Here is a 259,720-nt window from a genome sequence, read left to right as displayed (position 1 = left end):
CCAATCTGGATTCCTGCTGCCAGTTTCAGATATTTGGGGCTAAAGTCTACAAGGCTTACAAGCTAAGTTTGTTTAACTATTTCCACACTGAATATTATCTCAATTAACATACTTGTTATGGGTGCAGTACAACGCTAAGCCAGCTTCCTGAGCAGTAAGTCTCACTGCACGTTTTATCATGGGAAGTATGGGAATATGCCACAACCCATGTACACATTTCATCCTTTCAATATATGTTTACATCATAAGTAACTCTACCGTCAATGCACCGCTTTTTATTAACTATTTGTAACTTGGACACGCCCCTAAAAGCATATTCATTCTATTCTAATTGTGTCATTATCAAATATAAAATGGAATGGCAGCTGTTCTTAACTCCAGAGTTTCACATCTGCATTATACACAGGCGTTACAAGTCAAGCTGTGCTTTCAGCAGCATTACTATGCAATTACAATGATATTTTGATGAAAAGTAAACCAGACATGATGACTGCCTAACTTGTTCTACTGACCTAAAAGCATGATTGCGTGCCTGGAAAATCAGGTATGACCACTGACTTCTAGTTTTATTGTCTTGACTATTGACAGAGAACCAGCAGCTGCAAAACACAAGCTAATAAATTGCTGCACTTCGTTTTGATTGAGCCCTGAGCCGTTATTTGGATAGAGATACTGAGTAAAACACAGAAGCCTCTGCTACTCCTATCAAATGAAGCTTGCTCTCTAACCTACTGGTTTCAACACTTGAAGACAGGTGAACTGAAGACAGGTGCTAGCTGTAAAATCTGACTGGAGCCAGACGCCCAGAGCAGCTCTGACACCAGTTTAGGCGATCATCACTCACTCGGCCAAAGAAAGCGATGGCTCAAGCTGGACCAAGGTGTAGATAGTCTAAGTGATCACAAACAGAATTCATCATGTTTGTGCCAATACCACCATCACTGCAGAAAGGCTGCTTCTGTGAAGCAAAGTTTCAGCTGTAATTGAGATAGTGATGGTTTTATTAAAACATGATGCATGTGTGTCATTGGGAAATGACTATAGTTGATGTGAAGGATCGCCTAACCTTAATCATTAACCTTAACCATACAAGGCCAATGCCTAGCCTTAACCATACAAGGCCAATGCCTAACCTTAACCATTAAACTTAACCATACAAGGTTAATGCCTAACCATACAAGCCCAATGCCTAACCTTAACCATACAAGGTTAATGCCTAGCGATACAAGGTTAATGCCTAACCTTAACCATACAAGGCCAATGCCTAACCTTAACCATACAAGGCCAATGCCTAACCTTAACCATACAAGGCCAATGCCTAACCTTAACCATACAAGGCCAATGCCTAACCTTAACCATTAAACTTAACCATACAAGGTTAATGCCTAACCATACAAGCCCAATGCCTAACCTTAACCATACAAGGTTAATGCCTAGCGATACAAGGTTAATGCCTAACCTTAACCATACAAGCCCAATGCCTAACCTTAACCATACAAGGTTAATGCCTAGCGATACAAGGTTAATGCCTAACCTTAACCATACAAGGTCAATGCCTAACCTTAACCATACAAGGCCAATGCCTAACCTTAACCATACAAGGCCAATGCCTAACCTTAACCATACAAGGCCAATGCCTAACCTTAACCATACAAGGCCAATGCCTAACCTTAACCATTAAACTTAACCATACAAGGCCAATGCGTAACCTTAACTATCTTGCAAGAGTTTTGCAACTTGTGCGTTACCTTCTAGACACAACCCTGACCTTTCCATATCCAACAAGTTTACTTTACTTTAGCATATTATGCATTAGTCCATCACTTCACTCCGATTACATCCTGGTAAATCCTAGTGTGTCATCTGAATTCTCCATAAATGTCCATAAGTCCTTATGATAGAGTGGTTTAGGATGCATAATATATGGCCCCAACTTTCCCAGGCCAATCATACCGCAAACCTCTGTCACATGTCATCAGCCCCTATCGTGTTTGCTGGCTCACCACTGTTAAACAGGTAGAAGTACTGTGAAGCAAAATCGTTAAAAAGTTAAAGTAAAAGTAGTGCTGCGAGTAGGGATGGGTATCGTTTTTTTTTTTTTTCGATACCGGTGCTAAAACGATACTTTTAAAACGATACCGGTGCCTAAACGGTGCCTGAACCAAATTTTTTCTTTTTCTTCAAATTGAACAATATATTAAGTGTTTAATTAAAGTACCGTATACTATAAATATAAATAAATACAAAAACACTTGGCTTCAAATTACAGCTTCAAACTTTTTAACTTCAAACTATGAACAATATATTAACTGTTAACAGCAGTTTACAGTATACTTAAATAAATATAAATAAATACAAAACACACACACACACACTCTGTACACACATTACAGCTTCAAACTTCAGCAATTCTTTTGCAGAAATATGAGCATATTTGCCTTCTCTGGCAAAATACGACACATCTCCTGACTTATTTTATTTTATCATATTGGCACCGATTTTCGGTACCCAACCCTAGCTGCGAGCCAGCAAACTTTTTCCAACAGATGTTTTAAACCAGAGGAATTAGTTTGAACCATTCATTGCAAGCTAATCTAGTTGTATCATAGCTAACGTTATTGTCAAAATGTTACCTTCCATATCCAACAGTAACTTGGGGAGAGTATCTATTACATAACTGACAAATGATGCACTTAAAGTTCTACTCCTGTAACAATCAGAACGCTAACACTTTGAAAATGGGACTGAAAGTTGAGTAATTGGTTTGAGCACAGGAAGCAGAGAAGTTTGAGAGGGTCTGAATAAAAGTGGAAGCATGTTAAGTCACAATTGCTTCCTGAATGAGTCGAAACAACAACGACTGTGCCAAAGTTAACAGGCACTGTTGAGGCTCCACTATGGTGGACAGCAGAGAGGCTGAATGAGAAAGTGAGTGTGGGAGGAAAACATGGCTGTGCTTTAAAGTGTCTGCTACTTCTACTAACTGTTACTGCAAAGACCCCAACAGCATTAGATTTCAAATAGAACGTATAGGCTACATACATATGGACCAATCAATAAAGCTTCAACTGCTACAATATATTAATAAAAGACATACGGTATCATTTCCTACAAATGACCTACAGAACTCTGCGTGGTTGTTTTTCTGGCTCTCTGCTCTCTGTTTTATGTCTCTGCATTAAACAATAATCAAATATTAAATTAAATACAAATGAAATTAAAATGAATCAACGTGCCTCTAGACAGGGTCAGTGTAAAGGCAACCGCAAATAGCAGAATCTGCTCCAAAACACAGGATAACATCAGGAATAGGAATATGAGCCAGAGAGCAGGAGCTAATACCCTTTTTCCAACTGAATCAGCATGTATGTGCGCTTTAGAAAACCGGCTAAATGTAGGCGATAGATTCCTTTCTTATTGGAGAATGCCGAAGCCGGTGCCGTAGCCTCAGTTTTATTTCCCTGCTGTGTCACATTCAATGTGCACTGGAAGCAGGATTACTTATTCAGTCTCTCTGTCAAACTCTCAAGCCAGAGTTGGTGATTGTTAGAACAAGTTTGAATGAAGTGTGTTTTTAATGATCAGCGAGGTAAAATTACTGTTGTCTGAATGGAGTCTGGTGGCTTTGAGGAAATAAAATGTATTAATTGTCCAAATCCCAGATGATTGTATTTATTGTATATACACTTCAACACACCTCTCACAGCATCGCAGCAGATGGAATGTTTCCATCAGCGCTGTCTGGAGCTGGAGGCGATAAATAGCTGTGACTACAGAGTGCTGATTGTAATCCTTCACAATAAAGACAAAGCCTCATGTTAGCTCTGTTTTTGTCCAGTGAGTGAAGCAGCTGCCTCCTACAGAGGAAAGCCTGACTGGTTTGACTCCAATAGTACAGGAACAGGGACCAAACGGTGGAGGCAGCAGACTGAAGTGAAGCTACCGACCTCCGTCTGCATCTACAGCGCTCAATGCTGCACATGAGCTTTTACTGGAGCAACCCAATGACCTGCACCAGGACCTCAGTAGTACAGCTTCTCAGCATAAGGTCACCTGTGGCGCACTGCCACACCACCGCACACAGTCATATAGAATGAAGACTCCACTAGAACTACGCTCTTATTGGTTGTATCTTTATTATGGTGTTGTATTTAATAAATTATGTAATTTATAATTTAAATATATATCAATAATATATTTTATAAAAGTTGATTTGCAGAAAAGCTGATAAGAATCAGTTCTCCCATCTAGTGTGCACCAGGCCATTAGTGAAAATGTCTCTTCCTCTCCTTTTTGTTAGAATATCCTGCTCATGGAGTAGCTGCATCCTCTGTCTGCTTCCATATCTTCATTAAGTCTTACTGTGTTCTCCTGGGACCATGCTGAATGACTTCAGCTGTTAAACTGGGAACAGACAGAATTCTGCTTTGTCAAACCAATCCCTTCTAGTTTTAGAGGATTATTCTAGTATATTACATTATACAATGTGTTGGTTATTATTTACATAATTTCCTATTAGTTATGATACCATTGCTCCACTCAAAGCTCTTTATCACTCCATGTCATCATTCACCCATTCATACACTGATGACAGCTACCATGCAAGGTGCAACCTGCCCATCAGGACTAACTAACCTTTATACACCGGTTAAATGTCTTGCTCAAGGACACATCGACATGGAGTTGTGGAGCAGGGGATCGAATCGGCGATCCACTGATTGAAGGACGACCCTGCTCTACCACTGAGCCACAGTATGTCCTGACACCTGATGTCAATGTGAAGACCTTGGGCTCCGAGAAATGGACGATCAAGAAAGCAATCAGCCCAATAAAAGACTGTGAAAACTAAATTGGCTGCAGGCATCGTTATCATTGCTGATACACATCTGTCTATAATATCTATACTGAAATTCAAGTATATTGAAACATTTCAAACGATACCCAGCCCTGTTCATTACGAGGTTCTCATGAATATAATAACATGTAGGAAAGCTGGCAGCTGCTGCTGGCCGACACGGTGTGCCTTATAAACCCTTTGTTGGGATTGAATGACGGCCCTTCTGTGAGCTCTCCTTTATTCAAACCAGCAGTGAAGCTGCTGATATCCATTAGAGTGGACAAAGAGACACAGACAGGCCCGCTGTTTAACACACTTACAAATCAGCTGCAGAGAAGTTAGAGGAAGGGAAAAGTGTGTGTGTTACACCCAACACTACCAATACACTTAAACAAAGCAGCCTCCGGTGTGCACTTCCTGTTTGCTCCATGGAAGTCATTATAGCAGCTCCTCACATAACACAAGTAGACCCAAGTCTCTTATCTGAGAGACACACAGCCAGTGTCTCCTGTATGGAAAAGGAAAACGTGGGCTACATAGAGCCACACAGCGGATGAATTCAATTGTGGTGAGAAGGGGGACCAGAGTCCCTTTCAGTCCGACATGGTCACAAGGACCCTTGATCCAGAGCCAGTGGAGGCAAACAAACAAAGCCCTCTGATGAGGACACTAAGCTACAGTTAATGCAACAAAGTTCATGACTTTAAGACCGGTAAAATACCGTCAAAAAGATAGGTTCCTTAATCCATTGATCAATCAGAACATGGTTGAAACATTTCCAGTTTTCCAGAGGCCACTGTGACAAATGACTTGTTTAGTCCAACCAGCAGTCCAACACCCAAAGATAGTCTACAATGATATAAAGCAGAGGAAAGCTAAAGGAAAGGAATCCTCACTTTCATTTTCATGAATCAACTTATCATTTCAGCACTTCTCTTTATGATTTATTAACTAGTTTTCTGTGCACATTAGATGACAATATATGATAACAGTTTAAATAAAATAGCTGTAGCAACAACCCAGGTTGCAGCAACCTCCAGTTCTGCCGGATGAAGCCAATGTGGAAGTGTTTTAACGCTGCATTCTCTCTAGTGACCACCAGGGGGCGACTCCTCTGGTTGTATAGAAGTCTATGAGAAAATGACTCTACTTCTCTCTTGATTTATTACCTCAGTAAACATTGTAAACATGAGTTTATTGTCTCAATCTCTAGTTTCAAGTCTTCTTCAATACAGCATGATGTTCATTTAGTAAATTATGGTCCATTTAGAGTCAAACAGACCATAAAGCAGGGTGTGCTTTAGGGCGGGGCTACTGTCTTTGAGAGATCGCCGTCACTACCAGCACCATATATGGTCACTTTCGTTCACTGGTTGCAGAAAGCCAAGATGGCCACGGCCGTGATCCAAGATGGCGACGGCCAAATCACCGAACTTGAGGCTTCCAAACAGCAGTCCACAAACCAATGGGTGACGTCACCATGACTACATCCATTTTTCATGTACAGTCTATGCTTACAGAGGATGACCATCTCATACTGATTTACTATTTTTTGCATTTTATTCACTCATTATTTCCAATCGCTTACACTTGAAAATAATAATTAGGCTGATCTGATTCATTTATTTCATGACATAGACTAGTCCCAAACAGTTTGGGCTGATATAAAACAGTAGAGCCATTTACAATCATGAAATGCTGATTTTTATATATTTGGTAAGCACTGTCAATATTAACACCTGCATTGATGTGGTAAATCAAAGTATAGTCACAGCTTTTAGTTTACAGCCTAAAAAACATGTTTCAGTGTGCAGTTACCCTTTAATAAAGAGCTACCGGCTTTACAGGAACACCTTCATTTCATTGTCAGGTGATGTGGAGGTTCCCTTTTACACTGTGATCTGTAGCTCGAATGACGGACAGGGATCACCCCATTCACTAATTCATCTCTTTTTTTCTCATGAATTATAAAAAAAATCATTGCTGCTGAACCCCAATAACACGATTACTAACCTACACTTTTGCCGACTGAAAAACCTAGACTGAACGTTTCTTACCTAAAGGTAATAATCAAAGTCAGAGTAGAGTTTGCTAGGATTATTAGCTGCCACTGACCATCAGTTTACTGCACCATATATATTAGCCCCTTTACCAGTAATATTAAGTGGAGTCTTTAACCCGGCTAGTCACCCCCACTGTGAGCTACTGTAACAACAGTCAAACATGTCATGTCACGTATGGTCCACTTTAGCTCAACAGTGCAGCATTGTGTTTGAAGAGACAACGCTAGTAAAATAAAAAAGTACTGTTAGCCAGTATTAAATGGGGTTGTGGGCTCCTATTCATTGCTTTCATCCTTTATTCATATTTATTATCAACCTTTGCAGGCAAAACAAGCTAGCGAGCAAGTCAACTTTAGCAACTGAACCAAACATGCTAACTAATTTAACATTGTTCAAGTCGTTTAAAACAAGTTGGGAAGAAAGCAGCGTTATGTAATGTCATCCAACCTGCATGTGCTCCCATGTGACGTAACATGGAAGTGTGTTCACAGAGTGTCCACTACATAACTGAGAGTAGGCTGGTCCACCAGCTGCTGTTTTTAATGGAGCTCTGACAGAGAGCCTGGTAGTTCATTCTCAGCTAAAGGGTTATATCACAAGACTTTCCATGTGTTTTCATTAACAACTGGTCAAATGTTTTACAGGACAGGTGGGAACCCTGTGCTGAAATGAGCTTCAAAATTTGACTCTTGAAACCAATAAAAAAAAAAAAAAAGGCATTGCTAATGTTAGCAGGGAAACCTGGACTCTCACACATCACTCACACTTCAAATTTTGAAGACGCTTAGATATGTCTGAGAAACAGCATACAATTACTGTAAGAAGAAGTACATACAGTACAAATACAGAATCAGAACACAAACACCCCTGAGAATCTGGGATATCACAGTGCTCTACTTTCTGCCTGTTGAGAAGCATTTCTGACACAGGGCAAAGGAAAAATGAACATATTATTAAATGTTTGGAGGAGTTGAGGCTCTGTTGAAAGACGTTTTGTTTCATTATTGTTTCTGTTGTGGTTAGACAGCCACAGTCAGCTCAGACATCAACATGAGAAGCCAATCAATTTGTCTATACCTTAAAATCCAGCTAAAAATCACATCTAGTCATCTTTTTGGTAAAACTGATCTCGGTTTGATTGACAGCAGCTGGCAGGCTGCCAGAGTGCCGGTGTTCCACCGAAGGGAACGAGAGGCCAAGTAAAGAAACTTGCTGTCGTGTTCATATCAAAGGCAGGCAGCGTGTTGATGGTAGTGGTACTGAGGAGTTCTAGCCTGCAAACTGATATTAGCAAGCTACAGTGCAGGACAAGACTTGTGTTCATGTGTGTAAGTCAGTGAGATAAGAGGGAGACTTCAGCAGGAAGGATAATGTGCTAGTTGTTCGGAGTCTGTGTCTCTTGTGTAGTGTAGCAGCAGCCGTCTGGTTCAGTGTGACCGTCTGCTCTGCCTGTGACACAACACTGATTTGATTGGCTGTATCAAAATAAGGTCTCCATCTACGTACAGGTGGAGCTAACGGTATTCCATCAAGATTTGGCAAAACTAGTGCAATCATGAAACCAAAATCTATATAGGACAACACAGGACACGTAATGTACAGAGAATATGTGTACGCTGTAGCAAATGCAATCGTATTTCAGATGGACTTCCAAGGGTAAAATGTTATACTTGAAAATAAATAATTCAAGAAATTACAGTAATGTCACAAAATACATCATGTCAGCGAGAAAAGCACAATTTTAACAACTGCTTTTATAAAGCCAAGGCAGGAGTGGAAAGTCAGACGACCAGGGTATTCTTTCAGAATACAAGGCACAACTAGTTAGCAGGACACCTTGACTTTACCGTCATCCTCCCACATCGTGATCAGACACCGAGATATGACGTCTTACAAACAGCTCGTCAATAAGCCAGAGGCCAAACACTGCTTCCCTGAGAATCAGGCACATTGCTGTGTTTCTGCTGCAGCTAATCAGCCTGTGGAAAAAAGTTTCTGAAACTAGACACTTGAAAAACTGGGAGAAAACATTGAAAGATTTTAGATTGTAAGACATCGAAATAGAGCACCACTCATGCCAAAGAGAGAGCAGCAGAGGCCTTTATCTGTTGGAACATAGAAAGTGGACGAGCTGCTTACATGTCTGGCCTCCCTGCGCAGCCCCTCGGTGTTCCTCAGCCAGCGGCGGCTCAGCTCGCTCAGCTCCAGGATGGGCTGCACCTTCAGCCTCACCGTGTCTCCTGACTGACGGATCATCTCCACGATCTCGTCACGGCTCTTGTTCTCCACATTCCGCCCGTTAATCTCCACCAGCCTGTCGCCCGGCACCAGCCCCAGCGCCAGGTCCTTGGTGCCGGCACCGGGCTCGGCAAAGTGGACCACCCGCCTGTACACTCCTCCATCAGGACTGCGGTCCAGCATAGTGGTGCGACGCAAAGAGAATCCAAAGTCCCCGGTGTTGCGGCGTTGGAGCTCCAGCTCGCGTATTTCTGGGGCACTCGGTGCGACAACAGCCGGTAGCTGCAGTTGTGCGGGGAAGGTCTTGTCTACCACTTCAGGGATGCAGACTTTTTTGGTGGCTGGTGCTACTTCAGGCTGCTTCAGGCTGTGCTTGCGGAGCATGCTGAAGACTTTGCTCTCCACTTGCGGGGACGGGGCAGCAGAGTTCTGACCTGAAGGAGTGGAGCCCTCTGATGGGCTCTCCTCTTTACTCCTCTGGGAAAAGGAGAAGCGTTTCATCATTTGACCCACCTGGGAGGAGTTCGTCTTGGCAACTGAACCAAATTGAGCCACGCGATCACGTACTGAGCTGCGATGTCCATCCTGTCCTCCTCCACCCTCACCCTTCAGGTCATCGGTGGAGCTGGCAGCACTAAGCTGGTCATCCAGAACCATGCTGCTTCGGTTGCTCAAGCCGTCCGATTCAATATCAGTGAGGGTGAGCTCGTTGCTGCTGGCCACTTTGATGGGAATGGGGTTGGAGATCTCCAGTTTATTCTTGGACTCACGCTTGGCCTCCCTCTTCAGGTTGAAGAAGCCACGGCGCATGCTCATCTCTTCCAGGCTGCGCAGCTCCGCTGGAGACATCCTCTCCTTTTTATCTTTCTTCTCCTTCCTACTCCCATCCCTCTCCTTATCCTTTTTCATCAGGTTAAACATGGTGACCAACGCTGAGTTTCTGTCCACCACGGCTCTATATTCCCTTCAGACGGAGGTCCAGTTCACAGGAGCTTTTGTTGTGACCACCAGGGACGAATCCCCTGGGGAAAGAGACAGGGAGGGCACAGTGTGTCAAACTTCAAAATACTAAAAGTGAAGTGGAAGAGAATGTCTGATTCTCATGTGAAGCTGGACACAGCTGACAAATATAATTATACACCTTCATATTATTGATTTTACACATTTTTAGATTGTTAACAATGCTAAAATACTGAATATACACTCAGCTGAAAAGGATTTTTTTTCTCTTGACTAACGATATCTTAAGTAATTATATATATATATATATATATATATATATATATATATATATATATATATATATATATATATATATATATATCTCATCGACACTAAATTTATCAACAATAATTTTGATAATTAGTCAATTGTTAATTGTCATTTATCAAGCTAGGGATGTACAAAATGGATACATTCTAAATCATTTTACAACTAATTGAAATCAACATGTGTTATAATCATGAGAACTGGTTTATGGATAAGATTATTTTTGATTAATCTAGTGAGCTAAAGATCTCGCAGATAGACGCATTTCTTAAAATGTATGCAAAAAAGCTCAAATACTACCATAAGAACTTCTGCTCATTGGTTTGCAACACTGTCAGCAATGGTCTAATATACTCAGACATCAAAGAATAACGAGCATCAAATAAACATCATATTCTCTAACAGTAGACAAGTTTATATTGTCACATAGTATGAATCGTTATATAACCCAACCCTATATGAAGCAACAAAAAAATAAATCTTTCTATTACAGCATCTCAAAAGAGAGGATTTACACAGGTTTTCTTCTTTTTGAAATAATTCTAAACAATATCTTTGGATTTTGGATGTTGTTTCAGTCAAAACAAACAATGTAAAGGACATCTATGGGCTCTTTCTTCCCTTTTTATATTCAAATATACAACTCATAACCAGTGACATCGGTGAAGTGCCTGTGCGGAGCCCAAATATTGAAACCCACGAAGCCACAGCCTGTTCACTTTGCTGCGGTCTGGTAAGAGATACACAAGTACCAGCTGCTGTACCAGCAGACCTCAGAGCAGCTTCTTTCCTCCACCCGCCACCATAAACATACTTTGGTTTGTTTTACTTTATAAAGGGACTACAACTGCATTTCGTTGTGCAACCCTGTGTTGTACAATGACAATAAATCAACCTTGAACCTTAATCAGAAATTAAACTAGTTGCAATTACATATCATTGTAGCAGTGGTATAGCACTGTATTGCCCAGATGTAATTTAAATAGTTAAAATGGGCAATAACTTCATATTACATATCCTACTTCACACTAGCATTTGGCTTTTGTATATTTTGTACAGAACTGTCCATGTGTGTAGATGGCCCAGTAACAGATAGACCTCCATCACTGAAGACCTCCAGCATCATGACAGAGGTCCATTGGAGGAGCTTGGTTGGACCAAAACACATTCCTGGCCTCATCTTTAACCAGGTCTCTCCTAACCCTCCAAACTTAGGAACTCTTCCTGCCACAAACTGCCACAAGCAGACAGCCTGGTTCTCATTAGCTGCTGAGTGACACACAGAGACTCTTCTGGATCCCAAACAAACAGCCGCCTCCTACTGTAATTATGACACAGGCTATTGGGCATGGCTCTCTATTAGTAGGGCCACTCTGTACTCCCAGCTAGAAGGGGTCACAGTTGAAATTTAGCACTGCAAACTCAACACAGAGATCATAACGTACTAAAAGCACAGTGCTCTGGTAGATGAACGATACGACTCAGTGCTTCAAAATAAAGAACATGGTGGTGCCCAGCGGGTTATCAACTAACCAATCTGCCAGAACACCAAAAGGTTTCCTTAAAGCTCTTTTTGAGTGCCTCTCTGGTCGTGATGGCAGGGCCACCGTGAATGGACAGCTCTGGTATGAACATTAGCGTCACGTTCTGTCTATAATAACGACATCAGAAAAGCTAAGGGTCTCCACAGTGCCTCCTGTTTTAAGCTCTCTTCTCTTTATCTACTTGACCGCTGAGGTTCAAACGATGCTAACAGCTGGCTCACACACTAACGAACAAAGAGCAACATCCACTAGCCCCACTCCGTATTCAATGTGAAGTAAGGGGACAAAAAGCATGACAGCGCTAAAATAGGTGTAGCTTTTCGGCTACATTAGCTAGCTGAGCTACCGTTTCGTTTGTGGAGGTAACGTTACCTAATTACACATATTTGCGTTTTTATTCCACTTCAAACTAAAAAAGCTCCAAAAACACAATCCAATAGTAATACATTAAGTTGTTGTTGAACTTTCCAGTGAGCCGTCTTGTTAGCTAAATAGCCTAACTGGCTCCAGCCACAGCCTTAACGTAAACGTTAGTTCTTTGCCCTCATTTTTGGTCCTGGAACAACACATTGGGATCCTGTGACAATTCTCCAGTCAGCCCGACTGGCCGCCTGAATCAACACTGGTGTCTTCAAACAAAAAGCGTCCCCTCACTTGAATCACAGATGTTTATTTCCAGAAGAAATACTCACTGTTCTCCAGTACAGCAAATTCTGGGTGCAGCTCGGCTGGAACAGAAGGGACAGAAGCCGCAGACTGGCTTTTAGCTAACGTTATCATAGCTGGCTGCTCCCAGTGCTGCTCTGAAGGTTCAGTACAACAGCTAAAGGTGGTCAACCAGCTACCCCTGCTGGACAAGCATTGTAGCTGCAGCCTGACTGAAGCGCCAGCATGCATCTGTTTAGGTAAAGTTGGAAAGATATTCAAAGATTCAGACTTCCCGGTTCAATACATCGTTAGAGAAACGTTGGTAAAATACAAACGATACCTCTCTGTGACCGTAGTGAGGTAGACAACAAGCTACAACCTTAATTTAATCAAAACGGGCCGTCCTCCGAGCTACGAGCTGGACGAAGAGCATTGGTGCGGCAGGCTGTGAGACGAGTGCGCAGGGACCGTCTACAAAGTGCAATGCGGAAAATACATACAACTATATTCAATAGCTTCACTGTCATGCAATGTAATGTAACCAAAATCAATTCAAACATCTATAGGCTGCGATTGGTTGTACTACAACTCCAATTTTAGAAAGAAATGCTTTTTATTAATTATGGTGAATTTGTATTGGAAAATATTTTCAATAACTTTCCTCTTATAGTGTAGTGTGACCAAAATCACTTCATACATCAATGAGCTTCTCATTGTTGTACTACAACTGTTATTTTGATTAATTATAGTGAATTTTTATTTTACTGGCCGACTATACCTCATGAATTTGGAGAGACAGCGAGATCCTCCTTGTGTCACTGGCACCTCAGTGACTAGTCTGTGGCAGACGTCAGTCAGGTGTCAGGACTGTGGCACCTCAGTGACTAGTCACTGGCACTTCAGCGGCAAGGCGGCAATCAGGCGTCAGTCAGGTGCCACAACAGTGGCAAGCGAGCGGCACTATTTCGGCACCCGTCAAGAAGCTGCCGAGCTGAGCGGGCGTCCCTCTGACTACTGTCGGCACTCCTCTGACTAGTGGTGGCACTCCCCTGACTAGGTTTCCTGTGAGAAGCCCCCTCCGTTTATCCGGCAGGGCAACGAGTTCTCGTTCCAGCTCGTCACATACTGACACTTTGTCAGACCCTCAGTGTCACTGTCCAACGCACTGGGTAGCCCAGCGCAGTCCCAAAATCTAGGGTTGGAGTTCCTCCCCTTCCACTGGAGCACCGTGGGACCTTATTTCGGAATATATATATATATATATATATATATATATATATATAGTGCTGGGCAACGATTAAAATATTTAATCGCGATTAATCGCATGGATTTTTTGTTATGGCAAAGTTCAATAATTAATTCAAAAGTAGTGTATTGCGCACTTTTATTTTAAAAGTACTGCTATATGAACAAAAGTGCAATAACATTTGGTTCACGAGATGCAGGTAGCATGTTTTATACTTAATGTGAATATAATTCATACTTTGTTGGCATCTTATTCTGAAAACCGGATGTTCGTCTGAATAAACCGGATGTTGTGTCACGTTAATGTTTCCGCTAACTTTCAAAGTTCTTCGCTCGCTCCCGATCTGTGGCGTTTAAATGCGTTTACCGTGAATGTCAGCATATAGGTGCACTAACATGTCAGTGTCTGCTGAGTTGACCACGGAGATCTGAGTGTCTGCTGACTTTACCGCAGCGATGTCCAGTAGTCTCCAGGGAGAGCAACAGCTGGTGCAGCTTCTCTCTTTATTTCTGCTCCCCCCCCTCGACCAGAAGCGGAAGTTGCCTTTTCTCTACGGCAACCCTGAAGGGACACCATATCTCCAATACAAAACGATAAACATGAGACAGTCTGTTACAATAATAACTAGAAAATTCCTAAAGAAATTTTGACAGTGTGGCTTCTACTGCCCGAAGAAATCGCAATATATACACACGCCAATGTTACCGGTAGTGTCATTCAGGTTCAATTGAGATAGCGCTACTCTCTTTTCTACATTTTAGATTCATACTCTTGGATTGAATCTTGTATTTGTGGGGCTTTTATTTTGAAAGGGTGGGACTGGTGGGTGAGAGAGGGGGAGAGGAGACAGAATCATAATGTAGTGCAGTTCGACACACAGTGCAGTTCGGCACACACACACACACACACACACACACACACACACACACACACACACACGCACAACATATAGCAAAGTCATTGGGCCAAGCATTGAACACACACACCCACACCCATAAACAGATGGCAGAACGATAAACCATGAACTATCTGTGAATTACTGTATTAGTTCGTCTTTTGGTGATGCCTGCGCTTAACTACATATACACATACAGTTCTTCTTTTGATGTTTCATGCGTTTTAGCCACCGTTTTGCATATAACTTTTTTTATTCTTGATATTTTACCACTTATTGCTTAGGGATAGGGCTCATACCTCATAAAGGTAGCAGTCAAATAACCTTGCCAAAGAGTACATATATTTGAAAGTTTACTCTGTTATATAAATCCATGCTTGGCAACAAACCTGTATAATTGTTTTTTACTGTGATATCATGTTTCCATTGTCTTGTACAGTGAGTAGATGTGCCATACGTCCTTTGTAACAGTGTGGGGGGGGGGGGGGGGGTCACTAAAGTCAGAATAGACGGAAGGGGGTCAGATAAGGTCCTGACCAGAGCAATAGCCTGTCCGGGCGGAGTTCAGTGCTCCGAGCTGTCTCACAAGACAGACAGGAGAGGGCTGGACTTCCTCTGCCTCTTGCTCAACTGATGATAAATACCTTCGATTTTAGAAGATCGGGGCAGAAGAAGGGGGAGCGGCAGGTCGTAACCTGTGTTAAATTTAAAATTAATTTAACCAATCTCCGGAATTTTTGGCAATACACTTTGCTCACTGGTTTAGGTTTTATTCTTTTTCTGGTGTTGCAAACTTGTTGTCGATAGACCACTTTTTCTCTGAATTGGAATCCAAATAAATATACTTTGAATTTAATTAAATAAACAAGTGAAAACGTAACTATTTGCTACATTTTTCCATCCCGGACGGGACATCGAAACCAAGAGAGAGGGGTCTCCTCTAGGGGGAGATCGTTCAGCCCCTGCAGCACGCTCACACCATCTCACACACACACACACACACACACACACACACACACACACACACGCATTCTTAAAGTAGGAGAGACCTGGGGACACCTCACTCCGAGCACTATACTAAACTAAAACGTATAGGCAGTGGAGGGAAAATTTAATTAAAATCAAGAGGAAAAAAATTAAGATCCATGTTTTGCGGTCAAGAAAATGAAAACGAATGACCAACTGATCGTGTTGTTGTTCGTCATATGTTACTGTTTGGTATAATTGACCCGTACAGGTTTCTCTCTTTAAAACTCTTTAGAACGTGCGGGAGCACCACACGTGACACAATGTATAAATACTCTGTTACAAGTAAAAGTCATGCATTCAAAAAAGTAGTCCTTATAGCATCAAAATATAGATAATTTACTTAAAGAACCAAACGTAGTAGCTATTCATTGTGTTGAATGTCCCATTTCATTATAATGTATTTTATAATACTGGATTATCATAACTGATGGGTTTATGTGTAATTGTCACTAATGTTGCAGCTGGTAAAGGCAAAACTAATTTTAACAAATGTATATGCTGTGATTTAGCATGATCTATATTAATACATCATATTTTATAAAAGTATTTTTATTTTTTTTTTTTACAATCTGAAGCTGCAAAGTAACTAAAGCTGTCAAATAAATAAAGTTGTGTAAAAAATATGTACTTCTGAATTGTAGTGGAATAGAAATATACAGAAGCACAAGATGGATGTACGGTGCATGGATATGGATATACTCAAGTAAAAGTACCTCAAAAGTACAGTAGGCCTACTTGAGTAAATGTACTCATTCCACCACTAAATGCCACTTACTGATTCCATCCATCACAGCACAATAGAACATTTTCTGAGGTCTCAATAACGGCATACCCATCATCACACTCATCTCTGCCCATCTTTTGAAATATGAATGAATTTGGAAACAATGTGAAACTTAAGTTATTAATGAAAGTATAAAATGTTTTACCGTCAAATAATTATCTTTAATTATTTCTACCTCAGCAATGTCCCATCTTATGTGAAGGAAACATAACAACCATGTCCCACTATGATCGCTACATGACATTGATGTTCATATATTACATGATTATATTTAAGAATGCATCTACCTCTGAATAAATAAACTAATAAGTGTATAAGTAAGTCTATCCTTCAGAAAACAAGTGTGTCTTAAGACGACACATATTATATTTCCAGGCTGTAGTTTGGTTCACCTCATGTTTTTACTGGGAGATATTACTTTACATTTTGGCGTGAAAACCATGTAAACATGACTCAATAGAGGAGAGAGATTTCATCACACATGACCTCAAATCAACTTCCTTTATCACATATTCACCATCTGTTGCCTTCTCACTGCTGCTGTGAACGCCGCAGGTAAAAATAGCCTCTGTTGATCATCTGCACACTCTAGTTCCACATTCATCTACTGTCAGGTTCAATGTGTTTGCATGCAACCCTTACATGGGACCTGACAGAAAATGCACTTTTCCAGAAGACTCTACACTTCCAAACACATCATAGCAGTACACACTCTAAATGTCACACAGCAGGGGCGGATCCAGACGTTGTGAACATTCGGGGCTCAGCCCAAACCTGGTGGGGGGCCGGTCATTTTTTTGTGACCTATTTATGGCAGCTTTGTGCACGCAAGCAAATTGAGATAATAGAACAACTAAAATCTATACATCTTTCGGTAAAAACATGATAGTTGCCAAGGAAACAATCATCCTGTAGAGTCTACAAGCTATATTGTATCTTCTTGTTCTCAAACTGTATTCATCATTCTCAAGTCAAAAATTGTCTTATGTTACTATTTTTTAAATTCCATGACATACTTAAAACCTCTTGCACACGACGCCCCCAAATTTGGGGGCTCTCGGGCTCAGAACCCCTGAAAATCATGTACGGAAAATAGCCTTATTCTTCGGTAATATTGTGGATTGGTCCAGTTTTTTTTCCGGATGAAACAGCAACGTATGGGCAACACTATCATATAAATCACTTCTTACACACTCCAAACACAACTATAGCCTACTAATATAAGCATCTAGAAAACGTGGCATAAAAGCATGAAATCCTGGCCAGAAATCGCAGTTATGAGTACTGCAAATCAATGTTTGCACCCTGATGCTAGCGGCTACCTAGCTTTGCAATGCATTTAATAGCATTAGCACACGTGGCCGAAGACGTAAATAACTTCGGTTTTCCGCTCCGTGGGAGCACTGGACAGCTGTGAGTGGTCAAACGTACCTTCGTACTGCCCTCCGCCGAAAAAAATCGTAGGTATGTGGCCAAGTTTTATGAAAAATGAGGACAATAACGTCGCAGATTATCCGTTTCAAAGCTGGAGTCATTGTTGCCAACTGCATCCTGTTTACTTCCGAGCTGTTTCCAGAATAAGAGCGGTCAATCCAGCTTGGGCGAGTGCTCAGACTTCCTGCTAGCGGAAATTTACGCCCGGGGACACGCGGCACTTCTTGCAACTTTACTGGTTGAAACTTCTGTCAATCAACACCAAATTCGACACCCGCCTTCCTGAGACTCTGACGCGTCGAAGGAGGGCTTATTTACTGAAATCGACCGAGGATAGGCTGAGATACAGCCCCATACACACACATGAACTGAGAAAATCCTATAGATGACAGCCAAAAACAGGCTCTGATGATGTTAGGAATCTCAAAATGATTCCTAACATCTGTATTTGGATGTATTGAATAATATGAGTGATAAAAAAGTGAAATATATAGTTATATAGTATATAAAAGTACAATGTAAGAGCTGCAACAGCTGGTTCGAAAATGATGACCTCGCTTGACCGCTCTCTACTAAAGCCTCTTATTCTTCACTTTATCCCACTTTAACCTTTATTCAGCAACTGCTGATCGGTTGTGCTATGATTTGGGAGAGTTTTTAGGGAGATATCTGCATTATTTCAACAACCTTTTATCAATAAAAGTGCTTTTTTTTCAGGCGAACCTGATTATTTTCAATTTGAGCTGTGTAATGTCTTCATTACTATATTAACCAGCAACATATACACAATATTACCCATCTGATCAATCTCACAAGTTTTGTGATCTGATTATATCAACAAAAATTATTAAAATAGACCTTGTAGTTACAGAACTATGGTCACTTTAGTAGGGCTATGCCATTTTCGAGCAGAGGCCTACAAATAGGGTCCGAGCTTAAGAGGTTTTAATTAGGCTAGGAATTAAGCATTAATGATCTGGAACCTATTTTTGTTACACAGTTGGAGAACAATTCTTGCAGATTATCTAACATTATACACAGGGACTGGTTTTGCTTGATCTTTAATAAGATTTTACTAACAGAATAATGATTCTCCTGCTGGAGTAATAATTTACCCAGGATGTCACGATCAGGCTTTGCCTTCTGTGTTCTGTGTGTGTCTTTCTGTATCCTCACTCTACCTGTCAGCCACTCCCTCAGCACCAGTCTAACTCCCTTCACCTGCCCCTGATCACTAATCAAGCACTCCCTCATCAGCACAACTCGCCTCACCTGTTCTAGCCACTATTTAAACCTCTGCCTCTCAGTCACTCACTGCCAGATCATTGTGTACTGGCCCGTTTTGCTCGTCCTGTTCCCGGTTTCCCCGTCTGCTTGCCTTGTCTCGTTCCTGCTGGACTTTCCCCCTCGTCTCTTGTCTTGTGCTTGGACTCCCTGTTGTGTTATGGTAATGATTCCTATTTGTGTTTAATAAACACCTGCTTCAAGCTACTCTGCCTGGTCTGCGTTTGAGTTCTCTACCACACCCCGTGACACAGGATGCCTCTGCAAAAAGTAGCACATGAAACGTCGGGTTGCCGACTCGCTTTGAGATAAACTGCCGGGAATAGAGATCCTGCTGCATGTGTCCAGGGGTGCAGGTGTTGGTGCGTCTCTGACTCCCACAGCAGGGCAGAGAGTCTTTCAGGCTCCTCTAGCATGCAGTATAACTATTACATGCTAACTGTCCATGTGTCATGAAATCAAGATTTAGAATGATGTATTTTAAATATACACACTAATGTGACTTCTTTGGCTCAGGATGCGTTGGGTGTGTGTGTTGGGCCTCTTGTTGGTCCTGCTGCATCTCTCTACCTCCCTGCTGCTGGGAGCCTTCAACATCCAGACATTTGGAGACAAGAAATCCAAAGACGTGACTCTCATGAAGATCATCAGCACGGTCTGAAAATGTTTTTTTGCTTTTTTGCATCCAATATTCCTTTTTTCTAAGACTGTATCTCATCGATATAAAGAGGATATATTTTGAACAGCGCTGAGTAACGTTAAAATACCACAAGGTTTACTCGACATCTGGCCTCCCTTCAATTGCAATAAGTTGGTAGCACATTAGAAGTATGAGCATGTCGTTGGATTTAGTTACAATACTGTATTGTTCAGAGGCTTTTGGAGATTAAAGGGGCACTCCAGCTATTCTTTTTCAAATCCATAAAGTTGGGGGACTCACAAGAGGTAGATTAAAAGATAATAATAAATGAAAAAAAATGGATCCTACATTTCCCATAATGTAGTCATTTACTGACTTTGGTCTTTGTTAGTATTTGATAACAAAGATTAAATAAAATAAACAAGTTATATGGGGGCAAGTGATTAAAAAACAAAACATTAATGTTGAACCCTGCCATGACCAGTGAAGCTTTTAAGTGAGGAATTAGTGAAGTACCCCTTTATTACCTAGAACAATAACCATCACAGATTATTTAATTTGACTGGAAAAGGAGATGTTATGTTTGTTCACCTCTTTTAGTTCTGTTTCTCTTTGTTTCAGGAGAACTCTACTTGAATGGAATGAAACTAAACAGACCACTAATATAATAAGATGGCACTGCAGCAAGAACTCTAATCAGATATGTGTTGTTTTCCGTTTCTCAGATTGTCTGTCGCTATGACATCATTCTGATCCAGGAGGTCAGAGACCCGGATCTGGAAGTGACCAAAAGACTCATGACGGCCGTCAGCAAGTTAGACTAACCACACACCTTATATAGTGCTTATATTGCTACACACAGAATATAGTGACCTTCTGTAGAAGTTAAGTTGGACGGCTCATGAACTCACATTATGATTTGAGACAAACTAAATGATGCTCTACATCTGTGTGTCTGTGTGTGTTTTCGCAGACAGTGTCTGCTCTCGTACGACTGCATCTACAGCGAGCCTCTGGGTGCTAGTTCACACAAGGAGAGATATCTCTTCCTCTACAGGTAAACAGAGAGAGGCAAAAACAACCGATCTTCTGTTGGAATCCTCCGTTGAGACCCCGCATCAGTGACCAGAAAACAAACAATTTCTCTTTTAAAGTTATACTTCCGATCTGCACAGTGTCTTTGTCCTTATTGTCAGCGATTAGTGCCAGAAAACTACTTATGTAAAAGTAGCCAACATTACAATTCAAATACTCAACTACAAGCATTCAACATCATAAGTATTATCAGAAAAACATAAAGTATCACAAGTATAACTACATAATGCAGCAGACTGGGCCCTGTCAGAGTAATAGATTACAATGCTAGATTATTATTGTTAGCTGGTCTTGGTGGAGCCAATTTGAACTAATTGATATACTGTTGGACAGTTTAATCTGTACCAATGCGTCATGTTATAATGTATGTTACATGTTTTGTATGTGAAAGCACAGTCTGAAAGGTAACCTTAAGTAAAGTAACTGAAGTAAACCGTCATTGTAAATATTTGCCTCTGAGATGTAGTGGGGCGGACGTATTTAGTAACAGGAAATGGAAACACTCAAGTACAAGTAACTCAAAATTGTACATGTGTTTAGCGTCCAAAACTTGCAGCAGAATGTAAACCTTAAGTTGACACGTGTTTCTGGTCCTATGCACATAGCTCACACACTGCTCGTAGGTGAAAGAAAAAAAGGTTTCATTGATCCAATTTCCCTCGTACAAGTTGGTGAAACAACTTCCTTTCTTCCTAAAAGTATCGCTGTTTATCTCGACACACTCAAAGAGTCCACAGATTAATCCACAGATTGTTCCACAACATAATCCACATAACACGGTTACTCCCCACCACTGGTTGTTATGAAAGATGGTTCAGTACAGATATTAGCAGATCAGAGTTTAAGGTAAATATGGGTGATCATGTGTCACATGCTGTGCTAGAAAACTCTACACTTTTGACAGCTTTTCGTGCCATCGAATGCAATTTCTCAACAAAGGCACTTAAAGGGCCAGTGTGCAGGATTTAGGAGCATCTAGTGGTGAGGTTGCAGATTCAAACCAACTCTACGCCTCTTCGCTCATCCCTCCTTTTACAAGGATGTCGGAAAACTACAGGTGCCTTCAGGTAACACAAAAAGCCAGCGTTTGGTTTGTCCATTCTGGGCTACTGTAGAAACACGGAGGACTCCGTGAAGAAGACACACTCTCTATGTAGCTATGAAAGACTCATTCTAAGCAAACAAAAACTCAACGATTCGTAGTTTCAGGTGATGAAAACATGCAACAAACATCACTCTGCCAATAGATCCCCCAAAATCCTACACACTGTTCCTTTTTGAATGCAAATTGTTTGCAGATGTGTTGTGAAAAATGTAAATGCATTTGAAATTGCCATATTATATGGAGTGTCATATAAAAAAACAGGATAGCCTATACAGCATACTATCTACTATATAAATAGCCCACTTTAAAAACACCAAACACATCATGAAATCTAATTTCTGCAAAGAATACTGCTGAATACAGAGTACGTTTTGGTCCAGCTGTATTTAGTAATACAGTCTTCCTTTGGTAATTATACGTAAATTTGTTCGGCAAAAACAGCAAACATGACACATCTGCACATTACATTCAGCCATTCACACATTCAGGACCGGTCAAGCTGCTCCCGAGTGGTCACAGGACCGATAAACGACGATGATAAACTTCTGAAAATGCTCCAGCAATGCTGTGAATAGCTGACTACAAGAAAGAGTTGATGAGCTTTAACTGCTTTTTGAAGACTACTTCAAAAGCAATGTGTTTACAGGAAGTGAGAGATGTGGTTAAGTACTATCTTTCCTCTGCAGGGTGGGGATAGTGTCCGTGGTTGACTCCTACACCTACAACGACCCTTCCGGTTTCTACAGTCGCTTCAGCCGGCCACCCTTCATCGCTGAGTTCTCCTCCACACAAACCGGTAGGCTCTGAAAGAGTGCGGCAAAGAACAGAGGCACAAAGGCATCGCCCACTGTGGGCTGTTCAAATGCACCCAGGGTTACTTTCATTAGTTATGGTTCATGAAGGTACAGCAAGGCTAGGCACTCGGTGGAGACGGGCCTGTGGCAATAACTGACTGTTCACTAAAGCCCTCCCCCGAAAAGCAACTGTCCAATCACCGCTTAGCAACCGTAACTGGGCACAGTAGGTCTGTGAAGCTTTGGCTAACTAGCATACTAAATATTTCACAAAATATGGTTTGATGGTAAATTGTAACGGATTGATGTTACTTTAAATGAAGTATTTAGAAATTTGGATAGAAAACATTTATGTCACTGAATCACTGGTGTCTATCAAGGTTCAAGGTTAAGTTATTGTCATTGTCCAACACAGGGTTAGCAACAGAATGCAGTTGTTCCTTTCTGCTACATGAGTGAAACAAACAAACGACTTATTATGGTGAGTGTTCCACGAGCTTGCTGGTTGAACAGTGAAGGTGAGCTGCTGCAGGGAGCTGTACTCAACCATCTTAGCACAATTGACACAAATGAACATGTGACACCGACTGCAGATGCGTTTTTCAACTGAGTGCATCATTATATTAGTTTCCCCTCTCTCCTCTAGCACCTTCTCTTTTTAAGCATCTCCATATACATGCCCAGCGACTTCTGAATGGAGTCTTTGGTGATGAAGTTGACAAAGTGATTGATCTCTGTTGGACGTCAGCTTGTCGATGGTTGGCTTCCTCATCATGGACTTGGTGATCGCTCTGGCGTGGTCTGTGAAGTGCACAGATGAACAATTGTTCTCCAACTGTCTTCATCATTTTTAAACACAACACATGGTGAGGAGGATTTATTTTCACTCCTGGCACCTAAAAAATGGCACAATGATCATATGTTACTATTTTGAAGTTACATGCATACATACATAAGTGGGGTGAAATTTAGCGTAAAAAGCATTATTCAGTGTGGCTTTGTGGCACAAGGCAGTAAAACTACCTGTGCCAAAGCACACTGTATATTATCCATCGGGCTTAATAATAACTAGAAAATTCCGAAAGAAATTTTGACAGTGTGGCTTCTACTGCCCGAAGAAATCGCAATATATACACACGCCAATGTTACCGGTAGTGTCATTCAGGTTCAATTGAGATAGCGCTACTCTCTTTTCTGCATTTTAGATTCATACTCTTGGATTGAATCTTGTATTTGTGGGGCTTTTATTTTGAAAGGGTGGGACTGGGTGGGTGAGAGAGGGGGAGAGGAGACAGAATCATAATGTTTGACACTAAAATGAGAGGCTTCATCACAAGCATTCCAGTTAGAATTCATTCTGTGGGGCTTTTAATTTGAAATGGGGTGAGGGGGGGGGGGTGAGAGGGGAAAAGTCCTCTAAAAATATCTAAGACCTGAATGACTGTATGATAGAGAGAGACACAGAGAGGGAGAGAGAGAGACAGACAGAAAGATAGACAGAGAGGAGAGAGAGACAGAGTGAGTGAGTGAGACAGGCAGACAGACAGTTAGATGGACTGAGTGGGTGAGTGAGACAGGCAGACAGGAGTCCTCTAAAAGTCTCCAAGACCTGAATGACTGTATGAGAGAGAGACACACAGAGAGAGAGAGAGACAGACAGAGAGATAGAGGGAGAGGAGTGTGTGTGCGTGTGAGTCTCAGTGCCTCTGTGTGTTTATCAACATCACTAATGAGCTCATATAAACACCTGTGTGCTTGGGTGCATGTTGGTGATTGGAGCACCTGTGTGTTAGAGGCTAATTAAGAGAGATTAGAGTGAACAGTGATTTTCAACAAAACTACCTGTCAAACATATGCCCTTCATACCAAAACCATGAGACGAATCAATAAAATATAGATACCGTCAGAGAGATAAGACTCTGGCAAACGCGGAGATGTGTTTGTTATGTTTGTGGTCTTAAAAATGTGAGCTCGAGCGCAATATGCAAAACTGGTACCGTCTGCTTTCTTTTTAGAAATGAGTGGTCAGATTTAACATGGAGTCTAATGGAGCAGTTGGTTGGAGTTGATGTCGCTCTGTGGCTCTTTGAGCCAAATGTGTAAGTCCGTTGGATTCCACAGACATCTGTGTGCGACAGCACAACATTTCCAAGCTTTTTGGCCAAAATGGTGTATAAAGAGTAAACATTGTGGGAGCTGGAGCAATTTGTTTGGAAAAATCACAGAAGATTTTCAAGCTCCGCTTCACTCTGACAGTTATGCTCTCACTCTAGCTCTTAACGAGCCGTGCAATACACACCCATTATAAAATCTGAAACAGACCCAAAATTTTCCTGAAACTTAATCTGTGACTTCATGAAAACTGTGCTAGCTATCAAAATGTCCCTTTGGCTCAATAAAGTGCAGCGTTTTGTCTACGTTTTAAACTTTGAATCATGTTTCTACGTTAATGTACAGCTAGTCAATATGGGCCCAAAGTTAAGTGTTTTTTTTGCTCTCTTCACGCCGGAACCCCATTCAAGTGAATGGGGACATTTTGCTCAGTTTTTGGGGATTTTCGGGAATTTTCGGGAAAACCGCTTGGCGAATCTCTCCGAAAAATAGATAGCACACTATTCCCGATCAGGCTGCACGTTTTGATGTATCTTTCACGCCGCTGTTGGCAACGCTGTGTGAGGAGAAGTTGTTTTCTTGTGTGCACAAGATCATTCATGTAGGAACACGTTGTTTATCTTGGGCGCACAAGTTATTGTTGTGTGTGCACAAGATCATTATCTGGTGGCAGTGGCGGGCCGTGCATTTTATACCTGGGCCTTCACTGCTGTCCTGCAGCTGAAATACCACCTTATAACCACATGATGGCGCCACATCTATTCATTTTTAAGGCTGTAACTATGTAGATCTTCGTATTAAACCGTTCGGTACGAGTCGTTTGAGTAATGCTAGAGCATTTAGAAAATGCAAAAGCCTAAATTCAGGAAAATATAATGTTCTCAGCTGGTCTGGCTGTGGGATCCACTGTCATTCCTTAATGACAAGCCACAACCCAAAGAGATTATCATAGGATTTTACTTTCACAACTTGAACGTTGAACGTACTGCTCTGCAATGTCTTTCCTCGTCATGGTGTGTGGTACATCTCACTCAATCAGAATGCCCATATTTGATTGGCTGAGCTGCATCACGTGATGTGATTCACCACCCACAGCCTCTGCTGTTAAGTTTCGTTTCACGATAGTCACGTGCTCGCCCACTGACCAATCACAGCACACTCTGCACCTCGCGGCAGAGCTACACATGGACACTGAGCGGCATGTAATGCTGAAGTCATTATAGGCCGGCTAGCAGGTGCTGGCACGTCAAAGAATACTACGCCCAACATGTCAAACTAAAGATCTGATTGGTTGAACACTATGATAATCAACAATATCGTCCCCATTCACTTAAACTGCACATGGATTCACTTGTGAGTCTGCAGGCCTCTGGCCTCTCTTCTTACCTAGAGACACAGAGGTGAAATCTGATTGGATAAAAGCTCTACTTAAAACAAGCTGCACTGGAAGCAGAGCAACTGAGGAAGACAGTAGCTGTGCAATGAGAAAAAAAATATTTTTATAAATTATAATACATGTAGTGTATTTAAGAAAAATTATAAAATTATAAAATAGCTATAACTTTGTGATTCTGTTTAGGCCAGCAGAGAAGGCCTTGCAGGCCCTGACGGCCCACCACTGTCTGGTGGCCACCAGTTATTGTGGGAATAGGACAAGTTCATTATTATGCGTGCTCAAGATAATTATAAAATGACTGCTATAAATGGCTCGACACAGCTCCACTGCTGCTGAGGAAGGTTCATAAGTGAGGGAAAAGCAGCCATGAATTCTCTAAATGCTCAGGAAAGGTGCTTCGATGCTTCCTTTCCTTAGCTCCTTTAGCATAGGATAAAGTGATGCAACATTCTGCCGTCCACGAAAACAAAACGATACGTCTATCTTGCAAAAATGTAACAAATATTTTCATACAGTTATACACAAATGGGAATCATGTGAATAAATACGAATAGACAGTGACAACCATTTTGTTTCATTGTTTTGTATTTATTTACTCAGAACATGGAACAAATAAGTAAAAAAAAAAAAAGAATAACCCTTGAAAAGAACAGTAAATATAGTAAACTGTCAATCAACCAGTTCTCTATAAACAACATGAATTATTAACATGAATAAATATTGCACGTCTGAAAATGAGTAGGGAGAAATACACATATACCTCTTCTCCATAACTCAAACAATTAACTCAATATTGATCAGATAAACCTTGGTGACTGGTGGCCTAGTTACCTTTTTTGAATTAATTTAATACTTTCCTAAATCCTTACGAATTCTGCTTCATGTAGCTCGTTGTCCTCGTGACGTTGTACACGGGGCAATAGCTACCAACAGATACAGCACCTTGATCCTGAGCTGGGGGAGGGGTGTTTATTCTGTTCTCAGAGTGAAAGTCGTATACATCCTTTAGTTGTGTCGTGGTGTTTTGCCCTGTTAAAGAGCGTTAGTTGTGGGTTATTAATTGTTGTGTTATAACCATGATTAGGGGTCCCTCTCAATACAGTTAAGACAACTAGCTCCGACTGTAGCGCTCATATAGGCGAACAATATATTTAGCTGCCTGTTGAAGAGTTACAGCAGTTGTTCCGGCTATGCACCGGTATGACGGTGTGAAAAATTCATATCATACGGGAAATTAAAACCGGCATACGTTACACCCATTGCTAATATCATTTTTATTATTACTCACATTACTATTTCTATTACTGATACCATTAACGCACATTACTGACTTTGCTTCTTCACCGGAGTCTTTGTGCTTTCTCGCCTCGCAGGTTTTGTGTTCTGTCATATGCATTGAATGTGTTGTAACTCTGTTAAGTTGTTCATTCTGTACACGTGACACCTATCACACTTCTGTCCATCCTGATAGAGGATCCTCCTCTGTTGCTCTCATTAAGGTTTCTTCCTCTTTTCTCCCCGTAAAAGGGTTTTTTGGGGGAGTTTTTCCTGTTCCGATGTGAGGGTGCTGAGGGTGTCACATGTAGATTGTAAAGCCTGCAAAAATAAATTGATTTGAAAAAAATATATTGAATCCCCTGAATTTTACTGGAGCTATATTTTTCCAATATGAAGCCTATCCTTTCAGACTTCTCAAAGTCTCCCAGATTGGTTGGCACAAAATTTTGGATACAGTCGTGGTTCTCAGATGTTGTACCCCAATGACTTTGGTGACCCCCTGACTTCCCCTCTAGCACTTTACATCCAGCATTTGTGGCTTGGAGCAACATAGCATTTGGTACACACATTTTATGTTGAATTGTAATTACTTTGTGATCCCTTAACCTTTCCTCTTGTGCCATCATCAGGTCAAAACTTAAATTGGTCCAATGCTTTGGTTTATGAAAAAATACCTGCAAAACTAAAGACATTCCCATAACCCTTTAGTTCCACTGAGCAAACGTTAGCATGCTACCATAACCACAGTAAACTAGCCATGCTGTGCCTCAGAGTCTTGTTTATACATAACCGTAAACTGTCCCAACAGCCTCCAATAGAGTTAATAGATGATCTGACAAAACAAGATTACATTGCACACATTCTCACAGGCTGTGGTCAATTTGCAGACCACAGATCAAAAAAATAAATGAAAATATATTCATTTCTAGTGTAGTTATAGTGCATCATGAGGGATTTATAGATTGATTAACATGTTATCTACACTAGTGGAATTGTTCATTTTCTTCCCTTTTATCTTATCAAGTTCAGTCAGACCAGAATTAATCACACCATAACACATGTTGTCACACTATACTTTAATTCCAATGTTTAAAAAACATGAATGATTACACTATCAAGAGGCAATGTTATTTCCATCACTATTCCTTTTTTAGAGACTGAAAAAGCTGCTGAAAGCTGCTGACTAATCCACCGTTGTACATGTTCCTGTTGTCAGCTGCATCAAGTGTGCGTTGTCAGTTTTGCTGCGGCTATTTTTATTTCTCAACTTGCCTTGTCTCCATCACCTCAGAGACTATCTGCCTACATTACACAGAATGCATATGGACAAACCCCAGACTACCGAATTCAACCACAATGAGCTTCATTTTTTTAACTCAACCTGATAATTGTTGGTGAATTTCCCCTTTAATGTTTCAGGAGTATAGCATATAATAATATAGAAATTAGAATGACTATTTGAAGTATGGATAAACAGGAGAAAAATATATGGTATACAGAATTAGCATGGATTCATTAATAAATGCAATGTTTTTTGTCAGGGAAAGCATGTTGTGTATAAGATTATCAAGACCAGCCACAGGTCCTGGATGTCTACACCATCACAGAGGTCAGGCTGATGTCTCCTTCGATATCCAGGGTGCTGATGTGTTGGAGGGGAGTGAAACGATGCACATAGTTGTGCGCCTGCATCCCATTGGCCACAATCCTGAAGGAGTGCTTCTCACAACAGATAGTCAGCTGGAAGAAAACAAGGGCATTTTGCGATCACATACTTTGAAGAGCCTCTCTGAAAACACTAAAGTAACAAACTTGCCACAGTGTCTTTTTATACTACCACTACTGTAGAAGTCACCAAGGTCCCACACATAGTGTCTGTTAGACATGTCTGGCTCAAGTCTGGGAGGAAGTGGACCACAAAAGAAAGTGGTCTATCCTTCTGAAACTTGGAGTATTGATAGGCAGGACTATAAATGATGTAGTCTTCTTGCAAGATGGTAGAATTAGGAAAATCTGTTCCATAATGCAGTCAGGTGAACAAAGAAAGATCTGTCCTGTAAACACATGAAGGCCTTTACATAGTGTGAATGATTCCCACGTCAATATATTCTTTTGAACTGTTGTTTTTGTCGTCAGTACTTCCACAGAAGCAACATCTTTTTCAGAACAACTTTAATTTAGCTTCAACTTTAGCACCGCAAATAACGGCATCAACTTGTGCTTTATCTGTTTAGTCACAACGATTATTCCTTATTCCATGCTCTTATGTATGCATTTGTCTAAAATACCGCAGGTACTTATTGTCACTGTTATTATTTTAACATTGTGAGCATTACTATCTTATTATTATTCATGTGACAATGTTACTGTTATATTGTGTTTGGGGTTATATTGTATATGTTGTTGTTAGAGGTTTGATGAATATTATTGCAGTTGTTTAGATGATGATTAGAAATAGCTGATCAAGTTGCAAAGACCCGGTTCACAGTACGATTACTGGTCTACATAGTGTACTATACATTCATGAGACAACAGGGAGAGGACACCACAATCTCTTTGACCCTTTTCTTTGACTGGGATCACCTGTCTGCTCTGAGCTTGAGAGAAATAACAATGATTAAAACATTATGTTACAGACATGCTTACAGACAAATTCAAATTTCTTCATTGTGCTTTTGTGAAATAGCCCCCAGATCCACTCCTACCATCCTTACCCTTCACAATAAAAACCCTAGACATATAACATGTGCATGTCCCCTGTGTGACAACCTTATGCCGAAGGCCTGAAGCTTCCTTATTCCAGTTGCACCTGAGAGTCGGAGACTTGTTCTGAATCCACTTCAAAAGACATTTTTGGCAATGTTTTTTTAAAGTCTTGAGTAGGAACTGTTGTATAAATCAATCAAATGATGCCTGTACTGTATGCTCTGACCAGCCCAAACTCACATGTCACTATCTAGGATTCCCTCTTTTTGTGCATCACAATGACATTCATCCAGAGGAACTAATGACAGTAAGGTCAGATTTCTAAATGAACATAGTCAGATATCCTACTTGTGCTCAGAATTGTGAACTCTGAAAATGATTTCCTATACTTAATGGTGGAGTCCATCAAAGTGAAGGAAAGCTCTGTATCCCTGCACAATGACCTTTTGGGAGCTAGTTTAACTATCCACTTAGTTCAAGTAACGGAGATGCAATGATGTTTACAAACTGCTCTCGGAATCCACTGTACTGGATGCGTGTTCTACCACCTGGTCAGTGTGTGCAATCAGTGAAGTATTTGCAGTGGTACCGTGAAAGGCTTTCCCCGGTGGAAGGGCATCACTCCGCCACGCTCCTCGGCGCCCCACTGCTCCCCCTGTTTGGTGTTTCGAACCACAGTGTTCTCGTTGAAACGTGGATTGTAATGCAGAGCGGTGCCAGAGCGATGGCTCAGATTCACAGTGAATCTGAGAGGAAACAGGAAAGAGTGAGTAATACATGACACTGGGCCTCCTGCATGAATGCTTTCTTAGTCTTAGTATGGTCTAGACACAGATGTAGAGTCTAGGCACAGATGTAGAGTCTAGACACAGATGTAGAGTCTAGGCACAGATGTAGAGTCTAGGCACAGACATAGAGTCTAGGCACAGATGTAGAGTCTAGGCACAGATGTAGAGTCTAGGCACAGATGTAGAGTCTAGGTAGAGTCTAGGCACAGATGTAGAGTCTCGGCTAAATCTAGGCACAGACGTATGGTCTAGGCACGGATGTAGAGTCTAGGCACAGATGTAGGGTCTAGACACAGATATAGAGTCTAGGAACAGACGTAGGGTCTAGACACAGATATAGAGTCTAGGTACAGTCTAGGCACAGATGTAGAGTCTATGCACAGATGTAGAGTCTTGGTTAAATCTAGGCACAGTATGGTCTAGGCACGGATGGTGAGTTAAGGTGCAGATGCAAGGTCTAGGCACAGATGTAGAGTCTTGGCACAAATTCAGAATCTTTAGCCAGCAACTGGGTTTGACTTTATTCTTCTTTTTCTTGACCACTCGTTCGTACTCAGTCATAAGGTGTAGTGTGATGTTGTTTCAATTGTACAATGTTTTTTTTCAAAGTGAAATCTAGTAACCATGAATAAGGGAGTCAGACCTTGTGGCATTGGGGAGAACATTCCCCTGGATGGTGATGGTCCTGCCAGGTTTAAGTCCACCACTGATGGGGCTCCTATATGGAACAGCCTGTATAAAGACGGAATGGGAAAATTAATTATACAAATATCGATTATTGTTTTACACTAGTTAAATTAATGAAGAGTATAGTAAAATTATAAATCAAAGATGATACAACTGCAGCAGATTTGAACAGGGTGCTGCCAGGAAGCACCACGCTTCAAAGTTTAAATCTGTAGAGAGCAGTGCAGCAGCAGTTGCTTTCGTTATCCACGATCTGTTACAGAACAGGAAGTGTTATGCCCAATGTAGTTTCCTGTTTCTCAGTTTGTTTCAATCATCAACTATTGACACAGATGTGCTTGTCTTCATGGGCCCTTGATCCTTCTCTGTTTCTTCTAGCTTACCTGTTGTGGTCGATACTCACCCCAACCTATGGTATTTCTGAAAATCATGTTCACCTCAAACCATTGTCTAATGCTTCTGAGTTTGCTTCTGCATGAATGCAACCTGGAGTGAACCACAATCTGCTAACTCCCTCTCCAGAATGTGATAATATACTGTATAATATAAGTTTATTCTTGAATGAACTCGCTGCCTAGTTTGTTGTAAGGCGTCCTTCTTATGAGGGGGGGGGTGTTAAACTACCAATACGCTGCTGGTCGAACAGTCAAATAGCTTCAGAAAGTTCCTCTCCTCACACCTTTCCAATGTTGGATTGGGGGGACTGTCTGACAATTATTGCAACTTTCTGAAACCGGCATTCCCAGATTTACACCCACTTCACACTATGCTTGGTCTGCTGTGTGGAGATGAGACAGGAGGTGCCAGGGTTTAAATCTCTATAGCTCTCTTTTGTATTCTATTTCTGTCACTTTTCATGTAAACTACTGAGTGCAACGCTACGAATGCCTTCAGGAGAGACTGAAGACCGCCTGAATGTGTGCTGTTATCCCCATATTTAAGCATAATTACGTCTCCCCCCCTCTCTATGGCGGCCGATTTAGAATTAAGTGGAACATATGTTTGTTTTTCGAGCAATTTGTGCAAACTGACCCTTTAACTTAACCAGTGAAGTTCGTGCTGCCCCAGAGCAGCTCTGTAAAATCCCTGTAGAACTGTAACTCCACTCTGCCTGATACTCACAGGCATTGCAGGAGGAAATCCAGGCTGCGAGGGGAATCCAGGCTGGGACGGGTATCCAGGCTGGGACGGGTATCCAGGCTGGGACGGGTATCCAGGCTGGGATGGGAATCCAGGCTGGGACGGGAATCCAGGGTGTGAGGGGAATCCATGCTGCGGTGGAACCGCCGGAAAAGAAGGGAAGGCAGCATTGGTGGGAAAGGCAACGTGTGAAGCAAACGCAGGCTGAGTGGGAAATGCCGGCTGTCCAGGAAACTTAACACAGAAGGAAAACACTTGAATCATCCTTCTATGAATCATGTATTAGGTTTGGTATTTTTTGCAACTAGAGCATTTACATAAAGTACATGAAAACACAATGAATGCCATACTTATTTCCGGTAGCATCCTCACCATAGAGTTCTGGAAGGCAATGGAGGAAATTTCGACTTTCCCAGCTACTGCGATGGTGTCCACCTGGTGAAATGGGATACGGTGTCTGTACTCCATGAAGTGGCAGCCATTGATGTTCAGCTGGAGAAAAAATATGTAATTTAATTTGTGAAAATGTAAATAATATCTTTCTTTTAAAAACCTAACAACTGTGTTTTAACTGTGTTAAAATCTATTTTTGTACTCCATCAATCTACCATCTTCTGACTTCCTCCCCACTTTCCTAATCAGAATCAAAATCAGAACCGTTTATTGCCATGGTATGTTGAACATGCAAGGAATTTGGCGTGACGGGAGGTGCAAACATTTAACAATCAGTGCAAGTAGAAACACATTAGAATTTACAGAGAGATATAAAATAAAGTGAGATATAAAATAAATTAAATATAAAATAAAGATGAAATATTAAATAAAGTGAAATCCAAAATAAAGTGCACAAACGAACAGATAACAGGACTATAAACAATGAACAGATAACAGGACTATAAACAATGAACAGATAACAGGACTATAAACAATGAACAGATGACAGGACTATAAACAATGAACAGATAACAGGACTATAAACAATGAACAGATGACAGGACTATAAACAATGAACAGATAACAGGACTATAAACAATGAACAGATGACAGGACTATAAACAATGAACAGATGACAGGACTATAAACAATGAACAGATAACAGGACTATAAACAATGAACAGATGACAGGACTATAAACAATGAACAGATGACAGGACTATAAACAAGTGAGATGTAAGTGTAGTGTGAAAGTGTTGAGTGTAATAGAAGAGATGCAGGGGAGTGACCGGTGGGAATTTGTCCTGGGGATGACAGAGTCAGCGGGGTTCCCGGGCTCTGTTAATGAGCCCGACTGCGGATGGAAAGAAACTGTTTTTGTGGCGTGAGGTCTTGGTCCTGATGGACCTCAGCCTCCTGCCAGATGGGAGGGGCAATCCCAAATAACCACTCCAATTCTCTGATTGGCCAAAATCATGGCTCATTGTAAAACTCTCAGGTTGAGCGAGAGTGCAGGCAAACTTGAGCGAGGTCAAACTTACGAGGTGACTGTGTTTTAATTATTCTTTGCATGATAAGCTCTGTACAAACTATAATTTGTGTTCTTCAAAATGACTTGTTTTGCAATCACCAAAGAGACATAGGATTTGTAAATGTTGTGAAAGAGGATCTGCCTGGATTAAACTTCTAGAATTATGTACCAAACGAAGTAGCTCATTTTCAGATAGTCAGACCTGGTAGGAATCACGGGAGACAGTGATGCTGAGGCTGAAGGTAGAGCCAGCAGGAAACGGTGAGTTAAGCTTCCTCTCTTCACTGCCCCAGCTGTCATTCTGTGAGGTGTTGATGACCACATAACCAGGGTGGCTGTCATACCGGGGGTTAATGTGGAGCGCAATGTCCGCATTGGTCCTGGAACCACACTGTAGATTCACATGGAACCTGGAGAAAAATCAAAGTCATCATTTAATGGTCTTCAACAAACTGCCATTTCTTATATTTTTATAATTGTGTATAAATATGGCTTTCATTTTGTTTTTTTACGTTGCAAGCTGCCCAAATAATAAACAATCTAAATGTACCCTGTGGAGGTTTTGACCACTAATGGCACTATGGAGTGTGTGTTAATGTGTTAAAGAGTAGATCCCATGGTCTACATAATGAAAGCACACGTACAGTATGTGCAAAAAATATGTGCAACTGAGCAAACACCATGAGCTGATGAAGACCATGTGAAACATTCAAAAGCTCCAGAACACGCGAGTTAATGAGTTTAGGTTGTCTTGTCAACAGCTTTTCTAATGTTCCACTTGTTTATTATGCCTCAAAGATGCACACTCTGTGTTTCAGTAGAAACACTGAATGTTGACATGGTTCAACAGGGAACCTTTACCATGTCTTAACATACATCCGTCATAAAATCACAAGAAAATAAAACAAATACCAAAGGCAAAACAATAAACAAAAAAAGCCTCAATTGAGGCAAGGCACAGATGAATGGAATTCATTCAGCATAATGTGTCCTAATGACAAATACACATCTAAAACTAAGATAGAATGAAATGCAGTTACTATCAATATAAGCACTTTTATAAAATGTTAACAGCAGAGAGATCCAGGGATGAAAAGAGCAGTCTGACCTATCGGCTCCAGGCAGGACTCGTCCACTGATGCTGATGGACGTCCCCTCCTGCAGACCCCCATGGATCGATCCAGTGAAGGGGATTCTCTACAAGGACAGGACTAAACAGGTCAACAGCTGCGTCTCACTCTAACTGCTAGTATACTTCTTATTGCTGGTAGAAACACCCTTAAGGCGCATTTGTGACTTGTGATATTGGGCTATATAAATTAAATTGACTATTGGAGAAACTAAATCCAGCTTGTGTGTTTTAGTCCATCACTGTACTTTAAATGGTAGATTGGGTTGCTTCTTACTGTAGCTGAGCCTAAATTCAATGACCTATGTTCTTGTTTAGGAGCACATGTACAAACACAGACTTTCATTTAAAACTAGAGGTGCTCTATCTCCACCAGGAGTGTCTGCGACGACCACGGATGTAATGTTTGACTGAATGAATACTCACATTTGTCTAACCCTCTGTCTGGACTGCATGTGTATCAGCTGTGTTTTTCATTCACACTTCTCTCACATTAGATCCGTTTCATTCTGCAGATGTCTGCACCGCCTCAGCTCCGTCTCACGGCCATTACCTAAAGCCTGTATTTAGGCTGCCATTCTATTTTTTCCGACAATAGTTGAAAGTTCCCCAAAGTGACTTAACATTTTGCACATCTGTGCATTTTGTTTTATTATTATGTGTTTTGATCGCCTTTATACTTTATACAGGATTTCTTGAATCTTTATTAGTTTAATGATTCTCCTGTTTGTCTCTTTGGGCTCCTGTGTCAATTCATTTTGCCAAAGTTAAGGCGGTAATGCGATATGTGTTTTTATTTGCACTTCCCAGATTAGTTTGTTTCCCCAGTTTTTTTTATGGGGATCCAATTCACAATAGATCTGTAGGCTACATTGTGAGAAGATGGAATTTGTGCGTCAATGAATGCTCCTGACCATTTTTACTGCCATTTCTGCATCACCTTACATTATCCTGTATCTGTAAACCAGACATTTACAAGAGATGAACGTTTGATAAATCACAACTTCGTGTATTGAAAATATATACACACGTTAAATACTCTAAAATGAGAGCGAATAAATGCTTTAAAGCATTTCAAGTTCATATGCTTTTCATTTCCTCATTTCCTCTCATCAGTGAGACAAACTATTTTTGTTTTATGTATCGATGTAAGTTCCTGATAAATAAATAATGATGTTCATTGAATGATTGATAACGTGCGGGTTTATTCATGTATAACACTTTGCGATCGTGTGTCTAATAAACACACTGCTGGCTGCTCCAGTAGGTGTACAGTAGGTCTCGGGACCAATAAAGTGTGATCTTCATTTGGTGTTTGATCATACAGAGCACGTTCTGCCACTCTCACACACTGAAGCCATAATGGTGAATTGTGTCCGCTATGGTGAGGGAATAAAATACATCAAATACAAACAGTTCGTGACCACTATTTTATGCAATCATTCTAGTGCTGCGTGTAACTTTAAAATGCAAGTTTTCTCTTCATATTCTGTTGCAAACTTTAAAAACTTTCTCCGGTTTGAGTTAACACCCGATGGTCGGATGGCAAGGAGCAAGGCCTCACCTAATTTGAGCGTCTAGCTTCTGTCTGATTTCACGTGAACGCAACAGGAAGCTGAGCATGTTTCCTTCTCTGAGAACACGGAGCTAAAGGTCCGTTACAGCTGAATGCAGACAGAGGAAGCAGCGCTCCGTCACGCTTTATGTACTCCAACACTACAAACACTGCTCGCGAACTCGCATTATGGAAATATGACCAATACAATGTTGTAAACGAGTACAGACGCAATATGAAGTTGAATTCGTTTAATTCTGTATATATTATGAATTATGTATAGAATGTAAGAACCGATGTTGATGATGCGCAGGCTCCAGCAGGTCTTTCTAGCCCTGCGTTGAACTGCCGATCGGTAGACCGCTACCATGACGGATCTGAGGTACGAGCAGGACCAGCCTTCACTCATCATCACAGCGTTTCTCAGAAAAATAAAGTGTGAATCACTTACTGGGTTATAAAAAGGTGTCTGCTGATTAAAAGCCATTGTCCGAAATAGAGTTGCGCAGGTTTGCTGAGCTGCAGGGAGCGTGCTGCGAAATCTGACGCAAAATGGGAGATTTTTACAACTTGTGCCTTAGGTTTCGATTCTCTACAGTGGGCGTTGTTTAAACGGCCCTCTAATCACCAGCCTACAGAGCAGAGGAAGGACAGAAAGCATATGAGTGAGTGATTGCACAGAAACAGCTGTTCTAGCCATGAGTGTGTCTCTGTATTCTTCTTCTATATATCCAAACATTAGCTGATCCTCAGTCAGCAAACAATTGTTTTATTTTGGGAAAAGATCACTCTCAGTTTTTCCATATGCTGCTTCTTGTTTAACTCAAACAGCTGCCAGTCCCAGCAGTCCACAGCTGAATCCCTCCCAGATGCATTTCAATCTTTGAAAGGACCATGCTAATATTTTTGCATGCCTTGTATATCTTGTATGTCCCGTAGTGCTTAATCACAAACTTCAGTGGTGGAAGAAGCTGTGAGAGCCTTTGCTGAAGTGTAAGTAGCCTATTCATTTTATTTAGAGGTAGGTGGAAGTCATAATGCTATATTTGTGTCTTTCCATAACTACTGCTTTTCCTTACATTGTATCGGTTTACTTAAACTAAGGACTTTTTTCCCCACCTGGATGTCATCAGAAGATGATCAGAAGGCTGATCAACCCTTTTCCTTTTTAACAAAGACATGCAAGTTACTCACTAAAAGAAGCAACCAGAGGGGGGACACCAAGCCGAGGTACGAGGGCTGCACATTTGCACCTAACGCTTGTCCTGTGTACCTCTAATGCTCTGAGCATTAAAAGAGTGACAATACTGGAAGAGACTGTTGTCTTCTACTCGTTGTCAGAGTGGGATTACAAAATTGCCACGACAGAAGCCCTCCTACCTCCTGTCAAGAAAAGAGTTTGATTTGTGTGTGAAGAACCCACAGTGCATGTATGTGATGTTTGAAGCTGTTATACACTCACACTGACTACACTGTAGGCGAGATATTGACCTGAAGTCTAAAGTCAGTTTGTACAACGTTTCCTGGCCAGGAAACCACAGCATGGGAGAAACAGGAAGTGAAGAGAATGTGAGAGATGATCTACTTTAGTATGGACTTTGGTTACAACCAAAGTGACGTCTATTGTTTCCTGTTAACTCTGTCGTGAATTTAATAAAAGGGCTCAAGTATTCAAAACTTTTGGATGATAAGAGTAACAGTTACAACTTTAAAGGAAGTAATTAGAAAGGAAAAACAACAAAATGCATAAATAAAAAAGACAAATAAATAAAGTAGCTGTATTTAACATTCTGAACATTAATATCTCATCATTTAGAGGAGTAATGTCTACCTGAGCAGAGACTGAAGTCTCTCTCTCTCTGTGTGTCGTTATCAGAGCAGACATGTGTATTTCAATTTAAAATGCAGTACTTTAACTTGCAAAAGAGCAATTTTGACACCATAACATAGCTTGACATGTGGTTAGTGATCAAGAAAATCCCTCCTCAGTCCCCAAACAAAACGCAGGTAAAGGTTTTATTAGAGAAGTCTATGAATGACTAGTCACATGCCTCACAGGAGCGATTTAGCTGGGTTACCTTGAGGTCACAGATAACGGCAACATGACTGCAGATATGTCGTGGATGGTGTGTTGTACATTCACCAGTAAAAGAGAAGGGTTTGAAGTTTGTAAGACCTTCTTATCTATAGCAGTTAAGTGTCCTAACAAAGGAGAAAAGAGACTGCGTGTTGGTCCAGTCCTCCTGTTCAGCTCCATAACAGTGTCCTTGCTGAATCCGTATCTTGAGAGAAAATTAGCAGCAGCATTACAAAACTCAACTGATTGAGTCTGTCCCTAAACTTTCTATGAAGAACTTCATCATTCGGCTCAATCCATCTCTAAAAGACAGCCATTTTACAAGTTGAACCTCCTCAAGTGCAAGTTCAAAGTTAATACAGGATCACAGTTTAAAGGTGCAAGATCCGAGACTGGGAGCATTTTGATTGCCTCTCAACGGTTCTCAACATGTTGACGGTGAGCCGGCTGCTTACTAACGGTGCTAATAGTGCTAACAGTGCAACTACGACGGAAGTGAAGACAGAGCTAACCGTGTTAACACAAGGGTCGGCGCTACGCTTCCACAACAACGCCATCATCAGCTAACCAGGGGGCACACTCACATGCACACTCATATGCACTAACGGGCACTAAAAGGCACTATGTGAAGAAAGAGGAGAGAAGTTCTGATAACACACGGAGGGACATCAGTAGACATTACTACCCTTTGCATAGATTATAAGTGTTGATATATTGTCAGAATATTAAATACAGCCAATATAAAATGGATTTTAAAGTTTTGGTGCAACAGAATTAAATAATCTATGTTTAGAGTAACAACTAAACTGATGCTTTTATTTTCCATTTTGGTGTAAAATGTACTGAATGTAATTTGTGTCTTTGTCTTGTCTCAGTCACCATCTCATGTAGACTTGGTCTTTTTTTGGACTAGATCTGACCTTGGTACAAGTGTTCTTTACTACCTGCTTGTATAAGTATGTTGTATATTATAACAGCGTATCAACATGGACTGCACATTTAGGTTGTATCATCATGCCATTGATTCTGTAAGAAAACAAGCACACAGACTCACTGGAGATCAGCTTTAATATCTTCAATTGTTCAGACCAGAGGCACACAAAGTATCAACACAGCCTGTACAAAAATACTCAAATTAGACCTCAACCGTAAAAAAAAACAAAAAAGCACAACCACAGTTTACACATTTATCTATACATCAATGGGACTAAAGTACCAATTCAAATGATCTAAACTTAAAAACCCTTGTGCAAACACTGTATATTAAATACAACCCCCAGCACTCTATATACATAAGATCATGTTCATGATCATGCTGGTGAAGCCCAACACATTCACAGAGCGTACATTGTACTCCTGCCCGAGGAAAACCACACACACACACACACACAAGGTTCACAAACATGATGCGGTGTTGGATTGTACAAAGGAAAGACACATACTTGTTGCAATATGAGTTTCGTTATATTATTTCTAGTATTATCCTCGCGTTATTGTTATCCAAAGTGAAACTGAACAAATAGCTCTCATGAAATCTCAGTGTGGCAGTTATCTCTCATCGGTTTGCTATTTGATCCATTAATGATGTTTACCTCACTTGCTCTTACCAAATGCACAAAACGTCCACATTCAACGTATCTGTGGTTTGCAGACGATGTGACAATGTTTCCCTGGGGACTGGGCTGAACCTACAGTCCTTTAGGTCCAGCTCATCATAACTGTCTGCATCTAAAGGGCTGCTTCATGCAAAGGAAATGCAGATATTGGTTTTTACTGGTCCAGGTTTAGAGTCCTCAGTCTCAGAGATTTACCAGATACCATGGATGTAACTGGCCAATTCTTTTGTGATCCTCACAACATTGAACACTACAGTGTACAAACCAAGTCGAAACCATGCTGGAAGCTCTGTGAGGCTGTACCGAGTGGTGCTTTTACTAAATGCTAATGTTACGATGCTACATGCTCACACCGCGCTATTGTTTAGCCAGTATGTTGCATATTCTCCATCTTAGTTTAGTGTGTTAGCATGCTAACATTTGCTGATGGGAACATCATTGGTTTTGCAGGTATTTGGTCATAAAGCAAAGTACTGGAAAAAATGGCTTTTGACTCGATGAAAAGTCAAACAATCATCAAAGTTATACAATTCATCATCTGTGAGCCATAAATGATATCGTTGTTGCCGAGATATTTCAGTATGGATCACAGTGGACTGAACGACCACATAACACTGCCATTCCTGGGGCGTGTTGTGTTTAGTGTGGCTACAAATTTAACAGCAATTTGAATTTATAGCAAAGGTATCGTGGTCACTCTGTATCATCCACAGACTTCCAAATCAACAGTTTTCATAGGAACTAGTTCCCATAAAAGCTGAAACCAGCAGATTTCCTGCACCGAGGATGAATCAGTGTCCACTCACATGCAGATAGATATATAGATTGTCATTTATGGAAAGCAGTTAGAACGTAGGAGAAACAGTTTGCACACATACAAAAAGCTTGAAATGTAAAAACAGAGTAGAGACAAAGACAAAAGATATGTTGTTTCAATAGCAGCTAATGTGATTTTCATATCATGAAAAGTGTCATTAGAGTTCGTAGAAAGAGAACAGAGAAGTAGCCTACGGATGTCTCACCTCTATTCCTCTGTCACATGACCCCTTGCTTGTCTTAGCACTTAACAGGATCCTACATCCTCTCAGTTGACCTGACACACCCGTCACAGTCCACAAGCTCTGCATACAGAACTTGTGTTACTGAGAATTCATCAGATGTGACTCTGTATTCAGAATCAAGAACACAAAATCAATAAAGATACAGATCACAAGTCTCCATAATCCTAAATCCAATGGAAACGTCTGTTTGAATTTTTGTGGAGGGAACCAGTACGATGCTAACTTCCTGTTGGCTACAAAAGTAGGTCATCCCCGCGGCGCTCTATATCTGGGACAACAAAAGTAGCTATTGTGACAGGCCTAAACATCAGGTGAAATGGGAAGGATATGTCGCCCTAGATAAGAGCTCTGAAAAATCCTCTTTGAAATTGAAATGATGTTTAATTTCAAAGAAGATATTTAGTTGATATTGTCAATATTTCCTCAAGCCAATATTAAGTTTCAGTTTTATGAGGCACCTTGGCCTCTCAGCTGCTGTATTTGTACATGTATGGACAGTGTGCATGCAGACGCTGATGGCAGAGATCTCTCAGGCAGTGATGACGACGATGATGATCCCACAGCCTTTACCAGGAGAAGAACGGAGTGAGGAGACAGAAATAGGGAGTGGTGGAAAACAAGTGAGAACATAAAGAGACAGGGAATCAGAGGCACGGACAGAGGGGACAATGTGGGATGGAAGGGAGACCGTGGAGATCAGACAACAGGAACAGGCAGAGGTGGATCAGGGGATCAGTCAGCACCCGGAGGAGAGGAAATCACAGAGACAGGAGAAAGGAGAGGTGAAGAGACGAAATACTGCTGACTGTGACAAACATTATTAAGTGTCTGGAAAACAAGATGAAGGAAGCATAAAGGAGCAACAACTCCATCCATAGGCACAGCTAAATGTTGTCGAGTCTTACTAGAACTTTCCTCAAAATACAACAGAGCAGTCACGTTAGAAAAGGTCGTTTATATTAGTTGATACTCAGCAGGACAGCTTCAAAATGTTCACATTTCTTTACAAAATCTTATTTACAACATTTTCCATTTGATTGATGGTGTATTGCATCTCATTTCTGCTTACATGACATTAAAATGATGATGATGACGACTAAATTAAATGGTGAATGCTGGTGTAAATGATGTTGTCGGCTGGTCCACCCTGGATCATGCCTTCTCTTTCTATGGTACCTACTCAGTTGTCTTCCAGAAGTGTCCGGGGTGAGACAGCCTGCGGTTGAGTTTAGGCAGCCTCTCCAGCATGCCTGCCAGCGGAGTGAAGGTGGGCCTGTTATCGGCTTCAGAGGACCAGCAGGCGGACAGGATCTCCTGTTGAGATGGAAGGAGGATTGCTGTTGTTTTCATTTCACTAAAAGGGTTCCTGTCTAATGTGGTATCATTGTTTTATTAAGCAGACATTAATGCTAACAGACAAGTGTGTCTGCCTCTCACACTCCTGCTGGTCCCATCTCAGCTCCACACAGACCGCTTCCCTCTGATCAAATTAGGATTGTCCTTCTACGTTCTATGACAGACTCACCGTCACCTCCTTGCCCAGGTTGGCTTCTGCCAGCACCTTCTTAATGCCCACATTGCTGCCCACTAGCCAGATTTTAGTCTCCGCAGGCAGGTTGGTCATTGGCCAGTCTCCGACCTGCAGCTCATACCAGATTGTGCTAAAAAAGGACACATCGGAAAAATATGATCAGGAAAAACCTGGTGACAGTGAAACCACCTAGCAAGTATGCCACAGTCTGGTGTATGAAGAAAATGTTGGAACTTGTAAGGTAACACAAAAAGAAGTTTGAGGGATTCAAAGATCAACAGACTAACTGAGGAAATGACTGAGCACCAAAGAATATGTAAGTGCAGCAAAAGATACTCTCTTTGTTAATGAAAAACATTAGTTTAAATGTCAAATTAACTTTAGAATATAGCATACAATTAGTGCTGCTGATAAACCTGAGGAGGCTGTTTAATTCGAATCAATCAATCAATACCCAAATGCATAAACGTCAGCAGCTTTGGAGAAAGGCAGCTGGTCCTCATCCACCTCTGGACTCATTTTTCGAACAATCTCTGGAGCCAGGTAGTCGATCCAGCCCCGAGGTATCCGCAACATGTTCTTCCTTCTAAACACACACACACACACACACACACACACACACACACACACACACACACACACACACACACACACACACACACACACACACACACACACACACACACACACACACACACACACACACACACACACACACACACACACACACACACACACACACACACACACACACACACACACACACACACGAATGAAGACAGTAACCTTGGCTTACCAGAGGAGGTACAGATCATTTAGATAGATAGACTTCACTCCTACCTGCCTTCCTGTACCACTCCAGCCATCCCAAACAGGCCAAAGTCTGTGATGACCACCTTGTTTGTGTCATAGAACACGTTGTTAGACTTCAGATCCTTGTGAATGATGCTTTTGGCATGCAGATAACCCATTCCCTGTATAAGAGTGGAAGATGAGTGAATTCAAACTATTCATCTCTAACTTTCTTCTTCTAACATTGGTCTTCATTTTCACATGTTCTCTCAGATTCACAGTCTGACCAGTGATACTAATAAGTAATAATTAATACATATATATTTAAGTAATTAAGCATTATTTTCTCATCTGTGTTAACTTGGAGCTTCCAGAGCATGGGAGAATGCAAACATTACATTTTCAGTGTAATCTGATTACTTTTGAAAGGGTTGGATCCTTTTACAAGCCACTGTATATCATATGATTGAATTGGATTATCAGAAATGATCATATATTGGTATTGAAATGATTGAGTTCAGCTTTTTTTACTCATTCAATCTCACACGGATCACGGGTTGCTTACCTTTACAATGTCCTGTGCAATCTGTCTGATTTTATTGATGTCGAGCATGTGACCTCTTTCTCTTACAACAGAGTACAAAGTCACACCTTTACAGAAACTGCAGAGAAAACACATGCCACATTGGAACTAAAACCAAATTCAACATCAACAAATATACACAGCAAAACCACATATCACATGTAAAAGTATCACCATACCGGTAGTTTATATACTGCAAGTGTGCTGGAAAAGAGGGAAGAAGAGCAGAACTGAGACCTGACGAGTCATGCAGCTGTACCTGGTGATGATGGCGAGGTGTGGCGGGGCCAAGCAGGCGCCCATGAACAGAATAACGTTCTCGTGCCTGGTCTGCCTGTAGTTCATCACCTCCTTCTTGAAGAGCTTCAGGTGGTCCTGGTTGTTGCCGTCAATCTCCAGTAGGCGAATGGCCACCTCACCGTGCCAGCGGCCCTTATGCACCTTCCCCCAGCGCCCCTGGACCGTCACAGAATCCATTGTGTCAGATGATGCTATTGTATGTTGTATTCTAAGATTGAGTACATGTCTGTCTTCACCTTGCCAATCAGCTCTCCCAGCTGCAGCTGCTCATATGGGATGTCCCACTCCTGCAGGTAGACGCTTGTCTGGCTGGCCTTACGGCGCATGGGGCCCCTCCAGCGTCCGACGGCCCCCCGACGGCGTATGGAAGCAGGCAGGTCCTCCAGCCCGTCCTCATCACACGCGTCAGTGGAAAGGCTCTGTTCTCTGGTGCACTGCTCAGCTGCCTCCTCATCCTCTGCTGGGTAGTCCTCCTCCTGAAACACATGAACTAGAGAAGTGAACATGGAACAGGATACTGAGTCAACTACCAGAATTCTTTGGTGTTATTGTTCATTTACTACATTTTTAAATACATTTTAGTAGAATACAATATTCAACTATGTTTTTTAATGTATAAACTAAGAATGGTGTTTTTGTTATCTAAGAATGAACGTTTATATCTCCATAGGGAGCAGGTCCTCTTCACAGAGGCTGTTGCCCCTCAGGTGCTGTTATTATGGTAAGGAGGGCCATGTTAGTACATGTTAGAGCATGTGAACGTGCCCCACTAGCTCACGGCCGCCGCTCTGCTCTGCTCTCATACGGTGACACTTCCTTTGGTAACCAAAAAGACGAACTGAAACGACTGCCAGGACTCACCCCTCCTTGCTCCGCTGTCATTAGCTGTGTTTCAGTGAGGGCCAGCTGGGACACTCTGAGAGAAGAACCACAAGAATTAGCAACCGACTACATCCTTGGTAGGGATGTTAAGCTCTGTACATACGAGCCTACAGAGTTTTTTATTGAAATCTTAATGTGATATGGATATACAGACTCATTTTAGTTTTTTAACATCAACAAGAAGCACAACAATTGAAGGATTGTGAAGGATTCTTCACATTTGAGACTGAGATACTGAGTAGGACATTTCAGTGTACAAATAAACTGCTCCGTGCTCTCTGTGGGGCACGACTGGAGGCATTGTCTCTGAATGAACTTATTTATCCTAAACATATCTGTGCTGACATCTCTTGTTACTGATCAGCCGACGTATATGAAATGTGATTAGCTAATATTAGCCAATATGGAACCTATGTTGCTTTCCCTTACCCAGACTCATTGTTGCTGCCACAATGTTGAACAGCAGCACATGTGGAAGCAGGAACATCTGTTGGAAAAGACAACTTCAGAATACTGCACTGTGCACAGTATAAATACATGTTACTTTATGAATTCAGAACAGACGATGTTATCAGTTATCAGAAGTTTTAACCACTTACAACAATGTGCAACACTTTTGTCACGCCTTTTTGTGTATCTGTGTCTGCTCGGCCTCTTCTGTTGATGTGTGGACTTTTTACTCCGTCATCTACCGTTTTATTTTTGTTTTGTTGTGTGTCAAGTTGAGCACTCGATGTTTGACTTTGCAGCCTTCTTGGCCAGATCACAAAGAGATTTTATCTCAATGGATTCTATTGGATTCGGCAGAGTGATTAAGTCTTAATCCTTTGCATTGGTGGCTCAGTGTGTACGGGGCCAACACTCTCCATTGAAGCCATGTCCACATTACGCCGTTTCCATTTGGAAACGCATATGTTTTGCTACGTTTACACTGAGCGTCCACACTACGCCTTGTACTAATGATAAGTGATCCACCACATGGATATCAATGAGACTGAGTATCATAAATATCTTTTTAACACCCAAACTGTGCTAACTTTACATTACATTACAGTCATTTAGTAAAGGGACTTAAAATTCAGATTCTATCACATACATTGTAGGCACAGCTACGGGAGCAATTTTGGGGTTAAGTGTCTTGCTCAAGGACATGCGACTAGTGGAGCCGGAACCGGAACCGGGGATCGAACCGCCGATCCTTTGATTGAAGGACGACCCTGCTCTCCACTTAGCCACAGACTTTACCTTTAGCCATTGTGTAACTTTACACGCTGGCGTGTGTGTGAGAGATTCTAGGGACAGGGGGCTGACCTGGGAAGTGGAAGCGGCTGTCCCTGGAGCCCTGCGGCGACGGGTTGGTCGGGGGTGTGGCGCTGACACTCATTGGGTTATTCTGCTGGAAATGTGCAGGGGACGAAGGTGTGGAGGAGGTGGATGATGACGGGTTACTGCTGGAGTCCAGCTGGTTCAAACTGGGGGGAGGCTCCTGGAAAACACACACACACACACACACACACACACACACACTAGTAAGGAGCCTCCAACATGTACACTATATTTCTAATCTTACCTACACATTTACCTCTGGGATAAAGTCAGCAACAGCAGTTCAGAACAGAATACCAAGCATATTGTAATAAAAGAGAAACCTGTACTTACCCTTTTGGTTATTGCTTTTGGTAAAGTGCCAAATTGCAGTGGGATCTCTGCTGTGTGATCAATCCGATTATTGATATCTGATGGCACTGATTCTGCCCTCCGCATCCTTGGCACTACAAACACATTCAAGCATTAGCTCATTTTACATCACAATATATAATAAAAGATTAGTTCACACATTTTCAACAAAACAGTAGTAACTTTTCACCACCTGTAATCATTCATCCAGTTCATACTGGCTTTTATAAGATCCCCTCCTAATGTGCTTTTGTGCAATAATACATCCCAAAGTGTACAGGAAACTAATGTGAGGTTTCAGCAGTCTGACAAAAACAACATTTCCTTTTTGTTACTTTCTCACCACAGCAGCTCAGCACAGAATCACTGTCTGCTCATACTACTTCATACTACCCCCTTAACACAGAGGATTCCAGTCATCAGTCCAGAAGCATTTTGTGGGTCCAATCGGTGCACTTTGTGTTTGAGTTGAATCATTGTACACAGAGCAACACAGAATAAACGCATGGCAGACTCTACAACTCCTGCAGTAACTACGTCTACTACAAAACCCTCTGTGATGGAAACAGAGAGCAGCGAGACCTAATGCACCTTTAAAGAGTCCTTGGATCCTCGTCGACATGCAGCAGCATGACACAGCCTGACAACAAGCATGAACCACAAACACACCCCAAGACTTGGACAAAACTGTGAACCTTTGCTCTAAGAAGGATCCAGAAGTAACTCATGTTGTTATGATCTTGGTCTACTTGTCAGTTAGCAATAACATGGTGCATGACAGGCAACAGTTAAACAGAACCAGCTCATTGGTGGAGCTCAGATCCATGCTCTGTAGCCACTCACTGCTTGGGGCAAAGAGGCACGCTCTGTCTTTCAGGTTGGTAAAGAAAGATCAGGGCGTCCTGGTGTTTAAGATGCAGACTATGAAGTTACTAGTTCCAGTCCAGCAGGCACCTTTGTTACATGTTATTCCTCATGTCTCCTCTCATTTCATCACAGCTCTGTACTGTCCCCTGTGTAATCAGGTCAGAATAGAATAAATCATTAAAAAACATCTACTGTATTGAATGATATAAGTACATTACAACTGAATAGATATAAAAAGATAAAGCAATAAAGGACACTGTTAACTGGTGCTAAAGCTGCATCAAGTCTTAGCTCTACACTCCTCAAACTGATAGAAGCATTGCTATGCGGACGACTGCATCAATGCAGTGAAAGAACATAATCAGAGTTTGGTTTCAGTTTAGCTCAGTGGGAGTCTGCACTGCGTTTTGCCCTCTCTCGAGCTGTGCAAACACACACACACACATGCTTGGTGTCAGTCGCTGCAGCCCCAATGTGTAATTCAATTGTGGAGGATGCGCAGCTACAACGTAGTCAGGGCCACACTTCTGTATGCTCCATAAATGTGACCTCACCTCTTAAAAACGGTTTTCTATACACACACACACACAGTTTGTGTGTGTGTGTGTATAGAAAAATGAGGATGTGATATATTGAGATGCATCGTGAGTCATTGTGCTTACAAAGGTGAATTGCAATGGAATGGAATGGTGAGACCAGTGAAGATTCACACCTCTTCAAACTCAATATGATCAGAAACGTAAAAAGCAATGACAACTAGGTTTATTGAACTTTCCCCAGATTCTGAAACCAAACCCAACTACCTTGCCATGTGTAACGCTGTGATGTTTGTTACCGACTTGACTTTTGAACCGCGTTTGCAGATGACTATGGCTGGGAGATCCTGTAGAACGTGTTACATGTTGGAGATATTTTCACTCAAATGCAGTTGAAATAAAGGTAATAACGGGAAAAGTACAACCTTTACCAACATGTTGACCAGATGTCTTTTCACTGCAAATCACCTGAAGCACACTTAATGTTCTGAGCCGCTGTCAGCATGATGTCATTTTTTATTGGAAACATTCAAATTTCTCTATCACTCCTATTGAGATGTACCCAGACATTTGTGCTTTCCCTCAGTGGAAACGTTCACTTCAGCTGGACTCTGGACTGCCACCGCACGCACGCTCACGCACGCACGCACGCACACACACACACACACACGCACGCACGCACGCACACACACACACACACACGCACACACACACACACACACACACACACACACACACACACACACACACACACACACACGGTCTGTAGACACAGCTGACTTCCTTAATGCACTTGTCCTGAGATGTTATGAGCTGACATACCCCTGCAGTAAATCACCAGAGCATGAGCAACAATCGTAAGGTATTTACCCGGCAATTCAATTTAAAAAAAGGTAAAGTGTAAAAAAAGTGCTTACATGTGAGAAATGATATCCGACATGAGGGAGCATCTTTGGTACATTTGTTGTGGCACTTTAACCTGTGAACAGATAGATAAAACAGATGATAACCGTAACAGGTGGTAGTATAATCAAACAGAGCAGGAAGGTTATATTTACACTCTCTTACTTGCAGTGTTTGCACTTGACACCAAACATCATGCTCCTGCGACACACTTGGCACGTCTGGGAGAGCCAGGACTTGGTTGAAAACCTACAAAAGGAAGAAAAAACATTTCTTTATCACAATGACGTTCAGATGAATTCACCGAATGCCAGTCAGCCCCTACATTCAGTGACTGTAGTATTGAATGCAGGGTTATCTGGTTCGGGACTGGAGACTCCACATTAACAACAGAAAGCAACAGGAAGTTAGCCCCACAGGTGCTAAAGGAATGTTTTGGATCCAGTGTTGTTGGAGCTTGACCCATATTAAGCACTGAAAGGCCTTTAAAATGATCTGACTCTTATTGCTCCTTCAACTTCATGGTGCAATACTAAAACTAAAGTTATACTTCACAATATATCGCCACAGCAACGCATGTACTGTACATGACTTTATAATGGCAGAGGTGTTCATTTACATTTTACATTCTCTGTGACGAAGGGTTGCAGTGGACATGGCTTTGTTAGATGTGTGTTAATAAAAAGTTCAGAATTCTTTCCTTTATAAAGCCCCTTAATGTTGTTTTCACTATCAACACTGTCGTCTGCAACTACAAAAGCACACATAATAATAATTCGTCATAATTCTTGTCTTCGCTTGGTGTCAGTCGCTGCAGCCCCAATGTGTAGTTACATTTTGGAGGATGTGCAGCTACAACGTAGTCAGGGCCACACTCCTGTATGCGTAGGCTCCATCGATGTGACCTCATCTCTTAAGAACGGTTGCAAAATTCTGGGAATATTCAAGGCGGAAACTTTCCATGGGAAGTTACAGGAAATATTATGACTAAAATGTAAATAATGGGGTAACTTGTCATATGCAGATAGAAACAAACATTTAGCGTTATAAGCAAATGATCTGCACATGTGATGGAAGATTGGGGCGGTTTGGGGCGACCGTGGCTCACTGGGTTAAGAGGGTTGTCTGGGAACCGGAAAGTCAACGGTTTGATCCTCAACTGGGACGTGTCACGTGTCGAAGTGTACCTGAGCAATACACTGAACCCCAGGCTCCCCGGGCGCCTGTCATTGGCAGCCCACTGCTCCCTATATACAGGGATGGGACAAATTTCCCCCTTAAAGGGATCAATATAGTATAATAAATTAAGATAGTAGGTAATGATTCAATAAAATGGGCAGACTTTCAACCCAAACATCCCATAAAAGCTCAATTAGCTTTTTAAGCTAAACCCCAAATAAGTTTGCGATTAAAAATAGGAATGCAACGATCTGACTTTTATAGCCGCAATGTGGAGGTGTGTAGAGTTGACAGTAACTGACCTGTGTGTTACAGCCAGGCCAATGTCTCTCCTCATTGTCTGAGGGGAACTCCTGTGCATGGTCACATCTGTGAAGAACATTACAGCGATGTATGTCAAAAACACAAAAAGGATAGGATAGGATAGGATAGGAAAACTAAACAGAATCACAGAATCGTAGAAGGACAAGGGAGCAGGACTCTAGGCTAGTATCTGTGATGAGGACTCACTGTCCAGCAGGGTGGGGGTGGCAGGCATCATGTAGGGGGCTGAGGCTGGGACGGGGCCGGGCGTTCGGGCAGACAGTAGGGGTGAGTGCAGCGCTGAGTCCTCAGGACTGTTACCACAGCCGTTGATCTGAAGAGCACCCAGCGCTTTGTTCTTCTTACCAGCTCTGCAAAGACAGACAGCAACTAAAACCACTGTATACAGCAGGTCACTTCATCCTGTGACACTGTGAGGGGGTGGCTGCACCACACAGAGGCATGGCATCGCTGATGCTGCTACTTCTAGAGACTGAAACTGATGAAAGTTAATATAAAATCAATATAAAGTAAGCCTATGGCTTCAATGTATTCAACAGAGATCAACTACACCATGTCTGAATAGAGACTAGTCTCTGTGATCTATCCATCTCTCTGTCCTTTCTAGGCCCATCAGCACCAAGAGTGCATTATTAGCTCTTTTGGATCAACCAATCACAGCTCTTTAAAAGAATGTGTCATACCCATCACCGTGCCCATCAGGTTTCTGTCCCTTCCTTTCCTGAATCACTCCTGATGTAGAAATGTTGCGGCTGAGTGAGGAGCTCCGAGAGGATTCTCTACATGTTTGGGAATACGACCACTGTCTTTAGACCACTATGGAAACACACACACCAGTGGGCTGAAGGAACCTCGAGGTTCCTTGAAAAGTAGTCCATACATGTTTCATTGCATTTTTTAAGTGTGTGTGTGTGTGTGTGTGTTGTTCTCCAGCAGCAGTACAGTACCTCAGACTGGAATAACTTCTGGAGATCACAAATATTCACAGCCAGAATTGTAATTGTTGGGTGATGTTTTCTCTGGCGTGCGATTAATTAAGCAGTAATCATCCAGTGTTTTCAATGTAACGACATACAGAATGGCTGAGGCTATACCGGAATGCAATAATGTATGTCTCAACTCTTTTAGCAGCTGAAATGTAAGGCACTGATCTGCCATCATTACCATTAATGACTGCAGCATCAGTTCAAAATGACTGCAGCATCAGTTCAAAAACCCACTTGTGTGTCGCCGGCTCCTCGATGCGGTTGGCCAGCTGTGACTCCTGACTCTTGCTTCTCGTCATTGCAATGTTGGGGAGGAGCTGCAGCAGCTTGCGTGAAGGTGGTGATGGTGTGTGGGAGGGCTTGCCGGTGTGCGGCTTTGAGGCTCGAGTGGCTGGAGGGTTGCTTGGCTCCAGGGTGAAGGCGTCCTCAGTTAGTATGCAAGCTCTCTGGTCAGCTGAACAAGGTACCACTGATATGGAGATAGAGCGGCCGTGGGTGCTGGTGGGCTTCAGGGGGAGGGGGGGGCTGACAGAGCTGGAGGGGGGGCTGATGGGAGAGAAGACATTGCTGTCCTGTCGGGACTCAGAGCTGCAGGAGCCTGAGTCAGGCCTCGGATCACCTCGAGTCAAAGAGTAAAGATCCAAAATGAGTGCACAAGTAGAGTACGGGTTGTCACACATTACAGATGGTTGGGATGGTTAGTTATGAGTTATGATTATCAATGTATTCTGTCAAATGAATGTGAAAATTCAAATATACTATAATCCCATCTGAAATTGAGTTTAGTTTACCTTTACAATGTGCATAGAACACTCAAGGGCCAGTGTACCCACACAACAAGAAATGATGACTGAATGATGAACTGTATTTATGTTGCACTTCTCTAAACGAGCTGCAAAGTGCAGTAAAACAAACAGTCAACTAAAAAATGGGAATTTAAAAGAAGAACAGTAAAACAGCCAGTAGCATTCAAGTATAAAACATTACCCACAACAACCTATTTCTATGGCAACGGAGCAAACCCCGTTAACTGATGGAGACCATCTGATACAGTTGAAAGCTCAGCGATGCCAATGCAGGACCCACTAGTCAACGTATATATTTGAATCCTTTTCAATGACTCAAACCAGGTAACACCTGCTCTACTGGCACACAGTGGACCTGGCTCTGAGGGCCTGTAGCTGCTATACTGGGTTGGTCTTCATGTTCTAATTTCAAATCAAGTATCAAAAGAAACCACATATCTAAGAATGCCTGTTTAGAACATGGTATATGTAAAACATCAAACAAAGATGGCTGTTAAATATATCACATAATGATTTATCAAAATTAAGATTAAACAGGATTAATAAACCAACCCCAGTACTATTTATAGCATTCCTATTAATGTTTGGTTTTCTGCAGGGCAGCCAGGCTCACCTGCATCATCAGCACTCTTCAGACAGGAGAGGGCGGCAGTGAGGCGAGAGCGATCTTCTGAGTTGGAGCCCAGGCGTCTCATGGTGTCCTGCAGCTCAGAGCTGGAGCTGTGCAGCGAGCCGTCCACTGAGAGCTTCCCTGCTGCAGCCTGCAGGAGATAAGGAGGACGAAAATCTATTGCAGTCATCGTAGGACTTACAGAATATGACTAGGACTGGGTTTGTCTGGGCTCCTGTATGGGTTTCTACTTCTTTATGTTGATAAATCTCTAATACACATACAGTAGTTGTCCCTGCACTGAACCTGTTCATGCATCAGTCACAGACTTCCCTAATCATGAAGACATATTAGGAAAATGCCATCAGCTAAAATAAGCACTGGTAGACTTTCATCCAAGCCTGCCAAGACCTAGAGAGTGCGTCTGCTTTACTACAGCCTACACAGTCACCATTCAAGTACATCAGGACCTCTGACAGGCATTAGGAGCATCTCACAGGAGATACCATGGACCAGAAGATGTTGTTGTTTTACTTTAAATGGCTACTGATATACATACGTGTAAAGTGTTCAGCTGCCCAGGAGAGGAAGGACACGCTAACAGGAACCCTTGTAGTAAATGTCCGTTTCGTGCATCGCATGCATTTTGAGCCTCTTTTCGAGTGAATGGGATACTGACATGATGGAACAGACTCTTTGACTTGCTGGCCTTCAAGAGCAGAACAATGATTAGACCAGAACACGACTCCTCATCACAATATTTGCTATGTGTGAGGCAGCTGTCAGGTAGTTCAGATCAGAAGTTATTGCAGGTTCACAATACAGTTAGTCAGGTGTACGTAGACCTCTATGTACAATATGCAGCACACTGGAAGTGAGTGTAAGACAAAACAAGCATGCAGAGAACATATCCTGTCTGTGACCAGGGACCATTCTATAGTGATCCTCAAATCCCAAACCAGAATTACTGAATGGAGAAGTTATGTTAATGCTTCATTCTTAAAAAAAGAAAAAGGGAGGAAAAGAGTGAGTCAGCAGGATTTAGCAGTAAAGACTAGTCTCTCTACTGTATGACATCCAGAGGTTTGCTCATGTCAAACAGAACATCAGGCTGTTCCAGTGGGTGTGCAGTAGGCCACACTATGCAGCCGTTACAATGACATATTAGCACATCTAAGCCTCATTCGCTCTGCCTCAATAAAGATACTCATCTTAATTCTGCTGAATGCTCAGCTTTGAAGTTAAATTTCAGAGAAGTCCGTGATTATTTAAACAAGAATAACTGGTTCTAAAGGGGCACAGCTGAAAATTATAATCTACAGCAACGCAACAGGACAAGCTTCAACAGAGTTTATGCAAGTGGAGAAGGGAAGGTATTCTGTGAAGAGCTGGCTCAGCTGACAGCTGGGTGTCTAGAACATGGAGCTGTCAACAGGCCGAGCTACTTTTTATTCAGTGGGAATTAAAAGAAAAGCCCGTCATAAAGGAACGATTGGCCCGTTTGCGAGTAAAAGCAAGAAATAAATGAGAACAAGTCAGTATGAGAAGTAGCCGTGGGTCTAAACTGTTTAAAACCAGTCTACTGTCTAAAATACCAAACCTGATGCAACAATGATTCCTGGAATCTGCTGGCAAACCGTGAAAACAGAGTTTACTCTACACTGCTTTTATTTTACTGGAATGTGTTTTCTCAGCCCTTGTTGTGTGTGTGTGTGTGTGTGTGTGGGGGTGGGGGTGGGGGGGGCTTAATCCCCTGGCAACTGGCTGTTTCCTGCATTGTGTCCACGGTAAGTGAAATGGACAGGCTGTAGTAACAAAAGGCTCAGTAATTGCATGTGATGCATCCGGGAGACAATGAGACTGAATTTGACACTTCTATGTTCTGTGCATACATATACAATTGTTAAGTTCGGCTGAAACTAATAATAATAATAATGCATTTTATTTGTAATGCACTTTTCATTAAAAAAATCCCAGAGTGCCACAGAGCCAGTACATAGTAAAAAACATAGTTAAAACAAACTAATAAAATAACTAGTAAGCATAAAAAACACTGAATGAACAGAAACACAAAAGAAATAACTGACAGTGATTTAGGTCAGAAACGCCTTCCTGAATAAAAAGGTTTTTAGGCCAGTCTTAAAAGAGACCAGTGTCTGTGTTGCCCTTAGGTGGTCAGGGAGACTGTTCCATAGGCGCGGCGCTGCCGAGCCAAAGGCCCGGTTGCCCATGGTGCGGAGCTTGGTGTTGGGGACCCGGAGGAGCGAGCTGTTTGATGATCTGAGGGTGCGGGTGGAGATTTGGGGAGTGATGAGTTCTTGTAGGTTGGGAGGTGCGTGTCCATTTATGCTTTTATGTGTGAGTAGTAGGACTTTGTAGTCAATCCGGAATGAGACAGGGAGCCAGTGTAGTGAGTGCAGAATGGGTGTTATGTGCTCATATTTCTGGACTCTCATTAGGATCCTGGCAGCGCTGTTTTGAATGTATTGCAGCTTCTGTATGTTCTTGCCAATGATCCCAGTGAAGAGTGAGTTACAGTAGTCCAGTCTTGACGAGATAAAGGCATGGACGAGCTTCTCTGCATCTGACAGGGTTAAAGTGGGGCGGAGATTGGAGATGTTTTTGAGATGATAAAAGGAGGTTTTGCACAGGTGTTTTATATGGTCATTAAAGGTCAGGTAAGGGTCAAACCTAACTCCCAGATTAGTGACTGTGGAGGAGAGGGGGATGACCTGACCGTCGAAGGTGAGATGAGTTATGGAGGATGACTGAACCTGGTGTGGAGTGCCAACAAGGAGGGCTTCGGTTTTGCTTCTGTTTAACTGGAGAAAGTTGTTGCTCATCACGCCTTGATCTCCCCAAGACAGGCAGTGAGACATGACATAGCTGCAGAGGGGCTTGGGGCAGCTTTGATGTAGAGCTGTGTATCGTCGGCATAACAGTGGAAAGACATCCTATGTCTGCCGATGACACGACCGAGGGGGAGCATGTAAGTAATGAAGAGGATGGGGCCGAGGACCGACCCTTGCGGAACACCACAGGAGACAGGGAGCAGTCTGGACTTGCATCTTCCCAGTGAGACATATTCAGTTCTGCCTGAAAGGTAGGACTGAAACCACTTGAGTGCAGAGTCTGATAGTCCAATGGTGGTGTGGAGGCGCTCTACGAGGATAGTGTGATCCACTGTGTCAAATGCAGCAGTCAGGTCCAGGAGGATGAGGAGTGAGGGTGATCCTGCATCGGCTGTCATCAGCAGGTCATTCGTCACCCTGAGCAAAGCTGTTTCAGTGCTGTAGGCTGAACGAAATCCTGAGTGAAATTTTTCAAACAAGTTGTGTTTGAGGTGGTCCTGAAGTTGAGAAGCAACTACCTTCTCTAACACTTTGGACAGGAAGGCGAGGTTGGAGATAGGCCTGTAGTTGGCTAGAACCTCCAGGTCCAGGGTGGGCTTCTTGAGAAGGGGACAGATGACAGCAACCTTGAGTGCAGGTGGGACACAGCCAGACTGAAGGGAAAGGTTAACAACTTTGGTGATGAAAGGACTGAGAGTGGGGATATGTGATTTGAGCAGAGCAGTAGGAATGGGGTCCAGGGTCCAGGTACAGGATTTCATTTTTCTGAGGATTTCCTCAACATGGCTCTCCTGAACCTCAGCAAGATGTAGAGGAGACAGCACACTCGCAGATAAGGTGTTGGTGTCAGAGGGAAGCATAGATAGCTGGACATCAGAGAACTAATACGAGGCTTCAGCAGTCTGAGTTCAACAATTTAGGTGGGCATCTTCTAATGTTACAGTCTTTTTAGTATATGATTCTCCATGTCTGGTTCCCACACTGCTCGTGTGATGTAGGTTTGTTCCCAGAATAATACAACTGCCAGGATGACAAATGCAAGACTTGATTTGACTAGTTCAAACCATTGAGGATCCCAAAGTCATGTCCTCAGTACTTGTTAGGACCGCAGATCTATAAATGCAATGTGTAGAGCAGGGGTACCCAATACGTCGATCGCGATCGACCAGTCGATCGCGGAGGTAGTGCGGGTAGATCGCATGCCATTCAAAAAAAATGAGATGTCCTCATGGCATTTGCCACTTGATTTTCTAACACACGGGTCACCACGTATGCGCGGTCAACCGCGCGAGCTACTGCAAAACTCAGGCGAGCTAATTAGTTAGCCTTCCAATTTATTTCTACTAAAGAAGCTGAAGCTGCAGCGCCAGGATTTGGGAAACTTCCAAAACCTCGCGTCAGAACTGGAGACTCAACGGAAGGCGTGTGCGTAACTTGACTGTGCGCGCTACACAGAGCAGATTGACAAGTGTCTGTCAGAGTTTGACAAACTGCTTTCGAGACTTTGCTTTACTCGAGCCAGTTGCTACACTTATGTGCTGCACATTTCGGGAAGATATTGAGGTTGATTCACTCGCATCAAAAATTGCAACGCTGTTTCACCTGAACTCGTCTGGAGTGGAGGATGAGATTTTGACACTGCAAGCTGACATTCAGCTGAAGTCCAGGGCTCATGGACAGTTTTCTCACAGAGGAAAAGTACCCAAACATGAGGAAATGTGATCCCTTCTTGACTGCATTATTCGGCTCTACTCATTTATGCGAGTCAGCCTTTTCATACATGAAGAACATACACCGTTCCACCATGACTGATGATCATTTGAAGTCTGCTTGAGGCTGGCTACCAGCAGCTACTGTCCGGACTATGCAACTCTGGCCAATCCCATTCAGTGCAAGTCATCAGAGTAAGGTAATGACCAAAAATGTACAGAATTGTATTGTGCCATAAGGGTTCATGCAGTTTTGCAAGGTACGCCAACATATATTGTAAATATAAAGTATACTCAGTATATATATATATATATATATAAATAGATATTCAGCATTTTTAATGTTGGTAGATCATTTTGACTTGGTCATTTTAAAAGTAGCTCGCAAGCCGAAAAAGTGTGGGCACCCCTGGTATAGAGTATGCAGGGTGTGAGTAAGGTGTCAGTGTGTGTATGCATATCAATAAACCGTTTCAACGGCATTGCATTGCCAGGCAACAGCTTGGGTCCACCTTTACTTCCTGTCACCTGATGCCATTCACATACAGTGCAACAGCGGCCTCACAATTCCATGTAGGTTTTCCATGCTGATGGCTTTTATTCTGGCTTTATTCAAATTTGGCACAAAGGTCCACCTGGACTCAACGATGAACTTATTTCAATTTGGTGGTCAAAGGTCACTGACCTTTCTTCTCATTCCTGGTTTGTTCATTAAGATACAGCCTCCACTTCTCAGAGTAAGAGGTAACTTGTGGCAGTGATTATGAAAGTGTGTTAAGTGCTGGATGAAACTGTCTGAAATGTTTGGAGAAAGTTACTGAAGGACTGCCACTAAGGTGAACCCTCGAATCTTGAGAATGCTTCTCCGAGCATTGCAAAAGACGCTTCAACAAATTTTTTGTCATAAATTGGAAACATGATTCATCGGCTTGTGCAACCACACTGTTTGTTGTGCAGGTAGATCTTCCCATGAATGCATCAATGATTCTGAGGTGCAGTCTTTTTCTCACCTCTGTTTTTTTTAATCTCTTGTGCATATCTTGACTTAATTGCTCATATTGTTTTCTAGCCCTTTTTGAGGGACTCAGTGTTAATTTATACTTGGTATGTCACTGGTTTTCAAGCATGTTTCTAAACGTATAACTCTAGATGTATGAAAAGTGCTTTTCCAGTAGCAGTAGTCATGCAACGGGTCCTTAGGAGTGTCCCCACCAACATGTCCTCCAAACTAAGCAACAAATCTGACCTTTGTGATTGCCTTTAAAAATTACACATTAGTATTTTCTGATCTAGCGGCCCTATCAGCACGACTGTAGGATTTCTGTACTTTCCAAAACTGTTACTAATCAGTTACAAATGTAACAAATGCGTTTTTTAAATAAGCATGTCCACTATTGTAACCGTAACCAGGTATCAATTGTTGTAAGCATGCCAACGAAGGTTTCCTAACCTTAACAAAGTACTTATTTGAACCCAGACCATGATCGTTCCCCGACCTTAACCAAGCTGTTTTCAGCTTCTAATCAAAGATAGATTCAAAGACCCCGTGAATCTCTGAGAGGAATTCAGACGTGTCTGGATGAGAGAAGGTGTTTGCAGCCAGAGACAAAAAGCTTCCAGCCTAACCACAATGACTCAGGACACATTCATCAGATCAGCATTAAGTGCTGATGTAATGTAGTCAGTATTGGTTGTATTAATGCTTTGTGTGCCAGACTTTACATCATAGTGCTATACCCTCATCATATGCATTGTACATTTATTGTAAGTCGCTTTGGATAAAAGCATCTGCTAAATGACGGTAATGTAATGTAATCTACATTTAGTGTATCATTAGTGTGTATTACTTAACTCTCATATTTATTCAGTTATTTACATAGAATCTTGAGGGAAATACCCTCCAGGGGACAGTTTTGTTTTCCATTTGAATATAGCCGTCATGGGAAAAATCTTCTTACAACAGCACCCATACCAAAGTACTGCCGATGGCAGTGTACTCGACAGTCCTGGGTCCACAGCTTAGATCCACCCAATCAGAGTGCTTCAAACTAAATCAGAATTTATTAATACCAAACTACTTTTTTCATGTTCTCTAGATTATACATGGTGACTTCTGAAAATAAAACCGGGATTAAGTTGAGGTCTAGTTTACCAATGGTAGCAGCAACATATTTTCTAAATAATCGGGAGCTCATCTGTCCATGATCGTCTATCACTGTATGTACGGTGGATCACTGCTCAGTTAATACAATGAGTAACTACAGTCTCCGTCCTGCTATTCGGTGCAAAAAAGCAACAGCAAACATATCTGTCAGTGTTTGGCAAAACGCTTTCGTGACCTGTTCATCATGATATGATCACGATCTGATAATAATCATTAAAAGTGTGCTTTGTGTGGGAAGCACACTCCCTCATACACATCAAATATGATAAGAACAGCTGATGTCTGGCCGTAAACTGCTGCAGCTTCGATAATCACTGCTGCTGATTGCAACTGATTTCCACATACGGCGCCGTAGGGGCGGTAAGAGCCGGCCCCTCGTTCACTACATCTTAGCATCTTCTTGCATCCAAGGACCCAGCACGGATCCACCAGGGAAGGGAAGTTCTAGTGGCTGCATCTGTATCAAGACAGCTGCTTTTAGTTAGCCTCAAATTTAAAGAACAGTGAGAGCCTCTTGCTTACGTTTGTGATATGACAACACTGAGGAATATAACAAGTTCAAATTCAGCCATCAGTTGATTCTAGTTTCCCCGTCAGGAAGGAAGTATTTGGATATAGATGCTATTTCAGCCCCAAATCAACCTGCCAGCGTCCACTTCTCTCTGGTGATGATCCCGCCCTACTGGAGCAGAGTGACATATTTTCTCAAGACTGGTGTCCTACAGGCCCTCGTCACCCTGCATGACAAACTGAACAGTGATGTCGCTCTACCCAGTATGAGTCTTGCTACGATACTGCTCCAAACTCAGTCACTATCCCAAAATAAAGATATTCTCTTCCTCACGATTACATAAATTATATTCACAAACAGGAAGAGAAAGAGAAAAAAGTATCAAATGTACAGATCATCCATTGTTCTTTATTGATTGATGTTAACCCTAAGTAGACTGACGGGTAAATGGACTATACTTGTAGAGCGTTCTTCTAGTCTTTCCGACCACTCAAAGCGGTTTCACATTACATCAATCACATTCACACACTGATGACAGGGGCTACCATGCAAGGTCCCATCAGGACCAACTAACATTCCCACACATTCACGGGAGCAATTTTGGGGTTAAGTGACTTGCCCAAGGACACATAGACATGCGACTAGCGGGAATCGAACCTCTGATTGAAGGACGACCTTGCTTTCGACTGAGTCACAGTTGAATGAATGTCATAACATTCGTTCATCTGATGTTTTTTTTAATCCTCACGTCTCACTTGTTCCCAAAAGTTCTGTTCCACTTCACTATGTTAAAACTGAAGAGCTATTGGAATGCTGCACTTTGAATGGAATTCATTTGTTCAGCTACTGTGTGGTGATTTAAGTTGTCATTAACTGGAGAACATAGATTATATTAACAGAACAACCCTTCATAGTGCAATTAAAGAAAGAAAAGATGTGTTCATCAGACACAGCCAAATAATCATTAGAGTGATAGAAAGCCAGACGTTTCCCATCATGCATTGAGAGCAGCTGCAGCACCTGGTTCAGAGAACTGTAGCTGCTGTGAGCTCCTGAGGTTCCTGTTGCTGTGGCTGAATGAACCCGTGGCTAAGCTCTGGGCTGTGTGCATGGGGCATCCGTCCAGCCCTCTCACGGTGCTCATCCACAGGCACAGAGCACACACCACACATGCCAGCTTCACAATATTTAACTATGCTGGAAAACTAGCTGGCCTCTGGTTTGTAGTGTGCAATGTTTGCAGTGCTTTGATGAATTGCAAATGTACTTAGGAATGTGTACCTTCCAAACTCAATATGAAACCAGGAGAGTGTTACAACATGATTTTCACACAGGGCCCCTCGACAACACGTGGATGAAAATTACATGTAAAAGCCGTCATGGGCCGTGGTGACACTTATCTTTTCTATGTGGTTTTGTTTTTGGATGCACCAGATCAGAACTCAGCTGTGTCCTCGTGTGTGTCCACACTAGACACTTCCATGTAATCTGCCTGATCAGACAGTGATCGGATATATTTCGTGGTCAAAGTAGCGGCTGCAATATGGTGGATAAACACATTGTATTTAAATCCTTCACAATAAAAGTCCTTTGTTATTTTTGCTGCTTACTGTCAATAACAAAGCTCTGCTAATTTAGCAGTATAAGGAACATATTTTTCTATAAAGGCTCAATTTTAAAGGCCCTGTTATATTTTCATATAAAAGCTTGTAATATATATATATATATATATATATATATATATATATATATATATATATATATATATATATATATATATATATATATATATATATATATATATATATATATATATAGTGCAAGTTAACGCGTTATTATCGCGTTAACGCATTAATTAATTAACGCCGACAATTATATTATTGCGCGTTAACGCAGTTTTTTAAATTTATTATTAAGCGGACATTTTTAAAACAAGAACCAGGCAGCAAGCAGTGAACAGCTGTGTTTGTGTGGCGTCACTTCTTTCTTCCCCCCGGGTCCGGAACCCCTCCTACACTCCGTCACCGTCGTTCACTCTTGTCTCACAAACACACACACACATGCGCGATCTAAAACAAGGAACCATGTAGATGTTTAAGTGCTCCAAAAATCCAGTATACATGGCTAATCCACTGATTAACATTACAATCCTATAATATTGCCGGACGATTGATAGTTTAGAAAAAAAGGGTAGAAATCGAGATATTGTGTTTTTATTCCACACCTGGTCAAAACCTGGCACCTATATGACCCACAATGCAACCTGATACACTGATCAGACAAGATAGCTTTTGGTAGTTGTTGTCAATAAGAGTGAAACGCCTCAATTTAAAAAGAATTCAACTCAGAGCGAAAAAGCTGTGGACGTCACAGCGTTTTTTCTCATTGTAATGACTTATGTTAGATACCAGGAGCAACGAGACTTCAACCGTAGTTATGATCTGAACAGAAGGCTGTGTGGGACTTGAGGTTTCAGGTAGCTTGTTTTCATACATTTAAACTGTAGTATTTACTATAAATTAGCGTACAGTTCAAGGTTTGTTTTAAGCTAACATTAGCACTCATTTGGAAGTTGCCTAGCAACAACAACTAAAAAAGACAGCATACTGACCTGACTGATGGGGTTACAAAAAGAGCAACAGTGCACTGAGGAGCGGGACACAGCGCCATATTCTTTTTATTTGCAAACGTGTAATCTTCAACCGACACCGACTCAAGTGGCATCACTACAGGACATCACTTCACACAGCTTCACACACTTTCTCACATACGCAGTAGAACTCCCCGACACCAGGAAACACACGCTGATGTGTGAAATGAAGTTCCACTTAAACGCTCCACACAGCTCAGTCCTGAAATGACCACAGTGAGATCTCTGGTGCACAATGTGGGAACTGATATTTAACTGAGAATGATACTTAAAGGGCAACGTAGGGACAGCAAGAATGAACAGGTGAACGTATTTGACAGCCTCCTATTCACTTATTTGAGTTTGTTTTCGAAAAAAGGTTGGAGAAACAGACTGACACATACCGATACCTGGGCAGTGCCTGGGCTTGTCTCAGCTGCCTGTGTTTACAGGTGACGAAAGCCTGAGAGGAAAGGAAGGAAGACCGACAGAAAGACAGGACACTGAGTAGGAAAGAAAGTCTTTCTGTTAACCCCATGGAGGTAAACCACACAGAATATCTTCCTCTGACACTAATCACTGGTTTCTCACGCACATACAGAAACTAAGTTGTGAGGGATCAGAGTCCACACTAACAGGCACATGGGTTTGGATATATGCCTCCACCTAACAGACAAACCTGTCCCAGAGCTCACCTCTGCCAACAGTGATCCGAAAAGCTGAGCAAACAGAACACACACGCCAAATGTGCCGACACAAACTGGAGCCGCCTGAGACAGCAGCAACATTTCACAAATCAGCTTGGAGTCGTTCTCCAACGGCACTGCTGTCAAATAAGGAAATGAGGGAAACACCTTTCCTACTCCTTCTATCGCAGGTTACATACACCGACAGGTCTCCTACTGTACATTACCATGTGGTTGGGAGTCTCTACTGGACATTAGAGCCCCGGCACTGTTATAGAATAATCCAGGAGCGCAGCACGCTGCTGGGAAACACACTGACAGAGAGCCAACAAGTCTTCCCACTGCTCTTATCACACTCCCTGTTTTTCTCCTCCCTCCGTCTTACATTTCCCTCCCCCTCTCTCCGTCTCTCTCTCTCAGCCAGTCAGCCGGTCTGTCTTGCTGACATGCCAACACTGAGCATAAGCGACCGACCGTGGAACACCCAACTTTCTCATGGAAAGTCAGGCCCATTATGGTTTCATTTTCATTTAGTTTCAATCGCTTTTCTGTCTAACAGCTGGGTGTGAAGTACATTTTATGAGCTGCCTAAGTAAGTAAGGTAAAAAAAAACAGTTTCTTGTTTCCCGATATCGCTGTGATAAGCTTTGAAACTGTAGTTACCCTCTTTACATTTCCGGAGTGTTTTTCAGTGCTCATGTCTAATCAGTGCTGCACCCCACCCTACCTCACAAGAAATCCTCCACTTCCTCTGCGTGCCTTTTTCCCCCCACTCTATCATTCCCCTGCACTGTCCAAAGCCAGGCCATACAAGACTTAGATGGTAATGAGAGGGCAAGCAGGGAGAGAACAGAGAGGGGGTGTACAGTTGACAGGAAACAGAGAATTTGAGCCAAAAAGTGAGGAGTGCAGCAGCAGACATAACACCTTCTTAAAACTATGGGTGTACCTGTTAACTGTAACAGATTTTTTGAGTAACCCGACTGTGATTGGACAGTGATGGTGAGACAGGAAAAGAGGGAGAGAAAAGAGAGACACACGCAGCAAAGGGGGGATTCAAACCCAGTAAGGTCTCAGTCTAGGTTCATCCATGTGGCGCCCACTCTGCCAGGTGAGCTACACAGGCCTCTTGGTAATATGGTTCTATATAGCCAGCAGTCAGCGGTTCAGAAAAGTGAAGCCAATGCTGAAAAGTCTTACAGCTGCATTCTCTCTACTGACCAGCAGGGGGTGAGTCCTCAGATTGTATAGAAGTCGATGAGAAAATTACCCTACTTCTCACCCGATTTAACCCTTTCACAGTGTGTTTACAGTTCATGAAAGTTAATTGACTAATTCATAATTAAATGACTAATTCAGTGTTTGTACTTAGCTTCACCCTCAGTTATCACTTCTGGAGCAAAAAAATGAACTTAAAGCTCCAAAACATCCGTCCACAAACCAATTGGCGACGTCACGGTGACTACGTCCACATCGAGAGACAGCGAGTGCGACTACAGACAGTGGCAAGCGTGTGGCTAGTCTGTGGCAAGCGTCAGTCAGGTGTCAGGACTTTGGCACCTCAGTGACTAGTCAGTGGCAGGCGTCAGTCAGGTGTCACAACAGCGGCAAGCGAGCGGCACTAGTTCGGCACCCATCAAGAATAAGTAATTATTCACACACACAAAAGTAATTTGTGTGTGTGCAGAAAATCCTATCGTAACAACAATGGGTGTTCTCAGAAAATGTGTCTCCGCCTGCTCAGCTCGGCAGCTTCTTGACGGGTGCCGAACTAGTGCCGCTCGCTTGCCGCTGTTGTGGCACCTGACTGACGCCTGACCGATGCCTGCCACAGACTAGCCACTGCGGTGCCAGTGCCACAAGGAGGATCTCGGCCTTGCTGTCCACATCTTATATACAGTCTATAGTTTTACAGAACAAGCTAATTGTGATTAGCTTAGCGACAAAGCTGAACCAAACCTTAATGTGTTTATGTAGATATTGGGTAGACCTGGAGTGCAAAATGGCACTTTCTTATTGGCCTCACCGCACTGTGTCAAACTTTCACTTCAGATGTTCAAGGCTCTGAAGCTGCATGCTTTGGTTAAAAGTAACTGTAGTCAAATGTAGTGAACGTGCACAGAACGCACCAGTGACTGTAAGTGACTGTGACACAGGAACATCAGGCAGAACTTAGGCTGTCCCGTCAGGAAGTCACAATGTGTCTTTATCAATCACCTAAAACACATGCTCTCACTTAACATTACAACTATAGTCACAGTACCTAAAGCTAGTGTAGAAGAACGATTTATATCTTTACATTTTATTAACTGTATTCTTTCATATTGCCTGTGTATTCCTGTCCGTTCTGTCTGTAACAGTAACCTCTGTGCAGACAGAAACTATTTTACATTAATTAACAAACCTCTGTGAGTGAAACCTTTTGGTGTGGTGTGAAGAGAGCCCAGACCAGACCTGTAAGAGGTCACACCTTAATGTATCAATCCCCTTTTGCTTTGTGAAACAGACCTGTATTGAGCCCATGCAAATCCACGACAGACCTGTGAGTCGGGTTCTCAGACCCCTGAACTGACAATGAATACATCTTGGGTGCAGATAGTTTCAAGGTCCCTTGTCCTTCCTGAGAAGCTTAGCCTGACCCACACCTTTAGTTTAACTGTTATTTCCTGTAACCCTGTATATAATCATGGCCAGAACGCTCTCTGGTCAGAGAGAATTCTACAGCTTTGTTGTGAACTCTTGTCCTTCTGCAGTGAATAAAACGGATCTGAACCAGCCACTAGATAGACATGGAGCTGGCTTCCCTCGCTGTGGTCACTCTGACTGGTTGGACAGTGCTCTCACTTGTGGCTAAGCAAAATAAAAGGAGGATATCTATTAGGGTTCAAAGCTTCAGCCTCAAGCATTTCTCTGCTGGAAAGCTTTTTCCTGCTGCATCATCGTACACCAACACAGTCACCAGAAAGAATGTTGGCATTGTACATTTCTGCAAACCACAGGATACGATAATGTGAACGTTTCTCAACCAAAATGAATTCCAAATCCAAAAGTTTAATTTCATCCTTGTATCACCTTATTTCCATCCCTAGTTCACTTCATATAATCGGGTTGATGCATGATGATGTAATCTCTCTCAATATCATGCTTTCCATTAGGCACTGGTGTTAGTATCACTTCTTTTACACTTTATATTTTTACTCTTGTAGTGAATCGTTGTATTTTACTTTTTCTCTTTGAAAAGATTTGTTTTACGTTATTTCCTTTACTCTTATGGCTATTGTTTTATTTTGCAATGGTGTCAGTATTATTTATTTTACACTTGTTGTTATTCTATTGTTCAAATATGTTTGTATTTATATGCTATTGTTCTGTGGTAATCTTGAATGAAACTTTGACTGAAGAATTTCCTTCAGGATTAATAAAGTTCTATCTTATCATATTTACAATATATCTTTTTGAGGTGAGGTATGAAAGTAATGAACCATAAGACATAAACTTTATTCTGTCATCTTTCACAGTTATGTAAAGCTAAAATGATTAGTCCATTAATCAATCTTTCTTGTTAAGTTTCTCATCTTAAAAGTTGTTTTTCAAGTAAATTGCCACATAATGTAAGTGATAGTAAATTGAATATTTGTTTTTTTTTGGACATTTGAGGAGGATCCTCATGATGTTTTTCAGACTCATGATTATATTGGTTAGGTGCAGCCCTACCATGGTGCTACAGGGCCTCTCTGCAGGCTCTTTTCCTACTTGTGTCATTCTGTAGCAGTGTGAACACAGCTGCAGATGAGAAACTTTACAGTGCGGTTAAGGTGAGTCAGTAAGCAGCCACTGACACCATTTAGTAATAATGCTTGCTAAATGGCACATGTAAATCCAACTACCTTATTAATTGTATGAGCTGCAGCTATAACAATGTCTGAAGCACTGTGAGATCGGGTGCCGCAGGGCTTTAATTCTAATGTGTACCAATGAGTGAAGTCTGTAATCATTAAAAAAAACAAACAGTGAAAGAGCTAGAAAAAAAGAACAAGAAACATTTGATCAAACAGTATGAGTAGTATGCTATCAGTAGGCTATACTCCAAAAGTCATCAAACACTTAAAGGGCCAGTGTGTAGGATGGGGCAGCATCTGGTGGTGAGGTTGCAGATTACAACCAACTGAAACTTCTCCAGTGTCTCACCGTGTAGGAGAACTACAGTGAAGGACGCACAAACATAACCTAGATCCAGTGTTTGGTTAGTCTGTTCTGGACTACAAACTTGGTGGACTAAGAGGACCCGCTCCCTAACGATTCTTAGTTTCATGTGGTTATACACTAAAGAAAACACACATTAATATCAATAGACCCCCTAAATGCTGCACACTGGACCTTTAATTGAACTACTTCATTGATGAAAGATGAGCATGTCCAATAGTGGTGTAACAGATCACGGATCGATCCGTGATCGGTTCGGATCACACCTCACAGTTTGGATCACACCTCACGGTTCGGCACACTTGTAAACCGCGGATCAATTGAGTTATTTTAATTTTTTTTAACAGTTTAATCATCCCAGACGAGCCCCCACTTGTCACAAACCAGGCCGAACGGCCATGACAAAAAAGGGAGACGCATTCAATGAAGCAGTTTTATCAATTATTTATTAAGTTTAAAGTAATATAAAAGACAAACATAAACTAACAGTGACATGTGAAGTCAGTCATTTGTATAGTGTAGAAACAAACCATAACCGCAACCACAACCAAAATGGGTGTCTCAGGAAGGAGCGAGAGACCAACTAAGAATCCAGAGGGTTTTTATACTGGGTGCTCTGGCACACAGGGCCAGTGTTGCTAATGGCCTCAGGTGCTTCCACTCTGCCTGACAACCCTCTGCCAATCCCACCTCCACACCTGCAAGGAAGGCAGCCAAACGAACAGGCAGAGAGGGTCGTCACAGTGTGTAATAAAGTGTTACTGCTGCTGTTCCTTTTCAAATAACAAGTCCCCGAATATCAATGCAGAGTGTCAGTGAACAGATATAAATCAGTAGTGTGTTCACATGAACGGAGCGTGTTAAAAGCTTTTAACGGTGAAAGTCATGGCGAGCGGAGGAGCGTCAGAAGCCGCGGCGTCATTTAAGTCGCAAGTTTGGGAGCATTTTGTCTTCCCTGTAACTTATCATGACGGATGAGGGTGGTGGACGAAACCGTTACGGTATGTAGGCGTTATTTAAAGAGAAAGACATACGACAACGGCATTACAGTTTGAAGCGCTATCACCAGACGGGTGGACCTCCAGGCAACGGAGAGCTACATGACTGTGACCGCTCAATTCATCACGGTGGAGTGGGAGATTCATAGTCCGGTGCTGTAGACACGCCCCCTCTGTGAGAGTCACACACAGGTGCTGTAGACACGCCCCCTCTGTGAGAGTCACACACAGGTGCTGTAGACACGCCCCCTCTGTGAGAGTCACACAGACAGGTGCTGTAGACACGCCCCCTCTGTGAGAGTCACACAGACACACACCTGGTGCAGGTGCTGACAGAAGCAGCAGAGTGAAGCTAGACAGGCCCAATAGTAATATCCCAGTCACCACAGAAAGGTCTACCCTCTCCCCAGACAATGGAGATATTCTCATCTTTTTGAAAACAAATGTAAAGTTGTAAACCATTTCACAGTAATGGTAAACATTATTGCAGAGTATTTGAATGACATAACCTGACAGGAAGTAAACATAGACCCAAGTTGTTGCCGAGCAGTTCAGTTCAGTGTAAACAGTGGAAGCTAGCTCACTGGCTGTTTCTTTCTTTCAGCATTGATCAAAGGACGAGGATATCAACATACCTCATGTTGCACTTAAACTTAACAGAAGAGTATTCTTGAATGTTTTATTTTTATTTGTTTTTTATTTCATTTTGTTTGAAATTGGACATCTTCAATATTTTTGTTTTTATGCAAGACTATAGCCCAAAGTTCTTTGCTTTAAGTGTTCTTGAAGTTCTTTAATTAATAAATAGAAAGCAATGCTATATTTGACTCCTCCCCCTTTCTTTGCTGATCCAAAAAATTATCCGAACCATGACTCAAAAACCGTGATCCGAACCGAACCGTGAGGTTTGTGATCCGTTGTACCCCTAATGTCCATACAGCACTGTCAGACTCTTCCTCTGATCAAGAAGATGACATCATGTAAAGTCTGTGAGAGTTCAGTGCTTTGGATTAAGGATGGACATTGAAACTGAACATGTTTTGTTTCATGCTTTACATTACATCATGTGGGATGGAGAATAATGATGGGAAACATGCATTCATGTGACCTAACCCTGAGGAATGCTGCCTATTGGCCCACTGAATTCATCCACTTAGAGTTGCAGCACTTTGACTTGGTAGTGAAGAAGGTGCTGACAGTGCAAGAGCCTCAGAGGAACAGAGATGGGGTCAGGTTGTTGTCACACAGAGATCCATTAGCATCAGACAAGTCCAGAGGCCCCCATGAGGAAGTCCACTTTAGAGCTTTCCTTTACTGAGTGGAAGTGATCTCAGGTTCAGGTTTAGTTTGTACATTTGACACCAATGAAATTCATTATTCCTTAGTGCAAAAGCAATAAGGATGAAAATTATGTATAAAAGTATAACATTTAAATCAGATTAAACATTTTATTCAAATAATTCTCATAGCTTGAAAGCAAAAGTGATTCAAAGAATGAAGTGATTCTTTTTTGGTTGAGGGTGAGCACAGCCTTGTATCTCTAAATGCATGACATGTAGAGAGATGAAGGGATCTTGGTGCCAGTAGAACACACTGTGCAGTACCTGAGAGGATGAGTCTTATGCAGGCAGCTCTCTGCATCTCTTCATGCCTCTTCATGCATTTAACTGAACTTTTGACTGAAGTCATGTAAATATTGTGGCAACACGTCTGATCCCAGATCTGCCCCCTAGGGGCATCGCTACCCTCTTCCAAAGTAAAAAATGACAGGAACGCACATGCAAAATGTGAAAGCAGGGACATGTACTTACCGATAATTACATGAAAAAATATGCAAACAACAAACTGAATGGTATAGTATATATTCATATTGTACAAGAAAGATTGTAAACGGAAACGTGCTGCTACAAAATACTGTTCATGCAACGTTCACATGGTAAATACGTATTCCATGCTGGTGGCCCACAGAAGCAGTGTTGGCCTGAGGAGGCCCAGATGCTTCCTCGTGTCAGATGGTGAAATGGGTCAGAACCCCCTCCCACCAAACCATTCAAACATCCCTTTTGGGGGTGTGGTGGGGCGGCTGTTTCTGTCACTATCCCAAACCGACAGTCCAACATTCACACCCACTTCACACCGCGATTGGTCAGCAGAGGAGAGAAAGAAGCCAGGGTTTCACCCAGTCTTTCCATCTCCTCTTTCGTTCTTGGCAGACCTATTTCTGTCACTTAATACATGAACAACCGAGGGCGACAGTACAAAAGTCATCCGGGAGAGACATGAGCCGGTATCCCCGCATTTAAATGATATTGTGTCTCCAGTCTCTCTATCGCTGTGGTTTCTGATGAGGTGCACCAGATCAGAACTGAGCTGTGTCCACACTTGACACTTTAATGTGACCTGCCTAATCGGATAGTGGTCAGATTTATTTTGTGGTCAAAGGAGCAGCTATAAAATGGTGGATAGTTTCATTTCATTTCCTTTACATTTTTATTTTTAAAATTAAGTTTGCTGCTTACTCCTCCTCCCTGCAGTAGTAGTAGATCTGGTTTTATTGAAGAAAAGCTCTGACCAAAGCTCCACTAACTTGGAGATAAACACATTTTCCTATTCTTCATTTTGAAAGGCCCCATTGGTTTGTCATTTAAAAGCTTTTATTCTGAAGCAGCACAATCAGCATCATCAGTAACTTAACAGGACTGAGAGCAGGTCTCAGCTGGGCTCAGCTCTCCTCAGAGGAACTCCTGTGTGGGAGGAAGTTGATGGAGATTGATAAATGGATTGAGTCCACATGCTGTCCACACTCACTGAGATGTGAAGTCAATGTGAGCCAGGCCAACTCACAATGTGGTCTGGCTGATCGGATCCTAAAGCGAGGAGAGATCTGATCTTGGAGTGTACTGACTTGTCAGTTAATGCGTCCTGGTATGATCGGATGACAAAAGTCACAATGAAAAGACAAGTGTATCCTCGGCTTCTCACGCCACCTTCTGCTGTGGCCGTTCAATGCAAGGAATGCAAAGTCACAATTACTGAACAATTAGTCGATTAATCAATCAACAAATAATTCATCAGCAACTATTTTGATAACCAAATAATTGTTTAGTCATTTTTAATGCCAAACATTTGCTGGTTCCACCTTCTCAAATGTGACCATTTGCTGCTTTGGAAGGTCACCAGTCAGAGACAGGACGAATCTTGGTGGTGAAAGTGACAGAGCAGCACTACCACCAATGAGGTGCCCTTGAGCAAGCCCCCCCAGTGGAGTGGCTCAGTGGCCAACAGGTCACACTGTGGTTGTGAACAAGGTCTTCCTGAAACTGCTCCCAGAGAAACCTCCCTGGATAAGTGAAGGTTAACAAAAGTATGATCTCATGAGGTCAGATCATTACATTTCGTTCCGTCTTGCGTAAAAGGGAAAACTCTGGCCTTATGGCGGTGCTAGAGGAAAAGTCATGGGGTCAAAAAAAAACTCTCCAGGGGATCATAAATATGTGTGGATTGACATCATTGCGTACCACCACAAGCAGTACAAACGCAACTGGTCCATGTATATATTCATTTGATTGATATAAACTGATACTCAGTCACACACATTTATAGACACTGACAAATAAAGTCTACGCAGACGTGGTCAACAGAAACCCACAGCGACCGGTGCCACCTATTATAAAATGATTTTGCTCAGTGACCAAACATTCCTGCAGAGTGACTCACAGTTCACTGAGTGACTTGTGTTGCTGGTCAGGACACAGAGGGCTGACTAGGACACACTTCACTGGCTCCATCAGGGAAACCAACACCACCGACACACAAACTATACTGCTCTTCACTGTACCAATATCTGAGAGCACCAAACAAAGTACACAATGTAAAGGGCTGGTGTGAAGCATTTAGCAGCATCTAGTGGTGAGGTTGCAGATTGTAACCAAGGGAAACTTCTCCCGTTTGCCAAGCGTGTAGGAGAACTATGGTAGATTCTAAACATTCTATTCGAACAAAGACAATGATTCTTAGCTTCAGGTAAATTATACACTAATCAAAAACATGCCTATTAATATCATATCCCATTTCTGCCAATATATACTGCTAAATGCTGCACACTGGACCTTTATGGCTGTATTATAACCGTGGATATGTTGAGTTCAGTGGTAGAACGTTACTCCCACTACACAGCAGGCAGTGAGCAACACAGGATGCGTTCAGGCACAGTATTGAGTGTAGTTCAGACTTGTTTCAGCCAATGAAAATGCAGTTTTAAATTTGGACTTTGGCCTAGTAACTATGTATACACTAAATAACCAATAAATGTCAGGTTTTTACATGACATGCAGACCTCACTCTCTTTCTCGTACTACCTCTTACTGTGTACTAATAACAGTGTCCCTCCAAATCGACAGGTGGGGACAAGCACAAACTGTAATGAAGTACTCCTTTATTTGGGGTATTTGCATTATACTCCATTGCACTGAATCTGACAAAGAAATAGTAGTTACCGGTTACTTTGCAGATTTTACATAGGGCTGGCAATATGGCCAAAAACTTCGATCCCGATACAAGTCATTTCATATTTTGATATATCCTGATATAGCATGTTTTCTGGTAGTTCAAGAAATAACCACATAAAGTCTATACTTGTATACTTCTGAGTGAATTAAATACTGTACTTGACAAATGGAAAGTAATAAGTATGTTCTCCTGTAATTAAGAACTTAACTGCAAAATTAACAGAGAAAGTTAACAGAAACAAAAGCTATAAACTGTCAATGTTTACATGCACACCAATACAGATCAGATTAAGTTTGATCATATTTTTTTATGAGAAATTTGAGTTAGTATGTGCTTGTTATAGACAACATTATTGTGTCACACGATATGTCGATATATCATTTCTAGTGCTGGGCAACGTTTACAATTTTTAATCGCGATTAATCGCATGATTTATTTGCGATTAATCCCATTGTTATGCGCAAAATTCAATAATGAATTCAAAAGTAGTGTATTGCGCACTTTTATTTTAAAAGTACTGCTATATGAACAAAAGTGCAATAACATTTGGTTTGCAAACACTTAAACTAATAAGGTTCTTGTTAACAGCAGTATTCCCTTTACACAGTAGCAGTTATAATACAGTTATAATGATTCTGATAATAGATATTCAGTGCTCACAACTTTATCTTCATGTGTGTAAGAGATGCAATTTGAAATATACACCTTGAAAACTGCAAACCTATCTATTTCATGTTTGTTAAATTCTCAGTAGCGATAACTAAAGGATATGCTTATTATACATATTCCAAACAAAAACACTTTAAAAACTAAAAACTAAAAAAATAAATCATTGCTTTTTTGGTATTTTGGTCAGACACATATGCAACACTGATTACCGTAATATGTGTGGTATTTGTTATAAATGTACGTTGGTACATAGAGGGTGATAAGAGGCTGTACATGGAGGGACTTAGGACCCAGGGGAATGTAGGTGAAGGAAACAGGAAGAGACGCCACACAAACAGCTGTTCACCGCTCGCTGCCGGTTCTTGTGTTAAAAATGTCCGCTTAATAATAAAAAAAAAACTGCGTTAACGCGCGATAAAATAATTGTCGGCATTAATTAATGAATGTGTTAACGCGATAACGTGCCCAGCACTAATAATTTCATAACGAAAAGATTCCATTGAAAGACCATAAATTATCATATTGAATTATTGCCCAGCCCTAATTTCACATACAAACCATAAGACCGTCTCATAAATGATAGATTAATATATATTAAACCAACCAACAGTATAAAACACAGTTAAAATGACTTCTGTAGCTGACGCTGATCGGCGTATAAACGTTGCCATGACAACACCGGAAGTTGACTTCCGCGATTTGTATTATTATTAGTTTATTTCTGCAATTATAATACATGTTATGTTTACTGTAATTTTGGGTACCTTGTGTTAAACTCATTATCGTTTTGCCCTTGTTTCACTGATGATGATAGACGAGCTTTTGTTGTTGTAACATGACCATTAACCCGGAAGTTAAACGGAGCTCAGAAAGACGACAAATGGCGGGTGAAACCAGCGAACCTTTTCTTTCCCGTCATGTTATTCTCCTGCTGGTCTACCAGGCGAACACGGTAAAGCTTATTAAGTTAACTGATTAAAGTACTGTTTACTTGTTGTAGGTGATGAGAGACAGAGTATTTGTTTCTTTGTTGTTTGTACATGAAGCTATTTTGTGTCTTCTAGTTTTCACGGTGTTCCATGAGAGGAAAATAATAAACGTGAACATCAGTAAGAAGCGTGGACTCTTTTATGACCAGTGTGGCTACAGTGAAAACGTAGCCTAATTCCATCCTACCGAGGTGCTCCATTCCCTGCAGTGAACCAGCGTGCAGTTCGGCTTCATCTACTACAGCGGACTACAGTGGACTACAGGTCTCAGTGTGCAGTTCTGCTTCCTCTCCTGCAGCGGACTACAGGTCTCAGAGTGCAGTTCTGCTTCATCTCCTGCAGCGGACTACAGCGGACTACAGGTCTCAGTGTGCAGTTCTGCTTCATCTACTACAGCGGACTACAGCGTACTACAGGTCTCAGTGTGCAGTTCTGCATCTCCTGTAGCGGACTACAGGTTTCAGAGTGCATCTTCAGGTCAGACTGTGCAATACATAAATTCCACCTCTGGTAATTGATGGACAGTTCGACTACAAAGTTATTAAGAGATTGATCATTGTAATGAGAATGTACAGGTGCTCAGGACTGTAGAGAAAAGAGTGATACAAAACGTAACCGTCCTTATATTAACTGTCATTCTTACTCAGGCAATGCTGTTAAGTTGATAATTGTTGCTCCTGTAAAGTTACAAAATGTCAGTTAATAGTGATTTGTTAGCCGAGCAGGTTGATTTCCTGTCAGAAGAGCAAGAATCAGCTCAAAGAGATAAGAAGTTCAAGTCAGCATATGAGAAATGGATAATCCATGTTAGGGATGTCCGTAATAAATTAAAACACAAGTGCCCTGAGAGTGTCTTGTATGACATGATGGATGTGGTTGAGAAGCTTGAGTCTGAATTGAAGCAGTTATACGACAACACACGACTCCAAACAGTACCAAGCCAAGAAATTCGGAGAAAAATTGATGCATGCTCAGCTGTATCAGCAGATTTATTGGGACTAATGAAAGTACGCATGATCGAAGAAGGAGAAGAATTTGATCCTGAGGTGGAAAAATCAAGGTTACGGATGCTGCTCGACAGTGAACACGCTAGGTCCATATATGGGTCCACAGCTTCCAGAGTTACTGTACTCAGCCACCGTTCCAATCATCTCTCAGAGTCACCAAGTATTTCGGCTAAGAGAACAGATACAGCTGCACAGTTGGCTCCAAAAAGAGCTGAAATTGAAATGGAAGCTGTCATTGAAGCACAACGTCAGCAACTGAAAAGGCTTGAAAATCAAAGAGACATTGAGGTCATTGAAGCAAAGCTTAGAGTGTATACTGAGGAGGAGTCAAATGAAAAAAGTGAGAAATACAGTCCTGTAGGCAGCCCTGAGTACAGTCAAGTGAACGATACAACTCCACATGCTCCCTATGCAGGATGTCAGGGAGGGCAACTTACAAAAAATGAAGCATCCTGAGTGCAGACACTACAGGAGTCAATGGCCCTCTCTCGACTTCCAGAACCTTCTGTATTCTCTGGAGGTCCACTGAACTTCACAGAATGGAGCACAAGCTTCAAGGCTCTTATAGAGAGACGATGCTCAAATCCTGCCGATAGGTTGTTCTACTTACAAAAGTACATCGGTGGGGAGGCAAGGTCAGCTCTTGAAGGCAGCTTCTACAGAAAGGACGATGAGGCCTATCAACAAGCATGGGATAGGCTGAATGCCAGATACGGTCATTCCTTTGTAGTGCAACGGGCCTTCAGAGATAAACTTAAGAAGTGGCCAAAGATAAGTGGGAAAGAGTATGTTAAGCTAAGAGAATTCAGCGATTTCCTGCAAACATGTAGCAACGCTATGCCCCATGTCAAGGGTCTCCAGGTACTGAACGACTGTGAAGAGAATCAGAAGATGTTGCTCAAACTCCCTGATTGGGTAACGTCCAGGTGGAATCGTTATGTCACGGAACAGCTGGATCAATCCAAGGACTATCCAAACTTTAGAGAGTTTGCTTTGTTCATCTCAAGGGAAGCACGCATAGCGTGCAATCCGGTATCATCGCTGCATGCGTTAAAGCCCTCTGAAGAAAAGCCATTTAGAGAAACAAACCGCTCAAAGGCAAACGCCTTTGCCACAAATGTGAAGGACTCGGATGCATCAAGTGTCATAATCGAATCCAATAATGTAGAAGAGCTCAAGCCAAATAAATGGAACTCAGTGGCTGACAACTCAAACCCAGGCAAGTGTATGTGTTGTGGAGAAAATCACTCCATACACAAATGTCAAATGCTGATGGAAATGTCTGTGGAAGAAAATAGAAGGTTCATTCACGATACTAAGCTGTGTTTTGCATGCCTGAGGAAAGGACACTACTCCAAAGACTGTAAGAACAAAGCCATTTGTGGAATATGCAAAAGGCACCATCCTACTCCACTGCATGAAGATCATCCCGCAGCAAACAAAGCTTTTCCTCAAGGTGTCCTGCAAGCTAAAGTAAATACATCCTCACTATCATGCTGCGTGGCTGGAGGTGGAGGTGGGAGCACGTCAATGATCGTTCCAGTATGGATCTCAGTACCTAACACCCCCGATTCAGAAACCCTGGTGTATGCCCTATTGGACACTCAGAGCACTCACACATTTGTTGACCAGGAGGTATGTGAAAGACTGCAGGCAGTGATGGAACCAGTAAAACTAAAGCTTTCCACTATGATGGGAAAAGATTCAATTGTGAACAGTCAGAGAGTTAGTGGACTTAAAGTCCGAGGGTTTTCCTCAGATAGCTTGATTGATTTACCGCCTGCCTATACAAGGGATTTCATTCCGCTGGAACGTACGCACATTCCGACCTGCAAAACCGCCAATAAGTGGAAACACCTTGAAGTCATAGCTCAAGAAATGCCCCCGCTAATGGATTGTGGAGTAGGACTTTTGATTGGTTATGACTGCTCCAGAGCACTGGCGCCACGAAGGGTTATCACTGGAGGCGACGATGACCCTTACGCCATTAAGACTGACCTAGGTTGGAGCATCGTAGGAAGCGCACCACAACGCCCGAACTCCATAGATGTGACTGCTCTGTGTCATCGTATATCTGTCCGGGAGCTTCCACCTGTGACGCCAGCTGCTGTTATTCGAGCGCTCAAGTCCGATTTTGCAGACACCAGAGCAGGAGAAAAAAGCATATCTCAAGAAGATATTCAGTTTCTGCAACTTTTAAAGGGAAGAATCCAGCAGAACGAGTGCGGCCACTTTGAGATGCCCCTTCCCTTCAGAGCACGTCCTCACCTCCCTGACAACAAGAAGCTTGCCCTAGTCCGGCTGAAGCACCGTAAAAGGAAACTTGACAGAGATCCTAAATTCAGGAATGACGATTTGAGATTTATGGAAGGTGTCTTCAAGGATGGCGATGCAGAGAGAGCAGACAAACCTGAGAAGATTAGGGTAGTTTTTGACTGCTCTGCAAAGTATGAAGGCACTGCCTTGAATGACCATCTGCTAACAGGACCGGATCTTACAAATGGAATGACTGGAGTGCTCTGCCGGTTCCGTAAACATCCCATTGCAGTTACGTGTGATGTGGAAAAAATGTTCCACAGGTTCCACGTTAGCAAGGAAGATCGAGATTATCTGCGGTTCCTGTGGTGGGAAAATGGAGATACCAACTCGGAACCTAGAGAGTATCGTATGAAAGTTCACCTCTTCGGAGCATCATCATCTCCAAGCTGCGCCAATAATGGCATGAAGCATCTGGCCAGCCAAAACGAGCAAGAGTTTCCATCAGCAGCTAGATTTATCAGAAAGAATTGCTATGTAGACGATGGCCTCATAAGCTTGGAATCCGTTGACATAGCAGTCAAACTGGTGAAAGAAACCCAATGTTTCTATGGCAAAGGGAAGTAGTTACAAACAATGGAACTACAGAGCTTCTGGTTTAATCAGTCAGTGATCAGTTATCTACTCTCTAGCTTAGTAAAGTAAGTTACTATTTACCCTATGGCTGTGGAGAACAGTGTTCTTTATTAATAACATTCTACTGTGTTGTGGTATAGAGTTAATAAATTGTTATTCAACTACGTTGCTAAATTTTCAGATGTTCTTTGGGTGACCTTAAAGTGCTTGGAAATTACCGTTGATTTATTTGATAAAAAAGTGTACACTGTTCAACATTACTGTCATATATTTGGATGTTAATTAATCAAAGGTAATTTGGTGGGAGTGTAGCTGACGCTGATCGGCGTATAAACGTTGCCATGACAACACCGGAAGTTGACTTCCGCGATTTGTATTATTATTATTATTAGTTTATTTCTGCAATTATAATACATGTTATGTTTACTGTAATTTTGGGTACCTTGTGTTAAACTCATTATCGTTTTGCACTTGTTTCACTGATGATGATAGACGAGCTTTTGTTGTTGTAACATGACCATTAACCCGGAAGTTAAACGGAGCTCAGAAAGACGACAAATGGCGGATGAAACCAGCGAACCTTTTCTTTCCCGTCATGTTATTCTCCTGCTGGTCTACCAGGCGAACACGGTAAAGCTTATTAAGTTAACTGATTAAAGTACTGTTTACTTGTTGTAGGTGATGAGAGACAGAGTATTTGTTTCTTTGTTGTTTGTACATGAAGCTATTTTGTGTCTTCTAGTTTTCACGGTGTTCCATGAGAGGACAATAATAAACGTGAACATCAGCAAGAAGCGTGGACTCTTTTATGACCAGTGTGGCTACAGTGAAAACGTAGCCTAATTCCATCCTACCGAGGTGCTCCATTCCCTGCAGTGAACCAGCGTGCAGTTCGGCTTCATCTACTACAGCGGACTACAGCGGACTACAGGTCTCAGTGTGCAGTTCTGCTTCCTCTCCTGCAGCGGACTACAGGTCTCAGTGTGCAGTTCTGCATCTCCTGTAGCGGACTACAGGTTTCAGAGTGCATCTTCAGGTCAGACTGTGCAATACATAAATTCCACCTCTGGTAATTGATGGACAGTTCCACTACAAAGTTATTAAGAGATTGATCATTGTAATAAGAATGTACAGGTGCTCAGGACTGTAGAGAAAAGAGTGATACAAAACGTAAGTATTTGTTTCTTTGTTGTTTGTACATGAAGCTATTTTGTATCTTCTAGTTTTCACGGTGTTCCATGAGAGGACAATAATAAACGTGAACATCAGTAAGAAGCGTGGACTCTTTTATGACCAGTCTGGATACAAGTTCCACCTCCACCACTAACAACAATAAAATGCTGCTCACATAATCAATCAATAATAATGATCCAGGATTATAATAAAGATTATAGCACAGTAAAAAAAAAAAATGTATACTTAAATATAATTTGCCAACTGGATTTCACGAAAACAAATACTTCGGTACCAAGTCAACGCCAAAATGACAATGACAACAATCTGCATGCCACTCAGAAGCCTGTAATGCATGAAGTGTCCTATTCATGCAAAACAACACATGAAGTGGTGCAACTAAACAATACCACTATGGTGGACACGGGCTATTACAGCAGAGAAGACGCCAAGCAGACAGACTGAGGTTTGCAAGGTGACAACGGAGGAGAGCAACTGATTTTAAAAGATCCAACTATTTAGATGGGAACTACATTACATCATATGGTGTATTTAACAAAGGACCACACACAATCAAAGGGACAATACACTCTGTGACTAAAGATTTCAAGCCCTCTTTGGAGTAAACGTATGCAAATACAACCACTTCAATTCACTGCTGACTTAGAGTTTTGTCTTACCTCAGCGTCCTACATGTGATCCTGTGAGGTTGGTAGAAGCCGAGCTGCTCCCATGCAGGCTGACTGTCTGCTGCTCTGAGCCCACCTGTCGCCTACTCCTCAACAGTGTCAGGAACAAACTAAGTGAACCTGAAGCAGAGCTCTAACCCTGCCTCCACTGTTTGTGTTCACTATTGTTTACAAGGCGCCGAGCTGTGTGTGTGTGTGTGTAGATCAGACATGCGTATGCTCTTGTGTGTGTTGGTATGTGCAGAGGCTGGTTTGGGTGTGTATATAAATAGCACACTGGGGAGGGACAGAGGCTTGCAGAGCAGCTGACTCAACACATTCTCGTTTGGGTGAGTGCTCATCACAAAGAGCAGTATGGCCGGTGCTATTCAAAACACTGCAGGACTCTGTCAGACCAACCCTTTGCAGCACACAACTGCCAGACCTCACTTGTAGTGACTAATACTTACTAGTAGCAGCAATTTGAAAGATGCATTCAAATTGCGTGGGAAATCAACAATCTAAAAAATACCATCTAAAAAGCTTTCAAATTGTCTGCTGGATACCACTAGGACTCAGTTCAATCAAATTGTGTCTTGGAGTATGGACAGCATTCAAACCGGAAAAGTTGCAAAATGCACTATCGTCTATGATGTCAAAACGCAGGAACAAGCTGGAAATAACTAACTTCTTTTGTTAAAAGGTGCAACAATTGACTGAATAAGCTAAAAACACACAGCCCTGACATGTTTCCACCTTATGGAGGTGTCTATGGGTGGGGCAGTTTAAGAGGTCAATAAAAGGACAGGAAACGGTAAAAAAAGAGAACTGTCACAGCTCTGAAGCACAGTCCATCATCGATGGTAAACACCTCCTCTGCTCGTTTATATGCAGCGTGAGCCCCAGCACAGCAACACACTTTTCTCCCACTGTCTTCTTCCACATTTGAATTTCTTGACAAACAGGACCTGCTCAGAATGCGTGGGAGGGAACCACAGCTAAATGTAGCCTCCTGCCAGACATGTACACAACTAGGGCTCAGGGCCCAACCTGAGTGAGTGACAGCAGCCACTCCTCAGCTACACCACACACCGATGTGATACTTCACATGCATCAAGAAAAATCAGATCAAAAAATTCAATGAACCATCAGTGTTGTCAACACTGCTGCAGGACCTTTTGGACAACATTAAACGTTTAACACATGATGAATGTGATTAAAATAGTACCACCACCCTGATACAGACTGAAAGAAAGACTTGAACCAAACAAACCAGACAGTAACCTAGAAGAGCAATGTATGGACTTACCAATGACTAACATCATGAAATGTCTTTGAACAGCGTCACATGTACAGTTTGTCGTTTATTTTGCAGTGGTTGATATTCTCAAGAGGACGGGTCTTATGTAACACAAGCCCAACTCTGTCTCCTAAAAATTATCTTAATATTGTACTAAATGCTTTTCCCAATCACATAGTAGTGACAAACTGCCTGGACTATGTTCAGAGGGGACTTCTATTCAGTTAAAGGGTTACATTTATCTACCACACCAGATTGATTTAGTAGAAGAAGAAGCCTAATTATTAACAGTTTTACACATGTGTTTTATAATGGTGGCCTGTGTTTAAAATGCTTTTTTGCTAAAATACATCTGTGAGTCGCTAAGTTCAATAAAGGTTTGAAAGTCTTTTCAGGTCATTCCATCGTCTACCTTCAGGTGAAAGACTACGCAGTAATAAGACTATAGATGTAGCTTCCACAGCACCACTTATCCTGAAGCATCCCACATCTGAGTGCTTCACCGGTTGTCACGCACATGCACTTTAACTTGTCACTTGAAGGGCATGAGCGATCTGGTTGATCCATTGCATTCATTGTATGGTTACTGTATTGTATTCGTGGCAGTGTGTTTTCACTGCTAATCACCTGCGGTTGATATGGCAGTGAAGTAAGGAATCTTGAATCAGGGTCCTCAGTGTGTGTTTGCCTAATGCACGTTTTAGGCCGTGCTGGCCACTTGGGTATACTGCTTTGGGGGAGTGTTTTAAGGTGGAGAGCAAAAAATATGTCTCTGAATGGCTGCAACACAGAAGACTTTTTACCATGTCATTGTAGGAAAAGCATGCATTAGGCCTACCAATGACATTAACAATGGCTCTGCTCTATTCAAGTGTCCCACTAAGCCCTGATGGTGTGACAATAACACCATCACCCTGAAGCAGCGGAATGGAACCCAGCCATTATGCATTGTATGAATTAAGCTACACCTCTGCTTGTCCTACTGTGACAGGTCAACATGTGAAACAGGCCTATAGGTTTTTACACACTTGTTAGGCAGCTAACAATACAGCTAGTCACCTCAAACGTCCACTTTTCAACTAGACAGAACTACATTCTAAACGTGTGACGCTATTTAACGGTGCACAGTGTTAACACTCGCAGCAACGAATGGAACGTCTCACTTTTTCTATCACTAGTTTTAGTAGCAACCAAAACATAAAGATATCGTTCAAATGTGACCGCGGGAGCACACAGTGGCCGTGTCACAGAGTCACCGAGTCACAGAGTCGGATGGGGACAGAATAAAGCGTAGCACCTGTTCCCACCTCTCCGTCCCTGGAACAAGCCAGAAGCTGGCCCACTCTGCACACATTGCAGCGGGCCTGCACAGAAGGCGCTGGAGGCTCGAGCACGAGCAGCGTATTTCCTCTAGCGCAAGTTACCTCCGAAGTGCGGATCTCCCGCTGTGTGGGGTCTTTGGATGCAGCGCACGCGGTCCTGTGAGCCCGCAGACTGGAGATGGAGGTGTCCTCCAGGTTCAGGATCAGTTGGCACGGCTGCAGAGCGTCCGTCCCGCTGTGGACCATGCTGTCTCTTCTGTCCATTCCTCCTCTCAGGCGGCGTGTCGCACGAACAGCGACCTGAAGACGTGTCGCACGCTGACGCTTAAACAAAGCATCTCTTCAAACACGTTTCCGCATTTTCAGTGAACATCGAGGGTAGAAGTTACAGGGGAACACCACGGAAACGAACAACACCGGTGTGTTATTCCCATGGCCGAGAGAAGTTCCATCAATGTTTAAAAACATGAGCTGAAACAAACAGAGAAGAAGTCTCCAACCGGTGATGTCATCACGTGCACAGTGTGGATCTGCTCCAGAGACAATGCATGGGACAGCAGAAGGGCTTCATTTGACTGTAGTCTCGTCAGTTCTGGTGCCATCAGTGTCACCTCGAAATCTTTCCCAGCTCATCGTCTATGGAGCCGTTCCATACTTTATACTTGATGACATCACACATGTGAGTTTTAGCACTCTAGATTTTGGATTTGCTAGAGAGTTGTTCACTCATGTTATTGGTCATAGACCATATGAATAACATGTATGAATTGTGTTCAGACAAAGTGCTTTACAGAGAGATGAAAAGGCATCTGGCTACAGCGTGACCTGTTCTGTGGTGTCCTGTATCATAGGGTAATTCACTTGTAGTGCAAGCCTAGACGTTTTCAGTGTATGTTTTGTAAACCTTCTAGTTAAACAACATAGAAGTGTTTCACAGTGATAGGCCTTGTTTTTAGAGGAACGAGTGATGAGTTAGAACACACTGCCATCTGCTGCCAGAGTCGGTCACTGAGGAGGTGAAATAAAGGCCTGTTAGTCAGCCAGCATACCAGGGGTCAGACCCTCTCACTGAGGGGGGGTCAGTGAAGTATCACATGAGTCTCACTCACCGACCAAGACTTTTCTTCCTAAAACCCACTCCTGCAGTTTTCCCGAGGACTCAGACATTCACCAATGTTTTCTGATTTGAGGTCTTTTTCTTGGGTAACAACAGAATCTACGCTCACTCAAGAGCACACTGAACACATTTGAGTGCTGACATGTTTGTGCAAAATAAATGGAAATGCATTTTCTTTAATTCTACAGTTGTTTAACATAGAATTTAAATCAACATTTAGAGAACTGTTTAATCTTTCTTTTCATTACAGTGTAAATGTCTACTAGTGACCACGCTTCATCATCATGAATCAATTAATCATGTCTGTTATATTTTTAAGTATACATCATTTCAATATCAATACAATATGTACACAAGTAGTATGCTCAAGTAAACACATATATGGTGTAGTTAATTCATACCAGACTACAACTTTGTTATTATAAAACTGAATGTAAAATCTTGCCTGAGAGTCATTTTCTACAGACTTGGTATTTATGCACAAGATTAACCTGACTTTCATATTTTGATGATTTTTATCGTGAAATGAAGTCAGCTAGTTTGATAATAATATATTTCTCACCGTTGGTTATTATGTTAATGTCTTAGATGATGTACATACATTCTCAGAAATCTAACATTAGCATATTCATTACGTTTATGTTATTACATTACACCTACTATGCACTTTGGTAAATGAAGTGGTACAAAGAGACAGTGGACGTCTGAGTCAGATCATTGAGTGGATGAAGGGTCAACTCTGTGGAGCGTTCAAACCTGCTCACTTCAGCTCAGTCTGAGACAGCTACTCTGATTGGATCACAACAGGCCTTTGTGACTTGTATACAGCCAAAAGAGGAAGACACTTCTTATCTATATTGAATTTTGTGATCTAATTCATTATTCATTCATTATTGTTATGAGTGGTTGGTGGCTTACACCGAGGGAAGATGTTGTGAGGTGGCTGATAAAAGCTTCTTTCAGACATGTGGTGAATTTGTGTTCGGCGGGACGTTATGAGGGTCTGTGTTTGCTTCTGGGTACTGAATATGAATTTACATAAGACGCATCATACTTTCAGAGTTTGTCTAATAAGTCTCAAATGACCTGCTGAGTTGTTTTCATGTTCAGTCTGTCTATCTCCCTTTTTTGTAAAGCACTTTGTGCTGCATTTCTTGAATGAAAGGTTCTATACAAATAATATGTATTATTGTTATCATTATTATTAGGTCAATAATGCAAGATCATTATTCTAATACAGTCACCTATTTGGATGGAAATTAGTTTTTGAGCCTATTGACCGATTATTCTTATACATTTTAAACCCTAACCTGACATTCAAATAAAAATGATTTATGATCTAATGACTTATAAACAACATTTAGACCATAATGCAGGGAGATGCAATTTACAGAAAATGCTATTGAATGATTGTATGATTGAATAAATGTCACATTTGATCAGTGTTTTGAAGTACTCCTGACCCACGAGTCTGTTCCATCAGACAGTCGGTTCAGCTGTTATTAAGTCACAGCAGGTAACTCTTCCCTTATGACACTTTGGATCATGGTAATAAAGTTGATCTTTTTGGTTGTTAGAATGGACTTTATTCTGATAGCACCTGGATATTCTAACTAAAAATACCGCCTTATATCCATCTAAAAGATCAGATAGAGTGACCCCATCCTCGTGTCCATGCCCTTCAGTAGAATCTTTTATTCATCAAGTGTATATTTCATCCCCATTCTGTGTAAGGTAGCTAAGGATTGTGGGTCCAGGCTTGTAGTAATGAACTTGATTCCCCTACCTGCCCAAAAACACACCTGGTTCACTTTTTGTGGTTCGCGAGTCCGTCAGGCGGAAACAGCACCCTCTACTGTGCCTGCAGCAGGTCACAAATATTGCCAAACCCTTCTCCGACTCACACAATCATTTTCACTGATGGACGTTGCAGCCTGTTGGGGTCAGAGCAGATCTTTAAACTGGTCTGGGGCTCTGTTAAGGTGTTGGCTGGTGTCCCTGACCACTGAGCCTTATGGAGAGTGAGGTAAACGCTAATACAAAGACATTCTGCTGCATGATGGGTAATCATTTGTGTGTCAAGTGGAAGAAGAATCAAGCTTATCTGAGGTTGGCTTTCCCATGAGCATGTGAAGTGTGTAAACCTGCTCCTACTCTGGAACCTTCCAGCTCATTTATTCTGGAGGAATCTTGAGCGTCTTGTTATCTCTCCAGCAGAGCTGAGAATCTTCTAGTAGCATGAGCAGCTTCTGTTGGGACACATCACAAGCTGTCAAGAGGAAGGAATGTCCGGGGTGTGGAGGGACTACTGAACTATTCGCCCTGCATTTCCTCTGACAGCGCATGATTCATAGTGCCGTTTGTGTAAGGAGAACCACACACACAAACACACACACACACACAACCCTGTACTTCTATCTCCAATGGCTCGTAATTGTTTTTAAGAAAAATAATTAAAAGGATGAGATTTGACAAAATAATTGGAATTAAAAGTAGATGAAGAATGAAGCCTGCAGTTTGTTTGCTTTTCTCTCGACCTGCTCCACCCTCCTGTCCTTGAGAGCCTATAACACGGCGATGACTCCCTTCCTTTGTTTGTCTCCCTTTCCCTGAGGCTCAGATCCTGATGAAGCCACATGATGATGATACAGAGATCACAAAGACAGTTTACAATTTAAATTGTATTATTTCACTCATGGCTACTTTGAACAGGTTTTGTAGCGTAGCAGAGCTACTCCGCCATCAAACATATCTACTTTCTTTACTAATTATAATGTAGGCTTATGTAGGTGTATATGTAAAATGAAAACAATACAAATACATATCTAATTGCACTCTCAACTGAAATGAAATGAAGCGTTTGTGTCTGCTACAGCGTATCCTGGCTGTAAACCACATCCTGTGTCCTCCGCAACAGAAACCAAAAGGAAGAACTTATGTTTTATGTTTGGGTCTTTTTGTGCTAGCAGGTTTTAGTAGCTGGTGTATTTAATGAGGAGGAGTCAGTGGATGAAAAGTGACCTCTACACAGACAGAAGCTGAGCTGTGTGATACATACTGTCTTCAGTATGAGTCCTCCCTTATCTGCAGGTCAATAATAAACCCGATCACAGCTCATGCGCACACTGAGCACAGAGCGCTGTGTGTGTGTTTTAGATGCTGGTAGATTTCCATTCCGCTGATAGGAGGATCCCTGAAGGATAAAAGTACTTTTCTAATGTTTGTGTCCTCACCAGTCATCTTCACATTGTACATCTTCGTGGAACTTCGGTTGAAAAAGCAACAATGATTTCTATATTTAAAAATAATTAAATTGTAAATTATAATGTGCAGTTTCTATCTTTTCTTATTTTCATTCATTAATACACACAATCATTTTTGAAACTCGACAACAATAAGAGAGGGAGAGGTGTCTTATATTTATAAGTCACTCTGGACAAGATGCACAGACTGACTGTCACTATAATATATTATTCTGAAAATACCAAAACCCAGAAGTCATCTGGGTCATACATGTGTCTGAGGAACAATTCATAGGTAGCACTTTGTAAATCTGATACATAGACTGTGTTTTAGTTCTCCATTTTGGATCAGATTTGTTTATTAGCCACATGATCAAGGCCTATGTTGTTCTCTGCAGCACATATCTAAATGGATGACAGCAGACAATCATGGTAATGCCTGTCAGTGGTACAGTATGTGAGGAGAGGAGTGCAGAGTCCTGGTGGATAAGAGTGCAGTCACGACTTTATGTGAATGTAAGGAAAAGGAGCATTGGTGAAGCATTTAGTCTTAGTGGACAGAGCTATATTTTAAACTGTCTAACAAAGTACAGTCATTGTTGAGCTTTGGCAATGTCAGTTTTCCACTTCAGGTTAATGCTAAGGTGTGTAAGTCAGCAGTGGTAATGGGGTCTTATTGGAGATGAAGCCTACAATGGTTGTATTAAATTGTTTTCAAAGACACTGGGGCGCAGTAAGCACAGTAAGACGGTGACGCTGATGCTCTCCAGGTTCAGCAGACGACCATGTTGGCTCCCACTGCCGGCACTGATTTTATCCAACGTGCAAACTCTCAAAGTCAAATGAATGAACTGTTGCTTGTAATACAAACTGAGACTGTGAAGAAGCTGACATCAGGAAAGCAGCCGGGCTGGATCAGTCCTGTGCTGCACAATTTTGCAACATATTCAACATCTCCCTATGTACGGTCCCTCAGTGCTTCACACTCTCCACCATCATCCCTGTGGGACTTCTCACAGGGACTATCTCAGTCTGAAAACCAGCTTCCCACTACGGCTCGATTCCCATCACAGACCTGGTTGTGCTCTTCTTTCCAGTCATCATTTTTGCTTTTATTTGATAGAAACAGAGACTGTAAATGGAGAGAGAGGGAGGGGTGTGACATACTGGTGTATGGAATGTAACCACTCAGCTACAGGCGTGTCTGTACTCATCTAACTGGGTCAGACTGAGTCACATAACTGTACTTCTGAGACATATTTCAGTTCAATGTGATGACAGTGTAGTTGTTTACTCTTGTTTCCAGGCCACTGCTGATCATTAATTCAAAATATTTCATGTTGTAATGAAATATTGTAGACTTGAAAGCAGTTTTTCAAGGGCTTGAAATCTTTGACATAATTTTAGAATATAATTTAAAAAGAAAATTGTGTCTTTCGCTCAATGCTCTCTCTCTAATGAATAACCATATACATTTTGTCAAAAAGCTTTTACTGAAACTATTAACACGCAAACAAAAATATACAAGAAAATAAACTTTATACATTCATATATCTGCCGCTTCATACTGCATCTCACAGAGGCAGAACTGTTTCTCCAATCACAATGGTAACAGGTATACCAACTTCATGTAATACAAGAGAAGTACGCACTGCAGCCCATTCATGAGACACCTTCCATATCTCAGCACTAAATAATAAGCATTCGTACACTATCTGAAAAGGAACACATTTGGCATTAGCACTGACAGTCAAGACTGATGTTCTGCACCCGCACAAGCAGGAAAATACTGAACGCTTTCCCTTCTTCAGACCTCACATCATTCAAGAAACAGAATGCTCAGTGTGAGGGTCACTGTGGATTATCAGCTGCATAGACTTCCATCAGAGGACATGAAGGTCTTTACCGCCACATGGCCAAGGCTGGCAGCTGATTGGTTGGTAGCTTCCGACTACTTTCAGGGTTGCTGGAATTGCTTTTTGTAATTCCTACTACAAATAGTGGCGACAGGGCACAGTTATACCTCCACAGTTTAAAATCGGACCCGTTAAGAAGTGTAACAACTTTTTAGTTATTTGTAGACATTTACAAGAACAAAAAGACGGATACAAAAATACAAATGTTCAACAGAAAAACTGGATACAGATGACAAAGTGGAAAACAAACAAAAAAACAAAAAAACTTACAATTTGTTTATAGACATGATATCATTTTACATATACACATACACATGGCATGGACCCGAGGCTCTGTACTGGTGTGGTAGGCACGCACTAAGACACAAGAGAAACAAGTAAACTCCAGCACACTTATATCACCACTCAGACATTTTAGGGGGCTGTGGGTGGACTAAACCTGCATCATGTCAGGGTTGGACCACTGTTGGTTTGCTATTTACTGAAACAGTCACAGTTAGTATAGTTTGTCAACACATGTTGGAGGCCATTTTAGTAGGGTTTTAAAAAAGGTGCCCTGTGGAGTTTCCTCGTAACAAAGTTAGTACTTTTTAGTGTTTCTCACCACAACCTTTGCGTGTATCCATCTTGAATCCATTCCTTCCTCATCAATCCTTTGCAAAGGCATTTTTAGACATTTTGGAACGAGCAACATTTACATCCACTACTATGCCATGATGCACGACCTCAACCAACCAATCAGAGGAGCTATGTTGAACCATTGGCAGGAATCTGTGGCCTTGCCGGGTGCTCATACATGCAAAAGGAACACAATGGTGATCTACTCAGAAAACGTTGCTCCATAGTGCTGCTAGTGTTCAAGAACTCCACAGGGTAGCTTTACGGCAAAGACAAAACTCTGCACCAAACTCAATTCATTGAGAGGAATGCTGTGATGAGTGGACCGCACTGATGTGAAGCCGTGCTGAACCTTTACATGCAAATCTGAAGCGTCAACCAACTACAAACATATTGGTCGTTAGTGGCACATTCACAAACTGTCGATTTCTAAAGGACAACACTGTACAATAATCCAGATGAGTGCTCTATGGTGGCTTCTCTGGTAAACCAATCACATAGCTGGTGTGATGACACCGAATGTTTGAGGCCAATACAGATATTGATATTCGAGAACTCCAAATCCAATAATGATGCATCAGTTCCCTTAAATTTGTTTTTATAACAACTGCAACCAAGAGCTGTAGTAGCAGGACATTTTGCAATTGAAAAATAAACTTCACTACTCTCTGGTGGACAAACTATAAAATGCTGACACCGTTTCAAAAAATATCTTTGGCATCACTGTACTTCCATTACTGTCATTTACCAGCTGACATAGCGGATACCAATTCATCTGCAATGACTAAATATCTGCCTACTGGAGTTATCAGTCGGCCTCACTGGCTTGTGAAGTAGCTAGCTAGCTTGATAGCATTGGTCCTCAATCAGTAGCTCACAGATCTGAGTATTGGCCTTCCAAACCCTACATTCTGTCAACATCCCATGCGTCTTTTCCCTTTAGCTCACCCACACACAACAAACCTGACATTAAGAGCAAGCACCGCTGCAGAGCTTCTGACAAGTGGGAAGAGAAGATGAAGGCTTTACTGAACCTGGTGGAGAGCTGGATGGATAGTGCGCTGGCCCCAACACACATTTACTTAAAAGTACTTACAAAAATAAATATTTACGAAACACAATATCCTGCTGTGAGTGGATGTGATGGGCGTTTGAGACGAGGCTCTGGGGTTTCAGTAGAACCGTTCCTCCGTGTCTGATTGCTTTTGTTTGTTCAGCAGAGATCTATGAATCATTTTTTCCCCCTAAAAATAATTCATTGGTTTTCCAGCATGATGCTGCTGCGGCAAGTGCAGTTGGGTCAGCAGGTGCTGTGGTGGTGTGTATGTGTTTGGGGATTAGATGACTTTGTAGGTCAGGTAGTCACGGAGCGGCGTAGGAATAGCCAGGACCTCCACCTGCTGGCTGGTCATCACCCGGCGCAGCGTCATCCTACAAATGTGCTGCAGACTGGCAACGTTGCGAGGACACTCCCAGAAGTGCACACCACCATCACGAGTCCTACAACAAAAACAACAAAGTGAGGTCAGTGGAAATTTCCACCCCAAAACTAAAAATAGCTAAGAACGCATGCAGCCTGCACATGGCGCCAGCGAGGAGCTGAGCTTCAAAGAAACACTGAGAACTGGTTGAAGTCAGTACGGTGTTACTGAGGTAATATGATCCGAGTGCTCAGGATGCTGTGTCTGTACATGTGCTGGTGTCTCACCCAGCAGCAAGGACACTTCCTTCAGCGGAGAAGGCACAGCAGAGGCCATTAGAGAGGGAGGCGACGGCCTGAGGAGCCCTTTCCTCGATGCTCCAGAAACGGACCAGTCTGAGCAGAGACGGACAAAAACACAAGCACACTGCTGTCAGAACCCAAACTCACGCAGGACACTTTAGAAACTTGTTGGAAAAGCGAGAAGAACGTTGCTGTTCTGTGTAGTTCTGGAGAAGTGAGCGTACAGTGGGATTAATCAACAACCACAGAGATCCTGATGATGTCGTCCTGTGATCACAGCATGTATGAAGATTAAACAGGACGTCATTTGTAAAAGGACACAGTTGTATATTACAGGGCTCTAAACACCTTTTTCTGTGTACATGCTGTTTTAAAACTTACACGCATCAAATGCTTTTACCTTCACAAAAAAATAATTTTAACTGCACCATTTGGTGTATTTGTCATTCTGTCTCTGCACTTCCACCACCTCCAGATCTGAACATGAGCAATCCAACATCTGTTCATCTTGTGCTCACTGTGTGAAAGTTCCCAACCACAGATAACAGACAGACCGTCTAAAAGATGACATCAGATCTGTGTGGCAAAGATTGTATCATGATCCACGAAGAGTCACTGAAGTTTTACCAATCTAAGAGAAAAAGTGAACACATTTCATGTATCTTTCTATGGATGGGGCAAAAAGTCACTTCCACTTCTCTTTTGTGGCAGTGGTTTGCCTGAAATACTAACCGGCATTTTGCAGAGCTTCCTGCCTCTCTTCTCAACATATTTTCTGCTAACAGTCTCACTTGGCCAGCCATGGGTCAGAGTGATTAATAGCTACCTTGTGACAGTCATGTGACCCAGCCAAACAGAGCAGCATACAGCAGGTCCCATTAAGACTCATGACTCCCAGCAGGAGCAAACAGTGAGTCTTTTCTGTTTACATATCAGCTGAACATGTGGGTTTGTCGAGGCTCATACTGGAATCACTTCACGTTCACAATTTGAACACTTAGTGCCCTTTGTAATCTACTGTGAAACATTCATCCTGATAGAGCTAACCTCTTAGAACAGGCACCAGGAAACACAACATCCCAGAAGAGAGAGAAGCCTTGATAGCTTTTATGCTGATGTCAACATGTTTTCAGTTTAAATGATACCCCACTCAAAGAAAGACATCACTTCAGTTCTTGACATTCAGCCACTTTCCCAGCTGAGATGTTTCAATTTCCCGTCAAACTCACGAGTCTGAAACATCAATGGAAACCTATAAATAAATATATCAAGTGATCTTAGAGCTAGGAAGTTAAAGAGGTCATCATTTATCTCTAAAATCTATTTTATGTTGCGGTGACAAACAATATACATATTTTTTCCATTTTGGAGCTTGAACGCACCACAATCTACAATCTCTGTTACAGTAGGACTGTGTTAGGGAGAGACTGTGCTGTCAGCAGACAGCACAACGTCAGCATTAACCGACGTCAGCTCTCCTCTTGCCGAATCCAACAGATTTGTTGTTCACAATGAAGCAGTGCCAGGGACCGTCCACTAGAAAGCATTAATGGCGATCTCTCCAACGAATGTTCTTAATGGATATCGGCCCCTAATAAAGAGAACATGTATTTTGCACTTGCCCAAACACAGAGTTTACTTGGCCCGGCCAAGTGTTAAAATCAAGCCCTGTAGTTTCCTTTAAGAGTAGTGAAAACCCAGCACAGCACTAAACTGCTGGGTTGTGTTAAGTTGAGAAATGATATAACCAGTGAAGGAATAGTAGTTTGCTGTCATTAGTGTCGTACCTGTCATCCGTAATGCTGGCAATGTGGCGGCCATCAGGGCAGAAGCTCACAGAGCGAACCCAGCGGTCATTTGCCCCTCCAGCAAAGATGGGTGATGGAGGAGGGAAGAGGTGGCTGGAGAAAGATGAACGCATGAGCTTCATAAGCAGAGTATCACAGCACCTCAGGTTCAGAATGACCAGTCACCGTTTCAAATGGTGAGGCTGTTAGATAGAACTTTAACTGAAGAAATGCTGTTTAGGCACTTGTGACCACTGTTAAGTAAACTACTTCCACTGAGGAAAACCCTGAGGTATGAAAGCTCCAGACAAAGCTAGTAAGTGGACTTCAAGTAAAAAAAAAACTAAACTATTTTCCATGAAATACAATACGTTTACCGTAATTAATGGCAACTAGAAATATTTGGTCTTATTAAAGTCTTATGAATATGAATAATCCTCCTCTATATTGTGTGCTATGTTCTTACCCCAGCTCCAGCAGGACGGTGGCCTTGTGGTGGTCCCACACGATGACCCGGGTGTCATAAGAGGCGGTGGCCAACAGCGCCCCATCTGGTGAGAACTCACAAGACACCACATCATTGTGATGCCCCTCCAGCTTCCGGATCAAGGTTAACTTATCCATGTTCCATAGGAACACCTGCAACGTGAGGAGAGGACGGTTATAGCCCATGGAATGACTTGGACAGAGAATAGATGTGCTATGATACACTTATTACTATATGCACAGAAAGCATGTACAAATTCAATTAAGCAACAGGAATTAAAACAGAATTAAATAGTTGAACTCAGTGTCATTGTTATGATCTGTAACCTTTAACCAGACCGATCAAACAGAAAGGCACATGCTACACAAGCAGCAAGGCTGTGTCAGAATGCAGCACTACATCTACATTAGCATCTTAATGGAATAGGATTAAACTACAACATCAAATGTATACATCTTTTTATATATTATTTAATATTAGAAATAAATACTTCAACAACAGAGTTCTACACAAAAAAAGAGAAAATAGAACAAGTAGTAACTTAAGGTAACATAAAGTTACTCCACTGGTTTCCCCTTTCAGAGTTTTAGTTCTGTGTTTACAATAGGCTCGCACCTCCGGCAGAAGCCTACGAAGAGAGACAGATACTGCAAGAGAAAAGAATATTTTATGGCCAAAGGGTTGATACCTCTGGCAAAATACACATATGCTCTTGCGCACACTCGCACACACACACGTAGAAAAGTAATCATCTATGGAACATTTTTGCCTAACCCTAACAATCAGCCATGGTCCGAATTTTAAGTATTATTGTCTTTTCTCCAGTTTTACAACTTGTCACTCTTTGATAGTTAAACATTTTAAATGCTCTAAAGTTATACAAAAGCTGCTTGTAAACAAATGCAGTTCATGATTTACTAAATAAACAAACAGTGACATGCTTGAGCAGTTTCCTCCTCTCTGTACAGATTAGTTTCCATGTTATAGATTTAACATTTGAGTGAAAAATATAAGCATCTTTTCTAAGCTGTGTTTTCCATCACAAGTGTGCTGATGGAGAAATGTGATGAAACACAGTATCATTTATTGCTGTTCCACTGTTGCTGCCGACAGCAGAAACACATAAGTGCTTTTTAGAAAAGCAGAAAAATCCACAGAACTGCAGATGGAAACATGACACATAACTGTTCAATGTGTCGACTGTTTTAAGGCAACAGCTGACATTTTTAGATTACAAGAGCTCTGCAAAGCACAGCAAATAATAAACCTAAACTAGAGGGGGTGGGGTTAAACTAATGTGGCTGGCTGAATTGTTTTCTACAACTTGCCATTAGCACCATTACAATGCTACACTGTAAACATTCATACTGACAGTAACAAAAGAGAAGCTAGCTTGTGAAGGCAGTGGACAGCTACTTAAAGAGAGAGGGGGGGGGGGGGGGGGGGGGGGTAGTGAGTTTGTGGGGGGGGTAGATAGAGTATTTAATAACCACTTTAAAAAAGGTGCAATGTGTAACATCTGGCCACATGTTCCAAAGAAATTCAGGTATACGGGTCCAGACAATCTCAATTTAATGAAATAAACTACTAACTAACTGCTGGTCAATACAACACTATGTTAGAATCTTCCCGTGTTTAGAGTTCATGCTCGCCATGTGAGTGTTCAATGCACCACTAACCGGGCTGTACTTAAACGCGTCTTTGAGATGGTTTCGGATCAGCAATCTCTAAGTTGCTGCCGTTACACAGGTAGCGATCTTACACATTGCACCTTTCATGACAGTTTGAATCTGAAATAAATAGAGGAACTGCAACAGCAGAGGTAGACAGACACGAAGCAGCACCTACGTACAGACTGGTGCCAGGCTGCCCCTGGCCAGGCCTTTGGGCATTGTGCACTTTGCGTCCCCGATTTACACCGGCTGCTCAAAATGTCAGCGCGGCGCTCCCTTCAAAACCAATCACACACTGAGCTCTGCCACCACCTGTGACAGGGAGAGCAAGACACACACTGTAGGGACACACACAGCCTAACAGAGCTACCACCATGTCTACATCACAACCATGTTCAGATGGATCTACAGCTGCTACATTGTAGATAAGGTGAACAAATGGTGGCCAGTCAATGGAATCAATATCCACAAACATGTCTGCCATAAGGGCTGCAGATGGTCAATTCAACATGCAATAGAAGAAGGACATGTTTTTCTTATCCGACTTCGATAATATGAAAGGTTTACATGAGGTCAGAATTGGTTTCAAAACTGCATCAGAGAGTTACTTGAAATGAGATTGCCCTGCTGTAATGTAGTTTTAGTTGGATTACCCCTTCATCATACATACATAACCAAATGAAATGATGAAACTAGTTTACAACAATAGTGAAAACTGTTGTCTGCTCTGCATGCAAACTTCAGAACAAAAAAAGCCTGTTTTTTTCCCCACTGCAAACAAAAGCAAACAGAATCTAGATGCAGGTGGAACAACGTATCATGACATCGAGCAGTTTGATCTAAGGTGGGAGTGGAAGGGCAGATGGGAAGTGTTTCCATTTGTAAGATGATTGAGCATAACTGTCGCAAGCAATTGAGCAAAGATGATCTAACAATCCCATCACAGTAAGTAAACTTGTGTACGTACTGCTTTGCCAGCACCGACTGAGCACAGGGTGGAGGAGTCGGGGGAGAAGGCGCTGCAGTAAACCCAGTTCTGATGTCCCCGCAGGACCTTCACCATGTTACCTACAAGACAACACAACTTCATCTCAGCATATCCTTTATCTTCAACGAATCACTGCGGTCACATACCACACATAATGAGTCATGTTAACATTTTCTTAAGACAGTATAGAGTAGAGGCGGGAAACGCAGAAGAGAGAGAAGGGAGGTAGGGTACGCCACAAAGGTCCCAGGCCGGAATCGAACCAGTGCGGCAGTGGCCATGTGGTATGTACTTCAATCATTTAGTTATTAAAAAACTCTTTGAGCCCCATACCCTTCTTGTGGTCTGTACTACAAAGGATATGGCCGGGCTAATTGTGTGTATTTTTCTTTTTGCCAACTTTTTCCACAAAAAGACCCAAACCACCACCTATAGCTTCATGTTTTAAGAGGCCACAGAATAAAGCCGCGGGTCATTTTTAGAAAACGTTACTAAACAGGAGGAAATGGAGCATTTGTTGGAGACGTTTTTTCCAGTAGTGGATTAATACCCATTTCCCATAACTTAGTAAGATGTAACGAATTGTTGGTTTTGGTCTTTTGATGGGATTTGTGGACAATAAGAAAAATACAGCATATCACTTTGAGTTGAGATAACATCCATTAACAGTAAACCAAGGCAGTCAGATGTGAACTGACCCATGAACAGTTTGATTGCAGGTCCCACCCCTAATGTTATGGATAGGGCCATCATCCTATGACATGATCTGTGAAGGCTTGCATGTTGTGGTTCATGCAGATCAAGGACTCTCATAATGTCTGTGGGCCACTGTATCTTCCTCTGCATATACTAAAATAAAGACTACCATTACACTTGGCTTGAGCCATTCTTCACATTTACAGGCTAAGGCTGTTACCCTACTTTGCCTGCTCTGAGTCGAGGAAACAAAAGGTCACCGGGTTCTGATTGGCCTCTGAATTGAAAGAAAGAAAAGAAAATGGAAAAGACAGTACAATGAAAACAGCTAATTTACATACCATCATCTTTGAGGTCCCACACACGGAGGGTCTTATCTCTGGATGCAGAGACCAGCATCAGACTGCCATCAGGAGCAAAGGTCAAGTCTCGCACTATGTCAGTGTGGTCCATGAGATTCAGCAACAGTTTTCCTGCAGCAAGCCATCAAATCATACAGACAATCAATAAATAACACATAGTGAAGTGCAACTAGTCCTCAGTCAAGTTTGAGCTAGTAACTTAACAATGAAAAAGTCTCTAGTCCGATGTTTACAGGCACAGCAGCAACTCTAGTTCCAATGCAGACAGGGCTGTCAAAGTTTACCAAAAATTACATTTCAATGTCCTTAAAAAACACAAAGGTTCAAACTATTTGAATATCTACTTTTCACCGTGTCGTAACTGACGCAGCACTGCTGAACTTTGTGTTTGACGCCATGTTTTGTATTTATTCTTGTTGCTCTCTTTGAAAGCTCCCCAATGGACGAGGACCGGCTGGTTGTGATGCTGAAATGAGGAGGTATTTTATAGATAACTACAAAAACCTAAAAAAAAAGGTGCCAGCTGGCTGGAGGGAGATCACCGGACCGTTTCCTACTTGCTGTTGACTATATTGTTTGTCATTTCCAGTAAATCTCAAAGTATAAAATGGTTTCTGTTTTCTGTTTAAACAGTACAAACGTAAGCTCAAATCTGAAATAGAAACAGTCTTTGTGTAGACAGGCTGTAACTAACCAATGGGAAGATCGAGTCGGATTAGTATTTAAAACCCTGTGTGCCAATGATGGCACTGTGCTAGTAGCAGTGCAGTTTATCTTTTAATTGTTTCCTTTTTAAACTTCAGACCCAGACAGTGTTTACTACTTTAAGACTGTTCAAACAAGACTGCCCCAGCTTTTAGCCACGTGGACTTAAGACAGTAGTGATTAGACTTAGTGCCTCAAATTCCTCTGCTTTTGGTGTTTTTTGCTGTGAGCCGAAAAATGATTTACCTTTTATATAATTAATGAAGAGAAAAAAAAAAAAAAAAAGTGTCCTAACCAGTGTAAACATCCCAGATCTTGATGCGACCATTGTTGAGGCCCGTTGCCAGCAGCAGCTGGTCCTGGCCGAACTGGAAGCGGTGCCACTCGATGTTAACACAGCGGCTCTGCTTCTCTGGCACCGAGGAGCCGAAGGCCAGGCCCCAGACGATGTCACCGCAGTCGATGGTGTGTTCGCGGGGCTCGTCGGCTTGCGGCATCACCTGGCCTTCGCTGCTGTTCTGACGGGACAAACGGCGAGGGCTCAAGGCATTGGTGGCCTCTCCACCATGGCCGATTGAACTACAGCAGCAGAGAAGTTACAAGGAGAGGTCAACCAGAGGCAGCCCGGGTGAGCAGCTGAGACACGCTCGCACAGTAAGATGAAGTTGTTCATCTCTATGACATGTTGGGGGGGGTGTTAGTCCTAAACCACCTCACTGTGGCCGTTTCAGTTTGTACTGTTCCACCTGAAAACTTCCAACTGATCCACTTACCTAATACGCCCATATTTGGTTGATTAGACCTGCTTCTGTTGAAGAATATCATTGATAATGAAGCTCAGCTAACTGTGATCAACACATTGCATTTCCTATAATTTGTCACAATAATGGAAACCCTACTGGTTTGCAAAGAGAAAGCAGGACTAACATGAGGGTTAAGTGTGTCAGCTGTGAGGCGGAGCAATAACAACTAAAACTTTTCCACAAACCCTCCCAACCACACAGTCACAAGGCTCAAGGCTCTAACGAGTGGAAGAAGAGCCTGTTCAGCAGAAAGGGAGCTGATAATAGAAGCCACATGTCCTTGGTAGTGAGGAGCAGCTCTGTGTATGTTCTGCTTCATGTGTGGAGGGCGGGGAGGGAACCTGAGGGCTAGTACACCGATAGCTTGTTCCATTAACACATAGAGTCACACCAACACTATCTATGTACATCTATGAGACTCAATGAGCACATATAGGACTTGATTTCATGGAGTGTAAGTAAGGATTTGACTATTATCTGCCTTCAGTGGCTTCTTTTATTTTATTAAATATCGATGGAACAGCACAGTGAACACAAACAATTCTCCAGCTTATTATGTTTTCTGCTTCTCCACAATGTTCCACCTGTAATGTAAAATGTGCACACCTGAAAGTATGCTTTATCAATGTGTAGCTGAGTCATGTGTAAAAACCAGTATGCCCACTGCCTGCATAGAGCAACAAGTGGCATAAAACTAATGACACCAAGATCAGCTTCATCTCAGGGGAATTTGCTGCTTTATAAAGTTCCAGTGATTTACCCGACTGCAGGATAAGAGCAGTTTGAGAACAGTCTGAGCGGGATGACCGGGGTCCTCTGTCTTTTGCAGTGAGTGTTGTAAATGACCTGGAGGTGTGTTTTAGCTGCTGTCTTACTCTTTGCAGTCAAGCTGCTGAACCACACTGTGATGCAGCCTGTCGGCACACTCTCACTGGTACATCAGTCCACAAAACAAAAATATCATCAGCTGACCTGTTAAGTTTGTCTTGTTGACATTAAGAGAGATTGTAGTTTGGCTTCGTCGTTTCCTAAACAGCTGGACACGAGGTCCATTTACCATAAAATCAGTACTCCAAATGTGAATGTTTTGTTAATCATGGTTGCTACATTAAAGTACTGGTAGGAGATTTCAAATGATACTTACAAGTTCTTCAGACATTTTGTCCAGGGAATGAGCCTGACAATGCGATGCCCCTGAGACCAAGCGAAGTAGGAACCATTGGGTGCAAACGCTACCGTCCACGCCTCGCGCCCAGACTTCTGGTCGAAGGGAGCAACAGGCACCAGGAGTTCACCGATGAACTTTGCCTTACCTGAAAAAACAACAGCAACACTGTCACTTTAGCCACACCAATCGATATGATCGCTTACTGACATGTCACCACCCATCTGCCTGTTCAGGCCAATCATCCCAAAGTAACCTCTTCACTCACAAACACGAGAGGGCTCGTCACTGATGTAGGGATCCCATTGGCTTACTGGGCTAACCCAACCAGTGGGTCAAAAACAGCAGGAGGGCAACTTTAAGAGATAAATAGGTTCACTTCTCTGCGATTGAACAAATTAAAGCAAGACCTGAAATGCATGTAGGTTTTATGAACAAACCGCATATATCGTCTTGACCTTCACTTGCCTATATGTATTAGTAGAGGACAGTCAGATCTCAAATGTAACCGTTGAATAACATTTCCCCTGTGAATTGTATAGATTTATAGATCGCAGATAGCAACACAACTAACAGATTGAAAGACACTTTCATAACAACCGTTTTGAACACACAAGCAGCAGACATCAGAGATTAGTTTTAACCTCTAACACAGGAATATGGTCCTGTAGATATCAGAGATACTTAACAACTATTCATGACCAAATGTAAATAAAGTAGAAGCAATTCTTTAAAAAGAAAATGCAGTAAGGCGTTAGGAGACAGAGTTATAGATTCGGACAATAAGGAAAAACAGAACAATAAGCTCAAATGTTGAAATAAAACCCTTGAAACATGCAGTTTCTTTTGAAGGGTGAAGATTACAGAGACACAAGCTATATAATTCATATACATCCAAATCGTACACATAGCGTTGAATAGCGTTGAGCGTGCACGTCTCCTTCGTCTGTGTGTGAAGCAAGATTATGAATCACTCCCAAGCGCGTGGGGGAGGGGAGGGTCTGAGCCAAGGCTCAACGAGCGACCCAGCGGGGTAGAAATACGTTTTCAACAGTTAATGTGCCGAAAAACTATTGAAGGGCAAAAATACAACAGGCTGCTGTAACGTTGTATTGTTTACCAAACAAACAATACACTACTTGTTAACTAAAACGGTGCACAAGGTTCGAAGTTAAAGACATGAAGTGAGCTAGCGACACTGTGACTGACGCTGTATTACCAAGCACCGAGACTCGGTGTAGCTACGTTACACACCACACGTTAGATACTGAGCTGTTACAATAAGCAAACAAACTGCCACCCACAATGATGCATTGTAGTGAAAGACCATTTAAGCTAGCTGGTACGTTATACTAACAATTTGTAGTTTGATGAGATATTATTTTTTTAGGTTACAACTGACTGTTGATAAATTATAAATCTAACGTTGGGATTTTTACTTACCTATATCATTTTCGTTTATAGTGTCTGGGAAGCTTGCCATCTAAATAAGAGCACAGACCTAAGAGAAAGCTAAGCACTGACTGTAAAGAGAAGATATCTAGAGGAAATCAGCAACTACGCGGCGGCTGTTGCCCTTCCGAATCCCTCCGCCGAGCGTAACAGTCCGGGTGCAAAAACACAGTCGTCGTTTGCCCGGTGTGAACGTCCTGTTTTTCTTTAGTTCCTCGACAATAGGCTTTATTTTGGTGTTAAATCTGTAATAATGCTCTTCAGATTGACTTAAACAGCCTGATTAACACGTTATTACAGGCTTTGCTTCGATAGACTTCAGTACGATCCCTGGTAGTACAATGGCTTCTGACTAATAGGACCAAGCTGTTTTTTTTATCTAGAGGCGTGACCAATAACACCAGGGGAGGAGTTCACTACACGTCAGCAAAGGATTGGGCCATCACATCTCTCTCTCTCGCTCTCTCTCTCTCTTTTTAATAGATCATAGGTGCATGCCGCCACCTACTGCACAGGAGTGTGTAACGTCACATCAGTTCACTCTCCTTATTTCCCGGCAGCCCTGTGTTGTTTAATTAAAAAGGAAATAAGTGCCATATTGATGACTTGCCTGTCCAGCCTCTCTGACCCTGGGTACATCCTAAGTCTCTTAATTGCATCCCCGTTTCCCTCACTTGCGTCCTTTCCTTGTGTCTTAGGGCAGAGGTCTTCAACAGGGGGTCCGCGAAATTTTTGGTTGATTAGACAATTTCACATGAATCTGTCCATTATTTTAATAGTTCAGTATTGTATGCAAGATAACAGGTATGTTTATGCATGGCAGTGGCACTAATAGGCCATCACTCATTTTTTTGTTTCCACATTTATGTTTAAAATGAAAACATTAATTGGAATAGCTTGTATGCGTGATTATCATGCAATTGACAGACAATGTTGATATTGGCATTGGTATCAGCTGACAAGGTATGTTTATAAATGGCAGTAGTACGGCCTCCCTACTCACTGTGCCTTGCACATGTTTAAAATAAAAACATGAATATATGAACCAGTGTATTATTTGAATAGCTTAGTATTGAATGCACAATAAAGAGGTATGTTTATACATGGTACTAGGCCCATTTAATACAAAACAATTTTATACAATATATGTAGTCGGGGGTCCCTGCTCCATCTCTCTATCAGTTTGGGGGTCCTTGGCCTGAAAAACATTGAAGACCCCTGAATTAGATCACCCAGCTGCCCTGAATGTAAATATAATGTTGCGTCCATGCGGTTATGTTGACCTTGACGGCTTGATTGTTCAGCTCAGACAGTTGGGTTAGTATTTTAGTCTTTTTAAGTTTAAACTATTGATCGCTGCTCACATTCCTAAATGAAACTAAGGGGTTCAGATAGCTGCAGACAAGCTGCAATAATAAAACTATGTCTGATGAGAAAAATAGCATTCAGAACTATACTAAAATACTTATATTATGTCCTTATGTCCCACAGCACATATTACAGCTCTGTGACTAGCTTTGTGGTCTCGATAATAAAGTCAGATGTCAGACGTAAATAGCTTTATTCTCACTCATATTGCAGGTATCAAGACAAAGGGTCTTGAGGCTCATACATGCCGTCATTCGTTGCGATCGTAAAGGTGCGTTCACACCAAACGCGACGCGAACGCACCTTGAGAACGTTCCTCAGACCGACATCTTCCACAATACTAATCGGCTGCAGTTTGTCTCCACTTCTCTGTGGCATTTGTTAGCTTGTCTTGCTTTTGTTTATCTATACTTCTCAGTTTAAGTGAATGGGGACGATATTGTTGATTGTCATAGTCTTCAATCAATCAGATCTTTAGTTGGACATGTTGGGCGTATTCTTGCGTGCCAGTGCTACCCAGGTAGCCTTCTAAGTACGTCAGTATTAACTGCGCTGTGATTGGTCAGTGGGCCAGCGTGACTTTTGTCAAACAGAAAGCTAGCTAGCAGATCTTAGTGTTTAGTAAGAGTTCAGGTTGAAACATATGTAAGAGAAGTTATGACATTTTTAGCGTTTTGCTTGGTGTAGATTCTTTTTTTTTTTTTTTACCTAGCTTTGTTTTTTTAACACTCAATGGCTGAAGGAGGAGAAACGGATTTAGGAGTTACTGACTTTGTTAACAAAGAAAGGAGGATGGACTTTGTGTTTAAGTGAACAGCAGCTTTGGTAAGTGAAGTGCTTTTGTGTTTTTACATCTGCAGTAGCGTTTCTACTGTGTTCATTTGTCTATCGTGTCGTTTTTATGAATAATATGAATGGCTCGTGTTCTAGCGCTGCAGTTTTGCTGGATTGATTTGCTTTGTTGTCATATAAATATATGTGACTGGTTCTTGTGAGTTTGTTCTTGTCATTGTGTTAATTACATTGATTTGGACTATATGCATTGTCTGTTAATTACGAAGCATCCGGTCATGCACGGGGTTATTGTCCGGACAATTTAATCCGTTCGGGCTGTTGTTTCCGCACTAAGCTAGTTTAGCCTCCCTGAACACACGAGGGGCCTCAGCTGTTTTTTGTTATTGTTCCGGGTTCAGAGGTCACAGCCCGTTGTCTCCTACATGAGCGCAGTCCACCGAAAACATTATATTTCATGACGTCTCATGTCTGTTAAAACATATTTCCTCGTTCCTCTCTCCTCGCATGGTTTCCTCCATGCATCCCTGGTGGGAGGGACTAAGATGCAAGGAAAGGACCCAAGTGAGGGAAACAGGGATGCAATTAAGAGACTTGGGATGTACCCAGTGTTTACATGTTGAAAAAAATCTCATCAGTCCGATCGGCTGCAGCGTCCAATCACATGACTGATGAACAATGAGGGGGCGTGTCGGCCGTTAAAACACTTCCTGGAAGGCTGTTCTCGTGCGTCCTCTCTCATGGCTCCTCAGAGATCTCTCCTCCGAGCTAAATAAGAGCTTTGGGACGGCCGTCAATATGGCGGCGCAGAACAACTTCCGGTTCAAGCGAGGAGCGAGGAAATGACAATTAAGCAGTGGTGGGCCATCAGGGCCTGCAAGGCCTTCTCTGCTGGCCTAAACAAAATCACAAAGTTATAGCTATTTTATAATTTAATAATTTTTCTTAAATACACTACATGTATTATAATTTATAAAAATATTTTCCCCATTATCTCATTTTCTCATTGCACAGCTACTGTCTTCCTCGGTTGCTCTGCTTCCAGTGCAGCTTGTTTTAAGTAGAGCTTTTATCCAATCAGATTTCACCTCTGTGTCTCTAGGTAAGAAGAGAGGCCAGAGGCCTGCAGAGTCTCACCTGCAGCCAGTGCAGATTAAAGTAAATGGGGACGATATTGTTGATTGTCATATTCTTCAACCAATCAGATCTTTAGTTTGACATGTTGGGCGTATTCTTTGACGTGTCAGAGCCTGCTAGCTGGCAGCCATACGTGATTGGTCAGTGGGCTAGCCTGACATGTTGGGCGGTGACAATCCCAATATCTGCTGCCTCTGTCGAGCGGACATTTTCAGCCCTCAAACGCATTAAAACGTATTCAAGAAATACAACTGGGGAGGCTTGACTGTCTTCACTGGCGTCCATGAATCGAGAAGCACTTCTTACTGGAACTAAAACACATGGATGTACTGAACAACCGTGAGATTAAACTCTTTGTTAACAAAGAAAGGAGGAACAGCAGCTAAATAGTGAACAGCAGCTCTGGTAAGTTAAATGCGTTTGTTTTTACATCTGCAGTAGCTTTAAGATGCTTGTTTATACATTATTATTTGTACAACTTGTTTTTCTGAAGATTGGATTTTTGTTTGGTTTAATATGTGATAGGAACCATTGTTACGTCCAGTGTTGCTCTGGGGACATATTTAGCCGGTGCCTGTGTTGGCAACCTGGCGACTTTCTAAACCCTCATGGAGACTTTCTTTGTCAAAAGCTACTAGTGACAAATCTAGCGACTTGTTCTGGTGTTATTGGAGACTTTTGTGACGTTAATGGACTACCGTTCTACAGTTACTGTCGTGAACGAGCAGCAGGTGCTGCCCCTCCGCCACCCCAAAGCACTCACAGGCGGTAACTCGCACAGCAGTCCCAGCTGCAGTCAGAGCAGAGAGGAGACACACTCCCGGCGTATTCTCTGCAGATAGGTGTTGGCTTCATTTTTACATGAAACAAATAATAACCGTAGCTGTGTTTCAGCTGCAGGACAGCAGTGAAGGCCCAGGTATAAAATGCACAGCGCGCCACTGCAATTAAGAGATTTGGGATGAACCCTTGGGATGTACCCTAAAACGCAAGGAAAGGACGCAAGTGAGGGAAATGGTAAGAGACTTAGGATGTACCCACTATCACGCAATCTTTGTATTTCTGCGTTATATGGAAGCCCATTCCCTTGTCACCGTTCATTTTTCGTAGTGCTATTAAAACCTGTGTGGTCTAATCTAGGTTTTGCTGTGAGGATAATCTGAACACACAACATTTGGGTTCATAAGAAAACGGTTTATACAATTTGCTATGTTGAACACATTTGGTTTCATAAAAACATTCCTAGAAAGTGATAAAGGCGTGCCAGACAAATTGGAATATATCACTCCAATTTGATTCCAAACACTTCCCGTACATGTATCATGTGTTCTGCCAAAAGGTTATCCTGACCTGTGCTTTCTTTGTGGTTCAACCGACTGGTTTGATTGGTGGAAAGTCACATAAGGGGGCTGAAGCTAGACTATAAGAGTAAGAACGTAAGAACTAATACTTTGGATTTGTTGTATGCTGCCTTATGCTCATTAAAACACTTCCCGCTGGTTGCTACTCCAAGAACTACGTCTCTTCTCTTCATTTCAGCCACAACTTAATGCTAGTGTTTCTGCCACAACAGTTACAAGCTAAATGTTCTTTAACTTGAACTGTCTCTGTTTGTATGGTCTTGTATAAAACAGCTATAATTGAAGTCAAGTCTTGAATTACTTTGTTTGTTTGTGTAGAAGCTGACTTTTTTCACTCACTGGATAGCTGTCGTTGCCTCTCATACAGATGCAAATGTTCAGCATCCCCCAGGACCGCAGGACAGCAGCTCTGTGTTGGTGGGGGAAAGGAAGGGGAGGGTTAATTAGATGGTAGATGTCGACATCTAGTGGACACTACCAGGAATAGCATATTTTCAATTGTGCCTGAAGGCTCATACACCAGTATTGGAGACGTTCACAAAAAGCAGTAAAAGTAAAACACTTAAATATGGTTGAAATATGACACAGTTTGCAGATTAAAGGGTAAACTAATCAAATCAGAATCAGAATCAGCTTTATTGGCCATGTATGCGTGCGCATACATGGAATTTGACTCCGGTTTTCACATTGCTCTCATCGTACATACACAGAATATACAAATAAACAAAACAAATATAAAAACAAGGACATTAAAGACAAGAAAGTAGAACAGAGAAACTAAGCATACACATTTAACATGTAACTACTATGTACAATATAAATATATATCAGAATATATATGAGCATAAAGAACAACAACAATGACAATGGATTCGGGATATTAGTGCAGAATGGTGGTTGTTGGAGCATAATGTAGTTTTGTTGGTTTCTTTTATCTTTGAGGGAAACACAAGGTGAATTTAGACATGCAGTTTTAATATTGAACACAGGGTGGCGCATTGATGTAAAAGTGCATATAGGTAAGTGCCCGGTGATGAGAATCAGGTGTGTGGACGGGAAGTTAACAGTTTTTGACCGTGTCATTCAACGTGTCAGTCAGCGTGTCAAGGTGTTGTATTATTCTGTCATGTGGTATCCTGTCATGTGGTATCCTGTGGTGTTCTGTTATGGTGTCAATTTGCAAACCGAATAAATGGATCAACGGATCGAAAGAAAGACAAGTTCTCCCGTTCGCTCCCCAGTGGCTTTAAAATATAAAATGGATATTTGTTAAAGTCACTACAATAGTGGTAATAGTGCAAATGGAGGTGCAGTATGTCTGATTAATTGTTCATCAGAGTGACGGCCAGCAGAAAGAAGCTGTTCCTGTGTCTGGAGGTTTTGGCGTACAGTGCTCTGTAGCGACTACCAGAGGGGAGGAGTTGGAACGGGTCGTGTCCAGGGTGTGAAGGGTCTGCAGAGATCTTTCCAGCCCGTTTCCTGACTCTGGAGGTGTACAAGTCCAGGATGGGGGGCAGGCTGACCACAGACGTCACGGCGACGGGCCTGTAGTCATTTAATCCTGTGATGGAGGATTTCTTTGGGACCGGGATGATTGTGGAGCGTTTGAAGCAGGAGGGGACTTCACACAGCTCCAGTTATTGGTTGAAGATCTGCGTGAAGATGGGGGTCAGCTGTTCAGCACAGACTTTCAGGCAGGAGGGGGACACACCGTCTGGACCTGGTGCCTACCTGATCTTCTGTCTGGGTCATTCTACAAAAACGGTGGAAGTGCTGTCACTTACTTTTGCAGACAGTAAATTCCTTTACTTAATAATCACATAAATTATACATATTCAATAATTAAAGACTGTCCTTGCAATGATAAAACTAAATGTATTCATCTAATGTATAATGTTTAATTTTGGCAATGTTTTTAAAATCCTAAATTCTAGGAATTGTCTTGTCACTTTTATCATACATGGAAGTGGAGCCTTTACTTATTATTCAAAACCTTTTTTTTCATGAATTAAATCTCATTCACATTGACATTGAACATTGCATATTTTAAATAGAACATGACATTTAGAAAACAACATTGAAATAGCTAATTATTATTACCAATATCAAATAAATACCAGTCACACAGAATTATGTCATTGGTGTTAATGCTACACAAAACACTCTTATTTTGAAATACTACACTGACCATTTAAGGTTCCTCCTGGATCAAGAGGTCCTTGGAGGAAGTGCAGTGGGCAAAGGCATTTGGTAAGTCAGATGTCTTACTTCATTTGTTTAAAATATCATGATATATGTCAAAATTTTGAGCGAAGCTTTTAAGTCTGTCATTTGTGTTAGTCATGTATTGGCCGCAGGGGTAAGACACTGAACATTATAACTGGTTATATTGAACAGTTTAATGATTTGCCTGAAAAGTTTAATGATTTGCCTGAAAACATGTGGTCTGATACATGGCAGCCATTTTCTTGTAGGTTTTTCTCTATATTGTCATTGGAGTTACAGTCACTGGTGTCACTCCTCCTACTGGTAACACCAGTAACATTCCTGTGTAACATTCCACATAAAAGCTGCAAAAAGACATGAAAAATACAATGCTCAATGTTCTGTGGAATCATTAAGTTTAGATGTTAGTTGATGTTATACAATAAGTTGTTGGTATGTAAGGAGAAATACATTTAAGCAGATCTGTACTACCTAGATCAGAGGTAGCCAACACGGTGCCCGCGGGCACCCCTGTCGCCCCAGGGACCACGTGAGTCGCCCGCAAGGCATGTTCTAAAAATAGCACTAGTCACCATGGAGCTCCGTCTAAAATTGTAGTTGCTGTTCTTTTTTAATCAAAAACGCTTGCATTAGTGTAGATTTTAAAATGACAGTATTTCTTGTCATAAGAGAGTTGGGTACCCGGAGGCGCACGGCGGACAGCCAGGACGAGGCCGCCGCACCGCACTAGGTTTTCAGGTTCCGAATGGCGGGCGCTTCCCGTTGGCGCCAGACGCGCGCCGCGAGCGCACCCCGTCGTCAGGTCCGTAAATCCTCAGAACAGTCCGCGGTGCAACAACTCAGGGGTGGCGGGGGTAGAGGCGAGGCAACGCAATCCGACCGAAAAGGCCCAGACTAGAGGTTTGAACGCGGGCGCCCGGAGACGCTCGCGCGCCTCGGAGGGTTGGATCCCCCGCTCGGCTACAGACGAGACAAAGGTGACCCAGACTTCGCAAAATGTCTACATTACCACTGCATCATTCACCAGCAGGCGCTATGTGCAAAAGTAACCGGCTTTGATCATGTGATGATACAAACATATTACAGATGTGATACCTCTGACTTTCTAATGTTGAAACAGATTAACAGAAATAAAAGTTGCATGTTTAAATATATATGTGTAGATACCATCATTGTTGTGGAAATAATTCTTAATAATTATTGTGAGGAATAATTAACTGACATGTGATCAAACTGTCTCTTCAGTTTGTTATTCAGGAAGTTTGTATCAAATCAGTAGCCCTTCGTACTACTCGGTACCTTTGAAGTAGCTCTCCGTTTAAAAAAGCTTGGTGACCCCTGACCTAGATCCACCGTTTCTGTAGAATGACCTGTCTGTGAAGGAGCCGACTCACATCCTCTTCACTGATCGTGAGTGCCGGTGGGGGGTCGGTTGGGAGAGATGAGGAGGTGGCAGGGGGTGTAGGTGGTTGTTTGATGATGGGGCAGTTGGAGGATGTGAGAGTGGGCTTATCAAACCTGCAGACATGCAGGTCCTCAGCCAGTTGGAGATTCTCCACAGTGGGGGGTGGTCTCCGGTAGTTGATGAGTACCTGCAGGCCTCTCCAAACTGACGAGGGGTCGTTGGCTGAAAACTTATTTTCCAGCTTTTCAGTTTAGCTCCTCTTAACTACCTTGATCTCCTTCGTCAGTGTGTTTCTGGTCTGGTTGTACAGGATCCTGTCCCCACTTCTGTAGGCCTCCTCTTTAGCCCGTTGGTCCATCGCCTCACAGTCTTCACCACAGGGTTTGCAGATTTAAGTTTCTGCCTGTAGGTCAGGAGAAGATGGACCAGTCAATGATCAGAGAGTCCCAAAGCTGCACGGGGGACTGAGCGATATGAATCCTTTATTACAGTGTAGCAGTGGTCCAGTGTGTTTTTGTCCGGTCCGCTCGGAGGAGTTGGAAGCCCGGCAGATGTAACACGCTGTCCGGGATGTGTGCACCGAGCCAGGTTTCAGTGAAGCACAGGGCGGTGGATCTGCTATAATAATATAACATGTATAATAAGCATATCATTTAGTTATCACTACTGAGAATTTAACAAACATTAAAAAAAACATGACGTAGATAGGTTTGCAGTTTTCAAGGTGTATATTTCAAATTGCATCTCTTACACACATGAAGATAAAGTTGTGAACACCGGCTGAATATCTATTATCAGACTCATTATATTATAACTGCTACTGTGTAAAGGGAATACTGCTGTTAAAAAGAACCTGATTTGTTTAAGTGTTTGCAAACCAAATGTTATTGCACTTTTGTTCATATAGCAGTACTCTTAAAATAAAAGTGCGCAATACACGACTTTTGAATTCATTATTGAACTTTGCGCATAACAATGTGCTTAATCGCAGAAAAATCATGCGATTAATCGCGATTAAAAATTGTAATCGTTGCCCAGCATTAGTTTTTAGATTGCGATTATTATGTTCTGTTTGACAGCTATTGTATTGTGCCATTTTGCAGGAAAGTGACTTTAGGGTGACCTCGGATGAGGAAGACCTGCCTGTCCCCTCCTCCTCCTCCTCCAGAAGAGGATGTAGAAAATGTAAGACATGCCCTATAACGTCATCTATTTTATTCAGAAATTTATATGCAGTTTTTTTGTTCATGTTTTTTCTTCTGTAGTATTTTGCAGATGACGAGGAAGAAGAGGAAAATGTATAAAGTTATTTTTTAAATAAAGTTAGCATTTGTTTTGAATAGTGTTGTTCTGAACTCAAATACAAGTTGAAATTCTTAATCCTGACTTGAAAACATAGCAAACTCAAAAATCAAGTATTTTTGCAATATAGCTCTTTCACTTGCTCAGCAATAATTACAAATAGTTGTCGGTTTGAGAAAGCCTCATTGGAATGTACACTATGGACATGCTAACTTGGCTGGCCACATCTTTTGTTATGCTTAATGACTGGGTAATGACCCATTACATGGCCCATACTACTGCTGTGGCCAAACAACACTACAAGATGCTGGTTCCACAAGCTGTAGAAGAGTTCAAAACATTCTAAAACAGTCTGAGACATTCTGGAACAGTTTAAAACATTCTAAAAAAGATTCAAACATTCTAAAAAAGATTCAAACCGTTTGAAACATTGTAAAAAAGATTATGGACATGCTAACTTGGCTGGCCACATCTTTTGTTATGCTTAATGACTATCCATCAAGCAAATAACTTCAGTGCCTCCCATTACCTGACAATGGCCCAACCCCTTCTCACCTGAAAGTGTCTTCATTGGTCCATTCCATGTACAGCTATCATGACATCACAATAGGGGATTGTGCTAGATGTGTTGCTATATATACAGGATATATATACTCTGGGCCAGATTCCAGCAACCAGTCCTCTCCCTCTTCTTCGGATCGAGATGGAGGGCCAAGTGACCCTACATGGCAAAAGTAAGTACACTAAATCACACATGTGTTATGGGCTACAAACAATGCTCTTTTTATTCATAATTTCATTCATTCTCAAATCATTTTTTCCCTGCGCATATCAGTCCTGGTCTTTGTATATTTGCAAGAAAATGTTGAAAATTACCAAAAATATGCAACAGAGGTCAGTAGAAAATCAAAGCCAAAGCCCAATCAACTGCTCATTTCTCATTCCCAGCACACACTATAGACTTGCAAATTTTTGCCACCACATTTTTTTTCAGTCCATGCTGTCCGAATTTGTAATCATTTAAACCTTTATTTTCCCTAATTTTACAGATCTTCTCCAGAAAAAGCCAGCCAAAGGGACCAGACTTCTCCTCCACAAGACGTCCGGTCTTCAGCAAAACAATTTTCAGATTTTCTCGCTTCATTTCCTGTGACGACTGACGGCAAGCCACCGACGAAGAAGCAGAGGATCGATGCTGGGTTTCCAGAGGACCCTGTCTTCTATGCTAAGTGGCGAGCAAACCAATATCGAGGGCATTATCTGCTGTGTAAGTACTCCAAGTACTCCAATCTATAAATACTAATCCATACTAATCAAAAACTCAAACCCAGCAATTCATTTATTGTGACAAATTACTTGCATGATTGAATATATTTGTATTCTTTCCATCAGTAGACTTCACACATCGCAAGCCGTCAGCCGGGATGGTGTCCAGGCTTATGGAGAAGGAAGGGTGGAAGGTCAACCACACCACAGTAGAAGAGATTTTGCAGATGTGGGTGCCAGCCTCCATAGACACCATTGAAGGCAACGAGCAAGTCCTCAGGAACGTGGCTACACAGAGGTGGAAAGGACTTACCATCAAACATTTTGGTGGAGAGAAAGGGCTCGGTAAGAAAACCAACCAATTCATTTTTTCTTGTAAGGGGAGACACTGAAATGAGCATTTTAGCATTTTTGGCTAACCTTGAGCTCCACCTATAACAAAATGTATTGAAAGGTTTGCCAATCTGTAATGTTTATGCAGTTGATATTTAGATCTAACTCAAAATTTCACGTTTTCTTGATTACAGGAGTGGTTGCAACCAGGCCCTTTTCCAAAGGCGACATTGTATGTGATTACCATGGCAAGGTCATCACAGCTGATGAGGGGAAAAAGAAGATGGAGGCCCTTAAAAACCAACCGGGGTACATGTTCTTCTTCAAGTCTGGGGATAGGGCTCTCTGCATCGATGCCCACACCCATCCATGCAAGTGCCACGCAAATGTAGAGACAGTTGGCAGAAGAATAAATCATTCCTGTAAAAAGCCAAACCTGAAGCCAGTTCAGTGTGTTTTGAAGGTGGATGGAGAGGACACTCATGTGATCCTCTTCAAGACCCTAAAGGACATCAAAGTGGATGAAGAACTTCGGTTTGACTAAGGAGTCCAAGAAGTCCTTTAGAGGAGAGCACCTCCTCTAAACCAGTGGTTGGATGAATAAGCTTCTGTTGGCTTTCAGCATGCAGTTGCAGTTCAGTTTAATTCATCCTGCTGAATGTCTGGCAGACCTTTTTCAAATAAAACATGTTGCACATCAAATTAAAGCTTGGATTATTTTCTTCTACAACCTCCACCTCCACCAACGTTTCTTGCAAAGCATATATGGGGCCTGGGCTGTTGCCACTGAGTACGAGTGAACTGTACCAGTGGCTTTTAGTCAACAGGCTATCTTATATTTACCATATTAACAGACACAATCAAATCAGAGTCAACATTTTATGTCACGTTTTCTTACTGCAGTTGTTGAAGAAAATCATCATAAGAGCCATTTTGTTGTTTTGTTTTTGTACAACCTCCCACCACTTGGGGGCGTAGTGCCGGTGTGAATCAGGGCACAGGTAATATAATCAGTGGGGTCATTGGATACAGGTGTTGCTGAACAGAAGGGAGCAAACTGTTTTTAACCGTGCGACATTTAATGAATGGTAGGATTTATTGGTATATGTAGAGGAAATGGATAACGACAGAAAAAGTGGTTGGCCTCTGTTTATGTGAGAAATAAAATGCCTATATTGGAAACTGGACTTCGTTATTTATGGCACGCGTCAGAACAAACATTTCAGCACCCGTGGTGACTTTTTTAGGAAGCAACGGTCACTACAGAATTTATATTCTGACAGTGGTGGGCCGTGCATTTTATACCTCGGCCTTCTGTGCTGTCCTACTACAGTTGAACCACCTCCTAATAACCTCATTATGACGCCACGGCTACGGTTATTACCTACAAATACACTAACTGCAGAGTGCAGATACATGAATACGTGCATCATTAACCTTTTAACTACTAGCCCTATTTTTAGGCCTCTGCTCGAAAATTGCATACCCATACTCAAGAGAGTCCACAGCTCTAACTACAAGGTCTATTTTAATATTTTTGATGGTTTAATACAGGTAACACTTGTGAGATGTGTTCAATTGTGTAAATATTGTGTATATGTTACTGGTTAATAGTGAATGAAGATGGCACACAGCTCAAATTGAAAACTTTCAGGTTCACCTGAAAAAAAGCACTTTTATTGAACTTTTTTTAAAAAATAATGCAGATTGAAGCCTAAAAATACTCCACAGTCACAGCACAACAGGTTTGTGGTCTCTCCAAGCTAATTTTACTTAGATTGAGTGAAGCAGGCCAGCATAGTAGGAGGTCTGAGTACAGAATTTCAAGCCAAATTCTCATTTCTCTCTCATGCTCTATTCTAATTTTATATACTATATAACTATATATTTCACTTTTTTTTATCACTCATATTATTCAATACATCCAAATACAGATGTTTAGAATAATTTTGAGAGCCAGGGTGCTGTCAAAGCCTGTCTCTGGGTCTCATCCATAGGATTTTCTCAGTTCATGTGTGTTGTATGTGGCTGTAGCTCAGCCTATCATCGGTCGATTTCAGTCAATGAGCCCGCCTTCGAAGCATCAGAGTCTCAGGAAGGCGGGTGCCGGAGCGGGTGTTGATTGACAGATTTTTCAGCAAGTAAAGTTGCAAGACGTGCCGCGTCTCCCCGAGCGTAAATTTCCGCTCGCCGGAAGTCTGACCGCTCGCCCATGGTGGATTGACCGCTCTTATTCTGGAAACAGCTCGGAAGTAAACAGGATGCAGTTAGCATCAATGATTCTAGCTTTGAAACGGATAATCTGTGACGATATTTTACTCATTTTTCATAAAACCTGGCCCAAAACCCACGATTTTTTTCGGCGAAGGGCAGTACCATCTTACCGTTCTCCACTCACAGCTTTCTAGTGGTTACACGGAGAGAAAAACTGAAGGTAATTATGTGTTCGGCCACGGGTGCTAATGCTATAAAATGCATTGCAATGCTAGGTAGCCGATAGCATCGTGGTGCAAATATTGATTCGCCGTACTCATAACGGCGATTTATGCCCAGGATTTCATGCTTTTATGACACGTTTTCTAGATGCTTATATTAGTAGCCTATAGTTGTGTTTGGAGTGTGTAAGAAGTGACTTATATGATAGTGTTGCCCATACGTTTCTGTTTAATCCGGAAAAAAAACTGGACAAATCCACAATACTGGCGAACAATAAGGCTATTTTCCGAACAATATTTTCAGGGGTGCTGAGCCAGAGCGCCCGTAGCCAGAAGGTTAAACCTGTTAAACCCTAGCCCTATTTTTAGGCCTCTGCTCGAAAATTGCATACCCATACTAAAAAGAGTATATCACTGCAACCACAAGGTATATTTGAATAATGTTTGTGTTATAATAAAGGGAACACTTATGAGATTTGTTCAGATGTGTAAATATCAGTGTATATGTTACTGGTTAAGAGTAAATGAAGATGGCACACAGCTCAAATAGAAAAGTTTCAGTTTTGCCGAAAAAAAAGCACTTACAGGATGATTATCTCTTCTAAACCTCTCCCGAATCATAGCACAATATGTGAGCAATCTCTCTGCAAAGTTCGACTTTGATAAAGTGAAGCAGAACAAAACTAGAGAGGTTTTAGTACAGAGAGGTCAGGCGTGGTCTCCAAAATGGTCAGTATATTAGTTCCAGTAAGAAGTCCTTCTCGATTCATGGACGCCAGTGAAGACAGTTGAGCCTCCCCAGTTGTATTTCTTGAATATGTTTTAATGCGTGAATAAATTATAAAATAGCTATAACTTTGTGATTCTGTCTAGGCCAGCAGAGAAGGCTTTGCTGGCCCTGACGGCCCACCACTGGAGGATATCCTCCCTTCTCTTCCTTTCTTGCTATAGAGTGCTGCAGAAATCGTCCGAGTCCTAAAAACAGGAAATAAATTAGCATTTTTGCACTTCCCAATCCCTCATCTCACAGTCCTTGCCCCAATACCAGTGTCCCCCCAAAAGCCTTAAGCCCCTAACCCTTGGGGACTTAACTGACGTTACCGCCTAAATGACTGAGTGAGAGGCTGTCATGTTATTTACAATTGTGGGGTTGTGTTTCAAAGCTTTACTGCCTGATTTGAACTTCTTCCAGGCTTGTACCTTACTAGCCTAGGTAAGTATCAAATAATATGTATACTTGGTTTTGTCAAAACAGCGTAAATAGGCTAAATGGCTGAATAAAACATGTGTGTAATATAGCCTATGCGTGATTTCATGTCTTTGTATGTACAATCTTAAATTGATAAGGTTTCTGCATACATGTAATATGCCAGGCTGAAAAGCTGATGGGAGTACCAAGACAATGTTATAAAGATTCTCCAAGCTATCCTACCTATAGGGAGAAAGATAAGCTTGTTGATGCTGTTGATACTGTTGGTCATGGATAGAAGCTAAGACCACTGATGATACTAATGGACCCCGAGGCCTCAGTTTGTCTAGCGCGTCTGCAAGGATGCGGTGTGGAAGGATAACTCTTCCTTCTTAAAAGAGGGAGGATTTCTCCAAGGGGGGCCGAGAGAGGGGGCAGTGGCCTTCTTGCTAGAAGACCGATCTTAGAAAAGGAAGTTAATTCAGAAATGACAGCCCCTTCTAATGGGCCACCAGAAGAAGCCTTATCTGAAGAGGAGAGATTAAAATGAACTGAGTTACAAAGCAATTTAGATGACATGTATCAATAAAAGCAGAGGAAGCCTTTGTAAGTTCAAGGCAGAAATAGATAGACTGTCTGCCTATCTCTTTAAACTAAAGTAAAGTTTCATTCTATACTACAGTGGAATATTGAGGGGACTGGTTACTGAACAATATCTCAAAGTTGTGTCATGAATATTATTCTACTTTATACAAAACTAAGTTTGATGGGGATGCCATTGTCAGCTTTTTGTAATTATTTGGACAGTACATTCAATCAGCCAGGAGGAAGTTAATGTGTGATATTCCAATCACTTTAGAGGAAGTTTTTTAGTTGCCATAAATCATCTAAAAAACAATGGTTCCTTTTGACAGTATTTTCAGAGAGCATTGCAATATCTACAGTGTCTATCATCAGGACACAGGCTAAAACCTATTAAAGTAGCCTAGTCGAGATGGGGTCTAGAGACAGGTAGAAGGTTCAGACGTATACATTGTTGAAGTCAATTGGTCAAGGTCAATGGGAGTAAAGCCATCTAAATATATATATCAGGGTTTACAGCTATTTCTGAGGTTCCTATTTGAGGATAAACCGGTACGGGTTGAGGGGAGACTCATCAGTCATCAAGTTCAAAAAGTTTGACTTCATAGAAAAAACTTTAATGATCATGTTATTGTATTTACAAATATAACTCACAAACCAATCAGACAAGGTACAACTAAATGACATCAAGGACTAAGAAATTTCCTTTCATACAAGAAAACTTACAAATAAAAATGAAAACACAACAATCACTACAAATTGTTGGAGAAGCAAACATGTCTAATGTTCACTTTCATCAGAAAGTCAGAGTTTCAGATCTAACGAGGGCTAATGTTTTCTTCCTGTTGGACATTTCAAAGACTACCAGCAACATGAAGAGGTGAGCATCGTATAAAAGGGTTGGAGAGTGTCTAGCCCTGGGTGTGCTTCCTGCTGTGAGGATATAGAGTGTCTAGCCCTAGGTGTGCTTCCTGCTGTGAGGATATAGAGTGTCTAGCACTAGGTGTGCTTCCTGCTGTGAGGATATAGTGTCTAGCCCTAGGTGTGCTTCCTGCTGTGAGGATATGGAGAGTGTCTAGCCCTAGGTCTGCTTCCTGCTGTGAGGATATGGAGTGTCTAGCCCTAGGTGTGCTTCCTGCTGTGAGGATATGGAGTGTCTAGCCCTAGGTGTGCTTCCTGCTGTGAGGATATGGAGTGTCTAGCCCTAGGTGTGCTTCCTGCTGTGAGGATATGGAGAGTGTCTAGCCCTAGGTGTGCTTCCTGCTGTGAGGATATAGAGTGTCTAGCACTAGGTGTGCTTCCTGCTGTGAGGATATAGTGTCTAGCCCTAGGTGTGCTTCCTGCTGTGAGGATATGGAGAGTGTCTAGCCCTAGGTCTGCTTCCTGCTGTGAGGATATGGAGTGTCTAGCCCTAGGTGTGCTTCCTGCTGTGAGGATATGGAGTGTCTAGCCCTAGGTGTGCTTCCTGCTGTGAGGATATGGAGTGTCTAGCCCTAGGTGTGCTTCCTGCTGTGAGGATATGGAGTGTCTAGCCCTGGGTGTGCTTCCTGCTGTGAGGATATGGAGTGTCTAGCCCTAGGTGTGCTTCCTGCTGTGAGGATATGGAGAGTGTCTAGCCCTAGGTGTGCTTCCTGCTGTGAGGATATGGAGTGTCTAGCCCTAGGTGTGCTTCCTGCTGTGAGGATATGGAGTGTCTAGCCCTAGGTGTGCTTCCTGCTGTGAGGATATGGAGAGTGTCTAGCCCTAGGTGTGCTTCCTGCTGTGAGGATATGGAGTGTCTAGCCCTAGGTGTGCTTCCTGCTGTGAGGATATGGAGTGTCTAGCCCTGGGTGTGCTTCCTGCTGTGAGGATATGGAGTGTCTAGCCCTAGGTGTGCTTCCTGCTGTGAGGATATGGAGTGTCTAGCCCTAGGTGTGCTTCCTGCTGTGAGGATATGGAGTGTCTAGCCCTAGGTGTGCTTCCTGCTGTGAGGATATGGAGTGTCTAGCCCTAGGTGTGCTTCCTGCTGTGAGGATATGGAGTGTCTAGCCCTAGGTGTGCTTCCTGCTGTGAGGATATGGAGTGTCTAGCCCTAGGTGTGCTTCCTGCTGTGAGGATATGGAGAGTGTCTAGCCCTAGGTGTGCTTCCTGCTGTGAGGATATGGCCTACATTCTGAAGACATATCACTGTAAACAATGGTCATGTTGCTAAACGGCTCCACTGCAGTTCATATGCACATTCATGACGTTAGTGTTTCTGTTAGCAGTGTTAGCAGTGATCCAGCTGCTCAGTTCTCCTCAACAGACACTCTGTTTGCTGACCAGCTTAAATGACCACTTGAGAACGTGGGTGTGCATACTGTAGAGAAGAAGAAATCCCCCCGAACATCAGCGTACACTTTTCAGGTATTCTAGCACTTTTCCTTAGCCTGACTCATTTATATCGAGTCTTGAGTTTGTCAATGGAAAAAAAACTTTTACAGTGGTCAATTATAATCAATTAATACTTCTGATTTAGAATTATATAATATATATATAACATTTTATTTGCATTGAAAATGTGCATAAAAAACTAAAGTAACATTTAAAAAATATTAGAGTAATTCCACATTGAAAAATAACATTGAATTGAATTGGAAAAATACAGTTTAGGAAGCATTTCATATTTTACATTTCAAGATGTGCATGCAGTATGTCAAGTAAAAATCATATCTTCATACACACTTTCAAATTAAAGAGAGGTATGTAAAATACAAAGAAAATGAAATGGACACTGAATACTTGATAAAAGGTTAATAAACAAAAGAAAGCTCAACCTACAACATATGGTGTGGCTGTAGTGTACGTGGCATCATGTGATCTACAGTATATCTGATCAGCTCCACAGAACAATAAGGACTTCACATCCAGTTAACAGAATAAACCCTGAAACAGTGTGAGCTTCTGTGTTCAGGCCACACACGCTGTGATTTGGAAGACTGATCGGGATTATGGAAGTGCAGTGATCGAAGAGAAAGAAAGTGGGATGATGGGAAGAATACTCTTTTAGGAAGCACGCTTGTTCACCAGAGACAGATGAAAGATCAATAATTGCTTATTTTTCAAATTGACTGTTGCTTTAAAATATTGTCTTTGTTATGATTGACCGCTCTGAATGGCACTAAATAGTCCTAATGTTGATAACCTCTACTCCTGTTTGGAGTATTTGGGCTTGTATGGTGCATCAAAATCAAAACGGAGAATCATTGGGGGGGGGGGGGGGGTCCCTGAGAGGAGAAGACATCAACTAAAGAACTAAAGTTTCCTAAAAGAAGAATCCATCATCAACCTGCTGACAAATCACAGCAAAAACTAGACAAAAGCTGCCTGAAACAACTCTGGAGCCAGCTCATTACGCTACAGTTCAATAAACAACGATCCAAGTGTCCCAGTCATAGTATTCTGGACTAATGTCTGTGAGTATTTGGCAATATTGTGGATCTGGATTGTTTATGTGGCTGGGTGAAAGGTCATGGACTAAAAACAAAAGCCCACCATCTGTTCATGTTTCCTGTGACTCGTGTTGACTGGCTTCTGTCTGAGTATGATATTGTGTCTTTTGTCTTCCAATTTAAACCATTAAATCAATTTAAAACGGTTATTTTAATTGAGCCTACTACACAGGTGGAGTGTCTGTTTTCGTTGTGTATATTTTCAAGGTTCATTATGCAAATGAAATTTCCCAAAAAGCCAATAAAGGTAAATCATTTATAGATTTGTTTAATATGAATTCATTCCACTTTGACACCGAGTTCTCTGTTAAAGTTCAACATTCAAACAAGCTGCTCAAATTGGACTTTAACGTCAACATCAGTAAATATTCTGACTGAGAAAAGAGAAGCAGCACACGATCATGAGTGAACATTTCACCTTCTGATGATGGGGTCACTTAGGGATCTGTCCCTTAAAGCTGGAGTACAGGACTTTTACATATGAACGTCCGGTTTGTTCCAATCAAGCATCTTCCAAACGAGTGAACACACTGCTGATTAACACCGTCACCGCCAGGGCAGCTCTCTGTATTTCTCAGTTTATCAGAACTAATGCTGTGTAATGTTTAAAAAAGGATTCATTCATCGGGGCGGCGAGCTCACATCTCTCCTGCAAGCATACATCTAAGCTGTTTGTGTAATTACTGTCAGTGCCAAGGGGGGAGACAAATGTTCTGCACTCTTTAAGGAAACACCTGAACCTGATGACCCTTTAACCCAGCTACGTTTTTGTTCCAGCCCATTTATTAAAGCTGCATTCATTTCTTTTTTCAGCCACCTGGTAGCAGCACAACTGCGAGACAAAACTTTGTAGCTGCTAGATGCTCCTCTGTGTTCACCTGCTGGGCTCTCACTGTGTGTGTGTGTGTGTGTGTGCTGCTCGGCGCTGGGCAGTAGAGCACAGAGGCTTTATCAGAGCGGCTTTAAAAGTGATGTCATGTATGACTTGTAATACATGTGGAAAACATGCATTCAACAAATTCCTTTTTTAACATCAGTCAGTCATCCAAACTTTGTTCATCACTTAATAAGCAAATAGCACATTGAAGCAGTTTAATCAAAGGGGATAGATAAGTGATAGATAACACACAAAACTGAGAAAACAATCCAGAGAAGTTCATTGGTGGAGATTTTCTGAGGTGATAAAAAACATGTTATGGACAGAGGGAGAAAGAAAAGAGTTGATCTAACCTCTCCTAACACCTTCTGTTCACACAGGCAACATCTCACACTACTTATTGAACCCATGCTAGTTTCACATCTACACATACAAATGGAGCAGTAGAAAAGGGTCATTTTTGTTTTGCATTTTGTCCAACTTCAGTCTTCACTTCCATGTCCAAACATGACGCCATTGTTTACAGCATTAACTGTGGGATCCAGAACATGTCTCTCCCTTCACTCAAGGAGACGACATCAACAAAGACATGATTTGCTACAAGGACGATCTGAGGTATGGCAAAGTAGGTGATATTTCCATAACATCTTGCAAACATCTCCCAGGTTTAATACAAGAGTTCTGGGAACGTGGCAGAATATTATCAAAGTGTTTGTGAAGCAGTGAATGGAGCTCTATGGGCGTGCTCACTTCAAGCATGTCCAGAGCAGTGGATTCAGACTTCTAGTGTGGTTCAATAGGGGAGATGAGATCAATGCCATTCCCCAAAAAGAAACATTACAGTGAGGCCCAAAAACACAGGCCTGAGCCACAGAGCCCCGCCCACACTGGAAGGGAAAACAATTCACCACTCTCCATTGACTTGTGTGAAGGTTCCTCCTCGCCGCCTTCGCTAGAAAACAGATAAATGGCTAAAAGCTGGCGTGTGGTTCAATACTCTACCAACACATCAAACAACACAGAACTAAGTTTTTAGAAGCTGTCAAACCGAAAGAGGCATCAGCAGGAAGAATGAGAACTGTGGGATCAGTTTGAACTATATTTCTGTATATTAAGCTAAAGCCTGATGACAGTATGCAACTTGTCTTACAGTGGAATATGGATCAATTAGAAAGCTATGCAGTATTATGTTGGCAAGTGCCTTAGCCAACGACATTAGCTTGCTAACGTGTCCCGTTATCGTTTAGACTGCACCCCTGGAAGACATAGGGTGCTAAATGAACCCTTTGAGATGCTGAACTCTGTAGCTGGCTCCAGCACTTCAGCCCTGGGTTGCTAATTGTTTTCCCTCCTGTAGAGGGAAAACAATTAGCCTCAATTTCCCTCAGAGTACGTCTGTCTCTCTGCTCTGGATGTGGCAGGACTGATAACATAATCCAAACTAACAGGACATGACCTCAAACATGCAAGGGTTTATGGGTAGGAGGAGGTAGATATTGACATCTGGAATTGGAGTGCCCAATTCACTTTGAACCTTGCCACTGTTAACAGTAGTGGTGACCGTTTCTCTAGGACACCACTGGTTTGCTCCCATTACAAATTGCAGCCACCACAATATTAAGAACTGAGGAAGGTATAATGCTCAGACTCATGCTCATCAAAGTCATGTTATTGCTGCGTGGGATTTATTTAATCTAAGTCTGAAGGTGACAACAATATGCTGTTATGCGCATCACATCTGTAGCATTACGTTTGATAAATGATGTTATCATTCAGGTGACACCCATGTGCCGTCATCCTGGATTGATATTCGGACCACTGTGCTGTTAAAGGGTGCTACAACAGATTGAATGACATCGTTTCCACCTTGCCAAAAAAAGAAATGAAAAGAAAACTGGTAAACTGCTCTAAACATGCTTTCTACTGAGTCCTTTAGATCAGCTGCTTACATTGGCCAAGTGTTGACATTTGGGCAGCCACAACATTAATGGCCACAATATTCAGACATAAGAATTTCAGTTACTTTCAAAAACAGCAGAATATTACAATCTGATAAGAAAAGATGGTAAAAAAAGCTCTACATGGTTTATTGTATAGAAAGGATCTGAAATAGCAAGCCTGAGGGGCACCAATCAGAATACAGTCTGGTAAAGTAACAACGGTTCATATGGCAAGATCATCACTACTCTAGTGTTCCTCTCTCTTAAGGGAAGTAGTTTACAAATACTGGAAAGGACTTATGCATTTCCCTTTACATTTAAAATGATATATTAACAAAGTGTTAGAATACAGAGAGAATGCATTTATTGACAGTTAGGCCAGTGCTGGGAACAGTCCCGTTCCTCTCCCTGGGGAGGAGGGGTCTCATTGCTGAGCCTTACATTGGCTGGTTTGGATTAGGGTGGGGTGAGCAGGTGGAGACAGGAAGAGCTGCAAGGCCACCACCCGTGAGTCATGCTGCCTTCGCCATGGCAACCCTGATATGGTGCGGCATCAGAGGATCTGAAAGGCAGGACAGAGTGTGTATGGTTAGGGATTTACATCCCAAGATAAAACTATGAAGACATTGTCTGTGCCTTCTTTTAAGGCTCTTGAAAGTGCTGGACTGCAGAACTACAGAAGGCACAGTGATCACGTAGGACATCTCTGTTTTGAGCTCAGTTGAGAGGAAGAAAGCAGAAACGTAGAAGAAGACGGTGGTCAGTATATACACATTAGATTCAGACACAGATTGATTGATATGAAAATTGTATTTATTTGAATTGAGGTGTCTGTAACCTTCAGACAAGATGGCCGCAGCCCTTTGTTCCCTAACTTAACAACCGTTCACCTCATTCCAATCTGTCCACTGGCGACATCTTAGATTCTCTTACAAGATGCCACACACCAGACTAAATGGAGCCAGCCATGATGACCCTTACTGGATTACCAATGCCATCAAAGTGGCAACAATATTCATTTATCTCTTGATAAAATGTAGCTAGATCCGTTGGTGCATGCACTAAGGATGTGAAGATCTTTTCTGTCTCTTAAGGAATGGCAGCATGGCCGTACTTGGCCAGCTTTTCTAGGGTCCTGTTACTTACATAGTACCACTATGGACACCATGACAACGATTGCTTGTTTTGAGGATAGGGGATAATGGATAAGTTATTGCCTCAGCATTTCTTTTTTGGCAGAGATTATATCTATTATCTTTTTGTTGTTTTCAAGGCTCGTTCTTCCTCCATGACAGTCATCCACATGGCTAGTTAGAAGATTAAACGCTTGCTGCACACACATCGAGTGGATGTAGGATTTATTCAAGAGTCACATTTGAAATGCAACGATGTGACACATTCCTCGAATGCTGCATGTCCCCTGCATGATACGGCACGGCCCTACTCAACCTGGTACCACGAGAGCTAAGCAGGTACAAGAAGGTGGAGCTAAGACTCTGCAGGCCACTGACTGGTCAGCGAGAATCATCACGAGCACGATACTGGACATCCAGCACAAACCCACCGTCTTTAAATAGCTACCACTGAATTCATTCAACCGAAATGTGATGAACTGGCAGCCTGTAAAACTACGACGTCCACTACTGTATACATACACTATGCCATACATGAAGTACACTACTACTACTTACACGACGGAGTACAATAACACCCCTACACCGTACACTAACACCACACAAGGTACAATACACTGTACACCATGTACACTAAGAAGTACACTACAGAGTACAACTGAAGTGCAGACACTCCTGTGTGGTTGCAGATGAAAGGATCCAGCGAGTGTCCCGTTGAAGAGGATGTCACAGCAGTCTGACACGGTGATCAGCTGAGAATCCCACCTACACTGAGGGCTAACTATCTGTAGTGGAAACGAGCCATATACTCAAATACTAGAAGGTCTGTGGTCATTAAGCAACACTCTCTGTCCTTAACCATCAACCACAACGTTCTAGAAGTAAAGATGGCCGTATTTCTTTGATAAAGACAATTATTGCTGGTAAGAAGTTTGCTTTCATCTCAGTCTCTGACAAACAAAACCATTTCATTCCATGTTTTTGTATAAGAAATATTCACCAAACTCAAACTTAAGAATCACAACTAGAAGCGCTAGAGTAACATCAATGCTTTTCTGAGTGACATCAATCATTGACAGCACAGCACATATTACACTTTCTAATACATAGAATAAAGAGAAAGTACTACGTTAATGGAAATAATCCCTGTAGCCTTAGAACTCAGACAAAATGAGAGTCTAGTAAAACTATTCAATCACACTGTGGCCTACTGCCAGATCTCAGGGGAAGCTGCTGACCATTTAGCAAATATTATGAACATTATTCTTAGATGTAACAAACACCTCTCTCCACTCTTATGTATTCTCCCCACTAACCTCTGGCCCAAAAGATGACACTCTTGTTAATCACATTTTGTCTCCATTGCTTACATATGTTTGACAATAGTTGGATGGAGTTAAGCACACGTTTCCCTTTGAGCACAGTGTTGGGCAGTGTGTTGTTGGTACATATACACTAGTCACAACACAGTCTTTATAGCAGGACTCATTTTTAGCCCACGTGGAATGACTGAGGAGTACCTTACCACAATATTGGCTCGTTGCGTTGCTCGTTTTCTTCCTGAGTGTTTGCTCTTCTGGGACGACCATCTTCCTCTGGACACAGACACAAAAACACATGAACATAGCTATATGTGGCCTGACTTAGTCACATTTGATCATCTTCACTTTCTTTTATTAATTGTGTTTTGTGGTCATTGTCATTAGACACTGTGGGAATGCTCTTCTTTAGGTATGACACCAAGGTATCTCCTACATCAGGCACAACTTTTATCAGCTCAAATCTCATAAGAGGCCAGCTAAACGCTACAATCAGGACTGTATAAAGAATTTTAATCAAAGAAAAAACACACACTTTCACATTAATTCTGATGTGAACACAGGTGCATCACAGCACACACTCAGCTGTGATCAGGAGTGTGGTCAGAGGTTCCCTGTGGAGTTTGTGACCACTATTACTGCTTTAGGACAATGTTTTTATGTGTGGGCCAAATTGGAACCAATGCTAAAGAGCTGCATTCTCTCTAATAGCCATCAGGGGGCGACTCCTCTGGTTGTATAGAAGTCTATGAGAAAATGACTCTACTTCTCTCTTGATTTATTACCTCAGTAAACATTGTAAACATGAGTTTATGGTCTCAATCTCTAGTTTCAAGTCTTCTTCACTACAGCATGATGTTCATTTAGTAAATGATGGTCCATTTAGAGTCAAACAGACCATGAAGCAGGGGATGCTTTGGAGTTTGTTTTCACTTCAATGTTAATTGTAATCCTTCTGGTCGCTTTAAAATGTCGTACTAAGTTCCATCCTCTCCAGTCCCTTCTTGTAGCAAAAAACAACCAAAATGCCGATCTTGAAGGGGAGGAAAACATAAATGGCTTACCAAATCTCATTTTCTAAAACCTTTCAGGTTGTGGGTTTGAAGTCACAGCAGAGACACATTTATGTGCATGGACTGAAAAAGTGAGTTTTTCTTAACATGTTACTGGTTATGTTTTCGCTGCAGAAATGTAGCTATTTTGCAATACAATCGAAGAAAACAAGGAAGTGCAACATTTAGAACACACCCTGAGGCCCAGACTAGAAATCCAAGCTGAACTAGCAGCCTGTAGTTCCAACTACGTCACCGTTAGTGTTGAATTAAATTGAAAAACCATCCATCCATCCATACATTGTGATATGGAAAAAGTACAGGATTCTTCAACTGATGGTTTGAATAGCTCTATTTGGAATGAATGAATCATTCTAGAATTACCAGAAAATAAGGGGGCTCATCTGTGAATGACAAAAGGCGTCTAGAAGGGATCCAGGAGATCCGGTATTTTACGGCTACAATGGAGCAGCGGCTTGCTACTACAATGAGAATAGCTGGTCCACCTTGCAGGAACATGGCTTGGGTCTTGAGGAGTTAGAGCATTTATTCAGATTGTTACGCTCACTGCTTCAACATTACTGCTAACCACACACACACACACACACACACACACACACACACACACACACACACACACACACACACACACACACACACACACACACACACACACACACACACACACACACACACACACACACACACACACACACACACACACACACACACACACACACACACACACACACACACACACACACACACACACACACACACACACACACACACACACACACACACACACACACACACACACACACACACTAACCCTGCCAGTGCCAGTTTTCCTTTTGTCTCAAGCAGCAAAATAAGTTGTAGTGTTATAGTTTGAGTTAATTTGCCATCATCACGTGACTATTACACACATTGTAATCTCGATGATGAACAATAAATCGTGCAGCATTTGTGAGCATCACGGTAGCACAACAGAGTTTGCAGCAGTGAACTCCTCTTTCTGGGTCAATATAGCACACACTAAGGAATGTATTGCTCCAATCAACTTCATTTACCTTCAAAGCTGATTGGACATCCAAATAAAAAAAAGGCGGCAAATTTTCTCTAGAAGTCATTATAGTTTTCATCTTGTGAATTCAAATTGAACCACAGCTCAGTGGTCAGCTCGGTCTCCTCCCAATAAGAATGGATGGATGGAAAAGTAGTGAAAGGCTCTCAGGTTGCTCTTTGTGTGGACAGTGACCTGACGTCTGAGGGACCATCTGCACCCTGAAGCTAGATCAGTTAGGAAGCACTGCAACAACAGTAAAATGTTTAACATCGTGTGGGCGACATGCATTTCTTACCACAGGGGTTTCCCTCTACATCGTCGAGGAGATTGGCCGTAGAGTTGGTTGTGCCCAATCTGGAAAGGATATTAGTTAAGAACACCAAAACCCTGAGTCACACAATTCACGGACTCACAGAAATCAGTTAGGGAGGCTGATCGTTGGCTGATGATGCATGTGTGAAGCAGAAAGCTTAATTATGGTGTTGATAGAGTATGACAATGCTTTATGTAGATGATGTAAGACTTTAAGAGGCTAATGGCAATGATTTAGCTTTCTACCATATAGCTTTCACTTGTTCCATCAGCATTACAGAAACAGCAGCACTAAGACATCTGCAGGTTATGTCTCTGCTTGTTGCACTCATGGAGGACAAGAATGTGTCGAGTTGAGTCACTGCTGAATGTTATTGAAGCAAAATGCTTTTATTTGCTGAAGTAAACTACGCCCACTTCGATGGTGCATATGTTCGGGGTAAATAAACATTGGCTACTTTACTATCTGAGATCAAAATATAAATAGCCAGATCATGTGACCAAGGTAAAGCAAAGGATACGAATGGTGCTTCAGGAGCATCTTCCTTTTCGACTTTCTCCGCTTTGTCTTTTCTGAGAATGTTCTGGCAATTTCAAACAGCTTCTTTCTTGTTGCTGAAGGAGAGAAAATATTCCAGGTCATGGACAATGACTTTAAAAAGGGTAATGCCATTGTAATTGCAATTTGTGAAATATCAGTGGTCTTGTAAATCAGGAGACTTACATTTGCCCATGTGTTTGAGCTTGTCTCTGAACAGGGCGTCATCTGAGACGGCCTCCATTGAAGCTGCAGGGTACCGTTCTCCTGCACACAGACACAGCAACACTACCCCACTGTACACTTACAGTGCATCCGGAAAGTATTCACAATGCTTCACTTTGTCCACATTTTGTTATGTTACAGCCTTATTCTAAATAAAATGGATTGAATTCAGTTTTTTCCTCAAAATTGTACACACAGTACCCCATAATGATAATGTGAAAAAGGTTGTTTTTTTTAAATTTTTGCAAATCGATAAAAAAAAAAAAAACGAAAAAAAAAAAATCACATGTACATAAGTATTCACATGACACTCAAAATTGAGCTCAGGTGCATCCTGTTTCCACTGATCATCCTTGAGATGTTTCTACAACTTGATTGGAGTCAATTTACATTCAGTTAACTGGAAATGATTTGGAAAGGCACATAATGTCAAACAGTCGACAGTGCATGTCAGAGCACAAACCAAGCCATGAAGTCCAAGGAGCTGTCTGTAGACCTCTAAGACAGGATTGTATCGAGGCACAGATCTGGGGCAGGGTACAGAAAAATGTCTGCAGCATTGAAGGTCCCAATGAGCACAGTGGCCTCCATCATCCGTAAATGGAAGACGTTTGGAACCACCAGGACTCTTCCTAGAGGTGGCCGCCCGGACAAACTGAGCGATCGGGGGAGAAGGGCCTTAGTCCGGGAGGTGACCAAGAAACCGATGGTCACTCTGACAGAGCTCCAGCGTTGCTCTGTGAAGAGAGGAGAACCTTCCAGAAGGACAACCATCTCTGCAGCACTCCACCAATCAGGCCTGTATGGTAGAGTGGCCAGACAGAAACTACTCAGTAAAAGGCACATGACAGCCCGCCTGGAGTTTGCCAAAAAGCACCTGAAGGACTCTCAGACGATGAGAAACTAAATTCTCTGGTCTGATGAAACAAAGATTGAACTCTTTGGCCTGAATGCCAAGCGTCATGTCTGGAGGAAACCAGGCACCGCTCATCACCAATACCATCCCTACAGTGAAGCATGGTGGTGGCAGCATCATGCTGTGGGGATGTTCTTCAGTGGCAGGAACTGGGAGACTAGTCAGGATCGAGGGAAAGATGAATGCAGCAATGTACAGAGACATCCTTGATGAAAACCTGCTCCACAGCGCTCTGGACCTCAGACATGGGGCGAAGGTTCATCTTCCAACAGGACAACGACCCGAAGCAAACAGCCAAGATAACAAAGGAGTGGCTTCGGGACTACTCTGTGAATGTCCTTGAGTGGCCCAGCCAGAGCCCACACTTGAACATCTCTGAAGAGATCTGAAAATGGCTGTGCACCGACACTACCTATCAAACCCGATGGAGCTTGAGAGGTCCTGCAAAGAAGAATGGGAGGAACTGCCCAAAAATAGTTATGCCAAGCTTGTAGCATCATACTCAAAAAGACTTGAGGCTCTAATTGCTGCCAAAGGTGCTTCAACAAAGTATTGAGCAAAGGCTGAGAGTACTTATGTACGCGTTATATTTTCCTTCTTTATTTTTAATAGTTATGCAAACATTTTAAACAAACTTTTTTCACTTTGTCATTATGGGGTATTGTGTGTAGAATTTTGAGGAAAAAATGAATTGAATCCGTTTTGGAATAAGGCTGTAACATAACAAAATGTGGAAAAAGTGAAGCGCAGTGAATACTTTACAGAGGCGCTGTATGTACTGGCACACAAACAGTATTTATAGTAGGATGTCTGGGGCACACAACATTGACACAACCAGCAAATATCACAGTGAATGCACACAGACCAGTATTCAGTGTGCAAAGACAGTTGCAAATAGCTTGGCAGAGGAAGCTTGATGAGTGATATCTACCTGTGGAATTCTCCATACTAGATGAATGAGTGGACTTTGATTTCTTTGATTCATACTTCAAGCGATCTAAAAACAGAGAGCAGATGTTATGACCACTGATGTGAGGAATCAAGATGTGATGAGTTCTGGTATAATGGTATAATGCCCAGACTTCTAAACCTCCATGTCAATTCATCTCGACTAGTGTCAACCTTGTCTTAACTAGCTCGTCTCAGCAAAGTCGGAATCTCAGAAGCGCTAAAAAGGGAGTAGTAACATTTCTCTCTAGTGGACTTTCTGAGAATAAAGTCAAAGTCTTATTTTTGTCTCAGAATGTAGAAAAAAAAAAAAAAAAAACCTTGAGAGTGGTTCAGGCCCAACTGGACCTCTTAAATACCTACTAAAACAATGGAAGCGAGGGCCTTGATCATAAGCTGAGGGATGTGAGACTATGACAAATGGAGACATATGGAATTCATTTTGTCCAAGTAAAGAAAAGCAATGAGAAAATAAACACCAGAAGCCCAAAACTATTCAACTAAATGTGACAAGAGCCTATATGGGAAAAGCGAGATAATTGGATTTTTTTTAAATGGAGAATCACAGTTTCAACTAATACAAGACTTTTCAAGAAACATGCTAAAATCAATGAGAGAGTCATGTCTGTACAGTAGGCTGGATACTGAACAGAGCTAGAGGGGAAGCCTGCCCCTGACTGAGTGAGTGACCGAGTTACACAATTCAATGTTTTGAGTTTCCCCATTGGCCCTCGTGCACGGACAGTCCTCAATTATTTGACTTAGACGTTTCTAACGGCATATGACTAAAGGTTCATAACGTGCGCTTTTGAATCTGAATTCCACACATCAATCAACGTCACGTGTATTCTGCGTGCGTCTGCGTGCACTGGACCAGCTTTGGGTTGCTGATATTGCAGTGTGGTTTGTAATCATACATTTAAGTTTCAAAACTTGGACAAAATAATTCCAAAGAGACAGGCATAGGACTTGAGCATCAAGGCAAATTATGGGGATAACGGCACAAATAAAGTCTTTTAAAAGGTGCCCTGTGGAGTTTTACATGGTAACAGTCAGTGTTGCTCACTAAAACCCATCGTGTGCATCATTGAGCTCCAACAAATGGGTGGAAAGTATTTCCTCCCTCACAAAACACTTGCTAAGCCGTGTTTTATATTTGAAATCCAGCATTGTTAAATGTTTTACAGCTGGCAGTCTTCTTCTTCCTGCCTTTGCTGGCACATTGCAGCATATCTTGGTCTGTTACAAACACCTATGGATCAGCAGAATAGTGTGAAACTACTGGTAGGAGTGTGTACTGCTTCACCCAAGTGTCCTCGTGCGCATGCATGACAAACTAAACAGTTCCACAGCACCACTAGAGGTCTAAAACTCCACAGGGAACCTTTGATGATGAAACCATTAAAAAGGACAATATCTCAATAATATGTGTTCAATATCTCACAACCTCCCATATACATTCTATACATTATTACCAGTGATTAAATATCCTACAGTACAGCTATTGACACTGACTTCCTGCTGACATTGTGAGCAGAATCTCTCGGTGTATAATGGGTCGAAGAGACAGTCATACCTCTCTCTTTCTTTTTTTTTTTCTTTTTTTTTTTAAGAAAACTTTATTTAATTTATATCAAATCTACAGTTTCCACAAATACATACATGGTTCACGAGTATACAAAGACAAGAACACAAAGACAGATACCATACCTCTCTCCAAGGCGACGAGGAACTCGCGGTTGCGCTGCAGCTCTCTCATGAACTCCTCGTTCTGCAGGAACAGGGCGATGCGCTCGTCTTCCAGGTACTGCTTCAGCTTCTTGTCTTGCTCTGTAGCTCCTGTTGTCAGACCTGGACTTCCAGAGGTCCCCGCGGCTCCAGACTGAGCCGTCCATTGGCTTACTGAAGAAACTGAGGAAGACGATGAAGGCTGGGATAGACTGCTCTGAGAGCTTTGCTGAGGTGAAGACAGGAGAGATTGTTGGTTAATATCAGGACTACTCCTGCCATTAGTACTGTACAGACATTGGTAAACATTTTGGAAAATATAAATTTCTTTCTGAGAGTTAGATGAGGAGACATCAAGACATCATGTCTGTGTGTTAAATACAGAGCTGATCTCAGCACGTAGAGTTAGCCTAGAGTAGGGGGAAAGCACCTCATCACCTGACCAGTAACATGTATACTAATCGCTGAGCTCACGACCGTTTCCTGTCTGGAAACCCTCGCTGTAGCAGAATACTCTGAAGTGTTGGGCGGGTGGATTAACTAGTTCCAGTACGTAGCTCCCCTAAAACCACCGATTCTCATTTAAACACAGCTGACTGTGCATGGATTTAACAAACAAGATCAAACTCATTTCATTTGTTCATTCAGTTTTCAGCATATTTAAACTCAGGCTACACTTGTCCTATCTGCAGTCTGTATGCTAGACCAAGCTAATCAACTGCCGGCTTCAGATGCATACTTCCAACCATTGTTTTCCATATTATTGTGGTTGGAAAATGCTTAAAACCAGGTTTGAGTTGTGTAATCACTCATGTCTAACGGTACATTATTGTTTAATGCAGTGCAGGTAATGCACTTTAGACCTCTCAAACCAACCTGCTCACGCAGTGCATTACCATAATGTAACACGGACAAATATTCATTTGAACTTGATGTTCACTAATGGACTACTTAACTCCAGCATGTTTCCAACTGATCTCTGTAATGTATGGACATTAATGGAAACTGGAATGGTTGAAAAAAAAAAAAAAAAAAAAAGAATGAAAACAAATGAAAGTCATTAGCTTAACTTTGTGGAAACAAAAATAGTCCTTTGACCTCCTACAGCAAAACAGATCATTTAAGTCAATTTAAAGACATCGCTGCAGGATCAGACAGCCAGATCAGTGACCTCATGGCAGTAAATGAGCCAACACAAACTAAAAGTCATCAGTGATTGATAAGGATATCCCTGGCTGTACAGTAGGTACCATTGGCTGGCAGTCACTTGAATAAGCTACTGTGCTTGAGTTAATGTAGCTGCTGAAGCCTGGCAGTTAGAGTGTTGGTCAGTATTGTTCGTGTTTTCTGTTTACAAAGCACTTTATTTATTACAACCAACACTGCCTTCTATACTACATTTCATAATGCATATGTATATTTTATGACAAAATGAAAGTACATTTTGAAGAAGAATTAAACCAAATGCACCCATTTAACATCTACTGTACATGCGGACATTTTTTACCTTTATGCTTTCCAACTGCTGTGGCAGGATCCGCAGAAAATCATCGGGGAGATTTCCAAGTAAAGGAGGGTTCCAGTTGCGGTAACTTCTGACCTGCTGGTGACCTGGTGGGGGCTGGGCTTCAAATCTATTAGAGCCCATGGAGTAACAGGACACATAAGTAATTCTACCAACTACATTAAGTACATACCAACTTACCTCTACCCATGTCATGTGTGGTCTACCCTCTATTTTAGCCACACAAGCCGCATGGCTGTACGGATGGTAATGTCAGCCAGTCGAGCCATTACTTTGATCTGGACTGAAGTATCTGAACAGCTACAGGATGGACTGCCATGAAGCATTGTGTGGTCTCCAGAGGATGAATCCTACACTAAGGACCTTTCCCATTTTGAGTGAAATATCCCAACAGCAATTGGATGCATTGCCATGACATTTGGCTGATGTCCAAAGTCTCTGGAGGATGAAGCCTAATCGCAACATCTACTTGTGATATAAGGCAGGCCACGAGGTTCCAACGGGAGTCAACAGAGGAGTTGCTTCCTCAGGATAGGGGAGACCAGCACCCACAGGCCACCAGTTAGGTATCCACAGAGGCAGAGAAGGCAAGCTCTGGCTCCGGCTAAGAAGGCGGGACAAGACATGGGGAGCTAGCAACTCCTTAAGTAGTTTAGTTGCAGGGGACATCAGAGAGACATCCCGGTTCACCAGGTGATGTACCGGGGTAAGGGCCGAAACCTCTTAGAACGGTGGTCCTAGAGCCTAGCAGGATTAACACCTACCTGTTCAAGTCAAAGGTTCACCACCAAATATTTGCAAAAATGTGTGTTAGCTACTACTTTGTGTTAGCAAAATAACACCATGCTAAACTAAGACTGTGAACATGGTAAACAGTACACCTACAAAACATACACAATGCAGCTGTTACGCTTGGTTTACACTCACACGCCAGAAAGTATACATTTGAGTATTTATATTTTGCAGCCAAATCAAAATTGATTACATGATATTCAACTTTTGTTTCATTATAATGCATTAAATACTTGACTTCTTTCTTTACAGGGCTTGTACAAAGGCAATAAAGTAGTCCATGAATATGAGATTACAGTTTATTACAGTTCCTCCTAGGCATTGTGGCGGTTGGTTTATGGCGTGTTTTGTTTGTTTTGTTTTTTTAATTACACTCGTTGTCTTCTTGCTTCTTCACAGTACACTTTGTTTGGATGCTCTCTGGCGTCTGAGAATACCGCACTGAGCATTGTAATGAGAGTATTGGTAATGTCCTAAACCAGAAGCAACACTATTAAACACAAACTCTCCCACATACAAACTCTCCATCCATTTAATAAAATCAGAGGTACACTTCATTTGTGATACAAAAACCCAAAGAGAACAAAAAAGGTCTCAGCTCCTTATATGTGAACGTTCAGTCCCTCTTCCTTACCTTGGAGGGGGCGTTGGTGGGGCTTCTGGGTATTTCCTGTCATAAATGTGCATATCATACGTTGGTGGGGAGTAGACTGGAGGTGGTTCCTCATCTGAACTGTCGGGTTCCAGTGTTCGCTCCAGGATCTAGAGAGGAACAGACAGCGCAGCACAAGCCTTGTTTCATTAACCCGTCTTCCTCTCAGTTGATGAACATGATATTAGCCTCTCTATATCTACATACATGTCCTGAGACATTGTGATAGGGGGGGGGGAGGGGGGGGGGGGGGGGGGGGGGGGGGGGACGACACACACAAAGGCCATTAGGCAATGCATCGCTGGGATCAAATTCAATCTTCAAATTCAAAATCAATTAGTGCTTGGCTCAGCCTCATGTCATGAAGCCCTGGGTCAATGCCTTGTGACTGAATAGAGTCAGCACATGTATTTATAAGTCAAGGTAATGTATGACATGACATCACGCATGTGATGTGCAACAGGAGAATGCTAGGAACTCCCAAAATAGAACCAGCCTGTCTTAATCTGCAGAAAATAGCAACAGGTCTTTTGTTAGCTCACTGCTTACAGCCACTTCTCCTGTAGCTGGGATGAGCGCCAATCAAAAGGACTAATTGTTCAATCTATGGTTGTAGTTTACATTTGCTGTCAAAAAAGTTATTTATACCAAAGGTTCTTGGGGTCTGTGATCGTATGCTATGAGCCAACAGAGAATTATTAAATAAAACATAAAAGGATTCGGCGTAAACGACCTATAGTGATCACGGTTACAGCACACGCAGACCAATGTGGCTCAAAAGTGGTCAGGTGTATTTTAAATCTTTTCCCCATCATCTCAACATGTCGATCTGTCACAGGCCCGACTGGTAATCATTGAAATACGTTTGGTTTATCAGGCTGGGCCAGCATTAGACTGAGTGGACCGTTCCACTGACCTCTGGTGGAATGCTGTCATCAGAGTCTGAGCTGTCGTCTGAGCCCTGTCCGTCGATGCTCATCTGGAGCAGCTGGTCGATAGTGGCGTCCACCGCTCCGTTGTTGGAGCGCAGCACGCACTCTATCACCTCATAGTCCATGGAGGGGAACATGGTCTTGAAGTCCTCCATGGCCTGGTTGAACTCCAGGCGTCGGACCTGCCGGTTGGGCCTGCTGTTGTTGAGCTGCCCGTGACCACTGGCGCCCCCACCACCGCTTCCGGAGCCTCCATTGCTGCTGCTGCGCTTGAACAGGCTCGTCATCCTCAGGTCCCGCCAACCTACTGAAAGGATGGCTCTTCTTTTCTGTCACCAACACACGCACTCTGGCCCCTTCAGTCTCACTCGCTTTCCACTTCTCCTCTGCTCAATTTCTCATTCTAACACAAACATGGCAGTCTTTAAACTTGAGTTCTCCCCCCCCCCGCCCCAACGCTACTCGTTAATCAGCTGCATCCAGCATGGCTGACTTTAATATAGGGTGTGCAGGGGCTGGAATAGTCCGGTGACAGAAATGAAAAGGTCCAAGGGTCTGTCACCAGGTAGATATTACAGTCAAACTCTGCCAGGGCACACGCATCGCTACATCACAGTCATTAGCACCTACAGAGAGAAGAAAGGCAGTGTGTTAGTACGAGTTAGCAGCACAAACTTTATATACACTTCTATTATTAATCTTATAATGAAACTACATCATTGCTTCATGACTGGGACCCAGACAACTGAGAAGTAGATTCAAATATGTTAGAGGTCTGGAGGGAGAAGCTGGCTGTAGCTTTCTTTAATCTATTTGCAATGGCTGCCTCTCCCTCCCTCCCCCTGCTTCACTGGGGTTCATTGTAGCTGGCGGCTGCCCAGTGCCACATGGCAGTGCCAGGGCCCATCAACAGCCTGTAAACAGAGCCCCTCTCTCAGCCTCCTATTCACCAAGAGGCTGGCTTTGATGTTAACAAGTTGCCCTTCCTAACAGCCATGCCTTCCTGCCACAGTGAAGCTGTGTGTGTGTGTGTGTGCACACAAAGAACAAGAGACACTGTATGACGCAGGAATTGAAAATAGTCCCAGTACATAATTGTGTGCAACTACTCTGCACGCCAAAACTGTTAATGGAAAAGCTCTAATGGTCTTTTATTTGTCCACCTTGTTTTGATCACCAACGGCCATTCTAAGCAACGGGAATGAAGCAAACGTCAAGATCCACATTCAACCTGAGGACACAGCAGCACACGAGGAGCCAGAGCACTTTAAAGGGCCCTTTGTGAATTTGTTTGTCTGGATATATGACACAGGTACAGCACTATATGTCACACACACAGATTGCATCAGCTGGATTTAGACAGACACATGCAGAGTCAGCACTCAGCTCCTGCAGCTGCACATGATAGAAATAACACAGAGGATCCCATCCTGCTGTGGGACAGCCAGATGTTCCATGCGCTTACAACATCGGCTTGAAATAAAGGCTTTAACAATAGTTGAAATATATTATTATTAATACTTACGTGTCAAATGCATTTGTTTAAGTTTTATGTGAGCATGGGCTACTGATCTCTTCTCAACTGATTGCAAGTACTGACTAAATGAATATGACGGATTTGAATAGAAATTACAATGGCTTCTTTTTGAGAAGATTTGGGACAAATTGATTTCCCGAGTGGTGAAAACGACCTCAGTTTAAAGCTAACCTTTATTTCATTTGACAAGAGCCCGTACAGCTGGACACTAAGGTATTTTAGTCAAAGCAGAATCAGACCGACTGTAAAAGACCACTTAAAGAGCACAAATATCTTCTCAAGTCTTTGAGACAAAACAGGCTCTCCATCACAACAGCCATCCTACTTCGGTTTAGGGTACAGTCAACAGGCAAATAGTGGCCTGAACAGCACTTTTCAAAGCACCTGCCTTTACCTTGGGAACACTACAGCCACATATTCTCAAAGCAAGGTGCAAGATGCATCGTGACTCTCTTGAAAGATTATGTCTCAATACAGAAAACTCAATTTTTCTCAAATTTTTTGAGTGTGTGGTGGAATGCGGGTTTTAGCGGCACAGTTCTGCTGGAACGTGCAGAGGCCTGTTGAATCGTGTTATTTGGGTTTAATGTTATTCTACATGCTTTGTTGTCATATAAATATATGAGACTGCTTCTTGTGAGTTTGTTCTTGTCATTGGGTTAATTACATTGATTGTGACTATATGCATTGCCCGTTAATGACGCAGCATCCCATCATGCTGCGTCATAATGAGGTTATTAGGAAGAGGTTCAACTGTAGTAGGACAGCACTGAAGGCCCAGGTATAAAATGCACGGCCCGCCACTGATATGTGGACATCCATTGCGTCACTGTAACCATAATAGGAGGATTTGATTGAAGAGGAGTCTATATTAAATATTTGCTAATAAGGGCAACTTTTTATTTCAAGTGATTCAGAACCTTTATTTTGTTAGTTCTCTTTGCAACGCTGGGAAATATGTTGGAAAATGTAAGCCTCCAGTTGACACATCTCTTCTGTTTGTTACTAATGTTGTATTAATAAAAGATCATGGAAGTAAATTGATCTGTTCTATTCTATTAAATACGAATCATTACAAATATGCTATGTTTCCGAATCAAACCGTGAGGTGCCGAGAGATCCCCCATCCCTAAATATGATAGCTGAGTGAGGTGCGCTCATGCTTTTACGGGCCTACACTGATCTGTCAGCTCTGGCTATCTGACATGAAGGCAGCTATAGCAGGGAGAACTCCCAAACTACGACGCATCACATTCTTAACATTTATGTACTGTATGAAAACATATTGGAAAAAAAAAATCATATAAAATTAATATATTCATTCATTAACAGTGAATCATTTAATATTATGGGATTTTTGGGGTTCTAATGTATGAAAATGCCATTAAGTGCAAGTGTCCCAAGCAAAAGGTTTCATTAGAAAACTATTGTAAAACATGTTCAAAAATATAATACTAATGTTAATTGACACCTTTGAAATGTCTCACTACTAGTACATCTCTTGTCCACCAGAGAGCACTGAACAAATGTAGGGCCTCATCATCAGAAAAGGGATTTTGAGCGTGTAATAATGACAAGGATAATAATAATAATAGCCATTATGAAATTCTTAACTCTCAAACACCAATATTAGTATCAGCCTCAAAAACCCAGTATTTGTCTGGCCCTGGTCCCTCAACAAACAACAGAACCACTGACTTTAGAACCCACATACACTGTGGCCATGGTCACCTAGACGCTGATCTGTGATCCGATTACATGCCATGCACACAAGAGGCAGCTTGATGATCACATTAAGGATACAGAAGTTTATACTGTTGCACCTTTGACTTGTTTATGCATTGCAACCTAAAATGCGTGTGTTACAGTCATCTAGCATAACAGGAGGTCCGTTACCAAAAAGGTGACCCCGTGGAGTTCAAACAGTGTTACGGATTTTAAGAGCAGTTCCCCCAACAGTGTGTCATGAAGTAAGCCAGCGCTACTGTAACAGATCATCAGAAGTACCTACTATACAGTAATGGAGACTCCACGGTGGTTTGCACAAGAGATTAATGTAATCTCTGCTACACTGCCCAGCGCGGTGTATTTTAGGTGGAGGGTATTTTGAGAATAACAGCTGACGAAATAAGAAGTTGATTTTACTTAAATACTTAAGTGCCTCGTGCATCGGATGTACGCTGAATTAATACGTAGATCATAGGGGGTCGTCAAAGCTCAAAACATAATGTACTTGTATGTGTCAACATGCAGGGCCACATTAAAATACCATTGTTTTTTCAACTTGTTTCTTGTGCATGTGCTCGTATCGGGAACAGGTCGCTGCTAACTGGCTAACGGTACTGTTCAGCTATTAGCCAACTCAGTAGTGGTCTAAATGCCGTGAATAACGGTGATGTTACGAACGGAATTCATAAAATATTACAATGTTGACTGAATGCTACAATAGCTAATGTTAGCAGCGAGCTTTAGTTAGCCAACGGTTAGCGGCGATACAGTAGCTCTTCCAGCTAACTAAACACAAGCAGGCTCTTACGGTCCTGCGGACAGAGGCTTGTCGTCGACCGTTAACGTTACAAGGCCTCGGCCAGTGACTCTCGGTTGCAGCATATGAGCTCTGTCTGAATATGTCATCGAATACGAGGCACGAATGCTCCGCTTGGAGTGGAACAAATGCCTGATATTGAAAACGACACTGGCATAGAATATCCACACATAAGCCAGTAACGTCAAACACGGAGCAATGTTAGCGGTACTCACCGAGGCGCACAGGGTCCAATGGGAACCAGAAAGATAGCGTTCCTCAACAACACACCAACAGATATGCCATTAAATTCAGCTGGCAACCGGATGTTTCAGGTCAGCCACAACACACTCAAAGCTTCAAAATAATGGACATTTTTCTGCATCTTATTTGGATAATATTGTTCTATTTTTAATTTAAAAAATAATCATCGCCTATCAAAGATCAATGTCTGCATACATACTTGTAATAATTATGAATGCATTCCAGTAAATATATGCAACATGATAAGCATGTAGCACTGTAGGGAAGCACATGTAGCACTGTAGGGAAGCATCAGGTAGCATCCTGCATGTTGAATGTAGAGTTTGGGTTTATTTAACCATACTGAATGACATTTTGAACACTCATCTGATCATTTGCTGTGATAAGGACTTTGTTTTGCACATATTCAGTGGCATTTCGCCATTATGGATAAATCCAGAATAGAAACACAGATGTACATACATACATGTAATTGTGGTATGCTCGTATATTCATGTTGTGCAGTCAACCATTTTTCAAACCAACAAACCCATTTGTTTTAAATTATTGTACAGGTTCTGCAATTCTAAAACATACCAATGTGACATTTGGGGAAGTTGGTATCATGATGACAAATATATTAAGAATATTATTCTTTTATTTAGAATAGTATAGTATAGCCATAGCATCCTGAGGTTGAATTATTAACTGACTAATTACTAATTGATTATCTAGTGTCACTGGTGTGGAAACGTCTTTGTACACAGTAATCGAGAATTTAAAAGATAAATAGAAACGTTGTAATGTTCACTACATTGACATTCTTTTTGGACACATTTTGAAGTTTATTTTGAAGGCCACATTCTTTTGTATCCGGTCCTATTTTGGTACAGCCTCTGGTCCTCTGGGCCTTTAACCAGCACAGCAGATAAATGAACACTAGTCAGACAACAACACAGGCTCCAAATTAATGGCAACTTGGAAAAACGTACATGGATTTCAGTAGTGATGGCGAGATGAAGCTTTATGAAGCATTGAAGCTTTCCATCCAATTGGTTCACACATGGGTCAAAGCTTCATGGTGCTTAATTTGCTCTACTCTGCCATCAAGTGGACAATAAATGTAAAACAGGCAGAGTGATTAAAATGACACCATGGCTTTGGTGTGTGAAGCATTGAATTGAATAAATGAATGAATGATGTTTGTGATGCCAATACATAACTTATGAACTTATTAATATGGTGTCTATATTTATGATACAATGGCGGGGTCAAAAGGGAAAGTGGAAACAAATTGGGGAGAGGGTTGTGATGTGAAAAGTAAAAAAAAAAGAGTTAAAGTTAGGATTTTATTGTCATATACATATATACGAAATTTGACTTCTGCATTTAACATGTAGCAGCCAAGGATCGAATAGCCGACCTTGCGACTACCGGACAACCATTGAGCAACGGCCGAATGTGCTTGAATCACTTGGTTTGTGACTGTCCAGAGAGGGACAACATGTAACACGTAAAACATTTTATTCATTTTTATTTAAAAATAACAACTTTTCCACAGTGCTGGGCTTCAGGCGGTTTTTTTTTTTTTTTTTTTTTTTGATTATTTCGCCTGCTTTAGAAAACACGCTTTCACAGGGCACAGATGAAGCTGGGGTACAGAGAAAAGCAACAGCAAGTTTATACAAGTTGGGATACACATTTTTATGTCCTTCCCAATACTCCACAGGGTTCTCCAATCTTCCAATGTTTGGTTCACCCAGGTACCTTTGGACCTTCACTGAAGCTCGAATAGTTTGCAAACAAACGCGCAATAAAGTCCGAAGTACACAAAATGTGAGTGTTTTCTCTCTGTAGTCTGTTAACAAATTGTGTCCTGTGTTCTGTTTATAAGCGCAGGATTGATTTCTACTGGCAGAATGCGATCGTCTTATTTATGAATTATTTGCGTCTGTACGTTTTGAAATTCAGATTGTTACGTCATTATTAAATAACCCAGAATATGATTATTGTTTCTCTGAAATTTTTAAACTCATCAAACCCGACAATCAGGAATGAACAGCCTCTGGGATGAGCAGCAGAGCTGATGTGGGTTGCGCCCATGAAAAATTTGCCAAATCTTCTCTGTTGCCAAACAGCTTATTCTGCTGTTGCTATTGACCGTCAGGCCCGTTTGCGCTGGTGTCGGCAACACCTGCACTGGAACCTGAACATGTGGAGGAACGTTATGTTCAGCGATGAGTCCAGATTCTGTCTAAGGAAGTTGGATCGTAGGGTCAAAGTGTGGAGAAGACGGGGAGAACACTATGCTGATTGCTGCACCGATAGAGTAACACCTTTTGGTGGAGGCAGTGTGATGGTGTGGGGCGGCATCTCCATCACTGGAAAAAACGAGGCTCGTCTTCATTGGAGGCAATCTCCATGCAGAGAGATATCGAGATGAGATTCTGCAACCAGTGGCGATCCCATTTCTCCACAGTCTGGGACCGAACTCCATCCTCCAAGATGAAGACGCTCGCCCCCACAGAGCGGTTTATCAGAGACGACCTCCAGAATTTGGGATGGAATGGCCTGCCAACAGTCCTGACCTCAACCTAATTGAACACTTGTGGGATCAGCTTGGGCGTGGTGTTCGTGCTAGAGTGACCAACACAACCACGTTGGCTGACTTGCGACAAATCCTGCTTGAGGAGTGGAATGCGATCCCACAGCAGTGTGTGAGCAGGCTGGTGACCAGCATGAGGAGGAGGTGCCAGGCTGTTGTGGCTGTGTATGGTTCTTCCACAGCTACTGAGGCTCTTAAATAAATAAATTGTAAAATTGCCATTATGTCTTGTTTCTTCCTTGTTACTGATAGACTTCAATCATCCAATCCACCAAACAAGACACAAGAGTCAATAGCAACAGCAGAATAAGCTGTTGGCAGGCAGAGAAGCATTGGCAGAGAAGATTTGGCAAATTTTTCATGGGCGCAACCCACATACTCAGCTCTGCTGCTCATCCCAGAAATGCATGTTCCTTACAATTGGGGCACCGTTTGAAAGGTAATTAAACAGGCTTTCCAATGGTATAAGATGTATTGCCAAGAAGCAGGGGCGTTTCTAGGATTCAAAGAAAGGGGGGCTTAGCCCCAAGGGGAGTGGCAATTTTTTTTGGGGCCCATTTGGGGCCGTGGATATAGACAGTTCATAGATTGGTTCAATCAGAAAGAGTGTGATTTTGCTGTAGTTTTGCTTGTATTCAGTATATGATAACACAAGAGACAGCATTTGAGGGTCATAGTGAAATTTGACAACACAAATATGAACTTTTCTCAAATAAAGAGAGAAATAACTTTCCTGCTTGTAAAGGAAAGACGGATAAACTAGCTTTGATATCCGCGTCACTCCCAAATCCTAATTCTTAAAGGGACTGCACACAATGGATGGAGAATGGACCTGACAGTGTCAACTTTATATCGTTAAGTATGATGATGGCTATTGGATTGCAATTTGAAGGGGGAGAAAACATACAAACCAGAACGCACGCACATATGTAGCATGTTAGACTTATAAATAACTTGTCCATGTGAGAAACAATAGTTTAATTTAATGACATCACCAAAATTTTTAATTTCTTTTAAATTTTTAAATCCAATAATGCCAAATTATTTGGGGGGGCTGAAGAACATTTTAGGGCCCCCCTAAAATACTTTAATTGTATCCATAATAAAAGTTATTGAAGGAAACATCAGATTATGAAAACACAAATCTTTCTAATAAATGAAGAAAGTTGTTTGTGGTTTGTTGTTCAGACTACAATGAACATTTATTTAAACCAGATGTTGAATCAGAAAACGAATCAAATATAAAGCTTGAGTTTAATCTGTGATCCGTCTTCACTGTTTACATGTTGAACAAAATGTCATCAGTCCGATCGGCTGCAGCGTCCAATCACATGACAGATGAACAATGAGGGGGCGTGTCGGCCGTTAAAATACTTCCTGGAAGACTATTCTCGTGGGTCCTCGCTCATGGCTCCTCAGAGATCCCTCCTCTCTCCACCATCCAGCAGAAAATAAGAGCTTTGGGACGGCCGTCAATATGGCGGCGCAGAACAACTTCCGGTTTCGAGCGAGGATCGAGGAGCGAGGAAATGACAATTAAGAGACTTGGGATGGACCCACAGACTTCGAAGCCTCGACACGAAAGGTCACATCACTAGATTTCAGTGTGAAATTGTTCCCACTATGAGGTTAGACTTCTCTCATCATGCATTTCAACATGTCTGTAACAATAAGCTTTCTCAGATGGGTGAAAACACGTAATCTAACGTAATACATTCTAATACCAATAATTCAGTGTCAATTACAGTCGCATTTAGATATTGATGAAAGTATTATTACTGTTTTCAACATGGTGGCCAGGTCACAAATCTTCTCATTTTACAGCTACATACAGTAACATTTGTTTCAGAAAACTTTTGAGGCGAGAAATAGGCAACACTGTAACAACATCTTGATTTATATTTGATCAGCTCTGCCTAGTTTAACAGTTGGATCAGAGCTTCTCGTGCAGTGATTGACAGCTGCGTTACAGACCCATTGGCACTGATTGGATGGTTTCCTGCCGTTGCTGCAGAATCTTGCAAATGCCATTAGGAGCACTAAAAGGACGCAGAGGAACCAGATTCATATATTATCTGTCTCAGGATACAGTGACGGTTTGAGTACATGTGACAAAAAGTTATTTTCATCAGATCAGTTCATCCTAGAGTCCAAGTGGACGCTTGCGCCAACTTTAAAGAATTTCTCTCAAGGAGTTCCTGAGATATCGTGTTTAGAATGAAGCGGAGGGACAACCCGTGAACATAAGGCCTCCGAACACGACTGTCGCCAGCAAAAAACTGTTCTTTGGCCAACAAAACTATGTGACCAAGACTTGACATGAATCCTTTCATTTTAATGAACATGTGGGGGGAAAAAGTACCATAAACACTTTCAATAACTTTATTTTTTTTCCCTTAATAGATCTGTACAATCAACAAATCAAACTTAAGAAGAGCCTAGCAAAACTGGTCTGTACATGTTAAATGCTTTTGGGCAGACGACCTTAACACCCATTTAAATAATCAAATGATGACTTGTCTAGCTATGCAAACACTTATCTCACAGCTTGAGAACATTGATTGAAAAAGGGGAGGCAGGATGAACCAGAACAAACCAAACAGAAAAAAATACCAATAATGTTCCCTTTATACCTCTTTCTCTCCAGTGTTATAGAAAAGTACAGTCAAACATCTTATTTACAGAGAAATGAACAAAACTCTAGTTCGATTAAAACAATGTTTTAAGGTGTGGTGAGGGTTATTTATCTGGATTTAAAAAAGGGGGACAGACGGGATTAGACAGTTTGTATGGAACAGAGAGGAAGTATGCACACAAGCCAACAAAAGACAATATGGCTACTGCTCCGATTCCAGCACCAACATAAGGACACCTTCTTCAAGAACTCATAAATGTCTTTTATGTTATTCTTCGTCAAAATGCCTAATTTCCTTTACATCGGAATTCTCTCTGTTCAAGCACAATCATGCCCCTTTCCTCCATCAGCTGCCCTCAGGCCTGTTGAGTCCCTAACCAACCATTCCTGAGATACATTATTGACAAGATGTATTATTGAGGAGTTTTTAAAGTGTCATTTACATGTGTTATGTTATGCAGAGAACGTGCTCCGTTTGTAGTAGTGTTATATGGAGCACTTAAAGCCCACCCCTTTCCACATTCTGTCCTTCAATTTCAAAATAAAGCTGCCTTATTGCTTGGGTAACAGTGATTTCATTTTTCATTGAAAAGAGACTTAATAGAAAATAAGAAATAGACAGAGTTTATGTTATTTAGAATTACATTATTGTTATTATTTAGAACATTATGATTCAATGTCTGAAAAATAATGTAATCTATACTACAGTAGCAAGACTGGACTGAAAAGAAACTTGCAGGACTGTGGGTCTCCCTGCTCAGCAGGACCGTGTTCTGCGTAGTTGAGCTAATCCAGAGGGGTGTTTCATCAAAACATTACAAGGACGGCTGAAATAGATCAAGCTCATTTACAGTTTCATAAAGTCATAATTTTCTCTTAGGCGTGTTGAATTGAGGTGATCCGTCCTTCATGTCTGTGTTCTATCACCATGTTTCTATTAATCTGGCCACATTCATTTTGGGTTGTTTAGAAGAAAATTCAACCCTGGTTTGTCAGGCTCACTCAAGCCAAGCTTTTCATAATAAACAGCACTCAGGCTAACGTGACGATAGACCGCTATAATGGTCTCATCCAGAAGACTCGGTTTGTCAAACACAGTAAAATAATTGATTTGTTAAACTTGGATTACATTATGAGTGACACCATGCTCTTATTTTGCAATGAAGACATGCTTTTGAAGAAATGTAGAATTACACCCACACTGTGATCATTCTCAAAAACTAGAAAGGTTTCCATCAGGGGCCTGTATCACAAAGTGAGATTAGTGGCTGACTGGCTCATGTCTAAAGAGGCAGAGATTACCATGGTAACATATGCTGCACTGCTACTTCAGGAGATCCAATCACAATCTGTCAACTGCCCTTCAAACCAACCAGATCACTAGAAAAGGAGTCATCCCTCCCCCAGGATCCTGACTGTGATTCTCCTGGCCTATAGAAACATGACGCTCTTATTACTGTAGCCTTTTGAATCACTGTGGGTTAGAACAGGGCTTCTAACAAACAGCAGTGTCTATCTCACTACATAGTAATTAACTGTGACTTCATCTGCACTTTCATTGTTTCCAGACAGCGTTGATGCATTTACACTTATTCCATCACTTCAGAGCACATTAACATGACTTATACATTGCTGTCTTTTATTAGAAAATAGAACCAAACACTGTTAACTAGCTCCCATTCAATTATAAATGTTTTGGTCAGATAGACCTGATCAGCTATTATTACTTTTCATGTGCATCACACATCAGATTTGAGGTTTATTTTGGGAGAACTACATGTTAAAAGCCAAACATAATTTAGAAAGCCATCATTCCAACACGTATTTATATCCTTACTTTTAATACTTAAATCGTGTTTTCTTCAAGTTGTGCATTTCTACTATCAACATTTCTTTTGCTGCCTCAATAAGCCGCTATCCTCACCCGTGTCACCGTTACAGCTGTAAAGTGTTTTCTTAATACTTCAGTGTGATGAGCCAGCTTCATGAGACCAGTCATCCTGCATCACCAACGCCAGGCTCAGTGAAGCCACTGCTCCCAAAGAAAGCCAGTGGAAGTTGAATTAGCTTGTTGATACAGGCCCCTAAAATCTAAATTATGTCAACTTTCAGGTTTGGGTTGAGGACTTGTTGCTATGACAACTGATTCATATCATATTTAAGCCAAAGAAGTGATGAATCACCTCATCCACACGAAGAACAAGGCCCTGCTGTCTGTGGCGACACACACAGGTGGACAGTGAAGCTGCTTTACCATGTGCTCTAATGACACAAACCGGATTTAGACCAACAGTTAATATTAGGTCCATACTGACAAGCAGCACTGGAAACTAACTCTTGTGTAGTGCTTCCTTCAGTCAGTTTGGTGGTTCCCTCACTAACCATATGATTGTGGCATCCTGTTCTTTGGAATTATGAAACCAGAGGACAACCATGAGACATTGACCAACATGTGAAAATGAGTCGACAGACCTCTAGCCGCTTCGCTGTCCTTCAGATTGAAATGTTTGATCATTTGTTAGTTTTGATAGATAAAAAAAAAGAGCCAACTCAGTAATGGTGCTGTTAATTAGCAACATTTTCCAAGGAGTTGTCGTCGTACAGAATTGTCTTTTAACTGATTTTTTATCTCAACTGTGGGGATACTTAATTTAGAGGTGCCATCACACAATGGGAGTGGATCTTTACAGTTCTGTCAGTCTTTAACAAACAGCCCATCCGTAATGATCTGCATCGTCAGCCGTACGTTGCCTTGCTGACATGCTGTCTGAAAATTGCATTTTGGAAATGTTGAGTTAAGGAAATCTTGCCCAACTTTGAGCTCAAATATGAAAAACTGGTCAACTGCATTTTGTCTAGTACGTTGAAATCCCTGGCTCCTCGATAACGCAGTGCAAGTTGGTGGCGAAAGGCAGAGCAAAGGGAACCCGCTCTGTCCTCCGTCCTGGTTGGAGGTGGAGCAGCAGCAGCTCTGGACGTACACCCCAGAGAAGTCCATGTCTCTTAATGCACCACTGCTGGGCAGACCAGCTGGGTGCTCCACCAGGGACCAGCCTCTGGCCTTGTCTCCTCTGTGCTATGCTGTCACTCATCAGTCTCTACAGACTTTCTGCCCCCCCCCCACCACCACCACATTCTATCCAGACAAGAACCCCAAAATATCAGATAAATCTTCTTTGAAATGTAGTGAGCTACAGACGACGATAACCGAGGCATCAATGAAAGTCAAAACTGTTCACAAGTGTCGACAAGTCTGATGGAGGCATTTGTCCTTCCACACAGCACGATGATCCACAGTCAGAGAGCAAAGGCCCGGAGTAAAAATTAAGTTGGGATGTGGGAGGAAAAAAAATATTGGTTGAACCTTTATTTAGTTACAATATAGATTTAAAAATGTTTGTTTTTTTGAATTTATTTTTTAACAAGTACCTGTTCCTTTCCTTCTTTAAGTTATTTTTGTGGACAAGAACAAGAGGGGAGGTCATCTTATTTTGAAGCAGTGCTGTTCTTGTAGATTTTGCCTGAAAACAATTTTTAATTTCTTTTCAAAGAAATGGGGGTCAGGAAAAAAAAAAAAATAGGACAAAAAAGAGCAATGAAAGAAAAAACAATCTTCTTAGATCCACCGGCGTGTCTGGTGGGGCTGGGACCTCAGGATGACCCGGGTCCAAGACAGCTGTTCACAAGAGAATAAGGGGGTGGAGCTCAGAGCATGAGGGAGTTCAAAATCCATCCACCCAAACACCCAGGGCCCTCTCTGCTAGCGTACGGTTCACTGAAATCACCTGAAATGAGAAGAAATGCAATTGGTCAGGGCTCGACATTAAGGCTCGGTAATCAGCAAGCCGCTTAGGCAACAGAAAAATTAATGTGATCTTTATTCGGGACCAATATTCAGTAAAAATATGCCATTGGGAGATCGTCATGAATGCTTAAAATCACACTGTGAGCTTAAAATCCGTGTCGAAATCAGCAGAACTAGTTAACATTAACTGTTAGCAGCACAGTCCTACATAAGGCTACATAACGGAGCTAACGGCTAACGTTAACAGAGGATGCATTGAAGTGCATTATTATGTGTTCAAGCTCTATTCAGTAAATGAGTGTTGAATGAAGTAAATTATAAAGCGTGAAGATGTTTTTTCACTGCAACATAAAATAGATATTAGAGATGAATGATGACCTGTATAACTTCCTAACAGATTATTATACACAATAGAAACTACTAATGTCAAGAATGTAATCATAGCAAACAGTAGAGAGCAGAGAGCTAAAAGAAATAAAAAGCTCAACATTTTTCCCCCAGAGGAGATATTGTAGTAAAGGAACTACTACCGTCACTTTCACTGGTTGAAATGACAAATGTCACCAGCAGTAGGTCACATCAGCGGTCAATACTTCCCGTAAACTGTAACCTGATGGCTGGTTTGTGTGCTCTCTGCAGGACTCCGTCTGTACTCAAAGACTGTTTATGAGGTGACAGCAGCTTCACTCTGTGGCACCACCATACAACAGCCAGTGGACAGAGTGGTTTTTTGAGTCCCAACAACTCCAACAGAGCGATACATCTTTCGTCTAGTGGATCGTGCAATGCCAATTTCACATTATCTAGCTAAACTTTCTTTATCATATCAATAACTGAAAAGAAAAGGTGTTGAGGGCTATCTGTATTACAAAACAATGTTGCCTGAATAGCGACCTTTTCCACAGCTTGTTCTTTGGTGTTGGCATGTTGAGTCCGTAGGAGCTTCAGTTGATGCATGTCCAATGAGGCGAGTCATGCCTCGGGATAACATTTAGAGTTGTTGGCTTTTTTTGGTCCAATTGTTCAGATCCCTGTTGATTTGCATTGATTTTTCAATGTGCCTACATTTTCCATTCATGAGATAGTACGATTCTATTGTACGGACACAATTAGGGACCGTTTGTTTTTTCTCCAGCGGAAAAAGTCAGACTCTTTTGAAAATGCACTTTGGAGGTGCAACTTCTTTCAGCTGAGACGCTTTGGTTGCTATGATATGTGAAAACGTCGGCTCTGGATGAAGCACGCAGGGAGAGAGGACAGGCCTGACAGTCTATGGCTAATGAGATGTGCTGGGTGAGGAAACATCGAATAAAACACATTTGATCACGTCTCCATGCTAGGCTATCTGTCCCTCCTCCACTGTGATTGGATGGCTGGGTAAAAAGCAAAAGAGACAAGCGGAGCGTTTCACCCAAAGTTGAACATGAAAAAAAGAAAGACGGTGCAGCACTCAGCTCCTCGTCACGCTGCTGCCGTTTGTAGCATGGCGTCAATATGATAATATGTTTCAGAACTTACAGTATGCAACTTTATCAAGAGGAACACAAGTGCATTTCCTGATTACTATGCTTGGTGAAATAGTGCACCCTCTTTACAAATATGCAGATGTAACACGATCCCATTCATTCGTTATTTTCTGTTTATTGGATGTATTGATGCCAGCTTTCCAGAGACAGCTGTGGTGTAGAAATGTGTATGTAAGTGGTCATTTCAAAAAGGTATTTTGTGTGGCGGCAGGGCTTTACACCGCGGGGGAAGACGATGATATTTAGGGCACAATGGGGTTGGTTCAGGCCTTTATTCGCTGTGCGAAAGCTCAGAAAAAGGTGAAAAGGTGGGCTTTTCACAGCGGAACATTAACGTTCTGTGTACAGAAACATCTATTGACGTGTGAATTAATCGGACAAAGTAAAACCTCCCTCTGTGTGTTAAGGCCTTGCCACTGACACCCTCAACTTTAAAACTACCAGTACAGTTATACAACATAAATACCCGTAAAACTACAAGTACATGTCTAAGACGGGTGCATTGAAGCATCGTACCTCTTCTCCGACCATGTTCCACAGGTGGACCAGAGGGAGGCCTGTGTTGTTGTCGTAGTTTGACACCTTCACAGAGAGAGAGCGAGAGAGAGAGAGAGAGACATGGTGAGTCAGTTACAGTAGACCGACCCTCTGGAGTTCAGCTCAGCGAGGAAGGTGGTCTAACCTGTGCAAGCAATGCCACTCCTCTGGTCATCTCCTCCAGCGCTGCTGTGGCCTCTGGTGAAAAACGATCCTCTCCTGGTAACAGGGCATTTTAAACACATGTGAGAACCACCACACAGGAACAATAGTTGCAGCTATACACGACCTGCAGCTTTCAGATCGCAACATTAAGACACTAGAACTACTAGCATTGCTGTTGCAGCCGTAAGTTTGAAAATGGTGTCTTAAACAATGTTGTACCTGGAAGTGGGGCGATGTTGTCAAGCAATACTTCAGCCCCTTGAAATGGTAGTGTTACAAAATCAGACCTGGAAAATAAAACGGAGGAATCAGTAAAATAAAATCTTCCACAAATCTCATCCACAATGTCCCTTAGTCAGCACTTTGTTGAACCACCAGAACGACTGCTTTGGCTCTGCCTTCACCAGCTCCACAGTGCATCTCCTCCACACTTAGTAGTGAGAAGGTCAGGGTACACTGATCAATGCTGCAACAATCACATATAGTTAGAGAAGATGTTTGGAAGTGTGATATATAGCAATTTGCATTTGAAATTCCAAAATGAAAACATTTCGGTATGATTGCACCTCAGGAAACACTGCTATTTATTGACTTTGTGGAAATAAAGCGACTTAGACACTAAAGTTCTGAGTCTGACAGAGCACAACCACAGCTACACAGCCCGCTGCCAGGGACAAGACAGAATGCAGACACACCGGAGCTGTACAGGGAGAGGATGAGACCAGGGAGCAGCACAAAGTGTGTGCAGCTCTCAGTCTCTGGAATATTACCAGCACGATAGTGAATTGGCTCAAAATGCAGGAGGACCAACAACAACAACCAACAATCCCGGGGTCTCAAACTTCTCTCTTTAAAACTTGATGTTTTAAGTGAGAGATATTACAATATGTGTGATGAAGTTAATTTACTCAAAGTTGTGTGAATACACACACACAGCACAGTAGTTACCTGGACAAAGATTAGACTTGGTCCTGAACTGAAACTAAATTCCATAGACATATTTATTTGAAACGTATCTGGTCTAGAACTAGTCTTAATTCCAGAGAAGGCCCCTGGTGGAAGAATTTGGAATACTTCTCCCACAGCGAGTGCCACAAAGCAGAAGGAAACCATTTCCAGAGAAGCACTTGCATCCTGTTTGTTTGCATTGTAAATGGCGAGACCTCCGACACTCACCGTATTTGCCGTAGTGAGTCGATCTTAACTCGGTCGTAGCCTCCATAGTCGACGTATCTGATCTCCACTTCATTAGTTTCTTTATAGAAGGTGATGACCTGAGCTCTCCACCAGGCTTCCTCTGCCGCAGGAGCTGCACAGATCACACCCACTGGAGGACAAACGGACGATTTAAATTCAAAAATAATTCAAAAACATATTAAAATGATAAAGTTGAACTGGGATTAAGATTCCTATTTCAGTGATATTTTTTTCTACTTTTGTATTGGTTGATTGTTAAAATATTCACACTGAAGACAAATTTTCCTTTGTTGCTGCATTTCATGTCCAAAATAGAATTAGCAATTGTCCCTTGGCTGAGATTAGTTTTGTTTCGCTGACCTTCTTTATGGGGCCACAACTTGTTGCATATTTTAGACATTTTTCCTCAGCATTTGGTGAACCGAACCTATATCAAAACATCCGTTTACAAACTCTTACACAACTCTGCAGTATAACCCACATGTCATTTATCCATCATGTGCTCATTACTTCACAAACAACCTATAGTTTTACCGTTGTTCATTTACTTCAATCCAAAAACTTTTGATGTATTCATTGAGATTTCTGAAGAAGCTCTGGCGCATCAACCATACTGCCTTTAGCTGTAGTGTGGATAACATAGATATGACTATGGTGTTAGCTAGGACTCAAACGCTGGTTCCTTAAAAATATAATATATCGGTGCAATTTCATTTTTTTCTCTCGAATTTTCACGATTCGCTAGAAGAAAAATGCTGCTTGGCATGTTTACGGTGGCTGAAGATGCCGTTGTAGCTGCCCGTGGAGTGTAAGGTTTACTGAACTGCAGACACATCAGTGTGGCCATGGTTACCTTCAGCAGGGGAGGGCAGGGCAGGGGTGCCCGGCTGCGAGTAGCAGAGGAACATCTGCTGGTCAAGGCTGCGCAGAGCGTGGTAGGTGGGATGGGTGTGCTGCTGGACAAAGACGTGACCGGCTGACACGATGTTCACCACGATCACTTCAACGGTCACTCCACTGGGGAGCAGGAGCTGAAGACACAAATGACACCAGAGGAAGTGTTACTCTTCCATGATCCAGTGTGCATTCCCTTTGGCTAAAACCTACACTTCATCACTGAGAAGTAATACTGCATCCTAAATTATTATTAATGAGACCAGTGCAGTGCCAGAGTGCACAAAACAAGCTGAACCTTTTCTGCCGTGAAATGCACCGTTATCCAGGCAGAACACCTTGTAGGATGTAGCTTGTTATGCTGTGGTCATTTCACTGTCAGTGGTTGTAGAGTCCTGCCTAAAATGAGACTAAAGCCATGTGCAGTGTGTTCGTGTCTAATGAGCCTTGGAACTGGACGTTGTGGGTTGTACCGACTCTTCTCACCACGGCCCTGTAGCAGACTCCTGTGGTGTTTTGCCATGTGTCTACTGAGACGTCAGAGTCCGCTTACCGAATCAAAATACTGTTGAATCCCATAATCAAATCGTTTTAGGTTTGTTTGGTGAGGAAGGAAGACAAGTAATGAAGACAAATATGAACTATTTATTTCTCGGGGCATCCGACATAAACCGGATGGATTCCAACGGGATGAGGGGATATAGCTGCTTTCATTAACCTTATCCCGACTCATTCCTCCTTTGGCTGCTCCCTTTAAATGACTGTGGTTGTGCGTGGTGCCACAACATACAGCATCATGTTCTGTTTAACATTATCTGTTCGAGCCATTTCAATCCGGTTTCCGCTCACAGCACAGCACTGAAACAGCCCTCCTCAAAGTCACCAACGACCTCCTCCTCTCCTCAGACGCTGGTCACCTCAACATTCTCATCCTCCTCGACCTCACTGCAGCTTTTGACACTATCAACCATAACATCCTTCTCTCCCGCCTCGAATCCTCCCTCAACATCACCGGGACTGCTCTCTCCTGGATTAAATCATATCTCAAACAGACAACAGTTCATCAGCACCTCCTCCACTGCTCCTCTGTCTCAAGGCGTCCCCCAGGGTTTGGTGCTTGGTCCTCTTCTGTTCATCCTCTACTTGCTCCCTCTTGGTAACATCATCCGTCAACATGGTCTTCACTTTCACTGTTACGCCGATGATGTCCAGCTCTACATCTCCACAAAGGCCATTACCACTGCCACTCACTCCACTCTGACCAACTGCCTCACTGACATTAAATCATGGATGCAAACCAACTTCCTCAAACTGAACTGTGATAAATCTGACATGATCATCATCGGTCCCAAATCCCTCAACAAAACCAGTCACAACTTCTGCCTCACCATCGACAACTCCACTCTGTCTCCCTCCCCACACATCCGCAACCTCGGAGTCATGTTCGACAGCAACCTCTCCTTTGAACACCACGTCAAACAAATCACCAGAACTGCCTTTTTCCACTTAAAAAACATAGCCCGTCTCCGCCCATCACTCTCCTCATCTGCTGCTGAAACTCTGATCCACGCCTTCATCACCTCCAGAATCGACTACTGCAACAGCATTCTTCACGGCACATCATCCAAAATCCTAAATAAACTCCAGTACATTCAGAACTCTGCTGCTCACCCACACCTGTGACCACATCACCCCTGTTCTCCAGAACCTCCACTGGCTCCCCGTCCCACAACGGAGTGAATACAAAATCCTTCTCCTCACTCACAAAGCCCTCCATAATCAGGCCCCCTCCTACCTCACCGACCTGCTTCACCACCACACTCCATCCCGTCGGCTCCGCTCCTCTGATGCCAACCTCCTGTCCCTTCCACTCAGGACCAAGCACCGGACATGGGGTGACAGAGCCTTCTCCATATCTGCCCCCTCCCTCTGGAACTCTCTCCCCAAACATATCCGAGACTGCACTGACCTTTCCACATTCAAATCTCAAATCAAAACCCACCTGTTCAAAATTGCTTTTAATGTGTGACCTATATTGTGTATTTTATGTTTTTAGTGTATTGCTTTTATATATAATGATTTTAATGCAAAGTGTCTTTGAGTACTCTGAAAAGCACTATATAAATAAAATTTATTATTATCTTATCACAATCACTAGGACTGTACTGAATAGCTCAAAGCTTCATTCATAACGTTGACAACCTCAAAGCTTTGAATGTAGAAATACAAAGACTTTGGGTACATTTCCATAACGTTAACTCCTCTTACCAAGTTTTGGTGAGCAGACATATGGAGAACAGAGATGTGGGGGTCACCTCCATGGAAAAGAGACGGAAAACTGGTTTGTAATAAAGGATTCAAGATTCACTGGTGCTGATTTGGGGCTCAGCAGGGGGGGGGGGACCACTCCACCAGAAACAGAAACTCTGAATCATTCTAGAGACTGTTTTGAAAACATCTTAGTTCTGATAGTCTGTTAAGATTCCATTTGAATCAGTGTAGGGAAAAACCAGTCGATCATCCTTCAATCGTGGATAAATGATTCAAAAGCCAGTCGTCACGAGACTACCACATAACCGAGACTATTATAGAAGTTAAGGAACTAAAGGCATGGTTAACACTTCCCACTAGTTGTTCATAGCTTCTTATCACATTTGAGTGTTTGACAAGTTCACTCTGCAGGAGGACAAATAAAGAGATGCAAAAAAGCTAACTGCTGAGAAACTAGTACGTGATAAACTCCAACTAGCACTGTGATGTGGCTATAACGTCTTTGAAGCCTGGGTGGACATACGCCCTGATCTTTAGCCTCACTCTTCTGCCAATATATCGTAGGCTAAAAATCTGTCCACTTCAGTATTGGTGGCACAGAGCAGCCAGAGAGCCCACCCTTACCCAGGAGGTCATGGGAAGCGATGGCAATGTTAGTGGGGGCGGCGGCGGTGCATATAGGTTGGTCATGTCCAGATCTTTAAACTTCTTCCCAATCAAGGACAGGGCTTTGTCAACCTGCTGCTGTGTACCTGGAGAGAAACACAAGTGGTTCAGAACAGCACTGATAAAAAAACATGGAGGTCAACAGCTCCTTTGAAATACATCAAGATTTTTACCCCCCCCCCCCCCACAAATGGGATGTGGGGATCTAAACCCCCTAACTCACCCTCTATGTGGCAGATCTGGAACTCCTGTGTATAAGGCAGGGTGGAGATGTAGATCTTTGCGCCAGAGTTCTGCTTCAGGAAACTCACATATCTTCCCTGCTTCCCTATTAACCGCCCCACAAGATGCTGGTACAGGAAGACAGGTAGGAATGACAGGAACATGTTAAAATAACAGTTGATTCATACAAAACTGGAGTGGTAACATTTTATAAGAATGTGAAAGAAAATCTAAATCCTGTGTTTGAGAGGAAAACACGGAGGCCGAACGGCTACTTTAAAGGTTACTCTGAGAGACTCCAGAGTTCAGTATGGATACACCTGCATACTCCCACAAACAGCCCTGGCTCTACATACCCCATAATGCTGTCAACTCTGGAAAACTATTAGTTCCGGGTATATTTCTAGCAAGAGTCAGCATATGCATGAACAACTTTCCACCTTTCAGAGACAGATTCTAGGCTATTACATTCTATTAAAATGGATGAGGCTGGCGTTACTTTAGATCAGGGGTCACTGATTGGTGGACTGCGGTCCAGATCTGAACCCAGATGCCGTTGTATCCGGACCTGGACCTCAAACCAATCGATAATTGAGAATCATTACATTTTGACAGAGAGCTTCCATTTTAACCTGCGCAGCTTTTCCAAAAAGAGAAACGTGGACAGAGAGACCAGAGTCTTTAATAGACTCTTCAATGTAATTCTTCCCACAACCAGTTTAAATCCAGTGTTCCCACACATGAATCCACTGCCCAACAAAGATGTTAACGGAGAGGAAACAAGCGGTTTAATAACCACAGATGAGGTCCCTGCACACTAATTTCTCTTATTAGAACATAATATTATGTTTTTTTTGATTGACATCACTTCACCCTGAATGAACGGAATTTAAAGCTGCAGGGCAATTCAGTGAAATTCATTTTTTCTAAAATGTACTTTATTTTAAGCTGTTATGTAATTTATTCTTGAATGCATCCCTGATTTTACTTAAAATTAGACATTTATTTAACATTTATTGATTATTAGAGTATGTATTATTTATAATTCATCCAGTTCAATTTGAAAACTGACAATAATTATTATTGAGATATTACTCAATTGAACTTTATTTGAGTGGTTGACTACATACAGACGTTAATACAGATGTTAGGCTACTTCATCAAACGCCAGTTAGACATTACCGCGATGTTCTGGACCTTTGTGTGACGAAATTCTCTGTAAACGGACCTCGCTGAAGTTGGAGAATAACCCTGCTTTAAATTATTCATCTTAACAAACCAACAACGTGTTAGTCAGTCTCTCAATGGGAAAAGTGTCTGTGCCACAAATCCACTGGTTCATACATCTTAAGAAAAAAACCGGCCGATTTCCTAAAACAGCTGGTCAATGTACCATTTAGTAAACGTAAAAAGGTGAAAGAAGAGCATGTCAAGTTATTTGGGGCCCAGATGATGGAGTCTAAACTCAGTCAAAGTGACAATCTTTGCCCTTGGACCTGGCCATGCTTGCCACCTTATACCGTAAATCATTAACTGGTTGACTGTGTGACCATCAAAAAGGAGGAAAGCACCATTGACCCGACTGGAGTAGCATGAGTGCTGTGTGTTGTCTGCTCTGATTCTACCAGTCAAACATGTTCAAACCCACACATGCAATACAACCCCAACATTGGAGACAGATACCAATATTGACATTCTTTTTGGATTAAAACTGAAATTAGCCAAAAGTTTGTGCCTATATTCCATTTCATGAAACATGATCAACATCAAATATGAACTTGTTTATACCAAACTTTAGTATTTTGTTAGAATGTAAAAGCCTTTGTTATTTTTAAACATTCCACTGACACAGGTACAGAGGAAGCTGCTTGGTTCCAGTTCACACTGACAGGACTTCTCCGGTGAACTGGTGCACGCCGTGAAAGGAGTTGATATCATGTCACACTGATAACTTATGGTTTTACTTCGCATGCCCTTTGTACTGACTCACCTTCGGCACCTCAATCTCCCAGATGACCAGCTCAGAGCTCGAGGAGGCAGCGTGGTTGGTCTGGCTTTCCCCAGCACCCATAGTGCAGCCGCTGTCCACCGAGTCCATACTGTTCACATCAGATCCTAGACACAGAATCATCACCACCTTTAATATTTACAACATTAGACGTTTTCTACAGCGCGTCTGGTGCATCATTGACAGAAATCATCGCTTCAGTTGAGAAACATCAGCATGATACTGGAAAGAACAATATCTACAATTTTACATCACATGAAATCATTTCATTCAATCTGTGTGACTGCGTCACAATCGAAGCTTTCCATCCCCTAACAACTGCTTTAGATTAGAGATGCACCGCTATCGATACTGTTATCGGTTGATACTGTGTTCATGTACTCTTAAACTACTCCTGTATGCATTGTTGTGGAAACATGCAGCCACCTTCCCAGTAAGTCTCCCCTGCATTAACTAGATTAGCTGTGAGGTTGTCAGCTGTGTGTCTGCCTGGTGTACTCCGTCACGGTTTCAGCTAGTGTGTTGCAAGCTCCGCATAACTAATGGTAGTAGTATTATTATTAACAGTAACGTTATAGCTGTGAATGTAGCAGTGCAGCGCATGTACAGTTTATTGGTCAGTAAATTAATGCTGCAACTTCTCAAGATTCAAGGTCAGTCCCCATGTCTTGCTTGTCAGCCACCTGCTTTGTCTCAGCCAGCAGAGAAGTTTACAACAAAAAACATTTGGCCAATCATGCGTGCTTTGCTGATAAATGGACTGTACTTGCATAGCGCTTTTCTAGTCTTCTGACTTTAACACTACATGTCATTCACCCATTCATACACTGATGGCATGGGCTACCATGCAAGGTGCCACCTGCCCATCAGGATTTCCTAAGCATTCAGGGTTAAGTGTCTTACCCAAGGAGGAGCCGGGGATCGAACCACCGATCTTCTAATTGAGGGACGACACCTTCTACCTTCTGAGCCACAGTCACTTGTGTAAACATATCGGCGGTGGGTAGGTTTCACCCTTATTTACATGTTCACAGATGTATTGATAAAGTATTGGCTTTGTACTATTTTATTGCACACACAGTAACAAGTGTAGTTACCGTCAACTCAAGTATACTTCACCACAGCGGTGTCTCTGCTCATGCCTGTCTGTGTCTATGTGTGTATGTTTGTGTCTGTGTGTCCGTGTCTATGTGTGTATGTTTGTGTCTGTGTGTCCGTGTCTATGTGTGTATGTTTGTGTCTGTCCGTGTCTATGTGTGTATGTTTGTGTCTGTGTCCATGTGTGTATGTTTGTGTCTGTGTCTATCTGTGTATGTTTGTGTCTGTGTGTCCGTGTCTATGTGTGTATGTCTGTGTCTATCGGTGTGTGTGAATGTCTGTGTCTATCGGTGTGTGAGTGTCTGTGTCTATCGGTGTGTGAGTGAGTGTCTATCGGTGTGTGAGTGAGTGTCTGTGTCTATTGGTGTGTGTGAGTGTCTGTGTCTATTGGTGTGTGTGAGTGTCTGTGTGTCTATCTGTGAGTGAGAGTGTCTACGTGTACGTTTGTGTACGTTTGTGTCTGTGTGTGTATGTTTGTGTCTATGTGTGTGTGAATGTAGGGCTGGGCGGTATACCGGTTTTAATTTCCAGTATGATATGAATTTTTCATATACCTGTCATACATGCACAGCCGAAACAACTTCTGTCGCTCTTCTACGGGCAGCAAAATATATTGCTCGCGGCTGAGAGCGCTACAGTCGGAGCTAGTTGTCTTAAGTGTATTGAGAGGGAACCCTAGTCATGGTTATAACTTTATAATAACAATTAACAACCCACAACTAATGCTCTTTAACAGGGCAAAACACCATGACACAACAGTTTGTGACACAAACAATTTGTAACACTAATAATTGTACATTTATAAAATTTCCCCGCCGAACTGCATGCTGGGTACATCTCGCTAACAACAGTCTGCTAACAGCTGGGAGAGGCTCTGTCGCTCCAGTAACGTTACATTAAAGAACAGAAAAGAGCGATGCAGGATGAACAAAGACTGAACAACAAAAGGTATTTAGGTCAGACACATATGCAACGCTGATTACCGTAATATGTGTGGTATTTGTTATAAATGTACATTGGTACATAGAGGGTGATAAGAAGCTGTATTTGGAGGGGCTTAGGACCCAGGGGAATGTAGGTGAAGGAAACAGGAAGTGATGGAACGGAAGACACGCCACACAAACAGCTGTTCAGCGCTCACTGGCCGGTTCTTTTCTGCGTTAATTAATTAACGCTTTAACGCGGAAAAAAAAAATACTGCGATATACCGTGAAACCGCCAGAATCTTACAAAATACCGTGATATGCAGTTTTGGTCATACCGCCCAGCCCTATGTGAATGTCTGTGTGTATCAGTCTGTGTTTGTGTCTGCGTGTGTGTGAATGTCTATGTGTTTGTGTGCGTGTCTATGTGTCTGTGCTTGTGTCTATGGATGTGTGTGTCGGTGTGTCTGTGTGTGTGTTTATGTATACGAGTCTGTGTGTGTTTGTGTCTATGTGTGTGTGTAGTTGGAGGAGCTCAGCCCGACAGAGAGCAGAGCAGATGTGTGCTGCAGCTTGATAATAAATTACATCAAAACATAATAAAAAGCACCAGTAACGTCTGGGCGTATCAATACTACGATCTTCAACAATTTAGCAGGGGGGCCCATTTGAGGCCTAAACAATTGGGCGATATGTCGATGTCCGATTTATAAAACGCTCTAATAGCAGTATCGGCCTAAGTAAATGCAGTATCAGTGTGGCTGTACTCTGCAACACCAATACAGAGAATCAACAGATTGATGTCTCACCTCCAGACTGGTCCGTCTCCAACTCGCATGTCCCGTGAGCTCCATTCCTGAGGCCCATTCCATTGAGTCTCTTTCTCATCTCGCACACAGCCACCAGGGAGTTTTCTTCAGTTGCCTCCGTGGCAGTCTCCAGAGATTGAGGCTGTGTGGCTTCTTTTTCTGACAAGTCTGTAAGCTGGATCACATCAATTTGGTTTTTGAACATGCTGTTCTGGAGGTCCTCATTGCTGATGCCATCCTCAGAGTGGCATGTGCTGCAGGCCGAGTCGTCGGCCAGCACTGCTGCTTCATCACTTTTCAGTTTCATGTTTAGCAAAACGGTACTTTGTGCTGCTTGATGTGAGGGTGTTAGCCAATGGTCTCTCTGTGCATGGTTTGTCTGATGAGCCCTGTGACTGACCTCAATCGGCTCCCATACTGGAGCCGAGGAGCATCCGTTCGGCATCCCTTGCTCTCTGGCCTCTCTAGACTCATTGCCTATCTGAGAGGGGCTAGTCAGTAGATGGTGGTGCTGCTGTGCTGCTGCGATTGGCTCCTGTTGGGAGCACAGTCTGCCGGTAACCAGTGGTGTTCTGTTACTGCAGCTGGGCTGTGTGACTTGGCAGCTGGTGACACCAAGGATCTCCAGGGTAGCTGCTGAGATGACCTCAGTTATGAGTCCAGCCGCTAATCGTTCCAGATCCTGCTCCTCTCCATGGCCGCTGTGTACCTGGATGTCCTCTTGGGTCTCTGATATGGTGGTGATGTCTTGGACCGTTGTCAGGGCTGTGGAGGTCGGGGTCAGGGAGGTAGGTGTGCTGGTTAGAATGTGTTGGTGGAACTCCCGCGCTGAAGGGGGTGTCTCTAGAGAGTCTCCCTCTGATGGGATCACTCTCTGCACTTTGGCTGGGGTGGCTGCACAAACAACCAGCTCATCTTGCATATTAACAGTGCTGTAGTGCTTTGCAACTTCCCCTTCTGGCTCCGGCCTCTCTGCATCAGAAAGGTGTGTTGTTGTGGGGGAGGAGCTGGTGACTTTGGTAGGCAAGATGACCTCTTCTACTGTGGCTTCTGGAGCACAGGCTGGATCTTTGACTAGGTGCTTCTCCAGCTCTTTTACCAAGACAGGCATTGAGCTTTTATCTGGGTCCGTGTGGTCTGTCAATGACACCTGCAGACTGTCTTCTTTGCCAGGTGATAGCAGAATCGAGACTGAGGGTTTATAGACTTCCTCTTGTTTTATTCTGTCAAGCTGAGGGGCAGCTTCTTCAGAATTGGGTTTCATTGAAGGTGCTGCTTCAGTGCCATGGATTTGGGAAATATTCTCATGTTCTGTTCTCAGGTTACTGACCTTTGGGGGTCTGTGGGTGGGGCTTTCTGTGTCATTTGTGGGGGATACAGTGCCTTTCTCAACCAAACCGTTGCTACCCTCTGCTGGAGATGCTCTAAGACCCGGAGCTGTTGGAGCCCCGTCTGGGCTGTCATGGCTGATGAGCCGCTCTTTCTTCCGCGAGATGTACCACCACCAGCCGATCAGTGCAAGGACTCCGGGCAGTGTGTAGGGCACAACAGAGCGTAACCTCAGCGGCATTTCCTCAGGACACTAACAGCTACACCTGAAAGACACACATATTTGTATTAGTGAGGGAAAAGTGGTCTGGATCTGCCCGTTGATTGCATGCTGATGGAAGGGTTAAGCTTTAGTCTTTCACTACGGCTGGACCTGAATATTTTATTATTTAAATACTCTTTGTGAAAGGTATTCCGTTTTCAATTTTGGTAATCAGATATTCTTTTTTACATATATGGATTAGAAACGCGCTTAAAAACCTTTTAAATAACAAAAACAAAGTATACAAACAACGATACTATAGAATAACAATCCTTAAAAATGAATGCATTTAATTAAATTGAAAGACAGGTGTAACGCTATGCCGTCCATCTCAGCTGGGAAATGTCTGGCAGAATCCTAACAGAGTCACGTCATGAGATGAGCTGAGCCAGAGCGCTCGTCACCGTGCTGCAGCGACCGACAAGTAAAACAAGTCCTCCGCTCACTGGGTCCTGCTGGTGCTGCAGGTCGAGTCGATAACACCTCTCTTCCATCATTACGAAAATACTGAAACGCAAATGCCGTTTGGAAGTGCCGCTCTGGGGCTCCCTGTGGCTTTGGGTTAAGATGGCGACCATGAACCAGGGCATCCCCACTTTACGTCTGACCAGGAGCCATTGGCTTGGGATATCCCGACTAACAAAAAGGTACAACTCGTCTCTCCCTGAAGATGGCAAAGAAAGTAACAGGCGAATCAAGGAATGTCAATCTAACCCAGCCAGAACTTCCTACAATCAGTCTAAGGCAGTGTTCAGACTGCAGCACGGGTGCCACAGCAGAGGGCTTTAGCGTCGCTAAAAAGTGGAACCAGTCACAACGTTTGCTGCAACATGTCATTCAGCAAGACGCAGCATTGGCCAATCAAATACATCACCACATTCCCGATTGATTCCTCTGTAACATGAACGTCACATTTCTACTGTTCATCTTGCTACCTTCGCAACGAATGATAAAATAATTGCCATGTGTAAAATTTTGTTTCTGCATATTATCAATTCCAGCTGAGCAGTTCTATATCTCTCTCCCTCTCTCTCATATGCATATGTCTTACTAATGAAAGGATGGCAAGAGAGAGAGAGAGAGAGAGAGAGAGATAGATAGATAGAGAGATATATATATATATAGAGAGATATATGGACTTTTGACCTCTATGGATGCTGGCACTCCCACCTGCTCTTTAGAATCAACTGTTGGCCCTCTGCAGAATCCAGGGATATACTTTCAACATTAAATAGGCAATCTCAAAGATTTTCATTTAAATAAATGTCTGTTAAGTTCCTATCACCAAAGGAGGCAACACAATGGTGATTGAGCATATGTCTTACTAATGAAAGGATGGCAATATTTTTATGTTTGCAGTATAACAAACTGGGAGTCTGTGGCGACACTCGCATAAAACCCCCGCCGTATTACAGTTTTACTCCATTGTATACACACAAAAAAAAATGTAACTATGCACACAATTCTGAAAAATGCCCAAGACTCCAGACTGCTAAGTGTAGCGGACCCCAGCCGGACAATGGTGAAGCGTACTGATGTTTCCAGAGGCCTCTATTCATGTTCAACCGTTGACCTTACTTTGATGAACACAAATTTACTTTTCTCTCCTTATGACCTTTCTCCAGAAAACACCGTAAGAGCTACAGAACAGAAAACATAAATGAGCTCTTACGAGTTTAAACATTCCTTAAATGACATTTAAATATACATGTGAGCATTAATCAAACATTTTCTCTCTCTGTATATGCTTCTCAAAAGCAGACGTTAAAACCGAAATCCAGCATTAGCTTAAAATTACAGTTTAGTCATTTAGCTATATCTGTTAAGCTAACATTAGCATCTAGTTGAAACAGTAATATATCAAACACACAAAGCATATGACAAGAAAAGCAAGCGGTGGAGCGACATTACGAACACAATAACGATCCAGCTATGCAAGGACATGGTCCCGCTACAGACAGTGGAGAAAGACGGGCTCAGAGCAATGATTAAAACACTGGATTCAAGGTACGTCTTACCGGGGCGACAATACTTCAGCCAAACTGCTGTCCCAACATTATAGGAACAAACGAGCACACCCTATAGTAATCCCTATAAACCCTATACGTTTGACTAAATACCTCAATACCGATATTGCAACAATATTCTACAGTTGACCATTGGTGCTTTCACAAAAATATTTATGAGATTTTTGATAATCATCAGTAATGTGGAATAATAAATGGTTAAAGGCAAACAATAAAACAGCTAACAGAGTCTGGTAAGTTCAGAAAATGACATCACGTTACTGTAATGCAGCCTTTAAAACCAGGAAAAGAGAACACTTCTGCCATATTACAATATAATGATGGCCAAAAGCTAAGGCAACATTCAGTCTCATATGCCCAGCCCTAGCTTTGGTATCAGCTGATACAAAGTACTGATCTGATACCAGTGTTTAATTAATAAGCCTCACTCTGTGGAAGTGACCGTTCTTTACGTGTAAGTCAACATCATGCTTGACTTGGGCATTGCTTTCCTTACTTTCTAAAACAAAATGTTCAAAGATATTAGGGATTGATATTTCTCCCAAAATGAGACTCTGTCCCCGGGAGCAGAAGCACACGATCCCGATCAATCCTGGGAAATTTAAGGTTCAACTTCAGCTACAGTCAAAAACACATCGGGTATCTTTCAAGCAACACTAAATGCAACAAGGAGAAATTTGCATAAAGCTATGGATTCCCAACCTGACAGCATAAACTTGACACAGGAAACTAAACTTTTAACTTCTGAAATAATCATTGAAGTTGTGCTGATTTTCCTCGTGTGAAAATATGTACAGTGCAAAAAAAAAAAAAAATGCATTAAAAAATATTCCAGAACTGAATCAAAATTTATATTCAACCCAAAAAAACTTTTCATTCACTTATTTTTATTTTGAATACATTGCTGTATTTTTCAATGTTGAAGACCACAACTTGAACTTCAGGTTCAATTTTTCTTTTCAAATGAACAAAACTTTTGACCTGGATTTAGCTCCATATAAACCCTAATAGATGTAAATGTACTGAATTGTTCTTTATTATTAAAATACTAAATCCTGCAACTTGATAAGAAATCTTCACATTTAACATTGAAGTATAAACCTTTTTAATGCTTTTAATAGACCGGTCCCATTGTCACTGATGCCCAATTTAGCTATGATATCAGTACATCCACTAATCAATAATTGATTAATCATTAAAAATACATTTGAAATATATATTTACACTATATTTATAATTGACCTTGGTTATTTTACAGCACAACCCAATTTAACTAGGTCATTAATCACAAATCAAAGACTGAACAAAAAATGATTGTATTTAAAAATCACATTCACTCAAAATTGCTGCTCAAATGTCCTGCAATATGAATTCAGATAAGACTTGCAGGGCACTTTAAACAAAGCCTAAGCAAACAATTGATAGAACTGTAGCCTGCAAATATCTTTATCAAGTAAAAAAATATAATGGACTTTCCCTGAGCTCCAAGAATATAATCATATCCATGTGAGACAGGTGAGTTGTATGTGCAGCATGTTCAGTGTAATGCCATTCTGACAAGTCAGCAGTTCAGTCCTGCAATGATTAATATCATCTGCGATGTTAAATGTACCAAACGTAACACAATTCAATATTAAATCAGCAACTGAACGGTCCATGTGGACACCTAAAGGTCAACAGAGAGGTCCTGATGAGCCTGTATACTGTACATGTGCCTATGCAATGGTGGCCCACACTCCGTTCACCTTGTCAAGGTTACTAGAGCAGTCCAGCAGTCAAACTAATCTTGAGCTCTCTCCACAGGTCACACCGTGTTCATTGGTGCTTTCCTTCATGATTCAGCTGACCTCTGCTTCACAGAGGGAGTGGTCAGGCTGTATTTACATGTCACAAACCATATGACTGCTGAGCAAAGGCAACCAAAGCAGCTCGCACAATGGATACGGAGCAGCGGTGGTATACATTTCACACTAACACGCTGCACTAGTTAAATGTGACATCTTAACAGTCCAGCAGACGTAAATTGTACAGTGGCCCTGATTACCGCACAGTTACACTTCAGGAGACTTCAAGGAGCCTGTGTGTGTCAGTCCGCCGTCTAATGTTGCATGCAGTCTGGACAACGATAGGACCGAACGTACAGGGGCTCCACTGCAAGAGCCAAGTTTGAATCAACCAGCGTTGATGTTAGCCACAACTAGCTACAGGCTAATCCTTCAATTTAGTTGACCGAACCAAAGCTCAGCGAGAGTCGTATGAATGCATTTTACAATCCCATGACACGAAGATCATTTTCACTTTAACTGACGATGTTGTCTTATGTTCACGAGGGCCATAACACCAACTATAAACTACCTAATGTAAAAACATTTAGTGTTAGCTAACGTTACGTGATAATAACCCACAATGAGACGCACAATGTGGCTCACAACACGTGCCGTGTTAAAATTATTAACGTTATTTTACAAGACCGCGTCGTGTAACGTTCCGACCATTTCATCACAACATAGACCGGGTCATGGGATGAGCTAGTTGGTTAGCAAGTTCCGTTACACAGACCCCAACGTGAAACTACACTTAGCATTCTGGTATTTTAATGCTTCCTCACAGTGAGGTAACGTTAGCGGAGGGTACGTTATGCTATTACACTATGCGTATCCAATACGACTCGAGGCTTTTTATTCATAATTCACGCGAGGCCATTTACATTTGTATACCTCAACAAACAAGCACTGCTGTTGCTAACATAATATAATATACAGTCTATGAGTACAACCCATCTTTGAGAGAAAATAAGCGGCGGTGCGATAAGTTTGCAAACAATGACAACAATTCACAGAAACTAACTTGATATTTGCCGCTAGGTGCCTCAATTGAATGGCGAACTTGTCAGAACACCCACAGCAAAACGTATGTCCAGTACTAAAGCGCACAACGTTTAGCCTGTAGAATTGGACGTGTGGACCGAAAGATGTACACTGGGAGTTTGGCTCAACATGGACTGGAAAACAATCCAGTAACTCACCAGAGGTGGTTGTGACCTAACGCTAACGTTACACTACTGGGAATAAAGCATGGCTGGTTGGGAGGCCGCAGTGCATGATACAAAGTATGAAGTTAGCAGGCTAGCCCCGCACAGTGGTTACAATGCTAAACCGTCTATGAAGATAAACACGCACATTACACTATGATGAGTCGATTACACAATTAAATCCTCGTGTATATCGCCACTTTAGAGTTTCATTTCACCGACTGACCATCGCATTAGGCCACCACATAAAGGCAATGCATCACACAGCTTCAAACGCAACCAAATACACCAGTGAGGGCTTGTCCCAGACTGACGCAGGGTTTAAGGACGCTTCGGGAGTGCTTCTGTCCTACATGGGCCTCAGACCTTCGTGTTAGCTTACTAGCCGACCTGGCGAAAATTATAGATAACTACCTTACATTCCTACTACTGCCAACCTATAAGCATTTGTTACTTTTCAAGGCACATGACCCTGTTAGTGCATGGAGACCGCACGAGAAAAGGAATTATGGTAATCTAAATTACACAACAGGGAGAGAAGCTAGCTTGAGTGTGCCGACTGTTAAATTACAGAAAGATGTGCAGGCTAGTTGTTCAATGACAAGGGATTACTGCGATCAGTTGATCAAACAGTAAACCATAGACAGCTTGCAGATATGAGTGGAAATATCAACGAATGGGATTTTGTACACAGTGCGTGTGTTGCACCCCTGTGAGTTCATTTGAACTAAGTCACGCTGTGTGACCATGATGCAGATGGCTATAGGCTTGCATGGTCTTTCCCCTTCATTGCTGCATGCCCCTGCAGAGTTTTTTAATTTACTTACAGTGTTTTAGGGTCCTCGGTGCCGCCACGATGAGAGCGATAGTGATAATGTGAGTTTTTCAAACGTGTCCCTGAAGAAAGTCAGTCTCTCTTCCCCACGTGTAGACCGACGAGCACCAGTCTAAAAAAACAGACTAAACAGCTGGTCAAGTCTCGCGATACTCAGGCGTTGAAGTCGTTTGTAGTCTCGCGTTAACTAAGAATGCAGTAAAGTCACCTTTTTCAGACATGCGTCCCTTTACGTTGATCTGATGGCTATAAAACATGATGTCTAAATCAGCGCCATGGGCACTTCTACGTCAGAAACGAGTAGGCAATATTACTAAGTCCACATCACTTCCGTCACGACGCAAACGCCCTGAGATCAACATCAAGGCTGCAACAGCACAAGGTTAAACAGAGAGAGAGAGAGAGAGAGAGAGAGAGAGAGAGAGAGAGATATGCACCTTCTAAGATCACTGTAATATATATATATATATATGTATATATATTATTTCAGTAATCATGTCACAAAATGAGGACACTAGGAAACACCGTGAAAGAGCCAAATTAAGGTTGGTGAGTAGATCTCGTAGAAGTTATTAGAAAACGTTTTTTATGGACCTATATGACATGAAAAATAGTTACCGGACATAACTCCAGTTCTATGAGTAAGTGTGGCGTCAGACCCGGAGGCAAACATAAATCATTAGATTTCCGTGAGCGGGCCCAACTGCTGCCCAATAGATGCAATCTTGAACGAGCAGGGCGATGCAAGTAAACACAATACAAACATTGGGGCTGAGCCGACTTTATGGGGGTCAAGTCTTTGATAAACTATCTCTATTTTGATGCTTTTTTATGCACTCAGGCACGTTAGTCTCATGCAAAGTAGCCTATATGTCCAATGTCAGATTAATTGTAAATTGTGATGTCAAAAATATGTACGCTCTGCCATTTCTCTACTGTAACGTTTGTCTCTCATTGCTGACCAAATGCCAGCCGTGACGCTTTCATCCTTTTATCCAAGGTGCTTGGGGGTTGGGCTACTGTTGAACCTGCCGTTACTTAGCAACCAAAATCTGCATGCTGCAATGACGATGATGATTCAGTTGAGGTAATTTAGCAGTGAGCCTCACTGACTAAATTAAACAAAGTCAAAACAAAGATAAATTAACTTTACATCCCGAACTGTAGCTTTACGGCTTGCTTTGTCTGTGTCAGTTTGGCTGACCTTTCATCCTGAAGTAAGTCAAATAGTCTGTGGGACAGTTGGTAAAACTTTGGGTAATCCTGCCCTATAAGAATTAACTTCTCCCCCATATATTCTTCATAGACTGAAATTTACAGAAAGAAAATATATTTGCCAGCTGTAATTGGTTGTTCCATGTCACATGACATGTGGTGCATTCCAAAAGTGGAACTATTTTTATCTCTGGATGCAGCTGTCGCGTCCTGAAAAATTAACGCATGGGAACTCTTGCCCATTGCAACAGCATAGCTCTTGCTTTTGAGAGCGCATTCTACATGTCTATATTGACAGCAATGGACTTCAGGGCACAAAAACATTACATGTGAACGGCCCCCTTACACTAATCTGACATTCAAACATATTACGGTTGTTCTTTTGAGTTTCACATTGATTTCTGTGAGCAGGCCCAATGTTACCATAATAGGTGGCACTGGCACATGAGTATTTTTGTCGGTCAAAACAAATGCAAAGAATTTGATTTAAATCCCTCTTGTAATCGTACACCACTGAAATATTCAATTTCACTGTGAAATACAACATAGTACAGAAGTTAAAGAAGCTAATGTTGTGATGTCAGCATGTGTGAAAATGTCTGGCGCAAACAAAACGGAACAGCGGCTGTGTCAGCCAAAGAAGAGACCGTCTACGAATCTTTATACCCGGAACCACCCCAGGCTCAGGTGTGGTTCATCAGCTGACGATCAGCATCCTGAAAGACATGGGAGGGCGGGCAGACAGGAACAGTCAGTGGAGAGGAGGGGTCGTCACGCATTAAATAAAAAAACATCAGGACGTCTTAGTTTGGTCACCCACACAGGCAAGTTCAGTGTAACATAAAACATGTAATAGAAAATGTGTATTTCTTGAGATGCCTCTGGACCTTGTTTTGTTGAGTAAACTAATAGTGAGGTAAAGATCAAGATGAGTCACCTTGCAATTTGGAATAAGGTTAACTTCAGTATTTTTCAGTTTGGACCCTTTCGCATGCTTTTGTGTCTAAGTGACTAATGGGGACAATCATTTTTTAAATTGGTCCAGTATTGAGAGATGAAGCTGAAACAAGCAGCAAGGGCCACTGCACAGTGTGAATGTAACACTGCATTCACTGAGTGCTTGTTTTTCCCACAGACAGGCTCAGATCGTTATTTTAAGGGTCTGACAACATAATAACAAAGCAAAGTACAGAGAAATAAAACATTTCTTTCTTAATCCGGTCTGTTTGCTTTTGTGTCCAAGTCTGGCTCAAGGAGAGGCCTCGTTGTGAAATGTGACTATCGGGCAGCAACAGGTCCCACTTTTTACAGCGTTCTTCCTCTGTGGTCATGGGTCACAGCACCCACAGGAACACCGTTAGTCTCCTGAGCTTTGCGGCCTTGCAACAGCTGGTTCTCCCTCCTCTGCCCCCTCTGTCTCTTTTACTAAATACAGGTGGCCATCAGATTGAAAGACCTCATCTAGATTCTTGAAATCATGTAAATATTTAGCCATGACTTTAAAAGTCTTTATAGATAACACTAAGTAACTCTTTCTGTTCTCCAACACAAAATTCTATCTGGCCGGCACTTGCGTTTGCACCGTTGTCTTTGGCAACATGTCACCGCAAATTTCAGAACGAGACTTCTCCTCCAGCAGGACTCTTTCCATAATGTCAGATACTTATAATAACAATCGAGGGGATGCCTACTCAAAGGCACAACCTGGTGGTGGAAGCCATACAAGTAACACATACACAAACATGTAGGTAATGTTTATATTCTTGGAATATAAACATTACCTACATATAAATGAATTTCAAATCGACCTGTTAAGTGAATTAAATGAAATTATACTTCAAATAAATTGTGGGTACCCTGATAACCAATAAAAAACAGTTAACAGGAGGAATACTCCCCAAAAAATAAACTCAAATCATCTTCTAAATATCAATTGACCTCTCTCATATGGAATTATGGTGCTCTCATCCTTCCTAACTTTGTCAGGTGTTAGCCAGTTTTTCTTCAAAAACCTTTAGATAAGAAGAAGAAACATTCCTTTATTAGTCCCACAGTGGGGAAATTATTCTCTGCATTTGACCCATCCCTGTATATATAGGGAGCAGTGGGCTGCCAATGACAGGCACCCGGGGAGCAGTTAGGGGTACTGTGTCTTGCTCAGGGACACTTCGACACAGGACACGGTGTAGCCGAGGATCAAACCGGTGACCTTTCGGTTAGCGGACAACCCTCTCTACCCAGTAAGCCACAGTCGCCCCCACGGGACCGGAGTATAACCAAACGGGAATGTTTATGGAATATTCCAGGAGCATTAGCTGTTTTCTGCGCAAGTGGTGTACAATATACTATATACCAAAACTTAAAAAAATTCCATATCATGTTAAAAGCCCCATCATCCCAACATCCACAGTTTATTTGTAGTAATTTTTCTGTCCATGCGTGATCCGTGTCAGTCCATTATTTGCTCTCCTTTTTGGTCTACACCAACTTCTGAGAAATAAATATCCAGCTCTTTAGTTGGTAAATGCTCCACAATGGTCACCATGTAGCTAAATGTGTCTGTCTGCTGTTTGTTTTTTTGTCCTGAAAACATGATTGAGCAAAGCGATGAGAGTCAATCAACGTTTGTGTCATATTATCCAAAATCAAACTGTTGATTAGTGCAGCTTTAAGTTTTACTGAGATTTCTTATGGATATTGATATACTTATCCCCCATCCTGCTGCATATGCCATCAGAATTATTTGAAAGATCCTACAATCAAATAGAGTCACATAGATGCATATAAAGTAATTAAATATAAAATAAAATAAGAAGCAGTGAAAATAGCAGATTCACATTTGCAGGTCTGAAACTGCAGGTGGTGCTGCTTTCCTGTTAGATGGTACTGGGTGAGGGAGAGGAGCTTAACTCTTTTGCAAGACATTGTGATTTCACAGCACATATATTTGCTAATGGCCATGATGACAAACCACCATATGGGGTGTATTATTTGATTGAATTCTGAGCTTTCCTTTATGTAGAGAAAAGTTGAAATACGTTATCCTAACTTGCTCAAACGTATCTGTCGCCTGATAACAGAGAGCACATTGTCCCGCCCAGGCAGGAAATGGGTGTGATTGTTTGAGGAAGTTTCTCTCAAAGCACAAATTCACTCTGACTTTCACTTGGCAGCCAGTCTGGTGTGAGAAACTGGGGCTTAACAATGTCTACCCTTCTGCTGGTCGTGGGTGTTATCTTAGGAGTTGTTTACATTTACCGTCATGTGGTGGTGAAGGGAAAGCGGTGCACAAGTAAAACAAAGCTGCATGGGAAAACTGTGATTGTGACCGGTAAGTACAGGCTCTTTTTTTTATAGACTGCTGTGGGTCATCAGGGTGGCAGTAGTCATATCCGCTGACTTTTTTTCTAAAGACAATTGCTTGGATGTGTGTACTACTTCCAACAAATTGTGTATTAAGAAACAACACATTTTATAGCTTGATATAGACTGCAACTCTGTATGAAAACAAGACTTTATGAATATATAATAAAGAATGTACAAGCGTAAATTAGGAGTAAGGAGATGGCACAAAGTACCAGGTCAGGTTCATAACAAAGTCATTATATCCTTGATTAAAAATCTGACAGTTACACTCTAATATGAAGGAGTTTTAATCACCAACTTTAACATGAGTGACAAAAGTACAGCCTAGAAAAGCTTTTTTAAAGATATATTTTAATCCATCCATCCATCCATTTTCCACCGCTTATCCGGGGTCGGGTCGCGGTGGCAGCAGGCCAAGCAGGCCGACCCAGACCTCCCTCTCACCGGCAACATGTTCCAGCTCATTCTGGGTCTTCCCCGGGGTCTCTTCCCAGTTGGACGTGCCTGGAAAACCTCCATGGCGTCCAGGAGGCATCCTAATTAGATGCCCGAACCACGTCAGCTGACTCCTTTCGACGCGAAGGAGTAGTGGCTCGACTCCAAGTTCCCTCCTGATGACCGAGCTCCTTACCCTATCTCTAAGGCTGAGCCCGGCCACCCTACGGAGGAAACTCATTTCGGGCGCTTGTAGCCGCGACCTTGTCCTTTCGGTCACGACCCAGAGTTCGTGACCATAGGTGAGGGTAGGAACGTAGACCGAGTGGTAAATTGAGAGCTTTGCCTTCCGGCTCAGCTCCCTCTTCACCAAGACGGTCCGGTGCAGCGCCTGCTTTACTGCTGCAGCCACACCGATCCGCCTGTCGATCTCCCGCTCCATCTTACCCTCACTCGTGAACAAGACCCCGAGATACTTAAACTCCTTCGCTTGAGGTAGGCACTCCGTCCCCACCTGGAGGGAGAAATCCACCGGTTTCCGGCAGAGAACCATGGCCTCAGATTTGGAGGTGCTAACTCTCATCCCCGCCGCTTCACACTCGGCTGCAAACCGCCCCAGTGAATGCTGGAGGTCATGATCCGAGGAGGCTAACAGGACCACATCATCTGCAAATAGCAGAGAGGCGATCCCGAGACCCCCGAAACTGACGTTCTCCGCCCCCAGGCTGCGCCTAGATATCCTGTCCATGAAGATCACGAACAGGACCGGTGACAAAGGGCAGCCCTGGCGGAGGCCAACACCCACCGGGAACGTGTCTGACTTATTGCCGAGAATGCGGACACAGCTCCTACTGCAGTCGTACAGAGACCGGATCGCCTGTTGTAACGGGTCCGGCACACCATACTCCCGCAGCACCCCCCACAAGACCCCCCGAGGAACCCGGTCGAAAGCCTTCTCCAAGTCCACAAAGCACATGTAGACTGGTTGGGCAAACTCCCAGAGCCCCTCCAGTATTCTTGCGAGGGTAAAGAGCTGGTCCACTGTTCCACGGCCGGGACGGAATCCGCACTGCTCCTCTTGAATCTGAGGTTCGACAAGCGGTCGGAGCCTCCTTTCCAGCACCCTGGCATAAGCCTTCCCCGGGAGGCTGAGTAGTGTGATACCCCGGTAATTCGAGCACACTCTCCGGTCCCACTTTTTGGGACCGGAGAGTGTGAACCACCACCCCGAGATGGGAACCACCACCCCGGTCTGCCATTCCATGGGCACTGATCCCGACCCCCATGCGACATTGAAGAGGCGTGTCAGCCAGGACAGCCCAACTATGTCCAGCGCCTTCAGCATCTCAGGGTGGATCTCATCCACCCCTGGCGCCTTGCCACCAAGGAGCTTTTTAACTACCTCAGCGACCTCTGCCAGGGATATGGGTGAGCCTCCCCCTAGGTCCTCAGGCGCTGCCTCCTCTGCAGAGGACATGTTGGTCGGGTTTAGGAGTTCCTCAAAGTGCTCTTTCCACCGCCCGACGATGTCCTCCGTCCGGGTTAGCAGTCCCCCCCCCCTGCTGAGAACAGCCTGGGGTAAGCCCTGCTTTCCCTTCCTGAGCCGTCGGATGGTGTGCCAGAACCTCCTTGAGGCCAACCGAAAGTCCTTCTCCATGGCCTCCCCGAACTCGTCCCATGCCCGAGTTTTAGCATTCGCGACCATCGCAGCTGCAGCCCTTCTGGCCTGCCGGTACCTGTCAGCTGCTTCAGGAGACCCCTGGGCCAACCAGGCCTTGAAGGTCTCCTTCTTCAGCTTGACGGCTTCCCTCACCTCCGGTGTCCACCACCGGGTTCTCGGGTTGCCGCCACGACAGGCACCGATGACCTTCCGGCCACAGCTCCTAGCGGCCGCGTCCACAATAGAGGCTTTGAACATGGTCCACTCGGATTCCGTGTCCCCAACCTCCCTCGGGATGTGTGAGAAGTTCTTCCGGAGTTAAAGACCTCCCGGACAGGGTCCTCCTCCAGACGTTCCCAGTTTACCCTCACTACACGTTTGGGTTTGCCGGGTCTTTCTAACCGGTTCCCCTGCCATCTGATCCAACTCACCACCAGGTGGTGATCAGTTGACAGCTCTGCTCCTCTCTTCACCCGAGTGTCCAAGACATACGGCCGCAAATCAGATGATACGATTACAAAGTCGATCATTGATCTCCGGCCTAAGGTGTTCTGGTACCAGGTACACTTATGAGCCACCAACTCACATGTTTGAACATAGTGTTCGTTATGGCCAAACCGTGGCAAGCACAGAAGTCCAATAACGAAACACCATTCGGGTTCAGATCGGGCAAGCCGTTCCTCCCAATCACCCCCCGCCAGGTTTCTCCGTCATTGCCCACGTGAGCGTTGAAGTCCCCCAGGAGAACTATGGAGTCGGTAGGCGGCGCCCTTTCCAGGACCCCTCCCACCGACTCCAAGAAGGCCGGATACTCCGAACTGCTGTTTGGTGCATAAGCACAAACAACAGTCAGAGCCTTGCTCCCCACAACCCGTAGGCGCATGGAGGCGACCCTCTCGCTCTCCGGGGAGAACTCCAACACAACGGCGCTCAGCCGGGGGCTCGTGAGTATCCCCACTCCCGCCCGGCGCCTCTCACCCTGGGCAACTCCAGAAAAGGACAAAGTCCAACCCCTCTCCAGGAGCTTGGTTCCAGAGCCAACGCTGTGTGTGGAGGTGAGTCCAACTATTTCTAGCTGGTATCACTCCACCTCCTGCACCAGCTCCGGCTCTTTCCCCGCTAGCGAGGTGACGTTCCACGTCCCTAGAGCTAGTCTATGCCGCCGGCGATCGGCATGGCCGGGCCTCCCGCCCGACCCGCCGCCCGGTCTGCATAGCACCCGACCCCGATGCTTGTCCCTGCGGGTGGTGGGTCCACAGGGTGGCTGCTCCATGGTGTTTATTCGGGCTGAGCCCGACCGGGCCCCATGGGCAAAGGCCCGGCCACCAGACGCTCGCCTACGAGCTCCCCTCCTGGGTCTGGCTCCAGGAGGGTACCCCGGTTTCCCTGGTCTGGGTGAGGTGGCTATAGTCCGTGGGCTAACTATCATAGGGGTCATTTTGAACCGCTCTTAGTCTGGGCTCTCCCCTGAAACCTGTTTGCCTTGGGAGACCCTACCAGGGGCTAATGCCCCGGACAACATAGCTCCCAGGATCACTGAGCCACTCAAACTCCTCTACCACGATAAGGTGGCGATTCACGGAGGAGCGAAGTCTTTATTTAAACACAATAATGACAATGAAAACAAAGACAAGAGTTTTGGTTCATCCATTGGTGACACTTTTCTGTGGCTTCATCATTATGAGTGACTTATTCATTACACTTAGTCATTTAGTTTGTTATACTTAAAACATTTGATAAATGCAGCTTTCACACATTTTGCAGCTCAAACATGACCCCCTTGAGGGACCCTGTGTTATGGTTTCAGAGTTTAGAGGTGGACCCAAATGCAAGACACCAGGCAGGCAGGTATAATGAACAAAAGGCCAGCTTTCATAACTAAAAGCTGGTGGCAAAACAAAGTGCAACGGAAAAAGAGCAAACAACTAAATTGAGGACAAACTAGAATGACACGAGAAACACGAGCAGCGTGGCATTAAGGAGCACCAGTAATTAACACAGACCACCTGACACTGACAGAGGGAACGCATACTGAATAAATGAATGAATAAATAAACACAAGGAGAGCAGGGTGATTACACCTATAGACAGGTTGAACAGATCAGGACGGGGCTGACAATCACAAAGGCAGAAAAACACAAAGACAGCAAGTGAAGTTAGACATGAAACATCGGTAGAGGGAATTTTCTAAATAAAATAGGAAACAGACTAAGCGCAAACCCAAACCTGGAAATCCTGGACTAAGAATTGCCATGGGTCCTTTAGACATCCTGTCCCACCTTCACCATCTCTCTGTGTATAATATGCAACAATTTCTTAAAAAAACAATGTATGGACTGAAACAATAAGAATCCCTCTCGGTGATGGATTATGACCCATACAAGTATGTGGTGGTGTCTGGTTCTACAGAGAGCCCTGCTGGAATTTCTATTTTCTTCTTATTTTGCTGTGTTTGGGATGTTTCTGGGAGTCAGCAAAGAGCATTTAGGCCTCACTTGGGGTTGTAACCCCCAGCCAATAAGCAGGATGTGCAGCCTGTTGTCATTCCCAGGTCAAACACAGCGGCACCAGGTATGTGGCACTCTGCAGTGTCTGTATGAGACAAAGCGGTGGCGCGCGGGTTGTCTCACCCCTCTGTGTTCTTATGTGCTTCTGTGTGAATGTGTTTCTTCCGTCCGTCTCTCTCCGTGCTGCTCTCTCCGTGCTGCTGTCAAACTGTGTCGGTGACCGAGCGGAGCCACAGGCAGAGACAGCAGACAGGCCACAGCAGGATGAAACGCGCCTTGTGCTGCATTCATTCAAAATTCGGCACCTTCCCGCAGGTTGTGCAGAGGTGTGGGCGTGTTTATTTGTGCTTTAGAACATAACTGCCACGACACTATGAGAAAATAACCTTTTATTCTTCTTATTCACTGCTTTGTTGTCACCGACGACGGTCCCTCTCTTTGTTCACTCTGTAGCTTGTTCGACCGCCCCTTCCAGTCTCTCTCCCTCTCTCTCACTCGCTCGCTCGTTGAGCCAGAGAGGAGGGCTGACGTTTACAAACAGCAACCGACAATGCTAATACATAGTATACCATGAAACAAATCAAACAGGTTTATATAGGAATAGCTTGTGAACTCAGAGTCATTGAAATTTCAGTTGATATTGGGATTTAGTTGTCCATATTCCTTTAATTGCAATTGATTACATTTTCTCAAACGATACACACGATGAACCTGGAGCTTTAGTGTTCCCAAGTTTATAATCCAGCCTTGGCTTCACACTCGTCACCATCCTTATCCTGAGAAACGTAGTTGTCCACTTTCCAAAGCTTCACCCAGATGCCAAAATACTTATCTTGCTGTCAAGGTGCTCCTTTTGGGGAAAAAATACATCTGGGTGAGTGTTGGTGTGTTTGGGAAGTCCATATAGGCAAATTGTGAGTACATTCAATTCCAATGTGCTGGGAAAGGGTCGTCCAACCATTCTGAACCCATGAGACAGCTTCATACAACTAAAGGAGGGCAGACTCCGGGAGCAAGTCAGGCAACAAACTCGCACCATCCATTGAAGACACTTTTTTTAAACTATGGATAGGGAACTCTACAAGGATGAGACAGACAGTTGGGTTGCTCGACACAGTGCCCCGACAGTGTTTGCTGAAAAACTGCAAGCAAGCCCTCACAATGTACACGTCTCTCCTCATCATAACTTTGGCTGAGAGCCGGAGATGAGACAGCAGTTCATCACTTTGATAGGAAAGATTTTTGAGGCGTACCATGCTGACCCAGCTCCTGGTTTCCAGTACCTACTAGCGTTTATATCGTACTGACGGCACAAGCTGGTCAAATGGGTGTTGTATTTGATTCCAGTGCTCATGATTCTGGTGTCTGTCTCAACAATGAGCTGAGACATGTGTGACTGGGATGCATTGCTCCATCCAGCAAACTACATCCACCCGAAGGGATGTACAGATTCACCCTTCATTAAAAAGACTGAAGAGAAATCTCACCACAGAAGGCATTCAGCGCTTCTCCATCTTCAGCACACTGGTAAAAGCTGTAGCATTCCTCATTCACTTGGCCAGGTCTCTCGCGGAGGCTGGAGAACCCACTGACTTTGCAAACTACAGGAAGGAATGTCATGCTGTTGAAAGACAGCCAAGTTGCACAGAACGTGTGGCCCATGGCTGTGATCACTTCTGCCTTCCCCAGAAGAGATGGGAGAGTTACGGTGGAGATAAAGAGGACATTTCAGAGACCTATAGCAGTGGTTGTTCTATATCTCCGAAAAGAGAACTGGCAGTGATACTGTAGGAAAGCTTGTAGTCAGTTCTGGTGCAGGGCCGAGATCCTTCTTGTGGCACTGGCACCTCTGTGGCACTCAGCGGCACTCTGTGGCACTCAGCGGCAGTCTGTGGCACTTCAGCAGCAAGCGTCAGCTGTGGCAGGCGAGCGGTACTAGTTCGGCACCCGTCAAGAAGCTGCGGAGCTGAGGGGGCGGAGCCACATTTCCTGAGACATTTCCTGAGAACACACATTGTTGTTACAACAGGTCAGCTTCCGTAAATCAGTTTTATGATTTTAGTTGAGTCACCGGAGCCACCCGTTCTCTGTATGCATCCTTATAGTAAGTACGTTGTACTTTTTTGTTTCTCATTCATTTTATTTAAGTATGATTTTGCTGGTTTTGCAACAAAAGGGAACATAATACACTCTTTCCAAATTATTACTTTTACAGTCATTTACAACAATCGGCTAAAATAATGAAAATAAATCATCTGTTTTATTATCATTTAAAAGTATATATATTAAAAATTAAAAATTTAAATTAAAACCCATAAAATGTCCAATCCAAAAATATATGTCTGAAAATATCTTCACTCTTCCTCTGCTTATATGTAGGTGTCAGTAGGTGCCACAAGCTGCCAGTGCCAATAGTTGTCACAGGAGTGCCACCACTAGTCAGAGGAGTGCCACCAAGCGTCAGACGAGTGCCACTACTAGTCAGGGGAGTGCCACCAAGCGTCAGACGATTGCCACCAGTAGTCAGGGGAGTGTGCCCCCCTGGTCCGTATATGTTTTGATAGTCTGTTTTATGGTTTATTTGCTTTTTATTTTGAAGAGCGACGCAAAGCAAGACAGGTAGTATGGTAGTAAAAAAATGTCAAAATAAATGTCAAGGCAATAGAATGACCATATGCAAGAAAACTGTTATTAAAACTTGTTAAATATAAATGAATAAACGTGGGCCGATGGGAGTATGTTAGCAACAATAGTTGACTACATGCGATTTAATATTCATTTATCCATGTACACAACAAGAATCAAGTTTTCGATTAATCTGTGGATGGTTTGATGCAATACAGTTCGTAATATAGTTTAATCAAAATTCTATCGTAATAACAATGGGTGTTCTCAGGAAATATTGCTCCACCCGCTCAGCTCGGCAGCTTCTTGACAGGTGCCGAACGAGTGTCGCTCGCTTGCCACTGTTGTGGCACCTGACTGACGCTTGCCACTGAAGTGCCACTGACTAGTCACTGAGGTGCTACAGTCCTGACACCTGACTGATGCTTGCCACAAGGAGGATCTCGCTGTCTCTCTGATTTGGGTCGCGGCTTGTCATTAAGGGGTGATGGTGGGTCCCGCAGCCAGACCAGTTGAGAACCACTGTTTTAAGTGATACCTTTTTTTGATCAGTTCCCATACACATTGGTCATTTCTGAACACATTATGAAAATGATATGATGAGCTTTGATGCTACTAATGTGTGGACATGGCCAAGGACGGTTTGAGTGGAATCGACATGTTAACATATTATACATTGGTATATATAGCCTAATGTAGTGTGTGTGTAGTGAGTGTGTAGTCGAGCGACAAATGACGCATGGTCTTGTGGTCTGGAGTCCTGTGCTGCTAAAGTTGAAGTCACTGTGTAGAAAGGTAGTTGGGGGAGATTGACCACATGATCCTACTGGAGGCTGCCATTGCAGAAGCTCCAGGTTTAATCCTATGCTCAACTCGGACAGTATAAACACTCCTACTGATTTATCCATTATCCATTCACCGAATAGAATACATGGTTATAGATTGTTTTTGTAGTTTTTTGATACGCCACACACTTTTCCTATAATTGGTTGTCTTATTATTGTGGGTGTGTCCTACTTTACATAGACTGCCATATCTCTGAAATTCATTGTGCAATTGCAACCACATTTAGTCGACATCCACTCTGAGTGATCCCATAAAATCTCATGGCATTTATCTATCAGGTGGGCTATTAGTTATATAATTAATTTAAATGAACATAACATCCATCATGAAAAAAGGACCATCCTCCTTGCATCAGGATTAGGTGTAGTCCATATACAAGCGCATCAATTGAAAGAAGCAATATCTATTTGTTGGACTTGTAAATAAAACATGGATCACATGTGTCTCTCACTTTTCATCTCCAGGCAGCAACACAGGCATTGGGAAAACTACTGCCATAGATCTGGCCAAAAGAGGAGCCAGAGTGATTCTGGCCTGTCGCAGTAAGCAGAGAGGAGAGGCTGCCCTTGAGGAAGTCAAGAAGGTGAGTAGAAATCTATAATGCTCTGTTTCTTCCTCCAAGAGAGCGCTCTCTGTCATAAATACCTTGTTGACGAGCTTGTGGGCACCCCATGTCATGTAAGCTTATAGTTGCTTATAATGATATATTGAGGCAATAGAAGGTGTTTTGAGAAAGTGTGAGTCACTGTAACCACGAGAGGTCCTTGAGCGCATAACCATAACTGGCTACCCAAAATGTTATGCTGTTTGCTGCAGTAAAAAGCGAGATTGTCTGTGGACAGACACAGAAGTGCTCACTCACTCACAGATGCCCCACACAGGCCCACACATGACCGATCGCGTGATCCTCTTGACGGAGATGATGATAATAACAAGTGTATTCCAAACATCTTTATTTTATATTTAACTTCTGGAAATACTGCTTGATTACTCCTACAGGAGAGTGGCAGTAATCAGGTGGTGTTCATGCCGTTGGATCTGGGGAGTCTCAAGTCTGTTCGTAGCTTTGCTGAAACCTTCCTGAAGTCTGAACCCAGACTGGACATCCTCATCAACAATGCAGGTTAGATTGTTCATTGCAGCTTATTGTCATAAACCTGCACACCATCACAACTGTTTATTGTGTGCTTAGCTGTCATCCCTGCTCATTTAAAGTTTTTTTCAAAAACAAATTCAAACATACGGACACAGTCACAAAATAAGTTTCTGAAAAAATAACCCTGATGATAAGCAGCCCACGGTCTTCAGCCACCTCACCCGGACCAGGGAAACCGGGGCACCCTCCCGGAGCCAGACCCAGGAGGGGAGCTCGTCGGCAAGCGTCTGGTGGCCGGGCCTTCGCCTATGGGGCCCGGCTGGGCTCAGCCCGAAGAAACAACATGGAGCAGCCACCCTGTGGACCCACCACCCGCAGGGACAAGCATCGCAGACCGGGCGGCGGGCCAGGCCGGAGGCATGGGCGAGCCGATCACCGGCAGCATGGACTAGCTCTAGGGACGTGGAACGTCCATGTCACCTAGCGGGGAAAGAGCTGGAGCTGGTGCAGGAGGTGGAGCGATACCAGCTAGATATAGTTGGACTCACCTCCACACACAGCACTGGCTCTGGAACCAAGCTCCTGGAGAGGGGTTGGACTTTGTCCTTTTCTGGAGTTGCCCAGGGTGAGAGGCGCCGGGTGGGGAGTGGGGATACTCACGAACCCCCGGCTGAGCGCCGCTGTGTTGGAGTTCTCCCTGGAGAATGAGAGGGTCGCCTCCATGCGCCTACGGGTTGCTGGGAGCAAGGCTCTGACTGTTGTTTGTCCTTATGCACCAAACAGCAGTTCGGAGTATCCGGCCTTCTTGGAGTCGGTGGGAGGGGTCCTGGAAAGGGCGCCGCCTGCTGACTCCATAGTTCTCGTGGGGGACTTCAATGCTCACGTGGGCAATGACGGAGAAACCTGGCGGGGGGTGATTGGGAGGAACGGCTTGCCCGATCTGAACCCGAGCGGTGTCTCGTTATTGGACTTCTGTGCTAGCCACGGTTTGGCCATAACGAACACCATGTTCGAACATAAGGTGGCTCATAAGTGTACCTGGTACCAGAACACCTTAGGCCGGAGATCTATGATCGACTTTGTAATCGTATCATCTGATCTGTGGCCGTATGTCTTGGACACTAGGAGCAGAGCTGTCAACTGATCACCACCTGGTGGTGAGTTGGATCAGATGTTTATCCAAAGACAAGGATTGTAACCAATTAGATGGAGATACAATGGAGACTGGGTCCGCCCACTTACTGTCAAAAAGAAAAACTACTTGCGAGCGAGCAGGAAAAAGACTCGCGAGCGAGCAAGTTAAAATTTCGCGAGCGAGCAGGATTAAGTGACGTAAAAGCGCTCGTCAAAGTAAAATACGCGCGCGGCTGTTTGATTTTCGCGCGCGCATGGATCTCATTTGCGCTCTCGGATTTTGACAGTGATTTGCTTTCATAGGTCTTGGGATCGCCTCTCTGCTGTTTGCAGATGATGTGGTCCTGTTGGCCTCCTCGGATCGTGACCCCCAGCATTCACTGGGGCGGTTTGCAGCCGACTGTGAAGCGGCGAGGATGAGAGTTAGCACCTCCAAATCTGAGGCCATGATGTTCTGCCGGAAACCGGTGGATTGCTCCCTCCAGGTGGGGACGGAGTGCCTACCGCAAGCGAAGGAGTTCAAGTATCCCGGGGTCTTGTTCACGAGTGAGGGTAAGATGAAGCGGGAGATCGACAGGCGGATCGGTGCGGCTGCAGCAGCAGGCGCTGCACCGGACCGTCTTGGTGAAGCGCTCCATTTACTGGTCGGTCTACGTTCCTACCCTCACCTATGGTCACGAACTCTGGGTCGTGACCGAAAAGGATAAGGTCGTGGCTACAAGCGGCCGAAATGAGTTTCCTCCGTAGGGTGGCTGGGCTCAGCCTTAGAGATAGGGTAAGGAGCTCGGTCATCAGGAGGGAACCTGGAGTCGAGCCGCTACTCCTTCGCGTCGAAAGGAGTCAGCTGAGGTGGTTCGGGCATCTAATTAGGATGCCTCCTGGATGCCTCCCATTGGAGGTTTTCCGGGCACGTCCAACTGGGAGGAGACCTCGGGGAAGACCCAGAACACGCTGGAGGGATTATATCTCCCAGCTGGCCTGGGAACGCCTCGGGATCCCCCAGTATGAGCTGGAAAATGTTGCGGGGGAGAGGGAACTCTGGGTCAGCCTGCTTGGCCTGCTGCCACCGCAACCTGACCCCGGATAAGCAGAGGAAAATGGATGGATGGATGGATAGATCTATTCATTATTTATATATTAACTAGTGGACTGCTTGTAATTCAATGCCATTCATCCCCAGACAGACACCATCTGACCAATAGCCTCTGTGTGGTCACACCACGTTAAACAGTAGCCAGTGACCACTATATAGCCTATGTGTTTACTTTCTTCACTAAGACTGACAGAAATGAAACAACTTTCAATCAAAGCTCAGCATTGGGAAGGGAGAGATCCAGCACAAGATGAGGAGACAGAAAAAACAGGCAGATAGAAGGTGATAGAGATGAGAGAGGAAGAACAGGTACTGGCTACTATGTCCAGAATAGGATTAGCCTGATTCAATTCAAACTATGTCATTACCAAAGAAGTATACATGTTCAGAATAGACCACACATACCATATAGGGAATTACTCACTCATTTATTCATACATGTGCAATATCAATATCAATATCAATGTACATATGTGCAATACAAACACTATTTTTAATAGTATTATATTGTAGTTTTAGCTTTTATTGTTTGTTTTTGCGATTTACATATTTATTATACCTTTACTGTTTGACTATTTATTGTACTTGTTCTGTTTTTATTTTCTTGTTTTGTTTTTTACTGATCTTGTTGCACTATCCACTTTGCTTCTGTAATCCTGCAAATTTCCCCACTGTGGGACTAATAAAGGATTATCTTATTTTATAATGTTTGCATATTCAAGGAATCAATATTCCATAGATATTAGATAGTGTGAAGCCTTGCCTGTTTTAATGTTGCCATTGTCTGGAAACAGGATTAAGCTTTCTCCATGTTGCCTCAGGTATTTACCTACAGGGTCGAACAGAGGACGGACTGGGGATGATGTTTGGCATCAACCACATTGGTCACTTCCTATTAACCAACCTGTTACTGGACCGGTTGAAGGAGTGTGAACCTAGCAGAGTGGTCATCCTGTCGTCTATGGCACATAACTTTGGAAAAATAGATTTTGACTGCCTGAACACCCACAAAGCTCTGGGACTGGGGACCTCATCAATGGAGGTTTTGCAGGTCTACTCCGATAGCAAGCTGTGCAACGTCCTCTTCATCCATGAGCTGGCCAAGAGACTGCAGGAAACCAAGGTCACCTGCTACAGCCTCCATCCGGGTTAGTAGACAGAATGTATCACCATTCAACTCATGCAAAGAAATGGGAAATAAGCTCTTTAAACAAGGAATTTTAGTACACTGGTTCCACACTGGTTAGCAGTTATTACATAGAGGTGTGCATTTTGGTCTAGTCTAGCATAGCCAGTATGTGATTTGTTAAGTTTTAGCAGGGGGGATGGAGGACTCACAAGCATGTGGTGGGCACAGCCGGACCGGATGGAGGTTACTGATATTTCAGAGCCATGGTCAGGGCCATATATTCTAACTTGCACTCCTCAGCCAGATAAAGGATCAATGAGTCAGACCGACCAGACTAACATATTCAACTAAACAACCCCTCTGCCCCTGCACTCTCTCTGATACTAGCGGATGTAGAACGGGGATGGCAGGTTAACAAGACAGATGCATTTTGGTCATTTTGCTATCAAAGAGTATGGCATCCCCCCAAAAATTGCCTACTGATCATGGCGATGAAGGGGAAAATATTTGTGGATTTGGGGTTTGTCTAAACATTGTATATAATATATATAACCCGTCATTTTTTACTGTAGCAGCTAAAGATTAGGCAACTAAACTACAATATTTTCTTTTTACAGGAGCAATCAACTCTGAGCTGGCAAGGAACGCAGGCTCCGTATTCAAAATGCTCCTGAAGCCTGTGACTGCGTTTTTCTTCAAAAACACTGTTCAGGGAGCCCAGACCACCCTGCACTGTGCTGTCCAGGAGGGGATCGAACCTCTCAACGGACGTTACTTCTCCAACTGCACTGTGAAAGAAGTCTATGCTAAAGCCAAGGATGACGCTGCAGCAAAGAAGCTGTGGGAGCTCAGTGAGAGACTGTCTGGTCTTGCATAAAAAGCCTTCCATGAAATTTCTGATATTGGGTTGTTTTTGTTCTGTTAAATATTAATTATGGGAAGATATCCTCACACACACATAACATGAAAATGTGGGCTTGCAGCCAATATTAGGCAAGAAATGTAAGGTAAAGGTTTGCCACTCTGACTATCTGGGAGTTGCCGTCACGCAATCCATAAAAATCCATGTCTGTGATTGGTTGCATAATGTATGCACAAGGTGTGTAATCAAAGATAAGGCAATAAGTGATTATGTAACAGCTTGTTAAAATGTAATAAATCCCCAGATTTTAATTCGATTTATTAGAGTTATTGATGGCCAATATAAATAAAAACATTATTACAACTTTTTTTTTTTACAGTGCCTTAAAAAGCATTTTATTCTTTTAAGCGATGGGTTTCTACATGAACATTCTAACTTATTCTATAACCACACCGGTTATTTGACATGAAAGGTTTCTGGTTTCACTGGTTTAGAGTTTGCTGAGGTGTGTTAGAGAAGGTGAAGACAGGTATTACATGTGAGACAAATTATTTTTGGGCAATGAATTCATGTGTTAGGATTCTGATCATATTGGGCTCAAAGGTTTATTTTCTGTGCCTTCATTTGGATTTGAGTGGGTACGTTTGCTCAAAAGATTTGTGCTTTGTCTCTTTAGTGGCACTTCACATTGATGCTTTTAATAATTGTCACAGTCTCTGAACATATGAGACATACTGGTTTTAAACTGCCCATGTCACGTTTTTTTGTTTCTTCCGTTTTATTTTGACTTTCCCTGCCTCTTGTGTCCTGTGTTAACTTCACTGCCTGTCCTTGTCCATTTCCCACTACTGTGATTGTCTGCCCTGCCCTTGATTGAACCCTGCTGTGCCTCATCACCTGCACCCTCCCAGTGTACTGAACAAACAATAACTCCGCGCATGAAGGTATGCTTCGTAATTAACGGACAATGCATACAGTCCAAATCTATATAATTAACACAATGACAACAACAAACTCACAAGAACCAGTCACATATAGTTTTGTTTCACAATAGTCACGTGCTCGCCCACTGACCAATCACAGCACACACTGCACCTCACTGCAGAGCTGCACCTGAAAACTGAGCTGCTCGTTAATGCTGACGTACTTGTAGGCCAGCTAGCAGGCTCTGACACGTCAAAGAATACGCCCAACATGTCAAACTAAAGATCTGATTGGTTGAACACTATGACAATCAACAATATCGTCCCCATTCACTTAAACTGCACATGGATTCACTTGTGAGTCTGCAGGCCTCTGGCCTCTCTTCTTACCGAGAGACACAGAGGTGAAATCTGATTGGATAAAAGCTCTACTTAAAACAAGTTGCACTGGAAGCAGAGCAACTGAGGAAGACAGTAGCTGTGCAATGAGAAAATAAGATAATGGGGAAAATATTTTCATAAATTATAATACATGTAGTGTGTTTAAGAAAAAATATTAAATTCTAAAATAGCTATACATTTGTGATTCTGTTTAGGCCAGCAGAGAAGGCCTTGAAGGCCCTGACGGCCCACCACTGTAAACAACACAATGTGACAATATAAGGGCCAATAATTTACATACACACAGAAAGTACAAAATTAAAACATGGTTTAAAAGCAAAGTTAAAACATGGTTTAAAAGCAGGCCTAGGACATGACCCATGACACATTTATGGACCCATAATATAGTAAACGTTTACGTGTAAGTGTTGATTTTAAACTAAATTTGATATGTGAGAGAGAGAGAGAGAGAGAGAGAAAGACCCGCAGTGCTGTAACTAAGTCTGAAAAATAAAACTTCTAAAACTTTCCACGAACTGTCTGTTTGAGTTTATAGAGGAATATTTTAGAGGAAGATCTTAAGTATCAAACGCGACCTTTCATTATTAATGTCGTATTTTTTTGAACTAAGCAACCAATCTACTTCCTGTTTACACCGTCACGCGCATGACCAGTGACCAGTATTAATGGTCACGTGATATCCGTTTTCGAAGGTTGCTGCATGGATGCAGATCAATTAGATAACGATGCTGAAAAGCCCGTGTGGACGGAGATCGTTTGTATTTGAAAACTCGGTTTCTAAATGCAAACGGAGTAGTGTGGAGGTACTCTCAGTCACATATGTAGGAGCCTGACCGTGTAGTGCTCTGTAAGTGAGAGTGAGAATTTTGAAGTGTGTTAGTGCCCAGCGCTTACTGCAGCTTTTTAATCCTGCCTTTCCAAAAGAGTTTAGATAGCTAACTGCTGGAAAACGTAAACTTCTGCTGCAGCTGTCTGATATCAAGTGCTCTGGGTTTTGGCAGTTAGTTGTTTCTTGCAAACATCTCCCAAGTAAAATGACAAAATAAGTTGTGATGTTTCATGTTATATTCCATCAACACGGACAGCAGGTCAAACTGCTGTATCTCTGATGGGATAACAGTGTGCGTGTGAACCTTTACCTCCAAGCACACACAGTGCTTGTAAACTGTTGTCCATGAATTTAATTGTAATTTAAAACAAAAACATTTTTTATGATTCGGAAAGTTTTGGCAACATTCACAAATTATTCTGTGTTACTTCCACTATTTAACCCTCATCCTCCCAACATATTTCACATATGGAGGTACCTAGTGAATAAACAGAATAAACTACTGTACTGTAGCTACTGAAAGAATAAACTACTGTAAGAAATAACCATCATAGAAAGATGTTTACACATTGTTGTTTATGTGATATGTCTCCTGAAGAAAATATAAAAATTATTATTTTAGCAAAGTTACAGTTAATTTGCATATTGTGTCAAACAAAAACCGACAGAGCACATGAGGAAATGTGTGTCTGCTGCTTCTATCTCCTACAAAATGACTGACAGAGCGTCCCTATCCCCTGAAAGTGTCATACTTAAATATAGGAGCCATGACAAACGTTTTATGAATTTATTCTATTTCATCAATCAAAACTGCACAAGCTGCAATTGGGTTGCTTTTGAGATATGACAACAGGTATACCTTTTGGGGTCCGCAGGGACCCAAGTTGATAGGATGGGGGTGGGAGAACAATATGAAGCGATGAAGGCTACTGTTGTAGCACCGGCAATAACTTCAAACTACTTTGACCCCTGGCTATAACCACACACGTAACAAAGGCATGACATACACAAAGCAAGCTTGAATGTTTATGAATTAATGGATATCACTGTAATGTAAGTAAAAAAGAGCTCCAGCATGGTTCCATAGATCTTTTAGTCCATCAACAGGGACTGAAATCTGTCTGCCATGTTGAATTCTCTGCGGAGGATGGGTTTGGACATAACACATTGGAACTCATGACATCATGACTAGTGACATTGTACAAGGTGGTTTTGCAGTGAAATTGAGATATTCTCAATATGGGACGTTCCCTTGTGTCATGCTGGTCACAATGTCGTTGCCTTCCTGACTGCAGTGCTACTTACTTCTCTTTTTGCAGGGAGTGCTGCTCTCCAGGACATCAGATAGGACTTAGTGAATCTAAAAATGCCAGACAGCATTGTGGTGGAAATTAATGTATTTCCTTGTGAGAAATCAAAAGTATCTTAAGCTCTCTGTCTTTAAGTATTTATTACAGGATAAGATATAGAAAAATTATGAAGAGTGTACAAGTCATCAAACATGAGCCAACGAGTACAAACAGAGTCACAGGATACTATTCAGCTAGATAGGGTCAGAGTTCCTTCACCCGGGGAAGATCAAGGGAGTCTGACCTCAAATTCGGTGTTGAGGGGAGCTTTTATACACGTCCGAGAGGCGCATCTTGCCCCGTCCAGCTGGAGATAGCGTGTACATTCACATCAATGTGTAGTTAGCCAGTACATATGGACTATGGACATTTACCTAAGATATAAAGAACATGTGTTACAGAAATACAAAAACTGCTGACACAAAAAGATAGGTTGAAACTAAAGAGAAGTGACAGGTTCAAACAAAAATAATTTTTTCTCCGACAAGCATGACCTAGCAGCAACCATGGAGGAGTAGTGGTTGTTTTTAGAGTTTCTGGGTATAGCAAGAATATGATGGGATGTGACTTGATGGGAACTGTACAGTCTATAGACAGTGGGAGGTGACAGGGGTCATTAGGGGCTACTATATAGTGAAAATGATTTGGGCACTGAGCAGGTTACTGGTTCAACAACATTGGATCTTTGATAAGACATTGACCCTTGACATAATTCCATGGCAGCACATGGCGATGATGTAACAACATATCTCCCTGGAGCTAAGTTGACAGCAGACTAAACATGGGAAAAAAACAACAAAGAAGTAACTGTACTGACATTATGACATGCTGACATTTATTTCTGCTTCTGAAAGGATTCTTTTAAAAGAGAGTTTATGCAATGACAAAAAACTTGCTGCAGCTAATAGTTGGCGGTTTGGTACACTTATTTTCAAGTTTTTTACAAAAGTCATCCAACCACACTGAAATACCAAACAGCAAAATAGAAAACGGGCTAAATGTTGTCAGTAACAAAGTTAGGCATCACAGCCATCATGTATGAATGGAATGAGGCAGACAACCCGGTTTCACTGTTAATCTCAAGTTAAGTCTGCACTGCTGGTCACCCGTCTGGTCTTTAAATATGCCCCAACTTACATTGTAGGTGCTGTGGTTGACGTATATTTCTTGAGTCTGCATACAGAGCTGGCACACTGGTATGGTCAGAACAACCTGGAGCTAAACACTCTTAAAACTGTGGAGATGACAGTGGACTTCAGGAGGAGCCCCCCCATCACCAGCCTGAACAACACTGTTTCTGCTGGAAGCCGTCCAGTTTCTGGGATCCACCATGTGATCTCAAGTTCAATTCAATTCAATTCAATTTATTTTTGTATCGCCCAAAATCACAAATTACAAATTTGCCTCAGAGGGCTTTACAATATGTACACATTTGACATCCTCTTGTCCCAGGACCCTCACATCGGAACAGGAAAAACTCCCCCAAAAAAACCCTTTAACGGGGAGAAAAGAGGAAGAAACCTTAGGGAGAGCAACAGAGGAGGGATCCCTCTCCCAGGATGGACAGAAGTGCAATAGATGTCATGTGTAGAACAGGATAGTGAATTACTACACATTCAATGTAATTACAGCACATTCAATGTATGACAGAACCACGGCAGGAGGCAAGACCTGGTCCAGGTATAACCCGGATACACAGGAACCTGTGAGGCGAGAAAGCACAGAGACTCTGGTGAAGAAGCAGGTCAATAATGTACATTAATGGTATCGGTAATAGGGTTAATAATGTTAATAATGAAGATCGTAGTAGGTGTCAGCAGGGCCATGGATGGTTGAAGGACCAGTGTCTAGATAAAACTGCGGTCATGGGAACCTGTGAGGCGAGAAAGCACAAATACTCCAGGGAAGAAGTAAAGTTAGTAATGAGCATTAATGGGACATCAATTCATACAGACAGAGGTGAAGAAGAGGAGGAGGGAGGTGCTCAGTGTATCCTAAGGAAGTCCCCCTGTAGTTTTTGCCTATACCAGTTTGTCTAAGGGCCGGTCCAAGGCAAACCAGAGCCAGCCCTAACTATAAGCACTATCAAAGAGGAAAGTCTTAAGCCTACTCTTAAATGTGGTGAGTGTGTTTGCCCCCCGGACTGAAACGGGAAGCTGGTTCCACAAAAGAGGTGCTTGATAACTGAAGGCTCTGGCTCCCATCCTACTTTTTAAGACTAGGAACCACAAGTAACCCTGAATTAATGGAGCGCAGCTCTCTAGTAGGGCAGTATGGTACTATAAGCTCTTTAAGATATGATGGTGCCTGACCAATTCGGGCTTTGTAGGTAAGTAAAAGGATTTTAAATTCTATTCTAGATTTTACAGGGAGCCAGTGCAGAGAAGCTAATACAGGAGTAATATGATAATCTTTTCTTAGTTCTTGTTAGTACACGAGCTGCAGCATTCTGAATCAACCGGAGAGATTTCATTATTAGACTTATTAGAGCAGCCTGAAAATAAGGAATTGCAGTAATCTAGTCTAGAGGTAACAAATGCATGAACTAATTTCTCTGCATCGCTTTGATACAGGATGTGCCTGATTTTTGAAATATTACGTAGGTGAAAAAAGGCAGTCCTAGAAATTAGTTTTATCTGAGAGTTAAAAGACAAATCCTGATCAAAGGTAACTCCAAGATTATTTACGGTGCTGCTGGATGCCAGCGCAATGCCATCTAGAGAAACTATATCATTAGATAACTGATGTCGGAGGTGTTCTGGGCCTAGTAGAATAACTTCAGTTTTGTCTGAGTTTAACATCAGGAAGTTACAAGTCATCCAGGTTTTTATGTCCTTAAGACATGCTTGCAGCCTAGCAAGCTGATTGGTTTCATCTGGTTTGATCGATATATATAATTGAGTATCATCTGCATAACAATGAAAGTTTATAGAGTGTTTTCTGATAATATTGCCTAAAGGAAGCATATATAAGGTGAACAAGATTGGTCCAAGCACAGAACCTTGTGGAACTCCATAATTGACGTTGGTCTTCATCGAGGCGTCATCGTTTACATAAACAAACTGAGATCGATCCGATAAATAGGATCCAAACCAGTTCAGTGCTGTTCCTTTGATGCCAATATAATGTTCTAGTCTCTGCAACAGGATGTAATGGTCAATGGTGTCGAAACGCAGCACTAAGGTCTAACAGGACAAGAACAGAGACGAGTCCTTTGTCTGATGCGATTAGAAGGTCATTATTATTTTTACCAGAGCTGTCTCTGTGCTATGATGCTTTCTAAATCCTGACTGAAAATCCTCAAATAAACTATTGTTACATAGAAAGTCACACAACTGATTTGCAACTGTTTTCTCAAGGATCTTAGAGAGAAAGGGAAGGTTAGAGATCGGTCTGTAGTTGGCCAACACCTCTGGATCGAGAGTGGGCTTCTTAAGAAGAGGTTTAATGACAGCTACTTTGAAGGACTGTGGTACATGGCCTGTTAATAAAGACAGGTTGATCATATCTAATAAAGTCGTGCAAATTAATGTCAGCACTTCTTTAAGCAGCCTAGTTGGTATAGGGTCTAAGAGACAGGTAGAAGGTTTAGACGTAGAAATTGTTGAGGTCAGTTTGTCAAGGTCGATGGGAGTAAAGCCATCTAAATATATATCAGGGTTTACAGCTGTTTCTAAGGTTACTCTATTTGTGGAAAGATCGGTACTAGTCGAGGGCAGGAGATTATTAATGTTCTCTCTAATAGTTAGAATCTTATCATTAAAGAAGTTCATGAAGTCATTGCTACTGTGGTCTATAGGGATACTCGGAACAACAGAGCTGTGACTCTCTGTCAGCCTGGCTACAATGCTGAAGAGAAACCTGGGGTTGTTCTTATTTTTCTCTATTAACGATGAGTAATAAGCTGCTCTGGCATTACGGAGGGCCTTCTTATACGTTTTAAGACTGTCTCACCAGACTAACCGAGATTCTTCCAAGTTAGTGGAACGCCATGTTCTTTCAAGTTTTCGCGATGTTTGCTTTAATTTGCGGGTTTCAGGGTTTCATGGAGCGAACCTCCTTTGTTTTACTAACTTCTTTTTTAAAGGATCAATAGAGTCTAGTGTCCTTCTCAGTGAGCTTGTAGCACTATTGACAAGATGATCAATCTGGGTAGGACTAAAGTTATCACAGGAGTCCTCTGTTATATTGAAGCATGGTATTGAGTTAAATATAGACGGAATCGCTTCTTTAAATTGAGCTACGGCATCATCAGATAGACATCTAGTGTAGTAACTCTTGCTTACACTCCGTTAGTAGGAATTCAAAGGTTATTAGATAATGGTCCGATAAAAGAGGGTTCTGTGGAAAGACTATTAAATCTTCTATGTTAATGCCATAAGTCAGAACCAGGTCGAGAGTGTGGTTAAAACCAGTGGCGGGCCGTGCATTTTATACCTGGGCCTTCACTGCTGTCCTGCAGCTGAAATACCACCTTATAACCACATGATGGCGCCCAATCTATTCATTTTTAAGGCTGTAACTATGTAGATCTTCGTATTAAACCGTTCAGTACGAGTCGTTTGAATAATGCTAGAGCATTTAGAAAATGCAAAAGCCTAAATTCAGGAAAATATAATGTTCTCAGCTGGTCTGGCTGTGGGATCCACTGTCATTCCTTAATGACAAGCCGCGACCCAAAGAGATTATTATAGGATTTTACTTTCACAACTTGAACGTACAGTATAAATGGGATGCCGGCACCACTATAGACTATGATTAGCATGGCGAGGCCACTCTTATAAAGTGCTGTCCACTTTTTATTCACCACTTAACTGTGACCTTTAGTACACAAAGTCCACAAAATCCTGTGTGTAAAAACAATATGCTGACACATGCATGCCAAATGGCTTTGTCGAACTACTGCTCTGCAGTGTCTTTCCTCAGCTCAGCCCCTTCTCTCATGGTGCATCTCACTCAGTCAGAATGCCCATATTTGATTGGCTGAGCTGCATCACGTGATGTGATTCACTACCCATCAGCCTCTGCTGGCTGTTAAGTTTCGTTTCACGATAGTCACGTGCTCGCCCACTGACCAATCACAGCACACTCTGCAACTCGCAGCAAAGCTACACATGGACACTGAGCGGCATGTAATCCTGACGTCATTATAGGCCGGCGCGCAGGCTCTGATAGTCAAAGAACACGCCCAACATGTCAAACTAAAGATCTGATTGGTTGAACACCATGACAATCAACAATATCGTCTCCATTTACTTTAATCTGCACTGGCTGCAGGTGAGAGTCTGCAGGCCTCTGCCTCTGTTCTTACCTAGAGACACAGAGGTGAAATCTGATTGGATAAAAGCTCTACTTAAAACAAGCTGCACTGGAAGCAGAGCAACAGAGGAAGACAGTAGCTGTGCAATGAGAAGATAAGATAATGGGAAAAATATTTTTATAAATTATAATACATGTAGTGTATTTAAGAAAAATTATTAATTTATAAAATAGATATAGCTTTGTGATTCTGTTTAGGCCAGCAGAGAAGGCCTTGCAGGCCCTGATGGCCCACCACTGGTTAAAACAGTGAGTGGGTTTCTGTACATTCTGACAGAAACCAATCGAATCTAATAATAAGATAAATGTACTGAGGCTATTGTTCGCGACATCCACATGAATATTAAAGTTACCTACAATAATTACTTTATCTGTTTTAAGGACTAGATTTCATAAAAACTGAGAAAATTCCGATAGAAATTCAGAATACGGACCTGGGGCCCGGTACACTATAACAAATATAACTGGCTGTATTGTTTTCCAGGTTGGGTGTGAAAGACTAAGAACCAAACTTTCAAATGAGTTATAATCTAGTTTAGGTTTAGAGTTTAATAATAGGCTTGAGTCAAAGATGGCTGCTACTCCACCTCCTCGGCCGGTGCCTCGAGGAATGTGAGTATTAATATGACTTGGAGGAGTTGATTCATTTAGGCTGACATATTCTTCATTACACAGCCAGGTTTCAGTAAGACAAAATAAATCAATATGATTTTCTGATATTAGCTCATTTACTAGTACAGCTTTAGATGACAAAGATCTGATATTTAAGAGTCCACATTTAATTATCCTATTTTGTTGCACTGTTGCGGTAGTTTTAACTTGGATTAGGTTATTTTGTTTAACTCCTCGATCGTTTATTTTTGATTTAATTAATTGAAGTGGCCGTGGGGCAGACAGTCTCTATGTGGTTTTGGGTGAGTAACTGCTCTAATGGAAGCTCAGAGGAGTGTGTAAGACTGCAACTCTGCTTCCTGGTCTGAACTCTGGGTTGTCATGGACCAGGTCCATACAGAAACTGGGTCAGATTTGCAGAAATGAGATCTGCTCCATCCAAAGTGGGATGAATGCCGTCCCTCATTAGCAAACCAGGTTTTCCCCAGAAAGTGTCCCAGTTGTCTACGAAGCCCACATTGTTTGCTGACAGCCAGCGGTGGAACGATGACATGCGGCTAAACATTTCATCATTGGTCAGATTCGGGAGCGGGCCAGAGAAAACTACGGAGTCCGACATGGCTTTTGCGTATGTACACACAGATTCCACATTAACTTTAGTGATCTCAGAGAGCCGTAGTCGGGTGTCATTCCCGCCGACATGAATAACAATCGTACTGTATTTACGGTTATCTTTAGCCAGTACTTTCAGATAGGACTCAATGTCGCCTGCTCTGGCCCCGGGTATACATGTAACTGTAGCCTCTGGTTTCGCTAGCTTCACGTTTCTCAGAATAGAGCTGCCTATGACCAGAGTTGGTCTCTCAGCTGAGAAATCAACTCTGCTGGGTGTGGAAGACCTGTTTGTAACGCGAAGTGGCTGCTGGCGAGCCGAGTGCTTCGCCCCAGGTTTAAGCCTCCCGGGAGCAGTCACCCGGCCCCCCGGCTGCTCGGGGGCTGCAGGGAGACGGCTAGCGGGAGCCACGTCTGTTTGGGCCGCACCGGCTACGCCCGCAGTCACCAGCGTCTTAGCTTCCATGGTGCGGAGCCACACTTCTATCTCGCTAAGCCTTGCATCTAACCGTTGAGTTACCTCCGTCTGCGCCAACGAGTAGGGGTGAAGGGTAGAGGAAGCCCGGGAGGGAGTATTCTCCGTCAGGACTGCGAAGTGGTTGGAGGTGGTTAACGGAAACTCCCCAGCTGGTTTTCTCAGGAGGCCGCGGCGTACCACCTCCGTCCAGGATGCCGGTTTCGGAGTGGAGCTATGGGTCGGGTCTATAGCAGGTTCTCTCAGCTCGTGGTCGGAGGACCGACTACACTCCCCGTCCACAGGGCCGGGTAGCCAGGGAACAGTGTCCGCAGTGTCCGAGACCAGTTGAGATTGCATAGATGAGATATGCTTTGCCTGGGCTGCCGCTAGGAACCGCCAGGCTTATTGGGGTGCAGGCGATAGTATGTGTGGAGTAGCTCCGGATCCATAATCCGGGAGCGTGGAACCCAGCATCGTTCCTCCGGGCCATACCCCACCCAATCAACGAGGTATTGGTAACCCCTACCTTGTTGACGGACATCCAGGAGGCGGTTGACTGTGTATACCGGACCGACTTCGATGAGCCGGTGGGGGGGTGGAGAGGGTTCAGAGGACTGGAGTGTACGGGCTTGAGAAGAGACACGTGGAAAACAGGGTGGATTCTCATGGCTTGAGCTTGAGCTTGACCGTAAATCGTCACACAAACACTTTATTTCCTGCAATCTGCATCAATTTAATCATGGAAAAGTCTTTATTAATGTAAAGGAAAACACAAAAAACAGGCGCCAGGTGGCAATTCAAAATGAGAATAAAGTCATTATGGTTCAAGAAAAAATACACCTGTCTATAAAACCGACTACAAACAGAAAACTCTTCTGTGGGTACTTGACAAAACAGTAATGAGTAATGTAATTACAAACATTAACCATAGTCAGAAGTGTTAACACTGATTTATACTGGCTTTAGGCTGTGCCACTCTGGACCTCGCTTTCTCTTGTCACTTTTACAAGAGAACCAATACACTCTTATGAATTTAAATAATTATATGTAATTAGATTACATTATTTTTTTGGGCATTGTTATAGTCAGCCCATGACTAAAGCACATCATTTCAATACAGTTGTATCACAGTTATATTAGTTTACAGAGTTTTAGAGTACAAACTAGAGTATTTTTGAATACACAGTATAATTGGATTTGTCTTTGATGATAGAGGGTTACTTAGAATGCACATAGCGACATCTGGTGGTTCAGTAACGCTAAACCGGAAGCCCAACCGGATGCAAAGCTGTTGGTGTTGGACTGACTGACCTTCAAAGTAAATTATTTATGATAATGACGAAACTCAAATTTAATTTTAAATGATATCATCTTGTCACTTTTGTCAAAAGCGCCATGGTTTTGCATTACTCTTTAAAAAAAATCTCGTTACTTTCATGATTAACAAATTCAGCTAATAATGCTAAAAACTACAGACCGATAGCATTAACCTCCCACTTATGTGAATGGATTGACAAAATTATTGTTTGTATGTTATCGTATGTTGTAAAAAGAAGAAAGTTGTTAAATGAATATCAGAGTGGTTTTAGAACAGGAAGATCTACAGCTCTAATTAAAGTAAGCGATGAAATAGAAAAGACCCTTAGGAAGTGATGGCTTTAGTCTTCTTTGACATTGACAAAGCATATGATTCCATGTGGAGAGATGGACTAATTAAAATGAGCAAGCTGGACTTTTGGACTTTTTATCAAATAGAAACATTTCAAGTTAGCGTCATCAGTCCAATTCTTTTTAACATCATGATTAATGATATATTTGAAAATACAGGAACAGGTATATAGTCATCATTATATGCAGATGATGGAGTAATCTGGAAGAGGGGAAAACATGTTGCTTATGTGATGAAAAGTATTCAGAAAGCAATCATCAATGTAGAGAAATTGATTGAAATTGATTGAGACCAAAATGTAAAAAGGTGTTAAATTAGACTACAATACAGAGCCATGAGACTTAGCTTGGGAGCAGTCAAAACCACATTAATGCATTACTGGTGGAATCCAGGGAACTGCCATTACATCTGAGGAGAACTAGGTTAGCACTGACACTGGATTAGAATTCAGGGTGGGCTTAACGGAAATATAGCATCGACTGTCCTGCACAATTGTTGGGAGTACTCCACACTCTCTGGTGAAAGCTTTGGATGGGACATTAACAGGAAAGTGAAACATTTCTAATTCGATACCATACAACATAGTCCAGCAGTTATTAGTAGCAGCATTTCGCAAATTTGTTCTGGGAGGTCAGAAGCAAAATCAGTAATAGCACGGAATCATTACATCTTGGCAGGAAATTTGGAATGACAGTAAGGGTAGAAATTATAACAAAATTCGAACAGTCGAATTTTGTAGATTAAGGCTAGGACATACAGGACTCAATGACACGTTATATACATCATGAAAAAGACAGTCAGATAAATGTGAGATATGTAACTGTAAAGAAAGTGTTGAACATGTGCTGATAGAGTGGAGGAAGTTCAGTGTGGAAAGAGAAAGACTGAAGGGCAGAGTGCAGATACAGCAAGGGAGTGGAGCGTCAAAGGACTGTTAGAGATAGGGGACAACAAGTTCAGCTTAAAAGGGCTTCATGTACATTTTTGAATGGAACGGGTTTAATATCCAGAATATAACTTCTATATGAAGTTTATTTTTTTAAATTTATAAATACCATTATTATTGTGTTTAAATAATAACTGTCATAAAGTCATGATGTTACACACTCCGGTACAGTAGGTGGCGGCATGCACCTTAAACGTTGGTTTGTAGTCCGCCAATAACCTGAAAGAAGAAGAAGAAGAAGAAGAAGAAGAAGAAGAAGAGAGCTCAGCGCAGTGATGTCTGCGTTGCTGTGCCTCGTAGCAGGAGCACTTTTCCTTTATATGATAGTTTATTACAGTGTGTTCAAGGGAGCTATGTGCTCCAGTTCAGTGAAGCTGAACGGGAAGACGGCCATTGTTACAGGTAACGAGTCTGAGTTGCTAGCTCCTAGTGACGTGTGTCTGAGAGAGAGAGAGAGAGAGAGAGAGAGAGAGAGAGAGAGAGAGAGAGAGAGAGAGAGAGAGAGAGAGAGAGAGAGAGAGAGAGAGAGAGAGAGAGAGAGAACATTTTCGTTAATTTATTAACCCCTGCAGGACTTTAACAGCTCTTATGTGTTTCAGCAAGATTTCTGCTCAATTTTTAAAACTGAAATCCCACATATGTGTTCTCTGAGTAGTCGAGAATAAAAATGTGATATTTTGAGAAGAACTTTACTATATTTCAAGAAAAAATGCACCGGTCTATAAAACCGACTCTAAACACAAAACTCTTCTGATCAGGTATTCATCTCACCATCATGTATCCTTTAGTCCACACAAATGATAACTTCACCACCCCTGATAAAGTTCAGTAGATCCACCTCATCACAAACATTCAAACCAGCAGAGGTATTTGTGTTTGTGCTAGTGAGCCTTAACTATTCCATTAACACCTTTCACTTGTCAAATAAGCTGACTCAGATCTCATCATCCATCACATTCCTCACCGCAGCCGATGAAATCAGCATCGACGTTATAGAAATCCAAAGATAATGTGAACGAGTTGCTCAAATACTGGTAGGGTTGTCCCAGCTAGTAACAGTAACAAAGGAAGAGCAGGACTTAGACGTACACTGCCCTAACTTAAAAGAGACACACCCCTGTGCACCATTGTGAATCTGAGCATACAAGTTGAAATATGTGGAGTCCACTTATGATCAGCCCATGCATGCTTCCAATAAGCCCACAGAATGGTTAACTCTGTTCATCTTTGTGTAGCACTCTGCTCCTCCACCAAAGTACAGTGTGATGGCTGCAATGTGTATTTTACAGAGCTGAGTTTGTATTGATTGATATAGATTGTATGATCTTAACACCAGATGTATGAATGAGCAATGATTTTGAAAAAACACTATGGCTCTAATCTTCTGTTTTACAAACGGTGTAAATGCAGGCAACATGGGTTCAGCACAGCGGCTTGTTTTCTGTGTTTTGTTGAGTTTGATGTATGCGACTGGTGTTTCCTGCTCAGGAAGCAACACTGGCATCGGCAAGGCCACGGCTCTGGATCTGGCAAAGAGAGGAGCCAGGGTGATCCTAGCCTGCCGCAACAAGGACAAAGCTGAGGCTGCTGCTTTTGACATCCGGAGAGTAAGTACTCTGATAACTGTTGTGTCGGCTCTATAGTCACTGTTCCGTAAGCCCAGAAGAACGTCGAGAACTTGACTATTGACTATTTAGTCCAGATGTACTCAAAATCTGGACGCCTCAATGACAACATGCTAGAAACACCTCCCACTATAACCTAATACAGCACCACAGGCTGCAGGTTCCAATATCATTGTGTAGTGTAGTGTAATATTTGTGTACTGCAGCCTCTTTACCAGCATTAATGTCCTTCAGGAGAGTGGGAACAACCAGGTGGTGTTCACGCAGCTGGATCTTGCGAGTTTCCAGTCTGTTCGCTGCTTTGCTGAAACCTTCCTGAAGACTGAACCCAGACTGGACCTCCTCATCAACAACGCAGGTGAGGATGTTAAAAATAGTGGGATATCCCTCCGTGGTGCATTGATATTTCTTCATGCAAACCAAATCAACACCTGTTAAAAGAAATCAGTCACATTTGACTTCACCACTACAGTGCTGTAAAATGGAAGTACACTAAGTGATTGAGTGTTTCAGGTGTGATGGGTCCAGGGCACACGGAGGATGGTTTCGGCATGGCGTTTGGGGTCAACCACCTGGGTCACTTTCTGCTCACCAACCTTCTCCTGGAGAAGTTGCAGCAGAGCGGTCCTGGTCGCGTGGTCACCGTGGCTGCACTGCTGCACCGCTTTGGCAGCGCTGACTTCCCTCTGCTGGCTTCCAAGAAGGACTCTGTGTCCAGTCAGTCCACCTGGCACAACATTCGAGCCTACTGCAACAGCAAGCTGTTTAATGTGCTCTTCACCAGGGAGCTGGCCAACCGGCTGGAGGGCACCAGTGTCACCTGCTACAGCCTCCACCCAGGTTAGTGCCCTCTGCACATTTTACATAGGAGCGTTGGGGGAAATTAAGGGAGTGTTGTGAGTGTAGTCTTCTGCTTCAGACATCAGTGCCTTTCTTTCCAAAAGGGTTTGAGGTAAAGTCTACGGTTAATGAAAGCTCAAGAGGGAGTTCATTCTCAGCAGAGGAAGATTTTCAATCTGGAGCTCTCTGGAAACTACTCAGACTTGGTTGTCCCAAATACAGCTGCCCTGCCACTAAATATGAACTGTCACAACAGTATGTGAGACTGAAAGAACAGACTACCTGTACTGTCAAGCTGTGCTGTACAGTAATCATGGAGCACTTCCACAATCCTCATATGTTTGGATGGTTTCTTCTTCCAGGAGTCATCTACACAGAGCTGTGTCGCAGTATGAGCCTGTGGATGCAGCACCTTGTGACGCCCTTTGCCAAGCTCTTCTTCCTGGATCCTGCGGGGGGGTCCCAGACCACCGTGTACTGTGCCCTGCAGGAGGGCATCGAGCCTCTCAGCGGACGGTACTTCTCTAACTGTGCACTGCAACAGGTGGGAGCCAAAGGACGAGATGATGCCCTGGCAAAGAAGCTGTGGGAAGTGAGCGAGAGGTTAACCGGTTTATCATAACAGACTGAGTCCTGATCCAGTGTGATCGCTCTGTGCCTCAGCAGAGTCCTCATCAGGTCTCCACAGTCAGTGGCTTATTATTGGTCTGTACTTCTCATGGTCTTATACATGTACCATGTGAACACAAAGCAGTGCAGTCTTTTGCTATTTCTACGAACTGTATAACTTTACACTTGTGCCTGTTGTTTATTTAATGGCAGTTATTAACAAAGCCACGTTTTCTTACTCAAATGTTAGTCCAGTGGGAAGAAGATAACTGCTCCATCAGACCACAAAGTGGCTCAGAAAGTTTCATTCCTGTGCTTGAAGTAAATGCTGCTGGCAGCTTGGTGATGCAATGACTTCTAACTGAGGCTATACGTCTTCTCTGTTAATTCAAGGGAATGTGCTATATTTATATTTTGTGGAGCAGCTTCTACTGTGTCAAAGGAGGAATGAATACAAAACAGCTGATGCAACTCATCTTATATATCTCAAAGAAACCTCCTCCCAGCCGGTGGTGATGTAGTGCTCTGAGAGGCTTGTCAAAGACTTCATCCCCTCCTCACTACTTCAGTCCCTGGACCTGTTGTAGTTTTCATACAGCTCCGACAGATCCACACTGCCCTGGCCCACCTGGTCACCGGGAGAGGGAATTATGTTCAAATGCTGTGTGGGCTACAGCACACTCTGCTATTCTGTGCGGCTGGATCTTCAGCTTCCTGACAGGCAGACCTCAGGCGGTGCGGGTTTGCTTCCACCTGGAGAACTGGTGCCAGGAAAACAACCTCTCTGTGAATATCAGCAGCACCAAGGAGCTGACAGTGGACTTTAGGGAGAAGCAGGAGAGGAACTCGAACAGGGCCCCAGTGGAGAGGGTGGAGAGGTGTTTGCATCACAGAGGATTTGTCATGGTCCTCTCACATGAACTCCTTGGTGAAGAAAGCCTGTCAGCGCCTCTACCACCTCCGATGCTTTAGGGAATTCAGGCTGCTTCTAAAGTCTTTCTACACCTGCAACATAGAGAACATCCTGACAGGCAGCATCAACGCCTGGTTCAGGAACAGGACTGAGAGGGGTTACATGGCCCTGCATCTGATGAGGAACTCTCAGTCTACAAGACATTTACAGCAGGAGGTGCAGGACGAGGGCTGAGAGGATCAGAAAAGACCTCCATCATCCCAACAACAGACTTGTCTCTGGTGGCCAAAACAGAGAGGATGAGGAGTTTCTCCACTCAGGCCTAAACTTACCATTTTATTGTTTTACTGCTGCTTTTGTAAAATAATATTGTGCTGTACTATTTTATCTATTCCATTTTTTAATATATATTTTTTCTGGAGCAAGGCACAAAATACCTTTCCTCCATTTGTTGTTTGTGTACGTGACAAATAAAGGTTTCTGTGTTTGGAGATGCTTCTCTTACTCTGCTGTTGAGAAGAAAGGTCAACGAGCCGGTTGTGATGCACCTTGTTCACTCCTGAGCCAGAACAAAGTGAGTAAAGCTGGAGCAGAGAACTAAGAACTGTCGCGTTTGCTGCTTTATGATCGGCTGCATTGCGTCATGGTTCTGTCTATTTAACATGATGTGCAGTTTTCCACCAAACAATGGACAGATGTGCTTGTGCCAGATTTTATCTGGACAATGTGAGCATGCCCTACCACCCAAGAGTAGCAATAAACATATGTCACAAATAATGCTACTATTAAGGCCTGCTAAGTGAGGGTACTGGCACAAACATTACATGGACCAAGAGCAGTCCAAGTCCAAGTTACAACACCCATGAGAACCTGTCTATGAAGCATTAATCAAACTCGCATTAACCAAATGACTGCTGAGTAAGAGCACTCGCATAGAGCCACAGCTGACCAATCCGATGCCCCAGGCAGGATTTTAGCTGGTGCCCCTTCAATCACAGCCAATTTCAGCCCCAATCATTTTGTTCATACACCCACACAGAAACTGCACAGCTTTAGGTTTTGAGATGAAGCTATGCAGACCACACTCAAGAAAACCCCAGAAGATGGGGTCTGTTTAATAGGCTACGTAGTTATGTTGTTGTGGGCTTTTTTTTGGGGGGGGGGGGGGGTAATATTTCAAATGTAATAGTATTAAAAGAGTATAAGCTAAAAAATAAAAATTTCTTCTTCCCTTATTTGGGGCAGCTCTATGAATGGATGGCGCCCCATCAGTGGTGGGCCGTCAGGGCCTGCAAGGCCTTCTCTGCTGGCCTAAACAGAATCACAAAGTTATAGCTATTTTATAATTTAATCATTTTTCATAAATACACTACATGTATCATATTTTTTTTTCTCATTGCACAGCTACTGTGTTCCTCAGTTGCTCTGCTTCCAGTGCAGCTTGTTTTAAGTAGAGCTTTTATCCAATCAGATTTCACCTCTGTGTCTCTAGGTAAGAAGAGAGGCCCGAGGCCTGCAGACTCACAAGTGAATCCATGTGCAGTTTAAGTGAATGGGGACGATATTGTTGATTGTCATAGTGTTCAACCAATCAGATCTTTACTTTGACATGTTGGGCGTATTCTTTGATGTGTCAGAGCCTGCTAGCTGGCCTACAAGTACGTCAGCATTAACGAGCAGCTCAGTTTTCGGGTGCAGCTCTGCAGTGAGGTGCAGCGTGTGCTGTGATTGGTCAGTGGGCGAGCACGTGACTATTGTGAAACAAAACTTAAAATAGCCATCAGAGGCTTAGTCAGAGTAGTAAGAGTTCAAATTGAAAGATATGGAAGAAATTATGAAATTTTTTGCATTTTGCTTGGTGTAGATTATTATTTTTTTTTACCTAGCTTTGTTTTTTTAACACTCAATGGCTGAAGGAGGAGAAATGGATTTGTGAGTTGGGATTAAACTCTTTGTCAACAGAGAAAGGAGGATGGAGTTTGTAAATCAACTGCGTTTGTTTTTTTACATCTAATATCTGAATGGCCCTCGAGTGTGTAGCAGAATGCGTGTTCCGCTGCAGGTCTGCTCGATTGATTTGTCATGTCTCTGTTGTCATAGCGCAGTCCACCGAAAACATATTTCCCACAATTGAAGCTTCTGCATTTTCCAAATGCACTAGTATTATTCAAACATATTGTTCGGTTCGTAAGCCTCGTACCGAACGATTTAATACGAATACGTGTATTGTTACACCCCTAGAAACAAATAACCGTAGCTGTGTCGTCATCATGAGGTTATTGGGTGGTGTTTCAGCTGCAAGACAGCACTGAAGGCCCAGGTATAAAATGCACGGCCCGCCACTGCGCCCCATAGCATCCACATAAATGACATTAAATTGCATAATACATACAAGGATGTGAATAACCTTCGCTCATAAAGTGTCATGTCTGTCTCAGAAGCTGCTAAAGACGGGTTTAGTCTCCTGAAACAGTCAAGTGAAACATTGGGAATCCACTGGAGGTTGTCTTTGCCCAGTATGTCCACAGGGGGGCAGTAGCGTAGCACAGCTCGAGCATCAGCAAACCTCTTCATGCTGGGCCTTGGCCGTTGTTGCTTGGAGCAAGGTTGTTGAGGACCTTAACCCAGCAGACCTATGGATTCTGTTCATTATGAGCACTGATTATTAACACTGGTAGGCATGAAAGTCGGGTCACTTGTGTGTGTTAAGAGAGGTGCTCTTGTAATTACTCAGTAGGACATTCTTCTGCGCAGGCTTCTCCTTTAACCTCGGTGTTGGTGGGGAGGAACACACTTCCACGATCGATTCCTATCTCCTGCTGCCTTCTAATACCACTCCTCCCCCTCTGCTGTCTCCGCTGCATGCTGAAAGGACCTGTGGTAAACTTGAGTCCTCACTGAGGAACAGCTTTAATGGTAATCTTGTCTTTATCCAGTAACAGCTCAGCACTTCTTCTCACCTGAGCCAGAAATCTCCACTTAGCACTTACATATACACAAACTTTCCAGTTTCATTCCTATCTATGTTTTACAGAGAGGCTTGTTCATATATCATTCACAGCCTGATTTATACAACATTGTATTACTACAAACATGGCGAAAGATTATTTCATGAATGTTGAAAATAACTGATTTATGGAGTGATACAAAGAGATTTTCAGAATTCCCTCTTTAAAATCTTTGACTCTAATATATTAACAAAATACATTTTTAACCTGGCTTTATTAAATGTTGCATGCCATGCAAATAAGCACATATTTAATAAGGTAATGCCCCATTTGCACATTCAAACATAACATTTCAGAAAACTTTGTAAGTAATCCACTGGGTGAGATTTATGATGAAATTTAGTGGTTAGAATGTTTGACCGAGTGTCTCCACTTAAAACCTCTTAAGCTCGGGCCCTATTTGTAGGCCTCTGCTCAAAAATGGCATACCCATACTAAAGTGACCATAGTTCTGTAACTACAAGGTCTATTTTAATAATTTTTGATGCTATAATCAGATCACAACACTTGTGAGATTGTTCAGATGGGTAATATTGTGTATATGTTGCTGGTTAATATAGTAATGAAGACATTACACAGCTCAAATTGAAAATAATCAGGTTCGCCTGAAAAAAAAGCACTTTTATTGATATAATGTTGTTGAAATAATGCAGATATCTCCCTAAAAACTCTCCCAAATCATAGCACAACCGATCAGCAGTTGCTGAATAAAGGTTAAAGTGGGATAAAGTGAAGAATAAGAGGCTTTAGTAGAGAGCGGTCAAGCGAGGTCATCATTTTCGAACCAGCTGTTGCAGCTCTTACATTGTACTTTTATATACTATATAACTATATATTTCACTTTTTTTATCACTCATATTATTCAATACATCCAAATACAGATGTTAGGAATCATTTTGATTCCTAACATCATCAGAGCCTGTTTCTGGCTGTCATCTATAGGATTTTCTCAGTTCATGTGTGTGTATGGGGCTGTAGCTCAGCCTATCATCGGTCGATTTCAGTCAATAAGCCCTACTTCGACGCGTCAGAGTCTCAGGAAGGCGTGTGTCAGATTTGGTGTTGATTGACAGAAGTTTCAGCCAGTAAAGTTGCAAGAAGTGCCGCGTCTCCCGAGCGTAAATTTCCACTCGCCGGAAGTCTGACCGCTCGCCCATGCTGGATTGACCGCTCTTATTCTGGAAACAGCTCGGAAGTAAACAGGATGCAGTTGGCAACAATGATTCCAGCTTTGAAACGGATAATCTGCGACGTTATTGTACTCATTTTTCATAAAACTGGACCAATAACCGGTTTTATGAAGATGAAGGTCAGCTCGGTTTCGGCGGAGGGCAGTACGATGGCCCGAGAGCCCCCAAATTTGGGGGCGTGGAGCTTAAGAGGAACACAAAGTTCAACACAAACAGTTGCAATGATGAAAGCAAGATCTGTGGATTACCCTGGAAACTGACAGCAATAGATAGACATTACGTTTTTGAATGTCATTTTTTATGTCGTTAGCACTACAAACTATTTTATTCACCTCGACTGTATTGGGATCATGCAGAAATCTCAAAAACATCTCACAACCTCAGCAAAGGAAACGAGAACTCTCGGCATGGCTAGATACCACTAAATGTGGGCAAGAGTTTTTTCCTGGGTGAACCAAACCTTTGCTGGAATATAAAGGACTTAAAATAGTCTTCAAACTTAGAAAATCCTCAAACATGGTATTTTTATCTCTTACAAGCTGTTTGCTATTGTCCTGTGGGACAGGATGGTGGTTGTGGCTCAGCAGGTAGGGTGGTAGTGATCCTCGGGCTCATGTCCACATGTTACTTTGTCTCCTGTAGGACAACTTTCAAACATGTTGAGTCTCCCCCAACTTAAGTTCACTGAGGTTAGCCCGTTCACCACTGCTATGCTCCAGGTTATTTTGAATCTGAACCAATTTACCAAATTTTGAGTGTTGGTGGAAATATCTTTATTTATCTAATGAAAACTCAAAATCCAGGCGGCAGGTGAGAACTTGAAAAATTATGGAATTTAATGCAGTTAGTTTCTAAGGCACTCTGTAAAGTTTAAAAAAATATTTATTCTCCTGTTGATCAACTTTTCTCATTTAATGTTGTGCTTGACCAACCTTGTCTCCTAAAAATGACACTCCCCCAAAACTAAAATGCATTCTCAATTACACTTGACTAAAAACTAGTATTACAAATACGTTTCTAATCAACATTTTAACACTTTACCATATATAAACAGAGCACAAAATGTAAGGAAATTTGTGTTTGGTAAATTATTTCTTTATTGTAACAATGCTTCTTGGCAATAAATCTTATACCGTTAGAAAGCCTGTTTGTTTCCTTTTACATGGTGCCACATTTGTAAGGAACATGCATTTGTGGGATGAGCAGCAGAGCTGAGTATGTGGGTTGCGCCCATGAAAAATGTCCCAAATCTTCTCTGCCAATGCCAAACAGAGACTTCATCAGAGACTACCTCCAGAATGTGGGAGTGGAGAGGATGGAATGGCCTGCCAGCAGTCCTGAACTCAACCCCATTGAACACTTGTGGGATCAGCTTGGGCGTGGTGTTCGTGCCAGAGTGACCAACACAACCACGTTGGCTGACTTGCGACAAATGCTTTTTGAAGAATGGGATGCATCCCACAGCAGTGTGTGAGCAGGCTGGTGACCAGCATGAGGAGGAGGAGCCAGGCTGTTGTGGCTGTGTATGGTTCTTGCACACGCTGCTGAGGCTCCTGTTTGTTAAATGAATAAATTGTTAAATTGTCATTATGTCTTGTGTCTTCAGACTTCAATCATCCAATCCACCAAACAACACCAAACAAGAGTCGATGGCAGAATAAGCTGTTTGGCATTGGCAGAGAAGATTTGGGACATTTTTCATGGGCGCAACCCACATACTCAGCTCTGCTGCTCATCCCACAAATGCATGTTCCTTACAAATGTGGCACCATTTAAAAGGGAAATAAACAGGCTTTCCAACGGTATAACATGTATTGCCAAGAAGCATTGTTACAATAAAGAAATAATCTACCAAACAGAAATTTCCTTACTTTTTGTGCTATGTTTATATCCCACAAATTCCCCGTGCAGCTTATTTCAGGGATACTTTTGCTTCTTTCGTTGTCTTTCCTTGTATGTTGTGGTAGTTGGTGGAACTGATGGCGAAGTCAGGCTCAGGTCTTCAAGGTCCACTGAATGCTCAGATGCAACCTTGTCTGGCTCTGGACTGAGCAAACCAACATGATGACATAGGGACCCAGTATCCAGAGCATGTGCCTGTTCCTGTTATTGAAACTGCAAAGAGCAATATAGATGCAGTCCACACTAAATAAACTCCATGTCATTATGGCAACATTTAGATTGTTTGCCATATTAACTTAGTTGCAAAAAGGCCAAGCGGTATGAATTGAAATGCAGCTTAGTTGAATGCAGCTGGATTTGATACAGTACAAAGAGCAACTCTAATGAGATTCATTTGCAGACAGTTCAATTGCATTCAAGTCATAGTTAGTGTGACATAGTTCTTTCAAAGAAACCTGCTTGGACATTACGGGCACACTCAAGGCAAAACATTATTTTTCATTCTCTGAAAACAACTTCAATTTTGAGATTTTGAGCTATTTCGCTTCCATAACACGTCTTCTTTCAGACCAGTGGAAAGAAAACATTTATTTGACTAATTTGTCTATTTGCGTCTGTAGATTTCTCTTAAATTCACCAAGAGTTTCTATTAGATAATACTTAACTAGCATGTTTAAACATAACATTTTAGAAAACTTGTATTACAAAAAGATAATTGTCTTGATATCATTAATCAACTGGGGAAGTTTCATGGTCATGTTGTTTACCATATTAACCTGTCTCTTCTCAATAAATTCTTACTGTTTTATTTCCCAACATGGATATTCAAAATGTTGTTTCAAAAGTATTCTGAATGCTACCTGGAATAGCTTTCTGGTGGACAAATACTAACTTATCAGTTAAATCTAATTGATCCCTAAAAAGACTGGAATCAACCCCCCAAAACCCACCACATGTTCATTTTCAACTGTACATCCAGAGGACATGACCTCAGTGTGGGGTGATGCTTACCCCTCTGTCCCATGTGTATAATGATATTACAGAAAAGTAAAAATGTGTTGCAGCCTCATTTCCCGAAGTTCAGAAAGATAAGAAAGTAGAGTTGTTTCAGGCCAAAGGTGTGCAGCTCAGGAGTGTGCACCTCTGCCTTGATCTATAGTTCATAGATGTTCCGTCAGTCCTGCTCCACTCGGTTTGAGAAGCAGCTCATTGATGACTTGTGTGTTGTGTTTGCTTTGGGCAGACTCCACAGCGCTGCAGTACTTAGTGACTGGATTAGTGCATCAATTAGGCAGCTATTGGATGCATGGAGCCACGCTGATTGATTTAGATACTTTGGTCGCTGTGTGCAGGTTGTTTGTGTGGGGACAATATCAATACATCTGAGTGAAAGAAAACCTGATGTTCTTTCTGCTTCACTCTGTCAATGTTTATAATAGATAGAGCATTTGTCTCTGGCAGTTTGTTGTGGTGATCAATCTATCAGCATTTAAATACACAGTAAAAATAATCCTATTTGACATAGTTAACCTACCTTGTGATCATGAAATAAATGCGATAAATTTATATGACATCAATTGTGAGTATTTATTTATCATACATCATTGTAAGGAGTACTAAACTGTATGGAGGGCACTGTGTCACAGGGATGCTAGAACATATTTAACCTAGTTTAGTTTCATCTGCAGACACAGATGGTTTTTCTAATCATAGAAATAGACCAGTAAGCATTTGTAATGTGTACAATTGTACACTTTGGAAGACATGCAAGAACTGAGTAGTTAGTGTCAGTCAGCAGTTAGTGTCTCCTACTGAAGAAGGTTTTCAGCAGAGCCTGGATCTTCTCCATCAGTATTGTTGGACCTGGACCCTACAGTTAACATGAAGAAGACCAAAATTACCTTCCAAAAAAAGATCAAGGCCTGGAATGGATCTCCCCTTGGGAGTCTTCCCAAACTTCCTGATGGCCGGTCCTCTCCTGTCCTACAGATACAGTATACTGTGGCAGACTACCAAACCACAGTAACTGATACGAACCTGAGAGACATTGGCGATGTACAGACTGAGTGACCATAGTCTGGCAACAGAGAAGGTCTGCCCGCAGATGGCAGGCTGTTCTGTCTTTGTAATGAGGGAGCTGTAGACACAGAATTTTACTTTCTAACACAATCTAAAATCTTTAGAAATATTAGGGAGGAATTCCTTCCAAAATTTGAAAAGAAATTGCCCTGAATTTTGAAGTCTGACAGGGAGGAAGCCCATAACATGGAAGCCAGAGGAACCTTTGGGTGTATGCACCCAGTGAGCACCTTTTACTAGAATGATGAGGGCACCAGTCCTCTTAACAATCCCTGACTCTCTTATGTTAACACAGTATTCACAATGAATTCTGCGTTTGTCAGAACAATAGAGAAAACTGGGGGCTTGACAATAAGAAGAAAAGGCTTTGTCTCTGCCAATACTGCCAATAGGTTGTTGCTTAGTTTAAAATGTATGAAACTGGAATAAAATACAAAAAAAGCAGTTGGACAAGCGTCACTCCAAAGTATTTATTGTAATCAGACATTGTCTAAAGCTCATGAAGTTGTCTGTCTAAATCATAGTTTGGCTGACGGTTTTGCTAGTCACTTTGGTTGTGTGTGTCTGCGTGTGTGTGTCTTATTCAGAGAGAAAGATGTGAGTGGTAGACAACAAAGCAACGTGTTGGTAAGTTCATATTTAACATTAAATCCCCCTCGTCACCTCTTTCCTCCAGACACTCCTCACTTTTCAGTGTGAACACACGCACACACGCACATGCACACACAAACACCTACACACACACACCCATCTGGCCCTTATCAGTAACAGTGGGGGTGTCGATAAATAGAAGCATCCTCTGGGTCTTGTTATTTCCTCCGTTGCAATTAACGTTCTCATCTGCTAAACCTGTGATTAACGGTGTTTACCGATATGCTGCGGCGTGTTCAACTGCTTGAGTCACACACACCTTCCGCTCCATTTCCCAACCCATCCCATATGCAGCTTAGGCTGTCAACAGTGAGTATAACTACACAGGTTCACCCAGGGAAACTCTGTTGATTTGGCCCCAATGGGGGGAAATTGGGGGTGACTGTGGCAATCAGAAGATCGGCGGCTTGATCCCCGGCTCTGCTAGTCGCATGTCGATGTGTCCTTGAGCAAGACACTTAACCCCAAAATTGCTCCTGCAGCTGAGCCTACGGTGTAGAAATGTGATAGAATCTGAATTGTAAGTCGCTTTGGATAAAAGCGTCTGCTAAATGACTGTACTGTAAATGTAAATGATTAAGTTATTATAATTCCATATTGTAGAGTATATATATTGGACTGATGCTGATCTTTGAGTAAATGTAGCATAAAACATATCATTTTCAAATTTACTGTATCACGTTATAACAAAAGAGATTTTGAAAAATATTTTTTTTATTTGGGTTTAGCACACCATCAACACATCATCCATCAGGTCAACATTTCCACAAAATACTGGCAGATTGCAATGGAATTTACTGAACACATTTTCTCCATTAGGCCAAGTTATCAACTTTACACACAACATGATAAAGATGATGAATGCTGTCGTAGTGAACGTTTGACCCTTCCTCTAGCCTTACACCAAAAGCCCAATTTGTTTGTAAATATTACAATGAAGTGATTCAGTGCAAGGTATTTGGTTTAGGATGTCCTCCCAAACCATGTTCTCCAGCCCTTCCTCGCAGATCCTGAGGCATCCCCAAAAGGGATATGTAATCCCTCTGGGTCTGTCCCGTCATCTCTTCCCAGATGGACATGCCCAGAAAACCTCCAGAGGGAGGCATACAGGAGACATCCTAACTAGAGGCAGCCACCACATTAACTGGCTCCTTTTCTTTGCAAAGGAACTGCTGTTCTTCTCCTAGTTCCTTACAGATGTCTGAGCTCTTCACTAGGTCCCTAAGGGCAAGCTCAGCCACCAACCCGGAGAAACCTGCAAAAAACTCCACACAAAAGGGCGGGATCAAATCAGGACCCCTCTTGCTGTGAGGTGTCAGTGCTCACCACTATAACCCTGCCGTCCCAGCACAGTCCCACTTGGCTAAATAACAGAGCTATCAGCTATCATTAACAGAGGATGCATTGAGTTACATTATCATGCATTCAAGTTCTATTCAGTCAAAATTAGTTTTGGGCGAAGGTAACATTATCATGATGTGTTCAGGTGTAATCTCGCAACATGAAAGTTTTGGCGAGAAACTTTAATAGATATATTTGTTTGAAGGGGATGTTTTAGCAATATAAAATAGATATTAGAGAAGGAATTATCACCTGTTTAACTTCCTCACACAAGCTCTTATTATTCAAATGAATATTGCCAATAATCAAAGCAAATATTCAAATAAAAAGACATTTGCTAATCATTTGAATTGTGTGCTGAATAACAGGCTTTTAGGAATATAGACGGTGTGGGCACAGCACAAAAACAACCTAATCATCTTCTGAGGAAGGCAAGAAAGAAACAGTGATCTGCTATCGAACAGAGCTCAATGGACAGTTCAAGGTTTTGGGATTGTTTGAAAAACATAAGAAACATGAACTCTGACAGGAAACAGCTTGTCACTCTGAACTCGACAGAGCTGACAAACTGAATGACTTTTTTTCTCAGATTTGAGACACAACACTTTATTTCAGGAGGGGGCGGAGGCCTTACATTCTATTACCATTGCTGGTTCCTCTTACTGGGTAGAAATTAAACCACAGGTACAGACCATTTTTAGTAAAGTTTGCAATAGGAAATCATCGGGCCGGATGGCTTGGCTGCCTTTCTGCTAAAAAGATGCTCGTCAGAACCAGCTGCTTCATGGTGCCCTAGTTTTTTGCAGTTCTTGAAAAGTCACACAGTTCCAGTCTCTAGCAAAAAGCCCATAATCATTTCTTTGCCTAAAATACCTACCCCATGTGCTGACAATGATCTGCAGTAATGAAGTGTCTCCAGAGAGTCATAGTAAACATGCTCAAGTCAGATTTGGCTTCATGTACGGACCCTCTTCAGTTTGCATGTAGGCGGGGGTGGAGCACAGATAATGCTGTGGTCGCCTAATTAACAAGCATGTAGAGGTCCCAAGGTATGCTCTTGTTTTATTTGGAGATTTCAGTTCAGCTTCTAATACACTCCAACCACACCTACTTGTCCAGAAGTTAAATGACATGCAAGTAAATCCCTTCATTATGAAATTGTCACGGTGTCAGGAAAGCTGTTTGGACCCAAATGCAGAATGAATTGATGAGGAGGCAGCAGGGAAAGTTCAGTGATTTATAAAAACAACAACCAGTGTCTGAAATCAGGCAGGTAACAGAACTAAACTTGCCACAAACAAATGACTCACTGGAAACAGTAGGAGCAAGGCAGGTACACTGGTTAGAAAGAATGGCGATGAATTAACAGGGAGAGGGAAGCACACATACTATACTAGGGGACTAAGTAATGAATGAAACACAGGTGTGGCAAAAACAGGCAAGAAAACACACAAAGACAGGAAATAAAACCAAACATGACAAATGGGATTTTAAAATGAAACGGGAAACAGACTAAACAAAACCCATGACACAAATGGTTTTATTCTTTCTTAACAGACAGTACCCTACAGGTAAGGGTCAATGGCTCCCTTTTCAGATGATACAGTTATATTCAGTCTGCTGTGTGATGATGACTGCCCCTTAGTGAATCACACCAAGAGTGGTGTAACAGCTACCACCTTAAAATTTAACGTTGACCTAGCGATGACCTATGACCCCGTTATCATTGGGGACAGTAAAATTGATTAGGTGGGCCCCTAAATAAATGCAGCCACCAAGAATTTCCCTTCCTAGTTGAAGGCCATCCGTCTGCCAGCCAGTTCCCAGTCAACTTCAAGCTGCTGGGAGTCCCCCCCCCCCCCCTCCCTGTTTACCGATAGGGTGTGTCTTGATTCCACTGTAAAAACACCTGTTTATTCAATTAAGATATGTTAGAGATGTAAACACTTGGGTATAGAAATTGACAACAAATTAAAATGGAGTAACCACATTGAGTATCTGTGAGGTAGGTTGGCTCAGAGTCTTCACTTTCTCCCCAGACTTAAGTCCTTTACACACCAGGGGCATGACAAATAAACAACACTAAAACACAAAATCCTAAATATTATATTTCAAGGGCTTTTATTGTGATAGGTAAGAATGGAAGGAGTGGATCTTGCCTGTGTCAAGGATGACAGGAGTAATAAAGTTTGCCATCTTGGTTTAAACCATGGAGCATCCGGGTTGTTATTTTAGAATTTAACTTGCTAGGCACAACCTAATTTGCTCTGCACAACATGATTGATCGATGTCTTTATTTGCAGTGCGAAAGCTCAGAAAAATCAACCTTGTTCCCAAAAAAAATTCAATACTCAACACTAAAACTCAAAATTCAACACTCACAAACACATATTGCACTTATTTCATACACACGTGGCGTGTAAGCACGGCCTCTGTTGTATGTTTTATTCCCTGTTAGATAATCGTGACCTCAAGAGACTACACCGCCATTTTTGGAGTTCTTATTCCTTCTATCTCCTTTGTTACCCTTACACACCTTACATACCTTTTGTGCATATGTGTTGTAATAATAGCTGCATTTAATGGCCTGTGCTTGAATTCAAACCTTCACAGTTCACTCTAACTGTGGGATAGTATTTTGACGATTGACATTTTGAGTGAATTTTGTTTGTTGGTCCCTGATCCCAGGGTGGTGCCCAATTATTGTTAGATTTGTTAATAATCCTAATTATATGAATACTTTTATTGATATCAATGATTTAGATATCATTGCTAATAACCAAACAAGCTCCTGCCAGATCCCAACACCTTCCTTTTGTAAGGCATCGGATTTAATATTTTAGATTTAGTTTTATGTTTAATGGGTTTATGGCTTTTATGATTCTCTCCTGATTTTATATACCTATGCATTTATATATATATTTTTATCTCTCAGGGCAAGTGCAACATTTTACATATCCTTTTCCTAAAACTAACTAAATAGTTTTGTGTTTGAATGCACGTTTACTGTGACTGTAGTGGAGCAGAATAGCTTTAAGTGCTGGGCTATCCATTGCGTTAGAAAGAGATGCCACTTAGTCTGCATCAGTATATGACACGTTGGGAGCGTCAGTATGTGATGAGTTGGGATGAGAATGGTTTGGTATGTTCACCATTGTCCCTGTTTCCAAAAAGACCAAAAGGGTAAGAAATGGTCAGATAATCATGAAGACGTTTATTAATATAGTATTTCCCTGTCTGTTCTCTAGTAACTAATCTAGAATAGATTCAGAGTTATTCTGAAACTACCTATTAATGTTTCATTAATTATCAGGTTGTTCCATATTTGTTCCTCACTCCTTGTCTTTCACCTTCCAGGTTTTGGGGGTCGCTTGCTAGGCTTAAGACATTTAGGCATGTTTAGATATGCAAAACTGGCTATTAGTTGGCTCAGAGGTAAGTGCATCACTTGTGGGGAACACATTTTTATTATTGCCTTGCTTTATTTGTCTGTTTCGAACATTTGTAAAGATACTGTACATTGGCTGATATACAAACTCTGACATAGTGCATATTCACCAGCCCAAATTGAAGGCTTCTCCTGTGAACAAAGACCAGCTTCAGATGTTGTGACAAATCATTGCACAATAATATCAGGCTCAGTGTGCAGGTGCTAATATAAGTTGTATTCATGTTAATGCTTTCCATTTGTCTTGTAGGTATTTAAATGATCCTGCCTGTTACCCACTGTGTCTGGAAACAACATTAAACTGGCATGGAGAGATGGCAAACCTTTTAAAAGCCTCTTAAACATACAGTCAGTCATAGCACTTAGGTAAATGAGCTCACTCTTTTGCTTTTTGCAATTTGCAATAAGCTAACAAGAAAATGCTACTCGCTGAGCAGAGACTATAAAACAGCAACATACATGCTGTTAATTGGACATAAATTATACTGTTTTGTTGTGTTGCTATGGTAACAAATTGCCAATTAGGTATGCTGAAAAATGTATTTGGGTGACACACATCCATCCATTCACAATGGCTTTATTTCCTGAGGACTCTTGCTCCTTTTCTGTGGTAAATGCAATACATGAATAAAGGTCTATATTTTGACTTGATAAAACTATCACTCTGCTCCATCAATACATATCATATGTAGTTTTTAATAATACATCTGATGGACAGAAAAAGTGGCCTACTAAATGCAGATTTCACTGATCTAAATGATTAATCAAAGTTCTGATTGAAACTTTCTCACAGTTCTTACAAGAACATAAGTTCTAAATTTAACTATGGATAAATGAGGTTGAACGATGACCGTCATCACGGTCTTTACTTTGAATATTGCCATCATCTACATACCAAAAAATTATTACAAATGTCATGTGTCTGACTTTAGGAGGCTAAAAGCATCCAGGTGAACACACCCCCTCCTCTTGCCTTGAGTACCTTAGGCCAATCAAAGCTTCAAAAGATGGTGATGGTCAGCGTTTAGTCTAATAAATCCATAGTTATAGTCATAACTTATGAACTATTTTCACCTCACTACCTTGGAGGACATCAGCATCGCAAGGAACAGAAGACTCCACTCCGTCACATCCTTTGCTGAGAGCAGCACAGCAGAACACAACAGTGCAGAAGATGCCACATTGAAATATGGAAAAAGTACAGGGAGCACTCCATGTTGCTGCAGCCCAGAATTGTAAAAAAGGAACCCATTTTACAGCAGCCCAGAAAGTGGCTACGCCTCTGGTGAGGTGAGCTACCTGATTAGGAAGGGCTTCCAGGTTGGTCAAGGTGGAGGCGATGGAAATCCTGGATGAGGGTACAGCCCATGATGTTGCTGGCGGAAGTCCATGATCGTTCCTCCGGATCGTACCCTTCCCAGTCCACCAGGTACTGTAGACCGCGGCCCCTTATGCGAACGTGGGATGCACCCTCAGGGATCTGGGGAGCCGCAGTCAAACTGCTACTAGGTTGACGACCTTGGAGATAGGGAATGGACCGACAATCCAGGGAGCCAACTTCCGGGATTCCACTCGCAGGGGGAGGTCGCGAGTGGATAGCCAGACTTTCTGTCCTGGTTGATAGTCGGGGGCTTGGGTCTGTCAGCGCTCACCCATCTTCTTGTAGCGGAGCATGTTTCTAAAGAGAATCTGCCTGATCATCTCCATGTAGGGGCTCCCAGCACACAAGATGAGGGCAGGATGATGGAAGGAGAGCTGTGAGCAGACTTAAGGTCAAACAGCCGGGACAGAGCATTGGGTTTGAGGTTTTTGGAAAAAGGGCGGGAGTGGGCGGGCCCACTTGGCTTGTCAGGCGCGAAGCCGCTTGACTGACCGCATGTACTCCAGGTTTTTGTGGTCAGTCCAAACCAGGAATGGTTGCTCTGCTCCTTCAAGCCAGGGCCGCCACTCCTCCAGCACGACCTTCACTGCCAACAGCTCCCGTTTCCCCACATTATAGTGTGACTAGGCTGACGGGAGTTTGCGGGACAGGAAAGCAGAGGGATGGATGAACCTTGTTGGTCCGCTGCGAGAGGACGTCCCCGATACCCACATCCGAAGCATCCACCTCCACGATGACAAGCTGTCAATAAAATGGTGAATGCATTGCCTGAGTTGAGTTGCTGCACTGTGAGTCTGAAACACCAGCCGATCTTCTCGCACTCTTTCACCGTGGATTAACAGTCATATGCTCTGGACCCAGAGATGTTAAGGCTGCCGTCTATCGCTCAACTGGAGGCATGTCCCCCAAACCAGTCTTTGGAGCATACTGGACCTTAGTCAGTTTGCAGCCTGCATTCAATTTAAGGCGCCCTACTTGGAGCCAAAATGGGAATTTCGAGCATTTCTCTAATAGTAACTCTTGTTTTAGCTCTATCTTTGGTCTCTACAACTCCTGAGAAAATGGGCACCGTAGAGCTTAGGGGAACTGCAGCGTTGGTCGTGATTCTCTGTCGGTTCATCACTGTGACCAACACCTTTCACATTGTGCATTTATATGAAAGAATGGACTAGTGATGACAATTATAAAAGTGTATAAAAGTGAAGTGTAATCATGCCCTACATGTGACAGTTTGTATCTTAATATCTGTTTAAGATCAAAAGGAATTTAAAAAATAGGGAAAATGGATTCACAAACTAAAAAGGAAGATAATGTGGTTTTTGAATCCAATCCTACACTGTAAAATGTAATAGTTGTCCAGACTTACATTTAATTAGTTAACTTTACTTTGTCATCAAAACTATGACTTCTTACTAGATTTTACTAAGTCAGCGTTAATTGCGGGTGGAAAAAAACTATTTACTTTATTGTTTGGAGTTAAGCTAACTTCAAACACTCAAGTAACAAAAAACGGCTGAGGTCTGAGCATGCGCAGAAGCCAACATTCAGTCCATGTGTGCGCTCAAGATGGTGGATTGGCAGACTCGGTAGCTGAGGCAAGAAAGAGAAACCACTTGGCTTTTGTTAAGATTCATTTTGTCTTTTGAAGAATATTAAGGTAAGTTATCAAGCAAACAGTAACTGTGTGTAAAATGATTATGTTTCTGACTGCTGCCAATGTTAGCTAGCGTGAGCTAATGCTTGCTAATCGTTAACTAGCCGACGCTAGCTGACTTAGCTTACACTCACTGCACATTTGCCTATTAGCTTAGCTAAACTTGTTCAGGCATGTTTTAGCAGTAGCCTAAAGACTAGCTGTTCCCACCACTGCTCCAGGTTCGCCTGAAAACATATTTTAATTTTTCCATAACGAAAGTGTAAAGTCCGATGTACATTTTAATTGTTCGGTTTTCTTCGAGTTAACACAGCCAACGTATTTTGGTCGCAGGTCGCACGACATTACAACTTGGAAATTCGGAGTTACAAGTGAATGCAGCATGAACCGTGCTTTGTGCAGAGCGACGTTACGGTGTTGTTGAAACGTGCGGTTTGCAGCCGCGTTAGGTGGACAACTAGAAGACTATTTAACAGTACTGTTTGTTTCGTTTGCGGTGGAGTTATATTATTTTACGTTACTTGATGGGTGTATGACGTTAGCGGACATGTTTTTATATATCATGCAAAGCGTGGTTGAAGGAAACGATAATATCACGGGAGTGAACGCAACAGTTAGGGTAGGCTATGCTACGTCTGTGTATTTAATGACTCTAGTGCCGTTGTAACAGAGGGCCTTTCTCAATATGCGTACTTCTCTGTACTTGTGAACTCGTGGACTTTTGAAACGTCATCAGACTCAGCCCAAGTACTGTTCCAATTCAAAGTTCGCATCGAGCCAAGCACGGTCCAAATGCCCGGATGTGGCTCGCTCCGCCCATTTTACCGGGTATGCATCGGAGGTGAATTGTCTGTATTTGGGACAGCCAAATATCCCAGAATGCATTTTGCACCAGCAACAGGAAACAATGGCGTAGGAGAAATCACACAACTGGAAGTTGAAACTTTTGAAATACTACTGTTGTTAAGTCAGCGAAAGTAATTTTAGGATGTTTTTAGGCGAGAAGTTAGTTGTTTAAGCATCAAATCTGTGGTCGGTTTGTCAAGATTCAGCCGATTTAAAAATCTGCTCCGACAATTTCGGAGATGTGAGGTGTTGCTAGCGGGACCGGCAGTAAAGCAGCACTGGGGGCTCAGCGCTCATGTTACCCGCCTAGAACAGCCTGATCTCGGCGAGTCTTTTTGAAACTTGCCGCTGGTATTGATGTCTCTGTAGCGTTTTCCTCGTCGGCAAAGAGTACAGCAATCCGGATCTGATCCACATACATATATATACAAACAATTACAATTATATATATATATATATATATATATACAGCATACATATATATATATATATATACACAGCATACATATATATACATATATATATATATGTATTGTCAAAAAAGAAGGTTGAGATCCCAGGAAAGCTGCCTTAAATGAAGGAATACAGTTCGATATGAAAGTGGGTTAAAGGGACACAAAGCATATAATTAGTAAAGGATGAAATCTAATAATCATTTTTAAAGCAAGTATGGATAACATAAGAATAATGAAGTCCATCCATCCATCCATTTTCCTCTGCTTATCCGGGGTCGGGTCGCGGTGGCAACAGGCCAAGCAGGCTGACCCAGACTTCCCTCTCACTGGCAACATGTTCCAGCTCATTCTGGGGGATCCCGAGGCGTTCCCAGGCCAGCTGGGAGATGTAATCCCTCCAGCGTGTTCTGGGTCTTCCCCGGGGTCTCTTCCCAGTTGGACGTGCCTGGAAAACCTCCAGTGGGAGGCGTCCAGGAGGCATCCTAATTAGATGCCCGAACCACCTCAGCTGACTCCTTTCGACGCGAAGGAGTAGAGGCTCGACTCCAAGCTCCCTCCTGATGACCGAGCTCCTTACCCTATCTCTGAGGCTGAGCCCGGCCACCCTACGGAGGAAGCTCATTTCGGCCGCTTGTAGCCGCGACCTTGTCCTTTCGGTCACGACCCAGAGTTCGTGACCATAGGTGAGGGTAGGAACGTAGACCGAGTGGTAAATTGAGAGCTTTGCCTTCCGGCTCAGCTCCCTCTTCACCAAGACGGTCCGGTGCAGCGCCTGCTTTACTGCTGCAGCCGCAGCGATCCGTCTGTCGATCTCCCGCTCCATCTTACCCTCACTCATGAACAAGACCCCGAGATACTTGAACTCCTTCGCTTGAGGTAGGCACTCCGTCCCCACCTGGAGGGAGCAATCCACCGGTTTCCGGCAGAGCACCATGGCCTCAGATTTGGAGGTGCTAACTCTCATCCCCGCCGCTTCACACTCGGCTGCAAACCGCCCCAGTGAATGCTGGAGGTCACGATCCGAGGAGGCTAACAGGACCACATCATCTGCAAACAGCAGAGAGGCAATCCCGAGACCCCCGAACCTGACGTTCTCCACCCCCCGGCTGCGCCTAGATATCCTGTCCATGAAAGTCATGAACAGGACCGGAGACAAAGGGCAGCCCTGGCGGAGGTCAACACCCACCGGGAACGTGTCTGACTTATTGCCGAGAATGCGGACACAGCTCCTACTGCAGTCGTACAGAGACCGGATCGCCCGTTGTAATGGGTCCGGCACCCCATACTCCCGCAGCACCCCCCACAAGAACCCCCGAGGGACCCGGTCGAAAGCCTTCTCCAAGTCCACAAAGCACATGTAGACTGGTTGGGCAAACTCCCAGAACCCCTCCAGTAGTCTTGCGAGGGTAAAGAGCTGGTCCACTGTTCCACGGCCGGGACGGAATCCGCATTGCTCCTCTTGAATCTGAGGTTCGACAAACGGTTGGAGCCTCCTTTCCAGTACCCTGGCAGACCGGGCGGCGGGTCAGGCGGGAGGCCTGGGCGAGCCGATCGCCGGCAGCATAGACTAGCTCTAGGGACGTGGAACGTCACCTCGCTAGCGGGGAAAGAGCCGGAGCTGGTGCAGGAGGTGGAGCGGTACCAGCTAGATATAGTTGGACTCACCTCCACACACAGCGCTGGCTCTGGAACCACACTCCTGGAGAGGGGTTGGACTTTGTCCTTTTCTGGAGTTGCCCAGGGTGAGAGGCGCCGGGCGGGAGTGGGGATACTCATGAGCCCCCGGCTGAGTGCCGCTGTGTTGGAGTTCTCCCCGGAGAATGAGAGGGTCGCCTCCATGCGCCTACGGGTTGCGGGGAGCAAGGCTCTGACTATGGTTTGTGCTTATGCACCAAACATCAGTTCAGAGTATCCAGCCTTCTTGGAGTCGGTGGGAGGGGTCCTGGAAAGGGCGCCGCCTACCGACTCCATAGTTCTCCTGGGGGACTTCAACGCTCATGTGGGCAATGACGGAGAAACCTGGCGGGGGGTGATTGGGAGGAACGGCTTGCCCGATCTGAACCCGAATGGTGTTTTGCTATTGGACTTCTGTGCGTGCCATGGTTTGGCCATAACGAACACCATGTTCGAACATAAGGTGGCTCATAAGTGTACCTGGTACCAGAACACCTCAGGCCGGAGATCAATGATCGACTTTGTAATCGTATCATTTGATTTGCGGCCGTATGTCTTGGACACTCGGGCGAAGAGAGGAGCAGAGCTGTCAACTGATCACCACCTGGTGGTGAGTTGGATCAGATGGCAGGGGAACCGGTTGGAAAGACCCGGCAAGCCCAAACGTGTAGTGAGGGTGAACTGGGAAAGTCTGGTGGAAGACCCTGTCCGGGACTCTGTGTGATGTGTGAGTGTAAAGAAAATGAACTTCTCACACATCTCGTGAGAGTGTGAGAACTTCTCACACATCCCGAGGGAGGTTGGGGACATGGAATCCGAATGGACCATGTTCAAAGCCTCTATTGTGGATGCGGCCGCTAGGAGCTGTGGCCGGAAGGTCATCGGTGCCTGTCGTGGCGGCAACCCGAGAACCCGGTGGTGGACACCGGAGGTGAGGGAAGCCATCAAGCTGAAGAAGGAGACCTTCAAGGCCTGGTTGGCCCAGGGGTCTCCCGAAGCAGCTGACAGGTACCGGCAGGATAGTTGGGCTGTCCTGGCTGACACGCCTCTTCAATGTCGCATGGGGGTCGGGATCAGTGCCCATGGACTGGCCAACCGGGGTGGTGGTTCCCATTTTCAAAAAGGGGGACCGGAGAGTGTGCTCGAATTACCGGGGTATCACACTACTCAGCCTCCCGGGGAAGGCTTATGCCAGGGTGCTGGAAAGGAGGCTCCGACCGTTTGTCGAACCTTAGAATAATGAAGTGATTTAACAAATGTAAAACTGATAATAATAATGTAGGTGTAACTGAGTAAAGTGAAGTCTGTGTGTGTGTGGAAAGAGCTGATGTAAGCAGGGTAGGGGCCTTAAAGGCTGAGATCATAACAGATGTTGGGGTGTTGTCCGAGCACATACACGGGTGTAACGTGAAACACGCTCGAACATTGAGGAAGTGAGAGCATCCACAGAGGGAAGTTAGGTGTTTCCAGCACACACACACACACACACAGAAAAATGGGTGTTGTTCGCAGCACATACACATAATCAATGATGTCATGATAATCATGTGCCGAGTTAGGAAGTGTTGGGGGGGGGGAGAGAGCCCAAAAGTGTTCTAAAAAGAGAGACTTGCAAAGAGCAAGACGGGATTCTTGCTCTTAAAGTCCAGACTCCAAAAGTTCACAAGTCCGTACTTGTGAACTTGGGTATTGAGAAAGGCTCAGAGTCTTTCCAATACACTGCCATAGTTTATTTCACATGGACGCCACCGGCTTCATTCAACGTTAATTCGATTCCAGTGAAAGTGCTTAAAAGCTGCAGCTGCGCGCGCACACCGCTCTTTAGCCTCACTGAATGCGCAAATTAACGACCTTTCCTCCCCCCTCTCGAGCTGTAAGCTACATTAAGCTGTCTGTGACCGATAATGAAGGAGAAATCATCTCAATCTCCATTTTATGGTAACGTAAAACAAAAAGATCCCACAATTATATTGAGGAGGCTTGTATACGTTATGACCCAGTCATTTATTTTGTCTGTCAGGGATATTGGTGGTCTTAGCTTCTTTGACCTGTGTCAAAAAGATTAGTTTAACAAAATCAAATGTTTATTTCACATTTGCGTCTACATTTATTGTTATTTTTGTTGTGTTGGAACACTACTGCTAAATTAATACTGAGGAAATGCAACTTTTTAATTGTTTTATGAATGAGGCCTCAACTATGTATTTATGTAAATAGATACATTCATATCAATGGTGTGTGTGTGTGTATATGTGTGTGTGTGTGTGTGTGTGTGTGTGTGTGTGTGTGTGTGTGTGTGTGTGTGTGTGTATGTATGCATATATATATATATAATATATATATACACACAAAAAACAAGTATTTTCCTGTGATGCCGGTAAAGCATGCATTTATCAACGGATTTGTCTCTAAATAACAACATATAAGTACAACTTCCTTTTAACTTAAATATTCTTTGTCCTTTTCAGAAGAAGTGCTCACGGTAACTGCCTGAGGGCTCTTAAAGAGCTGCTTCGTCAACACGGGATGCCGGTTCACTAAAGGTGAGATGCCAGTAGCCTATAATTTGGAGGATATTTAAGCTTCAGGAGTTATAATCAGCGGTAGAGCAGTTTTTGACAAAGCGTTAACAATGCTACAATTTTATTAGAATTAATAGACTAGCTCGCTGTAGCAAAAGTTAAATCAAAATCAATTTTCAATCAATACTTTGTCCTGTCACTCAGCCTGGTGACTAAATAGCAGTATGCTATTGATTAAATTTGGCAATTGCAGTGATGTCAACAGTTGTGACGATGTTTTTATTTGCAGAATGGTTTTCAAAAATGTCCACATTGGTCCAAGCCGATTTAGTCACTCTATGTTTTTTTTCTGTGTGTTCTAGGTGTTTGCAGAGTTTAACTGGAGCCACCACAAACCTGCAGAATGACTTTTTTGATGCTGTGGACCACTACACAACAACGAAAACGTTATGGGCAAGGCTGGAAGGCAGCGTACACAGGACTTATGACACAGTGAGAATTTATATTTCCTTGTTGTAATGTTGTTTCTGTTTGGTCTTACACAGGATTCTGACAGGGATGATGCCTGGGCACAAGTATCTGTTGGGGTGCTGACGAACATCAGTGAAGATGTCCCTCTGTCCAAATCAACTCCACCTTGATCCAGTGTCTACTTCCATCATTGTTGAGGAAGGTATTGTAATGGATGATCTCCTGAACCTACCTCAAGCACTTTGCCTCTTGTTTGGGTTTTCATTTTCTTTACACTTGGACTTGGAAAGCCATGAAAAACACTTTCAACTTCATTCAAAGAGTGATGCTTGGCACAAGACAAACTCCCACCAAAACTGCAAACTCTTAAAAATAGTTAGAACGTAAATTACTGTATAAAGGTGTTGACGTTTGGCATTAGATTCAGTTGCTTTTTGTTATGTTAACTAAATTAAGGCACTCGTTTCAAATAGTTAGCCCATGGATTCATCAGCAAGTCATGTCCAGAGGCTGCCGGTGTATGTTAAAGTGTGTGTGATCCAATGCCAGAGTCCTTTCTCTTTCATACTGTTCTGCTAACTGAATGAAGCCACTTTGTAGTTGTCAGCCCGTTGGTTCTTTACCAAGTTTGGTCTATCAACAACGTTTTATAGCTATTACAGTATTAACGGCGTTGTTTCAGGACTGTATGTTAGGTTAAAGATCAGGGTTGGATTATAATTGCATTTATTTTTATAAAGCCCAACTTATACTACAGCTGGCAAGTGTTGATGGCAGATAACTGTACCATCACTGATTTTGATGCTGGCATATGTAGGCTGATGGGGGAAAAAAGACAGTCCAGCAGACTCCATTGTTCACAATACTCTTATAGCAGTGAGTTGGCAAAGCAGTGTAACATAGCTGAGCATTTGGTGTTTTAAATTGCTATTGTGAAAAAGTTGTTCCTCTGTGAAATATAGAACCTCCAGTACATGTCTATTTGATGATCAAATTGTACATTTTACTTAATGTTTTTATCTGAACTAAATCCTAATGTTAAAATAAAAAGATCATATACTAGAACTTTGAACTGTGTCACTACCTTGATTTATTATGTGTAACTGTAAATGTGATTGTTTGAAGACAATGGAACCTGTTTTTCATTATTGTTTAAAGGATGTTTGACATACTTAAGTTAGACGAGTAACATGAACTTGGTTGTTTCAAGGCAATCGGTTTGCATGGTTTTACCAAGTAAATGATTTTAGTGTTCAAGAAAATACAACTGAGAAATATTAAGTAGCAGTAAATGTCACATAAGTTAGCCTGACTTAAATAAATGTGTTGCTTGGAATACACACAAAGTATATTTCACTTGAAATTATTTAGTTGTTTGAAATAGTAATTCTGAGTAGGCTTTACTAAGTCAAGAGTACATCTTAAGTAAAGTTTCAAGTACTCTTCACTCGTTTTTTTTAGTTACTGAAACTCAAGTGTAAGTGTACTACACTTAAAAAACATTTGTTAGTACAACATACAATACCTATTCAACAATACTTGAATGAAATGAGTACCTTTACTTGCTTTTTTCAAGGCAATCAGTTTGCATGTTTTTTTAAAGTAAGGTTAACTAATTAGATTTTACAGTGTATCAAGACACAGCAAATCAAATCAAAGACCTCTTTTGTTGATAATGCTTCAAGATGAAAGAATGTGAAGAGCACTTTTTTTCCTCTTAAGTTGTATGTGAAAACAAGTGGTTCTAATGTCTACTTCTGAGTATGTACTGTATGTGTTAGTGACTGCAAGACATAACCACTCTAAACAGAATCAATATAAGAACATCTGTAATGTTTGCAGCTTTTTTTTTTTTTTTTTTAAGTACAAGGATGTGATACCAACACAGGCTTCTCAAGGCTGCTGCTTTTCTCTGCTTTTCATCAAAAATTGATTGAGAAATTCCTCTACCACTATCGATCAGACACTGATTGTGGCAGGTGAGAATAGCCAAACATCCAGAGCTGGCAGTCATGGATCGAAGTCGGCTATCTGCGCAATTAACACCACATTGTATATATAATAGCCTGCATGACAAAGTGTCCTTTTGTAGGTGTTGTGCTATTTTACTGCAAGTGTAGTGCAGGAATCTGGCTTCCTTTGTGAGGTAAGCATGTTTGCACACCGCACAGTCTTCCTTTCACTTGTGACATCTGAAACGAGGTCAGCATTATAGATTAGACAAACATTTAGACATAAGGTTGCTTTGAAAGTCCGCTTTGAGTTGGAAGAGGTTGTTCGTTTTTAGTTGGTTAACCAAATTCCACAGACACACACATTCATGGAAACAAACTGACAGACAACATTTGGACACCCAAACAGGGATAGCTGTATGTACGGTGTATGCTGTGTATAACAATTATCTTGGAAATTATCTTGGAAGTCACAGTCCAAAGTTGTATCCCTCTGACAACTGAAGGCCATTGGGCTGAAGCCTGACCATAACATCATCACAACTTGGCCTGGCACTTAATCTGCAGATTTTGGGCTGGTCGAATCACATAGTAATGCATATCAGAGTTCTGGGTCAATACCACTAAGCTTTGCCTCATATATTTTCTCTCTTATTTCTCATTGACACTCAATGGGCCTCTTGAAAGAACTAATACCAACAGATTTGTTGTTAAGTTGCTTGTACGAGTAATTCAGGAGAACTTGCTGCAATAATCAATTTTTTACTATTTAGAATTTTTCTCTTGGGTACGAACACAATTCACGTGTGGTCCAGACCTGTCATGGGAATCATGTGCAGTTAGTCTGCTGTTATCCAAATCTCAGTTTTTCCCCAATGGATTGAATATTTCATTACTTTAAAGCAAATTTGTGTTTGAAAACTCTATATAATTGACACTTCATAATTATATTGAAATGATTGACTGTTTGACTCTGCAATTCAAATTGTAGGACAATATAATAAAAAATGTATTCTTATGGCCGAACAATATCACCATACATTTAAATTGGCTATTGATGCTATTGTATAACACAACATCAATACTATATGAACATCTCAAACTGCAAAACGACTTCATTTTTCCATCCCTGATCTTCCATTTTTAATTTCCTGCTAATTGGTTGTAACCATTCCAGCTATTTTTACATTCATGGTTTAATAACTCTACCATTTTGGCCTCTTCTGTCTGTTTAGCAGTCTTAATTTAGGAAGACCATCTTTGGACCGATGCAGCATGGGATGTGGAGGAGCTTGAGAGGAGAAATGTGGAACAAGACTGCACCTGAGCTACAGAATGAGAGCCCCCTCAGTCGAGATCCCAATTGGATTTTTACCTCAAGGCCTCCTTGTAGATATTTGGATGAGCTATGAATCGGGCAGCTGCTGTAGATGAGCTCTGACACAGCCACCTGGTGCACCTGACAATGTTTTCATCCACAGTCCTAAATCCTATTAGAGAAGTACATGGTTTACTCCAGGGCACACAGATTGGCCACACACACACTTGTTTGCAATGTACAGACACCGTCTGACTTGTATATATTGTATGTTGTTGTTCTTCGTTGATTAGTTTTACCTTTTTGCTCTGCTTCATTGTCCTTGTTTTTGGCTGTATATATATTTCTATCATCTTCCTGAAAATTGTTCTTGGAATGCTGGCCCTGAGAGCTCAATGCACTGCAACAAAACAAATACAGAAAACAAATACACAAACCAAATACAGAAATATGTTGCAAATACAGAAAACACAACCAGAAACACATAACGGAAAGTGTTTCCAGGGGACACTAAAAAGTGATGCACACAGCTAGAACATACTTGTTGTTGCCATGGTTTGTGGGTTATTGAAGTCGGCTATCTGTGTGTGCTATCTTAAAATGTATTTCTATCTGAATAATTTATTGATTTTTCTATATTTGTATTTGAAATTGTGCACTGTGGGTGCCATTCTATAAGTTGATGTGTACAGCGCATGGTTGGGAGAAGGCAGGTTACAGCAGACACCATCATTGACCTCATCCTCAGTGTCAGCAGGTACAATTTAATGTCACTGAAACAACAGCATCCCTTTTTCATATTACCGTATGTTTATTGTGCAATACATTTGAAGAGACAGCAAACTAAAAAAATATATTTTGAAAAAGAAGGCTGCGAGTCTGGCATGTTGCACCCGCACTCTCTAAATGGTAAACACAACAGGAGATTGGATTAGGGGTGAAAGGAAAAACCCAACCGTACATTTTTTTGGCTAGTTGAGCTAAAATGTAGTGAAGTGTAGCAAACCTGGTTTGCTTATCCCTTATTACGGGTTCTGAAAGTAATGTTTCAGCCAGCTAACATAACTTTAGACTGTTTCACAAATTATTGTGTGTATCTCGTCTTTTTTATATATATTTTTTATTTATTTATTTATTGCATGACAAGAGACATAACAACAAGAGGACGACAAGAACAGTGCATACAAGCCAGCAAACATCATATAGTCAGTGTATGGGAGAACGGTGTGTGTGTGTGTGCGTGCGTGTGTGCGCGTGTGTGTCCTTGAGCCTTTTGAGATGAAAAAAAACAACAACAAAAAACCATAGGAAAGTACATAAATGAGGGCAAATTACATAAATTATAAAATAATAACGTCCGGAAAAAGAAAATGCTTTTAACGTCCACTGGCAGCAAACCACGACCAGGGCACCGTCAGGGAGCTCCAGAACAGGACAGTAGGATCAGTCAGGCCGGGTCAACCGAGTTAGATATTATTTAGTTATTTAATTAATTAATTTGTTTATTGTTTTTGTTGTTTGTATTGTTTTGTTTAAAGACTGATTGGTCCAGCTTTGGGTCGCTCCCAGACCGTTTGAGGAGGGGACTAGCCCAGTGTGGGTTTGAGCCCCTTAAAAAAAAAAAAAAAAAAGAAACAGCTCCCAGACCCTAGGGAGAGGGCCTGATCTTTTGAGGGGGCTTATCAGTCAGTTATATATACACATGTATATAAAATATATATATTTGTGATATATTAACGGCGACCTAGCCTTCCATCCCCATACCACCCGCTTCAGAGTGAACCATCAGAGTGCATTGGATTGAGCTCGAGCCGCTGGGGACGGGTTAAAACAATGATGAAATTGTATTATCATTATTATTTTTTTTTCCTTTTTTCCTTTCCTCCTCATTTAATTAAGAAAAAATAATATAAATAAATAATAAAAAAGAAAAAAGTGGTTGAGAATAATAAAGAAAAATACATGAATTCCTATCTCGCACTGACAACCTCTTCCGCTTATTTTAAATGACAGGCTAATAATAAGCAAAAGGCTAACACTAGGCACTAGAAGACAACACTAGATATCTGCAAATATCTGAATCATGTGATCACAGTGTTAAAATGTTAGTGCGACTAGACAGGACTTTCAAAGAAAATGTAGTAAAAAGTAGAATAATACAAGTGCTTGTGTTTGTGTGTGCGAGAAAGAACAGTTAAGGGTTTGCCGGACTGTCAACCCTCATTACTGTCTGTCAGCAGGGGTCCACAAAAAGTGTGCGTGTGTGCGTGCGCGTAACAGGCCAACTCCATCTCACCCCACCACTAGCTGTGAATGTACAGCAGATGAGTAAGAGTCATCAATCAGTAGTCACTAGCTATTGATTACCTCATTGATGAGGCTGGGAAAGAGGGGGAGGTGGATGGCTGGGATACTGTTTATTCAGGGTCATAGGCCAACCCAGTTGTGTATAGCTGGGGCCTTTCATGGGATTTTGCCATTTGGTAGCTGTCAGTCAGAATTAAGCCTCCAGTCTGGGCCTGGTGTCAAAAGGCTGCAGTTAATAGTCCAGGTGTAATTGAGGCACGAGGGTCTTCTTTTATATCAAGGACCTCGTTGTCATGGCTAAGTCCAGAGAATGGGCATCGTTCCTGATATCGCGGTTGATCTTACAACTAACCAAGTTAGGGTTCATGATCAACTGGAAGGGGAGCAGCAGCCACTCTGTCTGACCACAGACAGATGGACTTGCGGCAGGCAGTCTACATTTGCTGTGGGATATAACAGTAACGGCCTTACAGGCACTGGGGTTTGTTGCAGCTGCCCATGCGACGCCTGCAGAGGTGGTTTGGCAGCCTTCTTTTTGGAGGTAGGCATGATTACCATCCCCCCCTCCCTAAAACTGACAGGGTGGGAACAGACCTGCCAGAGTGGTAGGTGATATATGGCCCCGATCGAGGACCAACACATCAACCTCCTCAAAGTACAGGAAATGTTCTTGGTCCGCCAACACTTCAGGCCCCTGATAAAGAGAAGCACGTTGGCGGAGTGACAGTGGCTGATGCCACATCCACTGCCTGGTTCTCCTTGTCCTAGCAGGACACCCCCCCCCCCCCTGACCTCAGCTAAGAGAGTATGTGAGCTAACCGGCCTGTCGGTACACCAAAGTTGCTTGATGCTTTGTGGTGAACGTAGCAGGGTTACACTTAGACCAAATCCCTCCTTTCTTCCCAAGAACTCAAGGAGTTCTATCAGATCGAGGGTCATATAGCTTGATGCTTCTTGTCCTCAACATCATGCCTGGGACAGGGAGGCAAAGTTGCACCTGCTTTGTCCAGTTTGTGCGTTGGCATGTTATGTTGAACACACAGGCCATCTGCTAGCGGCCCTGGTCATTAGGATACATTGTCTGGCCAATAATCCATCACGCAGATGTTGAGCTGTTTCACTGGATACTTGTCACTGGATAAAATGTCATGGTAATCCATCCAGTGGCGGGCCGTGCATTTTATACCTGGGCCTTCAGTGCTGTCCTGCAGCTGAAACACCTCCTAATAACCTCATTATGACGCCACAGCTATGGATATTTGTTTCTATTGGTGTAATAATACACGTATTCGTATTAAACCGTTCGGTATGAGGTTTACGAACCGAACAATACGTTTGAATAATACTAGTGCATTTGGAAAATGCAGAAGCTTAAATTGTGGGAAATATTATGTTTTTCGGTGGACTGCGCTCACGTAGGAGACAACGGGCTGTGACCTCTGAACCCAGAACAATAACAAAAAACAGCTGAGGCCCCGCACTTCTGGGAGGCTACGCTAAACTAGCTTAACAAACAATAACTCCACGCATGATGGGATGCTTCGTAATTAACGGACAATGCATACAGTCCAAATCTATATAATTAACACAATGACAACAACAAACTCACAAGAACCAGTCACATATATTCATATGACAACAAAGCAACAAATCAATCCAGCAGACCTGCAGCAACACACATTCTCCTACACACTCAAGGGCCATTCAGATATTAGATGTAAAAAACAAACTCCATCCTCCTTTCCTTGTTGACAAAGAGTTTAATCCCACGGTTAAATCCCAACTCACAAATCCGTTTCTCCTCCTTCAGCCATTGAGTGTTAAAAAAACAAAGCTAGGTAAAAAAAAAAATCCAATTCCATATCTTTCAATTTGAACTCTTACGACTCCGACTAAGCCTCTGATGGCTACTTTAAGTTTCGTTTTCCAATAGTCATGTGCTCGCCCACTGACCAATCACAGCACACACTGCACCTCACTGCTGAGCTGCACCTTAAAACTGAGCTGCCCGTTAATGCTGACGTAGTTATAGGCCAGCTAGAATGCTCTGACACGTCAAAGAATATGCCCAACATGTCAAACTAAAGATCTGATTGGTTGAAGACAATGACAATCAACAATATCGTCCCCATTCACTTAAACTGCACATGGATTCACTTGTGAGTCTGCAGGCCTCGGGCCTCTGTTCTTAGAGACACAGAGGTGAAATCTGATTGGATAAAATCTCTACTTAAAACAAGCTGCACTGGAAGCAGAGCAACTGAGGAAGACAGTAGCTGTGCAATGAGAAAATAAGATAATGGGAAAAATATTTTTATAAATTATACAATACATGAAGTGTATTTAATAAAAATTATTAAATTATAAAATAGCTAACACTTTGTGATTCTGTCTAGGCCAGCAGAGAAGGCCTTGCTGACGGCCCACCACTGAATCCATCCAATAATTGTTGAGATATTTTAGTTTGGACCAATGATGTGGAGAAACCAACTGATATTTATATCACCATGGCTAAAAACAACTTTATCCTTAATGTTCCAGGAAATACAATATACTGTGTAACACACTGGTATCTTTCATCTGGCTTTGTCCACCCAAACCTCTGTGTGAAGGAAACATGCTGTTTCATTAGCTTTAGGCTTTGTTGAGGTCAAGTGTCTCACTTGTAAACTTGAGGGCTTTTGATTTGTTGTTCCAAGCACAAGTTGAAATATTAGAGCTGTAAGATTCTAGAGCTGGCATGTTTCTCAAGACAATCAATTACACACACACACGCACACACACTTTGCTACCTTCCCAGCTCCCTGCTGACCCCTTTTTTTCTGCACACACACACTAACAAACACACCTGTTTGCTGCAGTCTTGCTCTGTGTGTCAGTGACCTTGTGTCTTTAAATCCCTGAACTGTCCCATTTGAACAAGCTAAGCTACTTGTTTTTCATGTACTGAAGCTCCACTGGGACTGCAGCACCCAGTGGACTGTCACTGGGTGGAATGTAGGGCAACTTGACTTCAGCAGGCCCGTTAAAGGGTTTCTAGGTCATGTTCATAATCAATTGTTCAATAAATGTGGAGCCCCACTGAGGTTCATGTGGCGTCACTGAATACATGACCTTATATGGCATGTCATCTTGGGGCACCACTTTCTAAATACACACTTTACAAAGAGTTTATGAATTGTAATTTACAAACACTTTTTAATGACACCTATGTCATGGATATAATGCATAATAACATTGTATGATTATTGTTGTACGCACTCATAAATATTCATAATACTCTATAGTTATAATCATGGCACATTATAAAACATTTTATAATGACTTGAAGGTCAAGTATCCTAATACTTCATAATTGCTGGTCATTCACTGCCTTTTCTCTGTGCAAGGATCACAGCTTGGTCAGTGCTCCTCGGCTCTACAGGAAGAAATTTGTTGCTTTTCTCTTATAAAAAGGCAAAAGTGACTGCACATATATCATGTAGTTCATTATGTCAATAAAGAGGATTTAGTGTTAAGTTAGTTTTAATGACTTGACTAGCAACGGCCTCCTGAGTCAGAGGGCAAATAACTGATCTATAAAGCATTAGTGAATAATTTAGGGTTAAACACTACATTTAAAAGTGCTTGCAACCAGCTTTTAGTCTTAAAAACAGAAAATATGGAGGCCATTTTCTCCCAGCCGTTCTCTCCCTTTACAATTAAGTTTTTATTTTTTTAATTCATTTTTATTTGTACTGCTTCTCACCACAGATCCATTGGTCCTTAAGCACTGAAGTCTTGGGTTGTGGGTCCCTCAATGACACCAACATCAGCTTGTCCATCATCTTTACTTTCAGAGATGACCTCCAATCTGTGTTTATTGTGCTGAGACAGTTGAATCTCCTCTCACACACAGTGGAAGAGGAGATGGGGCTATCCCTATTTCTGACGTGTTAAAAAGTGGTTCCCACTGATGGCAACCAAAGACCAAGAATTGGTTGCCAATTTCTCAAAACGGCAAATATTCATCCATCCTGCATCTGCCAACAGTCAGTGCCACAGAGAGACGGCAGTTTTGGTGGTTTTTCAATTAAAACTATGACCTGGGGCACTTCGTTAACTTATCATGGATAACAGAGGCACTGACCAACGCCCTCTCGAAGACACACACACACACACACACACACACACACTCTGACACACACTTTCCTGCCTTTTGATAAGGCTTGTACCCTTGTCAACAGGCACACAATTTAATTAGTGTTGATTGTTGTTGGCGTGTTCAATAGTTATTAATTAGAGTGGGGAGGGGCCCCGGTCTAGATTGCACGCCTGAAGCTGTGACGCATCGTGTTGTCTCACACTCCAGAATAGCAGAGATGCTGTGAAAAATCAAAGACTGGTGGGAGGGGTGTGGGGTTGGAACCCTTAGATAACATCTTTTTAACTAAGGACATATTAATAAACAGGAAAATGTTTAAAGGACGTGCGCTACTAGTCATTTATTTGCTGCCATTTAAAAATGACATAGCAGTAATAACACTGAAGAGTACTGAGTTCTGTTTTGTTTTGTTTTGTTTTGTCAGCAAAATACTTCAAGTAAAGCATTCAATTGCCAGTGTTCTAGAATGCTGCAGTACGGGAAGAACATCACAGTATTACAGAAAAGAGACTGTGAGAAGAAAAACAGAACGTTGAGTTTTTGAGAATGTATGTCAAAATGTCATTGCCTAATGCAACAGCCTATATTCTGTATAAAGCCATATCTGAACTAACACAACATGTAACAGGGCTTCCCCAGCAGACCTGTAATGAACTGAAATTATCAGTGGTTTTGCAACACCGCCAAGAATCAAGGTCAAGCCCCTTACATGAAAATTAAGTCTTTCGGCTGTGGCTGTTTCAGTTTTTCCAGATTCTTCACGGTGAAATTGAATCTCATTGTTTATGAAAACGCATTGATGTCAAAATCTTCTCATTAGGTTCTTTTTTAATTTAAAGGGATAGGTTGGCTGTTTTGAAGTGAGGTTGAATGAGTTACTCATCCATAGTCCGTGTATCACCTACATGCTGCCCCCCCCCCCCCCCCCCCCACTCAGGGACCTAAACTGAAAGTGATACTTATCCATGCTCTCTTCATAGCCAAGACTTTATTAAATATAGACGTAGTCTCTGTGACGTCAATCATAGCTTTCTGAAGAACCATTGTAAAGCTCAAAGTGGGTGGCTCTGGCCATTGCCATCTTGGCAGTGACGACACAGCTTAACTGTGAATATGGGCAAAGAAGTGGATATTCGATGGAGCTGAAGCGGTGACACAGCAGAACAGACGGCTAGCAGCACAGGACCTGAGATGACACCGCTCTGTCACTTAAAATGACCACGCCCTCAATTAGGCCTACATTTCAGCCTTGATTTAATTTAAACAGGTAAGTTATATAAGAATTCACCCTGTACATTGTTATGAACAGGGATATTAATTTTGAAGACTAAAGCCATTTTTTTACCAGGCTGTAAAAGTAGCTCACCTGGTAGCTAACCTGGTAGCTCACCTGGTAAGCTCACCTGGTAAACTCACCTGGTAGGTCACCTGGTCAGCTCACCTGGTAAGCTCACCTGGTAAACTCACCTGGTAGCTCACCTGGTAAAGCTCACCTGGTAAGCTCACCTGGTAAACTCACCTGGTAGCTCACCTGGTCAGCTCACCTGGTAGCTCACCTGGTAGCTCACCTGGTAAACTCACCTGGTAGCTCACCTGGTAGCTCACCTGGTAGCTCACCTGGTAAGCTCACCTGTTAGCTCACCTGGTAGCTAACCTGGTAGCTCACCTGGTAAGCTCACCTGGTAAACTCACCTGGTAGGTCACCTGGTCAGCTCACCTGGTAAGCTCACCTGGTAAACTCACCTGGTAGCTCACCTGGTAAGCTCACCTGGTAAACTCACCTGGTAAAGCTCACCTGGTAAGCTCACCTGGTAGCTCACCTGGTCAGCTCACCTGGTAGCTCACCTGGTAGCTCACCTGGTAAACTCACCTGGTAGCTCACCTGGTAGCTCACCTGGTAAGCTCACCTGTTAGCTCACCTGGTAGCTAACCTGGTAGCTCACCTGGTAAGCTCACCTGGTAAGCTCACCTGGTAAACTCACCTGGTAAGCTCACCTGGTAAGCTCACCTGGTCAGCTCACCTGGTAGCTCACCTGGTAGCTAACCTGGTAAACTCACCTGGTAGCTCGCCTGGTAGCTCACCTGGTAGCTCACCTGGTAAACTCACCTGGTAGCTCACCTGGTAAACTCACCTGGTAGCTCACCTGGTAGTGCGGGCACCAATGTACTGAGGAATCTTTGCTGCAGCAGCCCAGGTGCATGTCATCTCACCTCTCTTGCTGCTGCCTCCGTCCACATCAGTACATTGTTTTGCTCCCGTCCTGTCTGCTTTTCCAAACTGGGGGTGTGCCAACTGCTATGTACTGTAGGTTATACACTGGCTATGGATAAGTAACTCATACAGCCCCACTTCAAAACACCCAAACTATCCCTTTAATACTTCATCATAACTGGCAAATAAAGACAATCCTGTATCTACGCGATGAAGTCTAAAAGTAAGGATAACTAAAACTCTAGCTTCAAAATCTTTATCCATCAGCTGATATGAGGAAATAATTCTGCTTTAGATGCACTCGGTATTGGTTTATTTCCTCATATCAGACATTTTCAAAATACTGCTCTTATAGCAAACTGTGGAGGGGGGTTACCCCTTTTTATACCTGCTCTTGTGGGAAATTTGGGTTTAGAACTATGTTTTAAGAAATTATAATAGAAGTGTTTAATGATTCATAAATAAGAAATCATAATTAGAAGTGTTTTGGAATACATAATTAGAAGATTCATAATTGTAGAAGTGTTTTAGAATTTGTAGTTAGGGTATCTTAGTAGCACCTTTATATTTGCTTGTGAAACTTGTGAAGGTTTTTGCCAAAAGTTGCAAATCTTTATCTTTATATAGAATGTTTACCATAGAAGTGTTAAGCCATAAAAGACAGTCATTGAATGTTTTAAACTGTAAAGAATAGTATGTTGGGAGTAAGGGACAGATAGATTTCTAGACAGGCAATTACAGGTCATACCCGTGCGAGGGTCCTGCAAGGAGGAGGAGCCAGCTGGATTTAGCCAATAGGAACTACGGACATTATGGGATGTTTTTTGAACTATGTAAGGCGGGGGAGAAAGAAATTCCGGCCTCTTGCTCCTGTACCACTGGGTGGGTGGTAACGCTTTTTGGGGTGAGCAGGTCATATTCGGTGTAACTGTAAAGCATGAGATGTATTAAATGCTTTGTTTATAATTGAAACCGGTTCTCTTTGTGTAAGAGGCTGGATTACATGCGGTTTCCCCACAGTCTAGAGGTTCCTTGAACCTAACACTCTTCAGACCCTTGATTGCCAAAAGGAAATCTCCCACATCCCTCTCAGGTTTTATGGGCCCTGTAAAGTTGATATCAGCGTGTTGGCAAACCTAGTCTATTTACACATCCGTCAGACAAAGAGCAACATGATCATGCGAAATCAGATAAAAGGATTCAGGATCACCAGAAACTTCTTCAGGTCGGACTCCAGCGGGGCCTTCGGAAGAGACTAGCGGACAGACACAGATCCGGCTTCACTGCAGTCTTCAACCTACAGTCGGAAGCTCAGGCAGGAGATGGAGAGCTCTGTGCCCGGCAGTAGTATTCCCCCTCCGACCAGGAACAGGGGTCTGGGAGCTAACAAAGGCCAAAGCCGTATTGCTCGGCCCTCTGGGGGGAAGGGAGGAACGAGAGAACTAGAACCAGGACAGAGCGGGACAAACTCAGACCTTGCTGCAGTAATATTAGAGGTTTTCTAAAGCGACTATGGTGCTCGGAAACACGAACACTTTCGCCCTCAGGGACTGCCAAGTCAACACAAAATGAAAATTCCTCATAGTAGCTTTAAATAGTCCACCAGCTAGTCTCTAACTGTGTCTGTCAACTATTTGCTGATGAGCAGGTAGTGTACAGTGGCTTTTTGGAGCTGTTTTACTGACAACAGCTGCTGGCAGCATTTTGAAATTAGTGAGGGGTTGATGCGGGCCGTAAAACCAAAACAAATTGTTCAAAAATAAATCTTGATTATTGCAGTTTTAAATTGGAGAAAATAAGAACAGGTTCCTCAAATACATGCAGACTAATTGGCCTTCCACTTACAGTCTTATTGTGCCTTTTTCCTTTTCTATAGTTTTTTAACCATAACAATAACCCATTTTCGTTTATTGTGTATAGTGTTTCCAGTGTTTTGCCTAAATTGATGAAAGATAAGATAAGATACACTTTATTTTCCCGCAGGGAAATTTGCTTGGGCTCCAAGCCGCTGCATCACATAATACACTTGCCAGTGTCACAATCCACATGCACACATAGAACATAGATCATACATACAGTCATGCATAAACATGCTTAAATACACATGTCGACAATCACAAGTCACAATATATTAGTCCCCAATAAAATCATATCATATAATACTACTTGGAATGAATGCATTTTTGTGCTGAATTAGCCTGCAGAATGGCATTCTGAACCTTCTGCCTGAAGGCAACAGCTGGAGTTCTGGGTTCAGAATATATGTTAGGTCGTTCAGATTTTTCATGTAAGGGCTGAAGATAGTGTTGCTCTTTTTTCCTTATGAACTTTATGGCTTTAACTGACCTGACAGGTTACCATGCCATACCTGTATGCCATAAAGACTTACACTCTCTAGAATCACTTGATAAAACAGAATCATGAGTTTACTATTAACACCATAGTCTAAGCCTTCTCAAATGTGCCATGTGCGCGAGCTGTCAATGCAGACACCAAGATATTTATATGAAGAAACCTGATGTATGGGTACATTGTAAATGCTTACTGGACTATGGTCACCAATTGACTTTGGGTCGAATCTCATCTCCTCAGTATTCCTCACATTCATCATAAGGTGGTGTGCATCATACAGGTCTACAAAGTGTTGGATTTCAGAGTGATAAAATTATGTGTCTTAATCTTTGTGGAGTAAGCCAAGAATGGCGGCGTCATCTGAGAACCAAATGTGTCACCGCTTTCCATGCTTTAAAATCAATAGGGAGATGGGAACAAACCAATTAAATACAATCTAGGCAAAAAAAAAACTAAATGTGTCCATGGCTTCAGTGTTGAAAGTGGGCAGTCTGTAGCTCCGAGAGCTGCACTCCTATTGACCTCCTTCCTCGTGCTCCAGGGCTGACACTTCATCAAGAGGCCTTGTGACAGAGCAGAAGTGACGAGGACCATCCCCCCCCCCTCCGCCTCTTCCTCTCTGTCCTGCTCTTGATGTGCCTTTTGTTTGGTGCCTAATGACAGCTGTGATGGAACCGTCATGCTCTGTGATCACACCGGCCCGCAGCCAGGCCTTCTTTCTGCTGCCGCCACCGCTCTGCTCGTTCCCCGTCTAGCCACTCCCATAGGCTTCCAGAGAGAGCTCACCTCATCACCCCTGATCTAAGCTGGCACCACATCAGATCTCATTTCACAGATCTAGTTTGTTTTGTAAAATATGCATGTGTGTGTGTGTGTGTATATATGTATGTATGTATATATTTATATATATTTGGCAGCTCTGTATGCTGCCAAAAGCTGCAGACAGGGAGGCCCAGTGGCTAAAAATATCATTTTCCCTGGCTCTGGAATTGTCTGGAGGGTTCATTGGAAACTTGTGCAGCTGGGTGGGTTTCCTGCTGTTCGCCTGAACACATACCCTCATTCGGAGACGGTGAGCAGCTCTGCCTATTAAAATGTAAATTCTCTCTCGGTGCAGCGGCGGCAGCAGCAGCGACGGCAGCAGGCAAGCTCAGACGAAGATGCTGCGGTGAAGGAAAAAGAAGCTGGTGGGGGTGAGAGGTGTTCGCGCTATAGGCTGGATGAGTCTTCCACCATGCAGCGGCTCCCAGATAGGCAGCATGTGGCTGTATAATATGCTCCACTGGCCGGCCGGGCCCTTCAGCGGATTTCAAAACCCAGACTGGAAACAAAAGGTGATTCCTCTGATGTAACAGACTTTATTCTCCTGACTGGATGCGGTCTCTTTGCTCATGTTTGTGTCTTGTTTTTTGTTGAAAACATAGAACTGTAATTATTTATTTTTATACGTTTGTGGGAATAAAAAATGTTCAGGGAGCAGTTTCAAATAATGCTACAATAATGTTTGTATTAATACACTTCCTTCTTAAAACTTAAGTGATCAGCCATTTCTTTCAAATTACAAGTTCAACACAAAATAAGTGTTTTTGAGCTAAATTCGTCATAAACCCATTGAATTAACAAATGCTTATTAAGTTGTTGTCTCATCTTAGTCTTGTAAATTGCCTGACAATCAAATGTAGAGTAAGAGAAATTTCCAGTAAATTAGTTTGGATCATGTACTTTCAATATAATTGCTTTTCAACATCACAGATCATGATTTTTATTCAGCACATTCAACCAATTTTTCTGCTCATAAATTTGGCCCCTCACAAGAAGGCCCAGACAAGTTGTTACAAAAATACACCAAATATTACACAATAACATGATCGTTGTGTTTTGTAAAACATTGTGAACATGTAGACTTTGACTCACACACATGCACACTCTCACATATGCATAAACACATGGTCTGTTTGATCTGTGCTGTTGTTGTTTATCCTGAATACGTTGTCTGTGGTTGTTTGCTAAGACTAAGACTAAGACTAAGACTAAGACTAAGCCAAAGTTTGGACCTCTATTGTATAACACATGTGGCGTCTTCTTTTATAATCCCTATAATTATTTCCCCATATTATGAGTCCCCTGAATTTATGAACTGGCATTCGTGTCATTGTTAATATTTGTAAACTGTATATGTAACTTTTTTCTTCATTCCCTTTCTTTCAAAACGAATACAAAATTGACAAAAATGTCAAATGTAGTTGCTCTGACACACACTGTTCGGTAAACATGCGTAGCCTTGTTCCCATTTATAGACTGAATTCACAGTCAGATTATTTTCGGCCTTCAACTTGGATTAGTCTCCAAAGACTAAATGATCAGAAGAAATGACAGGCGTTGATGAATGATAGGGATTTACTGTGTAACTGTAAGCTGACTGCAAACCAGTGTTGAAGCTGGCTGAATTTGTCTGGCCTCATGTCTGAGTTCTCAGTGTGAAACACTAGATGGAGCTGCGATCATACTGCAGACAGTCCACACACTGACTGACTGACTGACTGACTGACATGGTTCCACAGCCTCCATCTCCGTGTCCTCTACACATGCTGAACACAAGAAATACAGCTGGCTGCTTCTCCTGTCGGCCTCTGTGCATAATGACTTTGCTGCGTTGTGTTCCACTTTTCCCATTCAGCATGTCATCGTATTGAGGAACAAACAATTGGACAAAGAGAAGAAAGGAAAAAAACACATGATGGCATGCTTACCATGTCAGTGGTGTTGGCCTTTTTTGCTTTTCTACAGCATCTGTATTTCCTGCATGTGTTTCAGAGACCCAGAGGGCTCAGAGGGCGCTGAGTCTTCTGGCAGAAGCTCATTATTCCCTTAAACAGAAAGACTGTGGAGGAATTAACCCGATACTGCCCGTTGTGTGACAATAAGCAGCATTGATTTTGCAGTTACAGTCTGAGGTCCGCTGCCCTGGCAGAGCCTGTGTCCTTTCTCTGCTTTCGGAGGTGATCAAATATGATGTGTTTTTGAATGGCTTTCTTGCTCTGTCACACCCTGTAGCAATGATGTTGTGAGTTTAAATTCACTCCTAAGCATACTGAGCAGATTTAGCAGAAGTCACATGCTTTACGGTTGTCTGCCAATTATAAGGCTTGTGCCATTTTATTTTTTCTCAATGTAAACAAATCATAGAAACACCAAAACCAACAAACAATATATTGTACTAACAGGTGTAGGCTGTGTAGCCAAAGCCAGATATAGCGAATACACCACTCTGTTGCTGTAAACATTTAATTTCCTCCTGTTTGTTAATAACTACAGTGCTCCACTGTTTAAGGAAATTACGGAGCTGTTAAAAAAATGTAGGTATAACTTTCTTAGCCTTTTAAAAAAACATTTGCTTCTTCAGCAGGAACCAGTGGGCTTGATGCTGAGCCACAGAGTAGGACAGTCAGGAAATATTGAGACTAACACATGTTGTTTTACATTTTTGGATTTGGTCTTTTAGTGGGATTTGTTGGCAATGAGAAAAATAAGGAATACCACCAGCGTTTATTTTGTCACTCATTAATTCAACTCTCCATCTGTAAGAGAAATAATGTGTTATTCCTGTTTTCAAGAATGTATAGTCTCACTTTGAAAGTTGGAAAAATTAAGATAGGCAGAACATCAATCCATTACAATCAGAAAAGAAATCAACCTGTGAAATATATACTGAGGATGGCTGTAGCTCAGGGAACAGGTTGTCCACTAGTCTTAAGGTTTGATCCATGCTTCCTTCAAATGATGTGCTGCCCTGGAGCGAGACACTGAGCCACAAATTGCTTCTCACGTGGGGTTAAAATACATGGACAAAAGCATCATTTTCCTTATGATTTAAAATTCAAACAGTAGAAATAATGCTTACATTATGACATATTCGCCTATGCCTCAGGCTGGCTCACACCGTTTATTCTATACATGTAGATGTGAAAATCCACATACGTAAATACAATTTTTTTTCCCACATGGGAATATTTACCACAACATGATGAAAACAATCCAGAGTTAAGACACCTATTTTACACATGAAAAAATCCCATCACATTCACAAAGGAAGCCCAGCACGTGTCCGAGAATTTGCTCAGAGTTCCCCTGTGGATTTCACAGGAAATCTGTGACTGTTTTAAGTTGATTTTATTGCTAATTAATTATAGTTTTAACAATGTCATAGTGATGAAACAAATGACTAGATTATAATTGTACCCTGCAGTGGCTCTGATAGACTGCATTTGGCCATCAGTATTTGACCATGTATTGAATCACCAGTTTAAAGTCTCCATAGTTGAATAAGATCTGTGGAGGCAATTGCTTTCTCAATACTGATTATGTTACACTGTGTCTTATGAAAGTGCAGCTGGAACATGGTGGAACCAACCAACCACACACGTGAGCTGCTTCCTCTTGCTGAGGAAGGACAAACACACGCTTCCTGACTGCTGTTACTGAAATAAAAAAAGTGAATTAAAATGAAAAGCTAATCAGAATGAAATGAATTAAAATGCACCTAATTTCTTTTCTTGTCTTTTGTCGGTTTTATGAGATGGGGAAGAAATTGTCATAATAGATCCCCTGATAAACGCTCCAGTCATCACTACACGTATGAGTCCTGTTGCATTGCTGAAGCATTGTGTCTGTTGGTATGTTCAGGAAGCACATTACAATTTTAAATAATTCCCTGAAAATTAAAAGTTTGAAGACATGATTTGACAAATAAGTAAAGTAAAAAAATAAACTAAAATGAAAAAAGATGTTCTTTCATTGCCACAAGTCTCCTCTCAGCTTGGTCATGTGTCAAAATCAGGCGGCAAACTTAAAGTTAAGGCAAAGCTTCATGTCTTAAACCTGCATTCTCTCTAATGTCCATCAGGGGGCGACTCCTCTGGTTGTATAGAAGTCTATGAGAAAATGACTCTACTTCTCTCTTGATTTAGAGTCAAATAGACCATAAAGCAGGGTATGCTTTAGGGCGGGGCTACCTGGTGATTGATGGCGTTGTCCGGTCTGCGCGTTGTCCGTGTTTTGTCTTAAAACTTTAACCCTTTTTACAGTGTGTTTTCAGTTTGTGAAAGTAAATTGCAACATTTTGGTTGCCTAAAAATGTCTTTTTCAGCATTCAATTGACCTTAGCTCCACCCTCTCGTGTCATTTCTGGTTAGAAAAAAACAATTTGGCAAAGGCCAAACAACAAGATGGCGACTGCCTAAATGCTGAACTGGGCTACGTCACAGTGAGTGTGTCCACTTCTTATATACCAAGAATTATTATTCTTGGTATAATTTGGCCAAAATGATTTTGACCTCATACCATAACAAATGAAATAGGATGTTGTCATTGCCTTAAAAAACCTCTACATACCACCTCTGTGATGAAGGATTGGTTACGTTTAAGCAACTAAAACTACTTATGATTATAGTAATAGTCATGTTGACTGTTGTGTCAAACTTAAAAACCTTTCCCTTCCAACCACCTTGACCTCCCTAAGTCCAGACTAAAGGAGGTCATTTTAGAGGCAAAGTGTGTAGGAAGAAGTGATGATCAGATATTATAGTGGGGACTTCAAGCTATAGTTACCATTAAACAGCATCTCTTCTATTCACAGTACCATATTTCAATTACTTACCCAAGTTTTTCTACTACAAAATTACATTCCCATACAATAAACTGCATTCTCGCTTGAGTTTCGAGGGAAACATACTTTCTCCCAGATTACGACCACAGTTTTAATGTTGTGAATAGAAACAAAACAAAAACAAAACTACTTGGTTAGGTTTAGTAAGAAAATCATGGTTCTGCAGAAATAACTGTTTGTCACGTTATTTACTTACTGTAAGTCGATGTTGACTTATTTATCTGTAAGACTTATTTTATTGTTGTTTTACCCAACCATCCACCCCGACCTCCTCCCTAAGTCACCTACACAACCTACCCCAAACTGAAGCATTGCAAAAAGCAGGGCAGAATCACTCACTGGCTTACAACCTAACAGTGCCAGTTGTCATGGTTTAAATGTCTTGCCAAGCAGTTAGCACACGGTTACAAAAACAGTCAGCTGTTAGAGTCTTGCAAATAATGTGAGGTGAAACCATACCACCCTGAACACACCTTCACAGGTGTTGCAGTGCAATAACAACAAAACACTACGTCTGCCTTTTCTTCTGAGAGGACAGTCTTTCTCTCTTTCAATCTCTGTCTAATGTCAGCAAAATGGATAGGTCGTTTCAAACATTTGATGCTGTCATATTTCACTTCATTTTTTACGATCATTTTGCCCCTGCACATCAACAAATTTAATTTATTGTGTGTAGCAACTTGCATGCTTTGCATGGGGCAGGCCAAAGCAGGTGCTGTGTTGCATTGAATTTGACTGGTAGTCTTCAGTACACCGCTCCTCACCTGTACTAAGCTGTTCAGACCACAAAATGGTCCTCTTCCTCCTCACAGTGAAATGGTTTATCGCTCACAAAGAGATTTAAGAGTTGAAAATTGTCCATCTGTCTTTTTCAGTGAAAACGAATTCCAGGTCTAACCAATTGTCAGGCCTTGTGTAATTGAAGAGACTGCTCCAAATATCTTATAAGTAATGAGCAGTCATTTTCGTGACTGTTGTGCGTATCGCACAAAGGCTTCCATTCTGTCTGAAATGGTACATTCAGCCATGATGAGGGAAAAAAAGTCTGAATGACTCCACGGCCTTTTGAACCCGAAGTCAAATATCATTGTGTGAGCTCCTCTCCTGAGAGGCAGTCACCAAATACTGCTGTTAGTACTGATTGAAAATCCATGAGGACCTTCGAGAAAGCAGAACAGTACCCTTGAAAAATGATCCAAAAAATGTCTCTGTGCTTCCTATCAAAATGTTGTGTCTAATGTGCACAGCACCTCAACTCCCAGCTCAATTATTTCACCTGAACAAAGAGAGAGAGGCCGGAGAGAGTTCATAGACAATTTCACTTTTATTAGAAATGACTGTGACCACAGCAGTTACAATAGATGCTGAGAGGCCATCAGAGCTGTTCTGGTGGTATCAGCTTTGCCCCATGTCTAACTGATTTGTCAGTTTTGTTGTTGTTGCAGTGTTTGTTTAGAGGCTAACTACAAGGAAGACATGAAAAGCCATTGAAATAAATAACTGCAATTAATACGTAAATCCAAAAGTGCGTGCCCGTTCCGAACGCATGCCCGTTCGAGCAGGCTGATTGCTTGCCCCCAGAAGTGCTAAAGCGTTGTCGAGAACCGCTCATCACTCGTTGACTCCAAGGAAGTGAAGAAAAGTCTCGTTGTAATTTAGTATATCTAGTATCCAGCAGCAGAAGCAAATTGCAGTCAATGAGGCACGTTTTGTAAAGGCCTGCATCCTTGGATCCCCAGCAATACACTCACCAAGTGTGGAGTAGATTGGATGGACGATTCTCGAGACATGCAAAGGACATACCCACATACAGACAGAAAGACAGACGCAGCTTCCTTGCTTTAGTTAGATAAGACCAAAACAATTCAAGGTAAAAAAAAATGCTGTATTGAAACCTGGTGCTTATCACAAGTTAAAGAGTTAAAGACAAAGCAAGGCAAGTTTATTTATACGGCACATTTCAGCACCAAGGCAATTCAAAGCGCCTTAGCCTACATAAAACATGAAACCTTAGAGGCATCTTGACAAAGTGCAAAAGAAAAACATTACAATAGGACATTCAAATACAATTAAAAACAGTCGCTAGAAAGCCAAGAGAATAGAAAATAAAAACAAGCTATAACAGAATAATAATTGTATAATTCTATGAAATAAAAGAATAAAAGTTACAGTGCAGTTTAAAAAAATTATAATTACTTGAATTAAAAGACAGCTGCAAACAGAAAAATATTCAGCCTTGATTTAAAAGAACTGAGAGTTGCAGCACTGACACACGGTCTCCAATTCAATAACGTAAAGGTGAGAGTAGCTCAGTCTGCTTTGCATACAAAGTCAACGCAAGACGCAAATTCACGCCAGCCGACGCTAATAAAGCAAAAGGATGTGAGTTGAAATATCTCAACTTCAGCGTGTAATTTGCATTACATCTTTCAGCATAGACATTCTCCTGTCATCACCGATGTCCTGACATTGAACCAGAAATGGAGGAAAACATTATTGTAGCTGTCTGTGGGCCCCCAGAGCTCTACGATAGTATCTCATATTTGTGTAGAGACCGGACTAAATTCTATTTGTATAAATGTTTGTGTATAAACCATTGACTTTCTCTGGTATTAACAGTAACTTAGGTGCCGTATTTACGCCTAATATGACATAAAGAGTGTTGATGGATCAGATAGAATGTTGGCATAGCGTAGCACTGATCGATCCAATCTCCATTCAGGAAACAAGCTTTTTAAAAGTTATTAGCTTGTTGTCTTGCGAACAGACCTGACAAAGCATGAATTCAGACATTTTATTAATCTACATTATTATGTAGTTATATCGGCATATTTGTGATCCCTTTATTGCAATTTAATCACAAGAAAATCAGTTTGTTTTTTGTATATTCATCTTTGGGCTGCTGTATATTTGCATCTTGCACTTCTTTGTGCACATTGCCTGAAGGTAAAGGAGCAGGGATCTGTGTTTCACCTTGCTACAATGGCCGGCTCAGTTGTACCCGTCGCGTTGCACTTGGTGCGGTGCTACAAAATGATCCTGACTCCCATTAGGAAACAGGAATAAACTCTCCTCCTCCTTCATCTTCGCTGCTGATGCATGCATATGGATCTGTCATTAGTCCCCCCCACACACATCTCCAAGCCTCCTCACACTGTGACACCCCTCCATCTCCATCGTTCCATCTTTCTCCATCTCTTCCCCCTTGTTCTTTGCAACGAGGCAAGGCGCCACACGCATGGCGTAGTTAAACACCTTGTGATTTATGGAGCTTTAATTTGGTCGTGGCCCATCCATTGTTTTGCGGCTTGTGGTGCGGTGGGCTGCCCCGCTGACAGTAATTTCGCGCCAGTTGGGGAGGATTGTGTATCATGAGCTAATGGCATCCACTTTTCCCCCATCTTTAGAGGAGGAAAGAGGAGTGTGTCAGTGTGTGGTTGAAAAAGAGAGCTTGTGTTTTTGAAATCAAGTGAGAAGATAGTGGCGGAGCAGGAAACAAAAAGCAGTTCCTATTTAATGTGACAGTTGCACTTGACACAGGGTGAATTGAAATGAGCCCGGCTGTCTACGGCTGGATGAGGGCCAGGGCGGGCAGATGTGGAATAAATGGTAGCAGGTAACTGTTGGCTGATTAGAGAGCTGCTGTACCTGAGCCCTCCCTCTTACCCTCAGACCTCCCTCACCTCACTGTGGCCAGTTTGATAGCTATCACACATATTTACTAAATGCACCCATCTAAACACCTTGCTGAAGTCAATGGCTGCATCAGGCACACAAACTGTTTGGCCATCCTGAACATGTTTATTTTCTCTACTTTACGTCTGTGGATCACTCCTCTGCTTCCATTTAGAGGTTATGAAATATCTTAACAAATATTGGATGGATTGTTATGAGGTTTTGTTCAGATATTAACGGTGTCCAGATAATTAATCCAAAATAGTTTGGTGATTTACTTTTCATTTACAACACCAGCAGGTTGACAAAGCTTGAGTAAAATTGACCAATAACTAATAAATGGATTGCGCTGAAATTTGATACAAGCATTAATTTCCCTCTGAAGATAAATTGGAACGACTTTGACGATTCTTCGACTTTTCATCTTGGGCCATCATCACATTCATTTTGTGCAATACTTTGATTTATGTCTAAATACCTGCCAAACTAATGACGATCCCATCAGCCTCAGCTGTACTTTGAGTTTAGTGCTTATGATTGCAACCACGGTGAACATTAGCTGATGGATACATTAAAAGCAGCAAGAATAGCAACCTCTGAAAATGCTGAAAAATACACAAATCATGTGCAGAGCTCTGTAAAAACAAATTGAAATACATAGAGGCATGCTTTAACATCTTTTACTGTCAACATGTAGATGTTAGTATCTTGCTCACAGTACTGCTGTTTCTAAGAATAACCTCATATAGCAGCTTGCCTACTCTTGTTCATGTGGGAGTATGGATTGCATTCTGACAACACAAGAACCGAGTAAGGAACTGACCAGACAGAGCGCATTTTGCAGGTGGAAACTGCACTGACTTTTTGTTGCACAAACACAAACCAAGAAATAAATGCTACCTAATAGACCCATTTACAGTTGTTGTTTTTGTTGGCAACATTAGTGGCAATTTGACTCATCCATCCAGATGAGTTAGAAAGTTTAAAAACATTTAATTACATTTGTTACCAGCAAAATGTCTGGTTGTTGCACCTCGGTTTGTAACAGCCAGAGTTGTGATATTACTGTAATGCCAAATAGTGCCTCAAGGCGGTGTCTCATTTTGTTGAGTTGAGAGTTGTCGCTACTACTCTGACCGATTTTCATCAGAGTTAACTGAGTCGGTGCAGGTTATGTTATCTATGTTCTTCTGCTCATGTAATAGTGAATATAGTGCTGTTGCATTGCTGTAGCCGGGTACCGTAGAACAAAGTGAAATCAATGTGGAAATCTCCACTCTGTTGCTCGTAGTAAGTACTTACGTAAATGGCTGGCATCGATAATAAACACAGACGAGTATGTATTCAAAATTGATTGAAGGCTTTTACGAGGACACCTACATGTTCTGTGTTGGTGTTTTCAACAGCTGCCGTCATTACGAGCAACCACGGATGCCTTCATCTGAGAGTTACCAGTAAGTCATTTGTTAAACCGAAACACCAGCAGCGTCTTTTTATTTTTGTGCTTTTAGCGCCCATTTTAAAACTCCATAAAGTTGAAATTCTGAGTGTATGTCATGGTGTCCGATGTTCTGCACATGACCACATATAACATAGTTGAGAGCATAGTGACTGGAATGCTCATAATGTATAGGTTAGGTTTCTTCACCAAATACATAGTGCAGTATCTATCAGGCCACTAAATACTGGGAATCTTGCTAATCTGGCATCTGGTTAACAATTCATACAACCAAATGTTTTATGTGATGATCTAGGGTCCACAGTTGGCTTGAGACTTGTTTCATTAGCAGTTGATTTGAATATAAAAGTGATTGAATGAAAAGTCTTCATTACTTCCCTAACATTCTCTGACCCTCTGCTTACTTCTACTGAAATAGTTTCTCCTCTATTTCTGTCTGAGCGGACAGCTGCGCAACAAATACAAAGTTTATTTGAACATGACCTTTTATCAAGTGCACAAGTAACACGGGGTGGTGGAGTTGAGTGAAATTATGCTTTCCTTGATGGTTAGTGAGTCTGTCCACTTCCATATCTTTCACCTCGGGGGAGCTGAGCTCTGGATGTCTCTGGCGTCCCTATTACATCATAAAAAGCACTCATTATTAACAGCTTTAGAATAACATTCAAGGGCAAACGACTTTGAAATGGGAAACTTGATGTTTTTTTTTCTTCTCTCCTCACACCACATATTTGATTTAGCTACCTCTCAGTAGTAATTCACTTTGATATGGTTTTCCACATAAACAAAGCTATGTAGCTGGAAGCAAGCCGCTGGCCGATGGAGTGTGTCGGCCATAAGAATCCATATCGCCACAGCTACAGAGCACTGTCTCTACAGAAATGGAAACGGTGTCATCAGCATTAAGGGAAGGGGAATGCCCATGCTGATTGCTCTCAGTGTGTATGTGTGTGTAAGAGAAAGCAATGGGGGGGGGGGGGGGGGGGGGGCACATGATTGTCTGTGCTTATTGAACTGTGTGTTTGTGTTTGTGTGAATGTGTGTGTATGCGTTCACGCTGACTAGTCTTATGATAGCTTGGCTGTGTGGTGTGGACTGGTGCTCAAAGCGCACTCCACTAGATGCAGCATCTCACCTCAGGCTGCTGCAGCTGTCAGTCAGTGTGTGTGTTGTATTATGTCTAGGGTGAGGGGTTAGAGACAGAGAGAGAAAGACATTGGTTTGCTATTATGCCCACTAATCATAATGCAATTAAAGGAAGTAATCCCAAACCCCTTTGAACACCATAATAAGTGTGATAACGCTTGCTGGAATGGAATCATTAGATTCACTTTGAAGTGTAAATCTACTTCAATAAACCTACATATTACTTGCACACACATATAACTCATACTCCAAAGCATTTTGAATGAACACTGGCCAGAACCAATTTTGTCATTTCTCATTTTAGCTATGCGACGAGCACTGACAGAGGTTGAATAAAGCATTGCTGCATTGTAAAACATGAGGTTGCACAAGGTTATAACAACACATTCTCACCCCCAACTTGTCCAATATCGTAGCTTGGTCAGTGGTCCTACACTTCAAACTATGACGCTCTACTTACAATGCTACCATCCGTTTTGGACATGTTAGGGATGGCGTTAGTATCCTCTGGTTACATGCATTGTGTCTTTTCAAAATAAACTTCCAACATAGGTTTACTTCGTTGTTAGATTTACTTACGTAGCAAAAGTAGTTGGTTAGGTAAAGGGAAAGATAGTGGTTTGGGTTCAAATAAGTACCCATATTAAGGTAGTAAAGAGCGGAATTTACATGATAAAACTATGGTAAATCAACTCAAAGCTGATTTGGTTTCACACGGAACATCAATAGTGGTGTCCGTGCATCTCATACAGACGCTAAAGGGTGCCTCGTGAGTCCGTATCAGACACTGAGGGGCACAGTATTTGACAAGTATACAGGATATTAGGTCCTACTTTACTTTCAGACATACAGCCTTATCAGTTTCCATCTAGTCCCAAATCAGTCCAAAGGAGAATTCCTCTTGATCAGTCCTCCTGTCCAGGGAAGGTCTGAGGCTGCAGCTTCCTACCTCACTCTTGTCTTCCTGCTGTTAATGGACACAGTGAAGGAAGTACAGTAGCAAGAGAAAATCCTCCTTACAACTGCACTCCATCCTATCTCACACTTAACCACCTAAATCCTTCCATGCACTGCATTTGGAGGTGATATATACTAGCATAGCACAGTTCACAACCAACAAGACGATAAAACTCTTTACATTTGGGAACCTCGTGGAAACTCGGGTTTTGGGGAGTGCCGAAAAAGCCTTAATTCCCTTATCACTTTGTACATGTCTGCTATTATGTCTTCTAACACCATTTTAAGTTGCATTAGCAAATCGGGCACCCCCTTCAGCCTCACAAAAGGCAAAGCTTCAATGGAAAGGCCCGTCCCACCGTTTATAAAAGACCCACTTTTTACAGAGTGCCACCTCCGAGAAAGCTGTAAGCACTGATCCCAGCTGTGTGTATTTGCAAGGCCTCCAGAATTAATCCTGAGCAATTTTTCTGCACCACTTGTGCCTGTGATAAAGGAAGCCTGAGCATTCAAATGGGCTGGGTCCCTGGTGGCATTAAGTTCTTACCATATTGGGCTGCAGTCAGGCCTGCAGTATGAAGAGGGGACTGGAGCGAACCACTGAGCCTTGCCAGGCTTAAAACTCTGTACCTCTATACAGTATCTCTTACTCCCTCTCTCTTCCAGACAATCTTCCTATCTCACTGACAAGGAAACAAACACAGCAAGTGTGGTATCCTCTCCTGCAATCAACACCAGTATTCTGCTCAGTTGTTGGGTGGTTCTGCATGTACCTTCATACCCGCACTAAACTAATTAAAGGCAAGTTAATTCAAGTGGTCATAATCTTCGGAGGCCTTTTAAGGCTTTTTGTAACTTAGTTGCCTTATTTGAATTTCACAGCTTGCCTCACCAATTTAAAACTACGTATTGCATTTAGCATGGCTGTATGTTTAACCTCTTCTACCCCACTGACCCACATTACATAGTCATGCGGTCCTGCCAAACCTTGGTCAAAGCTGCAGAACTTACACTTTAAATTCTAGTGGACACCCCAAAGTTTCCAAAGGTACCAAATACTGGATGTCCGAGACTGGTGGTAGTTCATAGGCAGATTTAAATTCAACTACTAGGCCAACGCATAAATATATCATCTAATGGATAAATAAGATAAGACGATGGAGAAAGAAATTAGTCAGTGTTTCCCCTGCAGAATTTAATTTATAATTATATATAATAATTATATAATGTTCTAAAATAGTCGGAAAAAATGCTTTGAAACAGCTTTTAGACTTGTGTACAGTAAACAATAAGGTAAATTCATAAAAGATTAAAATGTAAAACATTCTGAAACATTTGACTGAATACCTCAGTATTTATAAGAATCCTGGCCAGGGCCCTGCAAGGCCCAGGTTCACTGTGGGTCAGGCAATGATTACATTTAATAAAACGTTTTCTGCATGATAGGGTGATAAAGATTTACTCTGAAGTATAACTCTTCTTCGATAAACCGACTACATATAACTTGTACACATACATATTTTATACTCCATGTAAAGTTGTTTGGATAGTCCGAATAAACTGTTGGCTTGTTTACAACTTGTGTGTCAATTATTCAAAGATTTTATCAATTATTTGGTTATACAATTAAAATGATGGCCAGTGCTCCAAATATAAGACCCGTACAAGAAACTACTGTATTATATTAACAGGAAATTATACTAATTTACATTAAATCTGATTGATTAAGTCTTGCCTATCGTCGACTGATTGCTGAATCATGCATTTTTGGTTCATTGATCCCCCTGTGTTTAAGCTTCCTTTATCTCAAGAAAAATAATCAAAACAACAAAATAATTGGTGAATATACTACATGTGACTATCACATAGCTTTTTGTTGTGTGTGTGTGAAGGTGCGGCTCCGTTTGTAGTTCTGAAACGATGCTTTTTGTTAGAACAAGTAATAGAGAGAGAGAGAGAGACAGAGAGAAAGAGAGAGAGAGAGATAGTGAGAGAGAGAGAGACAGAGAGATAGATAGTGAGAGAGGGAGAGAAAGAGAGAGAGAGACACAGAGAGAGAGAGAGAGAGAGAGAGAGAGATTAGCAGTCATATCAGGGGCCTTAGATTGAATAGTTGAATAATCGACTATTCAGGGTCCTCAGTAAAATATTTATTCTGTAGGTCAAACAAAGCTTTAAAATGCCATTGCCCCCTGCTCATAAAAAGGGGCAACAATTCATAGGAAAACATGTTATAGTACAGATTTTCAGTTTCTCAACCATCCACAATTAATTCAACCTTAAAACTACTTGACACAGCTACTTACCATGTGAATTAAAGGGGAAAACTGGATTTTAAGGGGTTCAAGAGAACGGTGTGGAGGTGGGATTTAGGCAGTCAGGGTTGAGGTCTGTGTGTTTGTGTGTGTTTGTGTGTGTGTGTGTGTGTGTGTGTGTGTGTGACTTTTCCTGTGGTAGATCTAAAATGTAATCACGGCAGCCCTCGTATATGCCTCAGCTCTATAAGCCGCTGTTTTCACAGATAGTTGATCGAAGGCCGGAGAGCTGCCGAGAGATTGAGTCTCGGCCTGGCTTTGATAGATAGAGCTCTTTATTCAGACGGGGAGAAAGGGGAGAGAGTGGGGGAGGGGGGAGGTCTCTGAAAATCAGCAGAGGCTGGAGAAGAGAGAAGAGGCAGCATCACGGCTGAGGTGAAGGGTTTTTGGAGAGTGGGCACAATAGCCTATCACAAACAACCTGCCGCTGCAACAATCACGGTGGTGGAGAATGGAGAGATGCGATGGCGCTCAGCGAGACAGAAACGTATAAAACTCTCCAGCCAGCCCTATTATACCCACTGTAATAAAGCCCAATAGTCTGATAGCGCCTCTCCTCTCACTTTCAAGCTATAAAAGTCACCATTGAATGCTGCAACCATTGCAGGAAATTTATGTCACGCTGTTTATTTCTCCTTCCACTCACTTGGTAAAGAATTGGCTCCCTTTTAATGCTGTTTGAGTCCAGGGTGGTTGTAGTCACAGGCAGATTTTTCTTCTTCTTTGAAAAAGAAAACTGTACTTACGTATTAGCTGATTGTGTGTATGCAGTCTGAATATACAACATTGATACATTATGTTAGAAATTATGTCCTGTACTTTCGCAAATAGCTCAAAAAGTTGAGCAACATAACGGAGGCTGCCTTGTTGCTGAGAATGATAAAGATGGTCATTTTAATGGTGAATGGCTCACTATCTGACTACTTTGAAATTACCTCAGAAATGGTGAAGACTCATGCTGATATAATTGTTTAATCCAAATACATAATAGAAAAATATTACATATACAATATTGAAAACAATGAATATTCATAACTTCAATATATTAAGGAATGGCTTGTTGCCAATCAGTCGTGCAAGCATTGATGTGCTGTCTGTCCTGCCTGCTTGTTTTGCTGATATGTGCATTTGTCTTGTTCAGAGTTGCTATTTTCCATTTTGATGTGTCTGTTATGTGCCTCAGTGTTATATATGTGCTTGTACTGTAGGTGGGTTTGTTCTGCCTGACGCATGCTGCAGCCTGTTATGTCTGCTCTGCTCTAGTGTCTTATGTACACTTTTATTTTGCTTATATGTGTATTGGTTTTGTCTATACGTTACGGTCTGTTAATCTATGAATTTTAATTCCATTTAAATTTGAAATTTTAAAATTTTAGGCTGCCTTCAAACATCTGGCCGGGGAGAGCAGATGAAAACTAGCCTCTCTGGCTAACTCTGGCTCACTTACAGTTTGACTCTTGATTGGTGTGCATTGTCCCTGCAAAATAAACAAATAAATAAAATAAATAAATAATTTGTGTGTCCACCACGACAAAGGATCTTAATTGACTTTCCATTGGCATTGTCTCCATGGTGCCAGTACGTCATTTTAACATATTGCGTGCCACCACCATGTTCTATGCTGTTATATTTCTGTGAGATCAG

General features: G+C 42.3%; 11 protein-coding genes and 2 long non-coding RNA genes across 31 annotated transcripts in view; 6 read left to right on the top strand and 7 right to left on the bottom strand.

Moving 5' to 3' along the window:
• The window catches only part of LOC142931488 (unconventional myosin-XVIIIa-like), a 155,845-nt gene extending 142,824 nt beyond the window's left edge, over positions 1 to 13,021 (bottom strand). For 9 of the 12 annotated variants that reach the window (XM_076075420.1, XM_076075422.1, XM_076075428.1 and 6 more), the window contains exon 1: positions 9,040 to 9,179. Coding sequence is in view for 3 of the 12 variants with exons in the window: in XM_076075424.1 (XP_075931539.1) it covers positions 9,040 to 10,059 (1,020 nt within the window). In the remaining 9 variants the exon portion in view is untranslated. Of the gene's footprint in view, positions 1 to 9,039; positions 10,161 to 12,643 lie in introns of those variants that run through there. The other 3 variants (XM_076075424.1, XM_076075425.1, XM_076075433.1) reach the window with 2 other exon arrangements.
• A 5,073-nt stretch (positions 13,022 to 18,094) lies between these two features.
• LOC142931530 (deoxyribonuclease-1-like) lies at positions 18,095 to 22,934 on the top strand. Its single transcript, XM_076075490.1, has 4 exons — positions 18,095 to 19,926; positions 20,637 to 20,725; positions 20,885 to 20,968; positions 22,798 to 22,934. The coding sequence occupies exons 1-4, from the start codon at positions 19,789 to 19,791 to the stop codon at positions 22,916 to 22,918; spliced, it is 432 nt and encodes a 143-aa protein (XP_075931605.1). The 5' UTR covers positions 18,095 to 19,788; the 3' UTR covers positions 22,919 to 22,934.
• A 5,818-nt stretch (positions 22,935 to 28,752) lies between these two features.
• On the bottom strand, positions 28,753 to 37,766 carry LOC142931526 (galectin-9-like). Of its 2 annotated transcripts, none has more exons than XM_076075487.1 (8): positions 37,613 to 37,766; positions 35,586 to 35,674; positions 34,680 to 34,887; positions 33,385 to 33,504; positions 32,995 to 33,246; positions 31,829 to 31,917; positions 30,987 to 31,143; positions 28,753 to 29,431 (listed from the first exon to the last, which is right to left on the bottom strand). In XM_076075487.1, exons 1-8 carry the CDS (start codon positions 37,646 to 37,648, stop codon positions 29,285 to 29,287), a joined length of 1,098 nt encoding a protein of 365 aa, XP_075931602.1. In that variant the 5' UTR covers positions 37,649 to 37,766; the 3' UTR covers positions 28,753 to 29,284. The 2 variants fall into 2 exon arrangements, with proteins under 2 accessions (XP_075931602.1, XP_075931603.1); XM_076075488.1 differs by having other exon boundaries at positions 32,995 to 33,144.
• Positions 37,270 to 47,325, top strand: LOC142931527 (uncharacterized). Its single transcript, XR_012947361.1, has 3 exons — positions 37,270 to 37,826; positions 38,101 to 45,317; positions 45,415 to 47,325. It is a non-coding gene; the product is annotated as an uncharacterized LOC142931527 (long non-coding RNA).
• On the bottom strand, positions 40,289 to 84,719 carry LOC142931525 (kinase suppressor of Ras 1-like). Its single transcript, XM_076075486.1, has 18 exons — positions 84,275 to 84,719; positions 53,895 to 54,042; positions 52,710 to 53,094; positions 51,676 to 51,839; positions 51,468 to 51,534; positions 50,152 to 50,235; positions 50,001 to 50,062; positions 47,663 to 47,775; positions 47,315 to 47,489; positions 46,433 to 46,490; positions 45,983 to 46,037; positions 45,358 to 45,597; positions 45,081 to 45,277; positions 44,804 to 44,900; positions 44,287 to 44,420; positions 43,901 to 44,032; positions 43,441 to 43,576; positions 40,289 to 43,229 (listed from the first exon to the last, which is right to left on the bottom strand). The coding sequence occupies exons 1-18, from the start codon at positions 84,434 to 84,436 to the stop codon at positions 43,092 to 43,094; spliced, it is 2,547 nt and encodes an 848-aa protein (XP_075931601.1). The 5' UTR covers positions 84,437 to 84,719; the 3' UTR covers positions 40,289 to 43,091.
• Positions 80,211 to 80,984, top strand: LOC142931528 (uncharacterized). Its single transcript, XR_012947362.1, has 2 exons — positions 80,211 to 80,339; positions 80,452 to 80,984. It is a non-coding gene; the product is annotated as an uncharacterized LOC142931528 (long non-coding RNA).
• Positions 84,720 to 90,005: 5,286 nt separating the features above from the next.
• wsb1 (WD repeat and SOCS box containing 1) lies at positions 90,006 to 103,278 on the bottom strand. The gene is made up of 9 exons (XM_076075494.1): positions 102,898 to 103,278; positions 101,434 to 101,602; positions 99,782 to 100,065; positions 98,761 to 98,892; positions 97,703 to 97,803; positions 95,042 to 95,214; positions 94,576 to 94,689; positions 92,774 to 92,881; positions 90,006 to 92,565 (listed from the first exon to the last, which is right to left on the bottom strand). The coding sequence occupies exons 1-9, from the start codon at positions 102,935 to 102,937 to the stop codon at positions 92,403 to 92,405; spliced, it is 1,284 nt and encodes a 427-aa protein (XP_075931609.1). The 5' UTR covers positions 102,938 to 103,278; the 3' UTR covers positions 90,006 to 92,402.
• A 9,103-nt stretch (positions 103,279 to 112,381) lies between these two features.
• On the top strand, positions 112,382 to 114,770 carry LOC142931513 (uncharacterized). Of its 2 annotated transcripts, none has more exons than XM_076075471.1 (4): positions 112,382 to 113,231; positions 113,547 to 113,764; positions 113,893 to 114,108; positions 114,291 to 114,770. In XM_076075471.1, the coding sequence occupies exons 1-4, from the start codon at positions 113,080 to 113,082 to the stop codon at positions 114,638 to 114,640; spliced, it is 936 nt and encodes a 311-aa protein (XP_075931586.1). In that variant the 5' UTR covers positions 112,382 to 113,079; the 3' UTR covers positions 114,641 to 114,770. The 2 variants fall into 2 exon arrangements, with proteins under 2 accessions (XP_075931586.1, XP_075931585.1); XM_076075470.1 differs by having other exon boundaries at positions 112,385 to 113,231; positions 113,890 to 114,108.
• Positions 114,771 to 118,897: 4,127 nt separating this feature from the next.
• cuedc1b (CUE domain containing 1b) lies at positions 118,898 to 142,146 on the bottom strand. Of its 5 annotated transcripts, none has more exons than XR_012947347.1 (12): positions 142,028 to 142,146; positions 137,715 to 138,356; positions 136,781 to 136,908; positions 135,337 to 135,463; positions 133,812 to 134,058; positions 132,085 to 132,150; positions 130,199 to 130,300; positions 129,996 to 130,089; positions 129,458 to 129,516; positions 129,167 to 129,380; positions 127,248 to 127,317; positions 118,898 to 125,151 (listed from the first exon to the last, which is right to left on the bottom strand). XR_012947347.1 is itself a non-coding variant. In XM_076075436.1 (11 exons), coding segments are annotated over exons 2-11 (1,197 nt in total). In that variant the 5' UTR covers positions 138,018 to 138,356; positions 142,028 to 142,145; the 3' UTR covers positions 118,898 to 125,150. The 5 variants fall into 5 exon arrangements, 3 of the variants coding, with proteins under 3 accessions (XP_075931551.1, XP_075931552.1, XP_075931553.1); XR_012947348.1 differs by having other exon boundaries at positions 130,199 to 130,279; XM_076075436.1 differs by lacking the exon at positions 129,167 to 129,380 and having other exon boundaries at positions 142,028 to 142,145.
• Positions 142,147 to 147,007: 4,861 nt separating this feature from the next.
• On the bottom strand, positions 147,008 to 171,174 carry akap1b (A kinase (PRKA) anchor protein 1b). 2 transcript variants are annotated; one of them, XR_012947346.1, is made up of 12 exons: positions 170,872 to 171,174; positions 163,396 to 164,990; positions 160,548 to 160,672; positions 158,559 to 158,685; positions 158,294 to 158,421; positions 155,358 to 155,535; positions 154,484 to 154,634; positions 153,527 to 153,594; positions 153,288 to 153,361; positions 153,122 to 153,187; positions 151,974 to 152,110; positions 147,008 to 151,059 (listed from the first exon to the last, which is right to left on the bottom strand). XR_012947346.1 is itself a non-coding variant. In XM_076075435.1 (11 exons), the coding sequence occupies exons 2-11, from the start codon at positions 164,963 to 164,965 to the stop codon at positions 150,997 to 150,999; spliced, it is 2,550 nt and encodes an 849-aa protein (XP_075931550.1). In that variant the 5' UTR covers positions 164,966 to 164,990; positions 170,872 to 171,170; the 3' UTR covers positions 147,008 to 150,996. The 2 variants fall into 2 exon arrangements, 1 of the variants encoding a protein (XP_075931550.1); XM_076075435.1 differs by lacking the exon at positions 151,974 to 152,110 and having other exon boundaries at positions 170,872 to 171,170.
• Positions 171,175 to 175,263: 4,089 nt separating this feature from the next.
• Positions 175,264 to 190,681, top strand: LOC142931492 (dehydrogenase/reductase SDR family member 13-like). Its single transcript, XM_076075439.1, has 5 exons — positions 175,264 to 175,425; positions 183,998 to 184,116; positions 184,533 to 184,656; positions 187,678 to 188,004; positions 188,603 to 190,681. The coding sequence occupies exons 1-5, from the start codon at positions 175,299 to 175,301 to the stop codon at positions 188,860 to 188,862; spliced, it is 957 nt and encodes a 318-aa protein (XP_075931554.1). The 5' UTR covers positions 175,264 to 175,298; the 3' UTR covers positions 188,863 to 190,681.
• Positions 190,682 to 198,660: 7,979 nt separating this feature from the next.
• LOC142931482 (uncharacterized) lies at positions 198,661 to 199,707 on the bottom strand. Its single transcript, XM_076075410.1, has one exon. It carries the CDS (start codon positions 199,705 to 199,707, stop codon positions 198,661 to 198,663), a length of 1,047 nt encoding a protein of 348 aa, XP_075931525.1.
• Positions 199,708 to 202,120: 2,413 nt separating this feature from the next.
• LOC142931510 (dehydrogenase/reductase SDR family member 13-like) lies at positions 202,121 to 206,443 on the top strand. Its single transcript, XM_076075466.1, has 5 exons — positions 202,121 to 202,367; positions 203,454 to 203,572; positions 203,825 to 203,948; positions 204,104 to 204,430; positions 204,793 to 206,443. Exons 1-5 carry the CDS (start codon positions 202,241 to 202,243, stop codon positions 205,050 to 205,052), a joined length of 957 nt encoding a protein of 318 aa, XP_075931581.1. The 5' UTR covers positions 202,121 to 202,240; the 3' UTR covers positions 205,053 to 206,443.
• The last annotated feature ends 53,277 nt before the right edge of the window (positions 206,444 to 259,720 follow it).

Source organism: Anarhichas minor, unplaced genomic scaffold, assembly GCF_050575085.1.
Source record: "Anarhichas minor isolate MPS153535 unplaced genomic scaffold, ASM5057508v1 ptg000052l, whole genome shotgun sequence".
NCBI classification, from domain to species: domain Eukaryota; kingdom Metazoa; phylum Chordata; class Actinopteri; order Perciformes; family Anarhichadidae; genus Anarhichas; species Anarhichas minor.
This window is presented reverse-complemented; position numbering and strand designations above follow the sequence as displayed.

Coding starts and splice junctions, on each gene's coding strand:
- LOC142931513 (XM_076075470.1), top strand. CDS start 113,080: ATGTACAGCTATCATGACATCACAATAGGGGATTGTGCTAGATGTGTT. Junction 113,232..113,546: donor AGTGACCCTACATGGCAAAA/GTAAGTACACTA, acceptor CTAATTTTACAG/ATCTTCTCCAGAAAAAGCCA. Junction 114,109..114,290: donor TGGTGGAGAGAAAGGGCTCG/GTAAGAAAACCA, acceptor TCTTGATTACAG/GAGTGGTTGCAACCAGGCCC.
- LOC142931510 (XM_076075466.1), top strand. CDS start 202,241: ATGTCTGCGTTGCTGTGCCTCGTAGCAGGAGCACTTTTCCTTTATATG. Junction 202,368..203,453: donor GAAGACGGCCATTGTTACAG/GTAACGAGTCTG, acceptor TTTCCTGCTCAG/GAAGCAACACTGGCATCGGC. Junction 204,431..204,792: donor CTGCTACAGCCTCCACCCAG/GTTAGTGCCCTC, acceptor TTCTTCTTCCAG/GAGTCATCTACACAGAGCTG.
- LOC142931530 (XM_076075490.1), top strand. CDS start 19,789: ATGCGTTGGGTGTGTGTGTTGGGCCTCTTGTTGGTCCTGCTGCATCTC. Junction 20,726..20,884: donor CTCATGACGGCCGTCAGCAA/GTTAGACTAACC, acceptor GTGTTTTCGCAG/ACAGTGTCTGCTCTCGTACG. Junction 20,969..22,797: donor AGATATCTCTTCCTCTACAG/GTAAACAGAGAG, acceptor TTTCCTCTGCAG/GGTGGGGATAGTGTCCGTGG.
- akap1b (XM_076075435.1), bottom strand. CDS start 164,965: ATGCCGCTGAGGTTACGCTCTGTTGTGCCCTACACACTGCCCGGAGTC. Junction 153,595..154,483: donor GACTCACTACGGCAAATACG/GTGAGTGTCGGA, acceptor TTTATTTTCCAG/GTCTGATTTTGTAACACTAC. Junction 153,362..153,526: donor CAACATCGCCCCACTTCCAG/GTACAACATTGT, acceptor CCCTGTTACCAG/GAGAGGATCGTTTTTCACCA.
- LOC142931525 (XM_076075486.1), bottom strand. CDS start 84,436: ATGGACAGAAGAGACAGCATGGTCCACAGCGGGACGGACGCTCTGCAG. Junction 45,278..45,357: donor TGGGAGAGCTGATTGGCAAG/GTGAAGACAGAC, acceptor GTGACGGTCCAG/GGGCGCTGGGGGAAGGTGCA. Junction 43,230..43,440: donor ACCTGGGCAAGGAGGTGACG/GTGAGTCTGTCA, acceptor CCATCTCAACAG/GAGATCCTGTCCGCCTGCTG.
- cuedc1b (XM_076075436.1), bottom strand. CDS start 138,017: ATGACGAGCCTGTTCAAGCGCAGCAGCAGCAATGGAGGCTCCGGAAGC. Junction 130,301..132,084: donor TAGTATGGAGAATTCCACAG/GTAGATATCACT, acceptor ACAGTGGGGTAG/TGTTGCTGTGTCTGTGTGCA. Junction 130,090..130,198: donor GCTCAAACACATGGGCAAAT/GTAAGTCTCCTG, acceptor TCTCTCCTTCAG/CAACAAGAAAGAAGCTGTTT.
- LOC142931526 (XM_076075487.1), bottom strand. CDS start 37,648: ATGGCTTTTAATCAGCAGACACCTTTTTATAACCCA. Junction 33,505..34,679: donor TCTCCCGTGATTCCTACCAG/GTCTGACTATCT, acceptor TTTTTTCTCCAG/CTGAACATCAATGGCTGCCA. Junction 31,918..32,994: donor GATTTCCTCCTGCAATGCCT/GTGAGTATCAGG, acceptor GTCTTTATACAG/GCTGTTCCATATAGGAGCCC.
- LOC142931482 (XM_076075410.1), bottom strand. CDS start 199,707: ATGCAATCTCAACTGGTCTCGGACACTGCGGACACTGTTCCCTGGCTA.
- LOC142931492 (XM_076075439.1), top strand. CDS start 175,299: ATGTCTACCCTTCTGCTGGTCGTGGGTGTTATCTTAGGAGTTGTTTAC. Junction 175,426..183,997: donor GAAAACTGTGATTGTGACCG/GTAAGTACAGGC, acceptor TTTCATCTCCAG/GCAGCAACACAGGCATTGGG. Junction 184,117..184,532: donor CCCTTGAGGAAGTCAAGAAG/GTGAGTAGAAAT, acceptor TTACTCCTACAG/GAGAGTGGCAGTAATCAGGT.
- wsb1 (XM_076075494.1), bottom strand. CDS start 102,937: ATGGCAAGCTTCCCAGACACTATAAACGAAAATGATATAG. Junction 95,215..97,702: donor CAGTCGGTGCTGGCAAAGCA/GTACGTACACAA, acceptor CTCACGTTGCAG/GTGTTCCTATGGAACATGGA. Junction 92,566..92,773: donor GGAAGTGTCCTTGCTGCTGG/GTGAGACACCAG, acceptor TTTTTGTTGTAG/GACTCGTGATGGTGGTGTGC.